The sequence below is a fragment of the Ruditapes philippinarum genome, unplaced genomic scaffold (genome assembly GCF_026571515.1).
Source record: "Ruditapes philippinarum isolate M1 unplaced genomic scaffold, ASM2657151v2 ctg1516_1_1_1_1, whole genome shotgun sequence".
In the NCBI taxonomy this organism is placed as follows: domain Eukaryota; kingdom Metazoa; phylum Mollusca; class Bivalvia; order Venerida; family Veneridae; genus Ruditapes; species Ruditapes philippinarum.
The window spans coordinates 1-225,864 of record NW_026867184.1 but is presented as its reverse complement, the minus strand read 5'-3'; the positions used below and the strand labels follow the sequence as shown (position 1 = coordinate 225,864).

Sequence of the window (225,864 nt, the reverse complement as noted above, 5' to 3'; positions counted from 1 at the left end):
GGTAAATGCTAACCTTTCCTGGTTCTAGCACAATAAGGTACATCTCGTTACAGCAGAGCTTTGGGACAAACCCATAGGGAAAAAATGTTTGAATTTATTAAACTGTACACCTACTGTAAAGTACTTCATAGTAATAAAGTCTTACAGTAACTTAAGCTGCTGTATTACCATAACATTGTGATATAAACTGAAGTTTTCTGAAAAATCATTGCCTAGGTAACCGCAGTATGACATTAACATAGAAGCTGATAGCTATTAAAGAAAGACTTGTTGGGTGTTTTTTTATCTTCGTAAGAATATAATATACCTTTATATATAATTTCAGAAAATCGATTTTACTTCCTTTGAAAGCAGAGAGTTTGGACAAATTTCAAGACAGAAAGGATCTGGATAAGCAACCTTTACCAAACAACTTGTAAAAAAATAGCCATGCAAAGAACATTATACGAGTATATATAGATAGTCTTATTACTAGAATATCTTTGAGAAAAACAATTTAGTCGAAAATAATTGTATAGTGAAAGTTGGGTAAAAATTTATATGGTGAAATCTAAAACTATCAAAATATGATAACTGACATTATTAACGTTTAGAAACTTGAAGATGGCCTTAGAAAAGATGAACTTATCAAAACATTTAAAGACTTAAACATATATAATGACGCCAGCGATTAATTCTAATATGACGTCAGTGTGCAATGACACCAATGGAATATGCTCTACGGAGAAGACGGAAAATACCGAAGTATGGCGAACTCTTATGGCGGTTTATTTGGGCGCCATTTTGTTTATATCGTTAGCGTTTAATGGAACTTTATGTCTGATGTTCTACAAAAAGTCACATTTGTTGAGTGTCTCCAACTGTTTCGTCTTGAATTTGATATGCTGCCAACTTTGTAAGTATTTTTATCCTTGTATACCTCGATTTTGCAACCAATTAAAACGATTTTCAATGAAAAGTTTATATTTCTCTCCATGATTGACAAAAACAAAAGAGTGGCATGACATAAGTAGGCGATAGATTCTTGATTGTATATCATTTAGAATTCATTCATTACGCCCGATTGCTATACGCCTTTTACTATTCTTTTTTGTAGAGTTCATTTCCGAGCATCTATTCTATTTCTAGAATATTACTGGAGCCTTGACATTAAAAAGTGCAAATTTCATATAATTTGTACTTAAACGGCATTATTCTGTTAAAGAGATCACAGAAACATTCACATGTAAGATAATTCCATATTAAGCTTTTTCAGAAATTTCAGATGTTTGATATATTGTTTCATTTTCCGTGCAGGCACGAACTAATCTGTGTTCATTAATTCGTGTTGAAAAGCAATTTTACCCACTGTCATAGACACCACTAACGAGAATTATCAGTTTCAAAAATAATTATGCGTTCGATCGGAAATACTTTGAAATAACTTACGTTCTTTCAATGTACTGACGTTATAGAATATACATCGCGCTAATTATCAAATGATACTTGCATTCCCTTTATTTAACGCCTGATTATGCATATCAAGGAAAATCTTGTCATAAAATAGGCATTTAATTCTAGAGCATAATTGCTACTAAATACCGTTTTAATATTCCTGAAAAGGGCAAAAAAGCAATTTCCATATAAGATGGTCACCAATAAAGATTAGTCAATATTAAACGCCGGCTCAGTACATGTGACCGTTTGATTATCAAACTAGACAAACTGTTCAATTTTTCTTTCGTAATTACTGCATTGCGTGTTTCGCCGTTTCTTTCTTTTGACAACGTATAGCAGTAAACCACGTGGTTTCTTGTAAAGTGACTGTGTTTTTTATGTGCTAATTATCATTTGCACGTCATCTTATAATTGCGTCAAATTAGTTAGTTTATTTATAGGTTTATCTTGATATAATTTGTATTTACTCGAGGTTTTTTACAGATTAATGGCTTTTTTTTCGGAATAAACCATTTAATAAAACTTTGATATAATGAAGTCACTTTTAACAAAAAAGTGTTATAAATGGTTTTTAGCACAAACGTACCTAAACGTTGTTTTTTTACTTCCCATAATGTCTGAAAAGTAATTGTTGACGAATTTTACTTCTCATAATGTCTAAATAGAAAAGTAATTGTTGGCGAATTTTACTTCTAATAATGCCTGAATAGAAAAGTAATTGTTGACGAATTTTACTTCTAATAATGCCTGAATAGAAAAGTAATTGTTGAAACATTTTACTTCTCAAAGTGGCATAACAAACCTGAATAATGAAATGTAATTGTTAAATGTAACATATTTCACTACCGCTGTTTTGACGATGATCATAATTCTCAAGTAACAGTTGTAAAACCTCCTATGTCCTTACCATATCAAATACCCTTAATCTAAGTGTTTAATATTCGATTGCAATGTAAATACGAGGCATGCCGTCTACTATTTGATATGATTATTTGATATTTGCATATTTGGTCAAACAAAGATGGAATCTGAGTCATATTTCGATATGTAATTTATTTTACAACATGAGTACCTTTTTTTTGGCTTGGTTGTGTGATGAAAACCTTGGAGTTAAACTGATCTATTCCAGTATCTAGCAAAGTCTGGGTCAGAGGTTATAAGAAATGTTCTAATCTCGTGTATACATCTGATTGGTTATAATCCAGCACAGTATATGTATACACTAACATATAAAAAACCTACACTTCGAGGATCCTACATTTCGAAGCAGAGCTAGAAAGAAGTTGGTTTTTCAACCTCGAGGCATGGTGCCATATCGAGAGACATGGCTGTATTAATAATATAGGATAAAGACCCAAAAGCTAAACCAAGATCCCTAAGACCATGATTACTTGAACTATCATTATATTGACTGCTTACTGCTTATTATCAATACTCCTTGACATAAATATCACCAAATAAACCTATCTCACATACATATAACATTAAGTTCACTTAATGCTCCAAAATTCTTCATTTTCATGTTTAAATGTTGAATTCTGCTTAAGTCGGCGCTTGGGGCATGCACGGTAGTTTGCACTTGACAGTACCGTCCATGAACAGGGTCAATCGAACCGAGCCTGCACCATTTTCAATTTTGCTTTTTTGAACCTTCTTAAGGGATTCTTATTTTCTCTATTAGATCCACTTTAACGCTAGACTTTTAAGTCATATATTATTCATACAACATTTTCAGTGACCGGACTTTTTTCTATAAGTCCTAAATACTAAACCATACAGGTAGCTGTTTAACCCAGTCATTAATTACCTTTGTACGTTTCATTAAGCATAATATTTTACTTTATATAATGATGAAGATATCGGGATTATTTATTTTCATTTATAGAAAGAAATGAGCCGCGTCACGACAAAACCAACATAGTGCGTTTGCGACCATCGCATGGATCCAGACCAGCCTGCACATCCGCGCAGTCTGATCAGGATCCATGCTGTTCCCTATCAGTTTCTCTACTTGTTAAAGGGTTGGTAAGCGAACAGCATGGATCCTGATCAGACTGCGCGGATGCGCAGGCTGGTCTGGATCCATGCTGGTCGCAAACGCACTATGTTGGTTTTGTCGGGACGCGGCTCAAATTTATTCATTGTTTTCAAAATGGCTCCTAATGGTTTTCAAAAAAGATATTCGGTTAATGTGAATTTCATGTTTTTTTTTATCTAGAAAATTACAAATCAAGAGCTCTTGTTCGACATTTAAATGATCATAACTTGGTCTGTAGGTCAAATAAGCTATTATCTTTTGATAATGTTTTATCGCTAAACATTAGCAAATTGGTTAGAGGTTAAATAGCATGTTACATGAAGAAATAATCAGAATAAAGTCATCAGCGTGTTGTAGTCGACATAATGGCTTGTGTATGCAACCAGTACAGAGCAGCAGTTACTTCCCCTGCGGGCTGTATATCCGGGCTCTATTTTGTTGCATGCTTACTTGAAATAAGGACGAACTATTCCCAAACAAGACCTGAACACGCAGTTTTATCTCTTAGAATATTTCTGTTATAATATTTTATTACCATGCAAAGGTTAAGCAACATAAATGTGTCCATATATCCAAAGGAGAACAATCGTAATGCAAAGCAAAACATTTTGAATTATGCTAAAATTTTACCGTGTTTATTATTCGTATTGTTCATTTTCTTTAATTTCAAAACACCTAGTCTTGTAATAAAATATATTTTTATGTGTGTATAATTAATACTTATTCCCTTGTCTAGTATATACTAATTATAAACTTATTTAAGACAAACCATATAGTTCGCCAAAGGAGAAGAATTCTATAAGACTTGTCTTTCATTCTCATCCTTTTCCATTGTGAAAAATGTTTTGTTTGTTATATATTTGTATGTACATTATATATACTTTCGGGAATAAATATGTTTAAACCAATAAAATAGTTATAATAATAACAACGTAAGTTATCCATTACCTTTCGTATAGTCTTATAATCATAATCATATTGTTCTATTTTATCCATTTTAGAAACATATTATCAATAAAAATGGTTGTAGATTTCAAAATATCAATAAGGTGTCTTGTAATGTGATATGAAACCTGTGAAAGAATTTTTGAAGAAACTTAAATAATGTTATTATAAAATTGATATTGTTACGATTTAAAATCAAAATGTGAAACAAATAATTTAAGGAAAGGTCTTGATGAACCACGTAATGAGTTTCTGTTTGACGCAGTCCAAAAAATAATTCGTTTCATACTACTTGATTAGCCCTGACATTATAAAAACAACAGCATTTATAATTCGGTTTTGGTAACAGTTTAATGTATAAATGTTGTTCCGTTTTTTAATATTTTAAGCCAAATATTTAAGACTTATATATGGTGCTATTATTATGCTGTGTTTTTTATACCTAATTCTCCATAATTTTACGAAATACTTTTGATTGTGGGCCCTTTCTTTGCAATGATCAAATGTATGTTCCTATAGTTTTCGCTTCCATGGAACCCACACCCCACATCCGTAATTCAAAATTTATATCATTAACTTGTAAAAAAAGTCCAGAATATGTGAAACTGAAACATTTGATAACTTTTGCTTTCAAGCAAAAAGTTAGTGTTGCCCTGAGAGTGACTAGGAAGTTTTGGGGAGTGACACCCCCTCCACCCCGAGCCGCTCTGTAATGGTTACATTGACCTTCTAACACAGTCCAAGCATACGAATAAATCAGCAAAGCAAATACCCGTGTTTGATTAGACTAAATTCTGTTCTATTTTGTGCTAAAATCAAACGAATGAGTGTAGGAAATAACGCCTGCTATTTGCAGAACACTGAAGGCTTTGTTTACAACTTGATAAAACTAACGAGAACTATATAAAGTCCTTGATTTCAGTCACATTTTCAATAATTCGAAAGATTATTTATCACATATTTGTTGCATTTCTTTAACAGTGTAAGATTGCGAATCACTTAAATATGCGTGAAAGGCTAAAAAATGCATTTTCGTGTCGACATATATTCTACATACTGTGTAACTTTTTCATATTGCATTTTTGTCAAATGTGACCAAAGATCATTTGACAGTCTAGAGCGATCAATTGAATCAAAATATGTACAAGGTTGTCCTTTGTGCGTTGAATGATCAAATTTACTTTTTAAGTTAGATTAAACTTGCTACCATTGTTCAAATAGAAAACACATGCATTAATGGACATTGTAATATAGAATATATAAAAGTGTTTAAATAACTTGATGAGACAAGTATATTAATTAATATGCATTAACTCAACGAAGTTCTTCTAAAAATATTTTGACACACCTTGTGTTTTTTGTTGTTTTTGTGTGTGTGGAGAAGGATATATTGTTACTTACATTTGTTTCGTATGATTCAAATTTTAATTGTGCTTAAGCTTAGTTTATATGCTCTCAGAACTTAGTGGACATTAAATGTACATGCAGTCAGTATAGATGCTGGTCACTCTCCTTTTGGTGAATTGTAACCAATTAGTTTTGTTGAAATAACTTAAAATTAACAAGGAACGGTATAAAACCGAACAAGTACATTGCACATAACCAGGGAGTTCAGGTTAAAGTTTTTTTATTTCATTACTCATTTAGTTGCATTGTTCATAAATGATTGACCTTGATGATTACAATATATTGAAAACTAAAAAAATGTAAGGAATCTTATGACATTTGGTAAAAATGTGCAAATACGCCCACCAGGTTAAAAATGAAAATTTTACAAATACAAGTAGAACAATCAATAACAAATAACAAATTATGCCTTAAATTTCATTACATCAGTTAGACCTACAAACTATGCATATTGTACGAGTATAACATAACTTAATTTATATTTCAGTAACGTCTTTGCTGGTTCTACCATTTAGTCTTTTTGCTGTGGTGTCACAAGACTGGATCTACAGTGGACACTGGTGTGAGATACAGGGTTTCTTCTTTACTACAGTGGTCGTTGCCCAGCAACTTGCTCTTCTTATCATCTCCATTGACCGTAACTACGCCATCATGAACTCTTTGCGTTACCCGAACATTTTCACACAGACGCTTTGTTCAATTTTAATCGCAATCTCATGGACGCTTGCTGTCATTATTAGTATTCCGCCATTACTAAGTTCCGGAATGGGAAACTATAGTTTTCATCGAAGCCAGTTTCTTTGTGGCATTGATTGGGCTACGGATGTTACATTTCTAGTCGTTTTTAGCATGGTGACGTTCGCGATACCGGTTCTCATTCAAAGTTTTTGCTATGTAAAGATCTTCATTGCCGCTGTAGGACATTCCAAAAGAACTTCTAAAGTAAACCCTTTGCCATGCAGACCTTCTCGCACTACTAGTGAAATGCGGAGTGATTCAAGCGCTGGAAGTAGTGAAATCACCGAAGAAATTTACCGTAGTTCAGCTGAATGCAAAGCTGTTAGGACTATTTTGATAATTGCTCTGGCATATAGTGTATGCTGGTTGCCCTATTTCCTGGACTCATTTCTAACTTTAAGGCAAAACAAAACGAATCCAAACTTCAGTGCTGCCGCAATATGTTGCCTTTTTTCGAGCAGCATTTTAAACCCAATGATTTACGCCTACATGAATAGAGTTACACGCCGTGAAATCGGGAGATTTGTTTGTGGGAACTCTGGCATGACAGATCCGGAAGATGCAGGTTCAACTAGCATGAGTGCGTATTCGTCTGTTTGGGGTCATAACAGAGTTAGATCAAAAAGTAACGGCGCAGTACCAAATGAAATGGATACAATTGCTGAAGAAGGGGAAGTTGATGAAAGTGTATTTTGTCAATCTCATTCTCGAGCGAATCGTGTGGACATTTTATCACATAACTCCAGGATGCCTCCAGAATCTCAAAGCAAAGATCATGTACAATTGAAGGAAAAAATAACGTTCACTGGTAGCAACTGTGTTATTGAAAGAGAAGAAAATCATGAAACTGAATATAACATTCCACGCATTGCTGTAACAGATGCATCGGGAAGTGACTTAGAAATAAAAGGAAAATACCCCAGAGATTCTTCTTGGAAAAGAGTCAAAACTGAGTTGCGTAAGTCATCGAAATCAAACGAGTCGTACTTTTCAAAAGAAAAGAGACGCAAAAGAAGAGATTGTGGCTCATTTCTGTATTTTAATAATTGCGACGATCAACCAGGAACAAAAACCTCTAGGAATCGAGAAAAACGACGACCTCAAAGGTTTTCAGTTGATCACGTGCAAAACATTTCCGTTGGAAAATTCCCAAGCTACATGAAGTTTCGTTTGTCTTTAAATGATACTGAACTACATAATGTAGATAAATTCATGGTAGAGTCAAAGATCAAACTTGAAAATTCAGCTTGTAGTAATAACTGTGCAAAAGATATTATGATAATGCCAAAGAAAAAATCTAATCGATCAACGACAACTGAATTACAATCAACTTCTAAATCAGATAACTCTGGGAGACTAAACAATACAGTAAACTAGTAAGTAACAACAAAGCACTAATGGAAGCTGGTGATAATATAACTACAAGTTATGAAAATGGGCTTGGAACTGAAACTTGCTCAGCACAAGTTGAAATGTTCCAAACAAAAGTTACACATTTACGACCAAATTCGGCTCCAGCGAAACTATCCAAAACACAGACTAACAAAAGAGATGTTGTTATTCCACGATGTACACAATCAAGTTCACATCTTTCAAAGATGTCTGAGCAGGTTGGTGACTCAAAAGAAGAAAAAGAGTAAATGAAAACAATACGATGATTAACTCAAAATTTTGACTTTCAACACTTGACACACCAAATATCTTCAATGGACTCGTCCATCTTAATCATTTTTAAGGAAACACTTTCATGAATAGTGAACACGGATGTGCCGGCTGACGTGGTCTGCACTATATGCATGGGTAAATTCTGTAGGCTGCCACCATCGGGATATGGTTAAAACTAGTTTGATCTTGAAAGTGTCATCAACATCGAATAGAGGAGTCTGGAATATTTATTACGTCATTTCCTGTGATATAATGACGTTGTTTAAAACACACATTTCATTTGTTTGTTTTATTTTTTTCTCATTTACTGATTACTGATTAACTGAGCTATGACTTTGAAATAAAATCTTGAAATCTTTTAACTAATGATGTACCAGTCATTTGTAATCACAGCCGTCTCATACCCGAGGAAAAGCGATACTCAAAGCTATTATGATGTTTAAAATAATGAATAATCAGGCGCCTTCCTATTTATTGAATAATTTCATTTTATCGTCAGATGTTCATACTCGCATTTTGCGTTCATCATCTGATTTTCAACTTTATACCCCTAGACCAAATTCTGAACAATTTCGTAAGTCTTTTGTTTATTCTGGATCTTGTATTTGGAACGGCCTTCCTGATTATATTAAATCTGCTACATCTGTTAACCATTTTAAAACCTTATACTTGAGGTTTTATCACGCATTGATGTATACAATTTGATAATCTCCTGTATGTTTTTACATTTATGTATTTTAATAGTTTGAATATGTTAAATTTATATTGTTCCTTGTTGAGGGCCTCATGGAAGATTGATATGTTTATTCAAATGAGTTCTCTCGTTAAATAAAGTCTTTATTATTATTATTATTATTATTATTATACTTTCGAATATTCAAATTCTGGTAAAGGCCCGTTCTTCAAGTACATTCATGTGATTAAAAACCCGCTAAAAGCCCCGCTGCTGCGATTAAGACTTATCGCCGTCAATTTTAGAGTCAAAATAAAACTTCACTCCTTTCTGTCATGAGCAGGTTAGTTTCCATGCCTAATTAAAGTTTAATAGAATTACAGCAGTATATAATCAATGTCACAATTTGATTCGGTCTGTTCATAAGAAACAGTGAAAAACACCCCTTAGTTTAAGCTCAAACAGGTGAGGTGGTTTTGATCCATGGTGTTGCTTTAAAGTTTGAAACACCAGTGGTTAGCAGAACAGAACAGAACATATTTTTATTAACGTATACAATACATGTATCTTGTTAATACAACATCAAATTAAATACATACAATGATAATGATAAGCCAAAATGTTAGCCAAAATCATCATTCAAGTTTCGGTGCCATACGACCTTAATTGTGTTGGTGCACCGTAAAACTAAACAAAACAAACAAAAGTGAAAAGCACATGACATCTCTCCAGCCGGAATCTCCAAATGTTATTTATAACATGCAAAAAATCATTTTCTTTAATCATGCAATAAAACAATGTTGGAACCAATTTGGAACGGTCAACAGAACTTGAGTATGCACGCATACGCTCACAGGCATGATGTTAATGTGCATGAATTGTATCTATCTGAAATTGTTTTAAGGCCATGCCCTCTTACAAATCATATAAACTCGTGTTTTAAAAGATTTCTCTTGCATAGATTTCAAATATACGAGAAACTGTCTCTACAAAATGATTTTATAATCGCCTTTTCCTTTTATAGGCATTTGTCATTCAGCCTACATACTTTCAGATATTAATAGGCAAGTGACATTAAATCACTTTCCTTTCAATAGTTTAGATATAATTCAACAAGACAGTTTCCTTTAAACATTTCTTAGTACAAGCTTTTAAAATATATTAATAGGCATACATTGTACATGTATACGTCTTTCAGTCTATAATCAAGTATTTCATCTAGGTAATTAAGAGAACTTCCAATTTGAAATCTGTTGCCATTAAATCAATTTATAAAATACTATATTTGAGCATGACAAAACCAACATAATATGTTTGCGACCAGCATAGATCCAGACAGTCCTGCGCATCCGCGCAGTCTGATCAGGATCCATGCTAGCGCTGTTCTCTTACGAACCCTATTACAAGTACAGAAACTGATAGCGAACAGCATGAATCCTGATCAGACTGCTAGGATGCGCAGGCTGGTCTGGATCCATGCTGGTCGCAAACGCATTATGTTGGTTTTGTCATGGTGTGACTCATTTATAAATAAATGTACATCAAAAGGTCGGTTAAAAGTGTTTATATAGGAAAACATGTACATTTGTGTTTTTAAAAAAATAAAATGAGTCATTTGAAACGTTCATTGGAGTATGTCGTTTTCACTGAGAATGTATCGTGAAGTTCATATCTCTAACTGTATCAAAATGTTACACGCGAGGTTTTACGCTCTCGAAAAAATGGCTGCGAAGGAATGATCATCTGTGCACTGCAAACGTTTAGAAGAGCCAAATAAAAAGCTACCTAGACGAATGTCTGGTTAGATCTACGCAGATGAGTTGTTGAATATAAAGGGGAAGCGTTACGACACAAAAATTCCAGTACGTCCGTCGTTCTATAATGTGACAGGACGGGTAAGCTTCAATCAATGTCGTAATGTGCCAGGAATCCGACACCGTGTGTCTTATTTATATATATGTAGACAGTGTTGCTCGTAATGGTGTATCATAATGCTTTCTACATTTAATTATTTTATCCCGATTAAACGATATATAAACTTTTAATAAGCAAATGACCAACGATAAAACATAAAATTTGAGCATAAACGTAGGGGCAGGACGTGAAGTGGTTGCACACTTGGTTCAAGCGAGCGAATTGGTTGCAAACTTGACAAAATGGCAAATATGGCGTGATTTTTGGAAACGGGTGAACGAATTTTTGCCAGGCAAGTGGGTTTCTTTGTTATTTTAAAGTTCATTAGTATGTCTATTCCATAATTCAATATATATGCCACACTCGGTTAAAGGTTTCAGCATCCTAGATTCTGTTTTAACGAAGTTCTTGAAGATATAAATTGATCATGTAGATATTTTGAAATTTGACATGTGACTGTTTTGGTCGGTTTTTCTTCTAATTTATTCGAATTTGTAAGTTTTAAACTGCATTTAACAATAACAAAATATGTTTCTGTCAATGCTTTACAAATGGTTTAGTTCGCAAGTCCGAAGATAACGTTCAATACACAAAAATATCTTGTTCAAGCACATTTTGGTTGCAGACTTATACTTCAAGCATTTTTGGTTGCAAACTTTTGTGTCAATAATGTGGCATGCATATTTTTAGCGAGGAATAAATTATCTTTTTTTTTCTTTAAATAATTAGCAATATTAGGCAATTATACCCGTTCATCTAATAAGAAATATGTATACAAATTGTGCATGCGTGCAGATATATCCTAACACAGGGTCTTTCAAATAGATATAAAACACAATATGCTAAATTGAAGTATAGTTGTGTTTATCTTCATCATTTTTTCTCCTCGATATACTTCGATCTTTTCTTTTTACATTTTTTTTTATTTTGGCATGACTAACTGTAAAGGAAAAAAAGAAAAAATAGCAACAAACAGCTTTTATGATTGTTCTTTTTTGAGATTTGAAATAAATTTGATAATATAGTAGATAAAAACTATATTAACATTGACACAAGGGCATTATTCACATGTTTCTTTAAATTGTTCCTTATTATTGACAAATCAAAACATTTTCCAAATTCCCTAACTCGAACAATGACTTTAAGTTGTTTTGTCACGTATCAGTTAATGTGAATAACCAATCGTATATCATTTATATTATGATCTAATAATCGAAATCATCTTTAGAATACCAATTGACATAAATTATGATGTACATCAAATCCGAAATACTGTAATCAAGCATTTTTAACTTTTGGTTTGTAAAAATATTGTTAGTACATTTACATACTTTATGTCTAAAGCAACTGCTGATCAACACACAAATTAACATTTCTTGTGGTTTTGATAAACTTTGGAAATTTTTCCGAGTAACATCGTATGTGTGCACATGTCCTTATGTTCATGATGAAAATAATTCACTTACATACTCGTACAACAGTACTCTCACATACGTTTGTTTTGTATGTAGTTTTCATTTGCATTTTGATGACATATTTTAAGATTGAAGTATCAATAAATATTTTTAAATGCTATTATTTTGTTTGCAGGCTTTTACTGATGATTATAGTATTGAACTGAGAACCATGTAATTTGAAACATAAAATGCATAATTGTTGTAAAAGAAGACAGTATAAATAACATTTATAACAAAAACAAGTAACAGAACGTAAATGTCAATATAATTGCCATTGAAAATAGGTTAATAAATATAACCTTCTTTCACTCCTTTTGCAAAATTTAACTATGGATTTCAATAGAGTAAGAATAAGTTTGCAACCAAAAATGCTTGAAGTATAAGTCTGCAACCAAAATGTGCTTGAACAAGATATTTTTGAGAATTAAACGTTATCTTCGGACTTGCGAACTTAACCATTTGTAAAGCATTGACAGAAAGTTAAATGCAGTTTAAAACTTACAAATTCGAATAAATTAGGAGAAAAACCGACCAGAACAGTCACATGTCAAATTTCAAAATATCTACATGATCAATTTATATCTTCAATAACTTCGTCAAAACAAATCAAGGATGCTGAAACCTTTAACCGAGTGTGGCATATATATTGCATTATGGAACAGACATCCCAATGAACTTCAAAATAACAAAGAAACCCACTTGCCTGGCAAAAATTCGTTCACCCGTTTTAAAAAAATCACGCCATATTTGCCATTTTGTCAAGTTGCAACCAATTCGCTCGCTTGAACCAAGTGTGCAACCACTTCACGTCCTGCCCCTTGTATATAAGACATTAAAGGCATCTGACCCGTTACCAAATCTAACTAAAATAAAACAGCACACGTGTGCCCTCGCTTTACTTTATAAAAGGCGACTGTTTAAGTTTTTGAAACCAAAACTATGTCCACACAGCACTATCAAAATCATCTCAAAAGAAAAATGCAAACTTTAAAAGATAAATTTCTTCAAAACGAACTTGTTTCCTAGTTCTAAAAGTCAACAAATGGATATGTTGAAAAAAATAAGGTGTTTTATGACAGTTCAATGCAACAGTTCTTACAACGATGCGTTTTGTCCAAATGAGAAACAGTTCCCCTTTAGTTGGAAACAACGTAACAATAGGCTATGCACTGTATCTACGAAGGGAGTCAACGTTAGGACTTAACTTTGAATCATTTAGTAATAATTCCGTGCATGCGCATTATTTAGGAAAAACAAATATATTTCTTTCATACAGGCACTTCGGATTTACATGAATTCTTTTTTCAGAGCAAACAATTGTAAACTAGAGGCAGCAGAGACATAGCTTTATATACTTGCACCTTAGGTGAATGAGCTTGTTCCAAAGATATTCCCTGACAACATAATCAAATGCTAAAAGGCCCATTAAGTCTCCAAATATACATGTATGTTTATTTCTAAAAAAAAATTAATTTTGTCATCGTGTTACAGTTTTTAAAGGGTTACTCATTGGCCATATAGATTATATTTCGCAATAGGTATTATAATTATAAATCAGTGTTTTGTATGGAAGCCAACGTTCTACTCCGTTTACGTTTTCCTACTTTTTCGAAACATATGTGCACGTTCAGCGCTACTTTCTTCACCTGTTTAAAATCTAACATACTCTAAATCTGTTATTATTTACTACATCGATGATTGACCATTCTGAAGCATAATGTGCCTTTTAACAGTACTGTACTCAACAAACAAAAATCTAACAAATAAAAACACATAAACATGTTTTTCTTTATATAAAAAATCAATAAGCAACAAGTATAGATCTGCAGATTAATTATTCTTTATTGGTTTAATTTCTTGCTTTGCTTCAGTTTCTGATGTGACTTTATGTATGACTATATTTTATTTTTTCGTATAGACACACATAAAAGGTGTATTGACGTTTCCCTAGCTGGAGGACTCAATTGTATTATAATTGATTGAGTAACAGGCTTTTGTCTACGATATTTTGGGACAACCCTCGTATATCTACTGCTGAATTATAAAATATCAATATTTTCTTCTTAAACTCTTTTAAGAATAAAGTATAGATTGCTTTATGAAAGTGATTCGTAATTATGTTGCTATTATTTTTTTAAATCATGCACTTATGGATCCCTTCAGCACATATTGAGCTCAAATGCAATTTTGAGCAGTGATTCTTTCGATTTTAGCCAAATCTCAATAAATGTTTTAATCAGGATTTTATCGAATGTTAAGCATCGGTGTGTGGTGAGATTTCGTAAAATATCTGTATAGTGACATTTTCTGCATACGCATTGAATGTTTTGGCCACACCAAAACCCACGACGGAAAGAATATCTCGATGAAGACTGCATAGAATTCAAATACAAAAAATGGATAATATCGAGGAAATTAAGGAGGGAAGAATCACATTTCGATTTTCTTAAAAAAGGTTTGAATTTTAAATAACTGTTTAAAAAGTTTAAAACTTACTTAGCGATTGGCCTAATTTCACAGTCACATTTGGTGTTATGCTTCACATCTGGAGCAGCGGAAATTAACATATACTTTTACCGGTGCTCATTTTTGAGATCCATTGGTATATAAATGTTACCAGACAAGATTTAACAAGAGTACCGCATGCGGTGTTACCGCTCGTCTGTTAACCATTTCGTATAAATATTCAAGTTAAAAAGTAATGCCCCTTGTCCCAACAATGTATTTTCATGATATTAACGTATTCCAATTTTCATGTTGATAACTTTCATAGTTTTGAAATTTTTCTACTTAATAAGTAATTTTGACAAAAATTGTCAGTTAAAATGGGAAATTACTCAGAAAATATACCTTTAATTAAGAACAATGACCCTTGTCTATATAACAACTGTCATGATATACAAGTATTCCAAGTTTCATATTAATACCTTTCATCAGGGTCTTTCAAATTCTATTTGAAAGACCCTGCTTTCATAGTTGTACACTCATTTTAGCGAATAAGCAATCTTGACAAAAAAAGATAAAAATTAAGGGGCATAACTCCGAACATATAGCTTTCAGAAGTATGCCCCTTGTCGTACATCTGCACCAGGTATTCTATGTTTCGTGTTGAAACCTTGTTTGAATTATTGCTATGTTTGGTTTATACAGAAATTATTTTAGTTCGATTGTGTAGAAAGCTATAAGCTTATAGACACACTTTCGAATCTGTTCCTGCATGGAACCAACCAGTACTGAGCAATGAGTGTAAAGTTTCTTGCTCAAGGAAACAACGACTTGCCCCTGAAGGGGTTTGAACCCATGCGGCTAGCGATCATTAGATTACTAGTCCGATGCGTTAACCACTCGATCATGCCGCCACTTATTGCTACGTTTTAGTTTTTGCACGACGATCGACGATCATAATAGTTTCGACTTTTTCTCCGAAACAGACGAGCTAAAAATAAACAAAATGTGACATGACTGGTGCTGCTACATAAAATATTTTCTTTTCCAACCTTACCATAGATTATATTGTGAAGAAAACTACTTGAAATTTGAAATAAAGTCATTAAAAATCTCAAAGAAAACTTGTACTTGAAGTGTGTATAAATAGTAATAAAGCTTTAGTAATTATAACAAGATGATATTAGTTTTAACCATGAAGATGAAGTGGCTAAAGTAATTGAAAAAAGATGTTATAGTTTCGATCGGCACGACATTTATTGTTTTCTAGCATGTTTGCTTTGTGATGATTTAAGTTCTTTATATATTATTTTTTTCTGGTTTGGTAGTTCCTTATTGCTACTCAAATAATGTTTTAATCTCCCTTAGGATACGTTGTCTGCTTTTTAAATTTATCTTTTGACGTCTTATCTGTGATATGCAGCTAGGCTTCGTTTAGGACACAAGCTTTCTTTTATCTGGGAACATATATAGGCCACTTTTCATGGAATATGGCACGACTTGTTGTATTGAAGGTTCCATGGTAACAGTCGTATGAGCACATAGATGTATGTATGTTTCTAATTTCAATATTTCTTCTTTGTGGTTTTCAAAAAGTTAATTTTTGCTTAAGTTGGTGGTAGGGGCGAGGACTCTAGCTTGACAACTCCAACATTGTATCTTTAATTCCCGTCTGAGGCTGCGTTCGAATAACACCTTGCTGCACTTAAATTAATTGTTCTCATTTATTTTATTTATACCGTCCACGAACAGCTAGGATCAATCAAACCATTGATCTTGCAACATTTTCATTTATTCCGTGTTGGATTCCGTTTTTTTCCGTTTTATTTCCAAAGCACTACACAAAGTGTTTTATTCTGTATGAAATGTTTCGAGACAAGAATTCTACAGATAGTAAATTCATCAAAATTAATAATTAGATATAGGCTAATTACAATAAAATGATCTGATAATAATCTGTTATTATCACAGATGGCCACTTGAAGAAAATATTGTAATTATTTATTTTTTTAGAGGAGATACCTCTTGATTTTTTAGGTCAAAATTGAAAACGGCACATATCTTTAATTGAGTCTGTATTGAAAATATCTTTTCAATGATATTTAACACTTCTATAATTGATTTGACATTTTGGCGTGTAAAGTGTATTGGTTCCGACCAAAATTTCTACCGTACGTGAGCCCTATACTATTTATATGACCCTGTGTGACGACAACGTTATGTTTATTTTTCGTTAGATATTATACATTTCCAATATCAACTTCCTTTTCCGCTTGCTTCTCGTGTCGCCGGTTAATATTTCACGGTAAGGTGAGAATATTTCATCATTATAAATGAAATAAAGCATATCTGTATTAAGAGAAGATACCATTTGATAAAACATGGATTATTGTTGAATTTATTTCATTGCTGTCAGATCCTATCACTTTGTTTTCATCATGAAACAAGACATGGAACTCTTCTTTTTCTTTGCATTTTTTGAAAAAATTGATTAAAATCTAGATCTAGTGGAAAAATATTTGGTTAAAAGTTGAAGTGAAAACTTATTGGCACAAACTTTTATCTAGAGCACTGTTTAATATATATGTTTGTGTGTGGTAAATTTCATGTCATATTTTTATTTGTTCATTTATTTGGTTGACTTATTAGATGGCTCATCCACTACTTTTTGATGGTACCTGGACCCAGCAATGGAAGTATGAATCTGCAGAAGCATTCTACCAGCAGGTTTTATCTGGAACAGGTGGAGCACAGGTAAAGGGAAAGGCTTGTCACAATTATTAAGGGTTTGAATGTGCACACTTTCTTTATTGAAATGGTGTCTGTAATTTTCTTCTGTTATTACTAAAATGTCTGCTTATTATGGCATAAGGATGTATTTAAGACTGGTCTGTAATAATGCAAGATCTGCAGGGCTCGCGCTGGCAGGAGCCAATGAGCAAATTGGCTCCAAAATTATTAAATTGGCTCAAGAAAATCATGATTGGCTCCAACTTACGAAAAGTATGACTTTTGGAATATCCAGTCTAAATTTAGCATTTGCTATTTTAAGAATGGAAAAATACACGTTTGGTTTTCAATATACAACTTCCGCTTTACCGCTTCTTATCACAAAACACAGCGACACAGTCTCCTTTATGTGGGGTCATTGACTGGTCTATATTTGTTACTTCCCTTCCAAATAAAATATCGTTATAAACAGTAACACAGTCTAATACATTGACCTCATGGTATGTTTACATGTTTATCAGCTGATAAATATGACACTTATTGGTGTGATAATACTTGGCAGATTGTTAAATGTGCACTGGATAATTGGTCTTTACATTCAATATGAAACAATAACTAGCGGCATCTTAAGATTATCGCCAGTCATATCAACAGTTTGGTTATGAAATGGACGACTTTACGGTAAGTTTGCATTCATTAAATTTTATTGTTGTTGATAAAAAGATAAACTTATAGAATTTTAGTTGTTTTTTTTAATTGCAAATTAAATCTGACCTAATAATGGCTAAAAAAACCAGACCATAAATTTGACAAGGAGTATATTTGACATTTAATATTCCTGAAAAAAAATTGACCTTACTTTGTACATAACCTCTGTCTGGAGCATTCATTTACAAATGACATAATTATGGCTGTGAAATGTTTAAGGAAAATTCAAGAAGCATACACAATATTTTTAGGAAACTTATGCTAATTACTTTACTCTTATAATGAATAGTATGTCATTTTTTCCTGAATTATGATTAGTTTAGAACTTTTCAATATTGTTTTCTTTATTAATAAATACTCTTCTTACTCTAAAATGTTTCTGTTTTTATAATTTCAGATACAGATAGTCCTCAAACGAAATTTTTGGCATTAACCAAGCAAGCTGAAGCAGCACATTGGAATTTGGTTCTGATGTCACTGTCATGCCACTTAGATTTTATGAAAACATTGCTGACCAACTTAGCCTGGAAAATGTTATAGTTATTGAGCTACAAGCTTTTATGATGAGTTTTAATGTGATAAAAAATGTAGCTACCAAAATAAAGTTGGATATAGTTTATGTTATTTTTTTCTAAATAGCTCATGCCTTTTAAAGTGTTCCATACATGAACTAATGCAATAAGTGAGTCTGACAATTGAATTCTGGTTATTTTGCAGTACCATTGCCTTTTTGAAAATAAAATACAGGCATGCAATTTTCGCCGCGAAAAATTGGCTCAAAGAAAAAATCTGCCAGTGCTAGCCCTGATCTGGCAAAAATGTCTGCCGATTCGTGACAATGTCACAATATTTAGCAATGTTGGTGTGGCGGGGAATCCTTTTCCTTTGTAAGTGAGAGATCAGAAAAGTGGAGCAACCTGCTTTATAAGCACATTAAAACATTTTCAGTTGTGAACATAGTCCTGAAGATAAAGAGTCATAAGACTTAGGTAGCATGAAACAGTCTGTCAAGTTAAATTCAAATTCATATTTACTAAAAACCATGGAATACCATGGATTTTCTTTAATGTAATTAGAATTTGTATTTTTCTGGGCACATTCAAAATGTGTCTTTTTCTTATTCAACATAGGATAAGGTTTCAGCTGAGGCCATCCATAAAAAATTTTTTGTTTGTAGTGCTCCGACCGACCCATGAAAATGGCCCCGACTCTAAAAATTTTTTACACCTTCGAAGATTATTTTTTTTTTTTTTTTTTGAGATCATTATGTACCCATTCTGTTAAAAAGATCTTTCTCCAGTAACTTTTCAGACAAATTTTGAACTGAGAAGTAGAAGAGTAAAAGAATTTTATTCCAAAACCAAAATAAACGCACGCTTTTCATCGATATTTTGCCAAACTTCGACCCCGAACATCGGCGATTTCACATTCGCCAGAAACCTTAAAATTTCGCAAAGGGCATAAAAATTCTCAGTTTCCAAGCCAAACATGTGAATGAATTGTTCTTTTGTTAATTATTTAACATTAAATCTTATAAAAGTCGATCCCCTTTTGAAGATATTAGCTAAAATAATTGCCGATGGGATGAATCTCTTACACACTGTGTGAAGCTGTACTCGATTTTCCTATTCATTCCACTAAATGCTGCATATATACGTACACGGTACAGTTTATGGAAATGATGCCCTCTTCAAGCTATTTTTACAAATATAAAGTTTTTGTCTGGACATATTAAACCAGAATTAAATTCGATTTATTTTTGATATAAAAGTGAAATAAAAACGATTGCAACTTTGTTATGTGAAAATGGACAGAAATGTTACCCTCGTGAATTTTTTTTTTACATGAGTTGACATATCTAACTTGAATACAATTGGATTTTTTTTGGTTTAAAAGTGAAAAAAAAAGAGATTGCAACCTTGCTTCAAAGATAATATACATACATGTACATCAATGAATGTTAAAATGGATTACCCTCCGTATAACCATAGGCCACCGCTGTATACATACATTTTTACACAAAATAATACGAGAAGAACTTTATTGTTGACATAAATTATTTTAAATCATTTTGCCATTCAGGATTGTCAGAAAATGAGGTTACACTAAAATTTGTTGAAAAAACATTTGTTGAAAAAACAAGTTAATTTATAAAATTTTCGCGGAAAAATCGCTGGAAATTAATGGGTCTTTTCCCGATACTTTTAAATAAGTTATACCTGTGTTTTCTTTATAAGAATGATAATTATTCATTAATTTTACCTTTTCCTAAATTGTAATTTAATAGCCATATTTTTTAATCTTTGATGCAAACAATCGCTGTTTATTAGCTCACCTGTCACAAAGTGACAGGGTGAGCTTTTGTGATCGCTTTTCGTCCGGCGTCCGTCCGTCGTCCGTCCGTCCGGCCGTCCGTCCGTCCGTAAACTTTTACTTTAAATGACATCTCCTCATAAACCATTAAGCCAATTTCATCCAAACTTCACAGGAATGTTCCTTTGGTGGTCACCTTTAAAAATTGTTCAAAGAATTTAATTCCATGCAGAACTCTGGTTGCCATGGCAACCAAAAGAAAAAACTTTAAATATCTTCTTTTAAAAAACCGAAAGAGCTAGAGCTTAGATATTTGGCATGAAACATCTTCTAGTGAGTGTCTACCAAGATTGTTCAAATAAAAGCCCTGGGGTCAAAATTGGCCCCGCCCCAGGGGGTCATTGATTTTCCCTATATGTATATAGTAAAAACTTAAAAAATCTTCTTTTAAAGAACTCAAAGAGCTAGAGCTAAGATATTTAGCATGAAACATGTTCTAATGGGTGTCTACCAAGTTTGTTCAAATAAAAGCCCTGGGGTCAAAATTGGCCCCGCCCCAGGGGGTCATTGATTTTCCCTATATGCATATAGTAAAAACTTAAAAAATCTCCTTTTAAAGAACCGAAAGAGCTAGAGCTTAGATATTTGGCATGAAACATCTTCTAGTGAGTGTCTACCAAGTTTGTTCAAATAAAAGCCCTGGGGTCAAAATTGGCCCCGCCCCAGGGGGTCATTGATTTTCCCTATATGCATATAGTAAAAACTTAAAAAATCTTCTTTTAAAGAACCCAAAGAGCTAGAGCTAAGATATTTAGTATGAAACATTTTCTAATGGTTGTCTACCAAGTTTGTTCAAATAAAAGCCCTGGGGTCAAAATTGGCCTCGCCCCAGGGGGTCATTGATTTTCCCTATATGCATATAGTAAAAACTTAAAAAATCTTTTTTTAAAGAACCCAAAGAGCTAGAGCTAAGATATTTAGTATGAAACATTTTCTAATGAGTGTCTACCAAGTTTGTTCAAATAAAAGCCCTGGGGTCAAAATTGGCCTCGCCCGAGGGGGTCATTGATTTTCCCTGTATGCATATAGTAAAAATTTAAAAATCTTCTTTTAAAGAACTCATGGAGCTAGAGCTAAGATATTTAGCATGAAACATGTTCTAATGGTTGTCTACCAAGTTTGTTCAAATAAAAGCCCTGGGGTCAAAATTGCCCCGCCCCAGGGGGTCATTGATTTTCCCTATATGTATATAGTAAAAACTTAAAAAATCTTCTTTTAAAGAACCAAAAGAGCTAGAGCTAAGATATTTAGCATGAAACATGTTCTAATGGGTGTCTACCAAGTTTGTTCAAATAAAGAGCCCTGGGGTCAAAATTGGCTCTGCCCCAGGGGGTCATTGATTTTCCCTATATGTATATAGTAAAAACTAAAATAATCTTCTTTTAAAGAACTCAAAGAGCTAGAGCTAAGATATTTAGCATGAAACATATTCAATGGGTGTCTACCAAGTTTGTTCAAATAAAAGCCCTGGGGTCAAAATGAGCCCCGCCCCAGGGGGTCATTGATTTTCCCTATATGTATATAGTAAAAACTTAAAAAATCTTCTTTTAAAGAACTCAAAGAGCTAGAGCTAAGATATTTAGCATGAAACATGTTCTAATGGGTGTCTACCAAGTTTGTTCAAATAAAAGCCTGGGGTCAAAATTGGCCCTGCCCCAGGGGGTCATTGATTTTCCCTATATGTACATGTATATAGTAAAAACTTAAAAAAATCTTCTTTTAAAGAACTCAAAGAGCTAGAGCTAAGATATTTAGCATGAAACATGGTCTAATGGGTGTCTATCAAGTTTGTTCAAATAAGAGCCCTGGGGTCAAAATTGGCCCCGCCCCGGGGGTCATTGATTTTCCTTATATATGTGTATATCAAAAACTTAAAAAGTATTCTTTGGAAAAACCTAAATAGCTAGAGTTTAGATATTAAGCATGAAACATCTTCTAGTGAGTGTCTACAAAGTTTGTTCAAATAAAAGCCCTGGGGTCAAAATTGGCCCTGCCCTGGGGGTCATTGATTTTCCTTATATGTGTATAGGAAAAACTTAAAAAACATCTTTGAAAAAACCCAAATAGCTAGAGTTTAGATATTAAGCATGAAACATGTTCTAGTAAGTGTCTACAAAGTTTGTTCAAATAAAAGCCCTGGGGTCAAAACTGGCCCCGCCCCAGGGGTGTCATTGTTTTTAACTACATGTGTATAGTAAAAACTTAAAATATCTTCTTTAAAAAAACACAATGAGCTACAGCTTAGATGTTTAGCATGAAACATCTTCTTATGGGTGTCTACCAAGTTTGTTCAAATAAAAGCCCTTGGTTAAAATTGGCCCTGCCGGGGGTAGGGGAGGGCAGATCATTGTTTTTCATTATAAGTGTGTACATCATGAAACGTTTTCTTATAGATGTCTTCCAAGTTTGTTCAAATAAAAGCCCTGGGGTTTAAACTGGCCCCGCTCCGGGGGCCTACATACAGGTGAGCGACCTTAGGGCCATCATGGCCCTCTTGTTTTTTCTTTTGTTTTTGTTCCTTTTTTCTCCTTTGTAATTGTCCGTACTATATTCCCTTTTAAACACCCAAATGAGTTTATTAATTGTTGCTCTCTTTAATCCAACTTTCAAAACAAACTCCAGGCTCCAGGACCTGTTGATTACACACTATACATGTACACAGCAGGTGACGTAGATTTTTCTACATACTACGCTGCCATATATGGTAAGTACACACGACTGTGTGACAGGTGTAACATACATAATGATCTATTATTATGCTGGCTAGTGAATGGAGTTAATTAACTGGGTTAATACAGTATCGTTTGTTGGTCAAGTGGCAAGGTAATCTAAATTTTCAAGTGTACCCCTAAAATTAAACAAAAAACAGACAAACAAAAAAGAAAAAAAACAAAAACAAACAATAACAAAAAAAACAAAGCTAAAAAATTCTGCTGTTAGTCATTTAATTTCAAATATTTATATTCTAACCAAATTAATATTATTTGCAGGATAATTCCTTTTATTCAATAGTAATGAGAAATGGATTTGCTACACCCCTCCCCTCTTTGTGCATTTAGAATCTGACAAGTCAGGACCAGTAAATGAAATCTTAGGTGGTCATCAAAAGAGGTGGTAATCATTGATTTTACAAACAAAACACCTATACTTGCAGTGTAAATTGCATTTTCAAATAACACTGAAATACTGGTATTGAGACTAATTCTGTTCTATTTTCTCAAAGGGCTTAATCTGTCAAGTAATCATATTGTACAGTATATATTTTTCTCAGACCAGTTGTTTTATTAAAAGTATTGTCACCTTTTTCCAGACATTGTTAATTTCAGTAAATAAGGAACAAGTTCAATTATTTTGTTTAAAGATGAAATAAATGTAAAATAAATAACAACAAAGTGTTGCATTGTATGTCTGTTATCATTTGAAATATTAAACAAAGAAAATATCAACAGAAATACATTTGCCTACATATTTTAATTTGTCAAAATACAATGCACAGTATATCATGGGAGACTATATACTGTGTATTGCTATACTCGGTATGCTCCAATTTTGTAACAATTTCAAAAAAAAAAAAAAATCCCCTACCTACCTACCCACCTCTTGAACATAGGGTCGGAGCACTACAAACAAACAATTTTTTAAGGATGGCCTGAAGAATACAACATAAATGTTGAAAGAACTAAAGTACTAACACACAGTTTAGAACAAGAAAACACTTTTTTATCCTAACTGGTAGTGGTAGAAAATAAACAATGTTTCAAATACATATACAGTAGAATCCCTACTTAAGACCACCCTGGAATTAAGACCCCCAGCTATTAAGACCATTTTTTAATAATACAGAATTTTCTGTTCTTTGTATCAATGGTTACATGATCCAGAATTAAGACTACCTCACTTTTAAGACCACGAGATTCAGTCCCAGTCTTTGTTTTGTTCTTTATTTGACCCCACTATTGAGACCTCTGATTTAAAGTTAATACCTACAAATATCTTTAATTTATAATAAAATGTTGTTATTATCTGCTTGAATGCAGGCAATGAAACGCATGACACTTGATTTCAAATTTTCACAAGATGTCAAAAACACCATATACCATTGGGATATTCTATAGAATAAGGTGAGAAAGTAAATTTTAGTGTGGTTGAATATTGCTTTAAGCACATTTATTATGCAAATAATTAATTGATTTCTTATTGTTGAGTGAATTATATTCATCATATGATAATGAAATCAGACCAAATAGAATTTAATATTAAATTTCTTTCTTCCCATCAGATGTTAAATTATAACAATACATATGATACTTTTATATTGTATTTGTAGATTAAGATACATATTGTTTGTCCATACACAATGACTCAAATAGACCATGGTCAGAAAGTGTGTATGCAATGATAAGAATATTCACAAATAAAACCAACCCGCAATTAAGACCAATTTGGTACAGTCCTGATGGTGGTCTTAATTGAGGGTTTTTACTGTATATGAAGGAGACGTTGAAAAATTACTCTAGTGAATCATCTGCAAGAGTATTTCAAAACATCAAAATTATAAGTACTTACAGCTGCAATAAAAAAATATCAGTAAAAACTAATTATAAAAAAATATATCCCATGCAAATTATCAACATTGTTTACCAATTGATGGCCAGGTCTTCATTAAGTTCCAAAATTTGCAAGTCCGAGACTGAACTTTCAAAGGAGAATGTTACATGTTTTTGTTGATATTATGGTTTATTGCTCGTTTGTGTTATATTTGTTTTACCAAGTTTTCAATTTGGAAATTCTAGCAGGGATCGAAAATTCCACTCGTCCGCTCATATTTACGAGTAGACATTGATGCAGGACAAGTCAAAATTGTTGTCCAGCAAGATGAGCAGTAATTTGCTGATGTAATAGAAAGCCAAAAATATCAAAATCAGTTTGTCTACATTTAACGATGGAAAACAGGAAACAAAGCTTGTGTTTTAGGTTATTTATAATTTGCAGACTTTATAAAGCTCTTAAAGCATTGTTAATTGGAAACGGGTGTGACTGGAATGTGCCTGACAATGCTCTATAAAGTGCTCGATTTATACATAACCTAAAACACAAGCTTTGTTTCTGGTTTTGGTTTGTTAAATTTACGTAAATAAATTGATTATGAGAAGTTTTAGTGGTCTCTTGCATTGGCGAGGTTGTATTGCATCGGCAAAGTTTATCTTGAAAATCAAATAAAAATGCCAGATGAGTAGCAAAGCATGCCAGATAAGTAGAAAATTGTAGCCACTCGTCCTACAAGACCAGTGGCTTTGAAATGAATTTTCGATCCCTGTTTAGTTATTAGATTTCACCAGCAAAAACTGATCTCTTTAGGATAGTGTACCAAGAAACAAGGGAAAAAATGATAGATGTACTAATATACGGCTAGCGTTATTGATTACTGTTTTATATATTTTTAGTATTTTTTCACAGGGACCACATTTCTTTTACATCACCTTGAATAAGACCTGATAAATTACTAACTGTTAACACCAAACATTAGCTTACAATTATCCTTGCTATATTTCTATAAAGATTTTTTTATGGCAATAACATGCATATTTAATAAAATGAATATCCAAATTTCGTAACATATTTGCTCTATATTTTAGACTACTTAATGATTTAATCTATTTTAAGAGGCCGCTTATTTATATTTCTTTTTAGAGTCAGGGAACAAATGTATCACATGGCAGCAACTTAAAATCAGAAATAGCCAAAGCTCGACAAAATATCCATAAGGCTCTAAACGATGTGAGTACAGATAACTGTCGTACCATCTTTCACGCATATCTTAACATTTGGGGTCTTTCATGGAATAAATCTTCAATTCTTTTACCCTTAGTTCTTTATTTTTCATTCTTTCTCTACATTAACAGCTGTCTATATTGCTTTTAAAATACTGTGGAAATTTGTAGAGATTAATGGGCAAAAGTTAAAAGAATAAGTAAGCTTTGCTGACTTTGCTAAATGCTTTAATTAATTTTTAGCTCGACTATTCGATAAGAATAAGTAGAGCTATTGCAGTCACCCGAGCGCCGGTTGGTGTCGGCGTAACCACTTATGTTAAAGTTTTTGTAATAGTTCAAATATTTTTAAAGTCCATTGACATATGGCTTTGAAACTTTGCACACTTGTTCACCATCATGACCCCAACTTGTAGACAGGAGGAGGTAACTCTATCAAGCATTTTGACAGAATTATGCCCCTTTTTCGACTAAGAATTTATGTTAAAGTTTTTGTAATACCTCAAATATTTTCAAAGTTCATTGACATATGGCTTTGAAACTTTGCACACTTGTTCACCATAATTACCCCAACCTGTAAACAGGAGGAGGTAACTGTATCAAGCATTTTTTTTTACTATCAAGCACTAAGAATAGTCGAGCGTTGCTGTCCTACCGACAGCTCTTGTTCATTTAAATTTTTATTTGTATGTTACAATTGTTGATCTTGCATTTTTTGCTCGACTATTCGATAAGAATAAGTAGAGCTATTGTAGTCACCTGAGCGTCGGCGTCAGCGTAACCACTTATGTTAAAGTTTTTGTAATAGTTCAAATATTTTCAAAGTCCATTGACATATGGCTTTGAAACTTTGCACACTTGTTCACCATCATGACCTCAACCTGTAGACAGGAGGAGGTAACTCTATCAAGCATTTTGACAGAATTATGCCCCTTTTTCGACTTAGAATTTACGTTAAAGTTTTTGTAATAGCTGAAATATTTTCAAAGTCCATTGACATAAGGCTTTGAAACTTTGCACACTTGTTCACCATCATGACCCCAACCTGTAGACAGGAGGAGGTAACTCTATCAAGCATTTTGACAGAATTATGCCCCTTTTTCGACTTAGAATTTACGTTAAAGTTTTTGTAATAGTTCAAATATTTTCAAAGTCCATTGACATATGGCTTTGAAACTTTGCACACTTGTTCACCATCATGACCCCAACCTGTAAACAGGAGGAGGTAACTGTATCAAGCATTTTTTTTACTATCAAGCATTAAGAATAGTCGAGCATTGCTGTCCTACCGACAGCTCTTGTTAATATTTTTTATCATGAATTCTAAGATCATTTAACGCTTGCAAATTACACATCTGAAATCGAAAATACCTTGGTAAAGAGCCAGTCAGCCTGCATAAATTTTCATCTTGATATCTCCTAAGTTGGTAATGGACAGTACCAAAACTGGAAGTTGGACATGCCCATTTGAGAAATTCGGCAGGTTACATGTATGTGTGAAAAAAATAATGTTAGGTCTGCTGTCATATGACTTGTATCGCAACAGGTAGTTGTTATACATTCTAGTTGAAAGATGTAAGTTGATTTCTTGTAACAATTGAGTTAAATATTTTTCTTTTACTTTTGAATGTGTAAACTTGAGATAGTTTCAAACCTGAGCTTTGCTTTGTAATTTTAATACACAAAATGCATTTATTTGGGTGTTTGCTGTCATTTTTACTGTCAGACTTCTGGTTCATTTTTCTGACTTCATACCACTTGCCTCTCACTGTTGTGGATTCTGTCATGTGAGGAAGCTATCCACCTTACTTAACATTGATTGTTCTACTCAGGGACACCTGAAGTCTTCTTCAACCAATAATCATTGAACTCGCCATATGACATTTTATGATTTACAGACTCAGTGTTGCCTTGGTGCAACATAAAACCCACCAGAAAAAAAATATGTTTGTGTTTAACTGAACAAAGGGTAACTTTTGAAACATTAAATTATTGTGAAGAATTTATGTTATTTGTTGATATTGACCGTCTGCACAGAGAACCAATAGAGTGGAGAAATTGTGTTCCTGGTCTTAATGTGTCTGTTTTAAGGATTTTTAAAATGAAATTTTGAAAATTTATAAAAAACATTTTTTGGAGAGGGAGGAATATTGATTATGAATGAAATAATTATAAAACTTGGAAAATTAAAAAAGATATTGAGTTAACAAATTGGAAGAGTTTTATAGGAATCTTGATCATGTATAATTGTAAATTATACAAGGGTAAAATTAATTGAAATTTAGCCCAACTAATTTCTTGACAGGAAATATAAGAAATTCTCATGCTGATATTTCTCAGGGAGGAGAGATTACATTATTTTTTACTTTCTATTCCATAAGAAATTATAATGAAGGTATTTGATATAGACAGCTGTTGATTATAAGGGCGTTTATTTAAAAAAAAATTAAATAAAACTAAAAGGGCAAAATTATTCCATGTCTTTTATACTTGATGCATGTTTCACCAATGAGATCTCATAAAAATTCAAAAAGTTCACTATACAGGGTCTTAAGATAACAGGTTGTTTGTCGCAAATTGTTTTCCATTGAGTTCATAGGTACCACTGAATATTTGGTATTGAAACTCGAGCTGTATAATCTTGTGTAATGTATATTTTTGGAGAAGTTGTTGATAAATGTAAAAGGCCTGTTTGTCTTCCCTACAATCTGTGAGATTAATACCTTGCAAACAAGTAATTGTCTTATTTATAGGGGTTAGAAAAATTGGTGTTTGTAGGACTGTTCATTCTACTCAAGTGCAATACTGTTTTGGAGAAACAACTTGGGTCTCCTTTGTCTCTCTACTTTGATAGCTGGCTTTTAAGAAAGTCACATAAAGACATGTGTGTCAGCCCCTATACCCCCTCTCTTTACAACTTGTCCTGCCCTCCCCCAAACACCTAATGTACGGAAAAAAAGTTTCAGGATGGAGTAGATATGAAATTTGTAGACACACAACCTGTTATCTTCATATCCAGTTTGAAAATCGCTATTTCATACTTGCTGTAGATTGCCATGTGATTTCTGTTAGATTAATTTTTCCAAGATGTATAAATTACATTATTAATAGCATAATTGCCAACTTATTTTTGAAATTTAATAAATGTTAAAAAATATATTTTTGATTATAAAAAAGAACATTTACCATCAGAACATGTAATTTGTAAAAGTATTTTTTGTTTGTTACTTAATTAGAATAGAAGTACTAATTATACTTTTTTAAGACACATAATTATTTAACATTTCAAAATAACAATACTAACACTATTATTGTTTTTTCCCTCCCTTTCATTTATTGACGTTGTGTTCATTTAATGTATTGTGACTTTTGGTTTCTTTTTGAAAATCTGTATACCTTTTATGTACTGTGTGTATGTGAACACTTGTTTTATGCTTGGGTGTAAATACTATGCTTATTTTTCTTTCCTAAAACACCTTTCCTGTTTCACATATTTTTTCTTCTGTCTATAAAACCATACATAATTTGTTTCTTTGACACTATTACTCTACATTATAATCTATTTTACCTCTTATTATGCATTGAACAAATATTGTTGCTTACCATATATTGATTACCATATATTGATTCAAATGCTTATATTATCTCAATTAATTTCTTTATTTACCAATACTATATTAAAACATTTCACACTTGAAATTTGTTCATCTGTGACCTTTGCTCAACGTTTTTAAACTAAACAAAACACATGCTTTCTTGTTAACAAAACAAAACAAAATTTCTACCTTTGCTTGTTGTTAATTAACAAAACAAAATGCATTTCCCACCTTGTTGTTAATTAACAAAACATATTTCCTACCTTGTATTTTAACAAAACACATTTCCTATGTCATTAATTAACAAATCAAAAAAATTTTTATGTTGTAAATTAACAAAACAAAATACACTTCCTACCTTGTAAATTAACAAAACAAAACACATTTCCTACCCTGTTAATTACCATCACAATAACAAATTTCCTACCTGGTTGTTAATTAACAAAATAAAATACATTTCCTACCCTTTCTCAATGTTTAATGCTTTTGCTATATTGTTGTAACAATTTTGCTGCTGAATGTTTTTTTTGTTACGTCTTATTTATTTTTACCTTTTGTAACATTTCATTGTTATTTATCGAATATTCATTTTGTTCATTTTGTTAATTTAATTCTTATATGCTGGTACCCATGTTGTTGCATGTATCAATATATTCAGTTGGTTTGTGTTCATTGTGTTGTACAGGGAACCGGTGACAGTACTTCAGGGGGAGCAGTAGACCAACAAGTGCTCAACAGAATCAAGTCCCTGGAAACAGAAAACAAAAATCTCAAGAAATGTAAGCTGCTGTAACTTTTTATTCTTCAGTCTTTTCTTTCACCATTTTATAACAGGGGCCTTATAAAGTCCTCTTTACAATTCTTAAATGCAAGTTTTACAACTAAATTTCTTTAATTACTAGTACCACAAATTTACAATTCAGCAGACTGTCACCTAAGTCTTACCCTAAAATATTACAAGTTGATGAAATCAAAGTTTTTTGAAATAAGTAAATGTTAAGTTTTTATGGAAAAAAAAACTTTATTGTTAATTGATGATTCACACATTATGTTAATATTGTGTTTCATCTTTAACTATTTTAATGAAAATAATGTTTAAATTTCACAATTTCAAGAAAAGTCAGATTTGTCTTTCATAGATCAAAAAAGAAGCCTGGGAAAGACTTCATATCCATATAAAATACACTAGAAATGTGTACACATTTTCGAATTAAAATACAAAACCGAAGTTATAAAAATCTGTCTATATTTTGTGAAGAACAAATCTCAAAATTTGAATAGTTTATATTTCCTCTCTGCTGTCCAAAGTCTGTTAAAAGCAATAAGCAAAAGTATAAACCAAGAAATGAACATTGATTCCTTTATGTCTCTGAAATCAAAGGTTTTATTTAGGCCTAATTTTTGTTGAGACTGCAAGTAACTTACATATAATAATCATATCCATATTTGGTTCTTCAGCTTCCCAAGACCTTACATCCCTTGTTAAAAAATTGGAAGCAAGAGTGGCAGCCCTTGAGCTGGCAAATGGTGGTTCATCAGCCCCTGCCAGTAAACCAGCAGAAAAACCTGCTGCAAAAGATGAAGACAGTGATGACTTTGATCCTTTTGGTTCTGTAAGTACCTTTATCATTTGCTAGTGTACATTGTCATGTGAGCTTTAATATGGAGTAGCAATCTATCGAGGTGCCGAACTTTGTGATGAAGGAATGAGCAATGAAGGTCCTCTGCAATAGTAAAATTTGAAATAAATTTGAAACATGTTCATGATATTCGTTTGGATATTAAAATCACTATTTTGAATTTTTGCTGAAATTTTAGAAAGCTTGCGTAAATTTAAAGCTGATTTTTGTGTCCACCTTGATGATAGTGTAAACTATGTATAAAATTTTGATAGATTACTAGAAATAATTACATGTACATTTAAATTTAAATAATAAGATTTGTAATTTTAAAATAAAATTCTGGCTTTGGTAATCTTTTGTGACAAGATCATGATGTAGAAATTGCAATGCATTGATAAATTTGTTTCAAAATCAAATATACCCTCAGTGCAAGTTAATGATAAATTTGATTCACATATACTCCCAGTGAAAGTTCATGATAGATTTTATTCAAATATTCTCCCATTTAGATTTTATTCAAATATACCCCAAATGTGAGTTAAATAATAAAGAATTTTATTCAACTTTACCTCCAGTTGAAATTATCGAAGAACTTTATTCAAATATATATATACCTTCAAGGGAAGCTTAATGAATAATTTCATTCAAATCATTTACCATTGTTATATTTGCCCAGGAATCTGAGAGTGAAGATGAAGAAACCAAAAAGAGAGTAGCAGAATATACAGCAAAGAAAGCTAAAAGTAAGTAGGGCTTCCTTATTACTTGGTTATGGTTTTGTGTTAAAGTATCTTGTTTAAATTTATCACAATTTCAAAGATGAATACTTATACTTCTGCTGTTATGTACAGTAAAATATTATTCAATACTGTACAGCCTCAACAGAGCAAACCCTGAAGGTAATTGCTCTACAGAGGACAGCTTGTCTGAGATTGCACTTCACAATATGGTCTTGCATAAAATACTTTACTTTCTAATGCTTGCACTGGTACTAGAAAATGTGATTTTACACGGGCAGTGTTAAATAAGATGCATGCTTTAAATAACATCACTCTACTACCTTTGTGTTCGAGTTATATTGTTAAGCTGACATCATTTCACTGTTATTGTAATCCCCTTAAACTTGGAATGGTCTATTTAAATTTCAAAGCAGGAAAACTCCATTGGATAAATTAATAAGTTAGGCCTGTATTCCATCTATTAGTGAACGTGTAGGGCAAATGTAAAAAATCAAACAAACAATTTTATATTGTCAGTTTTGCATATTAGCGTAAGCGTGATGTTAGCGTGAAACACGAGCTCAAAGTCAATAGCTACATATACATGAAATGATTACTCATGCTCAGTCACGTTTCAGTTTCATGCACTCTCATGCATTACGTTCATCTCAAACTCATGTATGAATGCAATACTGGCCTAAATCATAGTTTGCTGTACTTTCCATAATGGATATTTAACAAGAATGTTATTTATTTACAGAAACTGCTATTATAGCCAAATCTAGTTTACTATTAGACGTTAAACCGTGGGATGATGAAACTGACATGAAGGAGATGGAACGTTTAGTACGGAGTATAGAAATGGAAGGTCTTGTCTGGGGCCAAGGTAATGTTTCTCTACTGTAGACATTTTGAATTCATTTTTAGCTCGACTTTTCTATGAAAAGGGGAGCTATCCTACTCGCCCCGGCGTCGGCGTCGGCGTCGGCGTTAGCGTTAGCGTTAGCGTTGGCGTCACACCTTGGTTAAGTTTTTCGTACCACCCCACTTTATTTCAGAAGTATTACAAGTATGGCTTTGAAACTTACCATACTTGTTCACCATCATAACCTCCATCTACAGACAAGAGTACATAACTCTGTCAAGGTTTTTGACAGAATTATGGCCCTTTTTTGACTTAGAAAGTGTATTGAGCTTGGTTAAGTTTTTTTGTACCACCTCACTTTATTTCAAAACCATTGGAGGTATTGCTTTGAAACTGACCATACTTGTTTACCATCACGACCTTCATCAACAGACAAGAGGACATAACTCTGTCAAGGTTTTTGACAGAATTATGCCCCTTTTTGACTTAGAAAATACATTGAATATGGGTAAAATCCACTTATTGCCTTAACCCTTTGAGATATTGCTTTGAAACTTTTAATGCTATTTCACATCATTACCCCCATCTGTACGCAAGAGAAGGTAACTCTGTCAAGGATTTGTTTTAAAAATTAAGGCCTTTTATCGACTTAGAATCTTGGTTAAGTTTTTTGTACCACCTCACTTTATTTCAAAACCATTGGAGGTATTGCTTTGAAACTGACCATACTTGTTTACCATCACGACCTTCATCAACAGACAAGAGGACATAACTCTGTCAAGGTTTTTGACAGAATTATGCCCCTTTTTGACTTAGAAAATACATTGAATATGGGTAAAATCCACTTATTGCCTTAACCCTTTGAGATATTGCTTTGAAACTTTTAATGCTATTTCACATCATTACCCCCATCTGTACGCAAGAGAAGGTAACTCTGTCAAGGATTTGTTTTAAAAATTAAGGCCTTTTATCGACTTAGAATCTTGGTTAAGTTTTTAGTACCAGTCCACTTTTTGACTGAACTGTTTGAGATATTAATTTGAAAGTTGGAATACTTGTTTACAATCATGATTCCCAAACATGTCCAGGAGAAGGTAATTCTGTCAAAGATTTTATTTGAATTATGGCCCTTAACTGTCAATGTTTTGTATTATAGGCAAGCACTAAAAAAGTCGAGCGCGCTGTCTTACGGACAGCTCTTGTTAGCTCACCTGTCACAAAGTGACAGGGTGAGCTTTTGTGATCGCTTTTCGTCGGCGTCCGTCCGTCCGTCGTCCGTCCGTAAACTTTTGCTTTAAATGACATCTCCTCATAAACCACTAAGCCAATTTCATCCAAACTTCACAGGAATGTTCCTTTGGTGGTCACCTTTAAAAATTGTTCAAAGAATTTAATTCCATGCAGAACTCTGGTTGCCATGGCAACCGAAAGAAAAATCTTTAAATATCTTCTTTTAAACAACCCTAAGAGCTAGAGCTTAGATATTTGGCATGAAACATCTTCTAGTGAGTGTCTACCAAGTTTGTTCAAATAAAAGCCCTGGGGTCAAAATTGGCCCCACCCCAGGGGGTCATTGATTTTCCCTATATGCATATAGTAAAAACTTAAAAAATCTTCTTTTAAAGAACCCAAAGAGCTAGAGCTAAGATATTTGGCATGAAACATCTTCTAGTGAGTGTCTACCAAGTTTGTTCAAATAAAAGCCCTGGGGTCAAAATTGGCCCCGCCTCGGGGGGTCATTGATTTTCCCTATATGCATATACTGATATAGTAAAAACTTAAAAAATCTTCTTTTAAAGAACCATAAGAGCTAGAGCTTAGATATTTGGCATGAAACATCTTCTAGTGAATGTCTTCCAAGTTTGTTCAAATAAAAGCCCTGGGATCAAAATTGACCCCGCCCCAGGGGGTCATTGATTTTCCCTTTATGCATATAGTAAAAACTTAAAAAATCTTCTTTTAAAGAACCCTAAGAGCTAGAGCTAAGATATTAAGCATGAAACATGTTCTAGTGAGTGTCTACCAAGTTTGTTCAAATAAAAGCTCTGGGGTCAAAATTGACCCCGCCCAAGGGGGTCATTGATTTTCCCTTTATGCATATAATAAAAACTTAAAAAATCTTCTTTTAAAGAACCCAAAGAGCTAGAGCTAAGATATTAAGCATGAAACATCTTCTAGTGAGTGTCTACCAAGTTTGTTCAAATAAAAGCCCTGGGGTCAAAATTGACCCCGCCCCAGGGGGTCATTGATTTTCCCTATATGCATATAGAAAAAAACTTAAAAAATCTTCTTTTAAAGAACCCAAAGAGCTAGAGCTAAGATATTTAGCATGAAACATCTGCTAATGAGTGTCTACCAAGTTTGTTCAAATAAAAGCCCTGGGGTCAAAATTGGTCCCGCCCCAGGGTGTCATTGATTTTCCCTATATGCATATTGTATATGCATATAGTAAAAACTTAAAAAATCTTCTTTTAAAGAACTCAAAGAGCTAGAGCTAAAATATTTAGCATGAAACATGTTCTAATGGGTGTCTACAAAGTATGTTCAAATAAAAGCCCTGGGGTCAAAACTGGCCCCGCCCGGGGGGGGGGTCATTGATTTTCCTTATATGTGTATAGCAAAAACTTGAAAATCTTCTTTGAAAAAACCCAAATAGCTAGAGTTTAGATATTAAGCATGAAACATCTTTAAGTAAGTATCTACAAAGTTTGTTCAAATAAAAGCCCGGGGGTCAAAACTGGCCCTGCCCCAGGGGTGTCATTGTTTTTAACTATATGTGTATAGTAAAAACTTTAAAAATCTTCTTTTAAAAAACCCAATGAGTTAGAACTCACATGTTTAGCATGAAACATCTTCTTATTGGTGTCTACCAAGTCTGTTCAAATAAACAAATAAAAGCCCTTGGGTAAAAATTGGCCCGGGGGTGGGGGGGGGCTATATACAGGTGAGCGTCCTCAGGGCCATCATGGCCCTCTTGTTTACACTTGCCCCTCACTGCTGTGGGTTCGAATCCCGACAAGGACTTCGGATTCTTTCATTTGCGGAAGCTATCCAGCTAGCTTACAGAACGTTGGTGGTTCTACTTAGGTACCCATTCGTGCTTGAAATAATGCACGGAAGGGCACCTGAAGTCTTCCTCCACCAGTAAAAACTGGAACTTCGCGATATGACATATACTGTGTCAATGTGACCTAAAACCCAAAACAAACAAAACAAACATGTGAGAAGGGATTCATCATTAGGGATAAATATTGTATAATGGAAATACTTGTTGGAAAAAAAATGTATCATTAAAATATGTAAATATACATAAAATTTTGTTTTTGTTTGACAGTTTGTATTTATTCAAACTATGATGAATTTATAAAATTACCTGCACTGATACTAAATTATTTTCTAAAAAAAATACTGGTACTGCAGCACAGAGCTAAAAATCTAGGACAGATACTGGTAATGGTACTGCATAACTTGACAAGAACTGGTACAGGTTCTTAAGTACTTTACCCTTAGCACTGATGCAGCTCTGGTCAGAATGATTTTCTCAGTCGAAACAAATCTTTTTATTCCAGATATAAAGTAGTTATAGTTTTGATTTAATAGGCTTAAAGTTCTACATTTGTTAGTTTAGATATTATTTTTACAAATAAATACCTACAATTATTATGTATTAGAAATGTACTTCCTTAATGGGAAAGTTGTAGTACTAAATAATGAAGGGGAAATCATTAAAGGCTGAAAGGACAGGTTGATAGAGCTAGTTCTGGAATGAGATTGTTGTAAAACAAAATAGCATGGTATGAATGGTTGTAACTTATTCATGTCACCAATTACAACTATTTGGCACAAAGCCCTTAAAATGTTAACCAGTTTGTTTTTTTCAAGACCTGAAAAGACAGACAGTGTGCCTTTTTTCAACAGTCTGGATACATTATCTGTAATAGGTCTATTGTAAACATGTCTGTGATGGGTGACATACCAAAACTACCCTATAAATAGCTTTGCAGATTGGTTCTATTGTTTTAAACATATTTTTTTTCTTTTACTTTTCAGCTAAATTGATACCAGTAGGGTATGGTATAAAGAAATTGCAAATAAACTGTGTTATAGAAGATGATAAAGTCAGTACAGACGATCTAGAGGAAAAAATTGTAGGATTTGAAGACCTTGTAAGCTTGTTTAACTCTTTGAATACTAGTTACTATAATTGCAGCCCCCTCATAACAGTTTTAAACCAGGCCAGCTTGTACTTCTGTGTATCCTGACCAATCTCTTTACTGTTGGTTGCACAGAGGAACATCTGAGGTCTTTCTGCACTAGAAAAGCTGGAAAGTTGCCATATAATTGCCATGACAGTTCAGTTTTTATTCTGTGATGGATTTGTCAAAAACATTTGGGAGCCTCTTCATCAGGGTTATAGTGTGTGTAATAGCAAACAACGTAAAATGTCATATGACTGAGTCACCATGTTAGTTGATCTTTGTCCTATGGACACATTTCTAGTCTATAAAAGTTTTATATTGTGAAAGATTATTCTCTGAATACAAGCAATGATAATGGCTGCCTTTTTTGTTCATTCGAATAACCAGACGGTCTCGGATCAAATTGTTTATCCTATACAAACTGTTAAGACTTAGTTTGCTAATGCATTTTAAAATTCTTATGATCTAAGGGAAATAATATTCAAAACAGCTGTAGTCAATTATATAAATCTAGAACATTCAGTGCGGATAGTGATTCTGACATGTAAATTTCATTTATTTTTCAGGTCCAGAGTATGGATATAGCTGCCTTTAACAAGATCTAAATGGACAATAAACTTTCTCATTTGATCAGACATTCATAACGTTGTCCAGTATTTATATATGACATTGCAAGTGTCAGGAAAATCAGATATTTTATAAAAAAAAGATAATTTATAATAAAGTATTATGTCTGATAGTCACTATATTCAGTGTAGTTGTGCCCCCTTCAAAGAAGTGCTGGGATCAATCAGTGTTACTATAGACCATATATACATTGTCCAACCTGTTCCAACTAGAGAACACTTTGGCTTAAAATTCGAAGATTTGGTGTAGATGTTGATCAGGACTAGTCGACAATCTGACTAATGTTCAGTTCTACTGATTTCTTTTATGTCGATCTGATGATGCCCGTATATGTTTTGCCTTTATAATTTTGACTTCCTGAGAAAGCTATTTTTAGCCAGGCAATCAAACCGGTTTTTACATAGGTATTAGAAGAAGTATCAAAATACTGTTATCCATGGAAGTTAAACAAATTTTTGTAAGAAAAAAAATGTTCTAAGTAATTTTTAACAAATTAACTTGAAATAATTGAGTCAATTTTTAATGGGCAAGATTGTTTTGCCAGTTTACCTGTCTGCATTATGGACAATGCCATGTTTGTTCTCGAAATGGTGAAAAATTGGTTTTAACGGTTAAAATTAGAAACTTTCAATATTATGAAAGCCCACCGATGATTGGCTGTGTGAAAGGTCACAAGAAATGACTTCGTATTTGGTCACGGTCAGATCTAAAAGCAGAACGTTATTTAGAGCTGATTTTAATCAGATTGGACTAGTAGACGTTCTCAGTCTGTCAAAGGTCAAGGTAACTGCGGCCTTGAGCACAGAATGCTTGTCTGACCAATTATGAGAGAATGCTTAGGCAATTAGTATTAAGATTTGGTGTGAATTTATTTTCATGACTAGTAGATGACCTTTGGGATAAAGGTCAATGCCACTCTGGCCTTTGTCCTACAATATATTGTGCTGTCCTATAACTAGACAATGTTTAGGTTACAAACCTTCGAGTTGAAGCTGAGGTTGGATATGGCTAGAAGGTCAACTTTCTTGATTGTCATTACTAATTTGTTCCCTTGAGGCATACATGTTTTAGGAACCTTTTTGTTTGGTCCTGTGTTGTAATTATTAAGGCAAATATGAGGCCCTGAAATTCTAAATTATATTCATTTTTCTAAATTGAGGCCATCTATTAACAAATATGAGGTGTTCTCCAAAGAAATACAATTATTAGTCCCCTACCGGTTTACCGGAGGGGACTTTAGGTTTACCCTCCGTCCGTCTGTCAGTCCGTCCGTCCACAAAACTGGATCCCGCGATAACTTGAAAAGTACTGAAAATATTTTTATGAAACTTGGTATATGGATAGATGGCAGTATGGAGATTATGCACGTCTTTTTCTTTTCTTCCTATGTTGAAAATTCTGGTTGCTATGGCAACAAATAGGCTGAAAATATGGCAAATTTTACACATAAACTGGATCCAGTGATAAAGCAAAAAGTACTGGAAATATTTTTATGAAACTTGACATATGGGTAGATGGCAGTCTTGAGATTATGCACGTCTTTTTCTTTTCTTCCTATGTTGAAAATTCTGGTTGCTATGGCAACAAATAGGTTGAAAATATGGCAAATTTTACAAATAAACTGGATCCAGTGATAAAGCAAAAAGTACTGGAAATATTTTTATGAAACTTAACATATGGGTAGATGGCAGTCTTGAGATTATGCACGTCTTTCTCTTTTCTTCCTATGTTGAAAATTCTGGTTGCTATGGCAACACATAGACTGAAAATATGGCAAATTTTACACATAAACTGAATCCAGTGATAACTCAAAAAGTACTGGAAATATTTTTATGAAACTTGACATATGGGTAGATGGCAGTCTTGAGATTATGCATGTCTTATCTGTTCTTCCTATTTTGAAAAAATATCAGTTGCCTTGGCAACAAATAGGCTTAAAACATGGCAAATATAACAATATTTGTGATTAGTCAAAAAGAGCTGAAAATTTTTATGAAATTGCATCTTTAATTCAAGAGTTATCTCCTGTTTAAGAATTTTGCTTTTAAAATGTTATATTTTGGTAACAGGGATGTTTCAAATATTAACTTTAGAGTGTCCTTCAGTCCGTCTGTCTGTCTGTTCATAAAAACTGTTTCCTGTGATCACTTTTAAAGAACTTTTCCAACAAATTTACTTAAAATAGAGAAAAATTGAAACATTAGTGAATGGCCCTTCAGAATGTTGATGGGGTTCTAACCAGTAGGGGACTTATGGATTGCTTGCAATACTATGATAATTGCTTGTTATCTCTGGTTCATGCCTGCTTTGTTCAATCTTGTTTCTATGATTTTTATGCTCCCCAAAGGATGAGCATATAGTCGCCGCTTTGTTTGTCCGTCCATCCGCTTTTCTTGTCTGGGACATAACACTGTAACAACAAGAGGTATCAAAATGAAACTTAGTAGGTAGATATATCTCATTGGGTAGATATACAGTGCACAAGAACCATAACTCTGCCGTGCCTAATTTTGGAGTTATTGCCCTTTGTTCATTTTTATACTTTGAACTTTGTATGGGACATAACTTTGAAACTATAAGAGATATCAACATGAAACTTTGTAGGTAGATAGGTCTCATTGGATAGATGTGCAGTGCACAAGAACCATAACTCTGCCTTGCCTTATTTTGGAGTTATTTGCCTTTGTCCATTTTTGTGTCGCTTTCAAAAGGCGACATATAGGGATTACTTTTGTCGGCGTCCCCTAAAGCTTGTCCAGAGCATAACTCAGTCACTTTAAGTTGGATTGACTTGAAACTTGGTATGCATGCTTCTTTCAATAACACGAAGTGCAGTGCACAAGGACCGGTACTCTGCACTTTTTAATTTATTAGTTATTGCCCTTTGTTAATTTTCATACTTTAATTTTGTCCGGGCCATTTCTCTTCAACTATAAAAGCTACGGACATGAAACTTCATATGATGATAGATCTCATTAAGAAGAAGTGCATTGCACAAGAATCGGTACTCTGCATTTCCTAATTTTTGAGTTATTTCCCTTTGTTAATTTTCATACTTTATTTTTGTCCTGGCCATTTTTCCTAATGTATAACAGCTATGGACTTGAAACTTCATAGGATGATAGATCTCATTAAGAAGAAGTGCAGTGCACAGGAACAGGTACTCTGCATTTCTTTCTTTTTTGAGTTATTGCCCTTTGTTAATTTTCATACTTTATTTTTGTCCGGGCCATTTCTCCGAAAGTATATAAGCTATGGAATTGAAACTTCATAGGATGATAGATCTCATTAAGAAAAAGTGCAGTGCACAAGAACTGGTACTCTGTATTTATTTTTTGAGTTATTGCCCTTTGTTAATTTGCGAACTTTATTTTAACCAGGTCATTTCTCCTCAAGTATGAAAGCTATAGACATGAAACTTCTTAGGAAGATAGATCTCATTAAAAAAAAGTGCAGTGTGCAAGAACCGGTACTCTGCATTTCTAATTTTTGAGTTATTACCCTTTATATATTTTCATATTTTAGTTTTGTCCTGGCCATTTCTCATAAATTTAAAAGATATGGACTTGAAACTTCATAGAATGATAGATCTTATTGATAAGAAGTGCAGTGCATAGAAACTGCTGCTCTTCACTTATTATTTTTTGAGCTATTGCCCTTTGTTAGTTTTCGTATTTCATTTTTGTCCTGGCCATTTCTCCTAAACTTTATTGTTCACAAGGCGACACATCCGACTCGCGGAGTTCTAGTTACACTTTGAACATTGTCCAGGACATAGTATGATAGATATAAACAAGACACTTTGTAAATAGATGGATCTCATTGGATAGACGTGCAGGGCACAGTACCGTAACGCTGCCTTGCCTAATTTTGGAGTTATTACCCTTTGTTCATATTTACATTTTGAACTTTGATATGAACAAGAAACTTTGTAGGTCGATAGATATCACAGGGTAAATGGGCAGTGCAAAGAACAGTAACTCTGTCTTGTCTATGTTTGGAATTATTGAACTTTGTCCTGGACATAACTCTGAAATTACAAGAAGTATACTTTTCTGTGTCCAAAACCCATTCGAGGAGTTTTTCTGGTTGGAATTTACTTCGCACCAACACATAAGAGGTCATATGGCGACTTCAGCTTTACTGGTGAAGGAAGACCTGGGGTGCTCTTCCTTGCATTATTTCAGACACAAAAGGGCACCTGAGTAGAACAACCAACGTTTCATTTCTACTCTTGTTGGTACTCGAGCTTAATAGTAAGACTAAACAGCGTGTGCCAATTATCACTCAATGTCTTGTAAAGCTGACCATTGACCCAAAAACGATTATAGATGACATAACAGCTGTTAATTAGCTGATATTATTTTACCTTCTTCCTTTGTATTTATGTAATACTAAGTTTATACAGAACTGATTCAAATTTGATTGTGTTGGGGAGCTACTATCTTAATAGACCAAATCTCGAATCCATGCCTGGAACCAACCATTATTTTTCCTTGTGATATGTACAGACCAATGGAATGCCGGTCGGTGTGCAAGAGATTGACATTTTAGTATAATGTTTCAAAAATTATGACAATAGCAGCTTAAAAGATAACGTAGAATGTCATTATTATTCATAATCTATTGCTCTTTAGAAACGTTTCATGTAGATGTATATTGTACAAGACACCATTAAAACACTCCTTGACCTATACCATAATATATCTTTAAATAAATTAAATCTGTAAAACAAAAATGAACAATAACGTAATTTTGAGTCTTTATCGATGTTTTTCCTCATTTGACATTTATCTTTTGCTTGTTTCTGTTTATGTCATAGTTTTTATGGTCGATCCTTAGAAGTATGTTTTCATTTAAACATCGAGATAAAAGGAGAGAGACACACAAAAAACATCCGTATTAGGAATAAACGGTTTATTATATACTGGTTCGAAAAAAAGTAAAAATATGTAAAAACTAAATATGTACGTTGTTCTAGCGTCTTCACACCGTATTACCGGTGCCAGTAATGACAGATTGCTGTTTTCATAATACACAAATAAGGACAATACAATTTCATTGCTTGGAACTTACTGCCCGTTGACTGGATAAACTATCGGGTAATTTGAAATCGTTTAGCCAGTTACTAGTATAATTTGAGCAGGTTAAAGGTGACAACTTTTTTTTAAATACATAAACATTTGTCGCATACGATCACACAATCCAAATATCAACCCAGTGTGTCATCTCTGCGTCCAAACAGACCTTGTCAGAAGAGAAAATACTGCCGTTGCAGGCAAAAATGTATTTTTGAGGCTACTTTAGGATGACAGTTTCAGTTTCAGTTTTTATTTAACCAAGGCATAAAATATGCAACTGGTTATAACAACAAACAAACAGAAAAATAACAGTCAAATCACTAATATCACAATATAAGAATACAATTATGACTAGCTAAATAAACAAAAAAGGAGATCATATTACTCATTTCAAGTACTGAATTCAATACAACATGTATTTTATATTGTAACAAATGAGAACGGAGAATGAGAAGTATTAATTATCTAAATTTTAACATAATGTTTTTACAAAATAAAGATATTAATTAGAAAAGGTCTGAAAGAGGCTGACATTTTGATAGAAAGCAAAATCGCACTTCTTGTTTATTTCTTTATACTTAGCGTACTTTTATGCAAAAATAAAAAGTTAATATGCAATATTTTCTATAATAGACAAACAAGTTATTAATGCGATAGGTGCATCGAAAACCAATTATTTTTCCGAGGCTGTCACTTTTAACCCGCTCAAAATATTTTAGGTACTGGTGAAACAGGTCCAAAATTACCTGAAAGTAGCATTATAACATGTATAAATACATTCCAAAGGAGACGTGTAATTATGTTGCTGACGTGAGTGATACCATTTAATTGCATAAAATTACGATTGAATATATAGTTCAATTCGAGGAGGTTATAATAATAGTGTTTTATAATCTATAACACTTGTCGATAATGGATCGCGCTCGGCGCTTTCGCTGAGATCCTAGCCTAGTTTAGATAAATTCATTTTTTTTTTATCTTTTTAAAACATATTTTCATATCATATGCATATAAACAGCTAACAAAACAAGACCTGATCAAGTATATTTAGTAAACAGCTTTATTGGTTTAAAATAACATTCAAAAGTAAAAAGGGCACGTGATCACCGTGCGTGCCAAAAGTCGCATGTGTAAATCAAAGTCTCAAAACAGGCAATGACTGTCCAAAACTCATTGCATAAACAGCAACAGAAAATACTGCTTCAAAACAAGACGGGGAGACAAATGCAACGATTTTAAAAGAAAAGGGAAGGCATTATGAAAAATTTAGCTCAATAGTGGGACATACATATGAAATATATTGGGTTTTTCGCCGAAGTTTATGACATTTTTTGTACCGTAAATTCATTGTTTTCAAAGTGTTAAGTAACGTGATCTAAGAAAAGCACAGTGCACTACCTAACAAACCTACGATATGTCAATATCGTTCGTTTTAAAGATCAATTAAATGCGTATGATACTCAAAATTATACGCGTTTCATAAATAATTCGTTTGAAAACCCATATATTCGTAAGAAGTAAGCACAATATTTATAGAGTCAGACTGGTATACCGACTTTCAAAATTTGATGGTAATGCGCAAATAGCTATGACAATATACGTGACCAGTCTACTGAAAAAGAAAATAAACAGGTCCTGTGACCAGAAATGAATAATGTTGTGTCGTCTGTATTTTTCATCGAAACTCGGGCACACACGTGAGAATGAATTACGTTTATGGGCGGAGCATGGTTGTGATGGATTCTTTGAACGACCGAATGCGCCTCAAAGACAAAATTGTAGCTAATGTGGCCAAGGCAGTTAAGAGTGTAAGTTCCATGAATTTTTGATCTCTTGACACTTCGATCTTCTTTTTAGAAAAATAAGTCTACACTTCTTAAATTGAAGATTATGTGTAGGCGCAGATGTTAAAATGGAGTTGCACAAAAACAGTACTAGTCTATTACTTTACAGTATAGTAAATAGGAGCACTAGTCCTCAGTAAAATATTTAAAAAAATAGCTGTGGACATAATCTAAAGTGTAGCCCAGTAGATCATATAAGATCTAATAATTATGATAATATCTTGCTAGCTCTATCAATTTAAAAGTTAAATGTTTAATTTGTCATAATTTGAGTTAAGAATGGGGCTGTGTATGGAATAACCTGTTGATACTGTGTCCCTGCCGATATCGCGGTTATCTGTACTTGTACTGAGTTGCATATGTAGACTAGTACCAACAATACACCGATAAACACTTTCCCAACTAGCAGACAACAGGCTATTCTTATCAGTAGGTTTTTGAGTAAAGATAACTGGTTGCGTATCTCACTGTATAAATCTTATGTAAAATGCCCTGACATATGATAGGTTTAACAGTTAATTTAAATACTTTGGTGTCAAAAGATGTGTTAAATAATATACTGTGACAAAGCTAAGATCCCAAGCTTTCCATTGATGTAATCATTTTTAAAATCGGACATTTAATCACAACAAACTAGCGGTTTAAAAACGGCTAAATTTGTATTGTTTTAGCATAAAAGATATCGATTTTACTCGAAGATAAGGGAAACAACTCATACTTTTTCACTCAATATACCTCGGTTTTTTACGTCTTTCATATGAAAAGTGTTTATGGGTGTATTATCATGGCAAATTGACTTAATGTTTTTTTTTTAATCATTTAACATACACATTGATGAATACATGTTCTTTAAAGGAAAGAAGCAATGGTTAATACCAGTAAAATAAGACTAAAGTCTGTGAAAGTAAGATCTTTTCTTAATTACAACATACCCAAGGGCACCTCTACTGGGGGAGGTGCTTAATCATGAAGGGTAGGCTTAAAGACTCTAATTGGGTGGGTTAGCAAGGTTATGATTGAGTGGTGCAGAATGGCATACATGTATTACATACTGGAAGGTTGTCTAAAACAGCTAATAGTGATTGATTTTTTTTTGTTACTTACAATTTAACAAGAACCAGCTCCTATGATGTCAGTTATTGGAAAAAAAAATACCTGAATTTCTCACTGCCAAAGATTTGTGTTAAAAATAATAAAATAATAGTATTTAAATCTAAAACTTCACTTGCTTGCTGTTTTCAACTTGACTGGAATACAAAAAGAAAACAGAATGCACAATGTTTGTTTAATTGTTATAATTAATTGAAAGTTTGTATATGACCAAGTGTATTGTTACTATTGTTATCTATACTCTCCGTGTTTTGGCATATCTAAATTAAATGTCCTAAAGATAATTTTACATGGTACTTCCTTTCCTGTTCAAATACATGTAGTTTAATTAAACATGTTAATTTTTGATAAGGAAATATCTTAAGGAAATTATATGCACCTGAGTTAATTTTTATTTTGTAGGTTCATATGGATATATGACCATTTAATATTTTTTTGAAGGCTACCATTGAAATAAAATCACAAGCAGCTGTTGTTAGTTTACATTTAATATTTTTAAAATGCTACTTTTGAAAAAGAAATCACAAGCTGTATTTAGTAACGTTATTAAATTATTTGAAAGATATCTATTGGTTAAACATTGTTTGACTTCTTTTAGATGTTTAATTAACATAATGGTTTTATTTTAGATACAAGAGCTGCAGATACTGTCTAATTCGGGGTCTGTTACATTAGGAAATTATGACTGGCAATGCCATAGGTTATGTGAACATTTGGATCACACATTACTTCATGGGTAAGTATAAAAAGGAATTGAAAGGCTGTGTAGAACTAATATAGAGGATTTAAATATTATCCATTATTATTATTAGTGACTATTCAATTTAGTTTTAGTAATCTTGTAACAAAGTCTTGTGGCTCTAAAGCAGGGTATTGAGAAATAAAGACTTTGAACTGTTGTTTTGCTCCTCTAGAGCATACAATGTATATTGTCACCTTTGTGCAATACATGTCACTGGTTAACTCCTATTAAAATTTTGAAACTGCACTAAGGTGATAAAATAATTAATATAGTTCCCTCGTCTGTCAGTTCCTTTTTTGTCCAATTTAATTTTTCAGGGGCTACTAAATGGTTAAAGGGACTCCACTGAGGTTTTTTGACATTACAGGATTGGAAATTATTTTTCAAGATTAAATGATATAGGTCTAGACCAATAATTTGTATGCAAATTATAAGATTTTACGCTTACTCCATTTTCCAGAATAATTATTTAAGAGGTAAAAAATAACCCAAAATTGAAAAGCATGGCAACACTTTTACCTCTAACTGGATAAAAAAAGGCACAAAAATATGATTTTCAATTTATTTCAGAGTATATTTCTTAATTATCTTATACAAATCTTTCTGTTTAATGTGCCTCAGTTGATTTATGCAAGAATTTCAAATTTTATGCTTTCAGGCTTTTGGAACTCCGTGGAGTTCCTTAAAACCCATTACCAGATATATACACCTTTCTACGCCTTTTTTACCCCCCCCCCCCTTTTTGCTTTCTCAAATGGTGAAAAAATGCCTTATTTAGGCCCCCAACACTTGTTTTTGTTTGAGAAATGTTGTTTAAAAAGGTGACCACTTTTTTGGCATCATTCCCCATCCAAAAGATACATCAGGGGATTGCCAGAAGGGGGATGTGCCCCCTTCTGTTTGGGGGGGGGGTTTGAAGGGGGGCTGTAGTCCCCCTCATCACCAAGAAAATTTTGAACTTGTAAGAGGCTAAAAATGACTCCAGGTCGATCATAAGGTAACGTGTAACCAACGCTGAAAAGTCTTTGACTCTATCTCAATCCATTGAGAAGTGGCAGCACTTTATATATTTTGATGGAAAAAATCAACGCAAAATAGTGATTTTTGGCAATTTTGAGATGTCCCCTAGTTGCCATGGTAACAGGAAATTTAGATTGAGCATGTTGTTACAAAGGCAATGGTCCAGTCAACATTTGCACCAAGTTTGATTAGTATTGAAGCAGTTTTTATAGTTTTATATCAACTTGAACTTGTAGCGGGAGACTTTTCAATGAAAACAGCCATTTTTTGCAAAATGCTCATGCGGTAATGGGTAACTCCTATTAAAATTTTGAATGACTTAACCCGTTACTGCTTTAAGATGACAAAATTATTTATGTAGATCCTTCTGTTAGTTCCTTTTTTTTATTTTTTTCTTCAGGGGCTACTGAATGAAATTAGTCATTCAAATCTTTATAGGTACATTTACAACTATGCGGTTTGACTTTAACATTGCATATTATATTTTCCTGTTTAATGATGTCATCTTTCATGCTTTCTCATAAACCATTGACTGGAATTTATGAAAACTTTAGTACCATGAAGGAAGGAGAGCTGTGCATATAGCAGCATGTAAAAATTTAAAAAAACTAAAAAAAAAAGTAAACTTTTGGATAGAATTTTGTTGTTTAGTTGGCACTTCAAAAGTTAGACTTTGATTTTGGATAGAATTTGGCTGTTTAGTGGGCAGCTCAAAAGTTGTACTTCTTTAAGAATTGATAAAGTTTTACTTTGTTTTGTTGTTACAGCCCTGATTTTTTTTTATAGATTGCGCCATGTTACCCCTGGTTACTGGAAAATTGTCTCTGAATTTACTCATAAAGATTGTGTGAAAGAGATTAAGAGAATGCAGAATGTCACAACTGATCTTGGTAGAGGTAACTCAAGATTTACAACTTTTTGCTTTAATTTTGCTTTATAATTATTGTTAAATAATAAAGAAAAAATTATTTTGTTTTGTCTTTGTGACATTTACAGTTAATTTAGTTAAGATAGTAAGAGGTGACTAAATGGGTTCAATTACTGGAATCTATGCATATCATAGCTCTAGCAGGTGGTGCTTTGAAGTTTGTAACACCCGAGGTTAGTCAAAATCATCTTTCCCTTTTTGGTGTCATATGACCTAAATTTTGCTGTTGTGCCTTTAAATAAAAGAAAACAAACAAAGAAAGTTAAGATAGTGATATCTTTTTAAAATGGTCAAAGGTAAAAATAAACAACTAGGGTGTTTTTTGGAGTAACTTCGACACATCCTTTGATATATCAGTAAGGGATTATATTTCATTTATTGGCATATATTAAGCATATTCCAGAATTCTTTAGTAAGATGAGTGGCATTAAACATCATTTGATTATCATTCCATGCATAAACTTGTTTTTAACAACCTCAATGTAAACAAGCTTCTATTTTGATATGATTAATATACCCAATGTTCTCTTACTGCAAGAATGAGATTTGTATAACAAAATTATCACTATGCAGTATTGAAGTCTTTCATCAAATTCTCCAAGAATGCAGCTTAGAGATATTTCATAAGATCTATCATAGTCCCACATTATCTGTACCATGTTTACCAGTAATTCATTGTAAATGAAACTTTCCAGAGTTATAGCCCTTGAACTAAATAGTATAACTAAACATGTAAATGGATCTCTAAAAAAAAATTTGTTATGCCCTATTTGGTGACTAATTTTTATGTTTTCAGTGTTTCAGGTTGGGCTTGGTAACTATGATAACTAGGTTATGAACCAGGCTTGGTTGCTATGGTTACTAGGATTTATGTTTTTTAGTGTTTCAGGTCAACTTTGGTTACTTTGGTCTCTAATTATATGTTTCAGGTCGGGCTTGGTTGTTAATGGCATTGAATGAGTGTTTACTGGAAAGTTATCTAAGATGCTACCAGCAAAATGAAAACCTTGTGGAGGAGTTTTATGTCAGGGACGCCTTAGTTAGAGACCAAGATGTAAGCAATATATATTATATAAATAGGTCACTCATTGTTTACTATTATAATTGTATATATAACTTGAAATAAAATACATGTATAAAAATCTATTGTAATAAGATACATTGTACATATGACATTTTTTGACTGTAGATCAGAAGCAATAAAAATAATAAGGCCTTAATATTTATTATGCAAGTTCTCAGTGGACTTAATGCCAAAAAATTTATTTCTATATTTATGAATTTGATAACTGGAATCTACCACAGAGATATCCTCTATATTAATCAGTTAGTGTTTCAACCAATTTAGATTCACGTGATAAAGTGAAATATTCTGATTTTCCTTCTTTTTTCAGAAATTTAATGTTTTGTTGACAGTTATTTCTGGTTTAGAGAATACAGAATTTCAACTTGAATGTGTAAGTTTATTCCTGTTTAACTAGACCTATTTCAAGTCTATATATATGCCCCCACACAAGTGGGGGTGGGGGAGGGGAAGGGGGAGCATATAGATTTGCCCATGTTCATCCTGGTGTCTGTCAGTAGACTGATTAAACAGTAGAATATGTGGGCATCCCAGTCTAGCTTACATGTCTTTTATGAGCACATTATTTAAATTCATATCATGAAACTGAGTCCTACAAATAGTTGAAGAATTGTTCCTTGCAAAAATGTTAGGAATGTGGTAACAATTTTTCTCTTGTTATACATTATTGTTTCAAAGACATATCTAATTTTTGTGTTCACCTATGATAAATTATCACCTTACATTTGAAGGGCTTAATGCATTTATCATTGTATAAATTTCAAAGTTGAAGTTCAATTAAATAAGACAATATTTTGTGTAAAACACCTTATTTATATAGAAGAAAAAGCTTTACTTTGCAATAAATCACATATGATATATTAGCATTACATCAATAAAACATATGATTAATAAAATCATATACATGTATATATAGTTTTCAGTATTATATATTGTTTTATATATTGTTTTTTTCTTTTCCAACACAGAATATGCCTTATTTAGACCTATGTGTGTATCCACCAAACAGTAAACATACATCTAATGTAGAATCTACCATAGATTTTGAAAGATTGTCTGTATGTAGTATGGAGAGTGTTCATGTTCCTGCCTCAAGACCTTTACCTCAGGTATGTTGTGCAAACTACTGTGTAGAGGATTATCAGTGTAAACACATTTATACATGTATGAAATGAATCAGCCTTGTCTTACAAAGCAGTTAGTAAAACTGGTGATCAAGTTGGTTCATTGTTACAAGCTCTAACAAATGTAATGTAGCAGATTTGTCTGTAGCTTTGAAAATAAAGGTTTGAAAATAATGATCTAAATATATGTAAATTATAACATAACCAGGATAAAGTACATTTTAATTTAGAATAGGGAAATAATTATCAGCTGTAATACAGACCCGCTATGTTATGATTTTTATTATATGACTAAGCAAAGAGTAGACAACCCCTTTGACCATTTTAAAATGAAGAAAAAGAAGGAAAATTGTAAAATATGTTAAAGTATTGAGCTAGTATTTCAACCAATAATACAAATATTTATTTTTTTTTAAATTTTGGGAAAATGGGGAATCTTAAAAAGGACAGTTCTTTGTGTCTGGTTTGTGTTAAATTTCCATGTGAGGTAGTTGGATGAGGAAATTTGATAAACTTACAAAAATAAGCAAATTGATGGACAGAATAATATTTTATATGAAGCTTTTAGGAGTGTTTATTTTCTTTTGCTCACAATTGTATTAACATATCTCTTATTATTAATTTTATTTTCCTTAAATTTTTATTTTTATACAATTTCTTTGTTCAATTAGAGGCCTGTGACTTTAAGTGGTTTTACAACATTTTTTAAGCCAGTGTGTCCCATACCACTTCATATACAAGTGTATACATAGAACCAAGTATTCAAACAGTAATAAGATAGTTACATTGTTTAATTATTAAAAAAAAGCAACAACAAAATAAACAATACAATACATGTGATTTACTATATTATACAAGTGTGTGTGTTTTTGAAGTAGATTCTCACAAGACTTTTATCATATGATCAGTATTATCCTCTTATTTTATAACATTTCAAGTGTTTGACGTATGTCCATATTTTTAGCTCACCTGTCACAAAGTGACAGGGTGAGCTTTTGTGATCGCTTTTCGTCCGGCGTCCGTCCGTCGTCCGTCCATCCGTAAACTTTTACTTTAAATGACATGTCCTCATAAACCACTAAGCCAATTTCATCCAAACTTCACAGGAATGTTCCTTTGGTGGTCACGTTTAAAAATTGTTCAAAGAATTTAATTCCATGCAGAACTCTGGTTGCCATGGCAACCGAAAGAAAAAACTTTAAATATCTTCTTTTAAAAAACCATAAGAGATAGAGCTTAGATATTTGGCATGAAACATCTTCTAGTGAGTGTCTACCAAGTTTGTTCAAATAAAAGCCCTGGAATCAAAATTGGCCCCGCCCCGGGGGTCATTGATTTTCCCTATATGCATATAGTAAAAACTTAAAAAATCTTCTTTAAAAGAACCCAAAGAGCTAGAGCTAAGATATTTAGCATGAAACATGTTCTAATGGGTGTCTACCAAGTTTGTTGAAATAAAAGCCCTGGGGTCAAAATTGGCCCCGCCCCGGGGGGGTCATTGATTTTCCCTATATGCATATAGTAAAAACTTAAAAAATCTTCTTTTAAAGAACTCAAAGAGCTATGGCTAAGATATTGAGCATCAAACATGTTCTAATAGGTGTCTACCAAGTTTGTTCAAATAAAAGCCCTGGGGTCAAAATTGGCACTGCCCCGGGGGGTCATTGATTTTCCTTATATGTGTATAGCAAAAACTCAAAAAATCTTCTTTGAAAAAACCCAAATAGCTAGAGTTAAGATATTAAGCATGAAACATCTTTTAGTGAGAGTCTACAAAGTTTGTTCAAATAAAAGACCTGGGATCAAAACTGGCCCGCCCCGGGGGTCAATGATTTTCTTTATATGTGTTTAGCAAAAACTTTAAATCTTCTTTGAAAAAACCCAAATAGCTAGAGTTTAGATATTAAGCATGAAACATCTTCTAGTAAGCGTCTACAAAGTTGGTTCAAATAAAAGCCCTGGGGTCAAAACTGGCCCGGCCCCAGGGGTGTCATTGTTTTTAACTATATGTGTATAGTAAAAACTGAAAAAAAATCTTCTTTTAAAAAGCCCAATGAACTAGAGCTTAGATGTTTAGCATGAAACATCTTCTTATGGGTGTCTACCAAGTTTGTGCAAATAAAAGCCCTTGGGTTAAATTGGCCCTGCATGTTGGGGTGGGGGTTGGGGGGGGGCTTATGTACAGGTGAGCGACCTCAGGGCCATCATGGCCCTCTTGTTTATTATTTTTTTTAAAACTTAACTTATTACAATGAAGAGCTACTTTTAAAGATTGATGTGAAGTAAAAATAGCCTAGCATAGCAAAAGGAAAAACAGATACTTGTTAAGCTTTCAATATAAAAGGAAAGTTTGATGGTGTATTGTATTTTTATTTTACTTTTTTTTCTAAAACAGACAAAACTTTCTAGGAAAATAACAGTAAGAAATGCATGTGTATAGATTTGCTGTTGTTTGTGAATGAATGTTTTAGAGAATTTTTTTACCCTTTTTGTGCTTCAAATACATCATACAATTACATTTTTGTTATTGTGCCATTGTCCCTGCTTAAGGCCAGCCAAAAGTTTGCTTTAAGCCACCATTTTACAATTCTCCTGTTGATTGGATTGAAACTTTACAGGAATGATCAGTAATAGCCCACTGATTCATAATAAAATCTGAAGAACGAAGCATTTATCACAACAAAATTACATGAAAATTGCAGACTCTGTTTGATTGATTACTTATAATGAAAAACTGCAACATCCCTCACGCCCTAGCAACGGCTTGAGCCATTCTCAATTTTAAGTTGCATTCCAATCTTATTAAACCATTTTATTGAAACACAGCTTTAGAATGGGACTTATCTCTAGAAGCGCTCAGGAATGCAGATAGCCCAGGCCATGTTTTTAAGTACAGTATATTCTGTGCCTGCCCTTATGTATAAGGCTTTTCATGGTACATGAGAAAAGAATATCAGAATACAAGATTACAAAGAAATCCTCTAAGCTCAAACTGAGATCTCAGTACATGTATTTGATTGGTCAGAAACTGCAACAAAATGTTCTCTGACCAATGAAAATCCGGAAATTTCAGGCAGAACTGGGGAAACAAGTTTTATAACCTCCAGGCCAGGATGAATATGAATTTTATTTAATTGTACATCTCAAAAATAATATTAGGTATTGTTTGGCAACATGTAATCTTGTAGCAATAAATTTGTATATATTTAAACAGGTATTGCCCTTTTTAGTTTAAGTCTTGAAAGCTTTTTTGCTAAAGAGTTAAATGAGCCGCGTCATGACAAAACCAACATAATGGGTTTGCGACCAGCATGGATCCAGACCAGCCTGCACATCCGGGCAGTCTGATCAGGATCCATGCTGTTTGCCTACCAACCCTATTACAAGTAGAGAAACTGATACGAACAGCATGGATCCTGATCAGACTGCGCGGATGCTTAGGCTGGTCTGGATCCATGCTGGTCGCAAACGCACTTTGTTGGTTTTGTCGTGACGTGGCTCAAATGTATTTGTAATGGGTATAAAAGATGTTCAGGTGTTATGTATGCTATTATATTTTCAGTTTTTGCTTATTCATTGTGTACATGTTTACAAAGTATTGTGGGCATGATGTAGGTAACTTATAACTGGCAATCATGATTTCAGTTAATGTATTGTACAATTTATTACCCAAGAAACAGATTCTACCTGATTATGCCAAATATGTTATGAAAATAAATATCCATAGCTATATATTTTTTTCTCTCAATATTTATAGTATCAGTTGTAAATTTTCAGTAATCTTTGTTTGTTGAATGCCAGAAATACTTTAATAATTTTCATAACTCATGAATCCTGTTTATCAAAAAAAAGTTTAAAAACACTTTTCTGATACAAGAGGACAGCTTTGAAATTGACAAACTTCTTGGGATCGTACATGTACACTAGAAAAGATGCATGTGTTGTGATATTTCTATAGCAGGCAGCATTTATTGCATTGGTTTATATTACAGTCAAACTTGTATTGATGACCAACTTTGACAAAAATCCTCCTATTAAAGATCTGTATTTAAAGCCCACAGTTTTATTTTCCCTTTTGAACATAAGTAACAAAATCATTCTTAAGTTTTGGTGTTGATGACAGTTCATCAACAAAGATAAGATTTTCCTTTTCTCTAGGCTATTTTTACAGACAAATTTGACTGTATGGTGTAAAATCTTCTGTAAATTTTTGTACATTTGCAATATTGTAGCTTTGCTTGTGTATTTTATTTTTTTTTCAAATTGTTTTTTTTTTCATTGCCTCATACCTATTTTTGTACAACAAATACCTGTTGACAAAAATCATGAGTTCTGTGCATCCACGTGTGAACCCATCCTGTGTTTTAACACTGATCTTGCTGACTTTTCCCATTAGTAAGCTGGAAATTGTAAATCATTGAGATTTTAGTATTAAAATACAAATACATAGAAAAATTGAAGCCAATCAGTTTCGCAGAAAAAGTGGAGCTATTGTGATTGCTGTGTCATAATTATTGACTATGTTGCGCAAAAACTTAAAAGTAGCCAATTACTCTAAACAATTTTGTTAAAATTGCTTATTCTTAGTACTTAAAATAAAATGATTTCAAATCTACCAAAGTTATCAACAAGAAATTTACATGGCTTGTTTATCATGACAAGGTACAGTTTTATGACAAGGGGAATTATTTTGAAAGCTTTATTTTTGTGAGTTAAGCCCCTTTTCTTGTTTGCCAATTTTTTTTGCTTATATGTAGAATAATTTGAGAACTATCAAAGTAATTAACAGGAAGCTTGGAACTTACTATCATAACATGAAGTAGGGATATTATCCCGATAGCATTATTTTTAGGAGCTATGTTCCTTTTTAATTTAGAATATTTGTAAAAATTTGTGATTGATAGAAAATTTTGAAAACCATCAAAGATAATGCACTTATTTTTGACATATATGCTACTGGGGACAAGGCACTTACATATGACAAGAAACATTACTCAGTGATCAGTATTTCTGGTTATTAGTCATTGCTTTAAACAGTTTAGCATTGGCATAGCATCAGCATGGAAACTGGTTAATCAGCAAAATTGTTTAACAAATACTGGAACATGTAGATGTTACATTTTGAAAATGTTATTGGCATGAAAGATTTTATGGATCTAAAACCCTTTTCAACAATTCAGTGAAATTTGAATACTAATGGTACAATCGGAATCATTTAAATGTTTCAAAGATTTAGTTGATACATCAACTACTTAAATTAGTATAGTCATGATTTATATTATGAAAACTGTTTCCAGACATTTTTTTCAATCAATAGTAGCATTTTGGACCCTTGAAAATGAAAATTAATGAAACATGTAGTTTAAACTAGATTGTACTATTGTAACAGGCTGTGTTTGAGACGTCGGAGGATGTTCGACCAGATAGGAAGGATAGCACTGGTAGCGGAGATCGACGACACTCGCCCTCCCTCGATAGCGGAATTCACTCGGACTGGAACTACAGACAGAGGAGTATCACACCTATTGACCAGATGAGCATTTCTAGTACTAGGTGAGTAAAACCATTTTTGCAGCTCTTTTTATTAAATCTTTTCTGGCAATCATCCAACTGGTCTTCAAAGTGGCTTCCGTATCTCTATATTCACAAAGTCTAAAACAAAAATAAGCCACACCCAAATAGACTGATTCAATTGCTCAATGAACAAAGACTTTTTACATTAAAAATATCAATATCTCAATAGATTTCTTCATGATTTCTCCATAAATGTACTCATTCAGCTAGATTAATGGAGTCTGAAATTCTTAACTTCAAACAGATCAGCTTTGTTAAAAGACATAATTATGATATTAATTGGTTCTTTATTGCAGTCAAGATTGTGAATCCAGTGAAGGGGCGGGCCTTGAGGTAATTCATCTTAGCAAGAAAGGAAAACCTCATAAACACAAAAAGAAAAGAAAGAAGTTTGTGTCAGTGTCTAATATTTCAGAACCAGATATTAATGAGATTTATGACTCTGTAGAAGGACCTGTTATAAAAATACCACCCATAGATGATATTAAGTTTTCTAGTGCAATAATGAATAACCAAAATAACAATGAGCCTGACCAGCAACAAGGTTTAAAACCAGAAGGTAACCATTTACAAATATCTAGGACACGTTCTCCTGGAGATGGAAAAGAAAATGAAACTGACAAGGTTGATGGTAATCTGAAAACAGATAAACATACAAATGATCATGGAAATAGTCTAGGCACGAAAGGGAAACAGTTTGATGGTAATGTTATTAATAGTGATGATAGTAAAACAAAACATAGCGCAGGTGATTCACATGAGACTGAAAGTAAAAGAGTTGATGCTGCTAATCATAAGAAAACCAAATCAGAAGAAAGACCAAAGTCCGGTGAAAGTATTTTTACAAAACTGATTGAAGCAAGGGTTTCGGACATGGTAAATGCTGGTGAACAGATGGAAAATGAAGAAAAAGTTGTTGATCAGAGATCTGATCATAAGACTGATATAAACCATGATAAAAAGGATGGAAAGGATGTGTATGAGTTTAGCAGTGATACTGATGAAGCTATGAGGTATTACTCTGACCTTTATAATGGAGAAAGTGTCAAAGAGAAGGAAATATTGGAAGACGTTGGGAAGGAGGAGATAGATAATACAGCAGATAAAGTTGTAGAAGTTGTTCCTGAAGTTCCAAGTATATATAGCAAAATGGATGAATCGGATTTAAGTAGTGAAGATGAGACTGAAAGTTTCCCTTCAAATTTCGATGCTAAAAATAAACTATTTAATAATAAAACACCTTCAAGACAGTCTAATTCAAGCACTCCAGTAGGGGATTTTAAACATTTAGGAAGTAATTTTGAGAATAGAAGACAATCAGATGACTTGGACAAAATATCAGTATCAAGTGAAAAGGGATCATTAAGAAACCATAGTGCAATGAAGGCACCATACTCAGATTCTAATCTGTATGGAAGGATGTCCAATAGAAACACTCCAGATATACTTTCAGCCAATCAGCAAAGGAGAAAGTCAGCTATTTCAAACTCTTCAGCCAATGAAACTGAAGATGAGATAATAACCAATAAGATGTTAAGTAACAGCAGAAGCAGTAGCAGAATGTCAACCAATGAAATACCAGTTTACAGAAATTCACCTTACCTAAGTACAGATGAAGATAAATTGAGTGTCAATACTCATTCAAGTAACCAGTCACCAAGCACTGATATGGAAGGTAAATGTTAAGTCATAAATTGCTCGGTGATTAGCATTTGTGAATGCAATGTGTCCATCATTCTTTGCCTGTTGGTTTTCACAATTTCTTTAAACATATCTTCTCTTAGACTAGAATATTAATTTTAACCAAACATCACAAGAGTAATCTTTCAGTGACACTACACAATTTAAATGAGCGCTATATATATTCCAGTGGCCACTTAGTTTATATAGACTTTATTAGTAAACATGTTTATATAGACTTTATTAGTAAACATGTCTTAAAAATCTTCTCCTGAAACCAGATGGCAATACTTCATGACAGAATAGTGCATTGATGTTTGTTTTTGGTCATATGATTGTTATCTGAGAAAGTATTTGTGAATATTTCTGTATTTTTGTAACACTCTTTTTATAGAAACCATGCATTTGTTGGAAGTCAAAGGTTATGTTACTTTACTTGGTCAAGCTTGTGTAGCATTTGTTTCAAACAACAGGTTTTGTTTCTTTTAAAGGCTCGGGACAGATGTTGCAAGCTAAGGTTGAGGAATTGATTGTACAGAAGAAGTTAAATCATTATACACATCTGACATTTGAAGATGATGATGGGGACGAAGATGATGATAATTTTAATCAACCTCCAACTCCGCTACGAGATCGTGCAACTAGCCTGAAACCTGGAGAAATTGTGTAAATATATTTTTATTTCAGTTTATCTAACCTGATGAAAATGTGTCAAAGGGTCATTATTTCATAGGGTCAATAGCATTTATTTTCACCTATTTCTGTAAGAAATTACTTTCTGAAAGTAAAATTTAAATAAAGAGATCCACTTTATCACAGGAATGGGACAGAGAGAGGGATATTGTTATTTGTAAAGATAATGGTATTAAATTAATACTTTGGAATTTCTAAATTTATCATAAATTTTAAACATACCAGTATGCCTTGAAAATTTCATGAAGAGCTTTACTGCTCAAAGAAGTAATTAGAAAAATAGGACATTTATGACATTTTTTGTTTTTGCATCAATTTCACGGTAGACTTTAGTAGTGGAAAAATATCCTGATATTATATTATTTAGCAACTGTGGAAAATGGATGTACATCGTGTTATTTGATAAGCAGATTCTTCATGAACCCTGTATATCTTGACTGAAAATTATTAAAAAACTGTAACTCAATCTGTTCTCATTAGTAATTATGGTGATTATGGGGGAATAGTTACAACTGATTCGTTTAGAGCTTACGCCAGTCGTCTTTCTAGTCCTTAAATAACTGTCTTAGATTTTTGAAAAACCTATGTATGTTTATATTCTAGACTTGATAACAACACAATGTTGTACTTGATGTTGGAAGTCCTTGATGAAAATGATACTATTGTAAAGGTAAGATTAAATATATTACACCGTTATTTTTATTGACCTTTATGTATTCTTCCCTTTTTCGTCCAAATTAAAAATCATGACAGTTACAGTGTAATTAACTACCTTAACATTTATTTACAGTGTCTCAAATAACTTAAAGTTTTTTTTACTTTTTTTATGCCCCCACAATGTGGGAGCATATAGCGTTGCACTTGTCAGTCCGTCCGTCCATCCGTCCGTCCCGAAATCTTGTGAACGCAACTCCTCTTAAACTGGATGGCAGATTTTGCTTAAACTTACTTGGATGAAGAACCTTAATGTGTAGATGGTAGTAAAGGAAGGAATTTTTGCTGCGACCAAATTTAACAGAATTATGGCCCTTTGTTGATTTTTTCACTATATACTATGTAGAAATTTTGTGAACGCAACTCCTCTTAAACAGGATGGCAGATTTTGCTTAAACTTACAGGGATGAACAACCTTAATGTGTAGATGGTAGTAAAAGAAGGAATTTTTGCTTCGACCAAATTTAACCGAATTATGGCCCTTTGTTGATTTTTTCACTATATACTATGTAGAAATTTTGTGAACGCAACTCCTCTTAAACAGGATGGCAGATTTTGCTTAAACTTCCAGGGATGAACAACCTTAATGTGTAGATGGTAGTAAAGGAAGGAATTTTGCTGCGACCAAATTTAACAGAATTATGGCCCTTTGTTGATTTTTTCACTATATACTATGTAGAAATTTTGTGAACGCAACTCCTCTTAAACCGGATGGCAGATTTTGCTTAAACTTCCAGGGATGAACAACCTTAATGTGTAGATGGTAGAAAAGGAAGGAATTTTTGCTGCGACCAAATTTAACAGAATTATGGCCCTTTGTTGATTTTTAGTTATCAACTTGTGGCACATGTAGTCCAAAAAATATTTGACCTAGAGTCATAAGATTGACAGAACAGTGGTGTGTGGGGGCATCCGTGTCCTATGGACACATTTCTAGTCTTCTACATGTGTTATATACATGTTTACATGTATTAATAGCTGCCAGTGGTAACCTATTCATTCAGCAAACACCAGAAAGTAATAATGATGATTATAGTAACCTTATTTTTTAGTCCCCTACCGGTTTACCGGAGGGGACTTTAGGTTTACCCTCCGTCCGTCTGTCCGTCTGTCCGTCAGTCCGTCCGTCTGTCCGCACTCACAGGAGAGTAATTATGTGGCTAGAGGGACAATAGGTAACTGTTCTTTCTCTTTGATGTCATTCATTCCGTAATGCTTTTATGTGGCTATTTTCTTTTGTGTGGCTAAAAAGAACAATAGAGAGAACAATAGAGTAGCCACATAATTACTCTCCTGTTAGAACGTCCGTCCGTCAGTCCGTCCGTCCACAAAACTGGATCCCGCGATAATGCAAAAAGTACTGAAAATATTTTAATGAAACTTGATATATGGATAGATGGCAGTATGGAGATTATGCACGTCTTTTTCTTTTCTTCCTATGTTGAAAATTCTGGTTGCTATGGCAACAAATAGACTGAAAATATGGCAAATTTTACACATAAACTGGATCCCGCGATAACGCAAAAAGTACTGAAAATATTTTTATGAAACTTGATATATGGATAGATGGCAGTATGGAATTATGCACGTCTTTTTCTTTTCTTCCTATGTTGAAAATTCTGGTTGCTATGGCAACAAATAGACTGAAAATATGGCAAATTTTACACATAACCTGGATCCAGTGATAACACAAAAAGTACTGAAAAAATGTTTATGAAACTTGACATATGGGTAGATGGCAGTATGGAAATTATGCACATCCTTTTCTTATCTTCCTATGTTGAAAATTCTGGTTGCTATGGCAACAAATAGACTGAATTTCAAGATTTCTTATTCTAGTTTTTAAGTTTTTTCACTATAAGTTCTTTATTTCTTAAGGTATTTTCTTCAAACTTTAAATATAAGTTGCTTGTCATCAACCATATCATATGTGGCAAGGTTTACAACTCTAGTACAAAATTTATCAGAATTACCTCCCTTGAACTTAAAATTTTCATGAAAAAAACATTGTTTTTTTTTAATAACTTCTTTTTCTAAATGTATCTACTTCAAACTTCATATAAATGTTTCTTATTGTCACTCAACATTTGTGAGTGTTCAATACTCTAGCAAGACTATTTCCAGAATTATGCCCCTTTTTGAACTTGAGAAATTGGTAATTTTTACCCCAACTTCTTCAATCATGATAGGATTTTAAAAATGATATATTTTGATAACAGGGATGTTTAAAAAATAACTTTAGAGTGTCCTTCAGTCCGTCTGTCTGTACATAAAAACTGTTTCCTGTGATCACTTTTAAAGAACTTTTTCAACAAATTAACTTAAAATAGGAACATAAGTGAATGGCCCTTCAGAATGTTGCTTGGGCTCTTACCGGTAGGGGACTTATGGATTGCTTGCAATACTATGATAATTGCTTGTTGGTCTTTACTACAACACTATAGATATTATTTCATTCCAGGAAAGCGACTGATCTTTAATGTGCAAGGTTTAAAATCCATTACACTAGACTTTTGTGACTTTTTCTAACTTAAAAGTTATACTAACCAGACTAATTTGTCAGACTTGATATTTAGGGAACAAAGGCACATCACACTAGTTTGGTTTTCAGATATCAATCTAGTATATCCATGTATTTAGTGAGTTAAATATTTTATTTTCAGATGTTCACTTGCCAACAAGGTCATACAGAGGGTAAAATAAAAACTACATTGGTTCTCGTTTCCATGGATAATCTGTACTTTGTGGAGCCGTTACAAGCGAAGAACAAGTTTTCAAAGCAAGCTGTGATCTCGTATAAAAATATAGATTTTGTCTCGGTATGTGAAGTTTTTGTGATACAATTATACATCAAGTTCCATATAGTAAGGTTATGTTGGTCAGGGATAGATTTTTTTGTTTCATAAGTTCTTTTCTACTCAAATTTTGTTGTAATACTATCTTTACATCACTCTTGCCTACTGTCTAACATAAGTTATATTCTTTGTTTAATATCTTGGATATTCAGCATTTTGGTACTACCTTCGGTAGACCTCTACTATTTTCAGGAATACCCTTGTGACTGCCTGTCAGTTACATAACAGCAACACTCATTTTGCCAGACAATGCTTGTTTCAATTCAGCTTGAAGTTACAGAATTTTATACAAAAATGTATTAATTTTTTTTCCCATTTTACAGATTGGTTTCAACAATCAGATTTTACATATAGCCTGTAAAAATAAAAGACAAAAGTACTGGCTTACTCCAGGAGAAGAAAGAATTACTATGTGAGTATATATTGTTAAGATTTGTCTCAGAATTAGATTAAAAGTGCCATAAGTACACTCAGCATTAAAAAGGTTAAATTTTGTTTGAAAACTTTTGTTTCAATTCCTGACAAATTTTTGTCATGCTATTCCATTAATCATGAACACTTATGTTTGAACCGCAAAGATTATTTCCTCATTATGTTTATAATACAGAGCAATGATAGATTGTTTAGCAGACAGCATGGAGAAAAGTGATAGTAAACCAGGGAGACTGGAGGTAGATACAGGCAACACTATACAGAAAATCTCTCTACAGAAATATATAGCACATGAATGTAAATGTGAGGTAAGTTTGGTGCTATATATACAGTCTACACCACTTATAACAAGATCGGTTTTAACGAGGTACCGCTTATAACGTACATTCTACTGTGTCCCGGCCTTTGTCCTTCTATTTTCCTTTCATTTTATATCGTTTATAACGAGATCGGTTTTAGTGAGATATCGGTTATAACGTAAATATCTTCGACGTCCCATGCGTACTTTTTAGAATTTTAACGAGGTCACGTCATTGGCACTTTGTCTGCATCCGTTTGACACCTTGAGAAAAACAATGCTGACGGAAAACTAAGGTCAACTAAGGAAGAAATTATTGAGCAATAAGCAATCAAATGTGTCAGTCTTGTTTTGTCAACGCTCCAGGCTAAATTGTCCTTTAGCTGACGAAATGTTATAACAAAACAATTTCGTTGAGTGAGTAGCACAAAGGAACCGGCTAATTTCTTGCAGTGTTATCCGGTGCTCGTGAGAAATACACTGCGTGACTTTTGAAAAGATAAATTTAAATGAACAGCTTAATTATAGTAAAAGAGATTGTACAGTAGTGGGATATTACATGATGTAGAAAATTAGGGTGATTATTTGATGTCTTGTTATATTATTAACAGTCTGATGAGTCTGAGGTGGTATGTTATTCTCTGGTACACTGGGAGGACCCAACATCAGACAAGGGTTCGTGTGAGTGGGACCGTGAGGGTACCTTATACTACAAATCTGACGAGACAGCCAATATTCTGGGGAGTCAGACCTGGAGAACAGCCTATGCTGCATTAAGGTATTCTATCATCTATAGACCTGTTCATTAATTAGTGTAGAAGTTTGTAAGCATAGGGAAAGCTCATTCGATATTACTTAGGTCCTAGGTTCAAGTCCTCAACATTTTTATGCCCTGGCCATGATAAAGGCAAGGGGATATAGTGTTACCCATGTCTGTGTGAGAGTGCATGAGTGCATGTGTCCAGCCCATAACATTATCTTGCATCAACGGATTTTGAAATACCTTGGCACAAATGCATAGCATGATAGGACGTGTGTCACGGGCAAGACCTATACCCCTAGCTTCATGGTCAAGGTCATACTTAGAGGTCAAAGGTAAGCAGTAAGAAAATATTGTCTGGCCCATAACTGTCATGCATCAAGGGATTTTGAAATAACCTGGCAAAAATGCGTAGCATGATAAGATGGTGTAACACGCGCAAGAACCAGTTATAGCAAACAGGAATTTGTCGTACAAAAGGTGAAACTCTATAAATATTGAAACTTATCAGGTCATTCCACTCTTATGGTTATCCTGGAAAATTAATTAGTATCATGGAAAAATCCTGGAAAAGTTGTGTAATTTTGGTTTTAGCAGTTTGTATGAACCCTGGTGATAAGAGTAATAGGAAAGTGATTTAATTGAAAGAATAATATACGAAAATATCTCTTGTGAAAGCAAGCAGGACATAAATATTATCATTAAACAGTGTTTAAAAAAGACAATTTCATATTCTTTTAGGGAAGGTTTTATTCTATGATATCCCAATGATGTATGTGTGGTAAATATTAGAGAAACTCTTTTTGTGATTTTTTTTTCAGAAACAACAAAAATATAGATTATAAAAACAAAATAATATTATAGTTTTTGATATTCCTGTTGTATATTTTGATAGTTATTGCTTTTGATAATTTTTAATAAGGATTTATATATTGTCATTACAACTTTTAGGGACAGTATGCTGTGTTTATACAATGATAAAAATGATGCCAAACCTGCCCATTTCCTGAGCATGGGCGGAGGTCAATGTGTAGGCTGCAAACGAGACTTCAACTCGGACAAGAATCATGCTATAAAGATAATGTTATCTAACGGCTCGTTCTGGAATATTGCTCTAAACTCTGAAGAAGAGGCAAATAGATGGCTACAGGGTCTGTGCCAGGCCGTGTCTGAAGGAATGAAGGTAGGAGCGAGAGAAAGGATTACTTGTGATTATGCTGTACTGCGATTCAGAGCTGACAATTTGATTCTGAATGTGTCTCACCATTTTCATGAAAGTTTCTCCTTTCTGATATTAAACATTTTTAAGCAAACATTTCTTTCATTGGTTATGCATTCTTGCTTGTCCAATCAGATTCAAAGCAAGAGAAAGTTAAATCATTGCAACCATGACCCCTGAATGAAGGTATAACTGTTATCATGAATATACTTTTTCTTTATGTCACATTGACACTTTTAACTTTAAATAGGTACAAACAGACCGAAGTAGGCCCTCCATGCATTGTTTCAGACACAAGTGTTCACCTTGGTTGATGTTCTAACTTTCTTTGAGTTTTGTAGGTACAGGATATTTTCCTCATGCTAAGCAATTCATAGGCTTAGACTACACTTATTACTTCTTTGTTCACATAGTTTGTACCATATATTTTTTCCCCTACTTTCCTATCAGGTCTTTAAGATATGTTTTGCTTAAAGAATAATGAAGCTTTTTGATTTGAATTATTATACCCCCACAAACGAAGTTTAGGGGGGTATATAGGATCAGCTTGTCGGTCGGTCCACATCATAGTTTTTGGACGATAACTAGAGTTTGGAATGAGGTATTATAATCAAACTTGGTATATAGCAACCTTATGTGGAAACTCCGGTTGGTATTGCATTTTGACCCCCTGGGGTCAAGTCAAGGTCACCGTTACTAAAAATAGAAAAATGGTTTTCAGACAATAACTAGAGTTAGGAATGAGATATTGTTATCAAACTTGGCGTATAGCAAGCTTATATGAAGACCTGGGTTGGTATTGCATTTGGGCCCCCTGGGGTCAAGGTCAAGGTCACCGTTACGCAAAATAGAAAAATGGTTTCCAGACAATAACTTGACTTAGGAATGAGATACTGTAATCAAACTTGGTGTATAGCAAGCTAATATGAAGACCTGGGTTGGTATTGCATTTGGACCCCCTGTGGTCAAGGTCAAGGTCACCGTATCTAAAAATAGAAAAATGGTTTCCGGACATTAACTAGAGTTAGGAATGAGATATTGTTATCAAACTTGGCGTATAGCAAGCTTATATGAAGACCTTGGTTGGTATTGCATTTGGGCCCCTTGGGGTCAAGGTCACCGTTACGAAAAAAATGAAAAATGGTTTTCGGACAATAACTAGAGTTAGAAATGAGATATTGTAATCTAATTTGGTGTATAGGAAGCTTATATGAAGACCTGGGTTGGTATTGCATTTGGACCCCCTAGGGTCAAAGTCACCGTTACAGTGTTACTAAAAATAGGAAAATGGTTTCCGGACAATAACTTGAGTTAGGAATGAGATATTGTAATCAAACTTGGTGTATAGCAAGCTTATTTCGAGACCCCAGTTGCAATTACAATTAATTGAAATATTTCTTTGTACACATTTGATAGTTTGCGTTCAAATTTTTCTTCAGACTACTTTTTTTTTCAAAAAGTCAAAGTTGCTGGTGGGGGTATTAATCACCTTCAGTGATAGGTCTAGTTAATTACACATTTAGCGTGGAGCAGACTTGTTAAAAATATTTTCCTTTTTCTTGGTTTCAATTGTTTCCTTGCAAAAGAAACAAATATCCTGTATATAGTATGTCATTAACTTATCTTTTATCTCGTTAGATGAATGTTGTTCGAGCGTCATGTGTTCCGTGCTGTATGGTGCTGTGTAAACAGAAACTGTTGATGTGTCATGAAGACTTGGACACTAACTTTATACGTACACTCGGCAGTGCTAATCTACATGATATCACATCTGTACTTTATGATGATCTAAATACAGCATATATAGTCCTGGTAAGTGAGAGTTATTTACATAAATCATATATTGTCTTGGTAAGTGAGAGTTATTTACATAAATCATATATTGTCCTGGTAAGTGAGAGTTATTTACATAAATCATATATTGTCTTGGTAAGTGAGAGTTATTTACATAAATCATATATTGTCCTGGTAAGTGAGAGTTATTTACATAAATCATATATTCTCCTTGGTAAGTGAGAGTTATTTACATAAATCATATATTGTCCTGGTAAGTGAGAGTTATTTACATAAATCATATATTGTCCTGGTAAGTGAGAGTTATTTACATAAATCATATATTGTCCTGGTAAGTGAGAGTTATTTACATAAATCATATATTGTCCTGGTAAGTGAGAGTTATTTACATAAATCATATATTGTCCTGGTAAGTGAGAGGTATTTACATAAATCATATACATGTATTGTCTTGGTAAGTGAGTGATATTTTTGTTCCTCATATATTGTCCTTTAAAGTGAATGATATTGACTAATTTACATATACTCCTGGTAAGTGGGTGACATTGACCTAAATAAATTTTGCCCTGGTAAGAAGGTTATACTGACCTAGATACTTAATGTCCTGGAAAATGAGGGATATTTACATACATCATATATTGTCCTTGTAAGTAAGTGGTATTGACTTAAAAAAATATTGTCTTGTTCAATGAGAGATATTTACATTCAGCCTATTATATTGTCCTGGTTAGTGAGACATACACTGTACATGTATTTACATACGTCATTAATTGTCCTGATATGCGAGTGATATTGACTTAGAAACATACTTTCCTATTTATTTATCCTCTATTCTTAAATGTTATATAAATCAGTATAAACAAATGTAAGAACCCCCCTTCCCCATCAACCCCCACCTCGCCATTAAAGGGGGGGGGGGTCAAAAACAGACGTAAAGAAAATTTTGACTAAGAACCATTTGATGTACTAATAGAGGGATTAATATGACAAAGATGTAACACAGAAAAGTGCTGTATATAAACAATCAACAATGAATTTCGACTCCATGTTATGCCATTGTAGCATTGATCCAAAAGTAAGGCAAAATATGTAATTAGTATTAACACCATTTCATATGACTAATACACTGTACCATAGAAAGGCAGTCAGTAATAAATCTACAATGTAATGAATATTTACAGGTGTTTGAGTCAGATGAGGAGAGGATATCCAGTGAGAAATGGGTGTTGTATTTTAACAGTGGTCACGAGTGTAACAGATTTAAAACAGCTCTTTCAGATTGCTGGTTCAAACACTTTCAGGTTTGTGATATTTTGTTAATCATAGTACATGTACATAGATCACATGGTGTTTTTTCCTATCCAAAAAGATCTTCCCTTTTTTAAAACAAACGAAACAACAAATTACATAACTTTTTATTTTCAGAATTTGTTTTATTTGTACATTTAACATGATTTCAGAATTTTGGAGGATGATTTATTGTCTAAATAATATTCTTGTCATAATACACGGATATATGATTTTGCTACCGTGTGAAATGTAGTACCGGATTGACGTAAAAATCTACATTGTTGATAAGAAATGACGTCGCTTGAACGAACGTCAAAATTTCGCAGAATTTGAACCACTAGTTTACAATTTGTTTGATGGGTTTACTGATGTAAAATTTTATAAAATGCTTATTTTTTAAAATATTTTACTGAAGTTATCAAAACCAATTCAAAATGTATTTATATATAAGCATCTGAAGTTTCGTGAAGATCAGACGTCAAATAAAGAAATTATAAAAAAAAATCCACGAACTTTTTGATTCGCCCTCTTACTTGTAGAATTGGCAAGTCATTATTATTATTATCACATTTTTAGTCGTTTAAAAAGTTTTTTGAATCTTATTATTTTATAAGAAACTTGTACATTGTATTTTCTAGGTTGAAGTTCCAGTTCTTCCAATAGATGACTTTTCTCTGCAGAAAAAGTGTACAGAAATGGTGCAACATTTAAACTCTTCACTGACACTAGGTAACAGATGATTATAGTCAAGCTGTATACAGAATAAATGTGTGTGTGTCGTGTCTTCATATTGACAGTTGACTGTGTTAAGGAACAGTTTTGAAATTTGTTCGTAAACAACTGTCAACAGTTGCAAGATAGTTCCGTTCAACCCTTGAAGTGTCTGCTGCCAATGAATATTGTGTTGAGTAAATGGTCACATCAAAATTGTGATGTTCTGAATGGTTTTGCTTAAAAACTCAGTGAATAAATTTTTCAACAAAGTATACAGGAAAAATTGCATATGTTTCATAATAATGAAATGCTTCACCGAAAGAAGTTATTTTTGGACGATACGATGAAATTAAAGAAAACCACTGACAAGCTTTGATTCACTGACCTTCATCGACAAAAAAGCATTGTTTAGATAAAATCAGACTTAACACATGTTAATAAAAAAAATTTAATTTAAATTATTCACAAAGAGATTGTTATTGATATATCACATTAGTTTCTACCAACAAATAGCATATTTCTTTACACTGATAGTAACAAACATAATAAAACTATAAATATATAGCTAAATGCCAAGAAACATTCAACATTGTATAAAATATATTCTGTGTTTATATTGATCATCTTATTTTTGAAAAGTTTTTTTTATCATGTAGAAATATAATTATTACAGGCTGAATGAAATATGTTGTATCTGTGTTAAGTGTTAAGTATTATTTTATACCAATTTCTTTCATCCAATCGCAGCTTTTGAATTATACCACATGACCATCCAATATTGGACACTTGTGTCCATCATAGTTTTTTTATATTAAATGTACATGATGTTTTCCATGCACTGTCAATGATAAAAGCTAATTTTCATGCACCATTATTGATAAAAGCTGTTATAGATGAAGGTATCTGAACGATATTTGAAGGATTATTCAGATCTGCAAAAACAAAATTGTTAGAATATATAACTTTGTCAAATTTGTGTTTCTTCAATACAATTTGGATGTAAAAGAAAGTTTTTCCTATATTGTACTGTACAATATGAGATAAATTTGAAATGAGAAACTGTTTGAGACATCGTATTTGATTCGCCAGACAGTGTGTCTGATATGTGTTTTATCTGGCTTTGTACTTGTCTAAATATATCCCCATATTGTACAGTTCAATATAACATAACTTAAAATTACAGCCAAGCTGATTAATCTCTACACCCTTGCATTGTGCAATGTACAATTAGAAGTAAAGGGAAGTAAGTCTTTGATGTACCAGTACTTGTTATGGAAGAGTTATTTAAAATTTAGATATTTTGGCATATTTTTATGAAAGACATTTTCATTTCTACAAAGTTTACATTTTATTTCTACAAAAATATTTTAAAAATATATGTTGACCTACATGTACATGTGTGTGCAAAGTGTTTAGATGATTATTATTTATTGATTTATAATTTTTCACTAGATTATGCAATGGGTTTGTTTAACTGCTTTACACACAACATACACATCAGCCTAATTTCATTTTTTGAAAATAGAAGGTTGATCATGAAATTTCATTTGAAATGAAATTGATAGAGTATTTTTCTTACCTTCAAAGATAAAATGTTCTTTGATCTCCAGAAGTCATGGCAGTTTCTGATGATTTACTACAAATAATGAAACAATTGCAAACTATTTTGTTAAACAAGAAAAGTTTTATACTTTATACATAGTAGAAAGAAAGAATTTCATTATATCCATTCCCTCATCGATTTCATTCCGTCACATTCAAACATTGTATGAAATTTATAATTGTATCTTAGATATTGTAAAATATTTTAATCCGTGCAATATTTATTTTAGCCGAGTGCACATTTGTTCAGGAAAGAGATATTTCAATTTAAAGTATATTTATTATTATATGTCTCAGACGAGGTTATAAAGCATCACTTTAATGCAGTAACAGGTTAACTCCATATATAAATTTATAGAGTTAACCCATTACTGCATTAAGGTGATGATATACAATTTCAGAATTTACCCAGTCAATTACAATGTTGCTGAGATTTAAAACCATTAATTCTTAGTTTATGGATTATAATGGTTTTAAATCCTAGATATCTCATGTACTGCTATGTAGTCATGTTTGTATTATGGATTTTATTTCGGAATTAGTGAATTTCAGAGGGCATCTTTGCAGTTACCATTTCCTCCTGTGTAAAACTCTTCCTACATTTCACAAGGAATTTCAACCAAACTTTCAGACTCAAATGCCCTGATTCAGTTTTGTTTATTTTTATTTTTTATTTGATCATTTTTGACATAATTATGGCTTTTTGTTATTGTTGTTTTTTGTTTTTGTTTTTTTGTACATATATAACTTAAAGATGAAAGCTCTTCTATTGCCAATTTCTCCCACTTTTCTGTGGAATGTCCTACAAACTCCCACAGGAATGTTTTTAGATATTTTAAGTACTTTTTTTTTGTATTGGGTCCTTCCATGAAAATCTATTCATGACCTTAGTTTTCAGGTTCAATTGATCAAGGTTGTTGAGACTTAAAATAGATTTACCTTAATTTTCTTGTAGTAAGGACATGCTTCCTATATTGTCAAAGTGACATCACAAAGCAAACATGACTGTTACTGACATTTTTGTCATGTAGATTTTTGTCATACTAATATACATAGGCTTTTATTTGTAAAAACATTTTATATATATTTGAGAACAGTTTTAAAGTAGTTTAAATTATTTATTAATTAAATTGTATTCCTGATTTTATTCTCAGTATTTGGAGATTGGTGCTAGCGTATATGATCCCTAAAATACTTATACTTGAGTAAAGCTTGCCATTTTATTTTGTGTGACTGGACCTTTGAAAGCTCTTCCACTACTTTCTGTCATTTTTTTCTTAGCAAATTATTTAAAAGTTCATATTTCTTTTTTTTGCCTGACAAAATGCTTATTTTATTTGTACTGATTGTATTTGTGTGATTTGATGTCTGGTTTATATACATGTACGTTAATAGTAATTAATTCATAATGGCATTTGTTTGACATTATATAATTTATCATTACTTTCTTCATCACATTTTGTAAGTTGACTGGTTTATGTTCAGTGATCATTTTCTTTATAATTACGTGTATGTACATGCACATTACGTACCTTATATATAACTAACTGTTCAAGGAGGGGCTCAATCATACTTACACTGCAAAATTTTCACTTTTGTCCTAGTGATGTTGGGCATTCTTTAAGGTTTCCATTGCATCCAATAACATTATGCTCTTTGAGGTATTTGGTTTCATATTAGTTAGAGGTTGTTGTGTTTGTTAATCACATCATTTCTGGTAAAGGAACCACAGAATGTTTGAGTGGTCAGTAGACAGGCCAAGCTCAAAGTGACAGATTGATATATTACAGCACCAAAATACGATAAATAGTTAGACCTGCATTGAACTTTATATTCGATATGTTATTATTTGTAGATGTCCCCTATTGTTTCAGGTTGTGGTAAAAATCTCTTGTGTCTGAATGATAACTTTAGAATGTTACAACTTATTTTTCTTGATTACCTGTCACCTCTCCACTTCCCAGGACACAATAATACATACATTGTGTATTAAATAATATAACTACTACATGTAACTAGCCACGGCCCTTGTTTCTAATTGAAATTAATATTTTGCACAATTTTTTTTAATTCTTATTCAAAGCAGGGATGTCAGTTGATATTAAATTGTGAGTGATTATTGCAACACTACTATATATTGTTATTTATAATAGAGTTTAATCATGTTTTCTAACATTACTGATGAAATACAAAAACTGGTTGACAATCCACTTTAAGTTATATTAACTTATTGCACAATTTCGGTGCACAAACAAATATTAGTCCCAATTACCTTTTAAAGCAAAAACGTGATGTAATAAAATAGAAATTGATTTAATTAAGTTCAAATGTTTATAATTAAATATTTAGGTAAATTTCCTTTAGTGTTTGAAATTATTTTTTATCCAATAGGATTGCAATATTTCAAATGAATTGTAACACATTTACTTTGGTAAAACTGCAAACTGTTAATCAGTTTAGTAAATTAACTGTTTGTTAAAATAATTTCAAACACTTAGCGGGTAAAAATTTATTAGTACGTATTTACAAAATTAAATTTGTCACATGGCTGTGCCGCGCCTGACCAATTTCATTTTGTAAATACATGCAAAATTAAATATTTTGCCAAATTATTACATGTAGATATATATTTTAAAGAATTTGTTTGTTTATTTTTTAATGTGATGCCTTTTCTGTGATACTCTGACTAATTGTTTAACATTTATCCATGATAATAACTTTTCTTTTTAATTTTCCCAAAACACAATGTTTTATTTTATCGAGTCCTGTGTGTTTGTTTATGTCAGAAAATATTATTGTGTTAAACTTCCAGGTTTGATTTTTTTTATTTTTGCAGATAAGGTTAACTCTGAAAAAATATTTTCTGAAAATTGAAAACCAGAAGAAGAAAAAAATTAAACTGATATAATTATAGGCAATTTAAGCCTACATCAAAAGTAAATATACATGTACATATTTAAGGTGTAAAGTTAAGCATTTATTACTGATAAAGTCTATTAAAGTTAGGTTTACAAGTGGTTACTCAATTTTTGTATCTTGATTTCGAATTTACTCTGCTCTGTGCAAAATCCAATAAAAGGTTCTGCCCATCTTGACAAAGTTTACAAGTAATATGGTTTAAGTTTTTTTCCTGATAAGTGTTGTATGTATATGATTACTAAATCAGTTTATGATTTTGTTATCATTTCAACAAATTAATTAAAATAAAATTAATTGCCTTTGAGAATAATTGATTCACTGGATAACAGTGTGTTTTGTTAATTCTGTTCAAGCATCTAAACTGTTTGATCTTTAAGAGGCATTTATTATGATAAAATAGGCATGTCAGTTATATATTATCTACATAGTTTAGGTCATTAACAATTGAACGTTTGCCAAGGTTTTATTCAGTCATTCATAGACAAGTTATATAAACTAAACATTACAATGTCATTGAAACAAGATCATTGGGTAACAAGGGCATGTTTGTATTTAATAGCAAGATCTCTGTCTTTTTGTTATGATTATCAAAATGCTACAGCTAATACACCTGTACAAGTGCATGTTTCTACTTTATTTTATTACAGTGTATGCAATATCTTGTTATGCAATCAGAGTTTATACCATATTAATGATGGCTGCACTTCATGTTATGGATAATGATACAAAAAATGCTATGAATAATAGCAGAAATGAGTTAATAGGAAGATTTTAGAAACAAGTTAATAGTAAGATGTTAGAAACAAATTAATTGTAAGATTAATCAACTAATAAATTAATTGATTTTGTTACTTGTCTGCTTACATATACATGCAAAATTATATATCCAATAAAAAATATTTTTTAAATTTATCAGAAAAACCTTAACACACATAGTTACATATGAAAAGATGGGCTGCACAAAAAAAATGCAAAAATACACGTAATTAAAAATTTTAGTATTAGCCAATCAAAACACAGTATGCCAACCATGAAGTTCAAAGTTGTAAACAATGGCTAAAAATCGTTCAAAATACAACACAAACACTGTCAAAATTGTCTGGTCACAATTGAAAAATAAAAAGTTGATATATAGATATTAATTATATACTTAAAATGAAATATTAAGCAGTAGAGAAATATTGATGAAACAAAATGTGTATTTTCATTTTCTATATTTTCACTGTAAAAATTTATTTTTCACTGCAGTGAAACATACTTACCATATTTCAAAATAAAAATTTGATATATAAATATTTATTATATACTTAATATAAATATTTATTATATACTTAAAAATGAAATACTGAGCAATAGAGAAATATTGAAGAAATAAAATGTGTAATTCAAGTTTTTTCTATAAATACAGGATTCATTTTCATCTTTAGGTATGAACAGTATCATATTTCATACCACTCAATTAAAATAAGTCCTACATTTATAGAAAAAAATGAAAATCCTCTATATATTATTTACAGGATCAATCTCATATTTCATTGTTATTCATAACATACTCAGCATAAGTTTAAACTTTAATTGATGAAGATGTTTCTTCAGTATTGTGTGGAAGGAATGTTAATGATTTCATTCTTTTATTTACTTTATGTTATGTTATCTACTAAAACTTAAAGGTCATGGGTCACATCATTAATGCCTTTAAAGAAGATAAGTGTAGCATATGAATAGTTTATTATTTATTACCTCCCTTGGTGATTTAGTACATCCCTTCATCATTTAAAATTTTATGTAACTTTCATGTTATTGTAGTTTGTTTTTGATTTTTCATTAAGTTTGAAAATCATTGTGATCTTAGATTTCTGAAGAAATACTTCTATAAAGAAAGAATGAGGTAATAGAGCATTTTGGTGAACATTGTGGCATTGATGGTCTTAAAGATCATTGCATTGTTAAGTATGCTTTAATGATACTATGTTGTAAATCACAAATTGTAATTGTTATTTAACTTAACTATGAATGCTGTGTGGACTTGGTATTGTAATAACTTGGAGTGTACAAGAATTTTAAAAAAATTAGAAAATTTCTATGTGCAATAAAAGTTATATTATATCATTGAAGTATTTTGTTATTTATTTCTATGACTAAGCTCTATTAATATGAGCATGGCTGTAATTAAAGCTGTGCTACAAGATGACATTGCTAAGATTAGTCAGCTATATATATAATAATTTATTGTTTTTTGCACACACTGACACATAGGGTGCATGACGGGAAAAGAAATCTGAAAATAATCTTATTATTTGGCAATTTGTTAAGTATTATAATAATTATAATAGAAGAAAATATATGTTCATCCATGCTGTATAAAGCCAGACTAGCCTGGTTTCAATGAATAACAGTCTGACCAGACTCTGTATTATTTTTATCTAAATTTCCTACAAACCATACATCAGGGTTTTTTTGCGAGTATCTAATTTTCGCTATATATTGGCATACACTGAATATTGCGAAAAATATATTTGCTAAATTTTGCTCCAATTAAATACTGGAAATTCTCTTTTTTTGCTGAAAAATTTGCTACCACGTTAAATTGTATATACACATGTATGTATGTATATGTGACGTTGTGATACCTATATATCAATGTATCAAATACAAATATTTGACATTCCAGTTTATTTAGCATTGAATATATTTAAAAATACATCAAAGATATTTAGTGACAAAGTAAGCGAACATGTATACTGATTGTCCAATGAAATAAGATAATTCACACATTGCTTACAGGTATACAAACATAGGCAGCTTAGCAATAACATGTTAACAATAAACTAAGACAGACAACAAGTGTGAAATACCGGATACTTACATGTTAATTGAAAAAGTTCCATTTGTGAAAACCTATAAATTTCAAACTAATAGTAAAGTGTCGCTTTGCTAGCAGAAAAACACAAAATAACGTAGCATGTACAACAAAATCGCAAAAATTGATTTAGCTTAAATGAGATTACCGCCGAAATCGCAAAAATTTGCTGTATGCGAATATAACCTGATAAACGGTATATCTTCGACTAACTGTCCAATAGGAATGTAGGACAGAGGGTTATGTCCACTATTAAATTAACTCTTAAGCATGCTAAGTTTATAAAAATGGACTGGTCCATTATTCATTGTGGGTTATACCATTCTTTATTTAAGGGGATGACCACTAAATATTCACTGACTGAATAGTGAACAGTGCAGACCATGATCAGACTGCATTGATGTACAGGTAGATCTTGGTCTGCACCGATCACATAGGTTTAAGTTTTCTCTGTTCAAATACTGGTACAAAAATTGGTTTAAACATATTTATTTAAGCTCGATTGCGAAACAAGTTCTTGCAACTTATATAAATCACTTTCTAGTTTGCTTCCTGGAACCAACCAGTACTGGTGTCATATGACGAAACATGGTCGTAACCCGACTAGGGCTCGAACCCAAGATCTCTGTGTTGAGAGGCAGACACCTTAGCCACTAGACCACCGCTCCCCTTAAAAAAGTCTAACAGACACAAGGGTTTACATGTATTTCAACTCTTATTTTCTCTTATATTGGAACTGGTTGTTGTATAACTTGTACATTAAAACAGCCACACATGTTTATATAATCCTTGACTTTGTATGCCTGTCAACAAACCTACATAAATCTGATGGAACACTATCTAGAACCAATACTCTTGCATGAAACATCTGTTGATTTGTAAAAAAAAACTTTTCTTGTACATCATGATCTTGGTGAGTGAATAATTTCTAGCCTGATAAAAATGATATCAAAAGACAGTGGCATGTTATTTTCAATTTATCTTCTATTTAGTTGGGCTTTAAGTAGCACAGTACATTTTAGCTGTCATTTTGATGACTTTTCCAGCTGACTGGTGTTAGAAGACCAATAGTACCCCTCCAAGAATTATTGTAGCCACATAGAACTGCCAACGATTCTAGCGACATGAAAGAAACATAGTTTATTGTATATATATATATACATACATACATAAATTTTCACAATTATACTTAAATACATTAATGTAAATCTACAAAAGGGCTGGGCAACATTATCAGGGGGGGGGGGCTCCCAAGTTAACAGTTAATCCTTTACCTAGTCATATCTATCTGGAACATACGATACGTTATAGTACATCCCAGTATCTATGCAAAGCAACAAAGTTGTTGATAATAAATCAAGTAAAATTCTCTTTTCTATGTTTATATATAGGATCATGTGTAGTTCCGAACATATTAACTTTTCTACTAGGTAAAATCAGTATTCAACTATTTCACTATCCTAATACTTCAAGTACTTTGATTTATGTTGACAAAAAATATTGCCCGCCGTCAGTGTGACCCAGTTATGCGAGGAATTGGGGTCAGCCATTTGATTCACGAGGTCAGGGAATGATAGTTTCAATCCACCAATGAAAACGCTTGACCGATTTAAGCTGCAAATATCATTGGTCTACACAGTTTTCACACATAGAGCGTGTGTCGGAAAATTTCCAAAACATGTTGTCTTATCGAGTGTAAAATACATTTCGATGGCGGATGGTAAAGACTAAAAGTCCATGGCTGCGAATAATAATTATGGAATACATTTGGTTGCAGGAGGGTAAGCCATTATTTTTAATGAAATATTGTTGCAAAAAATTATTGTATTTCACTGTAATGTCCTTAGTTAAAGTTAAAATGTTATCGGGTTTTACCATGTTTTTAAATTACATTTTTCAAATCTGTTTACGCAAGGGCAAGTAATGGTCAGAATTTGTAACGCTTTTTACACGTTTGTATTTTCACATTGCACCAGTAGCGGTTTAGAAAATTATGAACTGTTTTGTAAACCTCGTTAGATATGTGGGGCTGGGGTGTATCAGTTTGTACCTATCAGTTAAGTCTTTTAAAAGCATTTTGGGTTATTTCACATGTCATGTATCACTTCTGATGAAATACATGATGACTTTCAAAAAGTTAAGTAACATGTTTTATAACTTGTCCTTTATGTAGCGAATCATTGTACAGTAAGGGATCTGAATCATTTTATAATTCAAACAAAGCGCATTGTCTTTTACACAAAACCATAGAGCCTAATATGAGACAGTAAGTTAGTTTGTAGGACAAACTATAATTAAAATCTTTAATGGTTAACAGTATAAAACATTAGCTTTAAACGAGCTTGTGTCGATATGAAATAAGGTATTGTATTGTATATGATTATGCTAAACTTGAATTGTTATTATAAATGAAGATGACATCCTTTTTAACCACATGAAATTGATGGTACATGTGTGCAGTGCATGTATGCACCAGTCAATTATAGCTTGACATATTTGAAGCTCAATATTGTGAAACTTGATGACTCTGATAGGATTCACACCCTTAATCTTGACCTCTCAGTCTGTATAGCAACAAACTTCTTTACCACAACTATAAGAGCGACTCTGCCAACACATATAGTGAAAGGCTTCTTTACTTCAACTCTAGCAACTACGCCAAAACTCTAGCGACTACGCCACCACATATAGTGACAGACTTCTTTACCACAACTCTAGCGACTACGTAACCACATATAGCGACAGACTTCTTTACCACAAATCTAGCGACTATGCCACCACTTTCTTTACACAGGCAACTTATTACTAAAATTAAAGAATGTCAGGTCAACTAGTCCCATGGTCAACTCATCACCTATTTGCCAGTTATAACTACTTCATGTGACTTAATTATCAGGGAAAAAAGACGTTCCCTTGATTTGATATATCAATGCTTTTATATAACCTTAGTTCTTTGTGTATTTTATTTTCAGAATTGGTGGAACTGTTGGTGCCATTTTGACATGCCCTTTGGAAGTAGTTAAGACTAGATTACAATCATCTGTAGCGACATTTGAGCCTGTGTGTATTAAAAGTGTTAGTTCAAATATCAATGTCATCTCAAAGAGCAATATAAACTTCAGTGCAATTTCAAACAGTACCCACACAGCTAGTTGTACAGCACAACATGGAACTATCGCCGCTGAGCGGGCATTGCAAATTGCACATAGTCGATCAGTTGGACTTTACTATTGTCTCAGGTAAAACAATAGTGTTCATTTGAAACGGAATCAATATTAAAACAGAAGCTCACTGAGGATTGTAGTGAAGGAAGCCATTTTGTGTATTTTTATTTTTATGTTGGAAAGCTAGGGAATAATATTTTACGTTGTTAATAAATACCCTTTAGGAAAAATAAGGCTGTAACAGTAAACTTTTAGGCAACCTTTTGACTCTAAAACACAATCTTCTTTTCATTAGCCAAGGCTGCTTTTTAATATTTTAAACTTTTTCATACATCATATGATACATAGTATCAGATTGCTCTTTTATGTGTTCCACTCATTAAGATGTCTGCCATTCAATCCATGGGTTTGAGCCCTAGGACTAACATGTTTCTTCATATATTACAACAGTTCTGGTTAAAGCCGGGAAGCAAGCTTGAAAGTGATTAAAATAAGTTTTGCAATCAAGGGTAATTTATTCAGAATTTGTTAAATCTAAACTAACTGAACTTACTTGTTAACAATATTTAATGAACAATTATATCTTGTAGGTATATTGTACAGAATGAAGGGCCAGGCGCATTGTTCAAGGGTCTTGGACCAAATCTTGTTGGTGTAGCTCCATCAAGGTATGTTCATGTAAACTAAAGTTTACTTTATACTAACTAGCAGCAACTTTAAAGTGAATTGGTCTAAAATGGAAGGTCTGTAATACAATGAGTAATTATGTTGGTAGTATTAAATATCAGACAAAACAACAAACCACAAAATAATTGTACATGGAAGTTTCCAAATGTGAGATACATGATATGATATTACTTGGTTATATTTATAGTCCAGATTATAAAATGTTCTAGAACAAAATATTATTAACCATCATATTTATAACATTTCTAGAACTTATCAACATATTTTTTCAAGCAACATTTTATAAGATAATATCCAAATGTACCCATTGTAGACCTATTCACTTTAAGCCCATTTGATACATAATTTTAACTTTTTTTTTTATTTCTTTCTATTGTTAAGATCATCCGAATAGAGCTGTCATCAATAAAAACAATATGGATGTAAATGTGTCAGTTAAATTTTTCTGGTGATTGACAATACAAATTTGAGGGGGAAAATCCAGAAATTTGACAAAAAATTCAACAGAAGTAGTTGCCCTATCAATCGACTTTGCCATGCTGTTGTTGCTTAATGGGCAACTTAACTAAGAAAAATGTATTTAAATTCGTTAAGTAATAGAAAGAGCACCGAAACACGAGGCTATCTGATTTGTACGAGGGGGCGTAGCCCCCGAGTATTAATCAGATTGCCGAGTGTTTTGGTGTTCTTTCTCTTTTGTATCATAATCAAACATAAAAGCACGTTCCCTGTTGTCACAATATGAAACCCCGGCAAAAATGAACCAATGAACGAACATCTGAATATGACATTTCTGTCGCTTTCCCTTTCTCTGCCGTCACAATATGTAAACCCCAGCAAAAATGAGCCAATCAATGGGCATGCTCTGGAGTGCGGGTAACTAATACCCGCACTCCAGTTAACGCACTGTGCATGTATATGTATACGATTTAACCCTGACACATTTTCAACAGAAAGGTCTCCAAACTATGATACAATTTACAATTATAGCATAGATGACGGAGGGTAGTCGGGGGGGGACATTAAGAGCCTGGGGTATTATCATAATTGTATGCACAGATCACATAAAAATTCACCATAATCATAAAAACTGGTATAATATTGAAATATAGTTTGATGATACTGGATATAATAGTGTGCAAATTTGTCATGTGGTCTGGACTGAATCAATGACAGTTCACCCATTTACAAAAATGCCATGCAATATTTCCCCAAATTTTAAGGGAAGGCCCCCAGCTCCTACCTTTGAAAGAAAGTTAATAAACTATTTACAAACAAAAGCGCTCTTTTTAAACTATTTAACACAATAAATTGAATATCAAATCACAGCTTAAAATAGAAAGGCATATTACCTAATGTGAAATATGGAATATTTCAATGTTTTTGGATACAAGTCAAATTGTTATATTGTACTACATAATCAACATCAACATTGGTAGGTAATGGAACATTTTGGTTTATATATAGACATGCCAGTCCATAAATAGACATTTGCTTATTGAGGGAAGTCTAGACTAAAGGAAAAAAAATCAGCAGGGGCATATCTGGCAATGTTATGTTTATTTTCTCAAGATTTAAATGTAATTCTATGATAAATAAGACAGTATTGTTTAAATCTTGTATAGCTCTATTAAGGTTATAATACTGTTTACAAACAATTCTCAGTGTATCAAAGCCTTGTGTAAGATTTCGGTCAGACCAGCAGTCAATGATTTTATTTGACCTCGTGTGACCTCGGCATGACCTGTACACTTAATCTATGAAGTTACTGTAAATGGTTGGTAGAAGAAAGTGACATTCTTCTGTCCCTTACTTCTTACATATATAGTAAAATTTTGTTCTTCCTAATGGTCTAAATTTACTTATACTGTAAACATGCCACATGGTGTTAAACTTATTTTAGAGATATAAATACTATTCTCATAGTCATAAAAAAAATTGTCAGTTTGTCAATGGGAGACCTTAATGATTCCAGTTCAAGTCTTAGTCATTTATCAGAAAGAGAAATAATTGGCCTCTTTAGCATAATAAGGCTTTCAACATGCGATTCTCTAGTTTCCCTCAAGTTTCTTTGGTTTTCCAGTCTTTAAAATAATTGTTTTGGATAACTAAGCACTTAAGATGCATATGTATGCATTTTCTTGTACTTTTAACATTCCATAGGGGCATAGCCAAATTTAAGCGTTAATTTTAAAATTAAAACATTTAGGTTTAAAGAATTATTATGAAGGATTAGTCATTACTGATTTAATACATACATTTAAGATAACAATTTATTAAAAGGCTAAGTCATTATGAAATAATAAAAATCAGACAAAATTTCTGATTTTAGGATGCCAATTTCATAGTTTTACATGTAATTTTGTTGCATCAGCATAGTTTATTATTTAAGTAAATAGATTGTTTTTGTTTTTTCAGAGCCATCTATTTCTTCTGTTATGCCAACAGTAAGAAATACCTTAACACAGTTTTAAACCCTGACACCCCTCTGGTACACATTGGAGCGGCTGTCACTGCAGGTAGGAATCTCTTTAAACTTACAACAATTGTTTTGAGGTGAAGTTTTTCATTTTTTGTGGTCACATGACTGCATATCATTATGATTCATATGTTTATGTATTAGTTAAAAATACATTGATATTTTCATAACAAAAACAGGTTTATTGACCTTTATTTTTTTTTATCAAAAAATTATTCAAATGTCCCTTTAAAATATAATGCATGAGAATTTATTCATTTATCATAGAGTTTAAAACCCCTTATTAAATTCTTATTATCTATATCTAAGCTTTGGAACTTCAGTATAAACCAATTATAAATTTACTTCATTGATTTTTTTCCCGTGAAAGAATGAGGTTATACATTATTTATAAATCAAATAACTTGTGTCCTTCATATTTCACACTCTAAAGATATGATTTTAAAAAATTGTTATGCGTAAAAAACAACAACCCAATTTGTAAATTAGTCTTGCATTGTCTGGTAAATTTGGCAATCGATCAATATGTATGGAAAATAAACCTGTTGATGAATTAAACAAATTAGAATATTTTATGTCGTGTACTAAAGTATAAAATTACCTAAGTTACTATCTGGCATTTATTCAAATTTTGATAAATAAAAAAGGAATGAACTGGATTTTTCTGGTTTGTTGATCAACAAACCGGAAAAATCCAGTTGCAAGTATTGAAAGAATTTAGGTCGGGGTTTTCCATTCATGAAGATAGTAATTTAATTTATAGTAAATGAAAAAAAAACAATCTTAAATATTGATATTTGTTGACAATTTGAAATGAATATTATAATGACTTGTGTACTTGTGCCCGGCTCATTGAAGTGTATTGGCTAATTGCCCGAGAGATATCTGTGTGCTCTATAAATAGAAAGCAAAATGTCATGGAAAATTCTAGAGATATTACTTGTTCTGAATGTAGGGCAGCTTTATTTTGCTTTTGTCCTTTTAATATTTGACTGGAAAACCCAATTTTCTTTCAAATACCATATTGATTGATATTGGTTTACATTCAAACCAAAAATGACATAAGCTATTGAATTTCAAATATTTGAACTTTCTCTTGGAAGTTTAGTTATGTTTTGGAGAAATATTAAATAATTTGATGTTCAATTTGCAAAATTAACTTTTTCTGTCCAATAAACTAGATAATTAGTAAATTTTTCAACTTAAAGTTAATACAAAAGAAGGGCCTCAAAAGTATACTGCATAAGGATAGAAATTCTGATATTTGACTTGTTAAAGATTTGTATTTTAATAAAAGAATTTTGAATTTCACATGATTTTATTTAAATAACAAGCACATAAGTAGATTTATAAGAAATTAGCAGCATTAGTTTCATTTCATTTTGATTATAAATGGTGAATATTATCTTTTATCTTTGTAACCTTAAATATCATTAGAACTTAGAAACAAATTTATTTACTGCTACCCTTCAACAAAATACATTAACATTAAAAATATTAATATTGAATTGGACAGGAAAAGTTAATGATTCTGGTCCAAAACTATGGTTTTGTTTGTCCAAAATGGACAAAATATTTGTTGATGACCGATGTATGTTTTGTTCAATGACCGCGTGTTGGAATGTTTTTGCTTGAACTCAAATTTTTTCAGATATAATGACGGTTGATCTGATCACATGACCAGGCCCCTGTTGCCGCTTGATATAGTCTAGGCGGAAATTTGTTTCCAATTAACAATATATTCTCCGACCTAGGTCTGCTAAGACCGCCACATGATGGCATTTCGGTTAAGGTAACGTCAAGGAATTTTTCTTGGCAAAACTTTGACACATCAATAAGATAATTTTATAAAAAACCTTTTCTTTACTTGCATAGAGACATTATTGAAAAGTATTGTTCATTGTTTATATTTGCAATTTGAAAAAAAATTATTTGATTTTTGTAAAAAGCATTATTAAATTTTGTTCAATTCATCACAGGTTTATATAAATTTTATTTTTCAACCTAAGAACAGAAATATATTTACTTATATATAAGGCTGTATGGTTGAGTGATATATTTTAATGTTTTTTCCAAGTTATGCATGTCTTTTATTTCTTGATTGATTTATTTTAAAACCAGACATCCAGTATTTAGTTTTTCAATGTATCACAGTATGTAACCAGAAATATCCAAAAAGAGAAATTAATAGATTTGGTACTAAGCCTCGTTGCGTAAATCAAAATGACTTTACAGTTAAAACTTCAAGATTTTTTCTTTCTTAAATATAATATTAAGTTTCCAGTTTGTGACACAGTTAGTAATGTTTCGAGTTTTTATTTCTTACCATCATTATACATATTTATCATGCAAAATATCAAAGACCAAAATTGAAATGAAAAATGACTACAGTCACAGTACCTAAAGTAACAGCTTTGACTAAAATACTAAAAAACAAAATGAATATTGATGTTAAAAACTTTATTCAGGCAAAGAAATCCTCAGTAAACGTGTGATCTTAGTTATGCTATGTTAAACCATTTTCCGATATCAATAAGTCTAGGCCACGTGTCTGCTAGATGTATGACATACACTTCACGTGTGACCTTGAATACCAGTAAGTTTGTTTATCGGTTAAACCGCCATCAAGTTAGTAGATGATAGTGGAAAACTCTTATCTTGCACTAGCAGTTTACTGTACAGTAATAAATGGTTTATGGGCCGACCTTTTTAATATTTTTTTGAAATGCACTTTTTGTAACATTATAAAATATTTTCTTTTTTTTATTGAATAAAATAGAGAAACCCGAACTTAAACATTAGGTGTTTTTATTTTCATGTCATTAAAAAAAATACCCCAAAAAACCCGCATTAAAAAATAAATGAAAGTCAATAATTTAGATCGAAACTGGAATTTGATATCTAGATTACAAGCAAATACATGAGGTAAGAAAAGATTTATAAATATAGATCTTTATAATAAGGTTTGTCTGTATAAGGGGCTTAGGGGGATATGGGGCTTTAACATTTTTTAATTTTTTACAAACTTAGTTCTGTGATTCATATAAATCAGACTATATATAGTAACGAAATCAGTAGCCATACAGCCAGATATACTGTCAGATGAATTAATTTTAAATCAAATAATAAATGAATTAAGTGAACTTTTGATCATTTTGGTCCATTTTTAAAATTGATAATAAAAAAAATCTCTAATCTCTTTCAGTGATGTCAATATGTTAATGTCGTTAAACAAATTTTCATTTCACTAACAAGTTGTGTGAATATGTATCTATTTGATTTAGGTCAATGGAAAAAAAAAAAGAAGACCTATTTGTTTTGGGTCAATGGAAATTTTCAATAACTTTATCAGATTAAGAGTTTTAAGGGCAAATGGATTAGCACTGTTTCTTTGCTGTGTTGAATATAAGGCCAAATAAAAAGTAAGGCACTTTTCATTTCAGGTGTAACTGCATGCACAGCAACAAATCCTATCTGGTTAATAAAGACCCGTCTTCAATTGGATCAGAAGTAAGTGTTCCAAGTCTTGAGCAAAATGTTTGTATAGTGACTTTGGGGTTTTATGGCGTTTATGGGGTTGTATAGTTTCTTTGGGGTCTTTTAAAATTATCTTAATATATCAGATAACCTAGATATTCTTTAAATTTATGCCATAATAGGTTAAACCTTGATTGCTTTGGTACTGAATGAATATTACTGTAGAAATTTATAATTATTAGGATTTATAATCGTACAATAGCAAACTGGTTTTATTACCACTTAAAAAAATGTCTACTGACCTGAGTGGAAAAGTTTCAAGTGAAAAGAACTTTGTGTGTTATAGGCAACAACACTGTTGAACAAGTTTAATGCCCAAAATACCACATTCATCACAATTTGTATATTTATAAATAGATCATTTCCCACTCTCTGCAGTCACAATATATACATGTACTCCCTTCCCAAGGTTATCACGTAAGGACAGGTTTAACTGTATTCCAAAAATAGACCAAAAATCTTGCTCATACATGTATGTGTCAGGTAATGTCTTTAAATAGTTAATTAACTATTTATGACATTTTCTCTGTGTTTTGGAAAAGAATTTTGGGGTACATTGTTATGTTAAATGTTGAAAACTCCAGTACTAAATTCAGTACGAATAAAGCAATGCTGGAAATTGTCTGTGCAGAATTCAAAGAGGTCATACATTATTTGCCTTTCTCAGTAAAAAAAATAATCACTGGTATTAATAAAACATATCCTTGCATGTAAAAAGCAATAAAGGTAAAGGTCAGATAGATTGTTGATTCTGAAAATGAGAGAAAGTACTTTTCTTGTGTTGATGTAGGACATAAAAATAAATTGTTTGTGTGGAGGAAATAGAGATATGATTCAATGATGACTGTGTTAAGAGGTCACAAACCTCGTAGTTCACCTGAAGTAAGATTATTGATAAAAACTGTACACAGCAACTAGTATGGTAAACAACTTTGAAGGCTGTATGCGTTTTGAAACAAGCTGTGGTATACATTTGCTTTGGTATTTTCAATAGATTACAGTTAAAATTGTTTTCTGAAAAACTAAAATAGAGTGATATGGGGTTGTTGGCGGTGAAAATCTGCTTGAGACTTAAACAGGTGGTACTTTGGAAGTTCTATTTTAGGTGCCTGTTCGTGCATAAGGTTAAAACGAAATGGTCATGGTGGCATTTTCTAAACATTCGTCATTCCCCATTTGTCAAATGTTTTTAAATGAGCAATGAAGGGAAAGTTATCTTGCGAAACATTTAACCAGCTGAATTTGTGTAGTGGATTTGCCCCGTTTTAAATTTGAAACAGGCGATAAAAAAGTTGAAATGATTTCATTATCAAAAAAACAAACGTTAAGCTTCCAACTGTAAAGAGCTTGGTTAGACTGCATAAACTGGCTGAGGGTCTATTGTTGCCGAAGGCTTATCGTGACTTTAAGTCCTAGCAAGTTAAGGATAGTCCCAGCAAGTTAAGGAATTGTAGGGGTTTTATCTGCACTTTTAAAATCATTATCAATGACCTTCTTGTCAAATTTTATTGCGAAGACATATTTGTTCAGTGTTGAATATTATCTCGGATACGACCTTACTTAACAAATAGGTCACTGCGTAAATTATACATGTTCGTTAAAATTAATGTATTTTAAACAGCTCTCATTAATTTTGAACATGCAACCAACCATTGTTGGTTGAGTGAAGGTGACGGCTTTAAATGCCGTATGAAATTGTTTTATATCATTAGTACATGTTAGATAAACTTGAACTGAAATATAAATTTCATTTTCGATTGTTTGTCAGAAGGTAGATAAACATCGGAAATTAATTGATCTGTTTTTGTTTTGTAACATGAATTAAAGTTTGCTAACTGACATTGGAAATCGTACAGATAAAAACATATGTTGCAAGTTGTTAGTACATACAATGCCCTTGGCTGAAATAATGTAAGCCAATGACCCAATATCCATATGTTGACAGAATGACTCATTTCTTACCGGTAAGAAAGCATGATGACTCAACAATGTGTTGGTTGACTTAACTCAATAAGGTTAGCATCCATGGGTTCTCCAGCGAGGTGAGATTATTCCTGACAATTGGTCTTGCTTATTGACTGACAGTCTATTGGACATTTGTCTTTTACCACTGATTCAGAAATCATGTGGGATAAGTAGTTTGTCTCTTGTGAAATAAGTGGTAATTACTGGTTAGTTATCAAGGGTACTGGTTGGACAGACCACGGAAACATGGCCCAAAAAAATGAGCTAACTTAAAAATTGAATAAAATTTAGACAAACTTAATAATACTGGAAGAATTGATATAATTGTTTGCCTTAAATCAGATATTTTTTTTATGGATGAATGAATACGGATTCTGGTCATACTGAACTGAACACTGGTGTACATGCTGTCCTGCTTAGAAGACATGTTAATTTGATATTATAACTTTATTTGCCAGCATTCTATATAATACTTGTGATATAATGATATCAATATTAACATTTAATTATCTTGTTATAAGAGTTCATATTTTATTTGAGGTATAAAGGAAAATTCCTATCATTGTGCTATTAAATCATTTATCTTACCTACTTAATATATGTAATGACATTGCCCTGTGCGGAACACTCCATTTGTAGATTTGTGGAAATGTTCACGATACAAAAAATAAAGCCAATGATCTACCAACAGTTTATAGGTTGATCAGGCTGCATGGTTAGTGCATGCTGGCCTGGCTCTATACTAATGGCAAAGGATTCTGGTTTCAGAGGTTTCAAGTTTAAGCATTGTATGTTATAAATACAGCTGTTTTATAACTTTTGTAACTGGTATATATAACTGTGACATTGGCAGTTATACATACATTTCAGTTGGCAGTTATACAATATTTTTCAATGCCAATGCAATCATGTTTACTGGTTTTGAAGGAAAATTTTATTGACTTAAATTCTGTGAGGACAAAATTTGATCTTTTTCCAATATTTTCCATAGTAAGAGTTTGATTTTATTGTTTGAAATAAAGGAAATTTGGTCAGAATGTTGTACTTTTTTTGGACATTTAAAAACAAATGAGTGGTAAACTGGTTGTAATTAAGGACAAACTTGTTTTATACGCTAGAATACTTGTAAATTATAAGACCTGATTAATGCATTATGTCGCCACATACATAATCTGTACCAGCGGGAATAATGACCTTAGAATATATTATTTATAGATGTTACATATTTTGTAATATTTATATATATCATACTGTATTTACCTGTACACGTGAAGCAGTAGTGGTTGGAATTATCCAGTAATTTTCTTGTAGTGACATATGTTACCGTGGAAATTGTGTTTCTAGGCAAATAGTAAAATTTGGTTAATTACCGTACATCTTTCAGTTTTTTTGTGTCATTATTTATCATAATCTTGAAGTTGATTTAGTTCACTAAATACCTAGCAGAGCTCCAGATAGCGTGCGTATAAGCGTAAAATACGCATAGAAAATCTAAAATACGCATCACTTTCAAAATTCGTGCGTCACAGTTACGCACAACAAAATGAAAATACGCTCGTGTTTCAAAATTTATGCGTGAAAGAATAGAAGTGTAAACATTTGATATGTAGAAAGAAAATGTTTTGAGCATAAAAATACAATATTTTTCCATTTTATTGCATTGAAAACTGTCAACAACGCATGTTAAAAACGAAAGTAGCAGGAAATACAGAAGGGAGGTAACTCCCGTAGATCAACCTGTGAAATTATTGATGAAATTTGTACCAGATAATCGTTGTAGGAGTTAACACAGTACTAAGTTTGTTTAGGCATCTATTGACATGCTAATGAACACAGTACTAAGTTTGTTTAGGCATCTATTGACATGCTAATGCCTCAATATAAACAAAAATATATTTTAATTTCTTTAACTTTTGTTGTTTGAACAAAATAACATGTTTTTCACTTGCAGTTTTGTACTCAATATTTTCGTACCCAGTCTACAGTTACGGACAATTTTCTCTCAGACCAATACTTTTTTTAAGGAAAGATAAAAAAATCTTTTTTATGTTTCTTTAATTCTAATTTCAACTATAATTGTTCAAACTGGAGTACATGATAAGGTACATGCCAACAAAAATAAAAAAATAAAAATATTGACTCCTAGAAAATAAAATAATTTCAGGGCTTCCACTAGTGGAAGTTTGGGAGTCATTTACTCCTTCATTTGGCCTGTGACTTCCGAAAATCAATACTTTTCCTTCTTTACCTATATAATGTGACTTCAAATATCAGAGATTTTGAAGTCTTTGACTTCCAAATTTTGAAAATGGAAGCCTTGATAATTTTGCTGTTTATCCTAAACTTGAGTTCCAGTATACTCTGGAAATCTGACTTTACATGGCATGTTTTGTATTGTTTCACATTAAATCAGTATTTAATTTGTAAAGGTTTTTCTAAAAAAAGAAAATAAACAAACAAACAAACAAACACAACAATAAGTTTAATTTGTTTATAAAAAATGCAAAATGCTTTTTTTTGACAGATTTTACCCCTTAAGTTTTTCAGAATTTGCATTTTACCCCTCACTCTAAATTTTGAGGGGTAAAAACCCCTTGGCCCAAAAAATTATCTGGAGCTCTGACCTAGGAAGTGTTTTTAGCTCGACTATTCGAAGAATATGAGAGCTATTGTAGTCGCCCCGGCGTCAGCGTCCGCGTCGGCGTCTGCGTTGGTTAAAGTTTTTTGTAAAGTCAAATATCTCAATTATTTCTCAAGATTATCAATTGAAACTTACAATACTTATTTATAGTAACAAGGTACATCAGATAGACAAGTTGGATAACTCTGCCTACAATATTGACAGAATTATGCCCCTTTTCAACTTAGAAATTTTGGTTAAAGTTTTTTGTAAAGTCAAATATCTCAATTATTGCTTGAGATATTCAATTGAAACTTACAATACTTATTTATAGTAACAAGGTACATCAGATTGACAAGTTGGATAACTCTGTCTACAATATTGACAGAATTATGCCCCTTTTTAACTTAGAAATTTTGGTTAAAGTTTTTTGTAAAGTCAAATATCTCAATTATTGCTTGAAATATTCAATTCAAACTTACAATACTTATTTATAGTAACAAGGTACATCAGATTGACAAGTTGGATAACTCTGCCTACAATATTGACAGAATTATGCCCCTTTGGAACTTAGAAATTTTGGTTAAAGTTTTTTTGTAAAGTCAAATATCTCAATTATTGCTCGAGATATTCAATTGAAATTTTAAAAAAATTTTTATAGTAACAATGTACATCAGTTTGCAAAATTGCATAACTCTGCCTGCAATATTTGCATAATTATTTGCCCCTTTGAAACTTAGAAATTTTGGTTAAAGGTTAAAGGTCTTCAAAGATATTTACTACTTTACACATGCACTTAGGATCATAATTGGAGGGTCATAATTGTATGTCACTGACCAAGTTCCATAACTCTATCTTGCATTAAGGCTGATTCATATCCCCTTTTCTACTTAGTCTCTTGGTAAATGTTTACATGCAAGTTTTACATATCTCAATAACTATTAAAGATATTTATTTAAAACTTCACATATGCATTTAGGGTCATAATTGTAGGTCACTGACAAAGATCCATAATTCTATCTTGCATTTAGGCTGATTTTTTCTCCCCTTTTTCAACTTAGAAATTCATGGTAAAGTTTTGCTTTTAAGCTGTTATCTCAATAACTACTGAAGGGTTTGTGCCTTTTTTGGGACAATTTTGTGCATTCATAATAATAAAGCAGTGATTTACTTGATAAAACATCTTAATAACAAGCCTTTGTACCTTTTCTGTCAAATTTATGTATTCATAGGTAATTAGTATTATTATACTCAATAAAACACCCTTGTGACATTACCTTCTGAATAGTCAAGCCAATACTGTATAATTAGACTCTCTCTAAGGCCTATAACATGAATTTATAAAAAAAAATTAGCCCTTTTGTGAACTTAAAAAATTTAACATTTTCAAGGCTCTTTTACTATCAAGCACTTAGAAAAGTCGAGCATGCTGTCCTACAGACAGCTCTTGTTATTTCATATACTTTATGCACTTTGCTGTTGCTCAGTTTTTCCTTGATCAGAACATGCAGGAACGGTGCCAGAATCCTAAAATAAAGTTTATGATTATGTAATGTTATTTGTTTTGTAACAAAACGGAAGTCAGGTGTATAAAGAGAGAAAATTCTAGAAAGATCTTTGATAATGAAAGTGAGCAAGATTTGTTTATAGAAAAACCTGTCTGTATAGACCATTGTAACAACCTGGATGAGAAAACATCGGTCATTGTTTTGACATTGTCAGGGGTTATTTGGTACTTAAATGGAATGTGTCATGGTTTTTTACCCAAGAATAAAATATTATAAATTAAGTTGAGGGCGTTATATGGTCCTTTACTGGAGATGGCTTCTATTCAGAGGTCAACAAGTAATTAGTATTATAATCATTTTGACCATACTTCAGATTATTAGGTTATTATAAGATTAGGTGATTAATAGTTGGCTGTTATTCAAAGATGTTAATATCACAACATTTATACAATACGTATACAAGGTTGACCTCAATCTCGTGTAAACTGGTTTTAACTGAAGTTATAGCTGCTGTAAAGATGAAATATGTAGCATTTTAATTGACAAGTTTTTAAAGAAATTAATGATATATGAATGGGTAATTTTACATATTGTTCTACTTTCATAAGCATGTGATGAATGTGTTTACTAAGACGTAAAAGCTGTCACGTTTGACATTTAAAATATAAATCGTGGCTGACTTAGATACTTTGTCTTGTAACAAGTTGTTTAAAATGAAATAATCCTTACAAGTGTTGTAATTTCCTATATGTCTTTCATTACATCATTTATACGGCATACTAAAAAATGAGCCTCAGAAATCTAAAGTAAGTAGAACTGAGTTTGCCTTGCTATTAGAAATGTTAACATGCCAAATTATTAAACATTTTCTTTAGTAAACCTTGTGCAGCTGTTCCTTAAAAAATGTCAAACTATTTAGTTACTATACTATTTTCTTCACTTAACCATGTACAATTATTCCTTAATTAAAGATATACTATGCTCACTTTTGAGAAAAATATTTCAATCGAAATAAATTTATTAAAACCTATGAAATTCTTACTGAATATGTCTAATTTGAATACAAAATGAATAAACTATACATTGGAAGTCACATTCTTTATTAGATCTATAGGACAAGTAAAGTTGGTCTTTTCTTAAAAAAACTGCCAGTTTTTTAAACAACACTATATATTCATATTGTGACAACCTATAGTATGAAGGGTTTTAAACATGACATTTCAACTTTGTGTTAAGTCAAAACATATTTTTTTTCTCATATTTACAAAGAGACTGTGCTGCAATTATCAATATTTTCTGATATCATATTTGAGCATAATATATCTTTACAGAAAGAAGTGTATTTTAATTTATAGCATAAACAATATTATATCGATACTTTTTTTATTTTACAGGAAAAACAACAGCTTAACAGCAAGACAGTGTATCCAGCGGATTTATGCTAAAGATGGTTTAGGAGGGTTTTATCGAGGTATTACAGCCTCGTATGTGGGAGTCACAGAAACTGTCATACATTTTGTGATATACGAGTCAGTGAAGGCTCAACTTCTATCTATGAGTAACCATTCCGACGATGAAAGATCGTATTTAGATTTCTTTAAATTCATGTTGGCTGGAGCGTGCTCAAAAACATTTGCTACATGCATAGCATATCCACATGGTAAGTTTGTAAACTGTATATATATATGCCGTTGATTATTGTATTCTTTTGTAACTTTATTTACACATACATTCTTACATTTATTGTACATTACAATAGGTGTTGATTTTCCTGTAAACTGGCTTGTATGTAAAGTTGCTGTCTTAAATTGTTTAACTCGGATTCCTACATTTTCCCTGCTGAATTTCTTCAGTGGATGTTACCAGCTTTCATTTTGAGTGCTGTTTTATTATCTGTTCTCGGTTTAAAAAGATGAAAATGTTTCAGTTAGTTTTACTACAGGGATGTGTAGGCCAGCCATACTCTATACAGTATAAAAAATACTAGGGACAGAGGCTAATAATTTTCGTTCCAACAGGCTTAAGATAGGATTTAAATGTGTTTTGATGTCTTGTTTTTTTTCTTTAGGGTGTTCCTTATTAATGGAAACAAATTGCGTATTGCCATAATTAAAGACTCTTATAGTATCAAACAAAGAAAAGACAAGGTAGCCTGGAGGTTAAGAACCTATTTAAGCATAAAAATTCTATTCTTAATTGGTTTACAGATTTTTCATGTTGTAAATTACGTTCTTTAAGACATGTACATCAATGATATCACCATTATCAACAAGTTTCTGTAGAATGTTATTTAAAGTTTTTATTTGTTTCTTTGCAGAGGTAGTTCGTACTCGTCTACGTGAAGAAGGGAACAAATACCGATCATTCTTCCAGACGTTACTGCTGGTTGGTAAAGAGGAAGGGTACCGGGGACTTTATCGTGGCCTCGCCACTCAATTAGTTAGACAAATCCCAAATACCGCCACAATGATGGCAACATACGAGCTAGTTGTCTATCTATACGAGTGTTGGAAACGGGACAGAAGTACCTGAATTTCGTTTCGTTAAAGATATTTGCAATTACATTTAGAAGAGGCATGATCTCGGGTTCACTTGAAAAGTGCTTTAACCACAGTGAATAGTTGACAATAGTTTGTGGAAAATAAAATGGTGCTTACGTCCCCTTGTCTTCTCATATTTTGCCATGTCAAGTCAGTGAAAAACAGGGCATTATGAGAGAACCAAAACGGGTGCAACTTAGAAATACATATTATTGTGTGACTGACTCTGTGTTATGGATTTTCAAACATGATAAAATTGTAGAACATAAAAGGATGATGAAAGAGTTACAACATAAATAGTATACATTGTAATATAGATAAAATCTGATTATACTGATGTAAATAATGAAGATAAAAGATTGCCATATATAGATCCATGGTTTATGATATCATATTGTATGATTTAATGATAACATCTTGAGTTTTATTGATAAGCGTTTAATACATTAGAGAAACATCCATTGCCATTCGGATTTTATAAAATAATAGTTGCTGATTTATATTAAACAATTTGAAATACTTGCTAAGAAGAATCTTTTTCTCTAATATACTGTAAATCTCTGCAGATAACCACCCATGACTGTTGTTTTAAACAACCATGTTTAGACAGAGTAATATCAATACAGAAAATTGGAGTATCATAAGTAATATTTTCAGACCGACGACCAAACTTTTCGGCACAGTTAGAAATATAGCAGCTGATAACCATTAAAATCTCGAGGGCTGGTAAAGAATAAAACCCTCAATTTTCTATTTTAGAAAAAAGTGATAATAATTTATAAACAACCCTATCTATATTTGTTAAGAAAACAAGGCTTATTTTAAGTGTGCGTGTTTTTTTTTCAATAATGATTTTCTGTGATATATAGAAATTTTCTAATTTACTTGATGTATATATTTCATGTTTTTGTTATATTAATAATGTGAGATAATGTAGGTAGCTATGTTGGACATATAATGTGCATTTATTTCTCGAGTAGATGAATGTTTTCTACTGTCATTTTAATGTTTATACATTGTGTAGATAATAAGGACATTGTCACATTTAATTAAAAGGTGATTACCACAGATTTGACTGGTCTTGGACTTGTCATGCTTTCTAATATTGAAATAGTTAAATGAAAAACTTACGTGCTTAAACATTCTGTCTGCTGGCGGCACCTGATAAAAACAATACCAGAAAAGCATACATTTGGGTCAGTCAGCGCTTTTGTACTGTTTCTCTGGGGTCTACGCTGTTTGCTATTCAGGAAGAACAGATTTTGAAATTTTCCCCTTGAAAATGATGAATGGTTTTGTCTAGATTGAAAGACAGACAAGTTCATTTCAGATATTTAGCATTTACTAAAATATTTATCACCTCAGAGTTTAGACTGACTGTATACAGATGGCAACAGCAAACTTTTAGCATTATAATTGTAGTCATAGTAACTGTTAATGTCATATATGAATGGAAATTATTTCTTTTGATCAGCATTTTAGTGTATAAAAGTTTTTTGTTATTTTGGAAATTTCATGAAAACTTAATATTTTGTTTAAAAAAATGTTCAATATTTTTTGTACAAAAATATTGTAAGACAATTTCAACAACTAAAAATGACCCCTTAACAAAACTAGCAGTCATTTAGAAATTAGATGATAAATTTTTATTGAAATATATAGTTGTAAATGATTATATCTCTTTTCATATAAAAATTTATACAGAGTTATAGATCTTGAAAAGTAATACATTATGCCTTGTCATAGAAAACTGCAAATAATTAACATCGGGCCTTTTCTTACCGTTTCTGGTTGTTTCATGTAAAAACAAATGATTCTTTAATTAGTTGCTAGAAATAAAACAAAATTATAATACATTACTAGAGGTGATATTATGTGTACAGTTTTCATATCATTCAAATTTTTCATATTTTTTCATTACAATTTTGTAACAAAATCAATGTTTGCATAATACAATCCAAGTAGTTATTATTTGTTTAGCTAGTAAACACACTTTATTGTTGTATATTTTCATTGGATTGAAATATCACTGAACATTTTTTCCACCATTATTGTTTTTAATTTGATTATTCTTGGTTTTCTGAAATCTGTATTCTCAAGGATTTTTTTCATCTTCTTCAGTTATTGTTCTTTTGTTTTGTTGTGATTCTGTGAAATTTTAAGCACTGCTTATTATTAAATACTGAATTATACATCTAGATTTGTGTTAAATTTTTATAGGAAAAAAAAACGTGTAAATTGTTTAATTGGAAAAACTGTTTTCAGGTGTACAAACCAAGTTATTCAATTTTGTCTTTAGGCATATATTATTGCAAAGAAATTACCTATTAATTTGTTAAAATATGTAGCAATTTTTGCTTACACCTTAAGTAACTGGGTAGAATTTTGATGATAAATACCATAAATTAAGTGATATAAGCTAGCCTAAGGCATTAACTATTCATGGAGGTCAAATACCTATACTGTAACTTGTCAAAATATGTAGAAATTTCTCTTGAAGAGCACGGTAGATTTTTTATGATAAATACTATAAAATCTGTTATATTTGAACAATACAAACAAAATTTCAATTTGAGTTTGAAAATTTATACACTCCTGAAAATATAAAGAAGATTTATTTAAGTAATTCAGAGGCGTGCGATGTAACAATGTTGAAAAAAAAATCAAAAGTTAACTAAATTAAATTTTGAACCATTTTAACTTAAAGGAGAACATCATTTATGTTTGTGTAACATGATAAATTGTAAAATAATGTCCTGTTAGTAACATGATATCATCTTGTAACATGATCTACTTTTCAGTATTCAAAAAGTATTGTTAATAAATTGCATTGTGTTTTATAGGTGATACATATTATTTATCTAATATTTAATATCGAAGTATATATGTTCATGTGGAAAAATTATGACTCCAAGTTGAGATGGTAGATTTAATATTATTAAGAGATTTAATATCATGGTTATTTTGAAAATAACATATTTTACAGTGACATTTGTCACATTAGTGCAGTAACAGGTTATGTCCTAAATTTAAGTTATTGCACTAAGGTGAGGCAGTATGCCCATCTAAGGGTATTTAGTGAGAGATCAGCTGAAAATCAAAATAAGATCATTTTGACGTAATTCCTGGCAATTTTTGTATTTTACTTGAAAGATTAATAACTAATGTGGCCCCAGGGTATTTCTGTAAATTACCAATCGGAATTTACCATCCATTGTTCACTTTATAAAAAGAGTATTGCAGTCTGATTTACATTTTAGGCAGATTTATATTTTCTCAAGAATCTCAAGTATCAACTGTTGGTCAATCACCATTATAACAGTCAATCTTTTGAAATTTATAGTGAATTCAGCTCAACACAGAAAAAAGGAGCATAATGTCACTTTAAGCTAATTGGGTCAGCATTATTTTTTCTATGTTAATACATGTAACTAAAAAATCTAAATTTTATTCATAAAACATTTACTGTGTGTACATACTTCAGATTTTTGTGACAACATACTGTATGTCCAAGTGTTATTATATCAATTGGGCATGATTCAGGTATTGTTAAATGTGTAATAAGTAATCTCACAGGTTGTATGGTTTCTGATAATTGAACTCGCATTTTGCTCAATGTCTTTGGAGGTGATAATTTTATTGCAAATGATGATAACTGAAGGTATTTGATAAAGTGATTGGTAAATATTGATAACTGATAAAGTGAAATTAATTTAATTGATGAATACAATGAAGAGTGGATGAATCGAATAAATTGTTTTGTGAAGAATGAAGTTAAAATAGAAAGTTTTTGTACATAGAAATCTAGTCTCCACACCAGCCAAATTTTATTAATCTACCTGCGTTAATGATCTGAGAATAAATTTTTCACTTTTGTAAATTCAAGTCATTTCTACAGTGTTACAAGGGAGGTAATTTGGTTATGTGTACACTTGTTACTTCCCTTTAGGTCATGTGACCTTTATCAGATAAATTCACAGTAGTACAGTTGCAGTTACTTCCCTTTTAGTCATGTAACCAAGTTGCAGTGCATTGAATGTAAAGTAAAAATGTATATAGTGTAGATAGCTATTGGTCACAAAATGACCAGCCATGTTTGTTTCAATATAACTTGTCACCATCAGATTTATGGTAAAGTATTATTTTTGCTAAGTTTGTATGCTTGGATTTTATTTGTTACTAATGCAAACATATCTGTATTTATAAACCTAGTTGGAGGAAATGTGCACTCTACCTTCTTCATTTCTTTGTGGATATCTAGTGAACAAACAGTTTTAAACAGTTATTTATAAATATTTTACATTTCTTTGCTTATATACATGTCACGATGTGAACAAATGACCACCTTAATTGAATTTTGTCGTAGATTTGTGACCACCCTGTAAATAAGACCACTTCGGTAAACACCTGTCGATGATCTTAAGAGGGTTTTTATCATACATGTAGTTGAAATACCACCAGGTATTTATTTACAAATGATGTTAATGCAGCTGAAATAAAAAAAATGACATTTAATTGTTTTGCAGTACATTGATATTGAAGAATATATATATTTACGGTAAATTTTCTTTAAAAAAATAATTTCATGTTATATTTGCAATTTAAAAAAGGGCTTTCTTCTTTGTATCTAAATGTAACATTTATTTTTGAATCTATTAAATACAAGAAAACATAGGAACTGTTTTGATATGTGTTTGTGTAACAGATAAATTGTGTCCAAAGGCATGCATTCTTGGTGTAAGAAAAAAGGGCTTTGTTCCCTATGAAAAATCTATGTTAAAAAAAAATCAATAAAATTATGAAAATATTACATATGCTTTCTTGTTTATTATATGAAAAAAGAGGCATCATACATGTTTGTTTTCCCATTGATCACTCATTTCCCAGACTTTTTGATTTATTATTTTGAGATGCTATTTTGTGTATTACCAAAGTAAATGTTGTATGAATAAAACAAACAGCACTGGATGTAAGAAGAATCATTACAGAACGCCATAAAATGTGGAGGTAGACAGGAATGTCAGCCCATTATGGGCGGGTTCAGAGATGAAGTAAAAAACGTGTCCGAATTCCCCAGAAACAGCATAAATCATATACCGGAAATACTTTAAAGAAAACACCTGCAGAATAAATCGTCCCTTAATAAACTGTCTTGTTATAATTACAGAACTTTTTTCGTTAATCTAGAAGCTTGTTGATGTCGACAATTAAGGATCACATACAAATATGGTATTTATCAGGTGGTGTCGGCATCGCAGACACAGATATCAGTATTGATCAAGTGGTGTCCGCATCACAGACACATATCAGTATTAATCCAATGGTGTCTGCACCATAAACACAAATATCAGTATAAATCAAGTGGTGTCAGCATGGCAGACACAAATATCAGTGTTAATCAAGTGGTGTCAGCATCGCAGACAAAAATACCAGTATTAATCAAGTGGTGTCCGAACCACAGACACAAATATCAGTATTAATCAAGTGGTGTCTGCAACACAGACACAAATATCAGTATTAATTAAGTGGTGTCCGCAACACAGACACAAATACCAGTATTAATCAAGTGGTGTCCGCATCACAGACACAAATATCAGTATTAATCAAGTGGTGTCCGCAACACAGACACAAATATCAGTATTAATCAAGTGGTGTCCTGTCACAGACAAAAATACCAGTATTAATCAAGTGGTGTCCGCATCACAGACAAAAATACCAGTATTAATCAAGTGGTGTCCGAACCACAGACACAAATATCAGTATTAATCAAGTGGTGTCCGAACCACAGACACAAATATCAGTATTAATCAAGTGGTGTCTGCAACACAGACACAAATATCAGTATTAATCAAGTGGTGTCCGAACCACAGACACAAATATCAGTATTAATCAAGTGGTGTCCGCAACACAGACACAAATATCAGTATTAATCAAGTGGTGTCCGAACCCACAGACACAAATATCAGTATTAATCAAGTGGTGTCCGCAACACAGACAAAAATATCAGTATTAATCAAGTGGTGTCCTGTCACAGACAAAAATACCAGTATTAATCAAGTGGTGTCCGCATCACAGACAAAAATACCAGTATTAATCAAGTGGTGTCCGAACCACAGACACAAATATCAGTAATAATCAAGTGGTGTCCGAACCACAGACACAAATATCAGTATTAATCAATGGTGTCCGCAACACAGACACAAATATCAGTATTAATCAAGTGGTGTCCGAACCACAGACACAAATATCAGTATAATCAAGTGGTGTCCGCAACACAGACACAAATATCAGTATTAATCAAGTGGTGTCCGAACCACAGACACAAATCAGTATTAATCAAGTGGTGTCCGCAACACAGACACAAATATCAGTATTAATCAAGTGGTGTCCGAACCACAGACACAAATATCAGTATTAATCAAGTGGTGTCCGCATCACAGACACAAATACCAGTATTCATCAAGTGGTGTCCGAACCACAGACACAAATATCAGTATTAATCAAGTGGTGTCCGCAACACAGACACAAATACCAGTATTAATCAAGTGGTGTCCTGTCACAGACAAAAATACCAGTATTAATCAAGTGGTGTCCGCATCACAGAAACAAATAACAGTATTAATCAAGTGGTGTCCTGTCACAGACAAAAATACCAGTATTCATCAAGTGGTGTCCGAACCACAGACACAAATATCAGTATTAATCAAGTGGTGTCCGCAACACAGACAAAAATACCAGTAATAATCAAGTGGTGTCCGAACCACAGACACAAATATCAGTATTAATCAAGTGGTGTCCTTTCACAGACACAAATATCAGTATTAATCAAGTGGTGTCCTGTCACAGACAAAAATATCAGTATTAATCAAGTGGTGTCCGCATCACAGAAACAAATAACAGTATTAATCAAGTGGTGTCCTGTCACAGACAAAAATACCAGTATTCATCAAGTGGTGTCCGAACCACAGACACAAATATCAGTATTCATCAAGTGGTGTCCGAACCACAGACACAAATATCAGTATTAATCAAGTGGTGTCCGCAACACAGACACAAATATCAGTATTAATCAAGTGGTGTCCTGTCACAGACAAAAATACCAGTATTATCAAGTGGTGTCCGCATCACCGAAACAAATAACAGTATTAATCAAGTGGTGTCCTGTCACAGACAAAAAATACCAGTATTCATCAAGTGGTGTCCGAACCACAGACACAAATATCAGTATTAATCAAGTGGTGTCCGCAACACAGACAAAAATACCAGTATTAATCAAGTGGTGTCCGAACCACAGACACAAATATCAGTATTAATCAAGTGGTGTCCGCAACACAGACAAAAATACCAGTATTAATCAAGTGGTGTCCGAACCACAGACACAATTATCAGTATTAATCAAGTGGTGTCCTGTCACAGACACAAATACCAGTATTAATCAAGTGGTGTCCGCAACACAGACACACATATATTAATTAAGTGTATCAGACCCCTTAAAGTAGGAGAAACAGAAGGCTTAATTTTTACAACCGTAAATGCGACGATTCTTGCGCTCTCAACTTGAGGATTTCGAAACATTAAACACTCTTCACATGATGAACGACACTAATTGCAGAGTTGAGTCAAGCAAATCGCTTCCACACTTTAACGGAACTCGACTGAGGCTTAAAACATAAAATTTTAATTTCTTATAGCACTGCGAAAGATATTACATAGATGTTCTCAGAATGAAAGCAAACACCGATTGTTTGTGCAATTCTTAGAATGACTTGAGTGAAAAGCGTTGCAACGATTTTCTACAAATAAAATAATTATTCTGGAAAAGCGGGATGAGGGAACGATATGAAAATGTGCACTAAAGTTATTGGTCCAAACCCTCATTAAATAGTTCATAAATTTCGGAAAAGTAAAAAAACCTCAGCGAAGTCCCTTTAAGAGATTCGTATCCAGTGTTTTTCGCCATTCTATTACAATATAGCATCATGATTAGCTACGACTCAACAAACATAATAATAACCAACCGCCAAAAACTTTCTGTGACGGCAAAACCGGCAGCATTGTCAGTACATATACATGTAATACCCGTACGAACTTGTTATGAAGTATGTGATATCCATTTGGCATTTATTTGACACCTGAACTTCTCAGGACGGATACAATAAAGATGTCAAATAGGTACACATAGGTAAGTAGAAAAAACCTGGTTTACTAAAATGTCTACGAGCAGTAACTGTTACATTCTTTTTATACAATAGTAGATGTGTTGCCTCCCTTTGTCACAAGATCTATCTACCCACTTATTTTTTTTTTTTGCTTTACCATATAATAATCAAATTTGATATTAGAAAGTATTTATAATTGCTACATATTCTCTTTGTAAATATAAAATAAGCATATTTTGACTTCACACAAAGTAGATGCATGCATGTTATGTTAAATTCTACACACGTACAACTAGTACATAGGTGGTCATAATATGAATATATAGAACTGATCAACTTTACTTGTCCCGTAAGAGGCTTGTCCCGTAATAGGAAACGCAGCTTCTCATACATAGATTATTCAATTAGACATATTCAATAAATTTGTGACTGAGTAAAATATTTGTACTCAAGGATTTTAAGTCAGCAGATTTAGGTACCCTCAACTGAATATGTTTCGAGAACCACACAAAAATGTCTCGATTCATTTGATTTTCGGTATCAGTACAGTAATTTATGTGTATCTTGAACATGCATTCTAAATTACTAAAACCCTCAAATATAGAATATATATTTTTTCATAGGTAAATATTAAAAGTATTGAACAGATGATAACATTTTGATAGCCATCTTTCTTGTTGTTTTTGTTTTGTTTTGAGATGTATCATAATTCCATCTTGAGGTTATGTAACTTGAATGAGGTAAGGTTGAGCATGAATACAGACGACTAAACAATAGTTATTTCACATCTTATAAAATGTGACCATGAACTTCCAGCTTTCACACTATGTAATTTCCCAGTATAAATCATATATAAATCATTATTTGATCTAGTGCTGCTTTTTTTTTAGTTTCGTTTTCATTTTGTCAGTCGAAAATTCCATTTCAAACCACTAATGTCCTGCATGTAGTATCATAGTTTTATTTTCTGTTCCAAAAAAAACCCCATAAAAATCCAATATTGTACTTCGTCCAGGGTCCAAAAAGCCATATCAAATCTTATTGTACACGAAGTATCAATTAAGGGCCTGACATTGTTGAAAACAGTACTGTACAATATTGGCCTTGTATACAACTGAAAAACCTTTATATGACTCGGCTAGTACCTTGTGTTTTGTACTAATACCTTCATAATATCAAATGATTTAGAAAAATAGTCATTCGAGTAGTCTGAAGACTTTTCTATAAATTACATTATAAAATACGCTAGAAATAGTTTATCTTTCATTAACTACTTTTTTAATTAAAGGGAAGTAAATGCAACTATATATGTCAAGTAAAATTATTTTTGTTATCTCCCCGCATATTTCCAAATGAAGAGAATCCGTTCTGATACTGATGGGCCAATTTCTTTTCACCACTTCATGAATAAGGCCAGTCCTTCATTTGTATTTTTATGACATGTTAATACATTACATTCATATGTATCTTATTTCAATAAATTGATGTTCACCTTGTGTTCATTTGAGTCTATTAGAATTTGACTGTTTAGTAGTAGTTTAGTAGACGCGAAGTAATTCCAATTACATGGGATTTCGCGGAAACATTTGTACATTAATGCGGATTGTTTAAGACAACTAAATTATAAACACTTGTTTTAAGGCAACACGAAAACATGTAGTTTTAAATCTACAGAATATATTTACGCCACCTCGTACAAATCATATAGCCTCGTGTTTCGATGCTCTTTCTATTACTTATGAAAAGTTATAGTGAAACTATAGGAAAGAAATTTGTCTTTACTGCTGCATATTGCAACAGAACATTGCACATGTAATTATAATATATCAAGGGAGGGCAACCAATAACTTTTTTAAATGACTATTTGCATAACTTTTTGCATGGTATTACAGTATTGATAACAAAACTAATAAAAATTTAATGTTTAAGGATTACATATGCGTATGTAAAACTTATCAAACTGAATGTTACTGTGTATTTGAAAACCCACATGTTCGCGACTTTTCCCGAATTTCGAAGCAAAATCTGGAAAATATATTTTTAGAGGATTACCACTCATGAATATTAACATTTCATAAAGTATTAAAGAACAACAAACATTGTTAGATTAAAATATTTACTGGCATTATAGAAAGTGGTTTATAAAATAATAATTTATTGCAGTATCATTTTTTTTTTTTATAAATTAAGGACATAAACAAACAGCTGATATGATCAATGACAACTTCGAAGCTTTAACTGATGGGAGATGAATCTTCTTAAAATACGTAATTATCTGCCCCTTTCGATGTGCTGAATTCAATTCACAGTCATCTGAAATATAAAAAAATATGACAAGCTGTTAAATTGAGCCCGCAATTTCGTGAAAATAATATCACAATGCACACGCTTTTTACATAAAGTTATTAAATACAAATATAACAACATATTAGTTTACTTGATTTTTACGGTTTTATCAAATAAAACTTTACATGAAAATTGCTTAATAGTTATGAATGAGACACTATGTCGCCTTTGGTTTTGTAACATCGGCTTGAATATTGTTACGCGACTGTTCAATGTTGTTTTTTTGCGAGGATTACTATTGAAAGAACGTTCACGAACAGCCCCTAACACATTCTATTGAAGATTGTAGATACGGCCTGACTGAGTCTGTATATGAGAGATAATGTACGTGAAAGTGCAACATTTTTCAGGCTCCCTAGCATCGGCTTAAGCCGTATTTCATTTTCAATACGAATTCATGGTCCCAAAGAACTAGAAAAATATAACAACACTGATATGAAGTACGAAACAACTTTTGACAGCTGCTGTCTGCTGTAATCTGAAAAGGGGGAGATCCGGGCATTTTTCATATTGTTATAAAAAGAATCGGCGTGATATAGTAAATCATAATGGAGGTTTTAATACATAAATTATGTTTATGATCTTTTTCAGAATGACGTAAGGAAATAGAACATTGATGTTATATCATTATAATTTTTATTAGTAATAATTTTGATTATATAATTTACCCATTTCAAGCGATAACAAAGGTAATGTGTCATAGGGTGAATATTAAGATGTCCTGTACAAGATCGATTTGATGTCGACTATATAGATTTATCGGTATATCTTATCAAATACTATGCAAAAGTTTATTATAGATTTGCATAGAAATGACACGGCGTATTTGATTAAAAAATATTAAAAGGATCGTAGGATAATTTAAAACTGCATTTGACCTTTAAATTTAAAGTTATGGTGTTCATTACTTTGTACCATTAAATTACACATTATTGAAGGTCTCAATTTCAGGCCATGGAGTAAAAGTACTTCATAAATAATTCACATTCTAAAATGCCTCACAATTTCCACATGGCTAAGAAACCGTTTTTGTTACTACTTTTTACTAAAATCGTGACCTGGGTAGCACCGCCCATCTGTTTCTTAGGTACCCTCCCGTTCCATCGCCGTATAATTTAACAATGTTTAAAACGGAAAAGATTGGAATATTCAACAAATAGGCATAAGTGAATATACAGATAAAGCATTAATTAATGCATGTGTTTTATTTACACTAATTTAGTCAGCACCTAACATCAATACGGGTAACTTACACAAGAAATTTAGTTTGTGATTGTTGTTGTTGTAGTTGTTTTTGTAGGAATTTTTTTCTTTAACGTACACCATTTCTTAAGACCCTCGGCTTTTGAAGTTAACGTACATCATTACTTAAGGCCCTTACTTAAGGTCTTATCCTAAGACATGTTAATAATTTTATTTTGAATAGAATTTCGGGCTCCTAGTAATTTGCAGCCAAGAATAATTACTATTAGTTAGCTCGATATATAAAACTCACTTGAGACATTTGTTTTTCTTTCATGTTTTATTCTTTTAATATTATAGATAAAGACTACAAACTTAGTTTGACACGTGACAGGGAGAATTTAAACTCCCATCTGCATGTAACCACATGTATAATAAACCCAAAATTTTATAAATAATCAATCATTTTTCGCATTATATTAGCAACTAGTAATTCTAGACTAATAAATTTAACCTGCAACCATTAACTTTCTTTTTTTATTAGACAGTTGCTCAACTTTTCAATTAAATTGATAAATAAAAGTCTCGTATGTTAAGTTAAAAGAGAAAAACAATGACATTTGTCTCAATAAACGTTCATATCCGTTGCAAAAAAGTAAATCACTCTATTTTTATTCATCTAGAAAATAAGTATTATTTCCTATAACATTTTAATAGCTTAAAATGGTGTATTTTAGTTAGCCAATTAAAAATAACAAAAAAGTTAATATAATTCTTCCTCTATGATGTGTGGGGGCTAACATTTGTTTATAAAATGTCAAATTATACTAAATACTTGCACTTTATTTTATAGTCATATTTTTTGTGTCATATTTGTTTATTTGTAGAGGCATAGCGTTTAACTTAATGTGATTCGCAAGCGGTAATAGTGCCAATAATTAAGGGCCAGACCTGCAGTTTGACCAAACTGTTTATTATTATTTGTCCCAGTTTAAAACTTTAATATTAAAATTAATCATGCTATCAGCAATGGGAAGCTTGTCAATAAAGTTGCTCACATTCAACACGATAAATGTTACATGACCCTTTGCGAGTTTTTTTTAACGTTAAAACGTTTTTTCTTTTGCCCTATGACGTCATTCTACGCCCGCCAACGCATGTATTTAAAGTAAGCAATAACTACACGGAAACGCTCACATTGATGGATCGTCATATGATAAAACTAATTATCATCAATAAAGAGAGGAGCACGCCAATTATCACAAACGGTTTTTCCCCATAAAATCTTTCTTTGTCTTAAGAATTGTGTTCTTTCTTTGGCATTCTTAAATTAACACAATGCAAATTATCTGTAACACATTAATGATAAAGTTAAATGTACGTATACTAACTGCTTTTTTCTGTGTGATTTTTTTTATAACTTAGCCTGTTTATTACCTATCTTATACTGTATTGTATATACATGTATAAATAATATAAGCATTATTAAGCTAAGTAAACTAATGGTTAATTAAATACTATCACAGTTAAGTAGTTTTTATCATCGGTGTTTCACAATCATCAATGTCATTCGCATTAAATATATTTGTTATCTTACAGCGTTTGGTGTCTCAATAGACATTTCAAGTTTTGCATGCAAAATTATCACTATTTAATCTGAAAGAAATTGTTAAAACTAATGAAATTATGTTATTTACTTTGACAAGAGCAGCTTGACAATGTGGTTAATAGTTAATAGTGTTTTATCCTACAATAAATATCTACATATTAGATACCTCAGCCCGATTATATCCCTATAGGAAACTTTGGATTACCAGAACTCGTCCATTAACCAACTAGCAACAAATGGGTTTTGATGCCATTGTTGTTGTGCCGGTTGTTGCCATTGTTGCCGTGCAGGTTGTTGCCATTGCTGCTGAGCAGGTTGTTGCCATTGTTGTTGTCGTGCTGGTTGTTGCCATTGTTGCTGAGCTGGTTGCTGCCATTGCTGTTGAGGTGCCGGCTGTTGCCATTGTTGCTGTCTTGCTGGTTGTTGCCATTGTTGTTGTTGGTGTTGATGCTGTTGTTGGGGTGCCGGTTGTTGCCATTGTTGCTGTTGCTGAGCTGGCTGTTGCCATTGTTGTTGGGGTGCTTGCTGTTGCCATTGTTGTTGGGGTGCTTGCTGTTGCCATTGTTGCTGTCTTGCTGGCTGTTGCCATTGTTGTTGCCTTGCAGGTTGATGCCATTGTTGTTGTTGCGGTTGGAAGAAATTGAAATTGTTGCCCCATCCCCCGACTAGACCGGCAAGAGCCATGTTCGAGCCAAAATTGTCATTGTCCCATTCTCCCCAATCATCATCCCATTGAGCTAGAAAAGATTAATCTTCTTGTATAAATTTGAGAAATGAAAACTTGAGAAACGAACCGATAAGTCAACCTTATTTACACAAATCACTTTTTGAAATAAATGCAGTCGTCTTGGTAAGTTATTAAACACAGTATTGTCTACAAGGTTATTTTTATAACGACGTCGCAATATTTCTTAAGTTTGTTTTTGTTTCTAATTCTTTACCTATTTCTCATGGTTTAACAGTTTTTTGTTTGTATCAAAACGAAATTTTGTAGTATTTAGATGTGAACAATATATGTACAAAAACTGAAAATACAACAGTAAAGTGTCATGACAGATATGCCAGAGCCTTATTCTCGACTACATATTATCACCAACATAACGGCGGAATCAACAGAGCTACGATTTCATAGTGGAAAATACTACAATTATATTGCGGATATATAATAAAGAATGACGATATTTTGGTAATATATCAGACATAAGAATAAGAAAATACTTCTACAGCAAATAGTGCGTCATTGCTTTCTGTCTGTAGAATTATTTTATCTATAGATTATGATCTAGATCTAGATCTATGGAATGCTTTGTTGCCAATTGGTACACTCGGTGAAACATAATAATAATAATAATAATAATAATAATAATAATAATAATAATAATAATAATAATAATAATAATAATAATAATAAAAATGATCGAAAAATTATACGTTTATAAATAAAAATAATTTCTTACCTGAAACGCTTGTTAAACAGCTCACTAGAAATATTGCATTAGTTAAAACCAAACCAAAATGAGTAGCCATTTTGTAAACGTTGAAAGTCCTATAGTTACAAATATAGAAAGAAATATCCGAAATTTTCAACGATTTCTAAATGGCTCTTTTGTTCTTACTGGAGTTTTTGTGTAAATTATGTATCTTTATATATGAATTAATAAACGTTACTAATGATTCATTGCATTGATTCACGTAAATATATCACACGATTTTCGCGCATTAATTGTTTTAATTACAGGCCTGATTGTTTCTCTTTATATCTGTTTGTCAATTAATTTGCTGTTAATAGATGTATTTTCGATTGTTTTACGGGCATTTGGCTGTCATTTATTGTGTTTATGATGACATTCGGATGGCGTAAGTCTGATTTTTGTTTTGTGATATAGACACGTACTTGTACCCGGCATACATTGACCATTAACAATTGCATGCTCATTGATATAGAACGGGAACCAAAACCTACAGCACTTGGTCGTCATCGGATATAACCGAAATTTTCTTAACCGAATCAACAACAAATGTACGGGAATCATAATCAGGTGGCCGATCTACAAAAGTAAATATGTTACGATTCATTAATATTGACTTTTTTTTTTATCTTTTTTTTAACACGTGATGTTTATCCAATGCTTCACACGAATATAGAGACAAAGGTATTAATTCAAATTTGATATTAATATTGGGAAAAACAGTCTCTTTAAATAATACAATTTTAAACGTAACGCAGTAAATGTTCATATTGGTATAACATATACAATACCAGAATATAGTTATAAATTCACGAGTCTAAAAATTAAAGGCCATTATGCGGCAGAAACGCTGTATAATCTTTTTTATTTTTGGTGTCCTGTTATAGTTTTCACAAAATCCCTGGCGATTAACCTTAACCATCTTTCGCTTCTGTTGCTTTATGGCAATGAGTACAATTATAGTGATTTACATGTAGTATTTTGTATGGCAGTCAAAATACTACTTTGTTTTTATTTTGCTACTTTTATGACAAATAATCTTTACATTCACATGCTACTTTCTTCATGTGATAAGCATCTAACATGCTCTAAACGCTATTAAACTCAATAGTGCCCTTTTTACAAAAGTAGAAGAAACACCAGCATTCGTGTCTGTGGACTTATGTGTCTTTAAATATGAATAAAAAATGACTGCAGTATGGATCTCTTAAAAAGTTAAGTTAATTTGGTAATTCAAAGTAGCTGTCATTGAAATACACGTACAGTGTGCTGTTGGATGTTTGAAATATTTGCCTGGAAATTTTATCTAAAATCATCATTTGTAGTATGTCATGTATATAAGGAAATGTGATAAGAAAAGATAACAAGCACAAATGATGTAAATTATGTTTTGTTTTTCATGTAGGCATATATTGCAATGTCCCGACATATATTTCTACAAGGGGACATCACGGCTTTTTAGATCAACACTATTAGTTTTCTGATATGCAAACTGGTCGCTAATATGTTAGCCATATGATTGGAGAATTGGACAGATATATAGATCATATTTCATTTAGCAGAGCATTCTCCTACAAATTTGTTATACTTTATACAGTTTTTCTCACACACCGTGACTAATGCAGTATTGACATATTTGTACTGATAAAGTATGCGAGTATTTGCCGATAATGCATTACTTTTAATAGTTTACTATGATTTCAAAAAACGTACTATACATGTATATCGTCAAGATGCCGGCGCCGACTGTAGAGTTATTTTATTTGACAGATATTGTTTTATATTTTTCATAATTGCTCTCTTATATTTTACATTTGAATTCAGGAATGAAATGTGTGGTTTTAGACAACTCTTGTATCACGAGCAAGATAAATGATTGTTTTTGCTCACTGGGTTGTTTAAAACACACTAAAATTCATTCGTTCTACACATTGTTGTAGATATGCACGTGGTTAGCAGGTAATTACGCATATAGTTCATGCTAGTATTGGCGTAAGTATAACAAACACCCTTTAAACAAACATCTCAAATGAACATGACGAAACATTTTTATTTGACGGCACTATTTAAGATCAAATACGTCATATTTTAACGTCATGTGCATGTAGACTGCTTTAGATTTGCATTATTTTCTGTACTATTATCTGATAAATCCAAAGGAAATGAAAATGTTACGCTCATTAAAAAAAAGAAATCTTCTTGCATATTAATTTGCTTTGTCATTTATGACAGAAACAAAAGGTATTTATATTTAACACATACGTAATATTACGTTACGTTACGTTCGACGTATATTGTCCAATCTATAGTAGTTTGAACGCTATATGACTGATGAAGACATTTTTATAGCCATATCATCATTATATTACAAGTTGTTCACTAATTTAGACGACACATTAACCCAATGATATTGTTATAAATATAATGTTATCTTATTATTAGTTGTGGTGTAAATCTATTAATTGTTGAGTGAACTTCGCGTGATTGTGAATTTTGTCGGTTCATAAAAGCCAAAGAATAGCGCTTTTGGCCAAGACCGGTTTTGAATAATTCTGTCGTATCTGTAAAGGCCTCAACAGACGGTAGGATTTCGAAGTACAACACCAATTAAAACTAAGATGTACAGACAAATCTTAATGTTTGAAGGCTACTATTTCTTGAATTCGGAAACCTTAAAGGCCTCAACAGACGGTAGGATTTAGTTGTACAGCACTAATTAGAGATAAGATGTACAATTTTCAAAGCTATACAACACTTGCATTCAGACGGTAATTCTATACTGTAAGAATCTTCTGAGGTTTCCCCTGAAAAGGATCCCTTTACATTGATCCTTTACATACTTTACTCACTTAATACTTTTTTTCTCCATGAGTAATGATTGAAACACCTCCATTAAAAAAAATATATATATAATATATACCTTTTAAGTGTGAAGCCTGACCGAGACTCAAACCGGGACCCTCGTCAGGCTTCACATTAAAAAAAAAAAAATATATATAGCTTATATATATAGTATATATATTATTATATATTATATATATTATATATATATATATATATATATATATATAATAACAAACACATTGCTCCATTTACGGGGCATCGGTCTATTTGAGACCATACTTGTGGGGTGTATATTTAATGTGGGGCATACATAAGGCCTCGCAAAACTCTGGCATGTTTAAAACGATGTATGGGGGCGTAGGCTACCCTTCTAACATAGTGCCCGTAGGCCAGTTTTAGTAGTAAATGATATATGTCCCACAAATGTATATATTTATTATGGGGTTTTATTGTTATTAGTCAATATGTTTTCACCTATGGTAAAATCAAATATATAGTTTATATATATAAAATTTAGTACCCCTTAGTTCTGTTGGTATGGAAATGTTCATTATAGGCCTATATAGTGGCGTATATAAAAACTGACTGCATGAATAATGCCACTCACTCGGTCTTATATATGGGGCCCCGTAAGTGAAGATATGTGTGAATATATATATATATATATATATTATATATATATATTATATATATATATTATAGTATATATATATACTATAATATATATATATAGTATATATATATATATATATATATATATATATATATATATATTAATGTGAAGCCTGACCGAGACTCAAACCGGGACCCTCGGAATACCGTACTGCGGCTCTACTGACTAAGCTATGTGGCCGCCTACAAACTACCTCCCTCTCCCAAAATTCATGTAATTATAGAGAACAACTCAATACCGTGACATAATCATTTTCGGAATAATTTGGGATTCGAACACAACACACAACTTTGGGTCTCCTGAAGAGTTTTTTCAACATCATTTTTTACCCCATCTTTACTACTTTGTTTACCTTTTAGCCCTAATTGTTCTGGAATTTCATTCATTACATCCATTATCAGGAGATAATTTGCTTATCTGTTACTGTCATTGTGGGAGGTGTCTGTAAAAAATCGGTACGACAAGATTTTCAAAATAGAACATGTCCTATCCCTTACATCTCGACATAAAGGTTTCCGAAATCAAGAAATAGTAGCCTTTACACATTAAGATTTGTCTGTACATCTTAGTTTTAATTGGTGTTGTACTTCAAAATCCTACCGTCTGTTGAGGCCTTAACTAAATTGAAAATCTTTTCCTACAGATTTCTACAGACCTCCCACAATGACAAGTAACAGATTACCAAATTATCTCCTGATAACGGGTGTAAGTAATGAAATTCCAGAACAATTAGGGCTATAAGGTAAACATAGTAGTAAGATGGGGTCAAACTGATGTTGAAAAACTCTTCAGGAGACCAAAAGTTGTGTTATGTTCGAATCCCAAATTATTCCGAAAATGATTATGTCACGGTATTGAACTGTTCTCTAATCAGGGGAGGTATTTGTAGGCGGCCGGATAGATCACTCAGTAGAGCCGCAGTACGGTATTCCGAGGGTCCCAGGTTTTAGTCTCGGTCAGGCTGCACATTAAAAAAAGATTTTTTTTTTTTAAATGGAGTGTTTCAATCATTACTCATGGAGAAAAAAATATTAAGTAAGCAAAGTATGTAAGGGATAAATTGGGAGGGAATTTATTTTTAGGGAAATCTGACGTTGTTCATACAATGCAGAATTACGGTCCGAATGCAATTGTTGTATTGCTTTGAAAATTGTACTAGTTTTGTACAACTAAATCCTACCGTCTGTTGACGCCTTTACATACCGGACGGCAAGAACTGTTTCAACATTTATTTAAATGGCATAAGCAAATACGATCAAATTACGGCAACGATTCAAAATCACTTTCACGAAAAAGCAATCATGCCGTGCTATAAATAAGATACCATTGACATTTCAATGCGCAGAAGTCTAGTACATTCACAATCTGACTAAAGTCAAGACCTACTTATTTCTTACATGTAGATCTGAAAACCACCTTAATATTTCGCCTTCCTTATGACTCGGATTTCTCGAGAAAGCTGAGAAATAGCAATCAAGCCTGTTTATACAGACATACATCTGAAGAAGTATCAAAATATCGTTGTCCTTGGAAGTAAAACAAATTGATGATTTTTGTTAGAAAAAAATGTTTGAAGTAATTTGAAACAAGTAGACTCAATTTGTAATGGGCCAGTTTGCAGGCTATATGGAAAACGTCGTGTTTGAAAACATGAAAATTACCTACTCAGTATTGGTTTTCCAGCGGTTAAAACGGAAAACACATCGCTTTCAAAATTGTGAAAGCTCGCCGATGATTGGCTGTTTAAAAAAAGCACGAAAAGGTCACAACCTATTACACTCTTTGACTATAAATTCAGGGCGTGATGTGATAAAGAAAGTGTCTTGACTCAAACTGAGGTCTTCAAATGGTAAGAATCCGGTACAGACTGAGTGAAAATTCTGGAATTTGAGACATACCTCAGAAAGAAATATAACCAAGGGTCACGAGTTTGAACCACGCTCTCAAACTTTAAATTAGAAACAAGTTTCGAACGGGATTGAAAAGCCCGAGGTCCAGGGTTATGCCCCTTGTATGTAAAACAACTTGTTATTTCTCCCGGAATGAAGTAATTTCAGTGTTATTTCTCCCGGAATGAAGTAATTTCAGTTGATTCCAGAAATAAATTACTAATTAATAATCTCCTAAATTGAGACGCCTATATTAGTTTCCGGTGACGATTTTGAATAAACACATATATCACATGCTAAAAATGACAATATGCCCATCAAAGTGAAAATGGTGAGTGTACATACAGGTAAAAGTCAAAACAACTTTACATTTTGCGATAATTATTTTAATGTCGTATTCTACTTCGCAAAAATAATCAATTTTCTTTCATTTGAGGAAGCTACTCAGCTGCCTAGGTGCCCGTTCGTGCCTGAACTAATGCATAGAGGGGCACCTCCATCAGTAAAGCTGGAAAGTTGTCATATGACATATGTTGTGTTGGCGTTGGTGCGAGGTAAAACCCAATAAACGAAGGCACAAACAAGTAAATAAACAAACGCTTCATTTGACAACGAAAATGTAAGTATAATGTCGCTTAAATAAAATGTAAGTATAATGTCGCTTAAATAATACACTTGTTGACTTCTTTTCGCTTATATAAATGAACTTGCACATAAGGCATAAGCTTCGTCGGTGCATACATTGAGTTTAATCCTTTTAATTAAACAAGTGAACCTTATTGGTAATAGTAAACTGAACATTTAGTTCCATAAAATACTTTTTATGATATTAAGAATTATATACAAATTACGTGCAAGGGAGCGTAAGCGTTGATGTGAGTTATAACCATTACGTATCAAATACATGTATGTATATTACAATGGTACCGAACAACATCAGCGCTTTTGCTTGTGTTTGTTAGGACAATATTCAAATTTCGCATTGCGATCAGGTGACTGAGCTGTGCTCTGGTAAATTCAATGTGGGTTATTATCGTAATCCGGAGGGTATACTAGCAACACCACACCACCACGTTGCATCACAAAACGTCAGTCAGTTCATGGTTTAGAGCTGCCCAGTTGAATAGTACTAAAAAAAACACACAAAACCACAAACCATATTTGGTCAAATATTCTTCATCTCACATGATCTATTGTAACTATTTATATTTTAATATTTATATGACATTTGTGTTATTATTTATATAACTTTTGCTCTGCGTGTGGTTATAGTTTGTTATGAAATACTAATTTTGTACATTTATCGTTATCATATGATGAAAAGGTTTTTTATTCTTTTCCATGAACTTTGTTTCAAAAACCTTAGTCGTATCATATTTTTAATGCACATTTCCAGGAATAGATCTCCGTTTGGTTTAACAAAGGTTAATGTGGGTGATTTGATCCGTAAGCGTACCATACCACTTTTAGCTGTTTTTTTATACCAGCACACATCAGATACTTCTCGTTTATCTTCCCGTCGTGTCAGTTATAAAACAAAATACATTCGTTACAATAGTATTTCAAACCATAAAATGATGGTAGTTGAAGAATATAAAGATGAATCTGAATCTAAAACCGGTGCAAGTCAACCCGGTCCCAAGTCAGACTTAGTAAAACATAGTACCCTTGGTGTTTTAATTGCACGATGTTTCCATTTTAGTTTTCCTTACACACTTCAAAAACAGCATTTTCATAAGAATCTTTAACATTTAGGTTACAAGTAGCTGTTACATATCATTAAAAAGGGTACAAGGATTTTTTTTCTAAAATAATATTCTTGAAACTATATCTAAAAACTGAACACAAGTTGTATTTACAAAACATATGCTATGACATTTTCTTTAGTTGCACATACTCATATTTGAGATCTGTACACGTCTATTTTAGTACGTGCATCAGTATAAAATTATCAAAATAAACACCATGATTCAAATAACAATAATCAATGACATATGTTTAATGAAGACACATTGATTATTATATTGTGGTGGTGGGTGTGATATATTAAACATATGAGCCGTGTCACGACAAAACCAACATAATGGGTTTGCGACCAGCATGGATCCAGACCAGCCTGCGCATCCGCGTAGTCTAATCAGGATCCATGCTGTTCGCTAACAGACCCTATAACAAGTAAAGAAACTGATAGCGAACAGCATGGATCCTGATCAGACTGGTCTGGATCCATGCTGGTCGCAAACCCATTATGTTGTTTTTTTCATGACACGGCTCATATATCTTATGTGGTTTTGTTATAACAAACGCATATACCTCGCAACTGTATTTCTTGATAATGGTTAGTATGAAAATACCGTATTGTTTTACAAATATTTCCAACAATCATACTACGCGTGTTTTGTAAATGTCTTATAAGTATACCTATTAATTTCAGTAACAAATCATACAACATACACAATCACTGAATTTGTCTGTATTACTTTTATATTATAACTTTAATTTCTGACACATATTTGTAAATAGAGTTAATCACATTCGAGTTCATTCGGACTTTGTCAATTAAATAATGAAACATTTCACCAATTTAAAGAACGATCCACTATCACCGAGCGTCATGCATTCAATATGCCCCAAGAACAAAAGATGATCAATTCACAGACTTAATTTCTAGTCATATAATCTTCACTCTAGTTTATATATTCCCAGATCCTAAAAGATAGAAATAAATAATAAATATTATGTTATTTGGTTGCAAAAACAAATATATATATGTTTTTAAAGATAGCAAGAAAACGATTTTGATAAAATACAGAGTCACGCACTTAATAAAGTGATAAGAATAGTTTAGACCCTGTTTAAACTATGATTCAGGAAATATAATATATAAAAGCAAGATATTGCTATGAAATATTATTAGATTGTAAAACCGATTGGCAATATCAAGAACAAATAGCAGCGTCCTAAATTAATTATAGCAACAAGGAGCAACAATAATAGGAAAACAATACAAAATAGCTTGATTCCTTTCTTACATAAACAACACAATCCTGATACAAAATTATGGAATTAAGTTCATTTTAAAATACTCACCTAGCTAATTTAAAATCAATCACAAGGTATTCTTTACTCTATTTTAATCCATGAAGTCGTCCATAAACCAATTAGTTAGAAATGGATTTGGCATCCAAAAGTTATCCATCTTTTTATTGAAGTGATGATTCCAGATTCCCCATGCCCATGGGTCGGGCATGTCCCAGTCCTCCATGCCCCAGTCCCAATCATCCCAGTCGGCTGAAGAAAAATAAATCAACATTTTACTTTACATGTACGTAGTGTGTACTAAGACTAAGATTTTGGCATTTTTATTGTTCATTGTGTTTTTATTACATTTAGTTTTTGAAATTATTTTTGTCTTACTTAAACGATCGTAACAAATTTACGCTGGTAAATCTGCTAACTATTAATCAGTCTAGTAAATCTTCCGTTCACTGAAATGATTTCAAATACTTATTGGTCACTGTTCATAGTTTAATTGTAAAATTAAATTTGATCGAATTGCCCGGCAATTCTTGACCAATTTAATATGTAAATGCTTACTGATGAGCCCTAACCTATACTTAAACTTATACATTAGAAGATGACAAATTTTACTTGAGAATACTAAAGATCTAGAATATATAGAATACTTAGTAGATAGAGTATTGCCCACTCTACTCTAATACACATGGACATAGGTGAATATTTCTGGAAAAATCCTTCATATAAAAATATTTTAATCTGATGTGATCCGACCATATTGATACTACTTTGTATTAAGAAAAAATTTCAACTTTTCTATAAATAGCACTTAGAGAACGTGATCAATTTTTGTTTATGTTTATATGATTAGTATAGTCATTTGAATCCTATACAATTTCTATTGCTTTCATTTTGCTATATTTCTATTGCTTTCATTTTGCTATAATCAGTTTTATGTCTTAAACATGTCTGATCTGTAACATCTGTGTCATAATTCTTTATGTGTGTATGGCCCGGTGGCCTTATAACACGATAAAGTTTTGTCTTTATACAAACAATCTTTTGTAAATGGTCAGTAACTGAAATATAACTTCAGTAAAACTGATACATCTCATTGCACCCTATTACAGTCTCGGAACTGAATATATTTCATTTCTGAAGAAAGGACAATCATGCGTTTTATAAATTTACATATTTATAGAATACATTGACATGTACATTACCTGAAACTACTTGCAAACAACATAGCAGAAGTGAAATCACGCTTAATATTATAAAGACATTCATGTTAATATCCCTATAACATGAACAAAATTTCACAAAATTTACAACTGCAAGAATTTCGATCCCAACCAAACCCTTATCCTTTTACAATTTGAAACTTTCAAATGAAAAGACATCACCGTTTATATATGCACGTTCGATGTAAACCAGTGAGTTGACATTTAAAATTAATTCTAAAATCAAGATTTACACCTTTTTATTGTCATTTTTGTGATTCAGACCGTCAATCAATTCGTTAGCGTGAACGGCATCTACTTCACGCTAGTCATGTTTTTTTCCATTTATTGATATAGTTTGTGCAAATGTTATGATAAATTTAGACATTTACTACATCCACTGTTTTAAATATGTTTCATAGTACTCTATATCAGTCTTAGATGATTTATATTGTGATCTAATTTATGCGTTTTTATCACAAGATGGTATGATACATTTGTGTTAGAAGAGAGCATGAATTGCGCATTGTATACACTATAAAACAGTGTATCTTTAAATTTGTCTTTTCTCGTCTTGTCTGTGATATGCAAGCTTCCTAACCTCTGATTCCCTTTCAAAATTCCATTTTATTAAGTTCCACCCATTGTTTTTTGCTGTTGTCTAAGGCACATGCATTCATTTACTTGGGGACCATACGCCGCTTTACATGAAATGACACAAACGTGCCGCATTGAAGGTTCACTGATAACCGCCGTACGAACACACCCGTGTTTCAGAATTAAATGTGTTCACTATATTCAATTACTCATGTTAAATTCTGCTTAAGCAATGGCTAGGGGACGAGGACAGCAGCTTGCAATTGCATATATTATCTACTACATAAACTAACATCTTTTTAACGTTGGATCATGCAAGGTGGGTGGAAGAACCGCCAAGCATTGACATTTTATTATTTTCATGATATATTGATGACTATTTGTTATATTTTTAGAAAACATACATTAAAAATAATCTGTTAATGTCTTTTATCTCAACCTTAATAAAATATATTTTAGAGAGTTTAATTAGAAAAAAACTGATAAAATATTATTGGTTCAAAAAAATAAATCTTTACACATAGTTCAAACACGTAAAATCGATTTTTTACCACGTCTGTGTCATACAGTTTTTTTCCTACACATATGTAATGTTTATTTATAGCGCTGGACAAAAGATGGATTATATGACAGTTATGAGTCAACGGGCGAAATTTAGACAGTAATGTCACAAAAAATAGTATTTGTGTCTATTGATCGTAAAACAATAATTGTTTATTATTCCTTTAATTATGAAGTGACCGTAGATAATGTCATTTGATAGAGATGCGGTTTACTATGCTAATTCATCAATTTTCGCGAGTACATATTTTCCTTTTCTTTTTTGTGTGATAACTTTTATTAACCACGAGTAAAAACAATTGTAAATTCAATGAAAAAGGCAATATAAGTAATGGAGTTTTCACAGGATTTGTAGTAAAATATATACATAAAGAATAAACGAATAATGACAAGGATGGCGTCAAATCTCATTTATCTGTAAGAACATTATTATACTGTGATTTCGCCAATTTGAGCAAAATCATTTTAACAAAATGTTCATATACCTTTAAAAAAAACAACATCAACAAAAAACAAAAAAACAAAAACAAAAAAAACGCAAAAAACCCCTCGGTTTAGTAAATTGTTCAAAACTGTTCTAAATTATAAACTAGTAGGTTCCGTCTTGACTGATTGATTTTCAAAAAAAATATAATGTAGCATATTTAAAAATCAAACTAATGCCAAAGTCACAATACATTCCCAAGTGGTGCAGGCTATATAAGTTGTCGATTATAACGTAATCAGTTTCCAGCTCATATGTACTTCTGTACTTTGATTCAGCAAGCTCGCTTAAATTAAGCTTGAAACACAAGACAACATTTTGACAATAGGAAAAAAACGTTTTGTTTCTGAAGCGGTTTTCTATTTGTCTTCATCATTTATCAACAGTAGTTTTAAGTATTTTTCCAGTTGCATATTTAAGCAGAAAAAGTTGTCACCATAATTATTCAATGTTTAAACTGTTGAATATGCAATACTGTAATGTAATGTGATGCGATGCAATGTAATGTGATGTGATGTGAAATCTTATAATATAATATAATAAATATAATAAATATAATATAATATATATAATATAATATAATATAATATAATATAATATAATATAATATAATATAATATAATATAATATAAATATAATATAAATATAATATAATATAATATAATATAATATAATATAATATAATATAATATAATATAATATAATATATAATTATATAATATATGACCAGTGAATATTGCATTTCTATTTTTTTCTCAAGTTTTTCAAATAGAAAAAAAATCCCTACCTAAAATAAACTTATTCACCAGCATCAAAATTAAATACATGTACATGAAAACACTGCGCGTGTAAGTCTTTGTAACCTATCAGTATATCATGATATACCATATGGACACTGAAGTCTAAATTGACTTTAAGCTTTATTAAGAACAGTCCGACCATTAGACTTTTAACTTGCTACAATTGCATTAAATAAGCAAACAGAAGTAAGAAAATGGTCTTGCATTTGTTATAGGGTGAAACGTAAGACTAATGCACGTTTGTTAGTCAATTTAAAGTTTTTATTTGCTGACATATTTCTGCTCTGCTTTGGTCGAACACACTTATTGCTTTCTTTGCTACTTTTATATAGTGGCATAAATAAAACAGGCAATACCTCTGGATAAATTGTATTTTATCATCAAAAAGATTTGAACAAAACATCTTTGAATCGTAATAGAAAATTGTAAGCACTTGAAAACTAATGTGTATTTTCTAATAACTTTCTAAAAGTAACATGGTTCCCCATTGACAGTGGGTTCAAAATACAAATATTTATATTTTGTTCTGTAGTAATTATGTTCCGTGTTATACAGTGATTATCACATCATGCTCGAGTACCATTATTATTACCAGTGCTTTCGGTACTTTGATTTCCTTAAAAACAATCGAAAAGCACATTTGTCTAGTTCTCGCTACAGCTATCTCAGTACCTTGAAATTCAACCAAACCGTTGAAATAGATATCTTTCAAAACTCGATGTTTGATTAACATTTACTGTGACTTTTGTCACAAGTTTTGGTGACAATGAAAAAAAAAACGTTTATTTTTTTCACAAACTTGGCACTTTTAGTGTATTTTTAAACACCTGACTAAAGGTTAAAGACATTCTCCCGTCACAACGTACATAATGAATGTACCATGTTTTGCCCAAAATGGCTGAAACGTATATGTGGATTTTTTATTTATTTCAGTAGCAATAAATGTGTCATACTTACACTGATCTTCCACAGTTCAGATATTTTATACCTTATAAAATGCTAATGAAGAAAAAAAGAAGAGGAAAAAACAAGGAACGCACCAATGATTAATGACATTTTTGTTGAAGATATACGTACATATGTGTAAGAGCAAAACAGTCAATGTAAGATCTCTTGCCTTTAATTAAAAAAAACCCTAGTGGAACTAGCTAAAACAATTAATAAATGTATACATATGCGACATTTTGATCGCTTTTAAAGTACGACCATTGTATTTATTTACTCAATTGGAGAATTATCAATTACTCAAAAACAAGAAGTCATAACCTGTATACCCAAAGGTAATAAAGATAAACTTTACTTAAAACATTGGAGACCAATTTCTTTATTAAATGTTGCTGATAAGATTGCCTCTGCCTCAATCGTTTTTCGTATTAAAAATTAAAATTAATTATTATAAATTAATACCAAACCGGATTCTTACCGGGTAGACTAATGGCATCAAATATTAGAATGTTATATGATCTGCTTTTTTTATACAGAAAAAAAAATAATATGCCTGGTTTATTACTTTTAATTGATAAAATGCCACATCATCTCTTACACACCGTGGCACCGACCTTCAATCTTTTACACCTAAATATCTAAAACTCAACGGAAAAATATAGCAACTTTAGGGAGCGGTATATATTATAAATTGTTATGTAAGGGAAAGAACTCAAATAGGCTTGACCAAAGTTTGCAAGTTTTGTATGGAAGGTGGCAAAGATATTTAGAATGTTTCTTTTTAAACTTATTTTGAGTGTTTCTTATAATGTTGAGACATTGGTTAAATCATGTGTCAAAGTCAATGACCAGGCACATTTTCTTACAGGCGTTTATAAGATTGACTAATAATATCTGTCATATTTTGCGGTTCGGATCGGAATATCCGTCCCGAGGTGACCCGCCCATTGGGCGGTAACGAGGCTTGCCGAGTTACCGCCCATGGGCGGATGACCGAGGGACGGATCTTCCGATCCGAACCGCAAACATATGTCAGATATTTTTTCTTGCATATTCTACTATATGCCATAATATTTTAAATTATTTTTCTTTATTTTCAATGAAAATTTATATCATTACAACCGTAACTACTTTCTTACAACAGCGTATGAATTACAAAATCATTCATAACGGTAAAATGACGTCATCTTTATCGTGCCATTGTACAGCACGCGACTCATCTGGAACCCCCCATGCCAGATGAAATTTCCGGCATGGGTAAAACTAACGGAAACGCCAGTCTGATATGCAAGAAACACATGATCAGTATACCTACAGGACGAGTATTTGTCTTACTTCAGTCTTACTTCAGACAGTGATCTGTCTTGTGTGGTAGAGCAATAACGGAATCTTCTTCGAGATTTGCACGAGCAAGATCAATCTCAGGATATGGATGTAACCTACGTCATAAGTGTCGATCATGGTGTTGATATTACTGAGGATATACCTCTATATGCCACACAGGAACAGATTGGGTTGTCTCTGTTTACTATGCGCTTCATCAAGAAATATCTGAAGAAATCACTAGAATACAATAATGTTATGATCATGGATGATATCACCCAGCTACGTCTTCGTCTGAAGAATTTTGTGAATAATTTACAACATATTACTAACATTGTTTTTGTTTGCGATGGTAACTTAGTTTGTACATAAATAGGAAAATGTACAAGGTTTGCTCCCCTTATGATTTATTCACATACTAGTCTCGGTGAATGAAGAAATGGTAACATACATTTATAGGGCAGACAGAAGAATCACTCTCACAATCGCAGTCTGTGATATTGTATTGCCGTGTTATTGCTTCAAATGACAGCAAAGACGTAACTTGACTTGCGCGGAACGTAAACAAAATATAAAAAATAATTCCAGGAATTAAGATCAAAATATATAAGAGATAGTATTATACATGGCCAACTAAACAGAAAATGGTCAACCTAACATATGAAAGGGAAAATATATACTATGCAACTAATTATGTATTTAATGCTATAAGTAAGATACATACATTATACATGTTTTGCACTCTTCTGTATGCCTATGTTTTGAAAATTGTACTGATTGTTATGGATCATGTTGTTTTAATGCAAAACAATAATTGTAGTTTGTGGCTGTAGTAATTCGACGTTATAACATAAGCTGTCCCTGTCCATGGCTTCGCAGATGATCATACAGCATATACAAGGTCTGTCCTTCATTAACTTGAACAATGCGCACTTAAAAGAACAGAAAAAGGAAGATCAATTGGAAGAAATAAAAACAACACAAGAACATGACTATTTAAGAATTGACGGAGTCTGTTCTTGAGTGTTTATGGAAAAATGCAAAACTTCTCGCGCCCCTAGCACCGATTGAAGCGGCCTTCGGCGCTAGATGTACTGGGATCACCAGAAATAGATATAGGCGTTTAATTTTAAAAAGTTTGGTTCAAGTTACATGTTTGATTACTGTAAAATTATTCTTTTAAATAATTATAACAACTTTTCATATGCTATATTCGATTTAGTTAAGTGAGCAGGAAAAGCTTATTTTCAGTTATTCTAAAATCAAAAAAATACTTTCTCAATTTCTGTCCTACTACATTAATTCATTTAATTTAATGACTTTTCACATGTCAAGTATAGAGTTCGAACGTGCCGATATGATGTTATAATTTTAACTTGATTACTTTTTAAAGCTATTTTAGGTCTTAAAATCAACACCTTACTTATGATTTATGGTCAGTTAGGTGTTCAGAATGTCTCTGTCCGAGTTTACCCTCTTAAACTTTTACTTAATTAATATTTAATTTATTCATTTGTAACTTGGCATGCAACTGAATTGGGAATAACCATTTCTGTAGCCAATAGCTGTCAACTATGTTATTAAACAAAAATTTCCAAATTATCCCTATTCTAACTTTATTGGATTCTAATTAATCATACTTATGTGTTGGAATGACAATTGTAGATTACTTAAAAGATCATTTTGCCTCCTAAATATTTTATTTTATTTTGATTTTTGATACGCCTGAAGAAACTTATGAACTTATTATGGTGTGGTATTGTTCTATTGAAGTATGTTATATTGAAATAGAAGTAAAGTTCAGTTTTCATTGAAATCAAACATACTTTTTGAAAGAGTTATGCCTCTTTAAAAGCATATATGGTAGATGGTCTAGGCCACATAGGACCCCTTGAAATAAAAGAATGTGTGTAAGATGTGGGAAAATCGAAGACGAATATCATTTTATATTAGAATGTTTGTTATTTATTGATAAAAGAAAAAAGTATATTGATAGACGCTTTTGGATAAGACCTAGTATGCGAAAATTGGTTGAACTTGTAAATTCAGAAAATAAGAACACTCTTCGAAACCTTGGAATATATATCTATAATGCCTTTAATATTCGAAATTCGGTTCTTTATACCAGTTAAAAGTTTTCAAATAAATTATGAAATAGATATTGATATTTTAGATGTATAGTCATAAGTAAAATAGATATGTAATATATATTGTATTGTAATAAGCATCTTAATAAGAAATGTTTTGATATTCGCATAAGTATATATCTCAAACACATGTCTAACATATGTTATATAATTATGTATATTTGCATGCCATACTATCGGTCTTACAGTTTCGTTTCGGTAAGACTGATTAAATATGGGATTATTAGCATAATAGGAATCTATATATAATATAATCTATGTATCTTGGCTCAAGGTAAGATATGTAGATAAACTAATATAGTTTAATGATTTATGTAATGTAGTGAATATTAAGTATGTTTGTTGTGTAAGACAAACATAATTTAATATTTGCATTGTTCTACGTTCTAACGAATAAGTTGATTATTATGACCTTCTCCTGTAAAGTCATAATTATATTGTGATAATGTTTTTATTTTAACATATGCACTGTTCGTTATCTTGTAAATATGCTGTATTATGTCATCATGGGCTTATAAGCCTTTTTGATTGAAATAAAATGTCTGTCTGTCTGTCATATATTTCTACGAAATAATTGGTGTCCGCATTATAACTTTTGAAGGCTTTCAATGATTATGTTTATACTTGGCATGTTTTTGTTATGTAAAAATACGGGTTAATGCTAATTTTCTCTGCAATAGATTTATTATTGGAAAAGTTATGCCCCTTTATATGAAAAAAATATGTTGTTAATATGCTTATATTGCTTGTTTATATTATCTAAACAACAAATTTGACTGCACATTTATTTCTTTCCCATTCGACGGAAAAATCATCAGTTGTGTTATTTACAACAACTAATTTGCTATCTATCTTAAAGGGATATTTTGTCTGTGATACCTTCTTTTCATTGCCATTGGGTGTATGTTGCCCTACCTCAGCGGTACTCATTCTAGAAAGCTTCTTATATTTTGATATCAATGGACATGCATACATTGTGTAAGTTCTTTTTTTTTTATCAAACTGTTATTGTTTTATTACTAACAAAATAATAAAAACAACCATCGACACATATTACAAAGGGCCACAACTCAAAGATAAGTTGGCTTCATTGTATTTGAAAAAAAAAACACAACGTTATTCCCACATACATGTATAACACATGAATATCAATGGCTACAATATTGCAATGATTGCAATGAACATGTTGTTGCAAATTTTAACTGACATCCTAGGTGGGGAAAAGTTCGGGGGATAAATAATTTACCAGAGGGTTTTTATTAGAAATTGAATATCTCTACTTCATTCTTTTAATTGATTACATTGTTTACTTTTTGACACACATTTGAAACTTTATGAATAATTGCATCTTTCAAGGAAATAATCAAAGTGCTGAAGGCACTAAATAAGACAGACATTAGTTCTGAATATAACTTAGTAACATAATGATTATAGCAACCTTTTACACAATGATGAATATGACATTTCATCGAGGCATATTCTGCTGCCCTAAATCCCCTAAATTTGCTACTTTTTTCTGATACGTACTTTTTCATTTAGTGCTCCATTACAGCTTCAAAAAAGAGTACTATTTACTCACAGTCAGTCCATAAGAATATATCATTTAGAATATTGAAACCCGTTTGATGACCCTTTTTCTTCAGAGGTTAAACGGAGGCTTAAAGTTATGTCTTTTAAATAAAATAAAATGTCCCAAGAAAGCGTAGATATCTATGCTTTTACGTTTAACCAAATTTATATGCAAACTATATCTTATTTATATCATCGTCGGATACCCACGGCCGAACCATTAACATTTATCAGCCGTGGGATTTTTTGCCGATATTCAGTCGATTAGAGGTGTGTCAAAGGCAGCTATTTCATTGGCTGCCTCACGATTTCATGAGGCGATTAAAACCAATCAAAACGCTCGTTCTGTACGAAGTTCGGTATTACAGACAATTTTGCGACAACCATAGACGACACGTTTAATTCTGTTTGTGAAAAGTTAAACATCGAAAAATTCCAGCAAGAAAGTATAGATAATTTACTTTTACAGCGTGATGTTTTCTTTTCTGATTGATATCTGCTTGCAGAAGAACTGATTTGGCGATAGTTTTTGCCATTGATTACAACAGTTTTTAACCGTGGGCGCTGCCATTTTGTTTCTTATTGTGTTTTACCTCCGCTATTGAAGAATATAGATTTGTTAAACGCGATGTCATTGGTAGATTTTTTACGCACCTGTTGCTGTATATCGACGCAAATCGATTCATTTTACCCACGGTTGATTGCATGTTATGTGACATGTTTATCAATCGTGGGTATCCGACGATGATTTATATGAACAATAGAAACATTGCTCATTATCAAATGTCTTATAAACATTTAGCATTCATGATATTTCGATAATAAAGCGAATGCAAATGAACCGCTTCAGGTTTTCTAAAACAACAATCGTTAATCTGGTCTGTTAATACATGTAATCTAAGAGCGTTATCAGTAGGCCATTATGAATGCCATTTTTGCAGCGAAAAAGAAAGAAAAAAAAACAAAAAAAAAAAACAACTGTCGATTCAGCAGAGTTTGTTGACATGCAACGACACGAAATAGCCATATTATATTCACACTACGTTGCAAACTTAAAGCTTTCATATGAATATGCTGCTTTTGAAAGAGTTAATAACATACTATAACTTTTAAAGAAATATAATTATTATAATCCAGATTGGAAGGATTAATGAACTGTAAGGACCGGGCTATTTGAACAGAACAATATTTACTTTGTAAGAATGATCAGATGTTTAATATGATTTGTTCTTTCTTTACATTCTCTCGTATTTGGTACTGCCCTAAAACAGAAAAATAATTATAGTATTAAAACAGTGTCAACATTTTGTATATCTATATTTGGTCTTTGTTTGTTCAATTTATTTGATTTGTTCTTGTTGTTTTGTTAATTGATTGTATTTATATGAAAGTATGTTTTGATATGAATGAATAATTGAATTGGCAAATACTTATATAAAATTTATATGAAATAAAAGTATAAAAACAAAGAAATATACACTACTTGTATTCGAATATTTTGTTATTATTCATTTGAAATATAATCAAAGTATATAAAAGTTCTGATGGAAGGAGATTTTCGAATTTTGAAAAAAAATATTGAAACAAGTTCTTGTCTGATCAATCAATTTTACGAAGTAAATATCATTATGTCCAGTAAAGTCATTCAATAATATTTCTTTATTCTACAATCAGGCTCGACCAATCACAGTAATTATTATGTGATGCTATGCTTGGGACTAGTTTACATTTCTGTAAAAAAAATATGAGTATTGTAGAATTTTCCCATAAAACTTTAAATTTACTAAATTTATTTTTAGTATATCTATGAAACGGCATTCAAGAAATTGATTACTTTATACATAATGCTGAATGTTTTATTGTGATTAAGTTAAATGGCATTAAACTATATTGATGCGCGTATGCATAGATATTGTATTGGTTGGACATAGCAATATGAAATGATGGCATTAGATGGCATTATCGCTTACTAGCCGAAGTAGTGTGCACTGTTTGCTCTTTCCAGGTTTGGTAAGAGTCGGTCTGAGTGGTATTTTACATTCTTTTTTGTCGTTTTGATGTTAAGAAATTAACTGTCATAGTGGTAGGGTCCATTCATATGCATCAAATTTTCACACTGGTATTAAAATAGACGATGATCACCGCTATTTCTCACTTACATTTCTTTTGACACTGAGCATTTAGGTTCTTCTATATACACATTTACGAAAAAACAACACCACCTCTCCAATTAAAAAGTACTAACCCAATTTATGATTTAAACTTTTTTTATTCAAATATTACATTTTTTAGAATATCACTACAACAATACATATACAATAGTACCAAATTTATTTGGTATTTATAAATAATGATACGAGGCGATGCATGATGGCAACGATGAAATACGATAACACATCTAATGAACACTTAAACGTCTAAAATGTCCAGTTATTCCAGATCTACATTTCAAAATTTAGATTCATATCAGCAATCGTTTTCCGTAATTCTCTAAATTTTATTATTTCAGGTTATGACATTTTAAAAATAGGGTTACGTGTATTTCTTTTTCTTGGTAGATGGTGTAACTATCTGGAGGAATTAAGTTATTTTAGTGCGCTTGAATTATACATTAACACGTTGTCTTGAGAATCTATCGTGTGTCTTTTTGCTTGTAGCAGGAGATCTGAAATGAATAACAAAACATTTAAATAAAATGTATGTAAAATATTAATAATTAGGTTTGTTTGTTATATTGGGTTTTACGTCACACCCACCGAAACAGTATAAGTCATATAGCGACGTTCAAGCTTTACTGGTGGAGGAAGACCTCAGGTGCCCTTCCGTGCATTATTTTACCACCGACGTTGCGTAACTTAGCTGGTTAGTAATAATTAAGTTTATGACAGAAAATATTCTTGTATTGATAAAAAAAATAAAAATATGTATGATAGTCATTGTAATATTTGTTCATTTTGTACACTGTCATTGTCTTGCCTAGGTTTTCAATTTTGACTTTTTTTACTGTTTTCAAATAGGCAATGTACGTTTGTCTGATTTGCTGTAGCAATGGCTTACTTATAAACATTTTCGAAGATAAACAAAAAGAACCGACACCTACACAGTCGGACAATCATTGTAAAAGTATAACTACCGATCTGTCTTGAATTGGGTTGTAGATAGTTTAAGCTTCATCAACCATATTAGGACATGCAGCTCTCTAATTCTTTTTTGTTTCAGGTTAAAAGAAGGAATGAATTAGCAACTTTGGTAGATCCGATATTTCAACCGATGTAGACCGTTGTCCTGGTATCTAGCAGGACAGTTTTTTTCTCACGTAAACGAAAATATGTTAGACGGTCAAACATGATTCTATATTATTACGAACACAATCAAGGCAAATCTACCCACCTAGTTCATCAACATGCGATAAAGAAATAAATCATTGCACCGGATTCCCATTCCGCACCACAAAGGGTTGAAATCACCAAATCCAAAATCTGACGAAAAGTCGAACAATTCTCCTAAAATATAAAATGATATATGATATATGAAAATATATTTGACTATTCAACATATGTAAGTCTTCATACTGAAAATAAGACAACAGGCAGTCACGCTACTTAAAAAACTAATTTTTAATTCATTGTTGCTTTTTACGACGACATTTCTTTATTATTTTGATCGTATAAGTTAGTATACAGTGTAAATATAAATGATACCTTGTGTAGATGTTAATTAGTTTTTAATTATTCGTCTATTTATAAAATGTCATAGGTGCACTTAAATATATTAGAGACCCATCACACCCCAGAAACGGTTTTATTTTTATTTCCCAAAACCTTTTTACTTTTAGTGTAGTGTAACATTTTCCAAAACGTTACTCATTGACCAATTTCACAAGCCATCTTTTACATCTGATGACCTTTGGCAATAAGTACAGTTACAGTGATTTAGCATTTTGTAAGGAAGTCAAAATACCACTTGGTTTACATTTCACTACTTTAATAACACATTCAACGCTACTAATTCAGGTGAAGAGCACCACATGCTCTCAAACAATAATTTTCACGTTATAAAACTCATGTTTTTCCTTACTAGAGAATGAAATATTTATTCTTTTTTGGAACATAAGTGACATTATGCTCATTTTGTCACGGTCAAGCTGAAATAAATTAGTTGTATATTTCAAAAGATTGACATTTTAATGGCCGAAAATCACAAATATTTAGAAATAAATATAAAAAACTGCCTGAGATATAAAATAAACGACCATACCATTTTTTATATATTCAACATTGTTGATATTTTGCAAATTTAGGAAATGTTATAGATTACAGGGTTACTGATTACTCAGGTGACGGTTATTATAAGACTGAAAAACAATGATGAACAAAATGTTAAGTTATTTTAATTTTACCTGAACACTCATCATTTATTGAATGAACATAATGTCACTTTAAAATTGCATGTTATCTTGATAATTATAAGTATAAAATAAAAATTCAATTGAAGGATTATGAAGGAAAGTATACATTCGGCATATTTAGATGCCTCGTTAAGGAAATTTATATATAAACAACACTTTATATTCTGATTTAGATTCTTTAGACTCTCAGATGAATGTCATTTTGTCACAAAGTATCATTGATATGCTGGGTAAAATTAACTAAAAGACACCTTGGCAATTATTTTTCAAAATTAGTTGTGTTATAAACTTTGGCGTGTCCAATGTGTATAACATACATGCACAAGATTTGTTATGGTACCAAACGGAAGGTTCAACACTTTCATGATATGTGCACACAATTTATTGTTTGTAAATGTTTTATGTACACCCTAATTACAACTAATAAACTATACGGATTGACAAAGGAGCTTTGGGACATTATAAGAACGTTAGATACAGTTTACACACAGACGAATAAAATTTGTTCCTATGATTTAATACAACTTTGGATGACTAATCCTTGAAATTAAACTAAAAAAAATCACAATGAAAGAAACAAATTCAATAAGACAACTGAAAAACTGAGACTGGCGGTCCAATTTTCTCAAGTAAAACGATTCTGTTATCATATTCTGAGATTATGCAAAGTAAACAAAAACCCTTGAAACATTTACTATTCTGACCATATGTCTCTATTTAACTCAAGCTGACATTCTTTTTGAAAACTCTTTACGTTCCAGATATTTGAACAACATGGTACACCTCAGTGTATACGAAATATTTTGCCGTTCAGTCTGATTTGTATTCATATTCGAAATGGTATAATTCAGAATACAGACAAAAATCAAATTGATAGACATCGGCAGTTAAGTCTACTTTGAGATCAACATGAAGTAGATAATTTTAGCAACGAGATGGTAGTTATTTAGTTTAAATAATTTTCATTTTGTTGGGCATTTGTCAAAAGTATAACATAATATAAGCAAAAAAAAATTAAAACTCTAAATACACTAAGAAAATACATGTAAGAAACATACATACCAAGGACTTGCTGCTTGGTCAAAATTAAAGCACATATTACCACTAGTACTGTCCAAAATCTTTGCATTTCCATGTTTTTAGATATATATTATTTATTGTATTTGAAAGTAAATTATTTGTCTAACGAACGATCTTAGATTGATATATGTTTAACTATTTCTTTCATCCGCGACGATAAATGTGATATAAGAGGTAATATCTAGTTAACACATGTTTTATATTGTTACTTTTTTATCTTTAATGTAAAAAAATCGATTTATGATAAATTGGCTGTATGACTTTTGCTTTTATCGATTTTTTTTGTTTGTTTGCGTGTGACCCCTATCAAAAATGTCATGGTTGTAGCATAGTTATGATTGACATTAATGGACGTTGGATATTTAATGGTATCTTTTTTTGTAATTAAGAAAATATGTACGGTCGTTGTATAACTAACATTTGAACTTTGGAAACATGTTTTGAGTTTTCATTGGTTAAACTGTACATATATGTTAACAAAAATGTTTAACCTTTAACCCATTAAAGTTTGCTTGATAGCTGTTTTTGAAAAAAGTGAGGATTTTTATCACTTTTAAAAGGCAAGAATGTCAAAATATCAAAACAAAAAGAATTTATAAAAGTGATCATGCATGTACTGGATTTTGTAAGCAGAAACTCATAACAGTTGACAATCACGAAAAGGCTCAAAGTCGTTGGTGGGTGAAGGGATGACGTTGAAACTTGTATATAACCATATCTTCTAATATACAATAGGTTAGATATGTAATTATGAATGCGGAGTAAATTGAGATTCACGTCTAGAGAAGATTTATTGCTCATAAACAACATAAGAAATGTGTTAACACCAAAATCAATAATCAGGAGCGACGCATGTTTCCACTTTGTCTCGCAAGAACATCGATGTCGGTTAAGCCTACTGGTCATTTTCGTACATGTCGTAAATAATGTTAAAATCTACCATTTTGACCTAAATTTGATAAACAAGAAGACGAATATAGCAATTATGTGTTGCGACCGCAATACACGCCCATTTGAGCGCACGCTTTCATTGTTTTCTTTATTGTATAAAAAGTAATACGTCAGCTCTCAATTTAACAGGTGAAAATGTTAAAAAATAATGTATGTTTTAAAAATAAATGCAACTTTCTTTGGAAAGGTCATAATTTTATAAGGAAGATTTGCGTTTTTGAATTAAGAATTGTTTGCGTATTTCCTAAAACTATGATTGGCATAGCATATTCATAATACATTCTTGAAATTAAAGCACATTTGTCAATGAGAAAGTAGTTGAAAGATGGGAAAAGCAGATGTTTAATATGTTACAAATGAAAGTCATGTTAATGTCCCTTGATATTTTTCATGTCTAGCATTAAGAAGAAATAAAATCACATATTTATGTGCAGCTGTGGTATATTGTAAAACTTTTTTTTAATTTTAAGGTTAAATGACATATGAGCCGCACCACCACAAAACCAACATAATGAGTTTGCGACCAGCTATCATATCCTCTACCTGTAAAAGGGTTGGTAATCGAACAGCATGGATCCTGATCAGACTGCGCGGATGCGTAGGCTGGTCTGGATCCATGCTGGTCGCAAACCCATTATGTTGGTTTTGTCATGACGCGGCTCATATGTTTTCAATCAAACTTTCCAACATATATACGAGTATATATGTTTTTAAAAACTGTTTTCTCTGGTGTTCTATATTTCATGAGCAATACATGATACTTATATAGGGTTAACGCATGTTTTTTCGTGTTATAAAGTCTGCAGAGTCCCGAGGAACGGTTCCGAGGGACTCTGCAGACTTTATAACACGAAATAAACGTGCGTTGACGCTATTATAGCATAAAATTTTAAAAAAAATATTCATGGTGTATATCTAATACAAAACACATACATTAAATCCTTGTGCTTGGACGGAATTTATCCAGTTCTACATGTTTTACGTATGCGTTTTATTTTTTCCGGGGCCCACTAATTGGGAAATTTAAATGCTCAGAACCGTTCGAAAATTTGAATTTGAATTGATTGAACAAATATCATTGGAGATTTAACTCAAGAAAAAAAAACACATTAAATTACTCTGCCTAAGATGAAACCTGACCCTCAGAAATACTTAGAATGATTTCAGATTGACGGTAAAAAAAAGATCAGTGACATCAGAATCGCTTTTTTTCAAGCTCACAAGTTTATAAAAGAATATCAGGCACTAAACATTATTCTCTCAAAGAAATATAAATAGCATTTATCAATATTAACGTCAATAAAACAACATTTTCTCATATTCATTTTGTGTTATCTTGTTTTGTAAGTTAATTTGAGGGTTAAATTGAATGATATTTATTTGTTTACATTGAAAACTGTCCGTTTCTTAGAAAGGGCGACAACCAAGATAAGCGGCGATGCCTCTACGCCGTATTTCAGGCATAGTTACTTGAATGCTGCTCCCCGTTATGCGATTGCGGCCCTCGAATCAATAATTTCAATATAACACTTTGGCAAACAGGCCAAATCGTCATTTTGTTTACTTGGCCCTGTATGTATTGCGCATAGGTAAAACCGGGCTATAACAAGAGCGCGTGACTATGTTAACGCATGGTTTTGGCCGGGCAAAAGAGGGAAATAGCCGATTTTATGCTATAATATAGGGTTAACGCACGTTTTTCCGTGTAATAACGTCTGCAGTGTCCCTAGGAACGGTTGGTGCCCGAGCCCGGTAGGGCGAGGTCTTCAACGGTTCTGAGGGACTCTTCAGACTTTATAACACGAAATAAACGTGCGTTGACGCTATGATAGCATAAAGTTTTAAAACAGATTCGTGATGTATAGTTAATACAAAACACAATTACATTAAATTCTTGTGCTTGGACGGTATTTATCCAATTCTACATGTTTTACGTATGCGTTTTATTTTTCCGGGGCCAACAACTTGGACAATTCTCAGAACCGAACGAAATTTTGAATTTTAATTGATTTGACATAGCTTGACATTGGAAATTTATTATCTCGAGAGAAAAACAACGTTACATTACTCTACCCTCTACCCAAGACAAAACATGACCCTCAGAAATTCTTAGAATGATTTCAGATTGACGGTCGAAAAAGATCAGTGACATCAGAATCGGTTTTTTTTTTCAAGCAAACAAGTTTATTAAAAAAATCAGGCACTAATCATTATTCTCTCAAAGAAATATATAGAGCATTTATCAACATTAACATAAATAAAACAATTTTCTCAAATTCATTTTGTGTTTTCTAGTTTTGTAAGTTAATCGGAGTGTTTTAAACTGAATGTCAGGTACTGTATTTGTTTACATTGACATTGACAACTGTCCGTTTCTTAGAAAGGGCGACAACCAAGATTAGCAGCGATGTCTATACGCCGTATTTCCGGCATAGTTACTCGAATGCTGCTCGTCGTCATGCGATTGAAGCCCTCGAATCAATAATTTCAATATAACAAGAGCGCATGACTCTTTGGCAAACAGGCCAAATCGTCAATTTTTTGTTTGTTTACTGGGCCCTGTATGTATTGCGCATAGGTGAAACCGGGCTAAAACAAAGCGCGTGACTATGTTAACACATGGTTTTGGTCCCGTTATGACATGGGCAAAATAGAGGAAAATAGCCGATTTTATGCTATAATATGCGTTATCATATTCCCTAACTAACATCCATATGGCTCACCCAACATGAAAGGAATCAATATAAAAATGTTTGCTTTTACTTTAATTATTTGACCTGGGAGGGACACACTGAACATTCTCGCCACTTATGTTTCAATTTAAGTACGGTTCCATCACTTTAAACAGATTAACAGTTTATCATTTTGTTTACTGACGTCTTTTGATGGTTTAAGTAAGTCGAAGCAACAGGGTAATGCGGTGATTTGTGCACAATGACAATTAGTTTGACCTTTTAATAAACTATGCTTTTCGGGCAAATATATCATTGATCAATAAACCATTTATTATTTTATAGCTTACACTTTTGTTCTGTACTTCGATTTAAGATCACACCGTTGCTTGGTTACACAGAAAGATCTTCAGTCTTGGCCACGCATATTTATTATACTGTATCATTTATAAAAGAAAAATCGTGATTCCTGTGCGGAAAGGAAATTGATAGTAAAATATGTAGAAATTAATTTCCAAAGGTGTAAAGATTTCAACTTGTCCCGTTAGATTTAAAACTACATCATCTAGTGTGTTTTAATATATGAAAATACTTTATTCATCTAGAAAAAAAGAATTACTGCTAATCATACATATTGTATCTTCGTTGCATATGAAAACCACTGTTCCCAACTGTTACTTATATCACTGTCATTAAAATTAATAGTCATTCTGTTTATTTGGATATAGTTTGAAAATATAAATCAAACGCCCACAATTAGAACAACCGTTTTTATCATGTTTTTGCTTTTACGTATGTGACCTGATAACAAATAAAAACATTCGTTGTTGTTGGTGCTGCCATAGTATTTGATCAGGATAATGTTTTGTTAAAAATATATTATGTATGAACATTATTTGTTATTGTGTTTGATATAGCAAGATATGGTATAATTGTACTTTAATATATTCTAACATTCTAATAATTGGCACTATAAAACGGACAATTTTCATGACAAATTATTCTGAAAAGACATTGACTCATTTTCAATTAGTCTTAACTTGACTGTTGTAGAAGTTATAAATGTCATATTTATGATGATAACTTTGATATCTTACTCCCATTTACAAATCAATGTTCAGTTTTCTTACACTTATAATTAGTCATCTGTTGTAATGAAACAATTACGATTTCAAAATTAAATTCGCTTCGTTTACTTTATCATTAACTCTGTCGTGACTGCTTTTTTTTCTTACATGGGCGTCATCCGAGTCAATAAATGTTTTAATAAGAAACTATCACAATTTAATTGACACGATAATAATCTTATTAATGACAACAATGTCTAGAGTTATGTGTGCTTTGTCGAGTTAGCGAACGTCCTCCATAAATCAAGATAGACGTGTTACAAGCTTTTTCTCTCCTTTATAATTCGATCATGTTGTTTTTATGATGCTTTGAGGACAGTCATAGTTTAATGTATTTGTTTAATGACACTGGAAAGTACGACCAGATTCGTGTTTTTATTGACAACCTAGTTCTTATGTAGTCTAGTTCTTTTTTTTTTAAATCAAGATACAAACGACAGACCACACATTTGTCTATAGGTTCTTTGCTTTATATTTTGATTTTTTTTTGTGAAATTAAAAGTATTAGTTCTGTTGCCGATTTCTGAATGCATGCACATGTTCTTGGCCAACATCAAATAAAAAAAAATAATTTACCATACTCATGTTCCGGTAAAATACTTTTATTGCAGAAATTTATTGAAATCTAGTAAATTCTTTCTGAATATGTCCAATTTGATAAGTGAATGTATCAACTATGCTTGGGAAGCTGCATTCGCTATTACATGTCAAATTTATTTGGTCTGTTCTTATAAAAACTGCCAGTTTTTTAATGACACTATGTAATCATTCTGTGTGTAGAGTTTATCTGCTAAACATATTTTCTCTGTGTGTATTCAAAAGAGTTTTTTTTTACATTTCAAAAGATAGTGTATAGTAATTATCAGGTTTTTTTTTCAAATATAAAATAAGAGCTTAATATACCTTTAAAACAATTGAATGCTTCTTATATTTCTTAATTCTATTATTATTGTGTATGTTTTAGAATGTATTCAAGTACTTTATTATTGCATAGTATTGAACTCCTGTGAATTATTAAATTATCAGTTTCATTAACATTTTAGCAGACCGAAGGTGAACTAGATGAAAAGAAAAGAAGATTATTTTTAAGATATAATGTTTATTGAGTCCATACATTACAAAAAAATGAAGTTTATAGTTTTTGCTAAGTGCATGTAATGTGATAATATTCGGACAGGCGTACGGCAGTTTAACAACATTTTATGATATTTATTGTTTTATTATATATTATTAGTATTTATCATTGTTTAGTTGACACGCATAATTTATGTTGCTGTCGGAAACATTAACCAGTCTTGCATAACCATTATCATTCGTGCAATCTAAGGTTAAGTTAGAAGCTTAAGTTTAATTTTTGTATAGCATTTAAACATTTTAAGGTATCCGTATCAAAACCACAAAGTACATGTATAATTGACTAATTGTTCTATTGTGATTCTAACATTTCTTATATCAATATTTCCTTACCTTTCTCTATTTTATGTATGTTAATAATTGTTTCTATAATTTTTAAAGTTCAACATTGAATAAATTGAAATGCTTATCTCTGATGTTGTTGAAACAACTGGTATACAGTTTGAACTTCACACACAAAATAATACAAGCAACTGATATCTATATTACCTTTCAATGACAATTTATGTAATATAAAAGACAGGCATTTTATCTCAAAGTTTTAATTGATTTTATAATTAACCACTTTGCCAGTCTCTTGTTTACAACACTATCATTAATTCCATAGTTTATACAAAAATAGGAGGAAACATCTGGTCATGAGGAAAATGAAAAAACAACAATGGTGAGAAAATTAGGTATTAAATTATTTTTTTGTTTAATCATCTTATTGCGTACGATTTTATGATTTTGAGGAATGGAGGACTTGAGTTGCAAAACTGAGTAAGATTTTGGCAGTTGGTTACTGGAAATGAGGCTGTAATTTTCTTCTTGAAACCCAAACGTAAGTATTCCAATCGATGTTGAGTCACCAAAAATGCAAAGCACCAACGTGCTGCAAAAGAAATTTACACAATGAAACAAATCTTATATTTCTTTGATGGTATATGTCATGTCGAGCAAATCCCAGAATCTAAAGGCATAGCGGTCACAAGCAAAATATACAGAAACGATTGTTTCAGAAAAGTGAACAACAGCTAATTTTCGTTGCTCCAAAACAGGACTTAAGTCAATTCGCCTCTTTCATGACATGTACAAGCTCATAAAGCACACGCTGTGGCCAAGGTTTTGGTAGTCATCTGAGAAAAAAACCCAAAACTAAAATCAAAAGGACAAAGCAATTGTTATTTAGAGTTAAGTTATTTTTAAGCAATTGGCATAGTCGTTTTGGAATATCTCTCATACATAAAATGCACCTGAACTGGTATACTTACACAAAAAATATACTCGTTCAAAATGTAGACTTGTAATAAGAATTTTCACAATAGGAACATTGTAGTAAGTTCCCTTGTTCTTTTGATTAATGTTCATTATTTACCTTCATATGTATACACAAAATAATTGCTCAGTAAAGGTACATCTTCATTAAAATACAGTAGACCTCCGATGTTGATTACGTACAGAATAGTTCAAAGGAGATTACAGAGAAAATGACAATTACAGGATTCAACATATCAGAATATTGTAAAATTGTATGTAAATTTATTATTGTGTATTATATGATGGTGATGGATAAATCTAGGCATAGCCCTGTAACGGATATAAAAAATGAAACACTAATTTGTTAAACAATGCTTACAGATGGATACTGCCTGTAGATATTTTCATGACATCACACTGGCCTTTTGGGTATTTCAAATAAAACACTTCGTAATCATAATATAAATCAAAGCCGTGGTAACATATTGCCATATTGTTTGATTGTAGAACATTTCACTATAAATAGTAAAAAAAATGTGACAATTGGCATTTTAAGAATTTTATTTCATTGTTACCGATATGGACGTCCGCATTGTCATATTACTGTCAGTTTGCGTTCTCGGAGCTTTTGCAGGTACATGTACTATGTTTATATGTTATATATTGTTATATTTTCAAAGCTGAATGGCTTCAACAAATGTTACTACATTATAAGCAATAATTAAGATTATTTGAAGAGGCATTATAGCTTTGGTAATGTAGATCTAAAATCATTTTTGTAAAATTTAAAGTGCATTCTGAATAATAATAGTAAGAAACTTAAAATATCAAGGAAAATATCGATAACATATCGTGCTATATTATGCCACAATGCACGTAATATCAGTATATATTTGCCAAACAATTATGTTACCAAGTTTAAAACCAGTGAAACCGGAGCGAAGCTTGATTTAGTGAACGCATTTCAAAAGCGGCTTTGGACTAGTAATCCGCATGGATTCAAACCCTGACAGGGGCAAGTCGTTGTTTCCTTGAGCAAGAAACTTAACACTCATTGCTCAGTACTGGTTGGTTCCAGGAACGGATTCGAAAATATGTTTATAAGCTAATAGCTTCCTACACAATCGAACTAAAATAAATTCTGTATAAACCAAAAGCGGAAATTGTTTCAAAACTATGTTTATTTCAACCAGAACTCTGCCTTTCATTCTAATCGGGCGAATCCCTGTTGTTTAATGTGATTCAGATTTCTCGTGGTTATAGTAAGCAAATGTGGGTCCTTTTGATGATATTTAATGAACGTTAGAATATTTCAAAACGAGGCCATTTTCTTTCAATTTGACTGCTTTCGGAGCGCATTACCCTTTATATCGTGCTTAACATCGTTGAAAAGTTGCAATTGACGCTGCTCACTGACGTAAGTTATTAGTTTGGCTCTACTGCTTCGATGGTTAGGTACATTAAATATGAAATGTATACACGCGATGAAGTTTTACCTGTGAATAGGGCTTTAGATTTAACCGAAGAAGATCAAATGAAAAATGCAACTGTTCACTGAATTTCAGTTAGTATTGTTATTTTTCAGACGAATATGAAGATTGTCGTTGTCGAATATTGCACTATTGTTGGCTTGGAGAAACAAACACTGGTCAATGTACAACGAACATTGGTGAAATACCGGGAACCAGGTGCTGCAAGGCAGCAGACGACAAATGCCGATGTAAACACTTCTGTAATAGTAATGAAAGGCGGGAATCAGCATGTGGAGAAAATGGGCAAGATGCGTACTGCTGCAGAATGGGTGTCTGATGACGTCATGATAAATAACCATATACATGATTGTTGCAATTTGAAATATATTTGGAACAATCAATAAATTGTTTGACTTCTTCTACCTTTTCTCTCATTTATCTATTTTATTGAATGAATGTTACATCACGGTTTAATTGAAGGGCTACAAGGTTATCCTCAAATTTAATTATTCTGAGGCATCCTTTAAGTAAGTGCGTGGGTATGTGAATACAATTGTCATTTGCCTTGTCATTGATGATGTTAGTGAAGAGTAACCAGTTCACAAGGAGATCACAATTATGTTATATTAGTAGTTATAAATATTTTGACAGGTTATATGGCCGTATATAAACGATTGTTTGCATATATAACGCTAGTCGCTAGGCAAAAAGTACGGCAGTATAACATGTCAAGAATCTTTAAAACAACAAACCTTTTTTGAGAGAATAAAGAAAGAAACGTCATAAATTAACAGCAGCCGTGTAAATTATTAGTTATTAAGCTTTTTGACAGGAAATTGTGTTGAGTCAACATGCACTTAAATAAATAAATAAATTATACTTTGATTAAGTTATAATTTTAGACATTGAATAAGTTTTTGTTAAGTTCTTGAATCGGTGTTTTTCCTTTTCCTATACTTTACTTATTATGTTAAGCTGAAGTAGTTTAATTACACCACATTGACCAGAATTTACAGTTATTATATCATAACACGCGTTTTTAAGGATATAGCCTGTATATTCTGCATATTTCGTGTATGCGAAAAAAAATTGTGTTGCTATGGTAAAAGTCAATATAAAGTAGATAAAACGGAATCCTTAAAGAACGCCCAAACGACAAAATGGAAAATGTTGCAGGTTCGATTTGATTGAGCCTGTTCATGGACGGTATTGGAAAGCGTAAATTACGTCCACGCCCTCAAGCACCGGCGCAATAAAACATGACAGTTGAAGCGCGATGTTGAAAAATAAAAGTATTTTCATAAGGATATATCAATGAATCAGAATCAATTTGAGGTGTTTTGCCGAAGATATTTAGGAATTCTTCGACTTATTTAAAGGATGCATGCCATTGATGTGATAGATTGATTTCGTCTAAGAAAGCAATGAGTACTTCAACTCATAACAAAAGCCCATGTTCCACAATCGATTATTCCCGTCTTTCTAAGAAGTTATATACAAAAGATATTAAGGAATAAATAATTAACGTCAATGATATTTATTTTAATACCAGGACTATTTATTCCTCTTGAAACATAAATCAATATTTGACATTTAGGATTTTTTTCAGACTATTGTTCATAAGCTGGATACAGTTATTTCCATTTTAAGTGATCATCTATTGGGACAATGTTTAAAAGACATACAACTATATGTAAATTATCTTGATAAAAATGCATTTCAATACTTGTTAAATACAAGAAAAGAACAGCACAGAATATATTTTTTCGGACTTTTTTCGGACCATAAAACATTGTATTTCTCACATACAAGAATAAAATGATATTCATCTTCACTGTCTCTAGCTGAACAGATTTCACAGTCTTTCGCCGCGATCAATTCTTTTTTACCATAACTTCCACTTTCAATCCGTATTTTGGGAATGTTTGGTATTTGCGCTTTTTACTAGTTTAGCTTCTGATTTGCATGCATTAAAGCACCTTAATGGTTCTAAGTAGCACTGCTTTTTTAGCATAACACGACGCATCAAGTATGACAAACAAGATCGACAAGGAAGGGCGGCGTTAAATGAACGTAACCCCAACACGACAGGAACACCGGCAAGGAGCCCAACAGGGCCCAAATTAAACCATGCCACTTTTCCAAATAAATGCCTCTTTTAAAAAACCTTTTTCTGATTTTCAAATTTGATATGTTTGCTAAAAAGTCGTCGAAATAGGTCACTACTTTATTGATTGTCATTTATCCCGTATTTTCAACCGAAAATATTAAACTGGTAGTGTAGATATAATGCGATTTCTAAATTCATCCTTTTTAGAAGGATTCCATTGTATACAATTGAACGGCTTGTATTGTATTATTTCTTCCAGTATTTTAACAACAAAACACACGCACAAGAATATACAGAATGAAAAGAAATAAAATATCAAAGTTAAATCAGTCATTGGGTAAATTCTATAATCAATATATTTAATTCATCCATTTAATTTACTTTTTGGAATAGCCTTGCATTTTAAAAAAATATTGTCTAACAGATGTTATGTTTAGTTTAGAATTGCAATTGTTTTTGCTCTATAGATTGATGTAACGTAAAACACTTTTATATTCAAATGGATTGCTTCCTAAACAAACAGAGGCGTTTTAAAAGAGATTTTGCACAGTCATACTCAGCAGGCACTCAACAACGTTGAAATATGGTCTTAACGTTGTTTAACCAATATTCAACTATGGGCGACCATACGGATATATTGCCAATGTTGATTCAACGTTGTTTATGGTCGAAGTTTTACATTTAGTTTGATCATTATATGAACTTTTATACCACTTATTTTTTGTTATTATTCCTTTATTGAATTAGTCTGTAAGTGATTTTTGTCAGGAAAATTTGCGTTACAGTCTTTTTCCGTATATTCAAAATTAGCGCTTAAACAAATAAAGTTGGAAATAATTTTTCACTTTCTTTTAACACTTTAAATATTAGTTAATTTGTTTTGTTGTTTATTGTTTTATTTTTTAGTTCTTTATGAATAATATTAATTAATTAATTGATATTAATTAGTCAAAACCTCGTTTATAAAATAACGCTGGTCAGGGGAAGTAATTGTTGCGGTCTATGATTTTTTGTTTGTTGTCTATGATTATCGTTCGTGCAAATGGTGCGGCGCTGTTTTGATATTTGAAAACAACACGATTTCGGCAATTTATTTGGATTTCGGAGGTTTACTTTAGTTTACTGATTATTTTCTAAAATATTATTATCTTTTCTTAAAATTCTACTTTAATTTACTTTATGAAATAAATGAGAGATGAAAACACATGATTAAGTTGATTTGACACGTTTTCGCGACCTAATTGAATGATTGGGTTCGGTAGGCCTTGTAAGCTCGAAGTTATTGATGTCCTTGGCAATTTATGATTTTACAAATCTTGTCTTTCTTTAATTTATTTTTCATATTATAAAACATTTTTCTGTACCATATCCTAATTAGAATTTAATCAATTATAAAATTGAAACATATAAAGTAGTTCGGCCCACATAATTTACGTCCCAAGCTAGCTGACGATTCGTCAATATAACTATGTTTATATTTTAGTGATAGTATAATACAGTTTTAATTAGTTTGAAAAAAATACATTATTATTAAGTTAAATAACAAAGTTGAGTGTTAAACTTTAAAGTTTAATAGTCGCAAATTTATAGGGAATTAAAAATCTATTTCTATTTTATTTTATATTATTTTATATTCTAGATCCTGGTCCTGGCTGAAATTTAGAGTATTGCAGCTGTACCCTTTATACCATACATTCAACATGAAAAGGACAGTCAGGTTTGTTAAATTGAAATTAATTCTTATTAATTTATATATTTGATTTTCTTTACAATACTATTACTTAATTACAAAGTATAAATTTTTCAACTACTGGATATTTATCTTGTCTTAAAATATATTATTTTCAGAATATTCCTGTGACATTATTAATATAGAAATTGCACGTTTGTTGATTTCAGGATGCTGCATAAAATGGTCTTAGCTAGAGCCTAGAATGATAATTTCTTGGGAATATGCTGCAAGGAACTGACAGGGAGCTGTTTTTATTACCAATCACAGGTGAGACTTTTAATTAGCTTCTTTTTTAAAAGATTATGTTGTCTTATGTACAGTATTTGCTGTCAATATGAAACTTAGCTTATGTTTCAATGTCTATGCTGTTTTATGATGTAAATCTTAGAGATAAGCATTTAAAGATAAAAACAAATCACTAAGTTTAAATATAAATTATATGTATAATTTGAGATTGCCCAAGTCACTTTTAACTACAAACTTCTTATTTTTATTTGCAGAAGCAGTAAGAGACAGCCAAAGAAGTACTCAAACACTTGACATACCCAGAAAGATTTAGAAGAAAAGATAAGGACAGATTGTAGCTTAATTGTTAAAACTATTAAAGTGAATTTAATCTGCACATCAACTGTATTTTTTAAATAAAATATCTGAAGTATTTAATATTGTCTTGATATTTTGTTAATGGTTACTTTGCTTTATATCCAAAAATTAAAGTATGGTGGGTTTTCAACGTTGAAATGACATTGAAAGCTGCAACGTTGTATCAAAGTTGAAATTTCAACGTTGTTTAAACTTTCAAATCCGAATATAAATCCAACCTTATTTCAACGTTGAAATCTGACCATAATTCAGCGTTGAAACAACGTTGATGTGCCTGCTGGATATATATAAGGAAAAAAGTCTGGTCTTTTCTGCTACGTTATTTATTTAACAATTCCACTATGTATAAAAGGTAGATATGTGATCGGTAACTACAAAAAAAAAAACAAAAAAAAAACACAACACACACCGTAGTCAATTCTAAAACGAAGTTACTTCTAAAATGCGGTTATTGCTAAAACAAACACAGCAAGTACTAAAACGCGGTTCTTACTAAAACGCTATTTTTACTAAAACGCAGTTATTACTAAAGTGCTTCGCATTATACAGATTTTTGTACTGAAATATAAAAATATCGATATTCATATTTCAGAAATATTATAGGTAAAAGAAATATTAGAGAGAAATCTGTGATACAACCATCTGCTACATCATTATGTATTACAATTGTCATCGGATATAAAAAAGTAATATTTTGATAACTGAAGTGTGATAAATTACCTAAATAGTGACTTTTGGGCAAACAAGCTGGATATCACATTGTCATCCATTCTAAAAGACCCTTCCAGTCATGACACACGCACTTTTAATCCGTAATGTTAGATTCTTCATCATTTATTTTAATGTAATACATGTATATATAGGTTGGACCAGTTAGAAAAAAGAAACTTTTTTTACTTTTATCGTATGACGGAAGAAGCAGCGAGGATAAAACAATGAAGTTTTGTTTAGCTCTATGTTTAATTGTAGTATATATTGGTTTATTAAAAGCTGGTAAGTACTGATTTCTGTTCCTTATATATCTGCTGCGAAGTTCACAAAAATATAGTGTCATAATAATTTTTGTTCAAATATGTGAAACAAAAATGATAAATTACTTCAATCTTTTCATACTACACAAAACGAAAAAAAAAAAAAAAAAAAAAAAAAACACACACACACAAAACGAAAGAAAAAAGTAAAAAAGATTAAATAAAAAATAAATAAAAAATGAAAAAAAAAAATAATGAAAAAATAAAAGATAAATAAAATGTTAATACATCTTATCTTTACTCGTGTTTATTATGTTTTTATACGCTATTTATGTGCGTAAATTAGTTTAGATTATTTATATTTCTTCTTCTTCATTCAAATTATTTTGCTCAAAGCTATCAATATAAAATATTGAATTTAATTTACAACAAATTTTTCAGTATGGATAAAAGCGGAATACTAATATCGAAAACATTAATGTTTCTTTATATTGAAATTTCCTTTTATAAGGTCATACCCAGTTGACATATCCTAAATCATTAAAAGCAAAAACCTTTTTAAACAATGTTAGTCAATAATAAGATTAAGAATGATCACTTAAAAGTAATTTCGAATATATTCAAATATTTACTTTTTGGCTCACACATTTTCTGCTGAATTTTGCCAACATTAACGAGCCTTATTAAGACCGCAAAGCTGCCTTTGCGGGCGTTGTCCACATTCGGTTACAATATTCCAAAAAAGATAAGCAAAGAAACAATAATGACAAAAGCAATATTGACACATGATTAAATAAATTCCTTGTCAAGTACAATGCATCTTTTGCAACATTTTCTCATTTACTTTTTAATGAATTATCTGAACTTGTTAGGTGATGAGGACCTCTGTGAATGTAGATATGACGATTGTTTAGACGGTGATGTAAACGAGGGTGAATGTGAGCTGGGGTACTCGACTGGAAATAAATGTTGCTGGGAGGCAGAGCCTGACTGTGCGTGTAAAGAGTTTTGTAACACTGATGAAAGAAGACTTAGATCATGCAGAGCTGATGGACAATATGGTTATTGTTGTAAATATCCAAGACGGACATATAACTGAAGAAAAGGTAAATAGTAATATTTTTTTCTCAGTTTAATGGTGTAATAGGAGCATGTATTTGGACTCTTCATTTTTGCTATATTTGATAGGTTTGCAGTAAATGATGAAGTGATTCAGTTTTTCAGCACGGTTTAGTTGTGACAGCTGAACTTTGAACAATCTTACATGCAAATGATTTGTTTTGGATGATTTGACTTGTTACCATAATTACATTTTTTCCATTTTACTTTGCAGATATACGAAAGCAATGGAGAGTCTTTGACGCAAATCATTTGTTTTCATTTATAAAACAATGAATAAATCAAATTATAAACTGTATATCTTCGTACATACTTCTTATATTGTCATCTTAGATCTACATTTTTTTTGTTCTTTCAAAAACTGAAGAAGATCTTATAAGAATTAATTAAAACAAACGTCAGGACTGGTATTCTGATGGCATACCATACCAAACAAGATTTAAAATTGCACAATGCCATCAGGACGATGAATGGCTTTTAAATAAGTTTAATCGTGCTTATTAATGTAAGCTGTAGATCGCATGGTTTCGTGGTTTAATGTGTTTCATGGTCATAGACGTTTCACATGATATCACATTATGTGAAATCGCTTTACCATGTATAGCCAAAACGGTCATGGCTAACCGAAACGCATTAGTTTGTCACCGTTTGTTCAACCAACAGAAAAAGCTGCTTTAACACACGACGGAGGAGACAGATGCAACGATTTTTAAAGGAATAATGTATGTACATGTATTTAAAAATGCTAGAAACCGTATATATTTAATCTTCAAATGCTGCCATTATAATTGTATTAAAGAAGACTAGTTTACAATGAGCTCATTTTATATCATTTACAAATATTGAATATGTATTTAACTATACATGTAACTTATTTAATTTCCGGTTAATACAAATGTTTCACATGTAACTTACGTTCTGTCTTACGAATTTACTCTGATAAAATTACTGTGCACCGTCATGTGCCGTTGAAAAAACATTGAATCTGCAAGCAGACTCTATACTTTGTCATGCGCTTAAAATAAGCTTTTTAATTTGAAAACAAAATCTATACATTATTATGTCAAAACTAAATATGCCTTGTCATGTGCCACTTTTATTTATTCAAACGAAAACATTCTATGCATATTGGTGTATATATAACAAAAAAGTCTCTGATTCTGAACGTTGTTATGTGCATAAACATTATAATTTTAAAGTAAAAGACATGGTTCTTGTCAATAAATTTTATACTTTGCTATTTGGAATACATAACAACATCTATATCAGGATGGAATATTCAAGTACGTGTATGTGCAATAATGCAGCAAAATATCGAGATTTGTAACAGTGTCATAGAATCGATGGAGTTTTGTGCGTCACAGTAAATATATATCTATGTTAAATTTTAACACATAGTTTTGAAGACAATGGATTATTTATTCTTTTTTCTTCGCGTTATTTCATCGTGTTTTTAAAAACAATGTTACATAAATTGGTCTGAATTTTTGACTATAAATGAGGTTATTATACATTGTTGAGTTCAATACTGAATTCCATTGGACGAGTTCAAAGCTGTCAAATCTATGCTGGACGAAGTTCTAGCCGAGTCTGATATAGGTCTTGCAGTTGTGTATGAATCCAATAAAATCAGTTCGAGGGTATGAAGTGTACTTTCTAATTAAGCATGTGGATCTTATGTTTGTCTGAACTATTTTATGCTTTATATGTATCTACCTCCATATGATACCAAAATCGTGTGTAATCAACCGATTAAGAATTTTACGCAAATATTGTGTTAAACCTTAATGTTCTACAGAAATTAGAAACGTCAAGAGGAACGATGTGACGATGATGGTAGGAAGTCTTAAATGACTAAAATGTGGCTAACAGTCTGGCAGAAAAATCGAAATCACTCTTGATACTTAGTGTACTTTGTGCAAAATGAAGACGTTAAACTTACATGTTAAAGGGATTGAAATATAAATTTACAATACTTTCCCAAGATGGGAAAGTTACCAATGTCGTAGGTAGTTACATAGTATACTTTAAATACGTTAAAACAAAATGAAGTCCATGACTTCAATGAGAATTTTCATTATATTAAAATAATTAATATGAAAATAAGGGCAACCTTTTATCTATGAAATTCAACAGTGAGCGACACAACAGATCATGTTTACATGCATTACATAAAGGAGACTAAATATTTTCATATTCATTGCAGTATTTATATTGTATTTTGGTCGTATCTAATCTGATTCTGGTCAGTAGCTGCATGTCAACACAAAGTCTTTTCGATGCACGTACCGTATAGATAATTTTGTTTATCCAGAAAAAAATTGCACAGGATAAATTAACATCTCAATTTTGCAAAAATATGCTAAGAATTGACAAATTATCAAAAGAAAGATTATGACTTTCTGTTAGAATGTTAGCCACTTTAAGAGCGTTTCTGTCCAGGCTAGTTTGTACACCCGTAAACATTGATAAAAACAGACCATCTCGATATATATTTGGCTTACGTGACCCTAAGTGTGTATAACATGAAACTCCTTCATATATATATCAAATACAAATGTTTAAAAAAAAAAACTAATCATTTGATTTGACTTTTCTGACACAGTCACTTTTAACCCGCGTAATATATAATTAAGTAACCAAAATTACCTGATAATTTATCCAGTTTATGTACAATAACTTTATTATAATGGAAATGGCCTTATTTTCTTGATATCAATATGCCAACCAAACCAAATTTATAAACTACCTGTGAAAACCAATAAATTTCAGATCTCTGTATTTCCTTTTTGTCTATTTGTAAACACACGAAAACGCCCGAAAGTCATAGGTTGCAGGTGCATAACTTTATCGCGCATCGTCACTGCGCTTAATTGATTCTGACATCATCAAAACACTTAAAACAAGAAGTATCTTTAAAAAAGAAACGACCGTAGTCGTAGAAGTATACTGAGACTCATGGATGTCAAATATCTTAAAGACCATAAATTCCGCAAGTAAATTTTAACCAAGTTTACTAAGTAATCTCTATGACAATCTTTGCTGAGGAGATTTTCGACTGAATCTATACTATAGTCGTCACTGCGTCAAGAGTTTTCACTGTGGCGACCAGCCGCCTTTCAGGGTATCGAGCTGATGGCGAGCAACCTGGTCGAATGACAAAGATAATACACTGAGAGCTCAATTCAGTTTATTTCTGTAATTCGATTGTACTGTTCGCTGCTCACGTGAAAACTGAAAAGACAAAAATACAATCGAATTCTGAATCATAAAATATCAAACAAATTGGTTAAAAAAGCAGCAATACAATATTTCACTGACATATGTTATCAAAAGACAATTAAATAGGCAAACAATTCTGCATATCAAACCTCTTTGCCACTATTTAAGACTAGAAAACTCTTTGAAGATTGTTTTCCCCCCAAAACGTTGAACAATCGTTACAAATGGCGCAAAAATGTCTAAGGGAGATAATCATGTCTGAACTAAATTATTCATACTTAATTGATTCGTACCGAAACCACCACGACGGCATCAACACTTAAATAAAGTGGTTGTAAATGTTCTGCTCGAATACCGTGCGGGGCAATCCTAAATATAGTGTAAAATGCTCTGTTGGAGTGCTTAGCTGCTAGAAGAGCAATCTAGCGGAGCATTCTATAATATAGTGTTATAAATATTCTGCTGGAATACTCAGCTGGTACAGTAATCTGGTAGAGCATTCTGAAATACAAGTCAAAATGCTTTGCTTGAATGCTCAGCTGACAGAGCTATATAGCGTGGCATTCAAAAATACAGTGTACAAATCCTCTGCTGGATTGCTCAGCTGCCTAGGCAATCTAACATGGCATTCCTAAATCTAGTGTTAGAAATGTTCTGCTGGGATGTCTAGCGGGGAATTTCTTAATATAGAGTAAAAATGCTCTGTTGGAAGGCTTAGCTATCAATGCAATCTAGCGCAGCATTCTTTAATATTGTGTAATGAATGTTCTGCTGAAAGTCGATAATGCAGAGCCATCTAGCGGGGCATTCCAAAAAATTGTGCTGTTATATTGTATTTTATCCCATTGAAATGACGTCTATTGATTGAAATTCGAATGAATTCTGAATAATAATTCTTAAACCATGTTATTTAAAAAAGACAAAAGTGGAAAACATTTTAAAAACATAACAAAGAACATAAAAGAAACTGAGAACACCACACGAAACTTACCGAAAAATCTACCAAAGATTGATATAGTGTGTACATTGACCGTTTAATCAGTATGCAATTGACAAGTTAATAAAATACATATAATACATACAATATTGAACATATGTAAGTTAACATGAATGATTTATCCTGTAATTGTTATCCACTTAGGAGAGGCAAACAGTAAGTATCCGGAGAATGTGCAGTAGATTCGGGTATGAGTGCCATTAAGGTTCACATCACCATTGGCGTTGACGTAAACAACGTCACCAGCGTCAAGTTCTAACACTGCCGCATTACCGCCTGTAGCATAGTAGCCGGAAATATGACTGTACAGTGAATTAACGTATCTAAAATATACAAAAAAACCTTATCATATGGTATTCAAAACAATTGTTTAAAAGAAAAAAAGTGTCTCATCATGGGTAAGGTATAAATTAGCATTTTTACGATTACTTTTAGATTTTTACTATATGCCCGAAAAGTAGTTAGTGTATAATGTTATACACCTGGTCGTCCGTTTGTTGTTGTTGTTTTGTGTGTGTGTGTGTGTGTGTGTGCGCGCGCGCGTGTACGTGCATGCGTGCGTGTGTGTGTGTGTGTGTGTGTGTGTGTGTGTGTGTGTGTGTGTGTGTGTGTGTCCGGTCTGTATCTTATTAATCGTTGGAAGGAAATAATAAAGTTTCCTTTTAAAAGGAAAGGCTTGCCCAGTTGTGCCATCATCCCATCCCTTTAAAAATGATTTAAAAAAAACAAACTCCTAAATCAACTCTTTATGATAAAGAAATAATTATAAAGAATAATAAAAATAAATTGACCTTATATACTAGTAAAAAACAAGGTACTTACGTTTTCACAGGTCAATTTATCATCACTATTTTTTTATTATTTGTATATCATATGGGTTTATTTTGGACTTTTTTTTCGAAAACAAAAAATGTTTCACTTTTAAAGGGGAAGGTAGGGTAACCCAAATACTGGACGAAAACCAGTGCCCATTTGAGCCACCAGTGTTATGCATGCAAATTTGGACAAAAGAAGGACCAGAAGTCCACTGATTATAACTGAACCGGAACATGCTGACGATAACAGTAACAACTTTTTTTGTAAAAACGAATATTATTTTGTCAAAAACGATTTGAAATCTATTCTTGTCTTATATTGTATGAAACTAATAAAGAAATAATCAATCGTAAAAGTACCGGCTCTCCCACGTGGAGGAAATAATCTATCTATCATACTGAAGGGAAACAAGTATGCACATATCATTTTTCACTTTTTTTCGCAGAAAGAGTCATCGTTTTGGCAGTTGATAATTTCATTTAAATAGCAGCTTTATAGACAAGTAAATGCACTATTAGACTTCGTTACGTGGTTCCACTAATATGCATGTATCACTATGTTACACCTAAAATATCTATGTCACTTGGCTATTGATCACAGATATACCGACAACACAGGATGCGCTATCTGTAGATCAGCACGTGGTAAGGTTAATGATATGCATGGGCTATTTTTAGATTACCGATCACCAATTATACTGTAGTTTTAACTCCACGTTAGAATTGCGTTTAAATATAAGACACAGTAGATCTAAATATAACTCGATCGCAGACAAATGTGATAGAGCTATGCAATTTTAACTTGTTCGCACTAATTCTCTGTGTGATTCGGTCACGATCTCTTGGTAAGTAGGACCGTCCTTTGGAGACGGTTTACTTCTACAATAGACATTCTCTATTGTATAAAACTAATAAAGACAAAAATCAATCATAAAAGAAACTAACTTTTGCGTCTTGAAAACGAATTGAAACGGAACATTTTCGTTTATAATAATTTATTATTTCTTCCTTCTACTTACCCTTTAAACCGATAAATCAAGTAAAAATAGACATCCTATTTATAGAAACAAACTGGGAATACCGAAGTTACTAAATATAACTTAAGATTTTAGAAATATTAATTCGTCTGATTCCGCAGTATGACGGAATCGCCCGAATTGTCACGATTGCAGCGGAAACCTAGACTGGTTTCCCGTTCCATCATGCACTAACAAATGTAAGCAGGAAACCACCTAACCGGAACAACTTTTTCAAAACAAATGGTTTGCGGCTGTGGCCGCAAGCCAAAAACAAAATAGCAGACATATTAACCATAAGAAGATTAATAGCATAGCGCAGATGTGACATTCCTCAGGTCAAGGTTAAGGTCATTTTGTACCAATTTTAAAATTTCGTGTTCGCTCTGTATCTTTTGAACCAATATAAAGAAATTAAAAATTGTCGGCAGACAAATCACTAATTAAGAGACGATTTGCAGAACAAAAATTAGGAAATGCTGACCGGGATTTATGCAGAAAAACTTATATAGAAAAACATAAAAGTGATATTTTGTGAAAATACAAAGCCCAGAGCTTAGATATTTGGCATGCATTTGGAGTTTTTTGTTTAGTTTTTCAAAGTTGTATTAATCATGACCCTAAGGTCAAAATTGGTTTGGCTCCGGGAGTCACTTGCTTTATGTTGAGTAAGGTATAGGGAAATGCATCTTACCGTTAAATGGATAAATATGTTTTTTCAGCTTCATGTCTACAAAACAATCGTACAAATTATGCATAACCATACAAATACAAATCATAGAGTAAATCATAAAACATTAAAAAAGGAGACATAAGATTTTCACATTAGATTTATAGTATAAATTTTGAAATTGATGAGATAATATAAACAAGAAGCGCCGCAATGCGACGAAACCCAGGTTTTCAACGACCAAGTTTTGATGTGACAGCAATCAATAGGTCAAAGTGCACTAAAGCTATTGAGTAGAAGCTGAAAATTCTATTGTAAGCAAATGACCTTGACCTTGCTGCCAGATATCTAAGTGACGATCCAAAGCTGACACACAGCAAGTTTGGTGTTAAAAGGTCAAAGTAAACTCAAGTTATTTCGTAAAAACTGAATAGATTAACCTTGACCAAAGACACCTGGGTAGCTATTAAAAGCTGTCACTTGATATAAGCTACCCATTCATCAACTTAAGTGTCAATAGGCCTAAGCAAACTCAAGTAATTGAGGAGAAACTGAATTTCTATTTTTAGTAACAGTGACCTTGACCTTGATCACAGACACCTGGGTAGCAATCCTAAGCTGCCTCTTGATATAACCTACCTACACACCAAGTTTGGTGGCAATAGGCCAAAGCAAACTGAAGTTATTGAGGAAACTGAATTTCTATTTTTAGAAACAATTACCTTGACCTTGATCACTGACACCTGGGTACCAATCCCAAGCTGCATCTTGATATAAGCTATCTATACACTAAGTTTGGTGTCAAAAGGCCAAATCAAACTCAAGTTATAAAGCGGAAACTGGATTTCTATTTTAGTAACAGTGAACTTGACCTCAATGACAGACGCCTGGGTAGCAATCCTAAGCTGCCTCCTGATATAACCTACCTACACACCAAGTTTGGTGTCAATGGGCCAAAGCAAAATGAGTTTGAGAGCGGAAACCAAAAGTTCACGAGCGCCGCCCGTCTGCCCGCTCACCCGCTCCGCCCGTCTGCCCGCCCGCCGACTTCGGCATTACAAAAACCCAGTTTTCGTTGAAAATCTAGTTAAAAAAACGTTAGAAGAAAAAAATGGTTTATAATTGCATTATATCATATTTATAAACATATTGTTTTTTGAAATCATTTTACTTTCATTTATATACATTTTTTTTTCATCCTGTCCTCCAAAGTGTCTCCAGCAAGATAACCTAATCGCAAAGGGTTAACGAAAAACAAATTAGGTCTTCCCGTGGATAATTATTGAAGAAAGAGTAAAACAGTATTGTATGAAAGTATGATGTTATGTGTAGTTCACATATATGGTAGGTACACTTATAAACATCATGGACAAGGATTATCTCAATTAAAACAAGAGGGCCATGATGGCCCTAGATCGCTCACCTGATTTATCAAACTCATCCAAACAATTACCTAGACAAGCATTCTGACCAAGTCTCATGACAGGTGAGTCAAAAATGTGACCACTACAGTGTTAACAAGGATTATCCATATTTGAGCAGTGCGACCTAGTTTTTTACCCAGGTGACACATATTCAAACTTTACCTAGAAATCATCAAAACAAACTTTTAGACCAATTTCAAGGATACTTGGATCAAAACAGTTGCAACTAGAGTGTTAACAAGATTTTTCTATTTTTAGCTCCGGTGACCTAGTTCCACATGCGATTTCGAACTCATCCAAGCAATTACCTATACAAGCATCCTGACCAAGTTTGATGATAATTGAGTCGAAAATGTGACCACTAGAATGTTAACAAGGTTTTTCCATATTTGGGCGGTGTGACCTAGTTTTTTTCATCCAAGATGACCAATGTTCGAACTTGACTTAGAAATCATCAAAACAAACTTTCAGACCAATTAACAGAATATTTAAATCACAACAGTAGCCACTAGAGTGTTAACAAGATTTTTCTATTTTTAGCTCCGGTGACCTACTTTTTCATCCGAGATGACCCATGTTCAATTTCTTCCCAGCAATGACCTAGACAAGTTTCCTGACCAAGTTTGATGACAATTGAGTCAAAATTGTGACCACTAGAGTGTTAACAAGGTTTTTCTATTTTTAGCTCCTGTGACCTAGTTTTTCATCCAAGATGACCCATGTTCGAACTCATCCGAGCTATCACCTAGACAAGCATCTTGATCAAGTTTGATGATGATTAATGCAAAAATGTGACCACTAGAGTGTTAACAAGGTTTTTCTATTTTTAGCTCCGGTGACCTACTTTTTCATCCGAGATGACCCATGTTCACACTCATCCGAGCTATCAACTAGATAAGCATCCTGACCAAGTTTGATGATGATTGATGCACAAATGTGACTGCTAGAGTGTTAACAAGGTTTTTCTATTTTTAGCTCCGGTGACCTACTTTTTCATCCGAGATGACCCATGTTCGAACTCATCCGAGCTATCACCTAGACAAGCATCTTGACCCAGTTTGATGATGATTGATGCAAAAATGTGACCGCTAGAGTGTTAACAAGGTTTTTCTATTTTTAGCTCCGGTGACCTACTTTTTCATCCGAGATGACCCATGTTCGAACTCATCCGAGCTATCACCTAGACAAGCATCTTGACCAAGTTTGATGATGATTGATGCAAAAATGTGACCGCTAGAGTGTTAACAAGGTTTTTCTATTTTTAGCTCCGGTGACCTACTTTTTCATCCGAGATGACCCATGTTCGAACTCATCCGAGCTATCACCTAGACAAACATCCTGACCAAGTTTGATGATGATTGAGGCAAAAATGTGACCTCTAGAGTGTTAACAAGGTTTTTCTATTTTTAGCTCTTGTGACCTAGTTTCTCATCCGAGATGACCCATGTTCGAACTCATCCGAGCTATCAACTAGATAAGCATCCTGACCAAGTTTGATGATGATTGAGGCAAAAATGTGACCGCTAGAGTGTTAACAACTAAATGTGAACGGACGACGGACAGACGACGGACGACGGACGACGGACAATCATCGATCCTAAAAGCTCACCCTGAGCATGCTCAGGTGAGCTAAAAAACAACAAAATTTCATGTCTCCTAACGATATAGTTGATCGAAATACTACTCTCATCACAGGATCTATATATGTAAATATGGAGTAGCTAAAATTTGTGTATAAATGCAAAAAAAAAATCTTGTGAAAGAATGAAAATGACAATAATTCCACATACATTAGCATTGCTATGCTTCTAAAAAAATCATAAAGAAGGATAACTACCATACATTTCCTAACATATGTTAAGTTATTTACTTCCCTTAACTAGAAGAGCTAATTTACTTCTTGAATAAAGGTAGTTTTTCAAAGCTCCCAATTACATAAAACATAAGAAGATTCAAATAATATTTAAATCAGCCGGAAGTGATAGTCTCTGCCCACTCCAACGTGGACCTAACCTTAACCAGAGCACGACCTGGGGCCTAGAAGCGCCAAAACGGTCTTCCTGCGACAACGCGCGCCACAGGCTGTTCCAGTTGTACTCCCGACCCTAGACCTCCAAAGGTTGTCGTGAGTCGGGAGTACCCCCGACTTCACGATAAGCCAACATACAGGTGCCACAGGCCATAGTTCCAACAATCTTAATATCTATAAAATTCTGTATATTGATCATATCAGTATTAGTAGTGTTAAATATGTATGTATAATATACTAGTTGCCTGAACCTTTTTTATGATGTGTCACCAACAATATATTTATTACATTATTTTTTAAATAAGACCAAGAAATCATTTTATATGCATATGGCACCTCTCCGACTTTGGATGGTAACATAGTTTGGTGTTTTTTTGGGTTTTTTTCCAGATTGAGATCTTTTAACAGTTAATTTCCTTGTGTTTAAATGAGGTGAAAGTGTGTTCAGACACTGATCAGTTAGAAACTGTAGTGTCGAGGGAGACTATCTACTATTAAATTAATCCCAGTTACAGGAAGGGTATTGGAAATACTTTTCTACATTATAATAAAAAACTAACGTATTATGAAAAGTTTGTATATTTAAATTTTGTTTATTATCCCTACACGTGCAAATATATCTTTTTGCAACAAGAAAACTAAAATTTAAATGTTTCATCCGTTTCTTTAGGTTCAGTTATCCCAAAAATGATTTGTGTATAAATGCAAAAAAAAATCTTGTGAAAGAATGAAAATGACAATAATTCCACATACATTAGCATTGCTATGCTTCTAAAAAATCATATAGTAGGATAACGTCCATACATTTCCTAAGATATGTTAAGTTATTTACTTCCCTTAACTAGAAGAGCTAATTTACTTCTTGAATAAAGGTAGTTTTTCAAAGCTCCCAATTACATAAAACATAAGAAGATTCAAATAATATTTAAATCAGCCGGAAGTGATAGTCTCTGCCCACTCCAACATGGACCTAACCTTAACCAGAGCACGACCTGGGGCATAGAAGCTCCAAAACGGTCTTCCTGCGACAACGCGCGCCACAAGCTGTTCCAGTTGTACTCCCGACCCTAGACCTCCAAAGGTTGTCGTGAGTCGGGAGTACCCCCGACTTCACGATAAGCCAACATACAGGTGGCACAGGCCATAGTTCCAACAATCTTAATATCTATAAAATTATGTATATTGATCATATCAGTATTAGTAGTGTAAAATATGTATGTATAATATACTAGTTGCCTGAACCTTTTTTATGATGTGTCACCAACAATATATTTATTACATTATTTTTTAAATAATGCCAAGAAATCATTTTATATGTATATGGTACCTCTCCGACTTTGGATGGTAATATAGTTTTTTTTGTTTTTGTTTTTTTCAGATTGAGATCTTTTAACAGTTAATTTCCTTGTGTTTAAACGAGGTGAAAGTGTGTTCAGACACTGATCAGTTAGAAACTGTAGTGTCGAGGGAGACTATCTACTATTAAATTTATCCCAGTTACAGGAAGAGTATTGGAAATACTTTTCTACATTATAATGAAAAACTAACGTATTATGAAAAGTTTGTATATTTAAATTTTGTTTATTATACCTACACGTGCAAATATATCTTTTTGCAACAAGAAAACTAAAATTTAATGTTTCATCCGTTTCTTTAGGTTCAGTTATCCCAAAAATGATTTCTTCTTCTGGAAGTTCATAATCTGTAATATTCGGGCATTTCGTTTTAATGAAACGTCCGCCAAAAATAACTAACATACTGACATTCATAAAACAAGTGTAAAAGTGTTTCGTTACTTTTCCTGCAAAAAGTGCATGTATTGTCATCTTTTGTATTTGTTGCTAAGATTCATTTATTAATTTGTATTGGAAGTATCTTAATTTTGTATCTGACGTTATTTTGTTAACAATAGTAAAGACTTTATTCCATTCGAAAGTTTCTGGTAAAAATAGTTTATGTTTCCTTTTTTCTTGAGATTTCGGAACTTTTTTATTTTTTTACAAGTATTTCATAAATAGAATGGCATCCCTCTATATTTTAGGAAATGCAGGTTAATTTGTAAAATATTTTGTATAGATTGTAAACTTTAGAATTGACCATTATTGTCAATTAAAACAGCGACAATACTCATACTATTTTGAAATAGGTTATTGTAAAAAATTGTCGTGCCTCTTCACTGTTGGATTGAACCAAATTGATGGTCTGAGATATCCAATCATTTTTACTTTCGAATAAAACGTTATGCATGATGCAAAGACTTAGTTCCAGAAGGGGTTGTCGATTCTTGATAATTGATTTTTAATTAACTCTGGTCCGAATTTTGAAAAATTACATATACATGTATCAGGAAATGAATTTTCAAAGATATTTTTTCCATTTTTTGTTTTCATGCAGAATACGTCTATTCCAACCTAGTTTTAAAGAATTAATGAAAGATTTTAGTTCTATCATATTCAATCCTCCTTCTGACATCTGTTTTATAATGATTTCTCTTTTTATTTCATCTGGGGGAATTGTTCCAAAGAAAGTTTCTAGTTCTTTGATAACTTTGTTTGATGGATTATGAAGAGAAATAAGCAAATGATTGCCATCGTTTTAATAACAGTTACTTTCCCGTACGGGGTTAAATTTTTTTTAGACCATTGTTTCAGTAATGATTTTATGTCTTCTACTTTATCGTTGCAGTTAAGACTAATTATATCTTTCAGATTAAGTGAGAATTTAATTCCGAGAACAGTAAAAGATTCTTTTTCCCACGTCAGATTTTCTCCTATTTGAAATTGAATATTACTTCCTTTCATGCTTCCAAACCAGATAACTTTTTTTCTCTATATTAATGTGAAGGCCGGTGGCGTTAGCATAGAAATTAAGCATCAAAAGTGTATTCTTTAGAGATTTGTCTGTACCATCCAAAGTAAGAGATGTGTCATCTGCGTACTGGGAAACAAGGTGTTCCTTATTAACTATTTTAATACCAGTAATACGGTCGTTTTTACGTATTAAGAGGGCCAATATCTCTGCACAGTCAATGAAATATAGGGGAATAATTGGTCTCCTTGTCTACAGCCACGTTTTATATAAATAGATAAATATTATGCCGCTGTACTCATATTTGGCATATACATGTAGCATTGTCTAGTAGTCCTCTTTAACAGTTTTATAAATTATGCACTTAGGGAATAAAAACCGCCTTGTCAAATAGCATCATAAAGAATATTAACATAAAACATTGTTCAGACAATTTTCTTGATTGGGTATTTACCATAACTGAAAGTTTATTTTTTGATTACTCAAACAAATTTACATTCGAGCATATATCGCCCCACCTTTGCAGTGCTCTATTCCATGTCAGGAATAATACGCTTTTTAAAAGAACTGTAAAAGGCAGTTTATTTCATAGGGAAATTTTATTTGCATGTTTCATTTATGGAGATTTTTTATACGGCCACTCGTGAAATGTTGGGGAAAAAGGGTATTAAATATAAATGGAGCGAGACATTTGTTTCCAAGGACTTTTCGAAAGAGCAATCAGGGATTGAATAAAATTCTCATTTGGCAAGTGATTATGCGGAATCCTTAAATCTTCTATGGATTAAGTGTAAACCCTTCTAACACACGAAGCCCGTTTACATATACATGACGTGATATAACGCAAAAAGCCCGTCTGCAAGTTCAACTATTTCCTCTGACGACATAAGCAAGTTAAAAAGTAATGCATTGCTGTAGGCGGATGTAAGAAGACTTTATTAACTTCGTTAAAATACAAATTTGATAAAGACACTTCGTTTCCCTGCTGCTCTTCTGTCTCGTAAAACAGGATATATTTTTTTCTGATATTTGTGTTGCTTTGTGTATGACAAAATTTAGCCATGTTAACTGAATAAAAAATATCAAACCTGTTATTATGGAAAAGTTCAAGCCAATTTTGCCATCTCGTTGCCCAACGGCGTGAAAGTTGAACTCGTAGAGACCGCCAACTGGAGCAGTGAATTCTCCAGTCTTTGTATCATACACAGAGTTAAGGTCAAAGAACACTCGATCATATATGACTTTGGTCAGGAGTGGTGACTGTTACATGATGGGATAATCCGACAGAAAACGCGACTATTGGTTTAGCTAGAAAAATAAATTTGCATTGGCAGAAAAAGGCAGAATAAAAAGTGATATCTAGATATTCAAGAACAATATTTATCATTACCATTGTTTTTTTGCACACTTTTATGATTTTGTTGGGAAATCATTATTTAAGTGACATTATGCCCATCCGAGAGTAAATGGTCACTGAAGTGGTAAAAATAAAATAAATGACATTTTGTCATAATTGGGTTTAATTATATATTTTATTGTGAAAAATATCAATAATTGAAATGACCAACGAAATATTCTATAAATATTGTCCGGAATGTATTGGTGTGTTCATTTCTAAAATAAAAAGAGTGGGCCAGACTGTTTATTATTTCGATCGTTTTTATATTGTAAATATATTATACGAGGGATGTTCAAATATGAATGCAACTAGGCCAATATCTCGCTTTGAACCACGTTTTGTACGAGCTATGTACATGTATCGCATAGATGGTTGTGTAAGCTCTCAATTGATACAATACATGTGTAAATCAGTCTAGCTTTGACAAAAGCTCGATTAACGCTACCTACTCGTGTATTCTAAAGTCAAAGACCTTGCATAGCTAAACGCACAATGTGCGTCAAAAAGGTCATGTTTGTAATTTTCTTTACCAATCAAGGTCCATCATTCCAATTGCCGTACCAAAGGGTAAATATGTAAATGCTAAGTATTACAAAGGCTGTCAGGTTGTTGCATGACAATGCTTCGTCACACAAAGCGACAATTGTACGAGAATATCTGAATTAGGAAAAGGTTATCAAGCTTCCTTACCCCCATTATTCGCCAGATCTTGCCCCTTATGACTTTTTCCTATTTTCGAGGCTAAAAAACACCTTGCTTGAAGAAAATATTAAACGCGAAAATTTCTTGGTTCGTCTATTTTCCAGTGTCTGAACAGTATGAAAAAGATTATGAAAACGCATTAAATGGATTAAAAGACTAAAACTTTGTATATCACATGGTGGTATGTATTTTGAAGGATTGAGGTACATGTAAATATTTTGGCACTGTTTGTTTAGCACTTCTGCAAATTGGCCCAGTTGCATTCACATTTAAACACCCCTCGTATGTTATATATTTATAAGCATTCTTCGACATTAATTATTGGCCAATCACCATTATAACACTCAATTTATCTTTTGAAATATACAACTGATGATAGCTTTAAAATGAGCATAACGTCACTTGAATCAGTAATATAATTATAACAAAGTCGTTCACATGTATATTATTACAAAATCTTAATCAGCATTTGAAATTAAATGCAAAAGGAGAACAATACAATACTAATATGCAATAAATCATTCAATCAATGTTTTTTTTTATTTTAAAATAACATCAAAGGTCATTTTTAAAATACTGGTCATGTGGATAAAAAAGAACACCATATTTAGTATACTCACGACCGGACGACATATTAGCCTCTCTGACTAATTGAGTCCCTGTCAATGTCGAGTAAATCTGATCAAAAGTCCCATACAAGCTGCTGTCCCGAAGTGCACGCACACTTATTTGATCATTCTTTTTCACATGGAGTAATACGGTATTACCAGCGTCTACCAAGTCCTGATTGTTACGGCCATATATAGAGCACACATATATGTTGTTGTGGAAGAGTTCTTGCCAAAGTCCTGGATTTTGACGAGATGAACTGTAAACAGAACAACTTAAACATATACATGTATGTTTGATTAGATCAATGTAATGCGAATCTGAATAATAGATGTTAAAGATTTTTGCAAGTTTATTTGCTCCTGTTGATGTTTGAATTTACAAGATATCTTTGAAAAATGGATACAAGTGTTAAAGAGCGGTGATTCAATATTAACACTACAACCCCATGTTATTGATGCTGATGATGAAAACGTACATACTATTTGTTATTTTTTGTAACGTCTGACAGACCTGGTAATACACGAGATGCACATAGATTTATAATCTATAGTAAATGTTCAAGCAAAAAGATTTTGGTTCCAAAACTTCTCTCCATTGTTCAGAAGCACGCTTCTCAGAAAGTAATCTGAAGCTTTTTGGAATGGTTACAATGCTTTATGAATATGAGAATATGTGTGAAACACAGGTCCAAAATTGGCTAATGGATACAAATAAAATCCAATCAAAGATGGAACCCCGGACTTCCTCTTCCACGAAAATTTTCCAGGGTAATTCAACTTTGAATGTAATGTCGTTTTTGTGTAATGGAAACTGGTAAGTTTTTTATACGATTTTCTTAAAACCGGATAAAAGCACTAAATAAAAGCAGAGAACATAGTAATGGTATGTGAACAACCAAACTTAAAATCTTGAAAAGTGGATATCCTCAGAGCAATGAAAAGAAAATATTGCAGACTCGGTCACTTTCCAGTACCGTCCATGAACAGGCTGTTTTCTTTTCTCTATTTATTGGGTCTGTTTAAGAAAGATAATGAAAGTAATATTTACAGTTCTGTTATACAATGAACTTATGTTTAAATAAATTAATTCTTTAAGATGTTAAGTTACAATATATTAGTCACATATTATTTATTATCAGTATTGCACATTGATCATTATCCAAGTATTACAGGCACCATCCGCGTGACAAGACATAAGCCAAATAAATCTAACCTGAAGAAGTGAAATATGTAGAGTCCACTAGATGGAACTGTGTAAACACCGGTTGAATCGCTATAAGCTGTGTTGGTGTCGGTCAAAATGTTATTATACAAGACATTTTGGCCTGTGTGGACTTCTTGGTGCTGTGTTAGTCCAACAGAGAATGCTGACATACTGGTATACCGCCCTGTATCTAATAAACGTAACTGTATTATCAAATGATGAATCTTGTAAAAGGTAATCATTTAAACATATCCTTTAAACATATCCTCCAATAGCGTGTTGCTGGCTCAGACTAGCATTCATATCCTTGCAAAATGACCAGGTATACAATTTTCACTGTTAAACTAAACTCAAACAACTCAATTATAAAGATATTTGTGAAAATGTAAACTATGTAAATGTACTGTATGATAGAACACTTGCATTTAAAAATAACGTACTGTTTCAGTTACTTTCGACGTGCTAGGAGATGTGGACAGTAGCTTACATTTACCTCTACTATTCATCATAAAAACGAGCTTGCAACATTTTCAATTTTGACTTTAAAGGCGTTCTTTAGCGATTCCGTTTTTTTCTATTCATAAGCCTTGCGTTAACAATATTGTCATTGCAAAAGTAAGCAGAACCACGAGAAATAATACTTAGTGACTAGCCTTGTTGAAACATGAAGACAAATTGGTCATTAATTTACTGTACTGACATAATGTATTGACTAATTTGAACGTTATGATACCTATTTGAACGCCTGTGAATGCAGTATAAATTTGTCCAGATTTCCCATATATATTAACGGCGTGTTGACTTCGTGTTTTTACGCTGACTACGTCCCCATCAACAAGTGAAGTTATGACGGCATTTCCGGCGGATGCGTAAACTCCCTTTGTGTGTCCCCAAAGTGATGCAAGGAGCTGGTTATTAACATATATTTCGAGGAACAGACTCGAATCACTCTTTGTGTCCTTTCTTCACATATTCAATACTACTGTACAATTAAAACACTGAACATTATGATTTCATCGTGACTGCTAAAGAGGTTATGTTAATTTAGGGATCCTGCTTTTCGTTATTTTATTGTCACAACGATGTTATTTGTGTCCCGTGGCGACTTTAAAATATCTCTCCCTACCTTTAATTTTTGCGAACTTTGAAGATCGTTCAGCACGAAATTTTTGTGTGGAGTGCATGGTTTTGGTACTTTTAGTTCTTTTCAATTGATGTTTTTGTCTAGTCGGGTTGTTCTAGTATGGCCCATTTGAATACTTTTCTATCACCCTTTTTCTTTTGACAGCTTGTTTTGTGATATGCAGGTTCATAACCTCTGATACCCTTTCAAAATTTTATTTCTATTTATTTTCACTTTTTATTTTCTCGATAAGGCCACACATTTTTGTGTCGCCTGTACGGAGTAGTGACGACATATAGGGGTCACTTCTCCGTCGTCTGTCTGTCCGTATATCCGTCTGTCTGTCCGAGCTTACATATGAATAATTATATGCCTAGAGGGACAAAAGGTAACTGTACTTTCTCTTTAATGTCATTCATTCCGCTAGGCTTTTATGTGGATTTTTCCTTTAAAGGAAGAAGAGAGATAAAAATAGAGTAGCCACATTATTTTTGTCTCGTAAGAACGTCCGACTTTCCGTCCGTAACAAAACTAGTCGCGCCTACTCCTAAAAACTACTGGTGCAATTTCATCCACACTTTACAGGAAAGATCAGAACCAAGTCTAGTTGTGCATATCGTCGACTTTTTATTGTTCAATGATTTCCTATCGGAGTTATGCCCTTTAATTATTTTTATTTCTAAAGTTTTACGGGCTTCTCCTCTTACTCTACTATTGCAATTTCAATGAAACTTTACAGGATTGATTGGTAGGTCAGGTACTTGGGCATATTACACAGTTTTCCGCTTGAATAATTCTTTGTTGAGTTATGGTCCTTGAAAAAAGGTGTTTTGTGTTGCAGCTACACAGAAGCTTGTCTTGACTAACCCTCAGAAATTACTGGTGCTATTTCATCAAAACTTTACAGAAATGGTCAATACAATGTAAAATTGTGCATCTCATCGACATTTTCCGGTTCATTGATTTTTGTAAGAATTATGGCCTTTCAAAGATTTTGTTTTTTAAATTTTGTCCGGACTACTCCTCTTTTACGACTTACGCAATTTTAATGAAACTTTACAGCATTGATCTGTCGCTCAAGTTCTTGTGCATGTTATAAAGATTTTTAGGTTCAAAGATTTTTTGCCAAGAAACGGCTATTCTTATGCGACACATGTGATCATTGGTCGCTCTTGTTTAATTGGGGTCGGGTCCATATGTCACTTCTTATGGAATAGCAATCACAAGTAACGTTACAATTTCCATAAAAACCGCGATATGAACACATCCACGGATGTTTCAAAGTTTATGTTAAATGTTGAATACTGCTTAAGCAGGTACTAAAACGCGTGGACGGTATCTTTCAATTATCATTACTTCAATCAAGCCGAGCCTGCAACATTTTCAATTTTACCGTGTTGGGCTTTCTTTAGGGATTTTGTTTTTTCTTTTATTTGCTTTTCTTGCAAACTGATACTGGTACAATCTGTCTAAAAGTTCGGCAGTTTTAAAACATTTACACCCAGAAGTAATAATATAAGCAGTAGCATTAAAACAATATACTTTAAAGTGTATAATACTTACGTGAGAGGCAACTTTATCTTATGGTTTCTGTTTCTCAAATTGTGGGTCCGATTCCTACTTTAGACATGACCATGTCTTTTTTATTGGTTTGTTCATGAAGCAGGTTAAAGAGTTGTTTATAAACATGGACAGACTCAATCACACCGAGCCTGCAATGTTTTCAATTTTGTCGTTTTTTTTCTATTTCTTTAGGGACTCGGTTTTCCCCAATATATTAGGTAAATTACAAGCATTTCACAATGTAGCAAAGATAAATGTGTTTATATTATATAAATAATCAAACCTCATACCGATGCAAATGGTATTTTGGTAGCACTTTCTGCATTTGAAATGTCCATGTGATAACCCTGACCAAGGGTGAACGCTATTGGGTCAAACTGCCCCTGTACTGAAATAATAGTTTATTAAATAAGATTTTTTACAAAAATGTGTTGTTTTGTAGTATTTAATAATAGTTTCACACTGAATACAACTCATAGAGTCAGCTAAAGACTTATTTTAATTCATAAAGCATAGCAATTTATAAAAGGGTAATATAGACCTTTTTCCTCCAGATAAGATTTTTTTCTTATTAAATACCGAGAAAAATGTAAGCCGGTGCTAGGGGACTTAAGTACCATCCATGACAGGCTTAATCAAACCGAGACATTTTTTAATTTTGCCATTTTAAATGTTTTTATAAAGATTCATTTTTTTCTTTATTGTACCGGTTGACTGTTCTTTATTTTGTCTGAGGAATCCATGTGTATGACAGTTAGGTAACCAACTGGTGGAAGGTAAACTGTTAACGTGTGCCATCACCTAATACGACGTATATTGATATTTCTTATCTGTGGAAAAGTGTAAATTTGCACGAATGTCACGAGTTATGATCTACGAAATATCTTTATGTTTAAAGGATAGCAATAAACTTACTTTGAAGCAAAATAGATAATAGGACGATACATTGAATCATAAGCTGTTTTGCCTCCATTCCACTGGTGAAACAAAATAATAATGAATTCAAGTTAGAAAACATGTTATGCTTAGTCTAGACTTTCTTATCTTTTGAGGAACTGGTGACATATTTTGATATCAAATAATGTAGTTCTTCCGTGTTAGACAGTTACTCTATCTGAGTATGAAATTAAATATCTTACGTCAGTAAAAATAATGTACCTACTAGTATGACCTCCGTTTGTTACTCTATATGTAATATAGATAACATATTTCCGTTAATTAACCCGTTTAAATTGGTCATTGAGTTTCTCCATTTGCGTTGTTAAAACTAAGCCTTCAAAAACAAATGACTAATTACGAGTGCATTAAGTATTTGATTTATTTCACACCTTATAAAATATAACCATTGAACTTTTAGCGTTTAAAGCACATGATGTTCCAACAAAAATCATCATCGAATCCAGTCTCAACAATTTAGCCTCATTTCAGAACATCCATATCAAACGCGTATCACACCCCATATAGTCTAGTTTTCAGTTTTAGAGTCCAAAATATATGTATCATATGCATATCGGACTCATTTCCATTTCAAAAAGCTTATACCATATACACATGTATGTGTTTACAGTCTAGGAAGGAGGAAAATGTCACAGGCTTGTATGGACAGTACGGTGGATGTTTAAGGAGCGTTGTTATGCAGAACATACAGACCTTTCATACCAGTCGAAGAAAAATTTTTTATTGAAGCGTTTCTCAATTTTCCTTGCATGACTTCTCTCTTGGATGTGAGGGAACGACTTCTAGGATTTGGAAACAGTAAAAAACAACGTACATATTTTTCTCGCAATTCTATTGTCGACGAACATGTTTGCTTGTATTTAGTTTTACTTTCAAAAATAAACCTGTTGGTGCTATTGCTTATCAGAAGGATCTACAAGTTAAACAATTGCAGTTCTTGTATGTAACGTCACATGAAAAAGTTATAGTTCATGTGTTACATTTGGGACACGGACTTGACATGGAAACCAAATTAATGCTATCTTATCTTCCCGTCTAGCCAGGTGCACGCACTGTAGTTTTATCTTATTCTTCGTTACGAAAAGTGTAAAGCAGAGAAGTGAAAGCTGACTGGCATACGGTTTTGATAGTCTTTTAGTATTTGAATTGTCAAAATAATCATAATTATATGAAGTTTTATCAATGCATTTTTAAAAACAAAGGTTTTAAAAATGCAAAGGAAAAGGCAACAAATAGCAGACATACATATAGTACATTTCGTCAAAGTATGCGTAATAGTTTGATAAATGTCAATCATATTTATTCTGGATTATTCCTAATTATTCTCGAAAGCACATGTGCATTTGTTTTATAAGCAAACTTTACACATTGGTTTTCGACTGATTAAGTGCAAACTTGACAACAACTTTTATGACTAATCTAGTTGGTGGTTGCTTGCCCGTTCGTATTATATCCAAAGATACATAAACTCATTATTGTGAAAAAATGTCACCAACCTTTCATTTACCTTAAAAATGTGTCACAAATAGATGATATAATATCCCTTGGACATTCTTTTTATGCCATTGTCACCCTAGCTCTTGGTCATGCTTATGAGCACAATCTGTGATAGAAGTGTTGTTTGTTAATTGAAACTTGTGGTCAGTTATTTTACTAGATTTTCTTGTTCTACCTCAGAATTTGCCAGACTTGTCAACAAATTTCAAATTGTCGTTGACAAGCTTAAACTGAAGTAAAGAGAAGGTTCTTTATATTCATCATCATGATCAACAATGTTACTTCCAAAATAGATTATAAAAGCATGTCCCTTTATTATATACATGATCTTACACGTACAGTCTTTTTATGATATGTGATGTGATTATGAATAATTAGATACAGCATTATTTCCAATGAGGGTATGGTTGAGACTTATTACAGTTTCGAAGCAACAAACAGGATAAACAGAATAGATATCTTCTTTCCTGTAAGGAATTTCCCAAAAAGCAACTTTCCGAAGATAAAGAACAAATATCGTAACTAAGGCTAGAATATTATGTTTTCCAGATTTCCAGAATGATTATATAAATCATATTAAATACACGGTGACAAACATGCTGAGCTCTTTGCCTACCTATCCCAGTTTAGTTATTTTGTTTTAGATCAAAATATGTTTCTTTTCCTGTCTTAATTTTGATTTCAAAAGCAAAGGTATATGACTGAACATTGTCGGGACTGCATTTCGTAAACGTTGCTATCCGCGGTAGATTGTTGTATTGATTTTATTGCTTTCCTGTGGTAGGTGGGGCATAACTAGTTGTTATTGTTATCAAAGTTTTGTATAAGGCTTCCAATCCTTTCAGGACTATGTTTAACATAGCTTTTATATGAAAGGCTTACCTCTAATAGGATTTTCATCAAATAGAGAGATACTTGATATCATTAAAATACATTTAATAAAAACACCCATACTTCACCCATAGGATTTCAAATATTTTTCTACTTAGAACTAATGCAAAACTTACTTCGAAATGACGCAATATATTTAAGTAGATTGCGTTCATTGAACGCCGCCTTTCATTTTTTGGTCTTGATAATTCACAGAAAGATCTCACATGGAAAGCAGTCTTTATAAGTGACAGTAAAGGAAGATATTTAAAGTTGGCAGTCAACAAAAGTGTTTCACATGAAAACGAAATTATATGGTCCTTTAATTAAAAGTGGAGCAAGTTGTCTTGAAAGATATATTTGGTTAGAACGTAACATTGAGGATCTTTTAAAGACGCATAAAAGAATAGCTTTGTTTATATGGTTAGGCACATGTGACCTCACTAGAAAGGTTCAAAAATATATTTACGCAAAACCAAATCCAGTTGCTGACTTGAAAAACGATCTGCAAAAATACAAGGACCTTGCTGACAAGTACTCAGATGTAAAGATCTGTTTCATTCATGTGCCATATTACTCAGTTGAAAAGTGGAACTATTTAAAGGAACATTCAAATTCTAAAACATTATAGATGATTTAAACTGTCAATCCGGAACATGCTAACCAAAGTTAAATCAGGATCTGTGCAGAAGTCGGAAAAAGAAAGAAATCCAAAGCAGTATATTCCTGGAACTTCAATCTTTTAGTAGACGGAATTCATCCATCTTCAGCATTAGCCAAGTCGTTGTTAAAATCAATTTGTAGAACAATAATACGAGATTGCTCGTAAACTGAAAATCAGTTGTTGTTTCTGTAGGCAGGGATTGCCCAGCCACACCATTATTTTAGGGTAGTTCTTTTTATTTATTTGTCATTCAAATTATTTTATTTTGAAAGATAAACCACATACGTTAGGTGCATACAAACTTAATTTAAGATGGCAGAAAGGCAGTCACTTAATAATACGGTGGTAAACTCTGACAATATTGAAACTCAGAACGCGTCACCAGATTTAAATATAAGTTCCGGCCTTAACTGAGAAAGGTTTACAAAGAAGAAAAAAAGAAATGAGTAAGAAAAAATTTCAAGTCTTGCGTATCAAAATGGCGTAGGCAGTCTGTCCAAGTTCCGATAACTATGTCGGACAGTACAAAATGCGCGAGGAGAGAACAAATCTCGAAAATTTCTTTGCCGAGTTGTGTTTAGCTTTTGATAGGTTAAGTGATTTAAGCGCAGATGATAGCTATGTAGTTTCGGAAACATTCGATAAAGTAGAGATTGAACATCAGCTAATTATGTGCCGTATATCGGAAAAAAATTCGGAACTTCACGCCGCAGACTATGACTTACAGTCAATGCGTTTGCAGCAAAGTCATAGATCAAATAGATCTTTGCGATCTTATAATTCGTTGAATATTAAAAGTTCTAATCCTGCAACCGAAGCCGCTGTTCTAAGTGCAAAGCTTAAATACATAGAAGCAGAAGCTCACTCGCGTGCTCAGTTTGAAAAAATCTCAACAATTAAGAAATTAGAAATAGCTAAAGCAAGATTAATGGCTCTAGATCAAGAGTTGGTTGAAGATAACCAGTCAGATTATGTGACTAAACAAAAATTGCAATTGCCAGTTGATATTGAAGATAAATCTGTGTTTATTCAAAATTATGTTGATACACAATCTCATAGCATTCAAAACGACTATCAAACTATTAAGCCGTCACATCCACCATGCACTTCTGATCTGTCTGATACATGTATGCCACAAATTACAACTTCTTCTCCTCCGTTTAATTCAAAACCTGCTGCAGTTCTGAACCCTGCGGTAGACCCGTTCATGCCTAAAAATTCACCCCCAAGGCAACAGTATCTCATGATTCACATTCTGTCATATATTCACAAACAGGTCAAGATGTATTAGAGAATCAAATGACAGAAGATCATTGAGGCAAAAGCGTCATGCACTTTACTAAGTCATTGGTTGAACAAATTAGTCTTAATAGACTACCTCCGCCTGAACCTGGAATATTTTTTGGAAATCCGTTAAAATACCCAGCATGGAAAACTGCTTTCAATACCTTGATTGAAAACAGTCATATCTCGTCTTCTGAAAAGATTCATTATTTGAAGAGATACATTGGTGGACCGGTTAGAGAGGTAGTAGAGAGTTATTTCCTATTGTCTTCTGGTGATTCTTATGATGAGGGTAGAAGTTTGTTGGATGAGCGATATGGCGATCCCTACATTTTGGCAAATGCCTTTCGAGAAAAGCTTAAAAATGGCCGAAAATAGCTGCGAGGGATGGTCATGGCCTTGGGTGTTTTGCAGATATCTTGCGGCAGTGTGACACTAGTGAAATTAGTAACGAAATTCAATAAGTGATCTATTAATAGTTAACATAAACTCGGATGCCTTCCTCATCTGCCCTTTTTACATCGACGCTTATTTGATATTTCATTAACAGATTAAATCGGAAACAAATATTTCGAATCTGTTTTTACAAAGTAATAAGATATGTCCTGCATTAACTTAATTAGAATGTTATGGATGTTTATAGTGAAAGTTTACTATTGTACGGATACGGCTGTTCGAAATCTATTTGATTATAAGTGAGTTTGATTGGTTATTTTGTTTGTTTCTTTATTCCTTTCATTCGAGCATATATGTTACAATTTAAGTGTCGGCGTTCCAGTTTTAACAGATGAAAGCATTTTTAGAAATTATCCTTTCTTTTCGCTTTAAATCTTAAAACAAAATGCTATTATCCCACGGTGTTCTGATTACATGGCACACCTTCAAAACAGATTATCTACAGGGTTTGGTGGAAGATTAGACCAGATATAAAAAACTAGCAATTCTATTTCATACATAAAATACACACATGTTACCTTTTTACACTATTTTATTAATAAATCAAATACCAGAAATAAGATTTTATAAAAACAATCTATCAAAAATTGTAAAAAAAAAAACAAAAACAAAAAACTATTTATTGCAGAGAAAGCATAAGCATGTCTAAAATAATAATTTAAGGATGCTAACTGGCACTTTAAGATTCTATATTGTTTTGTACTGAAACATATAAATTCAACATAATTTTGCGTTAATAATTAGATTTCAGAAAACAAGAACAAGAAGAGCTCAGCTGAGGCGGTGCAATATACGCCAGGTGTATTACTTGATTATAGAAAACTATACTTCACTTGCATGCGTGATTTAAACACGTACAGTGAAATCCTTTTACAGTTTTACTTAGAAAACTAGTAAATTCACAGAAAATTTGCTGTAAAAGAGGCATAACTATTATAATAGTAAATTGATTGAAATATACTTGGAACAATAAACTTTTGTTTTTGATAAAACATACTTGCATGCTTTTTAGAAACATAATCGTTGAAATCCTTCAAACATTATTCTGCTGAAACCAATATGTTTACTTAAAGCCTGCTTAAAAAGGGACATAACTCTATTTATAAGAAGTTGATCTTGACATGTGTTTTATAATAATATATTAACATGCCAAGTGTAAACAAAATCACTGAAATCCATCAAAAGTTATGCCGCGGAAACCAATTGTTTACAGACAAACTGAATGACAGACAAACAGACGGACGGTCTACGGGGTGCCATAATACGTCTGGTAAATAAACACGTATAAAACCTTCAGTGGTTTAAACTTTAACTTTCCAAAACATCTTCATAATTTAATGTCATTTAATTTTTGTTTCTAAATTTAAGGCTAAACATATGCTGTGTCGATTTTAAGTACTAGGGCGAGACAAAGTCGGTCTCACTTTTCCAGTCGATTATATGACGTCACAATAAAGTTAAAAATTAACTAGAAAACGCAACAGCCGCTGTGGTGAAGTCTTTAGCATACTTGACCGGACACGGCTGCGGTGCGCCATTTTTCGTATGATTTGTCTGTAATATTTATATATATTTTTTCATGTGTTTTTTTTTCTGTTTTCAAGCAAGCATATCAAAACATCTAAATACAGAAAGGCACTTGCCAAAATCATCGTTATCTGTAAAGTCAGACAAGTCATTGATTTTGCGTGAGAAAAAAATTAAAAACACATAAATAGACAGTCCGAGTGTAAGTTTGTTGCAGTCAGCATTGAGTTATTGTTAAAAACCATGAGCGCCGACATTCTTAGTTCACCCGTTATAAAATCGTTCGAATTATTGATTTTGATTTTTTGTAATAATTATAGTCATGTGGTTTATTTGCTTTGGTGTAGAAAATTTGCAAAATTACATGAGACGAGTTGAAACTGAATATTTTTCGTCTAAATATTTTACCGATGTTAGAACAAAATGACAAATGACACGTAACATGATACTTAAAGTATTTTATACCTTAAACAGTAGATCGTTATTACGGTCTTACTTCCCAGTCGATTATATAACGTCACAATGAGTTAATAACTTTAATATATAAGGAGAAAACGCAACGGCCGCTGTGGTGCAGTAGATAGCATACTAGACCGGCAATCCAGAGACACGTGGTTAAGGACGGCTGCGGCGTGCCAATTTTACGTATAATTTTCTGTCATAAATATATCAAGCAAACATATCAAAACATCTGAATACAGAAAGGCATTTGCCCAAATCATCATTATCTAAAAAGTCAGAAAAGTCATTTATTGGGCGTGAGAAAAATTAAAACAAAGCAAAAACAACAAAAAGAACAAAGAGTGCGTACATGTAATTTTGAAGCAGGCAACATTTATTCAAATTACACATTAAAAATCATGAGCGCAGACATGTTTTGTTTATCCGTTAAATAATCGTTGATAACTTTGATTTTGATTTTTTGTAATATTTGTATTAATGTGATCTATTTGCTTTGGTGTACAAATTCTGATAAATTATAGCAAACGATAGAGTGCAAACCAAATACTTTCCGTCTAAATATTGATTGATATTTTAACAATATTAGATTAAATGCTTTTAACTCACAAATTTTTATTTGTCAACTGGCAGTCGATAACAGTATTATTTCAAAAATAAATTGTAAAAAAAACATGTTTGTTTATTCCAGATAACTTAAAGTATAGTTCACATTGAACAGTAGACCGTTTATACGGTCTCTCTTTTCAGTTTTCCACTTCCTAGTCGATTATATAACGGCACAATAAGTTTTCTAAATAACTTAAATATATAACAGAAAACGCAATGACCGCTGTGGTGTAGTGGTTTGCATACTATATCGGCAATTCAGAGACCGGTGGTGCAAATCCCGTCTGAGGCGGTTCAATTTTTGATTGATTTTTCTGTAATATTATATATATTTCAAGCAAACATATCAAAACATCTGAATACAAAATGCAATTTGTTAAAATCATCATTATCTGTAAAGTCAGACAAGTCATTTATATTGCGTGAGAAAAAATAAAACACACATAAATACATAGATAAGTCAACTGGTGGTCAATTGGAGTATTATTCCAATAATAACTACATGCTTGTTTATTTCAGTACACTTAAAGTATACTTCACATTAAACATTAGATCGTTAACCCGATCTCTCTTTCCAGGTTCCAGTCGACTTTATAATGTGACAATAAATCAAAAATAATTTAAATACGAAATGGCCGCTGTGGTGTAGTGGTTTGCATACTGAATCGGCAATCCAGAGACTCGTGGTTCAAGTCCCGACTAAGGCGTACCAATTTTTCGTGTGCTTTTTCTGTAATATTATATATATTTGAAGCAAACATATCAAAACATCTAAATACAGAAAGGCATTTGCAAAAATCATCATTATCTGTAAAGTCAGATAAGTCATTGATTTTGCGTGGAAAAACAACAACAACAACAACAACAACAACAAAACACATACATAAATACACACATAGGCCGAGTTTGAAGCAGTCAAAATTGATTTAAAATTGTTTATTAAAAAACATGACCCGTTATAAAATCGTTGGAATTCGTAATTTTGATTTTTTGTAATAATTTTATTCTTGTGGTCTATTTGGTTTGGTGAAGAAAAATTTGTTAAATTACAGGAATTGAGTACAAATTGAATATTTTTCGTCTAAAAATTGATTGATGTTTTACCGATGTTAGATCAAAATGACATGTCACAAGCTTTCTATCCATTTTCTTTATTTTGTCAACGGGCGGTAAATTAGAGTATTATTTCAATAATAAATTTTATATAAATGGTTGTTTATTTCAGTAAACTTTAAGTATATTTCACCTTAAACCCTTTTTCACTTTTCAGTCGATTATATGAAGTCGGAATAAGTTAAAAGTAACTGAAATATATAAGGAACAAACGCAATGGCCGCTATTGTAAAACATATCAAAAGCATATCAAAATGTCTAAATACAGAAAGGCATTTGCAAAAATCATCATTATCTGTACAGTCAGAAAAGTCATTGATTTTGCGTTAGAAATACATAAATACATACATATGGCAACTGGTGGTCAATAAGAGTATTATTTCAAAAATTTCAGTAAACGTAAAGAACTTTTCACCTTAAACATTAGATCGTTAACTCGATCTCACTTTCCAGTTGATGATATGATGTGACAATAATTCAAAAATAATTTAGATACGTAATGACCGCTGTGGTGTAGTGGTAAGCACACTGGATCGGCAATCCAGAGACCCATGATTCGAGTCCCGGTTGCAGCGTGCCAATTTTTCATGTGCTTTTTCTGTGATATTATATTTATTTCAAGCAAACATATCAAAACATTTAAATACAGAAAAAGCATTTTCCAAAATCATCATTTTCTGTAAATCAGATAAGTCATTGATTTTGCGTGAGAAAAAAATATAAGAACAACAACAAAACACACACATACATACATACATACATACATACATATCATATAAAACATCTGAATACAAAAACGCATTTGCCAAAATCATCATTATCTGTAAAGTCAGACAAGTCATTGATTTTCCGTGAGAAAAAAAAAAAAAAAAAAAAAAAAAACAAACATACGTACGTACGTACAAACATACATACATGCATGATATTCTACCGATGTTAGATCAAAATGACATGTAACACGTTTTTAATTTACAAATTATAATTTGTCAGCGGTCGGTCAATTAATGTACATGTATTATTTATATAATAAATTGTAATTACCTGTTTGTTTATTTCAGTAAACTTAAAGTATATTTCACCTTAAATAGTAGATCGTTAAACTGGTCTCACTTTCCAGTCGATTAAATGACGTCACAATAAGGTAAAAATATCTTAAATATATAAGGTGTAAACCCAATTGCCACTGTGATGCATTGGTAAGCATAAGTTGGACCGGCATTCCAGAGACCCGTGGTTCAAGTCCCGACTGAGATGGCCAATTTTTTCGTCTAATTTTTCTTTAATATTTATGTACATATCAGGCAACATCTCATCATTATCTGTAAAGTCAGACAAGTCATTGATTTTGCGTGAGAAAAAAACCAACAACAACAAAAAAGCAGGAAAATAAAAAAAAAAAACAAAAAAAAAAAACACCACATAGATAGATAGTTCGAGTGTAAGTTTGATGCAGTCAGCATTGATTTAAATTTTTATTAAATAGTCATGAGCGTTTGTTTGCCTGATAAAAATCGTTGGAAACCGTGATTTTCTTTCGTTAAATAGAATAGCTGTATTCGTGTGGTCTATTTGCTTTGGTGTAGAAAATTTGCTTAATTATAAGAAACGATTGGAAACTGAATATTTTTCGTCTAACAATTGATTGATACTATTAAAATGTACATCTTTGGGCAATTATCGCATAATGGCGTATTGTAACCAAGAATTAACCTCTAATTAAAAGCGTTTTCTAAAGTATCTGACCACTTTTGACCAAATGGTTGATACGTCTTCCTTATAACTTGCCTGCATAGCAATATAGGTACATTTTTCCCGTTTGACATCCAAACAGTGTTTTACTGCATTAGTTTTTCCCTGCCAATCTCCGTCACTGAACGTTTGATATTTCAATCCTGGAATCTTATGCAGGACATATCCAAACAACAAAACGTCATCGAGATGAAAAAACGGCGACCTCGAGGCGGCGAGATATAAAGATGGCATTATATCATTCGTCATACTCACAAACTTTCCTTTGCAAAATTTTAGATATCTTTTTACTCCTTTGAAATGATTATCATCAACATACCATTTGGATGTAACATCTCTTTCTACAATATCAGATTTGTATTCACAATAAACGTTTGCCTTTTGCAGCGCTTTAGAATGTTTTAATTTATAGATATATAGAAACATATTAACTACAATGTCGTCATCTACTTTCAGAATCATTTCCGCATTTCGACATCTCTCCGTAATCCATTTAAACCCCATCACACCTTTATGTGTAAGATTGTTGTAGGAATCTATAAAATCTCCTTGTACAATATCCTTATACTTTTTAAACTCCATTTCAAGCGCAGATTGGACAACTTGACTCACAGTTCTTCCGACAAGAAACACAACTCTGACTGTTGCTAAATACGAATAATACGTGTCGTTTGTCCAGGTTGTTCTTATACTTTGTCTCTGTTCAAAATGGTCTGTCGCTGAATTAACTACAACAAGCACCGTTAGATGCTTCACAGAACGGCAGAGATTAGGGTTCTCAATAAGATATGGTGCACTTACGGTTAAAGGAACACTTGGATTAGAAGCATTTATAAGTCGAAATAAATAAGGTTGTACCTTAACAGGATACTTTAAATCCTTAGCATCTTCAAAAAAGCATAATTATCCAGATTGAAATATTCCGTGTCACTTTGCTCAAAATGGACAAATAAATGTGTAAATATTGTTAACATGAAAAATGTAAAAATTGCAAAAATCGTGTATTTCTGTAACCGTCGTATCGTGAAAAGTTTCACCATTCTGTTTACAAAACTTATGAAGTGATTAGCTTGTTTAGGGTTTTTAACCAATCATAAATCCTTGAAGTATTGCACTTTTCGATGTGAATTCAAGCAAATGAAAGAGTTGGTTTCGTATTTGTTCTTCAATCGAAGGAAACAGGAAATCGTGTATCAGTATTCGGCAAGAATAGGTAAAAATCAAATCTTCAATCTGAAAGAAAAAATAATCAATACAACGTGTGATCTACAAATAAAATAGCCCCGGATTTATCTCATTTATACAATTTGATTAGAGTAAGTTTGTAATGCATTCGTTTCTGTTGGTTATAAAGGTTTTTCACCTATTATGGTGTGTTGACCAATGTAGTAACACTACTCTTAATAAGATATGATGATATTTGTGATGAACATATAATACTTTGGGAAGTTGATAATGGTATATTTTATCATAGTTTGGGGACCTTTCTGTTGGAAATGTGTCAGATTTAAATCGTATACACATACATGCGCTGTGAGTTAACTGGAGTGTATGTATTAGTTACCCGCAGTCCGTAGCATGCTCATTGATTGGCTCATTTTTTGTTGGGTTTACACAAGGTGACGACAGAGAAAGGAATAACGATAGAAAAGTCATATTCAGAGGCTCGTTCATTGGTTACTTTTTTCTATGGTTACATATTGTGGCAACAGGGAATGTGTTTTTATGTTTGCCTATAAGAGCATCAAAATACTCGGCAACCTGATTAATAAGCCCCTCGTACAATTCAGACAGACTTGTGTCTCGATGCTCTTTCTATTACTGAATACATGAATAAGGAAATATGCTTATAATTTCCGCTATCACTCAGCAATGATTACAAATAAAATGATTTACTTGACTTTGTTATCTGATGACGAGGATTATAATTAAACTTTTTTACTATTTAAGGCTTATATTTCATATAAAACTTTTATGATATTTTGTAATGAACTCTTAATTAAAAGGGGGCATTGTTTTGCAAATTTTGGTCGGTCAGTTGACAACTTCGGTTTCTCTCAATAACAAGTTAACCATTTGACAAAGCCTTCAAACGTCATAGGGTTTTGCGTAAAAACCTTAATCTAATGGCGTTTGTGGTTGGAGGTCAAAGTCACAAACCTTATCGATCAATGAATAGAGAACCATGTGAACCACAGCTTCAAATTTTTAGAATAATCACCGTTGTTGTATAAAAGACCGTTATTACTTTTTGGGACCGATGCTTGAAGGTCGTGGTAACAGTGAAACGGTTTCCGCTCAATAACTTGAGAATCATTTACCCATAGCCTGATGATTACCTCTATTCAGTAAAAGGCATCTATTGTGGGTTTTTTTGGTGCTCATGTGTGAAAGTTTGGGTCACAATATCATAAAATGTGAAAACCTTTTCCGCCCAGTACGTAGAAAACAATTTGACCTACAGCATCCAACCTTTAAAGGAAAATCAGCCTCATTTAGTAGGAGACATCTTTTGTTTTGCGTAAAGGTCAAGGTCACAGTTAGGTTGAAAGTGAATCGTTTTCCCATTTTATGTAAAGAGCCATTTGACCCGCATCCTTCTAGTTTGATTTAATGATCACCCTTATTCTAGAAAATAGTGACTTTGAATGTGAAAACCGTTTCCGCTCAATAACTAGAAAACTATATGACCTTTAGCATTCAAACATTAAAGGATTACCACCCTTTTTCAGTGGCTTTTTAGTAGGGACCCCTATTTTTAAACAGTTACCAATCAATTAATAGAAAACAAACTGCCATATTTTGCCTTCTTACTCATCATTGATAAGAGAAGCTCTTTCATTTTGGGCACACGTGCATAAAGGTTATCATGAAATAAAAACAGTTTCCCTGTTGCCACAACATGAAACTAAATGAACCAATGTACGAGCATCTGAATATGACTTTCTATCATTATCCTTTTCCCAGCTGCAGTCGTCATAATAAGTAAACTTCGGAAATAATGTAGCCAAGCAAAGAGCATGCTCTATTTATATCATCAACAGGCAGTGCGGTAACTGGAGTGCATGTTACAGCACTCTAGTTAGCGCACTGTTTATCGGTATACAATTTAACTCTGACACACTTTCAACAGAAAGGTCTCCAAACTATGATACAATGATAGTTATTGGCATGTGAATATTAAAAATTAATCGATCAAGTATCTTTATTATCGTTATTAATGGATTTTATTTGGTTTGGTTAAGCAACCATTTTTAAAGATAAACTTAAATGGTAATATTTTTTCACTAAATACAGCTATTCATTTTTTATCGTTTGTTTATGACTTAACAGTTTTGTTAAGCATGACAAAACAAATTTAAGATTTAGAACTAGGTGAAAATAATAATATGCAGTTTGTTAAACAATAATTTTGTATCAAATTGCACTAGAAATGTCTTTGTTAAAATTATTTCAACCCATTTTTCCATTACATAACATTATCAATTTCTCTGTGATATTCATAGTGGTTACTTATCATTACTACCAGTTAAAGGTAAGGGGTGTGGCATATATGCCATTTTGACATGAATTGTTTCATTTAACCTTCCGATGATAAATAGATAACTCTGCTTTGAAGTTTGGTCATTTCCTCTTCACCTCCATTACATAAAAAAACATTTCTACGAAGTGGTGAATTTAAAAGCTACAGTCCACGTCCGCCCATTACACCGATCTTAAAACAAAATTCAATATTAACTTATTGTACTTTTTAATCATTTGCAGATTAACGTGCCATTTGATGAAAACAGCTTAAGAATATGTGTATCATAACGAAAAAAAAAATAGCATACCTAAATCCAATGGAATTTTGAAACAGAATTTGAGATTATGAAATAAAGAAAAAATACTTCCTTGTAAACGGCAAAATTGAAAATGTTCCAGGCTTGGTTTGATTGAGCCTGTTTCTGGACTGTACTTGAAAAGGCAAGCTACCGTTCACGCCCCCTAGCACCAACTGAAGCAGAATTCAAGATTCAACTTAATGGTAGAATTTTGAATTTATAATACGGCGGTTATCAATGAACCTCTTATGAAGCCTGCGCATCATACTCAAAACAGCAGAATACAAATTAAATTTAAAAAGCAGGCAACATGTCTTAAATATAATTCAACAATTTTGAATAAGGGAAAATAGAAAAAAATATGGAACCACACAGTAAGACAAAGGACCACGTAGAAAGAACTAAACATAACATAAAGACAACAATGATGTCGATCAGGATTGGAACTATAATGATTGTGATTAAATGTTAGGGGTGATATTTTACGACTTCTACCTGATCAAGGGACGGAAATACTTCTTTATCTTTATATTATTGATTGCCTTTATTGATAGATTGATTTATTGATAAAACAAGTTAACATTGTATCGTTGTTATTTAATGAAGATAAAATTCTTATCATTGAACGGAAGCAAACATCGCTTTTTTAAAAGTTACTTCATATTTGTTATTCAAACTTCTTACTTTTCATATATTTGTCTTAAAATATAATGTAACAAGAGCTGTCACACCAGTGACAAATGCCCCTGAAAAGGTTTCTTAAGCTTTGCAGGTATTATGAAAAAAAAGAGAATAAAAGTAACTAATTGCTTAATATTGTTCTTGTGAAAATGAAATGCTATTTAAAGCAAACTTAACTACTTCGGACAATGATCTTGGATGCGACACATCATCTTGATGTGGTAGACATTTTAGTTATTTTAAAATCCTCCAATGCATGGCAATGTTTCAGTTTGGAAAGTAATGTGTACCTTCAAACTCTTCTTATGAGCATACGTATCTTCAAACTATAAGTGTAACCTTAACCATGGAGGTTGGTTTTTCTTTGTTTGTTTGAATTTTTACGGCACGTCAACACATAACTGGCCATATCGTGCCAAATGCTATAATAGGTTTAAAATGTTATGTAAAACTTTGTAAATGACAATAAAAATGAGCAAATTAGATCCTACAATACAAGTTTATCTCTTTCAATTAATCAATGATGTTTTTTGATGGAATTGTATTAAAGAGTTCTTTGAGTGAATTTACAGAATAAAATCTGTTACGGGCATGTGAAAAAGCATGACATTCAAGAAGAAAATGCTTGACAGTAACATTTTTATTACAACCTACACAGAAAGGGGCATTGTCATTTGTGAGGAGATAAGAGTGGGTATTTTTAGTGTGTCCAATGCGGCATCGAAGAAGAACTGTTTGATCACGGCGGTTTGACAGAGATAGAGATGGTGAAACATCAAGAGATGTGTTTATATCGTGAAGGTTATTAAAAACGGCATTGTCCCAATTTGCTTTCCGAGTTTATTTATAGTCGGTCTAAAATCACAAGCAGGTAAGTCAGTTTTTTTGAAAATTTAATGATTGTTTAGCTAAAGCATCTACTTTTTCAATTCATTTCCTCGTATACCTACATGACTTGGAATCCAATATAATTTAACAGATTTTGTTTTTAGTATATCATGAAATCGTAAAAGAAGTTTCTTTATCATGATATTGTCAGATTTTTTATTTTTAATGGATATTTTAACATAAAGCGAGACAGAAAATATCACAAATTTATCATGGGTATGCTGTGCTAGGTATGACAATGCTAAATCGATAGCTTTTGCTTTGCAGTAAAAATTGATGCATTATCTGGTAGCCTCATACTAGATGTAAAATTATTTTCAAACACAGCCGCACCTACTTTGCAACCTTCTTTTGAACCGTCCGTATTGGAACATGGGTCTTACACACAACACGTTATCTTGATGTGGTACACATTTGTGCTAAGTTATTTTAAAATCCTTCGATGCATGATAAAGTTATTGTCCGGACGCAAATGTGTGTACCTATAATCTCTTATTGTGATAGTTTAAACCTTCAGAACATAAGTGTGACCTTGACCTTTAAAAAGGGACGTGGTTCTTGTGCGCGACACAACATTGTCATGTGATAGACATTTGTGCATAGTTATTTCAAAATCCCTCAATGCAGGAGAAAGTTACAGTCTGAACAAGATTGTTGTGTAAGTGAGGACAGACAGACGAACATGAGCCTTAGCCACGACAAATCGTCTTGATATGGTAGACAATTGTTTCAAGTTATTTTAATATTCTTCCATGCATGACAAAGTTACAGTCCGGACATAAATTTGTATCTTCAAACTCTTCTCGAGAGAATGAATACCCTCAAACTATAAGTGTCTCCTTGACTTTGAAGGTAGGGACAGGGGTCTTGAACGCGACATGTCGTATTATTATGGTTGACATTTAGGCATAGTTCTTTAGAATTCTACAATGCATGACAAAGTTACAGTCCGGATACCAATGTGTGTATCTTAAACTCTAATTTTAATAAGGCGAACTTCAAAATGGAAGTGTGGCCTAAACCTTTGAGGTAGGTACGTGATTCTTAGAGGCGACACATCGTCTTGATGTGGTAACCATTTATGCCAAGTTTTTCTAAAATCCTTTGATGCATGACAAAGTTACGGTCCGGACACAAACGTGTGTACATATAAACTCTTATTGTGAAAAAAATAAAATTTCAAAATGTTAGTGTGACCTTCACCTTTAAGGTAGGGACGTGATTCTTGGACGCGACACATTGTCTTGATGTGGTAGACATTTATGCCAAGAAATAGTAAAATCATTTGATGCATGACAAAGTTACAGCCCGGACACGATTGTGTTTACCTGTTAACTTTAATTGTGATAACGTGAACTTCAAAATGGTAGGGTGACCTTGACCTTTAAGGAAGGCACGTAATTTTTGGACACGACACATCGCCTTGATGTGGAATACATTTATGCCTAGTTATTTTGAAATCCTTCAATGCATGACGTTACAGTCTGGACACGAATGTATGTACCTATTAACTCTATTTGTGATTATGTGAAATTTCAAAATGTAAGTGTGACCTCGACCTTTGAGGTAGGAACGTGGTTCTTGGACGCGACACATCGTCTTGCTGTGGTAGACATTTGTGCCAAGCTTTTTCAAAACCCCTTAATGTATGACAAAGTTACAGTTCGGACACGAATGAAGTGGGGGCTCACAGACAGACGGACAGTGCGATTTTAATATGCATCCCTTAGGGGACATAAAAATGCAAACAACAGTAAAGTTATTTTTGAACTTAGGAAGACTCCACTTACTCATATAATACTCATATAATTTTTCAGACAGATCCCAAAAATATAACAGGAAAGATCAACAAGTGAGGGTAACATTCGTTTACTAAACGCAGCACAATAACAGCTCCTCAGTCATATATGACCATAGATAATGCACCTGGAATGACAACAAACAATAAAAGTGTACTTGGGCGGGGCAAGGATACGGCTTATCGAAATTAAAACAACAATATAATCACGGGAGTGGAACCCCATATGTATCTCAAAAATGAGCATCGGTAAAAAGTGTATGTGAATTTCCGCTGCTCAAGATGTGAAGCATAACACTGAATGTTATAGGTAAATCGCAGGGTAAATTTTCAACTTTTTAAACAGTTATGTAAAATTCTATCCTTTTTTAAAGAAAATCGAAATGTGATTCTACCCTCCTGCCTCCTCTATATTACCCATTTTTGTTTTGGATTTTTATGCAGTCTTCATCGAGATCCAAAACATGCAATGTGTATTAAGAAAATGTCATTAAACGGACTAAAAAACAGAGATTTTACGAATCTCACTACAGACCGATTTATAACATTCAGACAAATTCTGATTTAAATATTTATTGAGATTTGGCTCCAAACGAAGAAATTGTTGCTCAAAGTTGCATTTTTGTGTATCATTCTGTTATTATCCGAAATAGACACATTTTCATGAGACGACCTTGAAAAACATAGTATCCATATAGAAAGAGATAAAAGACATTCTGCATACGAAAGGTATTGAAAATACGTAGACATGTGGTAAGACCTTGCTTATTTTGATTTATTGACGTCGTGTGTACTGCAATCATTCCCTTTTTATGCCGTTATGAATTAATTAATTAACAAATTATTTACTCGACTGCGCTGACTGCTTAATAGGGGAGTAATGTGAAGCGTGTTTGAATTTGTTATGACGCTGTAAGAAAGTTAGTGAAAAAGATCATAGAAACTTTGCATATTTATTTTCAACATCAAGGAACGTCCTTGCATAATATCTACTTTGTTCATCCAACCAATCAGAAACACCCAACATACTTCTGATTGGCTCATATGGTGTGGGGTTTACAATATCGGTCATTTTGACATGTTACATAAAAAGTAACCGAGGTTCCGAGTGGTGAATTTAATTCATAAAGAGAAGCCAAATATAAATTGAAATTTTATGTTTATTAAATTCTCATTTCAGTTCATCATGCGATAAAACAGAGTTTTTATATATCGAACTCGACTATTATGTAGAATACCATGGCCTGGGGCGGCATCTCGGGTTTTCCCTATACAGACACTGTTCTCAGCCAATATTCTGTAAAGAAAACCCTTCGATGTCGCATGAAGCCATGATGTTTCCACATAACAGGCACGTTGCTATAATTGTGGAATCTTAAAGTGATAAATACTTTTATGAATGTAAACATTATTATAGAAACATATTACATGGCATGACAGCTTTACAAAGTTAAACATTTTCAGTTTGGCTTATCCAAGTTCCATTATCCTTTATAAGTGAATTTTTTATCATCCACTCTGCATCAACATTTTCATGTTGTCATGCCTTTAAGTATTTTTAACTCTAGCATAAGCTAGTGAGCCCTGTCATTCGGTGATCAAACACACTAAAGATACTATTGAACTTTCAGCCAAAGCTAAGAAACCTTAATTGTTCCGTTACATTGGCTTTTTAATGATTAAATGGAAGTGGTCCATAATTTTGTAGATGGTTTTCTACATCACGTATAGATCTCTTAAGCACAAATGGTATCATATGCAATTTTTAGCAGCGATTTCTTCGTTTGTAGCCAAATTTCAAAAAATGTTTAAATCAGGATTTGTCTTAATGTTAAGCATCGGTCTGTAGTGAGATTCGTAAAATCTGTTTTTTGAGCCCGTTTAGTGACATTTTCTTCATACACATTGAATGTTTTGGACACACAAGAACCCACGAAGGAAAGAATATCTCGATGTAGACTGCATAGAAATCAAAAACAAAAATAGGTAATATCGAGGAGAGTCGGGAAGGTAGAAATACATTTTGATTTTCTTAAAAAGGATAGATTTTTAAATAACTGTTTAAAAAGTTGAAAAATTACCCTGCGATTGACCTATTTTCACAGTCACATTTGGTGTTATGCTTCACATCTTGAGCAGCGGAAATTCACATATACTTTTTACAGATGCTCATTTTTGAGATATATATGGGATTCCACCCCCATGATAATACATGGTTAATCTATGCATCGCATTTTCTAAGTGTTTAATACGTTGTTTGAGTATTTCTATTTTTCTTAATTTGATACCCTTAAAAATCTGAAAGTCAAGTTCATTTTATTGTTACATAAATTATCTCCATGAATGGATTTTAAATATAAGGAAGGTAAAATGTTAAATAACTTACATACCGTAAAAGATAATTGATAAAAAAGTTAAGACTTGGTTATTGTTCAACAATTTAAATATTCAAGTTCAATCGTTTTGTTTTATGATAAAATTCTTGTAATAAACTACCTTAAACCATCTATTCAAGCATTTTTATAATCTATAAACATATTTGTTTTCATAAAAATGTATAAAAACAATTAAGAAATCAAAAGAATTTTACCTGCTGATATGTTTAAACTTCCGTTAAGGCATAAAACTACAAAATGAATAAGCAAGCTAATAATGTTCAGTCAAAACGAGTTGTTCGAGTTGTTAGGCGACCATATCTTTTTAAGAGGTTTTTTAGGTTTTTTTTAAGCAAGCGCAGATTTTTTTCTTTTTTATTCTGTTTAATTTTTTATTTTTTTATTTTTTTATTTTTTAGTATTATCTTATTATTCTAATAATAAGGAATGCATGAGCAATATTAATTTGTACGAAGCAGAATGCTTCAATAGGCCCTTTATCTAAAGTCAATATTTAAATAATGATTGATACAGCGTGCATGATTTCTCATGTTGACTAAATAAACAAGCCGCCTGGATGATCCGGAGCGCATCCTGTGTGGTTATTTGGGAATAACCGTAGTGCTGCCGGAGTTAGTGTGACCGCAACAATAATTTCACCCCGGATCGTACCGGATCATCCCGGTAACTTACTGGGATGGTCCTGGGCTCTGTCGGGAGTAAGTGAGACCGCAGCTTAAAGCCCCATGTCCAGAAAAACAACTTTATGTATGTTACACTGATAAATTTTATTTAGGGTTAATGAAGTTTGTTTCCCAAAGTTTGATTTCGAAACTATGTTTTTTTTTTTGCATTTGAACGTAGACCTAGAATGATAAATTGACAATTTAAGATAAGCAAAAACTGTTTTTAGTAAAAGCTTAACATATCCTCTACCCACAATGCAAGTAGCGTTTGGTATTTATTTGTTCGAGATTCAGTAATAAATTCATTAAAATATTGCTTTGTCATTAGTGACATAAGGATATTTTGTTTTTTGTACCTTTAAATCATGAGAGTGGCACCGTACAAGATGTATACAATCAACAGTGCAAATATGGATAAAAGTTTTAAATGCACACTTAATTAATTATACATGTAGAAAGTGCTTTTATTAGACTTTGGTGCTTGGGAAACCAATGTGGAAGTTACTTCTTACAATTATCAAAGTGTGAAATAACACAAATTCTTTTAAAGTAACTTTTATAATTTATTCCATTTAAAGGAATAACTTTAAAATGATTTGAACGAAATCTATCTTTTTGTGTTATTTATTGTACAATACATGTAATTATAAACATGGCACTTTAAAGGAACCTTGTATTTGAGTCATTAGTCTGCATAATAAAACACTTTCGTCTAAGAATGGAAACTAATAAATAAATTAACATTTTTTTACTAGAAACTTGAACATTACACAAAATCAAAATCGAAATGATATACATATATCTAGACGCTATTAAGAATTTGATGCAATAGAAGAGATGTTCTGGCATTTTTTTTACAACTGAATTGTAAATTATCAAGTCATAAAGAGTTTAATTCATGTTTTTTTGTATAAACGCCTGAAAGGTTTGCACTTGAAGTTTCGTATTAACACTTTATTAACCGATGGAAGGGAATTGAAAGTTATAGTAAAAACACAAGAGCCATGTTAACATGGCCATCCCCCGCCGAATGTGTTTGCTAATTGGAAGAATGCATATGTAGTAGAGCAGAATAATTCAATTTTAAGAGGCCTTTTGGTAATGAAAACTGATGGCTGAAGTGATAACAGATTTGAAACCTGTGATGTGAATACTGATGGTTGAAAATAGCAAAGGGCAAAAACTGAAAAAATAATGCAGGGTACTCATTCTTGTGTGCTGCACTCCTCCTCAATGAGATCTATCCACCTATGAAGTTCCAAGTTAATACATCTAACACGCTTTGAGATAAGCTCCGGAGAAAAAGTATGAAAAATAAGAGGCAATAACTCAAAAATTATACAGGATAGAGTTATCATTCTTACGCACAGCATTCCTCCTCGATAAGATAAATCCACCTATGAAGTTTTATGTTGACATCTCAAAGACTTTTTTGAGTTATGCTTCAATCAGGTGAAAAATTAAGCATGAAAAATAACAAAGGGCAATAAGTCAAAAATGATGAAGGGTAGAGTTATCATTATTGTGCACTGCAAACCTCCTGAATGAGATATATCCACCCATAAAGTTTCATGTTGATATCTCAAAGGCTTTTTGAGTTATGCTTTGGAGAAAAATTAAGTTTGAAAAAAAAGAGCAATAACTGAAAAAGTGTGCAAGGTAAAGTTATCATTCTCGTGCACTGCACTCCTCCTCAATACGATCTATCCACCTATGATACACCTATGATGTTTTAAGTTGATACCTCAAATACTTTTTGAGATATGCTCCCACAAAATGTGGGACGGACAGATGGACGGACGGACGTCCGGATGTTATAACGTGACAGTAATAGTGCGGCTACTCTACTGTTCTCTCTATTCTTACTTTTAGCCACACAAAAGAAAATAGCCACATAAAAGCATTACAGAATGAATAACATCAAAGAGAAAGAAAAGTTACCTATTGTCCCTCTAGCCATATTATTACTGAGAGACTATTTCTATATCCCCGCCGACTTACGATTGCATTCACCCATGAAGTTTCATGTTGATATCTCAAAGCCTATTTGAGTAATGCTCTGGACATTCCGTAATGCTTTTATGTGGCTATTTTCTTTTGTGTGGCTAAAAAGAACAATAGAGAAAACAATAGAGTGGCCACAATCGTAAGAGGTAAGAGTAAATGATACAAAATATGTTTCGAACAAATTGAATGAATGGGCGACTTCCATTATTAATTACGTAGATAAATATGCATCCTGATGGGTCTTGCTCAACCTTAGTTGTGCTCTTGTTCATAGATATTTTCTTTGAGCGGTTCATTATACATGGTACAGATTTGTATTACTAAATTTACATCATTTCCTTCTTCTTCTAATACCATTTGATTAATTTCTAATTTGAAAGAGATGATAATATCGACCTCTGGTTTACCAAAGTTGAAATTACGTATGATATCAACACAAAGCAATTAATGGTTACCATTTCTCGTAAAACAAGTTGGCTATGTAATCAATTTTTTCAAAAGTATCAAATACATGAGTCAAAGGTATTCATGCATTTGTTTGACTCTTGGAAAGAAAAAAGTCAAGTGTGAAAGTAAGATACAATTTCAACATTTATATATATAAATGTAATAAGCAAAAATTAACAAGTAAGTTTTCATTAGAAATAGATATTAAGGGCTAAGACAGGCAGGTGTTGGAAAACATTAAGAACCTCGATCAATGTAAAGAGAATGTTTATTTTGTATAAAGCGACTTGAAGACAATTTGTAACAAAACTGACAAAACAAAATTTAAGATAAAAGAAATTATTTGTGTGTGATATTTTAAACTTAATTGTGTCAAAATTGTTATTAAAACTGTATAGCAAAATATTGAATGGAATCGAGCAACACATTTGAAGGAAGTTTAGTTACCACTAATTATTTAAACCCTTCATTGTTCGGTCCGTGGCAGACAAGTAAGGTTGGTATCGTAGTAGGAATACCAAAGGCCTCATACGTATATTAACGGTTTTGGTTTTAGCTTACTAGTTGTGGTTGTGACTCAATGATTCACATACTTACATATTGGCTCATTATGCTTACTTAATTGATTACTTGCTTTTCTTTACTTTACTTTACTTAATTTGTCAGTCTTTCTTACTTTCTTTCTTACTTCCTTCCTCAAATACTTATTTATTGACTTGCTTACCAACTTACTTTCTTACATCCAAGCTCACTCATTACCCGCTCGCTCACTCGATCAATCGATCGCTCACACACTTCATTTTCTAATTTTAGAAATTAAAATAAAAACAAAACATGTAACAATGAGCAAATGAACCAAATGAACAACGTCAGTGAATTTATTTTTAAACTAAAAATCATTCAGTTTACAGAAATAATACAACATGCAACAACGATGTAATATATAAGTTTGATCTCAAAGTGGGTTAATATATCAATATACTTTATACATAAGAAAGAAAAGATCAAAACTACATGCCGTTAAAGATAATCCATAAAAAAGTCTTCGCTAGATATTATTCTAAAATTTCTCCATGCACAATTTAATAACGTTTTCCTTTTTCCAAAAGATGTTAAATATAATTATATTAAAATCAATTATTTCAAGTATGACTAATCTATTAGCTCTTTTGTTAAAATAGAGTCTTAATTATTAAATTATTTTACCCGCTGTTGCACTTTTTCTTCAGTAATGTATCAAACTTTATATGCGCACAACGTGGATTAATATCTAATTTGTGTGCGTCCTTACTTATTCGGAGCAGTATCAAGTTGTTAAACAACCAAATATTTTTACCCTCATGCTCTTAAAGTATTTTAAAGCACAAAGACATTTTTGTCCTTTCTAAACAAGATTATTTCGGTATTTGTCAATATTATCTGTCATTACCAATGCCTGAAAGATTAATGTTTGTACTACTGAACTATTCATTCTGATAACTCGTCTTACGTACAGACAACATTCAAATACTTTTTCACATTGTATTATGTTATGAAAGCGTCTATTAATCTACCCATCAACACATTAATCAATTCGAACCCCGAATAATCAAAAACATTAGCCCAAAATGATGAAGTAATCAGAATGTCATCTACGAGGTCACAACGCAGAACTGCCTTATCACAATACCTTTATAAAGACTGTCAAATTGCAGTTAAGAAATGATGAAAATGCACGGCTGTTACACACAATTATTGATTGGAGTAGATTCCAAGTGCTCACACGACATGTGTGTTAACACTCCCCTTAAATGTACATTAAAGCTACCATCCCACACATTTTGGTTTGTGCTTTTTTGAAATAGAAACCAATAGAAACCAATGCCATCAACAGATTAAATTTCACCACAGGCGCGTTCATAGATGATTAATACAGGTCTTGTCTGACGACAAAAAACCCATCTAAGTGAAGTATTTGTAATGATTATGCTGCTGCAATTTTAAACCGTTGCAACGTTTTGTTTTGTAAATATTGACTTTAAATTATAAACACACCCGTTAACTGATTAGAGATATCATTTGGTTGCGGGCGGGTAGAACAATTGTGCGCTTGGTAAGTTTTAAAACTAAAGTTTTAAAACTTACATTTATATAGTAAGTTCTACATTTGAAAGTTAAATAAACCTGCATCAAACTGTCCTACTCGCTACATGTTCATGGTGTAATAATAATGTTGTTTATATATTATATGTAAAATTATCTCATGGAAACTGCAAATTTGACTTCTATATTGTTTGGCAATATCGACCAACTCGTTAATTTTCGGAACCTTTTTCGTAAGTTTCAGGTACTGATTGATTTTTATGATAGGGAAGTTAGGGAAGTTCTCGATACTTTACCTGATACGTCCCAATAGCCTAGTGCCTTTGAAAGTTCGAATCCTCGAATTAACTTATTTCAGATTTGTCTTATTATTTTTGTTATGTGCAGCATTCGTAGATGAATTCTTTCTTTAATTTCTGGTGTCTTTTATTTAAAAAACACTCCACGTGATTTTGTCACTATAGACAAAGAAGGAAAAAAACCGGTGTTTAACTGCCAATAAACACTGGTTAGGGACTACTTGTATATGCGGCTGTTATGTTTTCACCCTCGATTATATAGTTTACAAGGCCTTTTAAAGCAACAATAAAAAGCATTTTTATTTATATTTTCAGTTCTTAATGTTTTCTTTTCATACAATACCGAAATAATATCTCACATACACTAACGCCACATATTTGATTCATATCAGTTAATAAATATTTTAACACCGTAAGCAGCACAATGACGTCATCCTAAGTAAACAACTCATTCATAAACAAGCTGACGTTATTTCATACATAAAGAAATGATAAATGGGGCACTGATGTAAGCACAATACGACATAAGTTTTATTGTTGAAAACTTGATAAAGAAACGTTTTTTTCTTATTATTTTTTCATTGTTTTAATAATTTCTATATTTTCGCAACAGTAGGGTGCGAAAATCGAACAGCGTTATACGAAAATCGGCACCGGAAGTTATTTTCGCTTGAAAAAAAAAAACAACTTTAGTGATCTTCCATATTTTATCGTCTTAAAATCGAAATAACATCGGTCTAAGAGGTGTATATCGGCTATTTAACATCGGTTTTGTCGTTTTGATGCGAAAAAAAAAAACCACTCAGGCCTACGGCCTTCGTGGTCAATTCCTACGCATCAAAACTCCAAACCGGTGTTAAAAAGCCGATATACACCTCTCAGGCCGATACTATTTCTTAAATAACTTTGGTATAAAGAAGTATATGTAAATTTTCATAATTTCAATTTGTACAGTAATTGGCATGCACAAAACCTTAGTAGTCAAGTTTTGCAAAATATAATAAAAAAAAAACATTAAAAAAAGTTTTATTAAGATTTGATCCAACAACCCTAAAGATGAAGCTAAAATTCCCCACTACTTATTACTGAGGCAAGTTTGGCAAGTGTAGTATTCGTAACTTTTAAGTTATACGTACATAAAATAGAGAAAAACAGAATTTAACTAGCATAAGCTAGTGAGCCCTGTCATTCGGTGATCAAACACACTAATGATACTATTGAACTTTCAGCCAAAGCTAAGAAACCTTAATTGTTCCTTTACATTGGCTTTTTAATGATTAAATGGAAGTGGCCCATAATTTTGTAGATGGTTTTCTACATCACTTATAGATCTCTTCAGCACATATGGAGCTCAAATGCAATTTTAAGCAACAATTTCTTCATTTTTAGCCAAATCTCAATGTTTAATTCAGCATGTGTCTTCATGTTAAGCATCGGTCTGTAGTGAGATTCGTAAAATCTCTGTTTTTGAGCCCGTTTAGTGACACTTTCTTCATACACATTGAATGTTTTGGACACATAAGAACCCACGAAGGAAAGAATATCTCGATGAAGAGATGCATAGAAATGGAAAAAATGGGTAATATAGAGGAGAGTCAGGAAGGTAGAATCACATTTCGATTTTCTTAAAAAAGGATAGAATTTTACATAACTGTTAAAAAGTTGAAAACTTACCCTGCGATTGACCTATTTTCACAGTCACATTTGGTGTTATGTTTCACATCTTGAGCAGCGGAAATTCACATATACTTTTACCGATGCTCATTTTTGAGATACATATGGGGTTCCATCCCCATGATAATACATGGTTAATCTATGCATCGCATTTTCTAAGCGTTTAATACGTTGTTTGAGTATTTCTATTTTTCTTAATTTGATACCCTTAAAAATCTGAATGTCAAGTTCATTTTATTATAACATAAATTACCTCCATGGAATAGATTTTAAATATAAGGAAGGTAAAATGTTAAATAACTTACATACCGTAACATATAATTAATAAAAAATATCAAGACTTGGTTATTGTTCAACAATTTAAAAATTCAAGTTCAATCGCTTTATCTTATGATAAAGTTATTGTATCAAATTACCTAAAACCACTTATTTCAAGCATTTCTATAATCTATAAACATATTTTTTTCATAAAAATGTATAAAACAATTAAGAAACCAAAAGAATTTTACCTGCTGAATTTTTAAACTTCCGTTACGTTAATGCATAAAACTACAAAATGAGTAAGCAAGCTAATAATGTTCAATCAAAACGAGTTGTTCGAGTTGTTAGGCGACCATATCTTTTAAGAGTTTTTTTTTAAGCAAGCGCAGATTTTTTTCTTTTTCATTCTTTTTAATTAATTTGTTTTGTTGTTGTTTTTTATATTGTTTGTTTTTTGTTGTTTATATGGTATTACCTTATTTTTCTAATAATAAGGAATTCATGAGCAATATTGATTTGTACGAAGCAGAATGATTCAATAGGCCCTTTATCTAAAGTCAATATTTAAATAATGATTGTTACAGTGTGCTTGATTTCTTATATTGACTAAATAAGCTCTTACCCGAAAACTTTTCCCGTAAGATTTCCGCATGGCATGGTCATATAAAGTGCATAAATTTTCGTAAAATACACAATATTCTAAAGCCAAGCATTATGGCACAGTTTGTCTGATTCCGTTGCAGATTCGATTATGTACAACTTTAGAGCGTCTTCTTTGCACAACATGAAAACCAGATCTCTTACCCAAGCAATATGTCCGGAAGATTCCCGTATGGCTTGGTCGTTTTTTGACATGCAATTTGCTGTTTTCGATATAATCGTGGATCAACTTAAAACTTGCAAAGTCACATCATGGAGACAAATTCCTGCTGACATTGTATTTGACATTATTTTGACCGATCACAACTTAATAAAAATGTTATTTAGTGTTGTAAAAAAGAACGCGGTTTAGAGAACGTTATTATGAGAATTGACATCATGCCAATCTAGCCATTGTAAAATGAACGCTATGTACTTAAAAAAAAAATTGAATGATAATTACATTGTTACGGTTTAGAAGATATTCTTCACAGCAATATAAGCCTCATGATAGCAAGAGGGCCATATGAAATGAAGATTTTATGGACCGGGAATTAGTTCTGTAGGTATATAAAATCTAAAAAAAATTCGTTAAAATCACCATATTCTTCCGTCCGCCGTTCAAACACCATTTGACGTCTGATTCTGTTGAAAATTTGTTTTTGTACAACTTTGGAGGGTCTTCTTTGCACAAATTGAAAACCAAAGCTCTAACCCAAAAACTTTTTCCGTGAGATTTCCGCATGGCATGGTCATATTTTGGACCGGAGTTTTGTTCTTTGTCTATATAAAGTGCATAAATTTTCGTAAAAAACACCATATTCTAAAGCCAAGCATTATGACACCTTTTGTCTGATTCCGTTGCAAATTCGATTTTGTACAACTTTGGAGGGTCTTCTTTGCACAAATTGAAAACCAAAGCTCTAACCCAAAAACTTTTTCCGTGAGATTTCCGCATGGCATGGTCATATTTTGGACCGGAGTTTTCTTCTTTGTCTATATAAAGTGCATAAATTTTCGTAAAAAACACCATTTTCTAAAGCCAAGCATTATGACACCTTTTGTCTCATTCCGTTGCAAATTCGATTTTGTACAACTTTGGGGGGTCTTCTTTGAACATGTTGAAAACCAAAGCTCTAACCCGAAACCATTTCCCGTAAGATTTCCGCATGGCATGCTCATATTTTGGACCGGCTTTGTCTATATAAAGTGCATAAATTTTCGTAAAATACACAATATTCTAAAGCCAAGCATTATAGCACAGTTTGTCTGATTCCGTTGCAGATTCGATTATGTACAACTTTAGAGCGTCTTCTTTGCACAACATGAAAACCAGATCTCTTACCCAAGCAATATGTCCGGAAGATTCCCGTATGGCTTGGTCGTTTTTTGACATGCAATTTGCTGTTTTCGATATAATCGTAGATCAACTTAAAACTTGCAAAGTTTATGTGCATAAAAAACACCATATTCTAGAGCCAGCCGTTAAGACAGCATTTGTCTGATTTCGTTACAAAATCGTTTTTGTACAACTTAAGAGGGTCTTCTTTGCGCAAAATGAATATAAAAGCCCTAAGCCAAAAACTTAAAGATTGTTTTAAGTACGTAGCGTTTATTTTGTAATGGCTCACTATACATGAAATAAATTTCTGCAAAAATGACAAAGCCATGCGGAAATCTCCTGGACATGTTCTTTGGGTTTGGGCCTTAAACCTTTTCATGTGCAAAGAAGACCCTCTCAAGTTGTACAAAATTAAATTCGCAACGGAATTAAACAAATGGTTTTTGAATGGTAGGCTCGTGACTATTACATTTTTTCCGGAAATTTACATAAAGAAAGAATTCATCGACGCTGCAAAAAATGACCAAGCCACGCGGAAATCTCTTGGACATATTACTTAGGTTAGGGCTTAAGGCTTTAACATGTGCAAAGAAGACCCTCTCAACTTGTACAAAATCGAATTTGCATTGGAATTGATCAAATGGCTTTTGAACGGTAGTCTCGTAAAATTGATGTTTTTTTCCGAAATTTATATAGAGAAAGAACAAATTGCCGGTGCAAAAAATAACCAAGCCACGCGGAAATCTCCTGGACATATTACTTGGGTCAGAGGTTTAGGCTTTTACATGTGCAAAGAAGAAGACCCTCTCAAGTTGTACAAAATCGAATTCGCATTGGAATTGATCAAATGGCTTTTGAACGGTAGTCTCGTAAAATTGATGTTTTTTCCGAAATTTATATAGAGAAATAACAAATTGCCGGTGCAAAAAATAACCAAGCCACGCAGAAATCTCCTGGACATATTACTTGGGTTAGGGCTTTAGGCCTTATAATGTGCAAAGCAGACCCTCCAAAGTTGTACAAAATCGAATTTGCAACGATATTGGTCAAATGGTTTTTCAAAAGTTGACACGAGAAAAAGATGCGTTTCTTTACAAAATTTCTTAAGACTTTGTATAACTAAAGAACAAATCGCCGGTCGAAATAGCGACTTATGAACGTAGAGTAGTTGCTCTTATTTCCCTTGAAGTAAATATCTGTGCCTTTAAGAATTATATACCAGTGAAGAAGATCCTCTTAACTAAGAAACAATCTACAAGATTATTTTTTTTAAGTACGTAGCGTTTATTTTGTAATGGCTCACTGTACATGAAATAAATTTCTGCAAGATAGAGCTCTCTTAAGCGCGTTTTTGTCAAACACAGTAGCACTGATTTACATTGATATGAAGTCAGAAGACCACTGTGCGAATGATTGGCTCGAAATAATTTTATTTTTCTCGAAATTTTATACACTTCATATACAGAAAGAGCAAATCGTCGGAAAATGACCTAGCCATGCGGAAATCTCCTGGACATGTTCCTAGGATTAGGGCTTTAAGCCTTTTCATGTGCAAAGAAGACCTTCTCAAGTTGTACAAAATCAAATTTGCAACGTAATTGATCAAATGGTTTTTGAATGTTAGGCTCGTGAATATGATGTTTTTCCCGAAATTTACATAAAATGAACAAGACATGGGGAAATCTCCTGGACATGTTCCTTTGGTTAGGGCTTTAAGCCTTTTCGTGTGAAAAGAACACCCTCACAAGTTGTACGAAATCAAATTTGCAACGGAATTGATCAAATGGTTTTTGAATGGTAGGCTCTTGATCATGATTTTTTCCCCGAAATTTACATAAAAATGACAAAGCCATGCGGAAATCTCCTGGACATGTTCTTTGGGTTTGGGCCTTAAGCCTTTTCATGTGCAAAGAAAACCCTCTCAAGTTGTACAAAATCAAATTCGCAACGGAATTAAACAAATGGTTTTTGAATGGTAGGCTCGAGAAAATGATGTTTTTCCCGAAATTTACATAGAGAAAGAACAAATCGCCGGATCAAAAATGAATAAGCCATGTGGAAATCTCCTGGACTTGTTCCTTGGGTTAGGGTTTAAGCCGGATTATGTGCAGAGATGACCCTCTCTAGTTGTACAAAATCGAATTTGCAACGGAATTGATCAAATGGTTTTTGAATGGTAGGCTCGTAAAATTGATGTTTTTTCCGAAATTTATATAGAGAAATAACAAATTGCCGGTGCAAAAAATAACCAAGCCACGCGGACATCTCCTGGACATATTACTTGGGTTAGGGTTTTAGGCCTTATAATGTGCAAAGTAGACCCTCCAAAGTTGTACAAAATCGAATTTGCAACGATATTGGTCGAATGGTTTTTTAAAAGTTGACACGAGAAAATGATGCGTTTCTTTACGAAATTTCTTAAGACTTTGTATAACTAATGAACAAATCGCCGGTCCAAATAGCGACTTATGAACGTAGAGTAGTTGCTCTTATTTCCCTTGAAATAAATCTCTGTGTCTTTAAGAATTATATACCAGTGAAGAAGATCCTCTTAACTAAGAAACAAACAAACAAAACAAGATTTTTTTTAAGTACGTAGCGTTTATTTTGTAATGGCTCACTGTACATGAAATAAATTTCTGCAAGATAGAGCTCTCTTAAGCGCGTTTTTGTCAAACACACTAGCACTGATTTACATTGATATGAAGTCAGAAGACCACTGTACGAATGATTGGCTCGAAATAATTTTATTTTTCTCGAAATTTTATACACTTCTTATACAGAAAGAGCAAATCGTCGGAAAATGACCTAGCCATGCGGAAATCTCCTGGACATGTTCCTAGGATTAGGGCTTTAAGCCTTTTCATGTGCAAAGAGACCTTCTCAAGTTGTACAAATTCAGAATTGCAACGTAATTGATCAAATGATTTTGGAATGGTAGGCTCGAGAAAATGATGTCTTCCCGAAATTTACATAGAGAAAGAACAAATCGCCGGATCAAAAATGAATAAGCCATGCGGAAATCTCCTGGACTTGTTCCTTGCGTTAGGGCTTTAAGCCGTTTTATGTGCAAAGATGACCCTCTCTAATTGTACAAAATCAAATTTGCAACGGAATTGATCAAATGGTTTTTGAATTAAAGGCTCTTGAACATGATTTTTTCCCCGAAATTTACATAAAAATGACAAAGCCATGCGGAAATCTCCTGGACATGTTCTTTGGGTTTGGGCCTTAAACCTTTTCATGTGCAAAGAAGACCCTCTCAAGTTGTACAAAATTAAATTCGCAACGGAATTAAACAAATGGTTTTTGAATGGTAGGCTCGTGAATATGACATATTTTCCGGAAATTTACATAAAGAAAGAATTCATCGACGCTGCAAGAAATGACCAAGCCACGCGGAAATCTCTTGGACATATTACTTAGGTTAGGGCTTAAGGCTTTAACATGTGCAAAGAAGACCCTCTCAACTTGTACAAAATCGAATTTGCATTGGAATTGATCAAATGGCTTTTGAACGGTAGTCTCGTAAAATTGATGTTTTTTCCGAAATTTATATAGAGAAAGAACAAATTGCCGGTGCAAAAAAAACAAGCCACGCGGAAATCTCCTGGACATATTACTTGGGTCAGAGCTTAAGGCTTTTACATGTGCAAAGAAAACCCTCTCAAGTTGTAGAAAATCGAACTTGCATTGGAATTGATCAAATGGCTTTTGAACGGTAAAGTCGGCGGTCGCTATGAGGGGTCAGTGGTCACCATAGAAGACATTGATCGAAAGAAAAAGTCAATGTTTGCTATGGAACGCATTCGTTCCATAGCCAATTGACTGGTCGTTGGGCAAATTCAGTGCCCAACAACGAGAGGTTATGAGTGTTGGGCGAAGTCGGCGGTCGCTATGAGGGGTCAGTGGTCACCATAGAAGACATTGATCGAAAGAAAAAGTCAATGTTTGCTATGGAACGCATTCGTTCCATAGCCAATTGACTGGTCGTTGGGCAAATTCAGTGCCAAACAACGAGTGGTTATGAGTGTTGTGCGAAGTGGGCGGTCGCCATAAGGGTTCAGTGGTCACCATAGAAGACATTGATCGAAAGAAAAAGTCAATGTTTGCTATGGAACGCATTCGTTCCATAGCCAATTGACTGGTCGTTGGGCAAATTCAGTGCCCAACAACGAGTGGTTATGAGTGTTGTGCGAAGTCGGCGGTCGCTATGAGGGGTCACTGGTCGCCATAGAAGACATTGATCGAAAGAAAAAGTCAATGTTTGCTATGGAACGCATTCGTTCCATAGCCAATTGACTGGTCGTTGGGCAAATTCAGTGCCCAACAACGAGTGGTTATGAGTGTTGTGCGGAGTCGGCGGTCGTTATGAGGGGTCAGTGGTCACCATAGAAGACATTGATCGAAAGAAAGTCAATGTTTGCTATGGAACGCATTCGTTCCATAGCCAACTGACTGGTCGTTGGGCAAATTCAGTGCCCAACAACGAGTGGTTATGAGTGTTGTGCAAAGTCGGCGGTCGCTATGAGGGGTCAGTGGTCACCATAGAAGACATTGATCGAAAGAAAAAGTCAATGTTTGCTATGGAACGCATTCGTTCCATAGCCAATTGACTGGTCGTTGGGCAAATTCAGTGCCAAACAACGAGTGGTTATGAGTGTTGTGCGAAGTCGGCGGTCGTTATGAGGGGTCAGTGGTCACCATAGAAGACATTGATCGAAAGAAAAAGTCAATGTTTGCTATGGAACCCACTCGTTCCATAGCCAATTGACTGGTCGTTGGGCAAATTCAGTGCCCAACAACGAGAGGTTATGAGTGTTGGGCGAAGTCGGCGGTCGCTATGAGGGGTCAGTGGTCACCATAGAAGACATTGATTGAAAGAAAAAGTCAATGTTTGCTATGGAACCCACTCGTTCCATAGCCAATTGACTGGTCGTTGGGCAAATTCAGTGCCCAACAACGAGAGGTTATGAGTGTTGGGCGAAGTGGGCGGTCGCTATGAGGGTTCAGTGGTCACCATAGAAGACATTGATCGAAAGAAAAAGTCAATGTTTGCTATGGAACGCATTCGTTCCATAGCCAATTGACTGGTCGTTGGGCAAATTCAGTGCCCAACAACGAGTGGTTATGAGTGTTGTGCGAAGTCGGCGGTCGCTATGAGGGGTCACTGGTCGCCCTAGAAGACATTGATCGAAAGAAAAAGTCAATGTTTGCTATGGAACGCATTCGTTCCATAGCCAATTGACTGGTCGTTGGGCAAATTCAGTGCCCAACAACGAGTGGTTATGAGTGTTTTGCGGAGTCGGCGGTCGTTATGAGGGGTCAGTGGTCACCATAGAAGACATTGATCGAAAGAAAAAGTCAATGTTTGCTATGGAACGCATTCGTTCCATAGCCAATTGACTGGTCGTTGGGCAAATTCAGTGCCCAACAACGAGAGGTTATGAGTGTTGGGCGAAGTCGGCGGTCGCTATGAGGGGTCAGTGGTCACCATAGAAGACATTGATTGAAAGAAAAAGTCAATGTGTGCTATGGAACGCATTCGTTCCATAGCCAATTGACTGGTCCTTGGGCAAATTCAGTGCCCAACAACGAGTGGTAATGAGTGTTGTGCGAAGTCGGCGGTCGCTATGAGGGGTCAGTGGTCACCATAGAAGACATTGATCGAAAGAAAAAGTCAATGTTTGCTATGGAACGCATTCGTTCCATAGCCAATTCACTGGTCGTTGGGCAAATTCAGTGCCCAACGACGAGTGGTTTTGAGTGTTGTGCGAAGTCGGCGGTCGCTATGAGGGGTCAGTGGTCACCATAGAAGACATTGATCGAAAGAAAAAGTCAATGTTTGCTATGGAACCCACTCGTTCCATAGCCAATTGACTGGTCGTTGGGCAAATTCAGTGCCCAACAACGAGAGATTATGAGTGTTGGGCGAAGTCGGTGGTCGCTATGAGGGGTCAGTGGTCACCATAGAAGACATTGATCGAAAGAAAAAATCATTGTTTGCTATGGAACGCATTCGTTTAATAGCCAGTTGATTGGTCGTTGGGCAAATTCAGTGCCCAACAACGAGTGGTTATGAGTGTTTTGCGAAGTCGGCGGTCGCTATATGGGGTCAGTGGTCACCATAGAAGACATTGATCGAAAGAAAAAGTCAATGTTTGCTATGGAATGCATTCGTTCCATAGCCAATTGACTGGTCCTTGGGCAAATTCAGTGCCCAACAACGAGTGGTTATGAGTGTTGTGCGAAGTCGGCGGTCGCTATGAGGGGTCAGTGGTCACCATAGAAGACATTGATTGAGAGAAAAAGTCAATGTTTGCTATGGAACCCACTCGTTCCATAGCCAATTGACTGGTCCTTGGGCAAATTCAGTGCCCAACAACGAGTGGTTATGAGTGTTGTGCGAAGTCGGCGGTCGCTATGAGGGTTCAGTGGTCACCATAGAAGACATTGATCGAAAGAAAAAGTCAATGTTTGCTATGGAACGCATTCGTTCCATAGCCAATTGACTGGTCGTTGGGCAAATTCAGTGCCCAACAACGGGTGGTTATGAGTGTTGTGCGAAGTCGGCGTTGGCTATGAGGGGTCAGTGGGCACCATAGAAGAGATTGATCGAAAGAAAAAGTCAATGTTTGCTATGGAACGCATTCGTTCCATAGCCAATTGACTGGTCGTTGGGCAAATTCAGTGCCCAACAACGGGTGGTTATGAGTGTTGTGCGAAGTCGGCGTTGGCTATGAGGGGTCAGTGGTCACCATAGAAGACATTGATCGAGAGAAAAAGTCAATGTTTGCTATGGAACGAGTAAGAAGCACGATGCGCATAACATATGCCGCCAACGCCCGAGCTTTATCTTGGCCAAGAATCGGTATTAAGCTTTTCGTAAATTTTCTCTGGTAAATCTGTAGAAGATATCGCTATATAGATCATTTTAAAAGAAATTAATTAATACTGATATGTTGATTTTTTTTATATAATGATAGAAAAATTAGTAGGCCTATTGAATATATGTTGCCCAGACCACTCTACCCCCTCTGTTTTTACCACTTTTTTAGAACTTTTAGCGCATGTGATTTTTCGGAATACAGGATTGATTTGTACCACGGATATAAATCTGTGTTTGTACGCACGGGCGTACAGGCGTATGCCTAATTACGCCCCTGCATCTTCTCTCTCAAAGTATATATATCTTGAATGGCTAAAGTGGACAATTTTCCCAAATTATTTTTAAGACGATTCTAACTAAAGAAACTTGAAATATAGCACGTACAGTACGCTCACCGCGGGTTTTGCTTTTTCCGCGATACCACCGCGGACGATTTTTTTTATCGCGGACAAACGCGGGGGTTCGTCCGCGATGAAAGCCTAATTTCCCCCGCGATCCCCGGTGTTCAGTTGTTTCCACCGCGGACAAAATTCTGACGACCGTTCTTCATTCGTCGATAAAATCAGTCACCCGTTTCCCGCGGGGGAACGCCAAGGTCAGTTGGTCAGTATAAATTAACCGCCAAAAATAATAGACGTTTTATTATTTTTAACGTCATCTTTTTTACACAATGACTTGAAAATTGACCACAATCGTCTCCTTAAATGTTATTATACGTTAAATTTTTTGAACGGAATAATTACCGCTGTACCTGTTTTTGTTGTTGTTTTTAATATTTTTGTTATAAACGTCCACAAAACTATTCGTCCACATACCAATATTTTTACAACTGAAATCGTCTTTACTTTTTCATTCCTTGTGGTCTCAAAGTATTATTGCTGTTAAACTATATGGGAGCCATAAATATGATACTTAGTATAAAAAAGGACATTTGTGCTGATTTCTCAATGATGACTGACGCTACAGTACATGTCCTGTAAGAGGTCGATGAGTGTGAATACAAGACAAGACATAAATAAAATACATGTACATATCTTAGAAATAAAAGAAAGAGATATTTAAACCACCTATAAGATTTTATTTGTATGCAATTATATTCTTTAAAAACGGGTACACTTGTTTGCGCTGAGCGTACTGTATATATATTTAGAAGCTCAAATGCTGTCTGTCTGTCCGTCCGTCCGTCCGTCCGTCCGTCCGTCCGTCCACCCACCCATCCATCCATCCATCCATCCATCCATCCATCCATCCATCCATCCATCCATCCATCTATCTATCTATCTATCTATCTATGGTTTAAACATATCTATTTAAGCTAGATTGCGAAACAAGTTCTTGCAACTTATATTAATCACTTTCGAGTCCGCTTCCTGGAACCAACCAGTACTGACGTCATATGAAGGACCATGGTCGTGACCCGAGTAGCGCTCGAACCCATGATCTCTGGATTGAGGGGCAGACACCTTAACCACTAGGCCACCTCTCCCCTTATCTATCTATCGATCCATCCATCGATCCATCCATCGATCGATCGATCGATCCATCCATCCATCCATCAAATCATTTATTAATTTATTTACTGACAAACAAAAAATCAGATTTAATAACAAGTTTCATTTTGACAGTACACCTGCACCCTGTCAAGTGATTTGTAAACAAACGAACACCAATACCGTTAATGTATTGCAAACTTTTTACGCGGTGTGCATTGTATGCAAATAAATACTATATAATGTATAAATATACGTGATCCGTACTCGCAGTGGCAGAAAGGGCGGATGGACCCTCATTAAGCATAAGAATACACATGTATTATTATACAAAACAAAATACGTCATATGATAAATTGGTAGCTAATATAGACAGGAAAGAAATGGTAAATATCAGGCCGTTTTTCGGACAATGTTTCACCCCTGCAATCAATCAAAGGGCTGCAGCTCTATGGTATTTTCTGATCTTTGCAATCTAAATCATACTGACTATCTGTATGTACTTCCCTGTATAAGTTTATTTTTATATACTATAATTCATCTTACGCAGCGACAGCGTTTTGATTTTCTTGTATAACAGTTTGAGATTGATACATATGGAATTTTGCATGAAAAAAAAAAAGAAGTGCCTGGACTAGGATTTGAACCATAGGCCTCTCACACCCTCAACGAGACCTCTTACCTCTGCACCACGGCGAAGTAATACATATGTACCTTGAATAAAAACGAATACGGATTATGTAATTCTAAATTGAGAATTTCCATTTCGTGTTTGCAATCCTTATTAATTTCGAGGTATTTTGTTCACGATAAACCTGTTGTTTTAACACTGATGAAAATAATTTAGCGAAAATCTTCTCGCCAAAACAGTCCGACATGTATATATTCCACTACTCGACAGTCAGATTTATTTGTGTACTACGCTCTGGAGTATTCGGTAATCGACATAGCTAAAAATAGCATTTTCATTGATTAAAAATCCGAAGCTTTACGGAAATAGCCGACATTTTTCATTGGGTAAAAATGATATTCATCCGCGAAATTTGTGATTGTAACCTCATATTTCTATTGACTAATCTAAACTTTTAATGCACTGTAATTCGTTAAATGCCTACATTAAAAATTATTCTTTCTTTTAAATTGCTGGTTTTTAAGCAGTTTTGAGTGAGAACTACTTTGCGTTGTTAGGACTGTAAGGAAATTGTGTGTTAGACCGTGGATGTTAGCTATGTATTTACTGATCTTACGATCAGAAAATACAAAAAATATCTAATTATGTGCTTATGGCTAGTGGTGATTAATTATCTGGACGATCTGATGATTTTTTTCTTCTTGTTGTTGAGTCATAAGTGTAACGGATGAAACTGTGGTTTAAATCAAAACAAATCGAATGAAACAATTATCACTATAGAAATTATCACATTATCAAAATTATTTTCCTAAATATAAGAGCAAGTTTTGGTTTCAAATGTCAACAAATCACATCATTAAAATAACAACAAAAGCACATTATTTTAGAAAATATAATTTCCGTCTACCATCAACTATACCATTTTATTCCCTGCGGTCTGGAGACCGCAGGGTATTGGTACGCGTTTTACTTTTGAGGCATGGAGAAGCACGTGACCTGTTTTCGCTACATGGAGGAGCATGTGATATGTAAACCGTACATGATTGGTTAATTGACCTTTTCGAAAACCTAGCTAAATACCGTTTGCCGGTACGTTACGGATTTACCTCTAGGGAATTAGTAAGAACAAAAACTATTACGTGATATTTCTAATTTTCTATAATTATTTTACTGTTTAAGGTGAAAAACTTGAATGATGTGTTTGAAAATTATCAATGTTTCTTTAATATCTATCTCAAATTTTACAAAAAATAAATTGTTTATACTGAAAATCTACAAAATTAAAATATTCGTAGTGGCATCTGCCATAATAAATAGAGTTATTTTCTGCGTTATTTTCTGCGTAAACTTGTGTGTTTACTTTATTTATTTTTTGCTCGGAATTATTCATAAAATGGTAGGCCTATTTAATCATTTTCTTAAAAGAAATAATTGTTTTATGTTCGACCTTCTCCGGTCTTCAACGGTCACCAGTTTCCAAAGACCTTCTTCTATAGTGATCGTTTATTCAATTGTCAACTATATTCCTGATACAAACGTTTATTTATTCCCCCCCCCCCCCCCCAAAAAAAAAAAAAAAATAGTTAAATGAAATATCATTATATCATTAAAATGTTCACCGCAGGAAACCAATTTACTTGTAGAACACTTACACGCTTTACGTCGAAGCTAACATAATAAGACTTGAGTAAGCAATGTTAACTTCATGGCTGGTTGTTGATGTGCAGTACAACAACAATTATGAGTTTAATCTAATTGGTTGTTCATTACCCTTTGTCGTAAATAAGTTTTTGTCGTAAATAAATTTTGTACAACGCATCAAATATGCCAGACTGGCATTCAGACTTCCATCTTACAAAACACAATTATAATACGGCCTTGATACGCATTTTTATTTGATATATTTTTGTAGCGGTTTTAAATTAATATGCTTAAAAATTTACATCAAATATGTATACTATGTGTACTGATTCATTACCCTTGTTCTTACCGCAATGATTTGCTCATTAAATACAAATTCTTTGGTTAAAAGAATAACAATTATATTTCAATCTCTTTTCGCTTGATAAATTACAAGTAACGTGACCTTTATAGTTAAGATTGATACCATAAATTTTCAATTGTATTGTTGACATTAGAATATTAACAAAAGAAGTACACCCGTGCCATCATATGAGCTGTGATGACTTGTTACATATGATGGATAATGTCAAGAATTTGAATTGGTAGATAAAATACAACACAGAATGAGTCATAATTAAGAACTTATTTACTTTGTTTTATAAATGATCGGTTTGATTTTCTTACAAACCAGATTACTACTAAATCAGATCTATTTAATTTTCTCCAGAAACGCAAAATAAATTGAAAATGTAAACAATGTATAGACAAAAAGGAATTCAAGAAGTTGATTGAAATATAACTCGGCTATTGTTGTATATAGTGTACAACCAAAGAGATCATTCTACGTTTATCTCTACACGAAATGTAATTTAAACTTAGCCAACCTCAATGACAATTTCATTTATTGTCTTTGTTTAAAATATACATGACTGCGTGTTATTATGCAGGAAGTGACATTGATGTTTGTTTTTCATTATATTTAAATGTGTCTATTTTACGAAAGACCGGTAGGGCCATTTCAACTTCACGAATTCCCGATTTCATCTTGTTCATGAATTCACAATTTAAACTTCGTGAATTCCCTTTTTCAACATACGGAATTCACGAATTCACGATTTCAGCTTCGAGAATACACGACTTCAACATAACGAATTCACGATTTCAACATCATGAATTCACGATTTCAACTTCACGAATTCGCGATTTCAACTTCATGAAATTGAAATCATGAATTCGTGAAGTTGAAATCTTGAATTCGTGAAGTTGAAATCGTGAATTCACAAAATTGAAATCGTGAATTCACGAACTTGAATTCTTGAAGTTGAAATCGTGAATTCATGAAGTTAAAATCGTGAATTCGTGAAGTTGAAATCATGAAATCGTGAAGTTGAAATCGAGAATTCATGAAGCTGTAATTCATGAAGTTGAAATGTCCCCACCGGTCTTTCTTACTTTTTATCATTTTACTACGTTCTATTGAAATTAACATGCTTAACATTAAGATTTTAATTCAAATCGTGGTATGTTCCAATGACATGTAATTGTTGATAGGTATATTCATATATATTTGTTAAAGTGACATTATGCTCATTTTTTACGTTACGTTTAGCTGAATTGATTGTATATTTAGCTGAATTGATTGTATATTTCAAAAGTTTGACTGTTCTTATGCGATTATTACAGTTGATATAAACGATTGGTAAAGATAAAATAAAAATCTGCTTAAAATGTAAAAAGACTGCCCAACTGGTTTTATAAATTGCAATTAGCCACTTAAGTCATTTACCTCTCATGCAGTATTAATTATAAAATGGCAAAATATGTAAATTTATTTTGATTTCAACTGTTCACTAACTATATATCTTTAGATGGGCATAATGTCACTTTAAATCAATTTACTTGGCAGAAAGTGTAATAATTTATCGATAAATATATTCAATTAAACACAGTACATAAATGTTGCCCGCTTTGTAAACTATTGTCGTCTGCTATGAAACACTACGGTGTTCCGTTTGGACACGTTTGGACAATCGTGACATTTTATCTATTCTGTACCCGCGATGCACAATGCTACGATGGTGAAAACGCGATGGCACGATGGTACGATGGTGAAAACACGATGGTACGATGGTGAAATCGCGATGGTATGATGGTGAAATCGCGATGGCGCGATAGTACGATGGTGAAAACGCGATGTTACATCGCGTTTTCACCATCGTACTATCATGATTTCACCATCGTATCATCGCATTTTCACCATCGTACCATCGCGCCATCGTGTCATTGCGTTTCACCATCGTGCCATCGCGTTTTTACAATCGTACCATCGCGCTTTCACAATAATTGTACTATCGCGTTTTCACAATCGTACCATCGCTTTTTCACCATCGGGCCATCGCGTTTTCACCATCGTACCATCGCGTTTTCACCATCGTACCATCGTGCATCGCGGGTACAGAATACAGAAAACGCGATGGCACGATGGTACGATGGTGAAAACACGATGGTACGATGGTGAAAACGCGATGGTACGATGGTGAAATCGCGATGGTACGATGGTGAAATCGCGATGGCACGATGGTGTAAGCGCGATGGCACGATGGTGAAAACACGATAGCGCAATGGTGCGATGGTACGATGGTGAAAACACGATGGTACGATGGTGAAATCACGATGGTACGATGGTGAAAACGCAATGTAACATCGCGTTTTCACCATCGTACTATCGCGCCATCGCGATTTCACCATCGTACCATCGTGATTTCACCATCGTACCATCGTGTTTTCACCATCGTACCATCGTGCCATCGCGTTTTCACCACCGTACCATCGTGCATCGCGGGTACAGAATAAATAAAATGTCACGATTGTCCAAACGTGTCCAAACGGAACACCGTAGAAACACAGACACAAACAGATTAAGCGTGGAGTGTATTCTCATTAAAGTCATCGTAATTTCGTCAAATAAAAATACGTTTGGACCTGATTACAAGTTGAACAAGAGCTGTCCGTAAGACAGCGCCGCTCGACTTTTTTATTGCTTGCCAATAAAAAAAGTTTTTGCAGTAAAAGGCAATACAAGAATCTCTGTATCTTTAAAGTGAACAATGGCCATGAGCATTAAGATATTTAGTGAAGAATTATTTTACTGAATTGTGTGATACCCTTGAACACTGCAGCAAAGTTTGAAATGTTTAAGTCAAAAGAGGGCTGGTAAGAAAGAAAAAAAAACTGAGTTGAGCCTTAAATAAATTTAATAGTATTAAACCCACTTTGAGAGAATAAGGTATTTTTACGTCACTCAGAACACCTTGGTAAATGAGGTAATAACATAATTTTTCAAGAAATCTATGCCAAGGAAGCAGTATATTTTTGTACAATCAGCATAATATATAGATTTGACTTTGTATGTGAAAGTATTATAGTTACCTTATAATACAAGTAATAGATAAATTTTATCAAGCTTTTTTAGATGTTGTCAGTTGGTCACAAGTGGATCTCTTTCACACAGGCTGTGGGTGACTGGTTACTTTTCGTGGGTCCACTATGTAGATAATGCGTTGTAAACTGATATTTGAATTACATGAAGGAAGTTCAATTCATTATTTAATGTCATGCTAAATGTTCATGAAATCGTGACATTGAGAAAAATAACTAGTTGTTTGATACCCTTGAATATTACAGCAATGTTTATATGACATAATTTATGGTAAAGTGAACAAGTGGATAGGAATGAATTTTTTTAGATTTTTTAAGTTTTTTAGTGCTTGCCTATAATACAAAACATTGACAGTTAAGGGCCATAATTCAAATAAAATCTTTGACAGAATTACCTTCTCCTGGACATGTTTGGGAATCATGATTGTAAACAAGTATTCCAACTTTCAAATTAATATCTCAAACAGTTCAGTCAAAAAGTGGACTGGTACTAAAAACTTAACCAAGATTGTAAGTCGATAAAAGGCCTTAATTTTTAAAACAAATCCTTGACAGAGTTACCTTCTCTTGCGTACAGATGGGGGTAATGATGTGAAATAGCATTAAAAGTTTCAAAGCAATATCTCAAAGGGTTAAGGCAATAAGTGGATTTTACCCATATTCAATGTATTTTCTAAGTCAAAAAGGGGCATAATTCTGTCAAAAACCTTGACAGAGTTATGTCCTCTTGTCTGTTGATGAAGGTCGTGATGGTAAACAAGTATGGTCAGTTTCAAAGCAATACCTCCAATGGTTTTGAAATAAAGTGAGGTGGTACAAAAAACTTAACCAAGCTCAATACACTTTCTAAGTCAAAAAAGGGCCATAATTCTGTCAAAAACCTTGACAGAGTTATGTACTCTTGTCTGTAGATGGAGGTTATGATGGTGAACAAGTATGGTAAGTTTCAAAGCCATACTTGTAATACTTCTGAAATAAAGTGGGGTGGTACGAAAAACTTAACCAAGGTGTGACGCCAACGCCGACGCCGACGCCGACGCCGGGGCGAGTAGGATAGCTCCCCTTTTCATAGAAAAGTCGAGCTAAAAACTGTCTCGTCAACCATCTTAATCATATTTCTAAAAAATTAAAATTAACGTTTTCGATATCTTTTTATTTGTTCATGTTATACATGTTTGGTAAGTGGACTAGCACGCACTATTGTTTTATAAACACTATATTATGTTAGGTCTCAAAGACTCAGTTTAAACATATTTTTTTCACGAATATAAACAGTCATATAGATATACTGAACAAGAAAAGAAACTTACCATGTGTTTAAATGGAGATATAATATGTTTTGAAGAAATCAAAATTTTAATGAGCTACATATATATTCGGGCGAACGATTATGTGTCCGATAAAACAACTTTTAACTCATTTTGCACAAAAAAATCAGCTGACCGCGATTTCCACGTGCATGCACGAATCAGTTAAATCGTGTATATTTATGAAGCTTTTTATTGTTATTATATAGAATTCCATGTCAAAAAGAAAATGACGTTAATATTTTTCTTTATTTTTGGTATGCCTAGAATACTGCAAAATATACGCGAACGTGCGATTAGCATGCTTAATGCTGGCATGACGATGGATGACGTCGCTATGAATACTGGATGTCCTACTGATGCTATTCGACACTTAAGGCAACGTTTTCAAGCAACATGACGTACATAAGAGCGACAATGTTGTGGGCGTCCGCGCGTCACGACGCGTGCCAATGACCGCTGTATTCGGAACACTCACCTGCGCAATCGCTTCCAAATTGCAAAAGCTACTGATGCTAGCTCCCCTGAGTACACATATCAACCGTATATCTGCCCAAACTATGCGTTATCACTTGCGCGAAGGTGAGCTACATGGACGTAAACCGTACATTGGTTGCGTTTTGAGGCGTCGCCGCCGCGTAAATCTTTGTAATTGGACACGCACACACTAACGCTCACTTAGACGACAACAATGGAATAGTGTACCTTTCTCTGACGAGTCGAGGTTTTCCACTCATAGAGTTGATGGCAGGGTTCAAGTATACGGTAGGAAAAAATCAACGTTATGCCGACTGCTGCTTAGCTTACTTTTTTGAGATCATTTGTAGTAAGGGGGTTCTGTCTTTGTTTGAACAGGCTTGCACTAATCTTGTCGTCATTAAAATAATTTTGATAATGCCACAAGCCATACAGCTAGGGACACTGCGACTTTCTTCAAGGTGAATTACTTTGGACCAGTGTGTTAGACGTCGCCCTATTCCGTCAAACGTTATTTAATTAGCTCTGACAAGCCTTAATTCAGGAATGGAACAACATTCAACAAGACGAAATCAATACGTTCATCCGTTCTATGCGCGAACAATGTCAGGCAGTCCTTCAGACTGAAGGTGGTCATAGCTGATATTAATTTGTGATTTTGATGGCGACCCCTTCTGTATTTTAATTACCATTTCACTACTATTGTTTGACCTTTTCATTTTTAAGTACAGATATGTTACCCTATATAATGTATAAAATATTTGTTTCCCAAACTGTAAACTTCAAACGTCTACACCTAACATATTTTGCGTGTGAAATTTGCGTGTTTTATTCACAAGATTTATAAATTAATTATCCCATCATAATTAACCCTGCTCTAGTGTTAGTCATTTATTCTGCATTTATTCTACGTAGTTTCATAGGAACACACTTGCAACATAGATATTTTTAACAAAGCCTTTTCAAAAAATTTGGACAAGCTTTTCAATTTTTATAGTGAACAATAAGTGATTTATGGCCATCTTGTTTATTATGAAGAAAAAAAAACAATCAGTGTTGTGAAACTATATAACTAGAAGGGTAAGTTGAAGTTAAGCTGGACTTACCTTTCGGCAAGTTCATTTGAAAAACAGTTGTTTCTCGTGAGCGGCTCAGGGTCGTCATGACCCTCTTGTCTGCTTTCTGCTGTCAAGTTTGATACATGTGACTTAAAATCACATACTGACCAGACGGTGTCTTACGTGAAATAGTGAATAGTCTTCATAAAAAATTAGTCTACATAAAAGACTGCGACGTCGCAGAAACACCAGGCTAAAACACTTTTTATAAAACAAAATTTTCGACACCAATAATAAAAAAGATGTTAATAAAACGGTCATTAAGCATCGTCTTCTTGTTTAGAACGGGTCTCGTTCCTAGCGCGTCAATAAAACAGTCGAAATTCCATTTTGTGTTTCTCATTGCGCATAAAAAGGTCCTGCTTTTGGTGAAAACGAACATTGAGATTACGTCAAATGTTGACATAATAGCATCAGCATCTCAGCAGAAATATGGCTTCGTTTAGCAATTTCTATAATAATCATATTATTCACGAAAAGAGATTTCTCACGTCTATTTATTGATGAATTATGATTTCTCTCTCACGTTTATTTATTCTTGAATTATTGAGATTTCTCCTTCACGTCTATTTATTCATGAGCACGTCTATTTATTCATGAGTTGATATTTCTCACGTCCATTTATTCGTAAGTTGAGATTTCTCACGTCTATTTATTCGTGAGTTGAGATTTCTCACGTCCATTTATTCATAACATGAGGTTTTTCATGTCCATTTATTCATGAGTTGAGATTTCTCACGTCTAATAATCATGAGTTGAGCTTTCTCACGTCCATTTATTCATGAGTTTAGATTGTTCACGTTTATTCATTTATAAGTTGAGATTTCTCACGTCCATTTATTCATGAGTTTAGATTGTTCACGTTTATTCATTTATAAGTTGAGATTTCTCACGTCCATTTATTCATGAGTTGAGATTTCTCACATTCATTTGTTCATGAGTTGGGATTTCGCACGTCTATTTATTGATGATTTTAGATATATGTAACCTAACATGCGTTGCAAAATCTGCGTGCGCCGTATACATGCTACTGTTCATGTGGATATAGAATATCGTGGCAAGATTGCAATTTTACTAAAATAATATATACACTAAACAACTTTCCTAGCGCAGTAGCAATTTCGCAATTATTTGAACATTACCTAAAGGAACTGAATAATAATTTCTGGAAATATAGATTAATTCACATGCCATCACTTTATATAAAATTTACAATACGATAGGTCTTGAAATAACAGATTTTTATTAATTATCCAACGAAACTCCGAATTTCAAAGTCGCAATTTTAGCCAACTAATCAGTACTTAACATTATAACTGTATTCCTGCATTTATAATAATTTCGTTTTTTATAATTGCTGTTATTTTTACATTGTATGTGATTTTATATTTATCCCACCCCTAAAAATGTTTAATTGCTCATGTAGGCATTGAATTTATTTTTCTAAGAACCCGTTTTTACAGGAGCGGTGAAAGTGAAACTTGTGCTAACTGGAAACTGTCAAACCAAAAAATAGCAAGAGCGATTTTTTCTAATCGAAGTTGGTGCGAGTTGCAATGTATTATAAGTGTTCGTTTACTTATATTTCCTTTTCGAACAAATAGACTTTTAAAAAAGAAATTAAATAAAAATTAAGACATTTTTCAGTAGCCCGCAAATTTTGTACATTTTTCAGGTAGCAAGAATGTTGAACGTGCACCGCAAATCAGTAAAACGACTTTTATTGTAATAGTAATTGTATTTATCCGATGATTTTTGCTACTTTGTAAAGTGGGGGCTGCATCAAATAAAATAAAAAAATACGGAAATGTATGTGGTTCTTTTTTCCAAACACTGTCTGATATAATTATTTCTTTAACTGCCATGAAAATGTCAAGCAAATATACTCAATAGTTTTTTAAAATATTGTGAAAATGCTACTGGTAGCGTTAGCAAAGTTGTTAAGTACATATCAGTATTCTTTTAATATTTTGATTCATTACAATGGTTTATTCAGTTAAAATCATTGTGATAGCAACACAATATTTTAGGTTATTTTAGATGTAACATATTTCATATCAAAGTTAGATAATGACCATATTTTTTCACTTCTCATTGTGATATACACAATGTATATACATGTTTTCGTACAAACAAAGTATTCAGTAAAATATTTATTCATTACCTTTATTTGTCACTTCTGTATATTACACTTTTAAAAACATAAGTTAGAATTTACAAGTACTATCATTTAAAATTATATGAGACACGATTTCTACAGCTATTTAGCATCTTATGAAAGAAAAATGAGAACACTAAAATGTGTTACGTTCATTAAAGAAATAAATCATTTCACATTAAAACTTAGAACATATACAACTGTTTTATCAAAGAGATGCATGATAGTCATTCCAACATAAACATAAATATTAGGTTTTTCTGTTGTATGCCATTGCGTGGTAGACATAAACAAAAGCAACTTTATATATAAAGTAAGCCTAGAGAACTTTAAATCTTAAAGTCTTAAAAATAATAACCTTTTGCAATATAACGTTTCCGGGTAATAAAACATACATTTATGTCAGTTTCGTAAATTTACAGATTTTATTATATGCAAAGTTTGAAAGGAGACGGATACCAAAGAATGCTTTATGATCGCCATTAAACATTTTTTAACAGGAAATAAGATGCCTTTTGATTGTTATAGTCGTGAAATTTAAGTTTACAATTTCTAATAAATCAAAATTTAACAGTTTCTGAGCTTTGTTTCAGGAATGAAGAAAGATATAGATTATATTTTCCTTTTTATGAAAATTGAAAAATTACTTCTTAAGATAACTATAAACATGTAGACAGTAATGTGTAGCAGCACGCCTTAAAGCTCGTGCAAATTTTAATGAAAAAGGAAATAATTTATAGATCTATCTCTTATGTACATACGAATTTTGCAATGATAGACTATAAGAATCTTACACCGACTGCCGGTACAGATTGGAATATCTAGCGAGGGTAACTGTTTACAGCGGTAACGAGGCATTGTCGATATTATTTCAGAACAGAAATTACGAAAACTGATATTCTCATTACGCACTTTTTTCTTATAGTAGCGTATGAGCATACAACTCCATTCATAACGGTAAAAAATGACGTCATGATAAAAACACATACTTATTGCAAGTGTATCACTTGACTAAGAAACTTATACTGTTACATAGGTAACAGTATATAAATAACACATGGGTTTGTGGGTAACAGTAAAAATATCATCCCGTGGAAAATACTGTTACCCGAGGCGTAGCCGAGGGATGATATTTTAACAAGGTAAGGACTGTTTAGCTATTGATACTCATGGTTTAATTTTGTTACAGTTACACAATTTAGTTGACAATTTCAGTTCATCACAGTATTAGTTCGGGGTAAAAAAATAAATAACACATGGGTTTGTGAGCAACAATAAAAATAACATCCCTCGTAAAAATACGTTACCCTCGGCTTACGTCTCGGTTAACAGTATTTTCCTCGGTATGATAATTTTACTGTTACCCACAAATCCATGTGTTATCTATAAAATATTGAGGAAGAAAGAGATGACGGTGAGAAAAATGCAAAGTTGAGGATGATCCTACTTGATTATTAACGAAGCCTCTGTAAAAATTTACAAATATATAGAGGATATTGAATGAGTGTATGTTCAATACTGAATTTATTGCACGAGTTGAATAATATTATTTTATTAAACGAGTGCAATAAATTCAGTAATGAACTTACACGAATTTAATATTCTATTTATCACATACCCAAACTGAAGACGTTTAAAGTGAAATAAGAGTCATTTTTCATTGACGAGCCTATAGTATAACTCTAACATTTAGCACGTCTTTACACTATGTCGGTATAACGCTAATGACGTCACGTCAAAATATATGCACGGCCGTGCAATACCATTTTTTACGGAGTCGCAAAACAGGCACGGGTGTGTGATAAATAAATATATGATTTTTCCTGTATACATAACATAGTGTAAATAAAAAAATAAATGTATTTCAAAGAAATAAACAAAAACTCCATGATATAGAGGGACTGAACCCCTCGAAACGCTAGAGGTTGAAAACTTTGAGCAGTAGATATTATATGTAAAATTGAAGCTATATCATTAAGGCCTATCCATATATGAGGTAAAAGTACCGATTTTTTGCGTTCATGAAATGGGGCTGAAAAAACATACCTTTTCTATGAATTTTAAAAACATTGATTTTATGATGATGCTTCGTTGTTAAATATGTTGTGGCTGCTAAATATACCAAACGGCCTTGAAACAATAAGAAGAATTTAGATTTAAAGTATTTGATTTCACAACCGAGTCAGAATTTATATAATAAAACAAATTGATTTTTTTTTCATTTTGGTTCTTTTTAAGTACATTTTTACTAAAAAAAAATTCTTACCACAATTTCGCATCTGCATCATTAAAAAAGCGATGAATGTTAAAATATTTGTAAGAAAAGTATTAAGATGTAAACAAAATAGTATTTTGACTTCCGTACAACATACTAATACACTATAACTCTTACTGTACATAATGCCAAACAGCAACAGATGAAAAAGATCGTTCAGGAATTTGAGCAATAAGTAACTTTTTGGATACTATAAAAGTTCACATAAAAAAGCTTGTAGAAATATCTTTATAATAAAATTATTTTTAGAATAAAAGTATATCTGAGGCATAATGGGCCTTTAAGACAACTACACTAGCCACTCGGTCACAGACGCCCCTCTTGTTATTTCAACTTTTCGTCAACGGCTTATTATATGTTTAACACTGTTGCAGTATCTTATATATATGATGAATGGCTGAAATAAATTTCGGTATACAATATTGTTCTCTAACGCAAAATTTGTTATTTAAACCGCTTAAAATTAAACGTCAAATAAACGTCAATAGCCACGAATACGAAATAGACGATTGTTTATTTCATGTTTTCCAGTATTATACTGTAATATATCAGATGATTATATTGTGATAAGCCACTCGTGAATTTATAAATACTTTCCTCTGTAGTCGGACTATATCTGAATGCGGATGACAAGAATGTCAGAACTAAATGGTATAATAGGCAAAAATAAATTCCGTCATACGTAAAGTTTGCTTCTTTAGGAAAAGAAAGTCGATGCCATCATACATCATGTTAAAATGTAACAAAATTAGAGAAATTTTACCAAATTTAACGAAAAGAACTTAATAACCCTTCCAGATTTTTTCCGCCTTTTTGATTGGATATTGATCACCCGAAAGAAATTGATATAACCGAGCCAGACAAGTAATATACACACTAAATTTCCCCGTTTGGTACCAAACGTTGTAAACAACATGCGCTGAGGTGATGCGCGTACGGTTCGATTTTACGCGATGTAAATTCCGATTTAAAAGCACCTTTTAACTGTCAAATGATCAATATTTACCAAAGTAGAGTAATGATGCATATTACCATCAGTATCGAAAACAAATATGACCTTGTGAAAGCTTGATATTAATTACAAAAAAGCGCGTTCAATAGACTACTCCTTTTCTCTTGTTTACTTTCGTAAGGTACGGGAAAAATACGTCATGTATTTATATGACGTCATGTTGTGACGAAGAGGTATCCTAAAGGGAATCTTATTTCGACGTTTCATTTGAAACAGCAATGACTTTTTAAAAAATCGTCTTAACTCGGCAGGGGAAGGGTAATAAAATTATTATTTTGGTTTTGGAGTGATATATGTGGATATATTACCTGCCAAGATAAAATATCACCCTCGCCTAACGGCTCGAGTGATATAAAATCTTAACAGGTAATACATCCACATATATCACTCCAAAACCAAAATAACATATAATATTACAAAATCGATGATGTGACGTCATGATGTGATGACGACATAAAGGAGAATACGCGACGTTACGCGGCAAAATCAGTAAAAAATACTTAAAATCCCTTTAAAGCATGAAATAAAAAGAAATTTTATTTGTTTTACATATAACATTGAAATAAATTTCATTCGTAAACACCAAAGCTATTCTATTTTACTTGTGGCTACGCCACTCGTGAAAATATTGCATCTGATGTTAACTCAGTGAAATATATTAAATCTTATATGCAAAACAAACTAATATCCTCTATATACATGTATTTCAATGCTTTTTATGTTGACTTTTCATAAACTACGTCTGCAAAATGATTTTATCTCCTGAGGGCCTTAAAACCAACACATAACCTATACGCAAATCCTAAGATACAAAACGGAAGTATAAAATATGTCTAATGTGACTATACTTAAGATAAATGAATGTTATACAAGCATCTCTAAAGATATCAAATGTTACCAAGATAGTTTATAAACAAGTAAAATCTAGCAAACGTAAAAAAGTAAAAACGTCCGGAACAAGATCCTATCCGGTAGTGTCGAAATAAACATATATTGCTTTAAGCTTATCGTATCGAAAAAAATGTTCCGATTTATTACAGAATATGATTAATTTTACTATTTTCTGGTTTTGTTCTTTCAAGTCATTGAGCAAGAAATATTATTTATTAAGAAAAGGCCAAGTGAGTGATTAAGATCAATTAACAATCCTGGACTTTATAAAAAAGGTCCAACTGACCTAGAATATAACCTATATTTTCATTGTTGACTAAATCATGTGTCATACTAGGTAAATAATCCTTCATATATGTACTTGATTACTTTTATAATGGATGCACATAACGACATGTATTAACCTATTCTGAGTTGGATACTTTTTTTAAATTATTTTTATGTATCTATTTTAAGCTAATGTTATGTAAATATAAGCTGTAAAACATAAACATGATACAACATTAATTTATTGTGCAAAGTTTATAGCAAAAAAGCAAAAAATAAAAATGGCAAGTACATAAAAACGTGTTTTCAGAAAGAAAAAAAAAAGTAAATTGACTAAAAGAATACATTTTAATTTGCACAATTTTATCAATTTTAGTGTCTTTATTTTATCATGCCAAATGTTATTTTCAAATTAAGAGCATAGCATATTGTAAAGAGGTATATGAATAAATTATGAATTTTTCTTAAAATATAATTGAGCCGTGTCACGACAAAACCAACTCTATTTCAAGTAGAGAAACTGATAGCGAACAGCATGGATCCTGATCAGACTGCGCGGATGCGCAGGCTGTTCTGGATCCATGCTTGTCGCAAACCCATTATGTTGGTTTTCTCGTGACGCGGCTCATATATATTTTGATTGATTACAAATTGATTTTTTAGACGTGGCATTCATTAATTGATCTAATTTATTTATCAATGGCCAATGACAAAATTACTTAGTTATTAGTTAGAGCACTTTATTATCAAAAGAAATCTGAAATTTCTTTACATAATCCTCTTTTAAAACAAAACTAAAAATCAAACACTATAAATGACACAAAGCAATACATATTTTGATTTATTAAGAAGAAAATTTACACATGAGTCTAATTGACATATAGGTAAAAATATCGCAGTATTTTCCTGCGTCATCAGTGAACAATATTATAGGTCAATATTACCGATTGCGTTTCGCAAAAAAATCTTAATCATGTTTTATCGTGTTTATTATAATCTATTGAATACAGAAAAAATGTCCTTTCTTGGTTGTATAACTTTAAATTTAAAAATCTTATTTGAACTAATGTGAAGAAAGTAATTATAGTTTCATTAAAAAATTGTTGCACGCGAAGCTGCTTGTGAAGATTAGGACAATTATACCCCTACCCCACCCTATCCCTACCCTACCGCCCCTAGCCCTACCCTAACCTACCCTACAAAATTATTAAGCATAACGAATGGAGAAAAATTTAACATCAAAGAGACGAAATGATTGTCTAAACTCATTCTTTTTAAAGTAAAAGTGTCACAGTATAAAAGACAAAATGATAAACGCAATCATTCAACACTAAATAAAAATTTAAAGCTTTGTTGAAATACACTTGTATTATAAATAACAGTGACGGTTTTTAATGTATTAAGACATGCTGTTATTTATTAATGTATTTGTTTTAAAATGATACGGAATAATACACGTTTGATATTTCTTTTTGTTTATGTTCTTGATTTATACTTCAAAACATAAATATTACTCAGTAAGAAATGCATGACAGATCATTTCATCCAATAAAATGGGTGTAAGATACGCTTGTGCGGATAATTTCATCCAATCAAATATGTCAAATCACTCTAACCAGGCTAATATTTCAACATATAAATACAACACTGATTTGAACTTTATTAGTGACGGTTCTCTGTCGCTAGCGAAACGAAAATGTTGTTTTGTCGCTTATTCATAACTTTGCAGATCATTGCTACTGCGGGAATTCACTTTTCCCAGTCCTCTGAATTAAAAAGTTTCTCGGATATTTTAGGATTTTCCATGGAAAAATATGAAAAGCAAATGTTCGATATTTGCCCATTTACAGACTTTTGTACCAAATCAAAGCGTACCAAATTTAGTGATAAAGGGAACAGCAAACAAGATGATATTCAGTGTTGTCCACAGTGCTCATGTAAGCCAAACTGCTTCTTAAGCCAAAGCTGTTGTATCGACGCACTGCTATCGACAGAAATTTATAGCTTAATCATAGCAGACCATATCACATGTTCCACGACGGATATGACACCAGCACCAAGCAAAGAAGTGGGTCACATGTATAAAATAGTAGTATCTTGTCCAGGTCTTTATGGCAAAAAACAATCGTGTGAAAAACCTATTGACAAAAAGACACGACCTGAAGACATTGTGTTAGTTTCAAGTAAAGACGGTCTCGTCATTTTCTGGAATGAAGATTGTGCGAGATGTCATGGCATTACTGATATAATCAGGCAAGAAATATTCCTAAATGTTGAGTCCGAATATTTCTTGCATATCAGAAAGGTTTATCTACCGTTTACACCGGTGCTAGAAAATTCTATCTTAGACAAGTCGCGTGCTTGAAATGACGTCATGCCGCGCGCCTTTTATGAATGAATTGCGTTATTAGGATGACGTCATTTAATCGTTATGAATGAAGTTGTAAGTTACTGAGCTACAATTAGAAAAAAAATGCGTAATGAAAATATATTCAGTTTTCATAATTTCTATTCCGAAAATAATTGACATGTAATATGCAAGAAAGAGAATCAAACACCGGCTATTAGTACATATGGGAATATCTAGCTCTCGGGTAACTGTTTAGTGTAAACTCCTCAGTGCCTAATTACCGTCGTAAACAGTTACCTTCGAGCTAGTAGATCTGATTACGACCGTATATTTTTCGCTTTCTTTATAATTCGGATTTCCCAAGAAATCTATTTTTAGCCATCTAATCAAATTGGTTTTTTCATAGCCATAGAAGAAGTGTCAAAATACCATTATCGGTCGAAGTTAAACAAATTGTTGATATTTGTTAGAAAAAAAGCATGTTAAAGTAATTGCTAACAAATTAACTTTTCATAATTGAGTCAATTTTAATAGCCAGTTTACCTGTCGGCTATATGGACATCGCCAGCATGTTTGTTCGCGAAATCTTGAGAACTACCTACTTAGTATTGGTTTTCCCAGAGTTAAAATTAGAAACCACAAAGCTTTCAAAATTATGAAAGTTTGCCAATGACTGGTTAAGTGACACGCCACCAGAAATGATTTCGTATTGTGTCACGGTCAGATTTAAAAGTGGTGCGTTATTTAGAGCTGATTTTAATCAGATTGTTTTTTGATGCTTACAAAAAAAAGAAAAGTTTTCCTCAAATGCGTCATATTTTTTTCCGCTCAGCACTTAAGGAGCTAAATCTATTGTCTTTTTTATCTAATTCTGTACAGTATCAATTGCCAAACTCTTATATAGTAGACTTACTATATGCTTCCCTGTGATTTAACTATTATTTAATTTCTATGCGGGTTTATTTATAAAAATAATTGAGGTTCGATATCAGCCAGAAAAATGACTCACACATAAATAGTCTTAAAAGGTAAATAGGGACATTATGATGTCATCAATTAGCAACATGATGTTGTGAAAGCACCATTTTAACGACAAAAGTAGAACCAAGAATCTTCTATTTTGTGTTTACTATGTTTAGTAGAACCTGTTTACTATGTTAAGTAGAACCTCTTAACACATAACGGCCTTTAAATGAAGAGGTTTATTTAACAGTTGTAACAACATTGGAATTTGCCATTGCAGAAAAAGAAGTAACAAACATAATTGAATGGGATAAGGCCGTGACTTTATTAAGCATTTGGTGCAAATAAATGTCAATGAAAACAAAATATGAAATAATGTAATGAATAAAATATGAAAGACAGCTCCCAGCGAAAATGCTTGGACAGCTACATGGCAACGCAATGGTGCTGAAACTATGATAATAAGCGCTAAATATGCCAAATTCTGTTACAATACGGTCTGGGCAATGGAGTCGTATGGCATGGAAAATACAGTAGAAAATAACATATTCAGAGCTAAAGAGAAAACGAGGCGAAGGTGAACTCTCAGAGATCTCCGTATATAATGAGATGATGTTGACGGACAGCATTCATTGCACCGAAATGCACAGAATAACGTGTATTGAGGGCCACACAATATTTTATGAAATAAAATTCGCCAATCAGAAAATACCTATTAAAATCACGATTTATTTTAAGGTAATGACTTTTACTTATATTACGAGGGGGAGACATACATATACTTATATTCTTACATTGAATTTATGCCGATTGATAAACTCCATTATAATATGGGGAGACTTTAAAAAGAGACATACTGGATACGTAAGATAGAAACATTTTTCCCCCGAAGGGTTTGAATGCTAAGGTGCTTTACCAACTTGTAAAATCGTTTTTCAAGTATATATGCTGGCAACTTTTTACAAACTCGTCAAATATCTTTTTA

General features: G+C 32.6%; 7 protein-coding genes and 1 long non-coding RNA gene across 14 annotated transcripts; 4 read left to right on the top strand and 4 right to left on the bottom strand.

Annotated features, from left to right (window-relative positions):
* The first annotated feature begins 331 nt into the window (after nt 1-331).
* Nucleotides 332-8,464, top strand: LOC132735189 (G-protein coupled receptor 161-like). The gene is made up of 2 exons (XM_060722113.1): nt 332-895; nt 6,315-8,464. The coding sequence occupies exons 1-2, from the start codon at nt 658-660 to the stop codon at nt 7,940-7,942; spliced, it is 1,866 nt and encodes a 621-aa protein (XP_060578096.1). The 5' UTR covers nt 332-657; the 3' UTR covers nt 7,943-8,464.
* An 8,442-nt stretch (nt 8,465-16,906) lies between these two features.
* On the top strand, nt 16,907-38,041 carry LOC132735199 (elongation factor 1-delta-like). Of its 5 annotated transcripts, none has more exons than XM_060722135.1 (9): nt 16,907-17,024; nt 17,369-17,473; nt 26,222-26,308; nt 30,556-30,676; nt 31,356-31,510; nt 32,196-32,262; nt 32,999-33,124; nt 37,154-37,269; nt 37,869-38,041. In XM_060722135.1, exons 2-9 carry the CDS (start codon nt 17,369-17,371, stop codon nt 37,905-37,907), a joined length of 816 nt encoding a protein of 271 aa, XP_060578118.1. In that variant the 5' UTR covers nt 16,907-17,024; the 3' UTR covers nt 37,908-38,041. The 5 variants fall into 5 exon arrangements, with proteins under 5 accessions (XP_060578118.1, XP_060578121.1, XP_060578120.1 ...); XM_060722137.1 differs by having other exon boundaries at nt 16,909-17,024; nt 30,583-30,676; XM_060722136.1 differs by having other exon boundaries at nt 16,992-17,029.
* Nucleotides 38,042-44,596: 6,555 nt separating this feature from the next.
* LOC132735170 (pleckstrin homology domain-containing family M member 2-like) lies at nt 44,597-69,902 on the top strand. 2 transcript variants are annotated; one of them, XM_060722089.1, is made up of 19 exons: nt 44,597-44,818; nt 46,594-46,700; nt 48,513-48,622; nt 49,584-49,708; nt 50,049-50,111; nt 50,707-50,847; nt 53,258-53,281; nt 56,252-56,415; nt 56,733-58,111; nt 58,608-58,782; nt 59,413-59,479; nt 62,187-62,342; nt 62,702-62,790; nt 62,986-63,118; nt 63,720-63,886; nt 64,820-65,051; nt 66,726-66,899; nt 68,063-68,182; nt 68,810-69,902. In XM_060722089.1, exons 1-19 carry the CDS (start codon nt 44,714-44,716, stop codon nt 68,909-68,911), a joined length of 3,633 nt encoding a protein of 1,210 aa, XP_060578072.1. In that variant the 5' UTR covers nt 44,597-44,713; the 3' UTR covers nt 68,912-69,902. The 2 variants fall into 2 exon arrangements, with proteins under 2 accessions (XP_060578072.1, XP_060578073.1); XM_060722090.1 differs by lacking the exon at nt 53,258-53,281 and having other exon boundaries at nt 68,810-69,901.
* Nucleotides 69,903-77,887: 7,985 nt separating this feature from the next.
* On the top strand, nt 77,888-99,576 carry LOC132735193 (solute carrier family 25 member 36-A-like). Its single transcript, XM_060722121.1, has 7 exons — nt 77,888-78,047; nt 79,239-79,505; nt 80,021-80,098; nt 82,536-82,636; nt 86,040-86,106; nt 93,621-93,886; nt 94,544-99,576. The coding sequence occupies exons 1-7, from the start codon at nt 78,004-78,006 to the stop codon at nt 94,756-94,758; spliced, it is 1,038 nt and encodes a 345-aa protein (XP_060578104.1). The 5' UTR covers nt 77,888-78,003; the 3' UTR covers nt 94,759-99,576.
* A 5,458-nt stretch (nt 99,577-105,034) lies between these two features.
* On the bottom strand, nt 105,035-109,790 carry LOC132735191 (antigen LPMC-61-like). Of its 2 annotated transcripts, none has more exons than XM_060722117.1 (3): nt 109,520-109,790; nt 108,268-108,799; nt 105,035-105,238 (listed from the first exon to the last, which is right to left on the bottom strand). In XM_060722117.1, coding segments are annotated over exons 1-3 (603 nt in total). In that variant the 5' UTR covers nt 109,590-109,790; the 3' UTR covers nt 105,035-105,237. The 2 variants fall into 2 exon arrangements, with proteins under 2 accessions (XP_060578100.1, XP_060578099.1); XM_060722116.1 differs by having other exon boundaries at nt 108,229-108,799; nt 109,520-109,789.
* A 7,628-nt stretch (nt 109,791-117,418) lies between these two features.
* Nucleotides 117,419-119,327, bottom strand: LOC132735172 (uncharacterized). Its single transcript, XR_009626415.1, has 3 exons — nt 119,179-119,327; nt 118,028-118,228; nt 117,419-117,646 (listed from the first exon to the last, which is right to left on the bottom strand). It is a non-coding gene; the product is annotated as an uncharacterized LOC132735172 (long non-coding RNA).
* Nucleotides 119,328-152,607: 33,280 nt separating this feature from the next.
* Nucleotides 152,608-168,090, bottom strand: LOC132735185 (EMILIN-2-like). Its single transcript, XM_060722109.1, has 6 exons — nt 168,086-168,090; nt 165,850-166,079; nt 165,126-165,306; nt 163,922-164,169; nt 162,289-162,508; nt 152,608-152,761 (listed from the first exon to the last, which is right to left on the bottom strand). Exons 1-5 carry the CDS (start codon nt 168,088-168,090, stop codon nt 162,432-162,434), a joined length of 741 nt encoding a protein of 246 aa, XP_060578092.1. The 3' UTR covers nt 152,608-152,761; nt 162,289-162,431.
* Nucleotides 168,091-175,875: 7,785 nt separating this feature from the next.
* Nucleotides 175,876-179,881, bottom strand: LOC132735184 (beta-1,3-galactosyltransferase 1-like; the record flags this gene model as incomplete). The annotated part of the gene is made up of 1 exon (XM_060722108.1): nt 175,876-179,881. A coding segment is annotated over one exon (927 nt), but the record flags the coding sequence as incomplete, so codon positions are not given.
* Nucleotides 179,882-225,864: the final 45,983 nt, after the last annotated feature.

Excerpts from the sequence above, each read along its gene's own strand:
- LOC132735189 (XM_060722113.1), top strand. The coding sequence starts at position 658 with ATGACGCCAGCGATTAATTCTAATATGACGTCAGTGTGCAATGACACC. Across the intron at positions 896-6,314 it reads TTTGATATGCTGCCAACTTT|TAACGTCTTTGCTGGTTCTA; the intron begins GTAAGTATTTTT and ends TTTATATTTCAG.
- LOC132735199 (XM_060722135.1), top strand. The coding sequence starts at position 17,369 with ATGGCTCATCCACTACTTTTTGATGGTACCTGGACCCAGCAATGGAAG. Across the intron at positions 31,511-32,195 it reads ACTTTGATCCTTTTGGTTCT|GAATCTGAGAGTGAAGATGA; the intron begins GTAAGTACCTTT and ends ATATTTGCCCAG. Across the intron at positions 33,125-37,153 it reads AGGTCTTGTCTGGGGCCAAG|CTAAATTGATACCAGTAGGG; the intron begins GTAATGTTTCTC and ends TTTACTTTTCAG.
- LOC132735170 (XM_060722089.1), top strand. The coding sequence starts at position 44,714 with ATGAATTACGTTTATGGGCGGAGCATGGTTGTGATGGATTCTTTGAAC. Across the intron at positions 65,052-66,725 it reads CCGTGTCTGAAGGAATGAAG|ATGAATGTTGTTCGAGCGTC; the intron begins GTAGGAGCGAGA and ends TTATCTCGTTAG. Across the intron at positions 68,183-68,809 it reads GCTGGTTCAAACACTTTCAG|GTTGAAGTTCCAGTTCTTCC; the intron begins GTTTGTGATATT and ends TGTATTTTCTAG.
- LOC132735193 (XM_060722121.1), top strand. The coding sequence starts at position 78,004 with ATGGCTGCGAATAATAATTATGGAATACATTTGGTTGCAGGAGG. Across the intron at positions 78,048-79,238 it reads ATACATTTGGTTGCAGGAGG|AATTGGTGGAACTGTTGGTG; the intron begins GTAAGCCATTAT and ends TTTTATTTTCAG. Across the intron at positions 86,107-93,620 it reads CGTCTTCAATTGGATCAGAA|GAAAAACAACAGCTTAACAG; the intron begins GTAAGTGTTCCA and ends TTTATTTTACAG.
- LOC132735191 (XM_060722116.1), bottom strand. The coding sequence starts at position 109,589 with ATGGCTACTCATTTTGGTTTGGTTTTAACTAATGCAATATTTCTAGTG. Across the intron at positions 108,800-109,519 it reads CTGTTTAACAAGCGTTTCAG|CTCAATGGGATGATGATTGG; the intron begins GTAAGAAATTAT and ends AATCTTTTCTAG.
- LOC132735185 (XM_060722109.1), bottom strand. Across the intron at positions 165,307-165,849 it reads ATTCACAGGCGTTCAAATAG|ATACAGGGCGGTATACCAGT; the intron begins GTATCATAACGT and ends TACGTTTATTAG. Across the intron at positions 162,509-163,921 it reads GGCTAATATGTCGTCCGGTC|CTAAACCAATAGTCGCGTTT; the intron begins GTGAGTATACTA and ends TTATTTTTCTAG.